This window comes from Myotis yumanensis, unplaced genomic scaffold (assembly GCF_028538775.1).
Source record: "Myotis yumanensis isolate MYYU_CA2020_CCGP unplaced genomic scaffold, mMyoYum1.0.hap1 SCAF_8, whole genome shotgun sequence".
Taxonomy (NCBI): domain Eukaryota; kingdom Metazoa; phylum Chordata; class Mammalia; order Chiroptera; family Vespertilionidae; genus Myotis; species Myotis yumanensis.
The window spans coordinates 84,836,422-85,099,964 of NW_027223759.1; the positions used below are offsets into that span (position 1 = coordinate 84,836,422).

Consider the following 263,543-nt stretch of genomic DNA (forward strand, 5'->3'; position numbering starts at 1 on the left):
AAGGAGGCAAGAGCATACAGTGGAGTCAAGACAGTCTCTTCAATAAATGGGGTTGGGAAAATTAGACAGATATATGCAAAAAAATAAAACTAGACCACCAACTTACACCATACACAAGAATAAACTCAAAACAGATAAAAGACTTAAATGTAAGACATGAAACCAGAAAAATCCTAGAAGAAACCATAGGCAACAAAATCTCAGACATCTCTCATAGCAATATGCTTACAGATACATCTCCTAGGGCAAAGGGAACTAAGGAGAAAATAAACAAATGGAACTACATCAAAAAAAAAGGCTTCTGCACAGCAAAGCAAAACCATCAACAAAATCAAAAGGGAGCCCACTGTATGGGAGAACATATTTGGCAATGATACATCTGATAAAGGGTTAATATCCAAAATATATAAGAACCGCATACAACTTAACAAAAGGAAGACAAATAATCTAATTAAAAAATTGGCAAAGGCCCTAGCTGGTTTTGCTCAGTGGATAGAGCATTGGCCTGAAGGGTCCTGGGTTTGATTCTGGTCAAGAGTACTTACCTCCATTGCAGGCTTGATCCCTGGTCCTGGTTGAGGTGCTTACAGGAGGCAACCAATCGATGTGTCTCTCTTACATCGATGTTTCTCTCTCTGTGTCTCTCCCTCCCCCTTCCACTCTCTCAAAAATCAATGGAGCCCTAACTGATTTGGCTCAGTGGATGGAGCGTCGGCTTGCAGACTGAAGGGTCCCAGGTTTGATTCTGATCAAGGGCATGTACATTGGTTGCGGGCACATCCCCAATGAGGAGTGTGCAGGAGGCAGCTGATCGATGTTTCTCTCTCATCGATGTTTCTAACTCTCTATCCCTCTCCCTTCCTCTCTGTAAAAAATCAATAAAATATTTATTTTTAAAAATCAATGGAAAAATATCCTTGGGTGAGGATTAACAAGAACAACAAAAAATGGGCAAAGGACCTAAGTAGACACTTCTCCCAAGTGGACATACAGATGGCTAAGAGACATATAAAAATAGGCTCAAAGCCACTGGTCATCAGAGAGATGCAAATTAAAACAACAAGGAAGTATCACCTCACTCCTGTCAGAATGGCTACCATCTCAAGGGAACCCAAGTATACTGCTGGTGGGAATGCAGACTGGTGCAGCTATTATGGAAAACAATATGGAGTTTCCTCAGAAAATTTAATATGGAATTTCCATTTGACCCGTGATCCATCCCACTTCTAGGAATATATTCTAAGACTCCTGAAACACCAATCAGAAAGATTGTATATACCCATATGTTCATAGCAGCAGAATTCACAATAGTTAAGATCTGGAAACAGCCCAAGTGTCCATCAGTAGATGAGTGGATAAAAAAGCTGTGGTACTTTTACACCATGGAATACTATGTTGCAGTAAAAAAGAAGGATCTTTTACCCTTTGAGACAGCATGGAGGGACCTGGAGAGTATTATGGTAAGTGAAATAAGCCAGTCAGAGAAAGTCAAATATCACATGATCTCACTCATAGGTGGAATCTAATGAACAAAATAAACTCATGAACAAAATAGATCCAGAGACATAGAAGCATGGAACAGACTGTGGAACCTCAGAGAGAAGACGAGGTGTATGGGGTAGGTGAGTAGGAAGAGATCAACCAAAGAACTTGTATGCATATATGCATAAGCCATGGACACAGACAATGGGGTGATGGAGGCCTGGGGTGGGGGGGCGGGGCAGGCTAGAAGGGGTCAATGGGAGAAAAAAAGAGGATATACGTAATACTTTCAACAATAAAGATTTAAAAAAACAACATGCTTTCTAGCCTAATTGCATAGCATTAGACAAATGCCTACTTGGCCCTTTTTGGCTGACAAGTGTTAAGGCACAATCATCCGCGAGGGTGCACGCACTTTGTGGGAGGCCTGCTTTCCCCTATTGCAGAGAGAAAAACAGCGGAGGGGAAGCCACCTGGGCTTGGAGGCAGACAGGCCTTAACAATGGAGTTTGAAGGCCCAAAAGGGCTCCACCACATTGACCTTACAGCCCCACCCTGTCCACTGAAGCCCCTTTCAGGAGCCACTCCAGCCCAAACACTGTCCTTGGTTGCTAAACTATTACAGTAATTACTTCAACAAGCAGTCATTGATCCTCTACCTCCACTGGGCACAGGGGTGCTAGGAGAGAGGCTCTTCACCATAACCCTCCTCCCTCCGGGCTCTTGCCATTGCGCCCTGTACCCAATCCTATTACAACCTTCCAGCCCAACGAGAAGCAGCCCGAGTCTCTCAGCCTCGGATCTCTTCTTTCCTCCTGGGTGTACGTTCGATCCTCCTCATTGGCTCAGTAAATGTCTGGAGAATTCTGGACCAGGCCTTACGGGCAGCAACCCCCTCCCCTACCTCTGCATGGGCCACGGGGCCAGGGCAGGAGCCTGCTACTCCTAAAGCACTCAGAGCTTCGGTCTAGTTTCTGCAGGGACGGCAGATGGTGCTCTCCCTGGGGACTGAGGGCAAACAGCTGTTCCTGGCACAGCAGAGCCCTCAGCCATGCCCAGGAAGGGCAGCTCTGACTTCCCAACACTAGGGGTCCCCAACTGTGAGCCCCGGCTGCCCATCGTCGCTGAAGGACATGGCGTCCCCTGCAAGGCTAGTTTCTGCAGCTCCATGGTGATTACTGCTGAAATTCTCTCTCTGGGAAATGCTGCTTTCCATGCAGCATTCAGAGAAAGAGGTCTGCCATCTGCAGTGGATCTGTGCGGAAACGGGGGGAAGTGGCCCTGAGTTTATTTATGTGTCCATTGTTAGCTAAGAATATCCAGGTGCTAAATGTTGGAGGTGCCACCACAGAAAGAAGTGGATGGTGGGAAGGATGCAGGGCTCAGATCAGGAAAGCAAGCCCCTCGGCCCGAGCTGAGCAGCCTCAGCACATCTTTAGTTCATCAGTCTCCATTGCTTCCTCCAGGGGAAAATGAGCCCACTGGGACCTGCTCCACAGACCTCGCAGGGATGGGATGGGAATCCCCTGAACAGTGCATGTGTCCCACGTCATCTCAGGCTCCCGCAGCCGGAAGAACAGGGGAATCCACACTAACAGATGTCACGACTCATGCCTCCTACCTGCTGACACAGGGCTTCCAGCTCCCCCCACCCCACATTAGCTTTGCCAGAGGTATTTTTGGGAACTCCTGAGGTCTCAGAACCCCCACATAAGCTTCTCAAGAGCCTGAGCGGCCCTCCCTACAGCTACCCAGGGAAGTTAAAGTTCAGGGTTCTCAAAGCTACAAAAACCAAGAGGTGTCAAAATGTCCCCTCAGACACCCACCCCTCACTCCCAGCAGAGTGACACCTGGACACGGGCAGTGCCACTGACAGCAGACATGCCCAGGAATCCAGACACGCCCAAGCTTCAGGTCCGGCTCAGGGAACATCGCTACACAGAGGGGTGGGGGGCAGCAGGCCCTGGGCCAAGGTCTTCCATGTTCCCACTGAACCACACAGCCGCTGGAGATGGGCATTATCCCCCTCCTCACGTCCCGAAGGTCACCTGGCTGGCGGTAGGAGGTAACAGAGCCGTGTGCTGAGCATTTGTCATTTTGGCTGCTTAGCATGTGGATATATTTAGGTCGATGGTCTCACCCGACTTAATTTTTGTATATGAAACAAGGTAAGAATCAAGGTTCTTTTCCTTTGCACAAAGATGTCCAATTGCATTTACACGTCTTATTTGGGAAGAACATCTAGAAGAGGGTCCATGGCCTACTACGGAAACCAAGCTGGAGGGGAAGATCGTTCCTCTTCCCAGTTCCTGGTCCCTCCAAACTATGACCCTTGGGGGAGACAAGCCCAGGCACACAGTCAGTTAGGATTTCTATGAGGGCCCTGCAGGGCAGCAACAAGTGCTCCCCCACCAATCTGGTGCCTCCCAGGCAGCCTCTTGACTGTGCCACTCTTCCTGAGAGTCCCATCCCAGCCAGGGCCTCCCGCCACCCAGTGATTCTGTGACTTACCCACTGCTCCTCACACACATTCCGCTTTCACTTCTATTTGCAACCAAATCCCTATAAGGCAATTCAAATCCAGGTATCACTTCCTGAAAAACCCATATGCTTTCCAAAACACCATCCATAGTGCACGATTGAAGCTCAAGTACATATTAGACGTAATTAGTATTGCAATGCATTAAACTGGACCATATCCTCTTGAAATAAGTGGCAGGCTGGTGGTAGTTCTGGAAGAAAGCAAGCTCACACCATCAAGGTCCAACGTGATGCTCTGAGTCCTACACTAAAGAGAGGTTGGAAGAGCGCTACTCAAGTCAGGATATAACAGTGTGAACAGGAGGCACCCCGCTGCGAAATGGAATTCCACCTATTTTCCAGGTAATTAAATTCACTTGCTATTTTAAAAAACATTCCTCTATGGTTTGTGTATGATCATGCTATGTCATAGATGAAGAAACGGAAGCCAGTCAGGTTAAAAGACCTACCTAACATCCGCCCCAGTGTAGTGGCAGAACCAGGACCAGAGGGAGCTTTCCTCTCCATGTGGGAAAGGATGGTGAAAACAGGCCAACAATTCAGAGGAACCCCTCTGGCACAGTGAGAAGCCAGATTATTAGTTGAATTATCTAAGAAATCAAATTGCACGCATACTCCAGTCTTTCTGTCTTTGTGAAGTCCTAGGTTTGTTCTCCAAACAGCCCCCCTGAGATGTGCCTCCTCTTTCCTCTGTTTCCACTGAGGAATGGTCCAGGTGACCCTCACCTCCTATAGCACCCAAGGCCATATGCACCGGAAGGAAACATGTCAGAGAGCCAGGGTGTGTCTGAGGTTTCCTGCAGTTTACACAGGTGTTTTCAGTGTGTTACCTGAGAGGAGTGTGCTGTCTTGGTGCTAGGGTGCTGTGGTGGTATCATATAGGCAACCATTCAGATTAGCTCCCAGGCAAAACGGGTGCTAAAGAAAAGCAACACGAGACCTAAGGTTCTTGAAGTTAGGAGACACCCCAGGCAGTAGTGGCTCCGCTTCCCTCCCCTGGGAGTCACTGCTCCAGCAGGCCCTCCGCAGCGCCATCCACAGGGTGCGATGCAAGGCTAATCTTAGGGAGGTTGAGAGTGCTCAGTTTGCAGTGATGTGGAAAGTTCTCCAAGGTCTATTGAAAATGAAGAAAGCAAGTGTGATCATTTGATGACATTTGATAAGAAATAAACACATGGTTTGGCAATATGTACACAGGCAACTTCTAAAAAGAGACATACAACACTGTAACTGGTGCTAGCTCCTGAGGAGTGAAGGACTTTTTACTTTTCACTTAAAACAGCTCTGTAATGTTTACATCAACCACAAAATCTATGATCACCTGCTACCTTTATAATAAAAAATGCAGTTTCCAGGCATAACCCCTGATGTGGGGTGGGTGGGGCTTAGGAATGTATATTTTAATGAGTTCTTCAGCTGATTCTAATGCGCAGCCAGAGTTGAGAACCAATGGGTTAAGCCTTAAGGCATTAAGGGTCCTTGGTAATGTAGGAGTCACTCTATCAGATTAGCTTTGGAGGAAAAGGATGCCAACAAAATTCAACAGAAGACCTGGGTGGTGTATTTCATGGGATGGAAGTAGGGCACCCAGGGCAGCCAGAGGGCACTGGGGTTGGCGCCTGCATTACTCAGCTACGGCTGCTATAACAACTGCCACGGGCTGTGTGGCTTGAACAATGGAACCTATTTTCACACAATTCTGGGGGCTGGAAGTCCCAGATCAGGGTCCCACAGGGCTGTTTCTGAGGAGAGCTCTCTGCCTGGCTTGCAGACGGCCACTCTGTCCTCACATGGCCTTTCCTCTGAGTGTGTGTGGAGAAAAGGAGCTTCTTATAAGGACACTTATCATTCTATAGGATCCGGACCCCAATCTTATAACCTCCTTAGAGCTCCCATCTCCAATACAGTACAGTCATATGGGGATTAGGGCTTCAACATACAAACTGGGAAGCAGCACATTCAGTCCATAATCACGCCTAAGAAGTGGGAAAGGAAAAGGGGAAGACAGGCCAGCCCAGGGGGTCAGCCTCAGAGCCTGCCTCACTTTGTCCTCAGAGCCCCCACCCCCCTTTTGCCTTCTATCTTCTGTTCTCCCCATGACCAAGCAAGAGCTTGTAACTTAGGCACCCACAGGCAAGATATTTGTTTTATTTGGAAGCTCCGAAATTACATTTAAAAATAATTCTGGGTTTCTTACAACAGGCAGGTTAAGAAAAAACATCTGGGAAGAAATAAACCCACAGACCATTCATGTGGACCAAAAGAGAAAGAAAAAAAACCCACTCCAAATTATGCTATTCATAGCAGTGCCAGGAAAGCCATGAATGAGGGGGGAGGGGAGGGGAACAAACTTCTCAGTGATTGTAAGAGAAGGCGGAGGAGGCCAGAGTGGGGGTGGGTCTGGGAGCTCTTTGCTCTCACATTATGGAAAGAAAGAAGCTTCATTTCAGTAATTTTGAGTCTTTCTCAAAAAAGTAGTTTTTATGTGTGGTTCTAAATTACAGGCTTGAGTCAACTCGGAACTTCACACAAGACTGGTATCTAAATTCCCCTTGACCTGACTAAGGAGCCTGTATCCCCCGCCCCACTCAGATTGGCTGTCCCTGAGGAAAGTGTGTTCCTGGCAGACACCATTCTCAGCAGCAGGGTTGCTGTGCGATGTTGACATATAATAAATATATATTTGGTCTTTGTCCCCAGTTCCTGGCACAAGAGCTTCTAAAGTCCTTGAAATCTCCTGAGTGGTGAGGATGCCTTTGGTACACTCCTAAGATGACTCTGGAGTGACAAACCTCTAGTTAGCTTCAGGATGGGGCCTGAAAGACCAACCTTGTGATTAGAGGGTTGGAACTCCCGGCCCCACCCCTGGGTCTCTGGGGAGGAGAGAAGGGCTGGAGAGTCAGTTAATCACCATTGGTCAATGATTTAGCCAATCAGGCCTACAAAATGAAACCTCCATAAAACCCCCCACACGGTACCTTGTCCTATGCATCTGTTCATTCGGCTGTTCCTGAGTCGTAACCTTTAAATAAACCAGTAATAGTAGGTGAACTGTCTTCCTGAGTTTCGAGCCATTCTAGCAAATTATGAAATCCAAGGATATGAGGTCGTGGAAACCCCCTACTTACAGCCAGTTGTAGAAGGCGGGTGACTTGCAACTGGTGTCTGAAGTGGGGGGAGTCTTGTGGGACTGAGCCCGTAACCTGGGGGGTCTGACAGTAACGTAAGGTAGTTCGTGTCAGAATTGAGTTACATAGCAGGGCACCCAGTTGATGCCTGGAGAGGTGGAGAATAGGTTGGTGTTGAAAGTTGTCAGAGTGCTAGGATGTAAAAACAGCCTATGGTGCTTCCGTGTGTCCCTGAGCTGAACTGAAAAGGGACTGACATCTGCAAGAACTCCTCCAAAAGGGCTGATGAAGGATCCCCAAAAGCAACCACAGCAATTCCTGCAAATCAGTTCATCTGAGGGAATGTCTGCCTCGGGGACAAATCTTTATTGAGAGCACATGGTCTGTGTTGATTCCGTTAGCAAGGAGGAGAGCCGGATGGGAACTAGCATCTCCAGGCATCTATTAGGGACCATATAGAAGTTATATATCTAATTCTTGATCAGTTCTATGAGGTTGTTATTATTGTGCATATTGCTCAGATAAGGAAGTTGAGTCCCAAAGAGTCTGGCCTCCAGAATCAAGCAGATCTAGCTCCTCTATCCACTCCTTCCGACTTTTGGCAAGTTACTTAACTCTCTATGTCTCAGGCTCCTCATCTGTAAAATGGGGGAATAATAAAATCACCCCAAAATAATAACAGAGAGAATTGATATAATATAGAGTGTCCCCCAAAAAGTTTATACAGTGTAACAGCTGATTCTATTACCTTTTGAAAATGAAATGTATTTTAATAAACACTGCTTTTAAAATTATTCAAAGTGCATATATATTTTTGGGACACTGTAAAGTGTTTATCAGAGAAATAAACACTCAATAAATATTAGTAACTATTATTATTATTGTTATGATTTAAAAAGGTAAAGAGCTTGGTGGGACTAAAATCGTTATTAAGTGCTGAAACTGGGATTTGCATAATTGTCTTCGCTCAAAGTGCACATTCTCCTCACTAGGCAGCACTGTCTTTCCAAGCTGAGGATGAAAGACAGAGAGACAGACGGACAGAGACACCCTGTTGTCTTGCCACCAGGGAATATCAAAGTGGCCCAGAGGATGGGTTCAGTTGATGTTGTTTTCTGGCCACAGGGTTTATTCTGTGGCTTATTGGTCAGAAGTGGGGTGGCTCCCTGGCACCTACTGTAATACAGGCCCAGGGTGAGGCAAAGGAAAATTGGCCGCCTGGGCAGTGGGCAGGGTCATAAGCTGGGGAACTCGGGCTGCCACAGGTCTGGTGCGGGAGGGGTCCAAGGCCTGGGCACTCTGTCTGTGGGCTCAACAGGCTAACAGCCCCGGACAGTGTGGGGATGTGGTCAGCCGGGCAGACCACAGGAGGAAGTCAGCAGGCTGTGTGTGACCTGGAAGAAAACTGCCATGGAACTGGCAGCCAGTGGGTGACCGGGAGCTGTGAAGGGTAGGGTCCAGGTCTCTCAGAGACCCATAGGGAGGGGCTTGGCTCTCAGCAATTTGCCCATGGCCACTCCTAGTTTCTCCTGGGAGGGTGTAGGAGTAGAGGGTGAGGGGATGTGCAAATAACCCACGTGAAAATAGGACCAGGCACATCGTTTATATACTGGGCGTTTTACACATGCTGTCTTAGTTCTCACCACAGGCTTTAGTAGCTATTCTCCAGGATCCCAGTGAGGACACTGAGGCTCATACAAGTCAAATAATTTGCTCAAGGTCAGTGTTTGGTTGTCTAATAAACTAATTAAAAATCTGCTTAGGATATGTGCAAAGCAGGAACATCTAATTTGATTTTTGAAATTAAAATTTTATTTTTCTATGTCTGCTTCAAAGAAATCACTTTTGGCAAAATCAGAACTTTGTTGGACTTCCTTATAAGTATGTTTGTCCTAAACAGAATGGAAGGTGAGGGGTGAAAAAAAGGGCTTTCTCCACTTTTGTCTCCTTTTGTAGGTTTGGGGCAAGGGAGCAACCTTTTCTAGAAGCCCTCAGCAAATTTCCCATCGGCCAGGACTGGGTCATACACACACCCAGACCAGTTCCTGGCAAAGGGAAACAGCATTGCATTAATTGTCTTGGAACAATCACAGCTTATACTATGGGCTGGGCAAATTGCCACACCATACAATTGAGTCCTATTAGCAAGAAAGGGAGGACAACAGCTGTTGAGTGGGCAATCAGTGGAGCTAGCACAACCCTTTAGGACACTCCAAAATCATGGGGGAGCTAGTGAAGCATGGATTATTCCTTTACCAAATGGTTACCTTGGGTTAGCATTTATTAACTATGATTTTTAGAAAGGGACTATTAATGGACTCCCCTGGGGACTTGAATCCCATGAGCTAGCATTGTTAGAACTATATTCTAACCAAAGCTTACCTTGATCCTGTCTATTTCTCTCACTTTCCTTAAACAACTAAGCTCCTTGTGACCTGTCTTCACTCTGTCTGGACTCCCCATTCCATCTTCAATTCATTGTCATCTGCCTTCCACCCCACCTCTTCCTTGAAACTGTTTGGTAAAGGTCATGAATGAGTATTAAACTCCCAACCCCTGGCACACTTCTCCTCCCACAGCTCACTCAGCTCTGTGGCACATGGCACCATCAATCCCCGACAGCCTTGACAAGCTCTCCTCCTTTGGGGCCTGGGACCCTATTCTCTCTTCACCCTGACTGGTCTACTATAAGGACCTGTTCCCGAATGTTGGGTCTCACTCCCCAGGATGTTTTCCTTTATTTCTCTCTCCAGATATTGTCCTCACAATCTGTGCTGCCATCTCAAATCCCCAACTCCAGTGCATGCTGGAGGCCCGAGCTGCAGGCCTGTATGTTTAATTGACTTTTGGATCGTCCCACCTAGAATCTCACAGGTACCTCAAGTTCAATTTCTTCTAAACTGGATTCATCATCATCTCTGTCAAACCTAGACCCTAATTTTGTGCTCCTGATCTCGGTGACTGGCACTACTACCCATCCAGCCAGTTGGCTGAGCCAGAAACCTGGGTTCCACCTGAATCATGTAACAAATGATTGTGTCATTTTGCTTCTGCCTACTTAGTCTCAAGCATCTCTGTTCTCTTTTGTATCAACAATTTCCACCCTGGCTGAAATACTTTAACTCTGTGGGTTATTATGAGGGTCTGAAACTGGTCTCCCCACCATTACGCTTCCCATACCCCCCAGCCTATGCTACTTTATCATTTTTGTGGTCTTTATAAAGCATATGGATAATCACATCTCTTTCTATGGCTCTTCTTGGCCGCCAACACAGAGTTCATGACATTCAAATGCAAAGGTGGCCACCAGTAGATTCTCATTCCTGTCCTTTCTCTACTTGGCTTCTGCTCTCTCCATGCTGGCTGCTGACATCACACTGTTTTACCTTTACTAACTTGAGTTGCTTGCATTTATGTATAGCACTTTTTGATGTTTATACCTCCATAGAAAGGTCAATATTAAATGTGATTAGGTTTGTCGGAACCTCTAAATTCAAGTTTCCTTATCTGCAAAATGGGGATACTAATACTTGCTCATAGGGGAGGTAGGAAGTGAACCATTCAACAGTGCACTTAATAGGCTTGGCACATGGTAAGCGTCTGATCAGTGATAACAGCTACTAATACGGACCAGTCTTACTCTGGGCCAGGACAGCTCTGGGTGCTTTATGTTTGCTAGTTCCCTTGATCGTCAGTCCTTTGAAGTAAAGCATTATTCCCATTCTATGGATGGAGAAACAAGCACAGAGAGTTTGAGTTTGTATTATTCTGCTCGGGCTGCCATACAAAGTACCACTATCTGGGCGGCTTAGACAAAACGAATTTATTTTCTCCAAGCTCTGGAGGTTGGAAGTCCAGAGTCACAGTGCTGGCAGTTTGCTTTCTTCTGAGGTCTCGCTCAGCTTCCAGAGGACCACCTCCTTGTTGTGTGTTTACATGGTTTTCTCTCTGTGCGTGTCTGTATCTAAATTTCTTCTTATAAGGACACCAGCCATACTTTATTTGGGTCCATCCTAGTTATCTCATTTCTTTTTTTGTTTTTAAATCCTCACCAAAGGATATGTGTTTCATTGATTCTAGAGTGAGAGAAAGGGAGCTGGAGAGAAGGAGAGAGAGAAACATCGATGTGAGAAACATCGATCAGTTGCCTCCCAAACAGGGATCAAACCCAAAACCTGGGTATCTGCCTTGACAGGGAATCAAACCCACAATTCTTTGGTGCACAGGATGACGCTCTAACCAACTGAGCCATACCAGCCAGGGCATAATCTCATTTATTTAAAGACTTCATCTCCAAATAATCACTACAGATTAGGACTTCAACATATGAATTATGGGGCACATGATTCAGCCCATGACAAGTAAGCAAGCTTGCCCAATATCACACAGATAGTGTCAGAGAGGGGATTTGAACCCTGGCAGGGCAGCCCCAGTGTACTCTTAACAACTATGCAACCTTCTCTCCTCTTTGTGGCTGGAGACCATTTAAATTAATCCCTTTGCTTCAGCTATATGCAGCAGAGTTTCTCATAAATGTGATACAGATTATTTTGGGGATGCAACAATCTAAGTACTTATTTCTAGAATCCTATATAATAAAAGGCTAATACAGTGGGGCCTTGACTTATGAGTTTAATTCATTATGAGACCGAGCTCGTTAAGGAGCTCATTAACTCAAATTACTCTATCAACTCAATGCAAAAAATCGGCCGAGAGATAGCTGGTATCTCAAAAAACTCGTTAGTCGGGACACTCGTAAGTCAAGGCCCCACTGTATGCAAATTGACCAAACGGCAGAATGACCGGTCACTATGACGTGCACTGACCACCGGGGGGCAGACGGTCAATGCAGGAGCTTCCCCCTGGTGGTCACTCAGCTAGAAGCCAGGCTTATGGCTGGCAAGCGCAGCAGTGGGAGCTTCTCTTGCCTCCACAGCAGCACTAAGGACCCCCTTGGGGGATGTCCAACTGCCGGCTTAGGCCCGCTCCCTGAGGGGACATCCCCCAAGGAGTCCTGGACTGCAAGAGTGTGCAGGCCAGGCTGAGGAACCCCCACTGCCCCCAGTGCACGAATGTCGTGCACAGGTCCTCTAGTGTTAGTATAAAGCCAATAAGATGTCCACAAAACAACAACAACAACAAATTCTCAATAATTTGAAAGCTCCTTTTATCCACTAAATTGATCTGGCATAATTGGTTGGGTGTCATTGATACCAAAATAATTCAGACCGAAGTTAAATCTATCATTTGTAAATAAGGGAATTGTTTCAAAGACACTTGGATGTTTTTGCTCTTTCAAAAACTGCAGTTTCACATTGCTTCCATTTTGTAGGATCTATAAAACAGAGGCACTGGGGCTGCCCATTGGGGTAAACTTGACTTGCTCCACACTCACAGTATTTACCCAGGTTCTCTTGGGTTGGAGTTCAGCCAAACTGTCAACAACCAGAGGAGCTCCAGGACAACTTTACAGGTGTATCAGGAACTGGAGTGTGTGCCCATACAAACAGGTCTCCTGGTACTTGCTCTCAGCTCCATGAACACTTGGACATTTTACCCCTTACAAAGAGAGGGAGAACAGGTTACAGGCTTCTCCATCAGTGACTTCTCCACTAGCCTGCAAGTCCTTAGGGGCAGGGCTCTGTTGTATTCACCTTGCAAACCCAGATCCTGGCATAGTGCCAGGCCAGAGAAGGCACTTGACTAAGCCAACTGCTCACTCCTGCTGGTGGGGTTGGAGGTCCTGCTTCAACCAGGGTTCAGAATAAGGGTTGGGTTGGCAGAGTACTCAAAAGGAACAGCAACTTCCCAGACAAGAACCTGGGTGGCAGAGACGAGATGAGGTGGAGTTGACAATATTTGAGAAATAGCCAAGTTGTTGGAAAAACAGATAGCTTCCCCAAATCACTAAGTTGGAGGACTGTGCTAATTTACATGTGTAGATTCTGATATGCTTGTAAAAACAGAAAGAAAGACATGCCCTACAGTTATCACACTCTAATGCAGCGGTTCTCAACCTGTGGGTCGTGACCCCTTTGGCGGGCCAATGACCCTTTCACGGGGGTCGCCTAAGACCATCCTGCATATCAGATATTTACATTACGATTCATAACAGTAGCAACATTACAGTTATGAAGTAGCAACGAAAATAATTTTATGGTTGGGTCACAACATAAGGAACTGTATTTAAAGGGCCAGAAGGTTGAGAACCACTGCTCTAGTGCTTTCCCTAGCACAGGGGTGGGCAACTCCTGGCACACATGCCAAACATGGCACGCCAGTAACTTTTGCTGGCACGGGAAACCCTCTCTTATAATCTTCCACTTACAATTTTTTTCTTAATATCAACTTTTTTATTTTTCAGATAAATTCAGTGTAGGTGCATCTTAGATAAACAAATAATTTTACATAACAAGTTATCTTAAAGACCATAGACATGGATTGACGAGAGAGGGGAAGGGCAATTTCTATGCCTCTGCCTTAATTCTCCCTGCCTTCCTAGATCCGACCAGTGTTTTGGTTTCATCCACATACGCTTGTGAATCTTTGTTCTCAGTGATGAATTTTGTTAAGTCTCGTAATAGGAGTAGCCTGACGGATGAAAGTAGTAGCTCGTGCATATCTCTGAAGGTCACAAAATGTAAAGCTGATGTAAAATCTCTGTCATCAGTGATGCAGCAGCAAAAGTTCCACTGATAATATCAAACAGAGTCATAAAGTTTTCTGTCGGACTATCAGTGTACATGTATACATTAAAAAATAAATGTATTTTTCATCATCATATACTGTATTTTTGTTGCTCAAATGAATTTTATTATTTCTTCAAGGTTCTTCACATACGTACACCTTAAGAGATATCAAGTAGGCGTAACATGTTCTCAAAAAATTAGGTTTGGCACGTAGAAGAATTTTGAGTCAGAGATTTTGCTGGTTTTGGCACGCACTCACAAAAAGGTTGCCCACCCCTGCCCTAGCACCTTAGACCCACCTTGTTCACTCATTTATTTGAGAATAACTGAGGGCTGATTACATATCAGACATTAGGCTAGGCTGTGATGAAATAATGGCAAGTGAAATAATGATGGTTCCTGCCCTCATGCAGTTTACAGTTTAATCGATGAAAGCACTTCTCGTATTAATTTGTATTGTTTATTTACTTACTAGAGGCCTGGTGCACAAAAATTCATGCACTGAGGGGGGCGCATCCCTCAGCCTGGCCTGTGCCCTCTCGCAGTCTGGGAGCCCTCAAGGGATGTCTGACTGATGGCACGGGGAGCAGGCCTAAGCCGCAGTCTGGCCTCCCTCTGTGGGAGGCGACGGGTGAGCCAATCAGGGACGGCCCTGCCCCTATCGCCCTGCAGCCACTGCCGGTCACCGTCTCCTCCTTCTGCCTGCTGGCACCTGCCTTGGCTGGCCTGGTGCCACCTGCTCGCCAGCTCCGCTCCCGCCGACTGGTCATTCTGCCATTTGGTTGATTTGCATATTAGGCTTTTATTATAAAGGATTAATTCTCCCTCAGGCCATAAGCTCTCAAAGACATTTTACATTACAACCTACATACACACAAACATATGCCTACAGTTAAAGTTTCCCACTACCATCTTAATCTTCACTTTGTGTGATGAACTCTGATAGCTTCCATCTAGTTCATTTCTTTTTTCCAAAATACTAGTAATGATTCACCAAATTGATATTATAACCCACTAATAAGTCACAACCTAAGAATGAAAAATACTTGCCTTGAGGGCAAGGGCCACTTCTTACTTGTATTCCTGGTATCTAGCAAATAATAAGTGGGCAGTAACATGTTTTATTTTATGAGTAATTTGTAATAATATTTAAATTAAGACTTAGGTACAGGTTCAGTGCCTTGTTGGTGGATAATAAGTGTCCTAAGAATTTATTTATATAGACAGATTATAGACACATATCTGCAGATAATTTTTTTGGATACTATATTGATCCCACACTAGGCACACCATATACACTGTTGATGTAATTTAACATTTTAGTCACAATCATGGGCTCACATTTTAAGTTCATATCATTAAAAACATGCTCATCTTGGAAAAAGACGTTATGAAGAGAAATTGACTCTTTCAGATACTAAAGCTTATTAGAAACTCTAGTAGCTAAAAAGCGTGGTATTAGAGGCTGTGGTGAACAGAATAATGGCCTCCAAAAATGTACACACCCTCACCCACAGGGTGATTATGTGACTGTGTTAGCTTGCCTCGCAAAACAGACTTTGTAGATGTGATTAAATTAAGGATCTTGAATGGGAAGATTATGGTGGGTTCTGTGGATGGGTCCATTGTAATCACGGGGGTCTTATAAGAGGAAGGCAGGAGGGTATGGGAGACAGAGAAGGTGATAAGTCAGACATGTGAACTTTCTAGGCTGCTGGAATTGAAGACAGAGGACGGGCCATGAACCAAGTAATGCAGGTGGCCTCTAGCAGCTGGACGAGACTTATCTTACGTCCAGAACTGTAATAGGATAAATTTGTGCTGCTTTAAGCCACTGCAGTTGTGGTAATGTGTCACAGCAGCAATAGGAAACAAATGCAGAGATGCAGTAGATCTACGGAATAAACTAAAAAATTCCTAAATCAAAAATTAGAATTTAATATCTGATAAAAGCAATTTAGCAAAACAGTGTGTGTGTGTGTGTGTGTGTGTGTGTGTGTGATGAATTATTCAATAATGGACAACTGGATAGTTAATAATAAAAGGAATAAAGCTGGATCCCTATCACTTTATACCAGAATTATTTTCAGATGGGTCAAGATTAAGTATTGAAAAGATCATCTAAAAATACTAGAAGAAATATGGTGTTTTTTTAATTGAGGAAGATATAAAACCCAGAAATGATGAGGAAGAAGTGGATGATAGTAACTTACACATAGTTGGAGGATGCAATTGGTAGTTGATTTGGCAACATTTATCAAAATTAAACGTGCCCATACACTTCAACCCAGCAACTGCCTTTACAGGAATTTATCTTAGATACATTCTTAGTCATGTGTACAAAACTTTATGATGAAAATGTTCTTTACAGGCATTGCATGTAACGGCAAAGAACTGGAAATTGCCTAAATGCTCATTTATTATAGAAGATTAAATATATTATGGTACAACCCTTAGAAAGTCTGACATATATGTGTTCTGTAAAGGAGATTTGTAAGCGAAATATAGTATATGTGGTATAATCCCTTGTATGTAGTGAAAAAATACATTTATTTTACATAGAATAAAAGTCTGGAGGTATATATAAGAAGTTGCTAATAGTGCTTACCTTTTGGGGAGTGAAACTGGGAGTAAGAAGAAGTCTTTGATTTTAAAATTTTTACATTTTTCTGTATAATTCTTGATTCCAGGGATTGCTAATTTGGGTCTTCTGCTGCTACAGGAAGGAAGGAAGGAAGGAAGGAAGGAAGGAAGGAAGGAAGGAAGGAGTTGCTAGCAAATGAAGAGGGCAAGAAGAGGGAGGGGCCATGTTGACAGTGAGCAAATCTGGGCCAACTGCACCAGAGGATATATACTAGCTAATTAAAAAAAAATATATGTGTAAATACATATATACTAGTAAGTATATACTGGTATAAATTGGCTCTACGATTAGAGGAAGCCCAAGCCACAGAATTCTGAACTTGTTGGGAAAATGTATGACACCTGTTTAAAGGTATAAACTGTTTACATTTGTTTGCTTTACTTTGCTTTAAGTTATGCCTGAAGATTCCAGACAGGTAAAAAGATAAATTTCCCCTTAATTGTGCAGCTAAGGCAGATAGATAGCTAATTAAAGCCATGTGTCAGAGAGGTGTTTGAAAGGCTGTGTACCTTGTACATACCACCTCACCAGTTTAGGAAAAAAATTCAAGTCACTTTAAGGCATGTGTTTTTTAATGTTAAAATTCACAACACTCTAAGTTCTAGCAAGGTAAGACCAGCTTTCCCTTGGGGGTCTTCTCCCTAGATATCCCCAGTAACCCAAGGGTTAGTCATTTCTTCCAAAGGATCCTCCCAAGTTGCCAATGGGGGTGGGGGCATGGGAAATGGGGTTGGTCAGTCAGCCACTGTGCCTGGTCAAAGCTGTCTTTGCTGCCTGTGGCTGCCAGAATTCACTGCCAAGGCCCAGGAGGCCTGGGTAGGCTTCATAGGCAAAAACAAATGTCTATTCCCTCTTGGCTGTAGCTACCCAGGGTTAGGAAAGGTCCTAATGTCAACCACACAGTGTAGAAACACCAATCTTTCCCTGCCAACATCCTACAAGTGTGGACACAACCTTGTTCTTATTCTCCCAAAGCATAGCCAGAGGCAGGCTGCAGACAAGGGGAAAAAATTCAGTCATTAGCAGTGTTTGCCAATATCTAGTAGTGTTTGAGGCCACTTAAGAAAAAAAAAAGTCCTGCTCACTCTTGAATGTGAAATTAAATTATTTAAATTATGTTTCCTAATTAAGTGTAAACATAAGATATGTATAAAGTCCTTATTTTCACAGCAATTTTACTTCTATAAAACTAAAAAATATTGCAAATTAAATTGACAAATTAAAAAATTCAATTAACATTATTATGTAATGTAGTTGATGATGTTGTTTTGCTGAAATTAAATCATCCTTTGCAATGAAAATATGGAACTCACTGCTATCGTACAGGCTTTTAAAAGCATGCTTATAATCAACTTAGTTATCCCAATATTCTTCTCTATTTGAATTTCTGTGAAACTTTTGTACAATGTGCCATGAGGACACTTGACCTTCACTTAGCCAGAACACTTGTCATCTCCACAAGAATATTCTTTTCTCATTAGCTCAAGGAAATTAAAGTTATAGTTTTTGGTGCCAAATACAAAATCAAGTGGCAGTATTTGACTGATTATAAGGTGGTCATCAAAATGATCCAGAATAGGCATACATTAATTTTTAAAATTATAATTTAAAATAAGAGCAAAATTTACATAGATGATTTGCAATAGATATGATTTCATTTATATAAAATATCCAGAGTAGGCAAGTCCATAGAGACAAAAGGTAAATTAGTGGTTGTCAGGAGCTAGGCGGTGGTGGGGATGGAGAATGACAGCTAATAGGTATGGATTTCATTTTCCCGATGAAAATGTTCTGGAAATAGGTATGGTGGTGGCTGCACAACTTTGTAAATATACTATAAAGCATTGAGTGGTACACTTGAAATGGGTGAATTTTTATGTGTGAATTATATCTCAAGTTTTAAAAGCTGACTTCACAGTTTTCCTAAAGAATAGGAAACGGATATGAGAATTACATTTATTTATCTAAAGGGTTCACCCTGTGGAGTTTCCCAAAACAAAGGTTGTTGAGACTACAGCTCTATTTATATTACAACTCAGATTCACATTTGTATAAAAGGTCACAGTGATTTACGGGTGGGGGTGGGAGGAATGGGCTGGAGAGGGAAGGTCTGCAGATGGGAGGATTAGTTGGGGGGCTAGCTACAAGGCTCTACAAGGCATCAACAAGGACATATCTAGACCAGACCAGGACCACCCAGAGACACAGCAACCAACCTCAGGAAGAGCCTGCTCTGTCCCAGGTACCTTCCTGAAACCCCACCAATTAGAGATTTAAGCATATCATTATGTCAACAAACATTTTTGGCATCCCGCAGTGTCATCAGGCATTATAGGGGATAGAAAGATAACTAAGACAAGGTCCTTGCCCTCAAGTATCTTACTATGTAGTAATGGAGATGAGTCACACAGAGATAAGTATCATATAGTAATATGTGCACCACAAGAAAAAGGGAGGTATAAACCTGGAGCTATCAATGTGAAAGGAGGAAGAAATTACTTTCTACTTCTGCTGGAAGTCCTATGTAACCTGATGATTTAATGTTGATAGGTGGAGATGAAGTGAAAAGCATTTTAGTGGAGGGAATAGTATGAACAAAGGTATAGAAAACAGAGAGCGAGAGCAAGAAAAGCATATTTAAGGAAGAATGAATGAGCGCAGGCTGAAACTAAGCTCTGGGAAGGAAAGTGAGAAGAGATAAAGCAGGAAAAATATGGACTGACAAGTTGTCTTTTTAAAATGGAAAAACTGAAGGGAGGTGCGAGGGAGAAGAGGGTCAATAGTAATCACTGTCTTTCACAGATTTGTATCAATCTGCACGATTTTATCTTGAGAAAACCACAGCTGATTACTAAATAGGCATTGTGTTGGCTTTGAGGGAGCCTGTTGAAAGAATGATTGTAGGAAGGCTAGCTCTGGTGAGGAGCTGAAGCTAAGAGCAGGACGAGCAAAAGGCGCCAGGCTACCGACAAGTGCACTGAGAAAAGAAATGAAGGCAAAGAAGTGTGAAGGTTCCCAAATCTCTCCTCGCAGCATTTCAGCTGAGATCACCTAGCCCGTAGGTATCTGCATCTGTCTTATGACCGATGTTTGTATTTTCAATAAAATATTCGAATGCACCTGGGGAAAAAATCCTGGAGCGATAACACCAAATTCATATGTGTTATTGGAGTTAATTAATTCATTTTTTAAAAGCACACGATCCTGTCACATAGAAGACACCCAAACATGTTTCATAAATGAACGTTTATTCTTTGTTTTAGAGACTATATTTAGGATAGGAAATGATTCTAAACTGCATTCTAAACCTATATCCTCTGTTAGCACTTAAGTTGTGAGGACGTGGGCCAAAAGGTCTGATTTTTTCCCTTTAAAACTTGGGTTTCGAGCCCCTCCGACCGGTCCCCTAGGTCAGTAGGCACAGGAGGGGGGGGTGTCGATGTTCTAATAACCAATCGCTGCGGGGCCAAGGGGCGGAGCCACAGCGCCCCGCCCCTCCTCCCAATCACCCTCCCCGACTTCACAGGTCCGGCCTCCTTCGCACCTGCGTGTCCGCCGGCGCACTGGCTGTGCCACTGCTCCCTCCTGCGCTAGCGGGAAAGGGGTTTGGCCTCACCTCTCGCGAGACCGCCTGGTGCCGCTGCCGCCGCTGCTCCAGGGCGCTGAGTGGCGGCGTCTGCGCAGCCGCCATGTTCGGTTGCTATGCTGTGGCCTGGGAGACAGAGTGTGCTTGAGGGAGGAGGAGGAGACCTGGGAGGAGGAGGAAGAGGGGGAGGAGGCGAGGGAGGCGGGGGACCGAGCGCCTCTCGCATTCGCACTCCGCAGCGCAGCCCGAGAGTACCCGCTCGCTCACGCCGCGCCGCGCGCTTTTCCGCTCCTCACGGCCCCCCCATTGTTCTCCCAGGACTCCTGGGTCCCCAGGGTGGAACTCGGGCCTGAGCCGGGGAGGGGAGAAACTTGGCTTTGGCCGAGGGTCGGCGGTTGGGGGCCGGGCCCCTCCCGGGGCTCCCCTCCCCCACGGCACTTTTGGGGGGTGCGGATTAGGTCATCCCCGCAGGGAGGTGGGAGCGCGCCCTCCGGTCTCCCGGCGGCGCCGGCCCGCGCGCTGCAGCCCCGCAGGATGAGGTGGTGCCGGCCGCTCCCGGCCCTGGCGCGGCCGCTGCGGCGGCGGGTGCTGGGGGGGCGCTGAGGGAGCCCCCGGCGCGGCGCGCGGACGCGCTTCTCCCGGCCGCCGGGCCGCGAGGCTTTTCTTCTCCAGCCGGGAGGACGCGGCTGTGACACGAAGGTAAGAGGCTCTCGGGTGTCGTGCGCGAGGCTGTTACCTGGGGCGAGTGTGGCTCTTGGGAAGCGAGCCAGGTAGGGCCATCCCGAGGTGCCAGGTTAATTTAAAAGGCAGGGGAAAGGGTGCCCCCGGCCCCCCGCACCATCCAGCCCTCCTTCCGGTAGGTACCTCTGCTCTCGGCTCCCGGGGTAAGAGTTGAGATCTGTGACAGGTGAGCGGAACAAGGGATGGGATGGGTGCGGGGATGGGTGTGCCACGGGACCCAAACTCTAAGGAAGGTTTTAGAATCTTCTGAGTTTTCCAGCGCTGATAGGAGCCCCCCCCCCCCTTTTTTTGATTGTCTCACATGATCGCGGCTTGCAGGCTGCATAGACGGACTCCCTACGGTTGAAGTTTGTAAGTTTCATGATCCTACCGGTATGTACTTGCATTTAAGAATCTGTAGTTGGGGCAAAAAAAAAAAAAAAAAAAAAAAAGTTGAGATGTAGCTAAAGAGACGTACCGATGCATTTCGCAGCGGTTCCTTAAAATGGAACGGTTTACAATTGAGCAGATAGATGTTTGCATGTTTCTGAGAAACTTAGGATGGGAGACGTTTTGGGGTTGCATTACTTAGGGGCACCACTACGATCTGCACCAGGACCATCTGTAGGATTTCCAAGCCCTTGTTCTAGGAGAACCTGTACATATACACTATGCCAACTGCTTTTCGAATCAGGAAATTTGAATGCTAATAGATTTATGTGACCAGATTTTAGACCCAGTTAAAACAATACAGTTTAAAACATGTTTGGGGGTGGAGGGACCCCAGAAAACCAATGTATTCTTGTAAAAGACGGTTTAAGTAGGAAGACTGGCCTTTTTTTTAAAAAAAAATCCTGATTTTGGATCCTTAAAGAGCCTGAGAAGAAAAAATTATTCTTTTTTTTTTTTTTAAAGCGGGGAGGAGACAACCTTAAAATAAATGATTATTCAGAGCCCAAAGTGTGCTTAATGGGAGAGAGATAGATATATCAGTTACATCTTGAATTTGATGAATATAAATTCAACCTATAAATTAAAAAAAAAAACTTTATAAGCAAATGTTTTTGTATTTGTACAGAATATCTTTACTAACTCGTAATAAAAGAGTGCAATCATTTTGTGGACCCCACCATTTTTGGTCAGAATAAATTCGTGCTCCAATTTACCACAAAAAAACTCTTTTTCTTCTTTTTTTTATTGGCACACGTATCTTTGTTACTGTTTTTGCACTGAAACATGTCCGTGGTCCCATAATATGATCTTGAGTGGTTTATAAGAAGAGAAACATGTTTTTGTTTTTGTACATGGGAATATTTGTTATTTAGATCATCTATTTTAAACATTTGGCAAAAGATTTTGAAAACATAAGGAGCCACAATTTTGTAGTTTGTAAATAATATCGAGTAGTTTAAAGTTTATTAAGATAGAAAAATCACAGGTTCCTCAAAAGCAGCAATGAATGAGGATATGGCTTCCTTATTGCCTATTTTCTAACCTGCTTAGCTTGTGGGTATTGAATTGTTTCAGACTTTTTTTTTCTTGTGTTCTAATTGAATATCTTCAAATGTTCCTAGTAACTTTGTTACTTTAAATTTGTGACACCCAATTTCTAATTTAGGCTAGGCATAAAACCAGCATTGATTGAACACACTTGCTAAAAATACTTTCTGGGTCAGATGTATTCAGAATGCAGCCTCAGGAAAATTCATTGGAACTATTCTACTGTGACCAATGTACACTTCATTATTATTGAAGGATTTAAAAAAAACTTTAGACTCTTACACAGTTAGGTTGTGTAAGTTCAGGCATAGAAGCCTTTTTGTTTTTTTAATGTATAAAATACTTTATGTGGGATAGTGATAAAAACCTAAATTTTCTTAAATATATGTGAACCCCCATGGATTATTAAACTCTGTGATTTGTATATTAAACATCTTTTAGTTTTGTCTACTAAACATAATTTGAGTTGTAAAGGACAGTACAGTATGCAGTGTTATCTACTTCCTATTTATGACATTCTAAATTCTATAAGGGGATCAGTGGTTTTTTAGTAATCTTTAAGGAGCAAAATAAGAGACTACCAGATAATTTCAAGGAGACGCTGTTATTGACTGTTGTTGAGAGGACTTTTGTTTTTCCCCTCTGAAAGTTAATATGGTCAGTTTTATATAAAAAAGTTTTAAAAATATGTAGAAATTTTGTTTGGTGGAAGTTTTGTTTGGTGGAAGTTTGGTGGAAGTTAAGACATATGTTTAAAAGTTCTGCTTTAATTCTTTATGTTATTAGGAATGTAAAATTGGTAATCTCATTAGAAACGGCAAGTTATGTGACTTTATGTAGCTAAATATGAATTGTTCCTTCTAAATAAAATATAGTATTGGCAGAAATTCACTGGTTATAAACTGAGTTGAATTTTGTTGTTTTTCTGGGTTAATAACATGCATGTTGTAAAGTTTTTGTATATGCTGTAGTCTAGTTTTGTTAAATTTGTCAGTTCACTAGATTAAGCTGTGAAGCCTTGAATACTGGTTTAGCATTCTGGAGAACCCCCCCCCCCCCCCCCCCCCAAATAAGTAATACTGTAGAGGGAAAGTGTTATTTCTTCATTTAACATCCAGTTATTAGTACAGATGGTGAGAAGTAGAAATGTTGTGGAATCGACTTTATTGGTGTAGAATTACATTACTTATGAACAGTGTAATATATTTTCCTTTGTATGATCAGTCAGTATAGTGATATTTAAAATAGGATGGAAAACAGAGGGGCAATTTATTCCATTCTCTTCCACTTTATTAGAGGCATTTCCCTCTACATTCATTCTTAATTTCATTATTCCTAAATAGAAGCACTGGAAGAGAGATGCAAGTATTTGAAGAAATTGGCAGGAACAGAAGAAAATTAGGTACTGTGGATTATCTTGAGGGGAAGGAAGATACTAATTTGGGTGAGTTATTGTGTTTGTATCTTTTTACAAGGAGGTTATATTGAGGAGTAGGGGAAAAAAAGGATCCAGAAGGGAAGTGTTTATTGTCTTTTATGTGCCAGACAGTATAAAGGGGCTTTTTGTGTTATCCCACATAATCTTCAAGTACACTTTGTGAGGAAGGTATTAATAATCTCCTGCTTTTCCCTTCTCCTCCCCAAATGAGGGCAAGGAGAAATTAATTTGTCTAGGATCACACTGCTAGTAAGTAGGATTCAAATTAGGTCTGTCTGGCTCTGAAGCTTATTCTTTAGATTATGGTGCCAGGTGAACTTTCTGCAGTGATGGAAGTACAGTAAGTCTAAGTCCTCACTTAAAGTCATAGATTGCTTCTGTGACTTTAAGGAAAATGACGTATAATGAAACCAATTTTACCATAGGCGAACTGATATAAAAAAGGGTTAAGTTCTTAAGGCATCTCATCAACAAAACAGCATTAAACTAAACGATGTTATTCTTTTTTCTGCACTGTCAGATGTGGTAGCCATGTGCAGTATGGAGCACTCAAAAATGTGACTATCGTGCCCGAGGAACTGAATTTAAAATTGTATTTAATTTTGGCCCTGGCAGGGCAGCTCAGTTGGTTAGAGTGATGTCTGATACACCAGGGTTGCGATCCGGATCAGGGCACATAAAAGAGTCAACCAGTGAATGCATAAATAAGTGGAACAACAAATCAATGTCTGTCTGTCTGTCTCGCTCTCTCCTCCTTAGTCTCTCTCTAAAAATTAGTTATAAATTTAAAACATTTGTATTTAATTTTAACCAGTTTAAATTTAAATAACCAGATGTTGCTAGTAGCTACAATATTGGACAACACAGCTTTAGATCTTACTGCCTAGAAAATCTGAGTTTTAATTTTTTAATATTGAATCTTTTAGCTGTATATGACATTAGGCAAGTTATTTAGTTCTTGAGCATCAATTTAATTCATTTTGAAAATGAAGAGGTGGTCACTAAAAGGTTATCTCCAGCATCCTTCTTGCTCTAAACTTATACTCCCTCTGTCCCATAATAATAGTAGCAGTTGATGAATGTAATTTGTCCCATAGTAATAGTAGCAAAAGAAAATAAATATAGAACACAACATTTATTATCAAAAAACTAGATTAAATTAAACAATAAATTAAAAATAGTACTCCTAATTTTTATTTTGAGTGTTCAGATAGTTTCTGGATTTTCCAATAATTTCGTTACTGTATTTTAAACTTGTAGGTAGGATCCCTTGGCTGCAAAGCTTTGCTTTCCCTATAAGCGTGAGCTTAAAATTATTGGAGCCATTGTTCTTCATTGCTTCCAGCATAACTTGTTGAAGTGACAGAAACGTATTATCCAGTATTTTGGGAGAAATATTATCAAAGGCTAATATGGTGCCTCTTCTGCTAAGAGGAATATGTCTAAGTTTTTCAAGTTTTTCTCCGTAATCTTTGTGTTTACGTCCACAGTTTTGTTTTTTCAAAGAATCTGCATTAGCATAAGATTCTCCTTGACAATTATTTTTGGAAACACGTTTCCAAATCCTTGATATGGTCATTCTGTTGCACTTAAATTGTTTTGCAGCTAACGTAATTGCACCTTTCTGCAACTTTTCCTTTTTCTTTTGATGCATCAATAACTGGACAATCGCAACTCCATCTTTGCTTGAAAACTCTTTTTCATCTTACTTTTACAATGGGTTGATATTCAACTGAAGTAAAACAATTGATTTCAATCAGCGGATGAAATTAGAAAAATAGTTATAATTCGTAATAATTAGATTAACCTAAAAATTGAAAGATGTGTCAAAACAAATGACATGTTATGAAACATTGATTTTGATTGAAGGCTTTGTAATTTTGCGCTACAACATAACTTACAGCTGCATTTGCCAATAATTCCCGTTTAAATATTCACTTGCTACTATTATTATGGGACAGAGGGAGTATGATTCTTATTAAAATGTACAGTGGCATTTAATATTCACAAGCATATCTGAAAGGCCTTCCTCCCCAATATACTCACCCATTATATAAAGACTAGAGGCCCGATGCACAAAATTCATTTAAGAGTAGGCCTTCCTTCCCCTGGCTGCCGGCACCAGCTTCCCTCTGGCACCCGGGACCTGGGCTTCCCTCACAGCCCTGGCTTCATCCAGAAGGTTGGCCGGAAGGATGTCTGGTCTAATTAGCATATTATGCTTTTATTATTGTGGATTTTTATTGTTTAGTCAGTTTCTCTTTTTTACCAGAGTACATATAAAAGATAATGGATTATTCCTCTCCATCCCCAGTTGTTTGGTAAAACACTGTGTAACCAAAGGCAGTACCTTGGAACAAAGTTTGGATCTTTAAAGACCATATTTCAGCATGCTACCTTCCCATTTAAGAATATGGTATAGTTCTCTGTTGCTTATCAAATTAATCCCAAACTTATCTGCTTGGCCTTGAAGGCTTTCCACCAACTTCATCTCACCCTGTTTCTTGTTCTTGCTTAAAAAGAAAACATTCTTGTTTTTTCCTTTGCCCTTGATTCCTCAGTTTAAACATTCCTAACTGTCTCCAATTCATATGTCTTCTCTTCAAGTATTCTTCAAAATTCACCTTTTTCTGGAAGAATGCTGTTTAATCCAGTCATAATGACTAGATTTTGAATCCTGGTAATAAGCACCTTGGGGTTAATATGTGATTGTTTAGAAGGTATTTCAATTGAGTACATCCTTCTTAAGTTTTTATGTTACCTACTCTGTCTTTAATGAAAATGTAAAAAAATTAAAATTGGGGATTGTGTCTTTTGTTTTGCCTCATGAGTTTAGTCTATTGTTTATCAATTCTGCTTTAAAAAGTTGCTAATTTTTGAAAAGGATAATTAGTGTAACAACATTCATCCTTAATCACCACTCTAATAGATGTTTTTGTTTCCTTCCAGGCAGTTGTCCATATTTTTAAAAATAAAGGTGTGTGGTAGAGATATAATTTGAGTTTAATATACTGGAAATATTGTATATCAGGGGCAATGTAATGTAGGAAAAGCTGACACACTTTGGAGTTAGATCTGGGTTGGAATCTGGTCTCAAAAACCTTGGGCAAATTATATAACCTCTGAGCATACTTCCTTAACTATGAAATTAGGATAATACTTGGCCTTGAATTGTTGTGAGGATTAAGGTACTCTATATAAAACATCTGGCACTATTTTTTTAAAATAAAAGAGATGATCAATAGAGTAGCTGATAACATTTTTTCTCATTTTTCCGTTCCCATTGTCATAACTTAAACAGTTGCTTCGACATTTCACATGATTTATTGATCAGGTGATTGATTTAGTCATTTACCTTTTGTTAAACATTTTGGTTATTTCTAAAGCTTCCAATGTTATAATCTGCATTGAATATATTTGTGCTTGTTTGTTTCCTCAGTCTAAAACCCTAGGACTGGGAAAGGGTTCCAGTGGTATGAATATTTCTATGACAAATCTTTCTTTTATAAAAGAATGGGTGTTCTTGCTTTGGAAAAATGCTAATGCTAATTTGGTTGTAAAATTGTACCTCTTTGTTTTAATTAATGTATTCTGAAAAATTGGTTGCCTTTGCCTGTGTGGCTCAGAGCATCGTCCCATCACAGAAAGGTCACGAGTTTCATTCCTGGTCAGAGCACATACCCAAGTTCCAGGTTTGATTCCCCAGTCCAGGTGCATGAGAGAGGCAATCAATGAATGTTTCACTCTCAAATTGATGTTTTTTCTCTCTCTCCCTTTCCCTTCCTCTCTCTCTCAAATCAATAAAAAAGCATGTCCTTGGGTGAGGATTAAAAAAAAAAAGAAAGTAAAATATTTGGCTTATTGGTGAATTATGTAGTGAACATTTATATATAACTCGAGGCCCGATGCATGAAATTCATGCACTGGGGAGGGGGGGTATCCTCAGCCCGGATTTCGAGAGGGGGCAGGCCAGGCCAAGGGACCCCACCAGTGCATGATTAGGGCTGGAAAGGGAAGCGGGAGGTTGGCCAGCCAGGGAGGGACTGTGGGAGAGCTCCAGGGCCTGTCTGGCCCGTCTTGCTCAGTCTTGATTGGCCAGACCCCAGCAGCAAGCTAACCTACCAGTCGGAGCATCTGCCCCCTGGTGGTCAGTGCACGTTATAGTGACTGGTTGACTGTCTTCCCCCTGGTGGTCAGTGCATGTCATAGCGAGTGGTTGAGCAGCCTTAGTATATCGTTAGCATATTACGCTTTGATTGGTTGAATGACTGACCAGACACTTAGCAGATTAGGCTTTTATTATATAGCATGTTAATTAAACATTTGAATGTCTATTATAGGGATCAGTGATAAACATGATTTTGCCCTTGAGCTCAAATTCTAGGTGGTAACACATGTCAACAAACAATTACAATTCAGAGTGACAAGTGTAATAAGATGTGGTGGAAGCAGCAGTAGCATTTGAGCAGTGTCTTGGAGGATGAGTTGGACTTGATCTGGATAGAGAGAACAGCGCGTACAAAAAGTCAGAAGTATAAAAGGATGCATAGTGTGTTTGGAGAAATGCAAGTTGTCTTGTACATGTCTGTCTCTGTCTATGGGATGGGTATTGGTATCTGATTTTGCATGTAAATCTGTGTGCGTGTATGTGTGTGTTAACTATGGTAGGAGAGGAAAGGTTGTGAGGCTCCTTGTTTGGGTGATGAGTGGGATCATATTAAGACCTTTAGAACAGAGCTTTCCAACTAGCTGGTAGGCCATGAATGGTTTACCGTTAATGCTAAGAGCAAGATGCCTGTCAGTCTAAGGGACTGAGCATATTGGAGCCCCCCAGCTGGTTTCTTTTGACCTTGAATCATCTCCTTTGCTTGTCCCAGTGTGCTGAAAGCATTTTTTCTTTGATGCCAAGTTGGGCAAAGGATTGGTAAAAGCACTGTTTTAGAGGCTATAAGTATTGGAAAGTTTATGATACCTACTCATCCCTGCCATTCCCACTATGTAATAAAAAATAAAACCAGTACCAAATCCTAAAATAAGCATAAAAGATGTCAAGTCCATCCATCCCGCCCACCCCCAGGAATTACTACTTCATTGGTGTGTTTGTGTGTGTGTGTGTGTGTGTGTGTGTGTGTGTGTGTGAAAGAGAGAGAGAGAGAGAGAGAGAGAGAGAGAGAGAGCGCGCTTTTTGGTGCTTCTGCATTGCTAGTGCCTTCACACATGTTTAATTTTCCTCTTAGAAAATCAACATTTACATTGGGGAGCAATTATAGGTACTTAAATAAAAGAACGATAAAATTAAATGTAAGTTTTGAAAAGTAACTCCATTTTTTAGATAATGATGCAAGGATGTAAGGATGGTGCAAAGATAAGGTTAAAATTGGAGCAGAGAGACCAGTGAGGATGCTCTTGCTGTGGTCTAGGTGAGAAATGGTAAGAACTGGAAATGGAGAGATGTGGAAATAAAAATTGGATTTGAAAAACTGAAAACTTATTAGGTAGTTTTTCTAGAACTGAGAGTCCATTTGGATGTAGGAGAAAGAGGAAAACAGTGATGATGACTTTAAGATTTTTTTCATTTGAGCAGCTGGGAAGGAAAGGCCAAATAATTTTTTTTAGTACCTGTAGTAAGCCAGGCATTTTGCACCAAGGTCATCATAAGTTCTTACTGACTTTTAAAAATTAATTTATTTTAAAATAATTTCAAACCTACAGAAAAGTTGCAAAAACAGTATAAAAAGCCTCCAAATTCCCTGCAACCAATTAATTTTTTCTTGACCTATTATTGCAACTTAAAATTTTTTTAAATAAGTACTTTTTTAAAGCATTTTTACGTTTACAGCAAAGTTGAGGAGAAGGTACAGAGATTTCCTATAAACCCTGTTCCCACACATGAACTTCAACCACATTTTAACATTGTACTACATATATACTATGTGTATATACAAGACTAGAGGCCTGGTGCACGATATTCGTGCACTGGGGAGGATGGGAGGGTGGTTTCTTAGCCCAGCCTGCGCCCTTTCACAGTCTGGGAGCCCTTGGGGGATGTTGGGCCTAAGCTGCAGTCAGACATCCTTAGCGCTGCCACGGAAGCGGGCCGCTGCGCTCATCAACCTTCAGCTCAATTCTGGCTGAGCGGCGCTCCCCTGTGGGAGCACACTGACCACTAGTGGGCATCTCCTGCGTTGAGTGTCTGCCCCCTGGTGGTCAGTGTGTCATAGCGACCAGTTGTCCCGCCATTCGGTTGATTTGCATATTACCCTTTTATTATATAAGATAAGATGAGCCTGCAATATCATGTACTTGGCTCACTGTAGTGGGCTCAGTGAGGCCTTCCTTTCCAGATGCCCAAAGACAGAACCTTGACATCATCTTTGATGCTTTTCCTCTTTGTGATATATCTTACTGGATTCTCAAATTTCAGCAAATGAGACCTGATTATCTCATTTCTGGTCTCTTATTTTTATTACTGCTTCCAGTCATTTGAGAGGAATACACCATTTCTAATCTCATTAAACTTTTTCTGAACCATTTGAGAGCAAGTTGCAGACATAATGCCCATCACTCCTAAATAATTTAGTGTGTATTTACCAAAATGTGGACAGTCTCTTATGTAACCATCAAATCAGGAAGTCAACATAATACAACACTACCTTCATATCCCCAGATGCCATTCAAAATTTTCAACTGTCCCAGTATTGTCTCTCTTTACTTTTTGGTCCATGGTTCAATCCAGGATCACACATTGCATTTAATTATCATGTCTCTAGTCTCCTTCAGTTTGAAATAGTTCCTCAATATTTCTCTGTCTTTTATGACCTTGACTTTTTTTATTCTGCTATAATAAAACTTAACTTTGGTCCATCCAGTGATTGCTCATGGCCATACTGAATGCATTGTTGGCAGGAATATCATAGAAATGATATACTATTCTTAGAGTATTACGAGGAGACATACATTGATATTTAACTTTGAACACTTAACCTTAATACCTTGTTAATTCATGTCTGTCATAAAGTCATCATTTTTCCTTTTGTAATTGGTAACTCTTTTTGTGGGAAGATCTCCAAGACTGTGCCAGTATTCTGTTCCTCATCAGACAAACCTCTATCCACCAGACTTTGGGTCCACTGATGACTTCTGCCTGAATCAGTCACTACTATGAAGGTTGCCATCTGCATTTATTAGTTGATTTTCTAGTGAAAATTAAAAATAGATGTTTCCCTTTCCCCCCATTCATGCATTCATTTATTTACATCAATATGTACCCATGGATTTTTGTTCCTATTCAGTGGGTTTTATTAGTTACCACATTTTATTTTATTTTGATGTTCAAATTGCCCTAGATTTGGCTAGTGGGAGCTCTTTAAGGTGGCTCCTGTGCCTTTCTGACATGTCCCATCCTTTGAGTATTTCCTTACTTCCGGGCACAAGATGTTCCAGACTTATTTTTGGCCTTTTCCTGTCCCAGCTCTGGAATCATGCATTTTCCCAAGGAATCCTGATTTCTTTTCGTGGAGGTGGTATTTAGAAATATAGATTTGGATGCCTAATGTGCTCATTCTGTTGGAGTATCATTACTTCCAGGGTGGACAGAGATAGGAAATATGTGTATATAGGTACACATCTGAATCTCTTCCTATATCTGTGTATATGTATTTTTAAAAATTCACACTGATACATCCAATTCTAACCCAACACCTGAGGGTTCTTTCTAGTCTTGCCCTTTCTGTATTTATAAATCTCTTCTTCAGCAGCGAGAAATTGACTCCCATTATCCTCAGTATATGTACTTATTTGCTCAAACTCGTGTATTTTCTAATCTCCCAACCCCAGGCTAGTTGTCCCTTCTGCCACCTCTGAGGCCTATGGCATGGGTCCTCAAGGATGTGTTCCAAGTTCCTGCTAAGAAGGGAGTGGAACTTCTCATTTAATCTTTTTATTTCCCTCATTTAATCCAAACAAAAATTTGTTACAAACATGTTATCTCCAGTTTTAAAGGAGAACATAGCTAAATTCAGAAAAATGTGTGGCTTTAGGCATGTTATGTAAATAGTAGAGCAAATATTTTGAATTCAGATATGCATGAGGCTGAAGCATCTTTGCTGGGTTGTTTTTTTGTTTTGTTTTGTTTTGTTTTCCTCCTGCACTGCATAGCCTCTGACTACCTGAAAATAGTTTAGAATTCAAAATGGCAGGGTTTAGGATGGCATATAGGTGGTTGTTGAAGCACCTATTACTGCTTATGAAGCTTGTGTCAATTTAGGAAGAGAGTCACTGACAGCCCCTACCACTATTATTTAAAGGTTAAGAGTTATCAGGAAGTGAAGAAGCCAGTAAAGAAGATAGAATGGTGGTGAGAGAGGAGAGTCTAGTTGTGTGGTAAAAGGTGGTAGAAGGAAGGAGTTACAGGAAGGTGGCAGATGCTGAAAGAGATAACAAAAGTGCTTTGAATGTGACTATTGAACAATCATCGATGACCTAAGCTAGTTGGTTTTCAGGTGTGTTCAGGCAGGCTAGCTGTATTAGAATCAAATGAGATACTGATTAAAATGATCAATTGCTCAGGTTTCATCACACATCTTTTGGATTCTTAAAAGGGTGGATGAGGAGTGAGGAAGAGTTGCATAGGAGATCTGCTTAAATGCTGCTACAGTTTGAGGTATACTAAAGTTTAACATTCATTGTTTTATTAGAGGAGTTATAAGACGGGTGTGATAAGAAACTAAGTTGAGGAAACTAGACGTACAATGAATAGAGACCAGAAAACTCTTAACACTTGGAGTGGGGGAAACGAGTTAAGTCGGCTCGCGTGAATTGCGCGTACTCCGCGGGAGCCGTCTTAACTCGGTTCATATAGATTTGCGGTGGAGTGCGGGAAACGTGTAAACTCGGGCCGATTGTAACTGCGTATTACCAAATATTTGTTTGTTTGCCGTTCACAAAGATACCTACCTGCGTATGCGAACCGTTTCATACCCATTGGGGTAATAGGTATCATAAAAATCCCTGATTTTGCGCGGGAAACCTAAATAATTGCCCGCGCCATCTTATATTTTGGCGGGAAATTCACCCCACACCGGAGTGTTAAGAAATGTGGTCATAAGAGAAGAAGAAATATCTTCTGGGTCATGAAGAATAGGAGAACAGATCCAAGAAAAACAAATTTTTTTAGAATTAAGAGAAAGCAACTATAGTGGTTATTTGAAAAGTGGGTAAGTAAAACTAGGTAGCAATACCTGCTATCAAAGAAAAGAACAGACTTTGTTAAGTACCTGGGCTGACTCCCTGATCCATTTCAAATGATTGCCATCTTATGTTGAGTCTTTGGAGTGATCCAGGGGTAATTGTTAATCTTATTTTATTAATAGTTAAATTTATATCTTGCCTTTTCTGTTAAACAATTGTTAATTAGAAGAGCTTTCCTCATTTTTATAAAAACTTGAATTTTTTCTTTATTATTGAATTTATTGGGGTGACATCCTATATAACAAAAGGCTAATATGCAAATAGACTGAATGGTGGAACAACCAAACAACTGGTCGCTATGACATGCACTGACCACCAGGGGGCGCGCATGGCACATGCCGGGTGTCGGCCGTGATGGGATGGTGGAGCAGGTGAGCTGGGGCGCCAGACCAAGGCGGGGTGCTGGTCGCTGTCATTGAGGCGAGTCTCTGGTGGTTATTGAAAATTCTTTACTCCCTCACACCGCAGTCCCGCCTGGTTCTCGCACCTGCTGCTGGCACTGGAGCCGTAGCTCACACGCACTATCGGCACCTAGCACTGGCCGCAATCGCTCAGTGCCATCAGTAGGTGCAAGCGGCGGCTGCAGGTCCCAATTGCCCCTCAGGGCTTCTCCACCTCCCTCTGCTACAGCCCGGCTTACACCCACTGCTGGTGCCGGTCCCGCTCGCACCCTCTGCTAGTGCTGGAGCCGCCACTCACACCCGCTGCTGGTGCCCGGCGCCAGCCCTGCTTGCACCCGCTGCTGGCGCTGGCCCCAATCACTCCGCACCATCATCAGGTGTGAGTGGGGCCGGTGCCATCAGCATGTGGGAGTGGTGGTGGTGGGAGCTGGGCTGCTGGCAGACGGGATCGGACCAGAGGCTGTGACAGGAGGGGCCGGACAGAGGCACAGAGATGGGCCAAGATCCAACCTGTGCCCACTGCAGCCTCACGGCCCACAGTTCCTTTCAAAGTGCATGAATTCGTACACTGGCCCCCTAGTTGGTTAATAAAATTATATAGGTGTCTGTTGTACAATTCTATAATACATCATCTGTGTATTATATTGTGTGTTCACCACCCCAAGTCCAATCTCATTCTTGAATGTTAAGTATGATTTTGTACATAGATAAGTCACCAGCAATACAATTTAAAAATATATGCAGAATTGGAGGTGACTTCAGTTGGAGAGCATTTAGGCAATCCAGAGTCAATTTAATGTATTCTTTGAATACTAGCTAGGTGCCAGGCACCATGCTTGTCAGTAGGGTTAAAGAACAAATGGGACATGATCTTTATCTTCAAGACTAGTGACTCGTTGCATGAAATTTGTGCACATTTAAAAGGGAATTAATTAGAGGAAATATTTTAATATTGCTATTTGCTCTTTATAATAGAAGTGTCAGAGATGAAAGAAAATTAGTAAAATGTATATGAAAATCTTCCTCCTGTCAGAGTCTGGGGTGCGCCATGGGAACCAGAGTCAAGTCCCCGTCCAGCCACGTGCGCCTCAAAATCGTGCAAGACCCAGACCTGGCTGGCCCCACCCCCATTGGGCTAGATCCAGACCCGGCTGGCCCCAACCCCATCAAGCCCCGCCGGGTGGGGGGCATGGCCTGAGGTGCCCCAGCCCGGGCCGGGGGGTGCACCTTGAGGTCCCCTGTCAAGCCCCGCCAGGAGGGGGGTGCAGCCTGAGGTCCCCCAGCCTGGCACTGGGGTGGGGGGGCGCAGCCTCAGGTCCCTGCTGATTGCTCGTTAAGGCTCATTACAGGAACTTGGCCTCTGCTGTGAGTGCAGCCATCTTGTGTTATGGATTCCATGCCTCCACTATGGGTGCAGCCATCTTGACCATCATGGTGTGACGGTCAATTTGAGTATTCCTGCTTTATTAGGATAATTATTCTTTGGAGGAACTGAAAAATCTATTATACTGCTAAAATATGTACAAATAAGTCATAAATAATTAGTAAGTGTAGTGGAACATATTATCAGAACACTCAAGTTTCTCAAGCATTTTACATTTTATTTCCTTTTTAAATTGGTAATATGGTTACTTGGTTCAAATTTCAAAATAATATACAAAGGTATATATTGAGAAGTCTCAATACTACTATTTCTATCCCTCTCTTCTTCTCTATAGGTAACCAATTTTATTGTTTGTATATTTTACTAGTATTTATGCAAATAGAAACAAAATACAAATATAGATTGTTATTTTCCCCTCTCTACCTTTTATGTAAAAGGCAGCATACCATGTTAATGTTTTACATAATAATTTTTTTATTTAAAATATAACTTGGAGATTTTTTACTTCAATATACAGAGAACTCTCCCTTTTTGCTTTTTTTTTTTTTAATATAGTGACATTAGGCTAATTCTAATTTAAACTTTTACTCTACTTCAGTTTTTAAGGTCCTTTTACTTGTGTGACTCATTTACTTTGACTTTATGAACTAGTGTTTTCATAAGGTATTTTGCATTAATGACCTACCTGCCTTTGTTCACCTAATCTCCTTTTATGCCTAGTTGGATAAGCCTTTCAGACTTTGTGGTCAAGCAGAATACTTCCCTATTTCAGTATCTTAAGTGAAAAATGTAAGAAAAAGAGAAAGGGATGAAACTCCTATTTGTTTAACTCTACTGGTGTTTTAAAGTATTGACATCTCATTTAATTCTTCCAGTAACCCTGTAGAGTGGATAGTCTTATTCCCTTTTTATGGATGAAGAAATTGAGGCTCAAAATGCTGAGTTGTCCAGACTTTTACAGCTAGAAATGGCAGATTTAGGGTTTTGAAAGGTTAATTTGAGTCCAGAATCTGTATCTTTTCTGCTGCTGTCCTATTTTCTATTTCCTATTTTTGAATTCCTGAACTCCAGTCTTATAGCTGAGCTCTCTGTTATCTCCTATATGGAACCGTAAAATTAAACATGTTCTGCTATTGTGTTTTTCCTGATTGTTGGGGTACCACCTGTTTATCTGACTTCTACAGTAAGGCCTGGATCACTGCTTATTGCAGACTACTGTAAGCTGTAGGTACCATTTTCTACTGGCTTGTCTAGATTGCCTCTCATCAACACTATTAAGTTTCTTTTTCTCCCCTAATTTTCTCTGTTGTAGCCCTATCACCACTTGAGTTTCAGTTTGGCAATATGAAGCTTAGGCAGAACTTCTGAAATTTTGGGGGATGATTTTAAACAAAGCTCTTCATGTCTCATCTGGACTTTTATAATAGTCTCTGAAAGTACATTCTGCTAGTGGTCTTCCCTTTTTAGTCTTCCTTTACATTGTAGCCAGAGTGATCTGACTTGCACATCTGATCATAATTCACTCCTTCTCAGAATTTTTTTTGCCTCTCCATCTGCATCTATATATATAAAAACTCAAGCAACCAAATGACCAGTGGACTGGTTGCTATGATGCGCACTGACCACCAGGGGGCAGACACTCAATGCAGGAGCTGCCCCCTGGTGGTCAGTGCGCTCCCACAGCCAACCTCTTGGGGTGGGCCAACCTTCCGCAGTCCCTCCCTCGGCTGGCCATCCCGATTGCCGGCAGGCAGAGGGACCCCCCCCCCCCCCACCTGTGCACGAATTCGTGCACAGGGCCTCTAGTGTTAAGATAAAATTTAAACTCATGTTCAGCCCCTATCTACCTCTCCAAGCCTCACTCCTGGTATTACCTGGTACACACAGTGCCTTGCACATAATATCTGCTAATATTGACTATACTTGGAGTGAATAAAATGAATGAATTTTCTAAGAAGGTTAAAATTATTTGGGAAACACCAGATTTTAAACTAATGTTGGTGTTCTTTGTATCTGTTTCTTTTGGGCTATTTCTTACCTCATGGAGTAAAATATTTTTAAAAACTCCAAGGATTCCCATGTTGTTTTATTTACATTGGAATTTAAAAAAAAATCTCTATACTTGGTTTATTTTCATTTCAAACTTATTGTGCCTTTTTCAGCCCAATATATACTGCTATGAGGTCCAGTGACTTACTACAGAAGCTACTAGGGAAATGGGGAATCTTCATTGGTAAGGGTTTTGTGATTTGGAGAAGTTCGCCCAGGTGATTCTGATATTGTGACCCATCTTGCTATTTTATGGCTTTTGATCTGTGTTAACATAATTGTTTACAAAAGAATCGTATAGGTCAACAATTCCTCATATGCAATTCTGAAATCCCCAAGGTCGTCCGAGCTAATTAGCATATCATGCTTTTATTATTATAGATTTGTGTCATGTCACATCTCCATAATCCAAATATTCTGAAATCCACAACACTTCTGAAAGTGTTTTCAAACCAGAGGTTTCAGATGCAGGATTGTTGACATGATTGTTGATTTTCACTACCACCAATTTTCCTATTAATGAGTGATAAATGGTACTTTGTTTTGCTTTGAATTTCTTTTTAGTGATAATTGAGTTTTTTGTGTGTGTTTTTAAATATTTTTTTATTGATTTTTTTTTTTTTTTTACAGAGAGGAAGGGAGAGGGATAGAGTGTTAGAAACATCAATGAGAGAGAAACATCGATCAGCTGCCTCCTGCACACCCTCCACTGGGGATGTGCCCACAACCAAGGTACATGCCCTTGACCGGAATCGAACCTGGGACCCCTTAGACTGCAGGCCAACGCTCTATACACTGAGCCAAACTGGTCAGGGCGATAATTGAGTTTTTTAACGTTTATTTACTAATTTCATTTCTTGTTGCATACATTCTTCATATTTTTTGTTCATTTATCTGGTAGGGTCTTAAACCAATTTATAATACTGTAGATATTAACTGGTTTTCTGTTAGTATAGTAGCATGCTTGTGACATATTCTGAACTTTTTGTATCTTGCACGCCAATAAGAAATGATGCAAGTTCAAAATTTACCTACGTACAATGTAAGTAAAATGACCATGTTCCTCTGCTGTAAGTCCTTTAATGGCATCCTATCTCACTTGAGTAAAGGCTGTAGTTTTTAGCCAAGGCCCTACATGATCTGTGGCTCCTGTTCTCTCTCTGAATTCATCTCTGACCACTCTCCTTGTTCACTTTTCTCAGGGCACACGGGCCTCTTTGCTGTTCGAGGAACAGACCAGATATATGCCCACTTTAGGCCTTTGTGCTTGTTCTTCTCTCTCCCTAGAACACCTTTCTCCCAGGTATTTCAGGCAGAGTGTCCACATGTCTCATTTCCTCGCTTCCTCAAGTCTGCTCAAAAATGCTGTACTCAGTCATACCTTTCCTGAATACCTTATTTAAAATTACATCCCTACTTCTACATTCCCTGCTTATCACCTTAGTTTTAAAATTTTATTTTTCAATGACAGTTTACATTTGCTATTATTTTGTATTCGTTTTGGGTGTACAGCATAGTGGTTAGAAAATCATATGCCTTACAAAGTGTTCCCCCAATATTTCAAGTACCCACTTGGCACCTTTCATAGTTTTATTATTATTGACTATATTCCCTATGCTGTATTTTACATACCCAGGACTAATTTGTGACTATCAGTTTGTAGTTTTTAATCACTTTACTTTTTTCACCCAGCCTCTCACCCCACTTTCCCTCTGGCAACCATCAGTCTGTTCTCTGTATCTATGAGTCTGTTTCTATGTTCATTTATTTTGTTGTTTAGATTCCACATATAAGTGAAATAATATGGCATTGGTCTTTCTCTGTCTGACTTATTCAATTAGCATAATATCCTTTAGGCCCATCCATACTGTTGCAAATGGTAAGATTTCATTTTTTTTTTTGTGGCCAAATAATATTCCATTATTTATATACATATCATAACTTTTATATATATATATTTTCTTGATTTTAGAGAGGAAGGGAGAGGGAGAGAGAGAGAAACATTAACGATGAGAAAGAATCATTGATAGGCTGCCTTCTGCACACCCTCTACTGGGGATGGAGCCCACAACGCCGGCATGTGCCCTTAACCGGAATTGAACCTGGGACCCTTCAGTTTGCAGGCCGATGCTCTATCCACTGAGCCAAACCAGCTAGGGCACATATCATAACTTTTATCCACTCATCTGTTGGTGAGCACTTAGGTTGCTTCCATATCTTGGCTATTGTAAATAGCACTGCAATGAACATAGCGGTGCATATAATTTTTTCAAAGTACTGTTTTGGGTTTCTTCAGATATATACCCAGAAGTGGAATCGCTGGGTCATAAGACACAAATGCCCAAAATCAGGGGTTGATCCAGGCCAACCATCAACATCAACTGCAAGGCCAAATTGCTTCGGAAAGAAGACAGTGCTCTGCATTTGGTGGAATCAAGAAGGTGTGGTGTATTATGAGCTTCTAAAACCTGGTGAAATCGTTAATACTGATTGCTACCGACAACAAATAATCATGAAATGACCAGAATGTGCCAGAAGACACAGCAAAGTAATTTTGCTTCAAGATGACGCACCATCATACACTTCAAAACCAGTTAAAGACACGTTAAAAGATCTGGCTTGAGAAGTATTAACCTACCCGCCATATTCACCAGACCTTGCTCCTTCAGATTACCACTTGTTCTGATCAATGGCACATGCACTTTCTGAGCAGCACTTCAAAACATACGAAGAAGTGGGAAATTGGGTCTCTGAATGGTTTGCCTCAAAACAAGAAAAGTTCTATTGGGAGGGTATCCACAAATCACCTGAAAGATGGGGAAATGTGTAGCTAGCGATGGACATTACTTTGAATAAAGCACTTTTGATGTTTCTCTTGAAATTATAGTGTTTTCATTGACTACAAAATCCGCATTATTAACTGGTACACCTAATACAGATGATGTATTGTTTTATATTATAGAACTAGAGGCCTGGTGCACAAAATTCATGCACTGGCGCAGGGGGGGGGGGGGTGTCCCTCAGCCCAGCCTGCACCCTCTCGCAGTCCGGGAGCCCTCAGGGGATGTCTGACTGCCAGCTTAGGCCCACTCCCCCTGGGGAATGGGCCTAAGCCTGCAGTCGGACATCTTTAGTGCTGCCGCTGAGGCGGGGGAGGCCCCATCCACTGCTGCTGTGCTCACCAGCCGTGAGCCCGGCTTCTGGCTGAGCGGCGCTCCACCTGTGGGAGCACACTGACCACCAGGGGGCAGCTCCTGCATTGAGCGTCTGCCCCCTCATGGTCAGTGTGCATCAGAGACCCGTCGTTCCACTGTTCAGTCTATTTGCATATTAGCCTTTTATTATATAGGATTATACACTTGAAGTCTATATCATGTAATTAACAAGTGTCACCCTAGTAAATGTAATTAAAACAATTTGTTAATCATATGAGTCACATTTGGAGTGTTCCAATTATCATATGTGGCATGGCTACCAGATAGAATAGTGCAGGTTATAAGTCACAAATTTTTATTTTATGGAGGAAGAAACTGGGACTCAGAAAGATGAATGACTGTCTCAAGGTAAATCAGAACTAGACAATAACAAAATTAGAATGTTAACATTTACGGTGAATCAGTGGCTTACCAAGTTTTGTAATATAACAGCAGTTATTAATAGAAAAGAATGAGACATCTGTCTTAGGCTCTGAAAACCTTTCTTACTAAATTCCATGTGAGATATGGGAGTAGCACAGTAACAGAAATATTTATATTTTGAAAGCTAACTGATTGACTTTATGGGTGCCCTATTTTTGCTGCATTGCCCATTCATATGCAGTCATTTCCATTCATTCATTTATGCAGTAGGTTCATTTGGACAGTGATTTAGGAACTTGACTTGAGAAGCCTTCAGGGAGAGGTTGAAAAGAATAGGCTATGCAAAACAAAATAGAACAACAACAAAACTCTACTTATTGGTTCTCAATCTACCTATATTCCATTTTCTATTCATGAGTTATTCCTCTGCCCTTACTGTAAAACATGTCTCATTATATCTGATTGTGATTTTTTTTTCCCTGTTCAAATTCTCTGGGGGCAGTGTTGAGGTGGAAATTGAGGAAATGGAGAGTGCAAAGGATCAGATTAAAGATTTGTAAAACTCACAAATAGTGATGATTCTTTTTCAACGATGTCTTTCTTCAGTTAATTTAGGTGCTTTTATAGTTGGCTTTGAAAAGAACACTCAAAAGAATATTTTTAGCATGAGAAAGTAGAAATTTCATTATATTGTTGTGGCAATAATAGTATTGCCTTTGAGATTAGACAGATCTGGATTCACATGCTACTTGATCACTTTTGCCTGTGTAACCTTAAACTAGCTGCTATCTGTAAAAGAAACCACGCTTATTAACATGATGAAGAAAAATGGCCAAAATATTCATTTTGTTAAGTTGAATTGAATCTAGTTATATAGCCAGCAGATTATGAACCAGAACATCAAAATTGTCTCTGAATATTTTGCCTCTTAAGTGTTTTGGCCATATATGTTTTTAACAACTTTATTGAGGTTAAGTAGTATGTAATAAACTATATATTTAAAGTATAATATTTGATAAGTTTTGACATAGTTATACCTCTGTAAAACTACTACCACAATCAGTGTAATGAACATACTCATTACTCCCCCAAATTTTCTTGTGTTCCAGTGTAATTGCTTCCTACTCTCATCCTGCTGGTCTACTATTTATCACCAAAGTTTAGTTTGTATTTTCTAGAATTTTATATAAATGGAATCATATAGTATGTACTTTCTTTTTTTGATTCAGCTTTCAGCATAGTTATTTTTAGATTTATGTTGTTGCATGTAACACCAGTTCTATTAACTACTCATTCTATTTATGTACCACCTCTGAATAAATCCATTACCAATTAATAGACACTTGTTTTGTTCTCAGTTTTCAACTATAACAAAATTTCTGTGATCATTCATGTACAAGTCTTTATATGGACATACACATTTGTTACCTAGAAATGGAATGGATAGCTCATAAAGTTGGAGTAAGTTCAAATTTGTAAGAAAGTACCAAACTGTTTTCTAACATTGTTGTAACATTTTATATTCCCACCAGCAATGAATGAGAGATCCATTTTTACCTGGTCCTTACCACATTTGGTATTGTCACTGTTTTTAAAATTTTAGCCATTGTGATAGGTATGTAGTGATACCATATTATGGTTTTACTTTGCATGTACCTTCAGTCTAGTAATGTTGAGCTTCTTTTTAGCTATGTGGATATTTGCCATCCTTTTATCTTTGGTGAAGTATCTGTTCAAAGCTCTTGTTTGTGGTTTGTTTTGTTTTGTTTTTCCTTATTCCTGAGTTTTGGAAGTTCTTTATATATTCTGGATAAAAATCCTTTATCAGATATATGCTCCCACCTTCTGGCTAGTTTTATATTATTTTAACAGTGTCATTTGAAAAGCAGATGTTTCATTTTGGTGAATTCTAACATATCAATTTATTCTTTTAAGGATTGTGCTGATGGCAATGTTTCTGAGAAATACTTGCCTAATCCAAGGCCACCAAGGATTTCTCCTGTGTTTTCTTTAAGAAGTTTTATTGTTTTAGGTTCTACATAATCTATGATCCATTTTAGTTAATTTTTGCATATGGTGCAAGGTGTGGATTGAAGTTCCTATTTTTTTTTTTTTTGCAAATGGTATGTTGAAATGACTATCCTTTCTGTACTGAATTGCCTTTATATCTTTGTCCATATTTTTATAATTTGAATATCATTCATGTTCAGCTCTTCTTACTTAATGTGTATAAATTTTTAATATTAGCAGCGCGGGGGACGTGCGCGCCATTCATGCACGAGTTGAGGATGGGAGAGTTGGAAGGGGTCGACCTCAGCGAACGTACCTCAATCGATTGAGGACGTTTTTAGCAAAGGCCAGCTTAGGAGTACCCTAATTAAGTTAATAACAGTGTACCTACTTATATAGTTTAAGTTTAAAAAATTTGGCTCTCAAAAGAAATTTCAATCGTTGTACTGTTGATATTTGGCTCTGTTGACTAATGAGTTTGCTGACCACTACAGGGGTGGGCAAACTTTTTTACTCGAGGGCCACAATGGGTTATTAAACTGGACCGGAGGGCCGGAACAAAAGCATGGATGGAGTGTTTGTGTGAACTAATATAAATTCAAAGTAAACATCATTACGTAAAAGGGTACGGTCTTTTTTTTTTTTTAGTTTTATTCATTTCAAACGGGCCGCATCCAGCCTGCGGGCCGTAGTTTGCCCACGGCTGGTAGATCCATCATAAGCAAGAGTGGAATTTGCACAGAGATCATCATATGTTGCTTCATCCTTTTGTATATTTCTTTCTGTCTCATGAATGCTTGTTGGTGTAGTAGTACAACTGTGAAAGATGTATTAGTTTTCTATTGTGTAATAAATTACCACAGATTTGGCAGAATAAAGCAGCACATTTATTTTCTTCCAGTATCATGGGTCAGTAGTATGGGTACAGCTTTGTTTTGGTTCTCACAAAGTTACAAACTACATGTTAACTGGACTGCAGGAGCTTGAGGTTCTCTTCCAAAACATGTTATTGTTGACAAGTACAATCAACTATGGGGCTGAGGTCTTCAGTTCTTTGCTGGCTGTCAGTGGTTACCTGCACTTCCTTGCCATATGGCTCTGTCCTAGTCCTCTCACAACGTGGCAGATCATGTCTTTAAAGCCAGCACCAGAATTTTTTCACTTCAGGAAGGACCCAGTCTTTCTTTTAAGGGCTTTCACCTGATTAAGTCAGGGCCACCAAGGGTAGTCTCTCTTTTTTTTTAAAATATATTTTTATTGATTTCAGAGAGGAAGGGAGAGGGAGAGATAGAAACATCAAATTTTAAATCTATTTTCATTTATTCTTTCTTTGTGTTCTTCCTTTCTTTATGTAGATATGAGTTTAGACCTATATTATTTTCCTTTTCTCTAATGAACTTTAAAAATATCTTGCAAGACAAGTCCACTGGAAACAAATTCTCTTTCTCTTTTTGTCTGAGAAAATCTTTATTTCTCCTTCGAAAGGTAATTTTTCAGGATACAGTATTCTAGGTTGGTAGGTTTTTTTTCCTCCCCTCAACATTTTAAGTGTTTTACTCCACTCTCTTCTTGCTTGCATGGTTAAGAAGTTAGATGTAATTATTTGTTCTCTGTAGGTAAGGTGCTTCTTTTCCTCTGGCTTCTTTCAGGATTTTTTTTTTTTTTTTAGTCTTTGATTTTCCATAGCTTAAAAATTATATGCATAGATGTGGGGTTTTTGTTTGTTCGTTTTATTTTTATTTTGTTGTTTTGTATTTTTCCTTCTTGGTATTCTCTGAGATTCCTGGATCTGTGGTTTGATGTCCAGCATTAATTTGGGGAAATTGTAAAAAAAAAAAAAAAAAAAGGTAGAAATTCTCAGTCATTATTGATTTATTTCTGTTTTTTTCTCTTCTTCTGGTATCCCCATTACATGTATGTTATACCTTTTGTAGTTGTCCCACAGTCTTTGGATATTCTTCTGTGTGTTTTTTCCAGTCTTTGTTTTCTCTGATTTTCATTTTTTTGAGGATTCTATTGATATATTTTCTAGCTCAGAGATTCTTTACTTTACTGTAAGCCCATCAAAAAGGCATTATTTATATCGGGTTTTTTTCCTGTAACATTTCTTTTTGGTTCATTCTTAGGGTTTCTATCTCTATGTTTACATTGTTCATCTATTCTTGCTGTCTACCTTATCCATTAGAGCCCTTAGCATATTAATTATAGTTGTTTTAAATTCCATGTCTAATAATTCCAACTTTCCATGTCTGATGCTTGCTCTGTCTCTTCACAGTGTGTTTTTTATCTTTTGGTATGCCTTATAAATTTTTCTTGGTCGGTAGATATGATATTTTGCTAAAAGGAACTGCTATTAATAGGGCCTTAGTAATGTGGTAGTAAGGTTGGGGTGAGGGAAACATTCTTTCCCCAGGACAGGGAATGTCCAGCCCACAGGCCATGGCCTGAGAAATCATTTGGTCTGCCTGCCAAGGCATTAGGGGTGAGTTAATTAAATGTTTGACCAAATGTAGCAGGCTAATTTTTAAGTTGATAATTTTGTATGGCCGTGAATGATGTTGTAAATATCCAAATGGCCCTTGGCAGGAAAAAGTTCCCCGCCCCTGCTTTAGTCCTATGATTTGCTCTTAGTAATTTAGTGAACTTATGCCTCTGTACTGTGAACTTCACAGGCGTTTTCACTCTTTTTCCTCTCCACCTAGGTGGGACAGCATGGCTAGAGTAGGCTGGGGTTGGTTATTTTCTTTTTCCCAGGTCCCTTAGGCTCTGGTTAACTAGTTTCTTTTGAGGGTAGGCCTTGTTAAGAAGGACTGAATGCTCTGGTTTGTAATTTCATATTGGTCACCCCATCTCACCCAACCTGCGGCAAGCCCAAGAGTATTTTTCTCTAATATTTACTATGGGAATCTGGTTGAGTTCCTGGAGGTAAATCTCACAGTATTATGGGATCCTTCCAATAACTGTGTCCCCCTGGAGTTTTTATTTATTTGTCATTATTATTTTTAATCCTCACCCAAGGACATGCTTTAAAGAGAGGAAGGGAGAGAGAGAAACATTGATGGATTGCCTTTCATATGCTCCCAAACAGGATGAAACCCACAACCCAGGGATGTGCCCTGACCGGGAATCTAACCGGTAACCTTTCGGTACACAGGATGATGCTCAATCAACTGAGCCACTCCGGCCAGCCCAACTCTTAAGAATTGTCCACATTGAGTCTCCAGCAATTCATCAGTTACAGTTCAGGCTTTCCTACTACTCATGCATTGGCTCCTATGGCAGTTTCTGCTTGTGTGTCTCTACTCTGGTAAGTTGTGACTCTTCATATGTGCCTGTCTCTCCAGCTTATGGATTTTAAACTTTGAATCCTTGAATGTTGGAAAATGTCTTTAGCTTTATTCTTTCACATTGTTAAACAATGGTCATTGACTCCATTGCAACGCCAAAAGGAATCCCCAATTTGGAATGTGGTGAAGAAGTACACTATTCAGTGCAAAACAGTTCAATTTTTATATAGCATGGCTGTGACAGCAGCATGACTGGAACAGCTCAGTTGTGATACAGCATGGCTGTGAAGCAGCCCTAGGACTAGCCATCCCTGGGGCCAGGCCTTTCTCTGGCTAGATAGCTCAACTCTGCTCCTCACTGATCTGCTCTGCTTCCTGCCTGTCTGCTTTGGCTTGCTTTGGTGTGCTCTGCTCTGTTCTGGTGAGACATCTTCGGTGTTTCAGCTCAGCTGGGGAACTGCAGTCTTTGGTGGAAAGAAAGGGAAAGTATGCTCTCAGAGCCAGAGGGGAGCTGGCTTATATGGACAGAAGTCCCTGTCCCTGGTCCCTGATTGGTTGGTATGTTCTCTTTCACAACAGGTTTCCAAATATTCGAAGTTTGATTAGTCCAAAAGACATTGTCCTGATTGGTCAGAATAGAGCTACTCTGGATGGTTGCAGGTGTGCAGGTTTGATTGGATGGGGAAAGCCTTAGTCCTTTTGGTTAAATAGGATTCCTGGAACTCCTTTGTAAGGGTTGGCTTAGGTGGCAGAAACACACTGCAGGCAGGCAGTTCAGTACAGAGGCAGGGAGTTTAGTGCAGGCTTCTCCCTGAAGTGCAGTTTGTGTGAGTCATCCCTGTGTAGAAATCGCTGCTGGGCTCTGGGCTCTGTTTTTGTCTTTGTTGTTGTTTTTAAGTTTGAGCCCAGTTAACCACCAGGAGCCCTTCTTAGTAGATGTCTTCTTTCTGAGGGTCCACAATACAAATTCTAATTTTGGGGGTATATACTTCTGTGTTTCAAATACAGTAAAGACTTGATATAACAGACTAATTCAGGCAAGTGGGTGTCTGTTATATAATTAAGTAGGTTTTCCAAAAGCGTATGTTAAAAAATTGACAAATTAGTTTACCTATTTTTGCTTATGTAGACATGTTTGTGTAATTAAAATTATGTATGTATGAAAATTTTAATTTCATACAAAAGCTTTCTATATGTATTACAGTAATTTTAAATTTATACTGAATAGGTGTAGTAAATACGGGCATTCACCAGTCACCACAAGTAAACAAATGCACAGGACGGGGGCACATGGCTGGGGTATGGCTTAACACATATGAGGACATCAGCCAGCTGGCATGCGTTAAAACTGCTTCAGAACGTCACGCCATGGGACAACAGAACCAATTACCATGGGAAATGTGGTGTAATCATTCACCGAACATTGTTTACCAGCGGTGACACTTTAATTTAAATATGTAAGCTATAATTGTAGATATCTGATATTTATTTATGTCATTGAAATTACTAGTGTTTTTCCCAACATATGGCCTATTTGCTAAAATTTGTTAAAAATAACAAGAAAACCTGTTAAGTTACTTATAAGCAAAGATTGGTTAATTGGGTGTTAATTTTCACATATGACATACAGACCGGAAATTTTGTCCATTAAATACAAAGTCTGTTAAATCAAAGTCTGTAAAATTGAGGGTTTACTGTAATTTTCTTTCAAACTTTGAAGCTACATCTTCATTGTTTTGTAATATCAAATGCTGCTTATATCGGTGTGATACCTGTTCTTCTGTAGGAATATACTTTTTCCCTCTTAGGTTACAGGTTGAGATGCAAAGATCTGTAGTCTTAAGTTTTTGTTTTTGTGTTAAGAATAAGAGTAATCTGAGAAAACCAAGATGGCGGCATAGGTAAACACCGGAAATTGCTGCCTCGCACAACAACTTCAAAAATACAACTAAAAGACAAAACGGCCATCATCCAGAACCACAGGAAGGCTGGATGAGTGGAAATTCTACAACTAGAAGGAAAGAGAAAAGCACACGAGACTCAGAGGAGGTGCAGAAGTAAAGTGCAGAGGTATGGAGGCGCATGCGGAAAGGGCTGGCAACTGAGGAAGCAGTTGTCTTTTTCAGTCGGGAGGGAGTCTCAAGCTCCTGACTGCTCTGAACTCCAGTTCTGGGCGAGTCTCTGGGGACCCAGACTCATATGGGGAGAAATTGGACTGTCTGGCATCGGTCGGAACTCCAGGGCGGCTTTCTCTCAGAGGTGCTTGCAGCGATTACCGGGACACTGACACTGACATTGACCCTCTTAGGGTAGGACTGAGGAGCAGCCATAGCTGCTTGCTCCACCCTGTTAATCCCCTGAGACCCCGCCCCACCCAAGCTGTGCGCAGAGGCTTTTGCATATGAAAGGCCTGGCCCTTTGCAATCTGAAAATTACCTAACAAACTGCAGCTGGGTCAGAGAGACCCAGAACTTCCAAAAGAAGGCCCAAGGCCCCACAGCAGCTTGCATTGCTTCACAGATGGGCCTCACCTGGGCACCTCCAAACCCCAAAGAAGAGGAATCTGCACATCTCTCCGTAGCTCCTGCTGGGTAGCCTCAGGCAGAGGCAATTTGCACCTCCTTAGAGATCCAAGAGCCAGTGTACCCAGTGGTCAGAGTGGGACCATCCAGATTACAACTCCTCAGACCCATAAGGGACACAGTCAGGGGGCAGACTCAGTGAGCCCCACTGAAGCAAGTTTTGCCCCAGAAGGGTGTCTCCAGCACAGAAGTTCTCCCACTGCAGACACAGCTGATTCTCACAGCCAGTTGGCCTGGAGGTCAATTCCTCTCAGTGATACCTACAACGATCAAGGCTTAACTACAAGAAGACTCACAAAGAGGTGCACCAAGAGTGTCCACCTCAGGTAATTGGGGAGGCTGAGCCACTGTGCCCTATAGGACACATAGCACAGAAAGCCAATCTATCAACACAAGGAAGCATAAAAAATGCGGAGACAAAGAAACAGGTCACAAATGACAGAAATGGAGGAAAGCAAACTACTAGATATAGAGTTCAAAACCACACTTCTAAGGTTTTTCAAGAATTTTCTAGAAACCGCCGATAAATTTAGTGAGACCCTCAAGAAATCGAGTGAGACCCTCGAGGTTATGAAAAAGGACCAACTAGAAATTAAGCATACACTGACTGAAATAAAGAATATTATACAGAGTTCCAACAGCAGACTAGAGGATCGCAAGAATCAAGTCAAAGATTTGAGCCGTAACCGGTTTGGCTCAGTGGATGGAGCGTCGGCCTGCGGACTGAAAGGTCCCAGGTTCGATTCCGGTCAAGGGCATGTGCCTTGGTTTCGGGCACATCCCCAGTGGGGGGTGTGCAGGAGGCAGCTGGTCGATGTTTCTCTCTCATCGATGTTTCTGACTCTCTATCCCTCTCCCTTCCTCTCTGTAAAAAATCAATAAAATATATATATAAAAAAAAAAAGATTTGAAATACGAAGAAGCAAAAAACACCCAACTGAAAAAAAAAAAAAAAAAGAATCCAAAAATATGAAGATAGTGTAAAGAGCCTCTGGGACAACTTCAAACGTACCAACGTCCGGATTATGGGGGTGCCAGAAGAAGAGAGAGAGCAAGATATTGAAAACCTATTTGAAGAAATAATGGCAGAAAACTTCCCCTACCTGGTGAAAGAAATAGACTTACAAGTCCAGGAAGCGCAGAGAACCCCAAACAAAAGGAATCCAAAGAGGACCACACCAAGACACATCATCATTAAAATGCCAAGAGCAAAAGACAAAGAGAGAATCTTAAAAGCAGCAAGAGAAAAAAAGTCAGTTACCTACAAGGGAGTACCCATACGACTGTCAGCTGATTTCTCAACAGAAACTATGCAGGCCAGAAGGGAGTGGCAAGAAATATTCAAAGTGATGAATACCAAGAACCTACAACCAAGATTACTTTACCCAGCAAAGCTATCATTCAGAATTAAAGGTCAGATAAAGAGCTTCACAGATAAGACAAAGCTAAAGGAGTTCATCACCACCAAACCAATATTATATGAAATGCTGAAAGGTATCCTTTAAGAAGAGGAAGAAGAAGAAAAAGGTAAAGATACAAATTATGAACAACAAATACACATCTATCAACAAGTGAATCTAAAAATCAAGTGGATAAATAATCTGATGAACAGAATAAACTGGTGAATATAATAGAATCAGGGGCATATAAAGGGAGTGGACTGACTATTCTTGGTGGGGGGAAGCGGTGGGGTTGCGGGAAGAGCCTGGACAAAAATCATACACCTATGGATGAGGACAGTGGGGGGAGGGGGGGGGCGGGTAAGGGCAGAAGGTGGGGTGGGAACTGGGTGGAGGGGAGCTATGGGGGGAAAAAAGGAACAACTGTAATAATCTGAACAATAAAGATTTAATTTAAAAAAAGAATAAGAGTAATCCTATTATAATTAGTTTGAATTTGAGGATAGTTAAAATGAAGGGCATTGTATTTAAAAAAACACACAACTTCATGTTTCCTTTTAGTCTTACCCGCTTAATAAAGGGAGGAGCCCATCAGAGTTAAATAATCTTCCCTCCGCCCTAACTGGTTTGGCTCAGTGGATAGAGCATCGGACTGCGGACTCAAGGGTCCCAGGTTCGATTCCACTCAAGGGCATGTACCTTGGCTGCGGGCACATCCCCAGTGGGGGGTGTGCAGGAGGCGGCTGATCTATGTTTCTCACTCGTTGTTGTTTCTAACTCTCTATCCTTCTCCCTTCCTCTCTGTAAAAAATCAATAAAAATATATTAAAAAAAAAAATAATCTCCCCTCCTGTTGCCACTTTGCAGTGTTTTTAATACTTGCATCAATGAATACTATTCAACTTCCTGAAGCAAATTCTCCTTCCCTCTTTTGACTACTAAATTTATATGTTTTGAATTGGAATATTATTCCCTGAACAATATTTCTGTTTTCTCAGTGGAACAGTTAAAAATAAACCTTTTTCTAGGTAGGTTGTAATTTTAGTTTAGATAATGAACTATATGTATGGTATCTTCTTTTATACTTACAAATTTTTATCTGCTTGTTTCAAAATTTATAACTGCTTTTTACCTAAGTGGTAATTGAAAAATACATAGTAAATTTGTGTTTTAAATAAACTACTCTGAATCTTGAACTGTTTTATTCAGTGATTGCTTTTTTTTTCCCCCAACTTAGACCTTGTGTGGACAGTAATGACCTCACGTTTCCGTTTGCCTGCTGGCAGAACCTACAATGTACGAGCATCAGAGTTGGCCCGAGACAGACAGCATACAGAGGTGGATTGCAACATTCTTCTTCTGGATAACACTGTACAAGTTTTCAAAGTTAGTGTAAGTATTTTATATCGCTCTCTTTTAAAAATAATATCTGGTTATAATTAAAATTGGTTAATTATAGTAAAGGTTGAAACTCTTATTCAATGAAGAACAGTCATTGTAGTGCAGGTTTGTAACTATCAAGTACAAGTTCTGATTCAAACTAGGTCTTTAAAAAAGTTGACAAATCAGCAGTGCATTATGATTAATTAGTGGAGCAGATCAATAGTATGTGGGTAGTTTTTATAAATGTGCCTGAAAGGAATTTATTCTCCTAAATAACTTATACATTTTCATTTTAATCTTACTTGTACTGTCTGTGAATAAAACCTTTGCTAAACAGAGATAAATAATAGCCCTGATATTATCTGAGTCTTGTCTGGAATATTTATTCAACAAATAATTTGTTCATCTTATTTGTGTATAGCTTAATTTGCTCAACATTATTTGTGAGTTTCACCCATGTGGTGTGTTAACAGTAGTTGGTCATTTTCATTGCTGTATTATAGTACTCATTGTAATACGAATATACTGTAGTAATTATTACCATTTACTTGATTTATTACCATTTACTTGTCAAATTTACTGTTGGTGTTTATTTGGATTGTTTCCACTTTGGTCTCTTATCAGTAATGTGCTGGTGAATATTCTTGTGTATGTCTTGATATATATATATATGGGTGCATTCCTGCTTTTTGTTTAAAAAATTTCAAGCCAAAAGAAAAGATGAAAGAGTATAATGAATACCCATATACCCTTTAACCTGTTCTTAACATTTTGTTGTACATTTCCTTTCCTTTTCTTTTTCTGTCTTTATTTTCTAAAAGTGGTTCATTTTGCCTGTAAGTATTTCAGCATCCTAATCAATAGTACAAATAGAATTATAAACAGGGGGTTACTTGGTGGATGCATATTGAGATGGGAAGCCAAAAGAGTATAAGGATGATGGATTTAGCTAAATGAAAGTTAATTTACTTGGACTCATTCTACAGTCATATTTGTAAAGGAAGATAGAATTTGGGGGGATTTTTTTTCCTGGTTATTGTTCCATTGACTTTATTTCACATATGAGAAAATAGATTTAGAGTCATTAGGTTACTTGCCAAGTTAATGGCAGAGCCAGGACCATGTACGTTTGTGTTGTATATGCAAGATCTGTTAGGACCTCTTATTTTCAACACTTTACTGTTTTATCAAGGATTATTTATTAAGTATTACTTTAGCCCTACTTAAATTTGATGTGTTAATTCCTTTTAAAATACTATTATTTGTGGATGTCACTCAATTCACCCAGAAGTTTTTGTTTGTACATTTATTGGTTTATTCATGTATACCATTTTAACCCTTTGCACTCCGCTGTCCCCTCTCAGGGGACATCGGAATTCTAGCATATCACTCGGATGTCCCCTCTCAGGGGACATTGCAGTTTATTAGTGATTATGGGGAATTGAGTTATTTCAACGCAACTTTTTGAGACATGCATGTTTCCCTGAAGTTTTATCTTGAAATGGCACAAGAAATTAAATCAAAATATCATAAAATTACTAAGATATATACAAGAAATGTCAGCAGGTTTTGTGTCGGATTAAACAATAAACTACATATTCCCGATGTGGGACAAAGAAAACGGGACTGCATTGTGTGTCCTGGTGGCAGGCGTCAAACCACTTATTACTGTCAAACATGCACTAATCAGCCTGCAATGCATATTGGGGAGTGTTACAAAACTTATCATACTGTACAAAATTATAAACAATAAAATATTGTTTTTTTTGCAAATATACATTCCTTGATGTCACCCAATTCATATAAGTCCAATATCATTATAATATGTTACTTGGTTCCAAAATTATACTAAATAATACGAGGGTTTGTAAATGCACGTTTCCGCCGCAAAGTAGCGTCGAGTAGCTGGTAGCCAATGTCCAGAATGGTTCGGAGTGCAAAGGGTTAAAAACCAAATAGTTCTGTTGAGTGTTATAACAAAAACTAGCAGACTCTTACCCTGTTACTTCTTAGAAGTAACCACACTCAACACATTTAGTTTTTCTCTAATATTTGTTACCGTAAGTCTAAGAAACATGCTTATATTATTTCTGGTTTTGTCTGCTTTGGTTATTCTTTTTGTTGTTGTTCATATTATGTATTGACATTGGAGGATGAGAATTTAGATCTCTTATACCTCTCTTCCTACATACTTCCTATCATCCTGTCAATAAACAAAGAAGTTATATAGTAATATTTTGTTAGTTCAATACTTTTTCCCCTAGCAAGAAATCCTTCAATTATATGCCTGTAGTTTGTAGAGCTGAATGAGAGAAAGGGGCTGAAGAGGTCTCAACTCTTCATATGTAGGCTTTTGCTTACTATGTAGATTTTCCATGTACAATAAAAAGTAATCAACTGTACCTGATGTCCCTGAATCTAGAATATTACTGGCTCATTTACTTTAGAGAGCAAATCTCTAGTTCTTACAGAGATTGGCAATAGGAAGAGGAAAGTGAGAGGGGGGGATCTCTTGGTCACAGAAGGGGCTGTTATACAAACTGGCTTTGATTACTGCCTTTACTGTTTTTTTAGTGTGTCTTAGGCAAACATCTCTGTCCAGCCTGCCTCATTTAGCTTTGATATCTCTTAGATTGATTTTCAGCGTCTGACCTGAAGGAGAATTTAATGTTTACCAAGATTTTTTGAGTAAAATCAGATGTTAAAATGGAACTAATCATCTTGAGTGCAAACAGACATGATAATTTGCCAATTTTCATAGTGTGTGAAAATTCAAACACTGTAGTATATGATAGACATGTATAGCTGTTAGGTTTGTATCATATTTGTCATATATAAGTCTGTTACTAATAATGACATTTACTTCTCTTGAACAATTTCCTCAACAATTATCCAATGATGAATTTCTAAGTCTTTATTTTGAAGACTTACTAGTTCTGTGATTCTAATCAAGCTACTGTACCTTTCTGTGCTTCAGATTTTTCATTTGTTAAGAGAGAATAATACCGGCCTTGCGTAGGATGCTTAGAATCAAATGAGAATATTTGTGAAGTGCCTATTTATTGTATCTGACTCATATGCATTCAGAAAAGTTGATTCTTCTTTCTTCTATTGCTTGTGATCCAATTGATCTATTCTCTAGGTCCAGAAATACTTTCTTAGAAGAATATTACTAAAATTCTACAAAATAGCAATCTGTTAATTGTTTTATATGTATATATGATATTTTCATGTACTGTTTTAAAACCCAGTACAGTAAATTAAATAAGAGTATAGTTATTCATATACTTTATTTAATAACAAGTATTGAGTGCCTAGTATACATTATGGAAAATTTTTCAGAAAATAGCTATAAGCCATTACATTTTTGAGAAATATATTGGATTCTATTTAGAAAGATTCTTTAGCTTAGTCTCTCCACTCTGGAAGGTATGTATAGACTTTTTTTGTTTGTTTATTATAATATACTAGAGGCCTGATGCACAAAATTCGTGCAAGAGTAGGCCTTCCTTTCCCCGGCTGCCGGCACTGGCTTCCCTCTGGCACCCAGGACCCGGACTTGGAGCTTCCTCGCAGCACCAGCTTCATCTGGAAGGTCATCTGGTCTAATAGCATGTTATGCTTTTATTATTATAGATACAATATATGTTACATGGTGCAGTGCAGAAATCTTCAGTGTGCAATTCAGTGAATGTTTATACATGTATACATCTGTGGAACCACCACCATATTAAGGCATTGAATACTTCACTCACCAAAGAATATTTCTTCATGTTCCTCTGTTTTTTCCTCCATTTTTTCTCCTTTATTAGTCCCCCTTGGTTAATCTTTTTTTTTCTTTATTGATTAAGGTATTACATATGTGTCCTTATCCTCCCATTTCCCGCCCCCTCCACCCCTACTCATGGCCTCACCCCCCTGTTGTCTGTGTCCATTGGTTGGGCCTATATACTTGCATATAAATTCTTTGGTTGATCTCACCCCCTTACCCTCACCCTTCCCCACCTTCCCTCTGAGGTTTGATGTTCTAATCGATGCTTCTCTGTCTCTGGATCTGTTTTTGTTCATCAGTTTATGTTGTTCATTATATTCCACAAATGAGTGAGATCATGTGATATTTATCTTTCTCTGACTGGCTTATTTCGCTTAGCATGATGCTCTCCAGTTCGGTCCATACTGTTGCAAATGGTAAGAATTCCTTCTTTTTTACCGCAGCATAGTATTCCATTGTGTAGATGTACCACAGTTTTTTAATCCACTCATTTGCTAATGGGCACTTAGGCTGTTTCCAAATCTTAGCTATGGTAAATTGTGTTGCTATGAACATAGGGGTGCATATATCCTTTCTGATTAGTATTTCTAGTTTCTTGGGATATATTCCTAGAAGTGGGATCACTGGGTCAAATGGGTGTTCTATTTTTAGTTTTTTGAAGAAACTGAATACTGTATTATACTTTTAGTGATTACTTTAGAAATGACAAAATGTGTCCTGACTTACAAAAGTCTACCTTTATTTAGTACTTCTACCACGTTCCTCCCCAATTGCAAAAGCCTTAAAGCAGTTTAAATCCATTTGCTTGCCTTCTACTTTTTTGCTATTCTTAAGTATTTTTGCCATACCCCTCATATGTTATAAACCCTATAAGACATTATTATTGCTTCAAACAGTTAATAGTCTATTATATTTACCTTTATATATATACTTTCTGTAGCTATTCATTTCTTACATCCCATGCTTTCATCTAGAATAATTTTCCTTCATTCTAAAGAAATTGTTTTATTATTCTTTGAAATAAGATCTGTTAACAACAGATTCAGTTTTTTGTTTGTCTGAAAATGTCTTTAATTACTTTCCATGTTTTGGTGGATATTTTTGCTGAGTATAGAATCTATGTTGATATTTTTTTCTTTAGTAGTTTAACGGTACCATTTTATTGACTTTCATAGTTTCTCTTGAGAAGTCATCTTTCATTCTTATTGTTCTCCTGAAGGACAAGAGATATGTCCTTTCTTCCTTTGTCAGTTTTTAATATTTTTCTCTTTCTCTTTGATTTTTATTCATTTTTTATTTTTTTTAAAAATATATTTTATTGATTTTTTACAGAGAGAAAGGGAGAGGGATAGAGAGTTAGAAACATCGATGAGAGAGAAACATCCATCAGCTGCCTCCTGCACACTCCCTATTGGGGATGTGCCCGCAACCAAGGTATATGCCCTTGACCGGAATCAAACCTGGGACCATTCAGTCAGCAGGCCGATGCTCTATCCCAGTGATGGCGAACCTATGACACGCGTGTCAGAGGTGACATGCGAACTCATTTTTTTGGTTGATTTTTCTTTGTTAAATGGCATTTAAATATATAAAATAAATATCAAAAATGTAAGTCTTTGTTTTACCATGGTTGCAAATATCAAAAAATTTCTATATGTGACATGGCACCAGAGTTAAGTTAGGGTTTTTCAAAATGCTGACACGCCGAGCTCAAAAGGTTCGCCATCACTGCTCTATCCTGAGCCAAACCGGTTAGGGCTATCTTTGATTTTTAGTCACGTGCCTGTAATATACTTAAAATGTGGTGTGTGTGTGTGTGCATGTGTGCACATCATGCTCCATATTCATTGAGCTTGAATCTCTTGGTTAATATTTTATAAAATGTTTAAGCTTATTATCCTTTAATGATTCAAATATTGCTTTTAACCCATTTTCTCTACTTCTGGACTATAATTTAATATATGCTAGACTGTTTCACTGCACCTCATCATATCTAATGTATATTCTATTTTTTGTTTTTAATTTCTCTTTGTTTTTAACAGCTATTAATGTTGTCTTTGAGGTAATTCTGGGTTTCTTTCTTATTCTGCTGTTAAACCAATTCCATATTATATTTTTGTTCTAGTTCTAGAAATGTCTTTATGATCACTTTTATAGATTCTAACTCCTTTGAAATATTCCATATTTTAATCCATTTTCTCTATTCTATTGTCTTTAATATCTTAATCATAGTTATTTTGAAGTCCTTATATACTAAAACCAATATGTAGATTACTCTTTTGACTGCTTTGTCTCTTGATTTCAATCACTTTTTTAATTTCACATATCTACTAACTTAGCAGTGTGTGATGGATATTGTGTGTGTAATGTAGAGTAGCACTTGTCATTTGTTGATTTGTTGATGATAGTCATTCTGACAGGTGTGAGGTGGTACCTCATTGTTGTTTTGATTTGCATCTCTCGGATGATTAGTTACTTGGAGCATGTTTTCATATGTCTCTCAGCCTTCTATGTGTCCTCTTTTGAAAATTATCTATTTAGGTCATTTGCCCATTCTTTGTTTGACAACAGGATTGTTTATCTTCTTTTTGATAAGCTGTATGAGTTCCCTGTAGATTTTGGAGATTAAACCCTTATCAGAGATAACATTGGCAAATATGTTCTCCCATGCAGTGGGCTTTCTTGTTGTTTTGTGGATGGTTTCTTTTGCTGTGCAGAAGCTTTTTATATTGATGTCCCATTTGTTTATTTTCTCTTTAGTTTCCATTGCCCTAGGAGCTGTATCGGTGAAGATATTGCTTCAGTTGCTTCAGCATATGTCTGAGATTTTGCTGCCCGTGGATTCCTCTAATATTTTTATGGTTTCCTTTCTTACGTTTAAGTCCTTTATCCATTTTGAGTTTATTTTTGTATATGGTGTAAGTTGGTGTTCTAGTTTCATTTTTTTTGCATGTTTCTGTCCAATTTTCCCAACCCCATTTATTGAAGAGACTGTCTTGACTCTATTGTATGTTCTTGCCTCCTTTGTCAAATATTAATTGCGCCTAATGGCTTGGGTTGATTCTGGGTTGTCTGTTCTGATTCATTGATCTATATGTCTCTTCTTGTGCCAGTACCAGGCAGTTTTGAGAACACTGGTTTTGTAGTATAGCTTGATATCTGTTATTGTGATCCCTCCAACTTTGTTCTTCTTTCTCAAGATTGCTGCAGCTATGCGGAGTCTTTTATTATTCCAGATGAATTTTTGGAGAGTTTGTTCTAGGTCTTTGAAGTATGCTGTTGGTATTTTAATAGGGATTGCATTGAATCTATAGATTGCTTTAGGTTGTATGGACATTTTAATGGTGTTGATTCTACCAATCCATGAACACGGTATAGTCTTCCATTTGTTTATGTCTTCCTCTATCTCTTTTTTCAGCGTCCTGTAATTTTCTGAGTACAGGTCCTTTACCTCATTGGTTAAATTTATTCCTAGGTATCTTAATATTTCTGTTGCAATGGTAAATGGGATTTTTTTTTTTTAGTTTCTGTTTCTGTGAGTTCATTATTGGTGTATAAAAAAGCCATAGATTTCTGGGTGTTAATTTTGTATCCTGCTACATTGTCAAATTCATTTATTAAGTCTAGTTTTTTGATGGAGTCTTTAGGGTTTTCTATGTACAATATCATGTCATCTGCAAATAATGACAGTTTTACTTCTTCTTTTTCAATTTGGATGCCTTTTATTTCTTCTTCTTATCTGATCACTATGGCTAGCACTTCCAGTACTATGTCAAACAGAAGTGGTAAAAGTGGGCATCCCTGTCTTGTTCCTGTTCTTAGGGGAAATGGTTTTAGTTCTTGCCTATTGAGTATGATGCTGGCTGTAGGTTTGTCATATAAGAAATTTATTATGTTGAGGTATGATCCCTCTAGTCCTACTTTGCTGAGAGTTTTTATCAGGAAAGGGTGTTGGATTTTGTCAAATGCCTCTTCTGAATCAATTGATAGGATTATGTGATTTTTGTCTCTCAATTTGTTTATGTGATGTATCACGTTTATTGATTTGTGGATATTGTATCAGCCTTGCATCCCTGGAATAAATCCCACTTGGTCATGGTGTGCGATCTTTCTAATGTAATGCTGGATCCGATTTGCTAGGATTTTGTTGAGGATTTTAGCATCTATGTTCATCAGAAATATTGACCTGTAGTTCTCCTTCTTTGTAGTGTCTTTATCTGGTTTTGGGATTAGGGTAATGCTGGTTTCATAGAAAGAGCTTGGAAGTGTGCCTTCCTCTTGAATTTTTTGGACTAGTCTGAGAGGGATAAGTTTTAGTTCTTCTTCGGTTTGGTAAAACTCCCCTGTGAAGCCATCTGGCTCTGGGCTTTTGTTTGCTGGGAGTTTTTTGATAACTGCTTCAATTTCCTCCTTAGTTATAGGCCTGTTGAGATTTTTTTATTCTTCTTGATTGAGTTTTGGAAGGTCGTATTTTTCTAGGATTATGTCCATTTTCTCTAGGTTGTTTAGTTTGTTGGAATAGTGTTGTTCATATTATTTGTATTTGGCTTGCCAACAAGAGTAAGAATCTCAGTTTTGCCTTCTGTTGTTACTCCTTCTAGTGATAAGCCTAAATACGTTTTCTTAGAGATAGTCTCATTATCTTTAGAGAAACTGTTTGCAGTAAGGTAGTTTCTTTGCAGATGTACTGTCCCTTGTGCTTTAGAGACTCCTTCCCTAACTGGTCTTCTTGTGAAGTAAAAAACTATAGGGCTAGTAAAGCCTACAAAGAGATTAAAAACCATCTAAACTTTAAAATTTATTCTGTAGGCCATTTTATCATCCACTTATTCAACAAACCAAATATTTATTTATTTATTTACTTATTTATTTTTTAAATATATCTTTATTGATTTCAGAGAGAGAGGGAGAGGGAGATAGAAACATCAGTGATAAGAAAGAATCATTGCTCGACTGCCACCTGCACACCCCACACTGGGGATTGAGCCCGCAACCCAAGCATATACCTGACTGGGAATCGAACCTTGAACTCCTGTTTTGTAGGTCGGCACTCAACCATGAACCATGCCGGCCAGACTGGCATTAATTATTTTAGTCACACAAATTTTAAATAGTATTTAATCAAATATGTTATTTTCCAGTCAATTTAAATGTAAGAAAAAACAATAAGGCAATTGACTAATGTGGTAACAATATAAAATTACAAAAATATCATACTGCCCTGAAAGCAGACGCATTTTTAATGAAAGGTTTTCCTTATATCTTCATATTTATTATATAGTCTTTGAATTAGTTTGCCTAAAGTTAGACGGTTTTTTAAGTACTCTGTAACCTGTGAAGTCTCTATTCTCAATAGTCATTGGATGGGAACAGCTGCCAATTTAATAAGAGAAAAGTCCAACAGACTTTTTCAAAATCTGAAAGTGTTTATAGGCTATCGGTATTGATTTCCTTTTATTTTTCTTCTAGAAACATGATCAAGGACAAGTTCTGTTGGATATAGTCTTCAAACATCTTGATTTGACTGAGCGTGACTATTTTGGTTTACAGTTGGCTGATGATTCCACAGATAACCCAGTAAGTTTAAGCTGTTTTCTCTCATTTTAATTTTAATTTTTCTCTGTCATAATAAGTTTTTTTCTGATTTATAATGTTCACTGTTTTAGTGAGTTTTTAAAAAATTTAGTTTGACTGTGGTGATATGATAGAAGGAGACTTGACTTTGGCTGGTTAACAGAATGCAGTATACAGATGATGTATTACAGAATGGTACACTTGAAACCTGTATAATTTTATTAACCAATGTCAGCCCAATACATTTAACAAAAATTTTTTAACTCAGAAGCAAGAAAGACAAAAAAATATTAATTTGAATAATTAGAGGTAATTCTTTGCCTTTGTTCCTAATTTTCTTGATGAATTAGTCTGTAGTTATTTCTGTAAAGTTTTTTCAAATTACAAGTCAGTCTGTATATCTAGTGCCAGTTTCTTTATTTATGTGTCTCAGACAACTAAGAAGTAAATCTAATTCATGCTTCTTGACTTAAAGAGAGAAAATTGGTCTAAAGATTAAAATATTAATTTAATACTAAAATATTAAAGTAAAATATTTTAAAATATTAATGTATCATTAGCCTGCATTAAGATGAAATTAGTTTTTTGTGGCATTTGTGGTGAGCTGTTTGTGTAAATTTTCCAAGTAGGAAGACTCAATGGAGGCCCTCACAAATGAGGTAGAGATTAAATGTCAGAGCTCTATAGTTCTTGGGCAGTATTGTTTATTAGATTGTTACTAATTCCTCAGTAATTGCAATCATGATTCTTTGTATTGGAAAGATCACATCATAGAAATAGAAAATAGCACGTGTTGAATAACAGAAATTATGAATTTTTTGTAAATGTATTTTGTTATTCAGTGAGGTCTTTTACAAAAGAATATGATATCCTTTTGACTAGTACAAAAGAGTGACTATTTTGAAGGACATCTTTTGTATAGTTTTAAAAAAACTGGGAAGCTGGATCACTGCTTCAGAAATTAGTTTTATAAGGCCATATTGAAGGATGGCTATAGATAAAATAACTTCTTTGCCTTCGCCCTTGCCCTCATCCTCATAGCCAGGATCTTAGCTCTCTGAATAAATGGTTAGTAGGAAGTAAATATGAAATGTTAAGTATTACTTATTTTTGGCATAATTTACTGATTTTTTAATTGAAAGCTATGAGGACGATATAGATAAAACAAAGCAAGTGGCCTGTTAGTATCTGTGGAAATTTGTATACAAGAAGACATTTCTATTCTAAAACAATTACAGCAGGGTGAATGTGGGAAAGCAGAGGTATTTTGAGCTGGGATGATCTTTTGCTCTCACCTGCTTTTTCTTACTTAGTCATATTTTTCTATCTTGAGCATTCCTTCCCAAATAAGATATATTCCCAGGCCCAAGGATCTAATTGCTAATGATCCAAGATACTAATTCTTTCCCCCAAATTATAGAATTTAAAGACCCAAACCCTGAGATATTATCTTGTCTGACACCCTTATTTTTTATGGGAAATTATCCCAATCCAAGGAGATTAAAGTCCAAGCTACTGGATGGCATTGATGAAACTAGACTTGGGTCTCCTTCTCTCCACGCAAGTTTTTCCACAGCACTACAATTTCAGTATTTAAATATTCAGAAGAATCTGTGAAGTGCCAAAATGTGTCCAAGAAGAACCTTTAGAGCACAAATGTTGTGTCTCATCTCTGGTTGTCAATATGAAATATATCAAGACTTTGAATATGTATAATAGATTGAGGGAAAGTTTTGGAAGTCATTTTTAAAAAGAGAAAGGAGTAAGAGACTAACTTTTATGAAATATCTATTGTGGACTGGTTAATAAACCAAATTATCACAATAATCGTATGAAAGTATCATTAAAATTCTTTTGATTTGTTTTTTTGTTAATCCTCACCTGAGGATATTTTTCCATTGATTTTTTAGAGAGAGTGTAAGGGAGAGGGACAGACAGAGAGAGAGAAACATCCATGTGAGAGAGACACATCGTTTGGTTGCCTCTCTCACGTGCCTCACCCTACCAGGGATGGGGATCGATCCTGCAACTGAAGTATGTACTAGAATTGAACCAAGGACCCTTGTGCAAAATGTTGCTTCCCAGGAAATGATGATGTAGATGTACAGGTCTTAGAAATGAACATATTGAGGAAAGGAGATAACCATGCAATAAGATTACCAGCAGTGATCAGAAGGAATTTGATATTTAAGACTAGAAGAAGAAAAATAGGCTATTAAGACCTAGTTTCAGTTTTAGGGCCTGGTTTCACTCAAAAGATGATGATTGGATGAAGATGAAGGAAAGTGAGTAAATGCTGGAGATGTTTAAGAGATAAAGTCAACAGAACTTGGTTGGATCTGATTAAGGTAGAGTAGGTTCATGAGGGAAAAAGAAAAATCAGCGTTAATATCTCAGATTCTGTCTTTGGCAACTAGATAGAAGAACCATAAAAATAGTATTATTGGAATATAGAAATATGTATCATTTGTTTTATATATTGATTTTGTATTATGCAGCCTTCATAAACTCACAGTTTAATGATAGTCATTTTTTTGGTAAATTCCATAGGATTTTCTACATACATTATCATGTAAACTAAGGAAATTAAATTTATTTAATTTCAATCAACTTTGTATTACTGAAATAAATCCAGGAAACAAATTAGATTCTATATTAATCTTATATCCTAAGACTTTGCTAAATTCTCTTATTCTAGTGTTTCTTTTACTGATTCCTTAGGATTATCAATGTAAATTTTGTTATATGAGAGTAGGGATAGTTTCACTTTTTCCTTTGCAGTTTATATATTTCTCATTATTTTTTCATTCCTTATTACATGGCTAAGACTACCATGACAATGATGAATAAAAGTGATGTGAGAAGACTATCTAACCTTCTCCCCTGTCTTAGGAGGAAACTATTCAGTGTTTCTTTTTATTTATTTTTTTAATATACATTTTTATTGATTTCAGAGAGGAAGGGAGAGGGAGAGAGAGAGATAGAAACATTAATGATGAGAGAGAATCATTGATTGGCTGCCTCCTGTTTGCTCCCTACTGGGGATCAAGCCCGCAACCCAGGCATGTGCCCATGACTGTAATCAAACTAGGGACCCTTTAGTGCGCAGGCCAATGCTCTATCCACTGAGCCAAACTGGGGAGGCTTCAGTTTCTTTAAGTCTGCTCTTAACTATAGAGTTTTTTAAAAATCAGTATAATTAAGGCATACTTTACATAGAATAAAATTAAATACTTATTTATAATGAAAACTCTCAACAAACTTGGAAAAGAAAGAGACATCCTCACTCTGATAAACTACATGACTCTACACTTTCTGATGCCTCAGGGAAATGTCAAATAAAAGAACAACAAGATGTTAGCATGCATCCACTAGAATAGTTCAAATTAATCTTACGATAACAGGTGTTGTCAAGGATTGCTGGTAGGATTTTAAAAGGGTACAACCACTTTGGAAAGTAGTTTGGCAGTCTCCTATAAAATTAAACATAGCCCTGGCCGGTGTACTCAGTGGTTAGAGCATCAGCCCATGCACCGAAGGGTCGTGGGTTTGATTCCCGGTTAAGGGCATGTACCTGGGTTGTGGGTCGCTCCCCTCCCCTGATTGGGACTTGTGCAGGTGGCAACCAGTTGATGTGTGTCTCTCACATAGATGTTTCTCTTTCTCTCTCTCTCCCCCTTCCCCCCTTCCCTTCTACTCTCTCTGGAAAACAATGGGGAAAATTATCCTCAGATAAGGATTAACAACAGCAACAAAATAATTAAACATAGATTTACTATATACCACCCAGCAAACCCAGTTTTAGGGAGTTATTTAAGAGAAATGAAAACATGTTATAAGAAATCTTTTTTTTTAATACTAGGTTTTTTAAATTGATTTTTAGAGATACAGGAACGGGGAGAGGGAGAGCGAGAGAAGCATTCATTGGTTGCCTGCAGCATGCCCCCTACCAGGGATTGAGCCCCAACCCAAGCATGTGCCCAGACTGGAAATTGAACCAGCAATCCTTCAGTGCTCCGGGATGATGCCCAACCAACTAAGCCACATCAACCAGGGCATAAGAAATCTTATACACAGATTATCATAGCAGTATAATTTCTAGTAGGCCAAACCTTCGTTAACCTTAACATCTATCAGTAAACAAATGACTGAGGCCTAGAACCAAGATGGCAGCATAGATACGTGCCTGAACTCACTACCTTTCAAAACCACATCAACTAAAATACAGAACACCCATCATCCAGAACTGCCTGAAAGCTGGCTGAATGGCAGTCCTACAACTAGAGAAGTAAAGAGGAAAGCACATTGAGACTGATAGGAGGGGCAGAGAGGCGGAACGGGCTGGACTGTCATCCATGCGTGCTGCTTTTTTAATCAGTAGGAGGTAGGCTCTGCAGAGGCAGACTGTGAGGAGCAAGGTGTCCCAGATCCACACCAGACTGCCCAGCCCAGAGTTCCAGAGATAGGAAGAGCAATCCCCATAACTACGGGCTGTAAAAACCATCAGGGATTGGGGCTCAGTAACACAGAGGCTGCTGGAGACCCAGCTCTTCCTCTTAAAGGGCCGGTGCATAAACTGAACTTAGAAAGGACTGCTTCCTTTGCGCTCCAGCACCAGGGCAAGGCTCTGCGGGACCCAGACACATATGATGAGAAACTGGATTGTCTGGCATTGGGATAGGAACTGGGGGAGTGGGACCTTTCTCCCAGATGGAGGTGCTCGCAAGGATCATTGTTCTTGTGGTGGGACCTCCCCAGTCGCAGAGCTGACTGGCAGCTGTATCTGTTTGCTCTGCCCTGGTGATTCCCTGAGACCCCACCCTATTCATTTTGCAGCTCCACCCAACCCTGTGTTGTGGCTTTTGCATGTGAATGGCACATCCTTGCTCAGGTTTCAGACTTTGCTAGAATCTCTTAAACGAGCTGTAGCTGGGTCAGGGTGCCTAAGCCTATCAATAAAAGGCCTAAGACCTAGCACTAGCACCAGCCTGCCTTGCTTCACAGCCCGGCCTCACTTGGGCACTTCCAAACCTGATACACATAGAGGAATCTTTAGATCTCTCTGTAGCTCTTGCCAGGTGACCCCAGGCAGTGGCTGACTTTACACTTCCCTGAAGACCCAAAAGCCAGTGAACTTGGTGGACAGAATCAGACCATACAAGATTACAACTCTACACATCCATAAGCCACACACTCAAGGGGAAGACTTAGTGAGCACCAAAGCCCCACTAAAGCAAGTCCTGCTCCATAAGGGTGTCTCCTGCACAGCAGCTCTCCTACTATAGTTGCAGCTGCTCCTCACAGCCAGTTAGTCTGGAGGTCAATTCCTAGTGACACCAACAGTAATCAAGCCTCAACTACAGTAACACTGTGCACACAGCCCACACAGGGGCGTACCTAGAGTTCCCAGCTCAGGTGACTGGGGAGGCTGAGTCACTGGGCCCTAGAGGACAGATACTACATAAGGCCACTCTACTAACTCCAGGAGACATAGCAGCCCTACCCAATACATAGAAACAAACACAGGGAAGCAGCCAAAATGTGGAGAAAGAAATATGTCACAAATGAAAGAAATGGAAGAAAGCAAGTTACTGGATACAGAGTTCAAAACCACGGTTATAAGGTTACGCAGGGATTTTCATGAGACCTTCAAGGACTTAGTGAGACTTTCAAGGATTTTAGTGAGAATGTCAAAGACATGAAAAAAGACAAGTCGGAAATTCAGCATACACTGACTGAAATAAAGAATAATTTACAGGGGTTCAACAGTAGAGGATTCTGAGAATCAAATCAACGATTTAGAATATGGGGAAGCAAAAAATACCCAATCAGAAGAGCAAAAAGAAAAAAAGAATCCAAAAATACGAAGATAGTGTAAAGAGCCTCTGAGGCAACTTTAAGCCTACCAACATTTGCATTATGGGGGTGCCAGAAGGAGAAGAGAAAGAGCAAGATATCGAAAACCTATTTAAAGAAATAATGACAGAAAGCTTCCTCTACTTGGTGATAGAAATAGACTTACAAGTCCAGGAAGCACAGAGAGTCCCAAATAAGAGGAACTCAAAGAGGCCCACACCAAGACACATCATAATTAAATTGCCAAAAGTTAAAGAAAAAGAGAGAATCTTAAAAGCAGCAAGAGAAAAGCAGTTAGTTACTTGCAAGGGAGCACCCATATGACTGTCAGCTGATCTCTCAACAGAAATTTTGCAGGCCAGAAGGGAGTGGCAAGAAATATTTAAAGTGATGAATAGCAAGAATCTACAACCAAAATTACTCTACCCAGCAAAGCTATCATTTAGAATTGAAGGCCAGATAAAGAGCTTCACAGACAAGAAAAAGCTACAAGAGTTCACCACCACCAAACCATTATTACAGGAAATGTTTGAAGGGTCTTCTTTGTGAAGAGAAAGAAGAAGAAAAAGGTTAAATATATGAACAATAAAATGGCAATAAATACATATCAGCAATTCTAAAAATAAATGAATAAGAAATCTAATGAACAGAATAAACTGGTGAATAAAATAGAATCAGAAGCATGGAACTGGAACAGACTGACAGTTCTCAGAGGGAAAGGATGTGGAGGGCGGGAAGAGGTTAAACAAGCCGAAACCGGTTTGGCTCGGTGGGTAGAGCGTCGGCCTACGGACTGAAAGGTCCCAGGTTTGATCCCGGTCAAGGGCATGTACCTTGGTTGCGGGCACATCCCCAGTGGGAGGTGTGCAGGAGGCGGCTGATCGATGTTTCTCTCTCATCGATGTTTCTGACTCTCTGTCTCTCTCCCTTCCTCTCTGTGAAAAAATCAATGAAATATATTTTTTAAAAAAAGAGGTTAAACAAAGATTTTATATGCATATGTGCATTACCTATGGACACAGATAATAGGGTGGCAAAGGTGTGGGGTGTGATGGGAACTGGGTTGGGGAGGGTAATGTGGGGAAAAGGGACATTTGTAATACTCTCAACAATAGAGATTAAAAACAATACACATGACTAAAAAATAATTGTATTTTTATAAAGTGGAACCCTATATACTATATTATTTCATTTATTTTAAATTGTAGAACAAACAGAACTGATATATAGTTACTGAGGAGTGGAAATGCATTCTCAGTTGCTACTTTAGTGCTTTGGATAAAATCATGAAAGAACTATTTCTTTGATATCTATATTTTTTAATATTTCAGGGTATTAGGAAGTTTACATATAGAGTTTTTGAGGTTTTGAATATAATCCATTATTTAAATGTTTCTTAATTTCTCTATTTTTTACTCAGAATAATATTTATTTTTATTACTGACCCAGAATAATATCTTTATCATAAAGTTCTTTTTATTTTCCTTTTTTAACTTTGTTTTCCCTAAAGATGAATTCTTCAAACAAGTATAAAGTATTCTTTATAATTCTACTCCAAACATTTTTATTTTGAAATATTTCAAACATAAAGAGCAATTATAGAAAATTAAAAAAGAAAACAAAAACAGCTCAAGAAATAGAACATTGTGTGCAAGGTGGCAAACTTGGAAGATCCTGGCCCTCATTCCCACACAGAAATATCAAAAAGCAACTACAGACTTATCATAGTAACCATATAGGAGCTCTGCAAAGCAGAGATTTTCAACAACTAAGCAAACAGTTACTTTTGTGATGTTTGATGGCACTTACCCTACCCTTCCCCAGTATGCACATCATGGTCAGGAGGTAACTGCCTAATTTTTTATTCCCTCCTTTGAGACAGTAGCAGGGTGAAACTTGTTTGCAACATTCTGGTGTATCTGTTGGCTGTCCCAGGGATTGCTTTTGTTCTTACTTGGAGATTAGATAGGGAACAGCAGCATAGTTTGGATCTCAGACTGGAAGCCACAAAAGGCAGTAGCAGGAGCTGCAATACATGAAAACTGCAGGAGTCACTGCAGAGCCATGGACCAGAGTCTACAGTCAGGAATACATTTGAACATCCACCAGAATATCCAAGAAATAGCTGAAGTGAAACCCTGGGAACTTAGATGTTTCAAAGCAGATGAGAAAATGAGGGGTCAAAAAACAGATGCATATAAGTCCAGATAGAACAAATGTCAGAAAAGACCTGAGAAGACCTTAAGCCTTTATGTGGTGCTGACCTTAAGGCTCAGAGGCTCACCAATTAGTGAACATGTTCCACACCAGTCTGTGAAGAGTGAGATGTGGCTTTTTATTCAATGTCCAGTTTTCAAGAAAAGATCGAAGTACAAAGGAACTGAGAAATATTTCCCATTCAAAGGAACAAATTACATCTCCAGAAATGTATATCAGACTTAACAGGCAGATTTTAAAACTGTCTTAAATATATTCAAAGAGCTGAAGGAAATCATGGACAAAGAAATAAAGGAAATCAGGAAAATCATTTACAGACAAACGAAAATATTAAGAAAGAGATGGTAATTATTTTTTTTTTAATTCTGGAGCTGAAAAGGCAATAACTGAATTGAGAAATAGCCCGGAGGAGTTCAGCAACAGACTTGAACAAGCATAAAGAAAGAATCAGCAGACTTTTAGAAAGGTGATTTGAAATTATTGAGCAAAAAGAGAAAGCAATGAAAAAAGTAAACAGGGCCTAAGGGACTTATGTGGCAGCATAAGAAGACCAACATATGCATTAGGGCAGTCTCAGAAAGAGGACAGAGAGGAAAAGAGAGATTATTTGAAGAAATAATGGGCAAAATTTTTCTCAAATTTGAGGAAAGCTATTGGATGTACAAATAAAAGAAGCCCACCAATCTGTATAAAGGATAAACCCAAAGAGAGGCACATAATTAAACTGTTAGAAGTGAAAGGTAGAATCATGAAAGCAGTAAGACAAAAACAAATCATCACAATAAAGGGATACTTAGAAAGATAATCAACAGATTTTTCAGCAGAAACCTCGCAGGGCAATAGGTAGATGCTATGTTTAAAATGCTGAAAAACAAAACAAAACTGTTGTCCAAGAATTCTACACAGTCACGCTCTTTATAACTACAGGCATGTAGTCTTAAAACATGTCATTAGGCAGTGTCATCATTGTGTGAACATAGAATCTGCCTACTACACACCTAGGCTGTATAGTATAGCCTGTTACTCCTAGGCTACAAGTCTGTATAGCATGCTGCTGTACAAAAATCCAATACAAAGATGCTCTAAACACAAGATATATGAAGATGCTATTGGCATACTGTTTTATAGCAAAGTAAAAAAAAATTATAAGTAGAAAGAGCACACTCTAAAATAACAAAAAAGTATAGGATAATAAATATATAGTCATTGTCATTATCAAGTATTATGTACTGTACATAATTATATGTGCTACTAGAGGCCCAGTGCATGAAATTCGTGCACTGGTAGGGTCCCTAGTGGCTGCTGGCTGCCAGCCGGGTACTTCCTCCCATTCCCCTGCTGCCACTGCTGCTCCTGACCAGGGCCCCTCTCTCCCTTCCCCTGGCCGGCCCCTCCCCTTGGTCAAACTCCACAATTTGCATACAATTCTTTTATTATATAGGATCCTTTTATGAGTGGCAGAGCAGAAGGTTTGTATACACCAGTATCACCACAAACACAAGTGATGTATTGCACTGTGACATGACAATAATGTCACTAGGTGATAAAATGTTTTCAGCTCCATTATACTTTTTGCAGTATATTGTTGACCAGTATGTCATTATGCAGTCCATGACTGTACACAGCAAAACTGTCTTTCAAAAATGAAGGTGAGCCCTGGCTGATTTGGCTCACCGGTAGAGCATTGGGCCTGCACACCATAGGGTCATGGGTTCGATTCCTATTCAAGGAAACATACCTCAGTTACAGGTTTGATCCACAGCCCAGTTGAAGTGTCTCTCTCACATTGATGTGTCTCTGTCTCTTTCCTTCCCTCCTCCCTTCCTTCCACTCGCTCTATAATTCAGTGAGGGGAAAAATTAGAAAAACAAAACAAAAATGAAGGTTAGATTAAGGCATTTTCAGACATAAAACCTGAGGGGATTCATTACTATTACACCTGCTCTATAGTAAATGCTAAAGGGAGTCCTTCAAGTTGAAATGAAAAAGACACTAGACAGTATCTTAAAGCCATATAAAAATCATATGTGAACAGTTACAAAAACTGGTATTATTATAACTTTGATTTGTAAATTCACTTTATATTTCCCATAAGATTTAAAAGGCAAATGCATAAGGAATAATTATAAATTATTATAATTTGTATTCAATAATATACTATCTGTACTAATAATAGAGGAATATGCAAATTGTCTGGGACGCTGTCACAGTAACAGTAATAACCAAACAGCAAGGCTGCGTGGAGGGACAAGGCCAGCAGGGGGGTTAGTGAGGGACGACCAAACTTCTGAACAGCAGGCTGCGTGGGGTGACCAGGCCGGCAGGGGAGGCTGTTGGGGGTGACCAGGCTGGCGGGGGTGGGCAGTTGTGGGCAACCAGGCTGGTGGGGGGAGGCAGTTAGGGGCAATCAGGTCAGCAGGGGAGAGCAGTTAGGTGTGAGATCCAGCCTGCAGGGGAGGGCAGTTAGTGGCGATCAGGCAGGCAGAGGCAGTTAGTGACGATCGGGGAGGCAGGCAGAGGGGTTGGGGCAATCAGGCAGGCAGGCAGAGGCAGTTATGGGCAATCCGGCTGGCAGGCAGGTGAGCGGTTAGGCACCAGGCATCCCAGATTGGAGAGGGTGCAGGCTGGGCTGATGGAACCTCCCCCCATCCCCCGTGCATGAATTTCGTGCACCGGGCCACTAGTGATATATATAAAAGGATAGGTGACCTACCGACTGGCCGGTATATATGACACGCATTTGCAATTTAAAAATAAATGTTGACTTGCACATGTGTGATACATATAAAGCTCTCGAAATGGATATTATTGAAATGCCCTGTGAAATGATTTTCAAAGGATCTATTATTCAGTCTACCTTTGGAAATAGTATATCTATAGATAAAATTAAAAATATATCTAAACATGCAATTCTTTCTCCTAAAAATGAGCACGTTTATAAATTAAATGAAAAAATTTTGGATATACTCCATGGAGATTTTCACACCTTTTTGAGTGCTGATTCCATTGATTCAACAGATGATGCCGAAAAGGCAAATTTTCCCATCAAATTTCTTAATAGTATTACTCCTTCGGGAATGCCGTGTCATAAAATTGAAATTAGGTGCAATCATCATGCTACTGAGAAATCTTAATAGTAAATGGGATCTTTGTACTGGTACTAGATTTATTATCAAAAGATTGCTACCTAACATAATCGAAGCTGAACTATTAACAAGATCTGTGGAAGGAGAGGTTGTTCTGATTCCAAGAATTGATTTGTCCCTGTCTGACACTTGCCTCCCATTTAAATTAATTCAAAGAGTTTCCCGTGATGCCAGCATTTGCGATGACTATTAATAAATCACAAGGAAAAACTCTAGACAGAGTAGGAATATTCCTACCTGAATTCGTTTTTGGACATGGTCAGTTATATGTTGCTTTGTCTCGAGTTTGAGTAGCATGTGACATTAAAGTTTGCTGGGAGCCGGTCCATCCTTGCTGTTTCAAGGGACCTGGCATATATGCCATACTGTTCTTAATATGTTTGCTCACCTTCTTGGCGCTATGTGTTTTAACCAAGGTCACCTCTCCGAGAAAGGTTTTTTCCCCTGAGGTTAGGGAGGGGATACAACCCCTTAATTAAGTACCAGGTGAGTACTTAAGCTACATAATCTTTACTCCCTGGAATGGAGATGAGAAACGCCCTAACCTTTGTAATAGAAATTGACAGGATTAAAATCGGCTGGTATATATACGGATGTAACAAGACAATAATCGTCAGATCCTAACCAGAACCTAGCCAGAGAACATGGCAAAAGATCCTGGACAGAACCTGGCTACAGAACTTCACTGGAGAACCTAGACAGAACATGGCAAAAGAACCTGGATAGAACCTGGCTAAAGAACCTGGTGACTGAACCTGGCTGGAGAACCTGGAGAACCTGGCTGGAGAACCTAGCGAGAGAACATGGCACCAGAACTTGGTTGGAGATCCTGACCAGAACTTGGCTGGAGTTCCTAACCAGAACTTCGCTGGAGATCCTGGAGGGAGAACCTCGCTATGCTGATGAACTGAAACCAGTTTCCATGTCATTCATTCTTCGCCGACTCCGTCCACACCTTTGGGGACCCCTGGACCCGCTGGGGTTGGACCCCAACAAAAGTTGTAAATACTTCATCACAAGGGAAATTAGTCAAGCACTCTGAAATGTAGTATACAGGAAGATATTAGAATAAGTTCAATCAATTTATCAGTCATTGTTTTTATCAGTGTTGTTTTTATATCATGTTTTTGTTATATCATGTTGTTATTTATTAATCAATTTATATACAGCAGTCCTCGGTTATGTTGGACTCGAGGTACATCGTTTCGTGGTTATGTTGCCATCTCCCATTTACAGTATTTATTAAAAAAAAAAATTCCGTCATTTTGACATATGTACATATGCTTTATGTTTTTTTATTATTTATTTATCACTAGTAAAGGTCAAGAATTGTTATCTTTCTTTTAAATTTTTTTTACTGTTTCACTTCATTACTGCTGTGTATGTGCTCCATGTGAGTGACATAGGTGCTTATGTAGGTGAGTGCCGACTTATGGCAAAAATCGCGTTACACCGTGCCGTAGGACCGGATCTCGAATGTAACCCGAGGACCTACTTTATTGTTTTCATATACATTTTACTAATTTTCCTTCATCTCTGACACTTCTATTATAGAGAAAAGGCAAATAGCAGTATTAAAATATTTCTCCTAATTAATTTCCTTTCCATGTGCACAAATCCATGCACCAGGCCACTAGTATGTAATATAATTTGATGCAGAGTTCTAAAGGAGTACAGGGGGATCTTTTGTTTGTTTTTTTAATCCTCACTCAAGGACATGCTTAGAGAAATTGAGCGAAACGGCAGTATGAGAGAGAAAACTTGATTGGTTGCCCTCTGTACACTCCCAGACCAGGGATCAAACCTGCAACCCAGGTTTGTGCCCTGACCTTTTATTGAACCAGCAACCTTTCGGTGCACAGGATGATGTTCAACTAACTAAGTAGAGGGTTTTTTTTGTGATATGTGTGTGTGTGTGTGTGTGTGTGTGTGTATTTTTTTAAATTTCAGAGAGGAAGAGAGAGAGAGAGACAGAAACATCAGTGATGAGAGAGAATCATCAACCGGCTGCCTCCTGCACACCCCACACTGGGGATTGAGTCGCACCCAGCATATGCCCCGACCCAGGAACTGAACTGTGACCTCCACGTTCATATGCTGATGATCAACCACTGAGCCATGCAGGTGTAGAGTTTTAATTAATGCTAAGTTAATATCAGCTTAATACAGATTGTAATAACTTTAGGAAGTTACGTTGAACCCTCATAGTAACCACAAAGAAAAAAAATTTAAAATACACACAAAAGGAAATGAAAAGCAATCAAAACATTATCAAAAAGGCAAGTGCTTTAAAGGAAGGCAGTTACAGAGGAAAGGAGGGAGACAAAATAGCTACAAGAAAACCAATAGCAAAATGGCAAGTAAGTGCTTCCCCCTCAGTAATTACTTTAAATGCAAATGGTTTAAATCCCCCAATCAAAAGATAGAGATTAGCAGAATAGATTTTTTTTTAAAAAGAATCTAGCCATGTCCCAGTAGCTCAGTTGGTTGGAGTGCCAAGTTTGTGGGGTTTGATCCCTTCTCAGGGCACATACAAGAAGCATTCAGTGAATGCATAAATAAATGGAACAGTGAGTCAATGTCTCTCTCTCCCCCTTCCTTTCTCTCTTTAAAATCAATAAGTAAAATGTTAAACAAAAATAAATAAATAAGCCCTGACCAGTTTGGCTCAGTGGCAGTGATGGCGAACCTTTTGAGCTCGGCGTGTCTGCATTTTGAAAACCCTAACTTAACTCTGGTGCCATGTCACATATAGAAATTTTTTGATATTTGCAACCATAGTAAAACAAAGACTTATATTTTTGATATTTATTTTATATATTTAAATGCCATTTAACAAAGAAAAACCAACCAAAAAAATGAGTTCGCGTGTCACCTCTGACACGCATGTCATAGGTTCGCCATCACTGGTATAGAGCGTCAGCCTGCAGACTGAAGAATCCCAGGTTCGATTCCAGTCAAGGGCATATACCTCGGTTGCGGGCACATCCCCAGTGGGGGGTGTGCAGGAGGTAGCTGATTGATGTTTCTCTCCCATCAATGTTTCTAACTTTATCCCTCTCCCTTCTTCTCTGTAAAAAATCAATAAAATATATTTAAATAAATAAATGAATAAATAAAAGTAATTTTTAATAAATGGATCTAACTATAGGCTATTTGCAAGAGATGAACATTACATCTAAAGATGCACATAGTTTGAAAAGTGTTTCTCTAGCATACAGTTTCTATGAGCTCTATGCATTAATAGCTTCTTGCATGTGTGAACAGAGGCAAGGCTTTCTGTTACACAGTTTCAAGTAGCTCTCCTACTCTGGTTCCCTGACTCTAATTTTTTTTCTTTCATTTATTTTTATGATTATATCTATAATTGTTACATGTATTGCTTCAAAGGTAAGCTTATAGAACAATCCTAAATTTCTGTATTTGTGTTCTTTAAAAATATTTAAGCATCCCTATTTTAAAAAGCAGATAATTAATGTTTCTGTAGCAAGATGGCAAACTGAGTGCAAATTACTAATGTATTAAACACTGTGCTTAAATACTAATTTTTTACCAAATTTAATCCTGAAAACATACTTGGATATTATCATTCCTGTTTTACAGATTAAAAAAAAATCAATTTACTGAGAAACAGTCACAAAGTTAGTAAATGAGAAAGTGGTTCCAGGGGTGTACCTAATTAATGAGGAGGTTGGGCAGACTAGAGATTTACAGGGTGGTGTTTGAGAGGAGGTATACTGGGCATAGAAATAGCAGCCAGGTGGGTCAGCTCATTCTTAACCCATGGGCCATGTGTTAAGCAATTAGCACTGTTTACCCCTAATTGTAACATTAAGTATGAGTACTTGAATTACAGAGGAAAACTAATTCCTGCAGAAGACGGTGACCCCCAGTGAAATGAAAAAAAAAAGCACCTTTGTCCAGGAGATTAGATACCACAACCTACTGTCAGCACAGATTATTTATCCTTCCCAACTATTGAAATCAGGCTGTGTATCATGTTTTTTCTCCACAAGGAGACAGACACATAAAGAAGCTTACAGGGAATTTCAGATATGCAACTAAGCAGTTAAAACGGACACCAACATTTGAGGAAAGCCAACAATATTTAAGAGATTTGCCCAAGTTAGCAAATTTTACACTATGGAAATAGAGCAATTTGTAAAAAAGGAAATAATAGTGCCAATCTCAACGTTAATATGGAGATGAAGTGAATTTTTACATGTAAAGGACTTAGAACAATACTTGGAACATAGTAAGTGCTCAATAAACATTTAACACCAAGTAACAAGTTTAATCAGGCAATCCCACAACCTTCTTTTTTTCAAATGCTACATTTTGGAAGATATAAAATTAACTTGCAAATATGAAATGTTTTACAGAATTAAAAAGAGACTCTACGAAGGGAAAAGAATGAGCAATTGGTTTTGAAAAGACTATAACTAGGACTCCATGCCTTAATTGAAACTTCTTCATGAATTGATAGAATGGATGATAAAATACCCATTCCTATTAGCTATTTTTTACACTTGATCTTAGCTAAAAGGCCAAGAAACAATAGCTATTTTTTAAATCTATATAATATAAAAGTAATATGCTAATTGTTCCTAATGGTGTCCATTCACGACTGGTCAACAGGCTGTGCATGCACAGGAGCTGGTGGGAGGGGACGGGGGTGGGGACTTCCGCCCCTAGCGCAGGCGCACAAAGGCCTGCCCAGTGCTAATGTCATGCTGCCTTGGAGGCAGAGGCCGCTCCTGATGGAGGCACCTGCAGGCCCACTGTGCCGCCTGGCCCAGAGATGGGGGCTTCAGGATGGGGGCGGTGCCTCGGCAGGGAGCTCTCAGCACTCCTACACCAGTGTCTGAAGACGTGGAGAGGAAGGGAGAGCAGATGGCCTGTTAGGGGGTTTAGGCCAGGAGAGGAGAGCAGATAGGCAGTTAGGGGGATCAGACAAGGAGGGGAGAGCAGTTAGGGGTATCAGGCCAGCAGGGGATCAGTTAGGGGCATCAGGCAGGCAGGCAGGTAGGCATATAGGAGCCAGTGGTTCTGGATTATGAGAGGGATCCCATATTGGAGAGGGTGCAGGCCAGGCTGAGGGACACCCCCCCCCCTCCCGTGCATGAATTTTGTGCACCGGGCCTCTAGTTGATATATAACATATTAGTTTCAGGTATACAACATAATGATTTGATATTTGTATATATTGGGGAATGATTACCATAATAAGTCTAGTTAACACCCATCACCACATGTAGTTACATTTTTTCTTGTGACAAGAACTTTTAAGATTTATTCTTAGCAACTTTCATATATACAGTACTTTAATTATTGTTAGTATAAAATGTTAACACATTGTATGCGGGAAATGTATTTATATGTTTTACGTTGACTGTAAGAAGTAGAGCCACCTGTTAGCGCGTGATAAAAACTACCCGCAAACAATGTGTTAACTATATTCCCCAAGCTATATATTACGTCCCCAGGAGTTACTTATTTTAACTGGAAGTTTGTATCTTTTGACCACTTTTACCCATGCCCTACCTTCCCACTTCTGGCAATGACCAATCTGTTCTGTGTATCTATGAGTTCAGCATTTTGGTTTGTTTTTGTGGTGTTTTTTATTTTCAGATTGTACATATAAATGAGATCATATGTTTTTTGTCTTTCTATGTCTTACGTATTTCACTTAATATAATGCCCTAAGGTTTATCCAAGTTGTTACATATGGTAAGGTTTCCTTCTTTATGGCTGAATAGTATTTTATTTTTAATATATACCAAATTTTCTTTTAAGTGGAGAACACTTAGTTTGCTTCCATATTGTGTCTATTGTAAATAATGCTACAGTGAGCATGGTGGCACATATATCTTTTCAAGTTGGTGTTTTTGTTTTCTTTGGATAAATACCAGAAGTAAAATTGCTGAAGCCTATGGAATTCTATTTTTAAATTTTTGAGGCACCTCCATACTATTTTCTATAGTGACTGCATGAATTTACATTCCCACCAAGAGTGTACACTTGTTATCTATTGTTTTAGGCTAACATTAACTTATTGATTTTCTGCCTGGTTAGTCTACCCATATATGAAAGTGGAAAATTACAGTCCCCTGCTATTATGTAATGCTGTCTATTTCTTCCTTAGGTTTGTTAATATTTGTTTTATTTAGGTGCATAGTTATTTACATATTTATATCCTCTTGTTGGATTTATACCTTTATCATTATATAATGACTTTTTAAAAAGTTGATTTGAGAGAGAGAAACATTAATGTGAAAGAGAAACATTGATTGACCGCTTCCAGTATACACTGACTTGGAATCAAACCTGAAACCTGGTTATGTACCCTGACTGGGAGTTGAACCTACCACCTTTTGGTATACAGGACAACACTCCAACCAACCAATTCACACTGGCCAGGGCGATATGACTTTCTTCATCTCTTATTACGGTCTTTTTCTAAGGTTTATTTTATTTTATGTAAGTATAGCTACCCAGCTTTCTTTTAGTTTCCATTTGCAAGGAATATCTTTTTCCTTCACTTTCAGTCTCTATGTTCCTTACATCTGAAGTGAGTCTCTTTTCAGTAGCATATAGATAGGTCTTGGTTTTTTCTCCATTCAGCTGCCCTGTGTCTTTTGATTAGAGAATTTAGTCCATTTACATTTAAAATAGTTATTGATAGGTATGCAATTATTACCATTTGTTAATTGTTTTCTTCCTTTGTGGTTTGATAATTTTTGTAGTGATATACTTAGATTCCTTTCTTTTTATCTTTTGTGTATCTATTATTGGTTTTTGCTGTTCTGATTCTACTGTCCTATCTTTAAGTTCATTGATTTTTTTTTCTTCTTCATTTAGTTTGTTGTTGAACCCCTCTATTGTATTTTTGAGTTATTGTGTTCTTGAGCTCTGTGGCTTTTATTTGGTACTTTAAATATTTTCTGTCTATCTCTTTGTTAATTCTCATTATGTCCATCTGTTCTTTTACTGATCTCAGTGAGCATCTTTCTGACTTATTTTGAACTCTCTATTAGGTAAATCACTTATCTCCATCTTATTAAAGTCTTTCTCTGAGGATTTTTCTTATCTTTTTGTTTGGAACATATTTTTCTATTCCTTCATTTTCTTTTACTCTGTTAGTTTCTATGCATTAGATAAAACAATCACCTCTCTATTTTGAAGGAAATTAGCCTTATCTTTTTCTTCTAGGCCTTGGCTGTTTCTCAAACCTTTGTAATTACTCAAGTAGCCTATTTTTAGTGGCTACTTCCAGTAGTTAGAGGTGTGCTAAGACCTGCCATTGTCCTAAAGGGGAGATTTTCATTTAACACCTAGATTCAGGCTAATTGTAATCCAGACCTTCAGACGGCAGCTTTTAAAGACTATGAATATACCTCTTTCAGGAGAAAATCAGGAAACAGTTATTTCTGTCTTTTTTCTCTGTGCAACAGACACAGAAGTCAAGGTTCCACAACTTTATACAAGCTCCTTTCTCAGAGATACCTCCAAGCCCAGTACAGTGGCAACCAACTTCAGATCACTTTGTAGCTCATACCAGGTGGCTCTGCGCAGGACACAAGCAGTGACTGAACATGGCCTATACCAGAGCTCTTCCCAGGAGGCCCCAGAACCAAACCACTTGGTGGTGAGTTTGAGATCACACCAGATACCCACAAGTGACATACCCAAAGGGCAAACTTGGCAGACACAAGAGCCCCACTAAAGTAAATCCTCTGTGAGTTCAGCCCCTGCACTACAGCTTCTCCTCTGTAGTCATGGCCAGTCCTCACAAGCATTCAGTTTGAAGGTCAGTCCTTCCCATTGCCAAGCCAACAGTAATCAAGGCTCTCCTACAATAGGAGAGTACACAAAAGGGACACACTGGAGCATCCAGCTCAGGTAACTAGGGAGACTGCACCACTGGGCCTCACAGGACACCTACTACATAAGGCCACTGCCAGGACCAGGCGATGTAGCAGCTCTATCTAATACACAGAAACAAACATAGGGAGGCAGCCAAAATGAGGAGACAGAGAAACATGTCCCAGTATGAGAACAGAACAAAACTTCAGAAAAAGAACTAAAAATGGAGACAAACAATTTAACACATGCAGAATTCAAACACTGTTTATAAGGTTGAAGATGTCAATAAACTTAGGGAAAAGTAGTGAACTCAGTGAGAACTTCAGCGAAGAAATAGAAAACATAAATATGGAGGTAGAAAACATAAAAAAGAACCAACCAGAAATGAAGAATACATTAGAGGAAATCAACGGGAGATGAAGCAGAAGATCAAATCAGAGATTTGAAGGATAAGGAAGCAGAAAAACCCAATCAGAACAGCAAAAAGAAAAAAGAATCCAAAAAAAAATGAGGATAGTTTAAGGGGTCTCTAGCACAACATCAAACATACCAATATTTGCATAATAGGAGTACGAGGAGAAGAGGGAAAACAAAGAATTGAAAACCTGCTTGAAGAAATAATGATGGAAAACTTCTCCACCTTGGGGAAGGAAATAGACATATGAGTCCAGGAAGCACCAAGACCCAAAGATAAACCCAAAGAGGCCCACACCAAGATATATCATAATTAAAATGCCAAGACTTAAAAACAGAGAATATCTTAAAAGCAGCAAGAGAATAGCAGTCAGTTCCTACAAGGGAGCTTCCATAAGACTGTCAGCTGATTTCTCAACAGAAATTTTGCAGGCTAGAAGGGATTAGCGCGAAATATATAAAGTGATGTAAAGCAAGGACCAACAAGGAAGGCTATCTCTTAGAATTGGACAGATAGAACTTCTCAGAGAAGAAAAAGTTAAAGGAGTCCATTACCACCAAACCAATGTTAAAGGGACTTCTTTAAGAAGAAGGGGAAAAAAGATAAAAAGTATGAATAACAAAATGGGAGTAAGTACATACCTATTGGTAATTACATTAAATATAAATGTATTAAATGCTTCAGTCAAAGGATAGGATAGCTGAATGGATAAGAAAATAAGACCTATACATATGCTACGTACAAGACCCGTACAGACTGAAAGTAAAATATATTTAGGAAATTTTAAAAAGCTAAAGTATCAGTACTTTTATCAGACAAAATTGACTTTAAAACAAAGTCTATAATAAGAGACAAAGAAGGACCTAGAATTTCACTTCTGGGTATTTATCCAAAGAAACCCAAAACGCTGATTCAAAAAGGCATAATGCATCCCTATGTTCATTACAGCATTGTTTACTATTGCCATGATGTGGAAGCAGCCTAAATGTTCAAAAATGGACAAATGGGTAAAGAGGAAGTTATACATATATACAATGGAATATTACCCATAAAAGTATGAAATCTTGCCATCTCAGTAACATGGTTATACTTATAGGGTACTATGCTAAGTTAAATGAGTCAAACAGAATGACAGAGGGCATGTGATTTCACTTATATGTGGAATCTAAAAAACGAACTAACAAAAACACTCCTAAGTACACAGAACATTTTGGTGGTTGCTAGATGGGAGGGGGTTTGAGGGATGGGTGCAAAAGGGAAAGAGATTAAGATATGCAAATTACCAGTTATAAAAACAGTCACTAGGATATAAGGTACAGAATAGGGAATCCTCTATAATAAAAGCCTAATAGCTAAGTGTTCAGTCGTCCAGTTGGCTGTTCAACCAATCAGAGCGTAATATGCTAATGATATGCTAAGGCCGCTCAACCACTCTCTATGACATGTACTGACCACAAGGAGGCAGACACTCGACTGGTCGACCAGTTGCTACGACGCTGACACCAGAGGGCAAAAGGTCCGACCAGTAGGTTAGCTTGCTGCTGTGGTCCAACCAATCAGGACTGAGCGAGATGGGCCGGACACGCCCTGGAACCCTCCCACGGTCCCTCCCTGGCTGGCCAACCTCCCGCATCCCTCTCCTGTCCTGGTTGTGCACCGGTGGGATCCCTCAGTCTAGCCTGTGCCCTCTCGCAATCTGGGACCCCTTGGGGAATGTCAGAGAGCTGGTTTCAGCCTGACGGCGGAACAACCAGTCACTATGACGTGCACTGTCCACTAGGCGGCAGATGCTTAATGCAGGAGCTACCCCCTGGTGGTCAATGCACTCCCACAAGGGGAGTGCCGCTCATCCCAAACCTGGGCCCACGGCTGGTGAGTGCAGCAGCGGTGGCGGGAGCCTCTCCCCCCTCTGCAGTAGCACTAAGGATGTTCAACTGATGGCTCCCAGACTGCAAGAGGGCGCAGGCCAGGCTGAAGGACCCCTCCCCCTTCCGCGAGTGCCCGAATTTCGTGCACCAGGCCTCTAGTGTAGTCAGTAATATTTTAATTATATATGGTGTAAGATGAGCACTAGTTTTCTGGTGATCATTTCATAAGTTAAAGATTATGTTGTGCAACTGAAACAAATATATTATGGTATGTCAGCTATAATTGCAAAATTAAAAATTATAAAAAATATAACATGCCTGATATTAATCATTTCTAATAAAATTTCATTTTAAACTTATATTTTATTGAAAATAAGAATTTTATCTCAGATATATCACAGTAACTTGGTATAGGAAATTTTGGCATGGCAAACTGTGGTATATTGACTAAATACAGGTAGTGGTATAATCTCAATGCCATTTGTATGCATAAAAAATTAGAGAGCTTATAGTATTTGTTTTCAAGATGCAACAGAGTTACTATAAGCAATTTCACTCCTAGATATGTTTCCAAGAGAATTGAGAACATGTCCACACACAAAAATTAGTACTGAGATGTTCATTGCATTATTCATAGTAGCTAAAATGTGGGGTCAGTGCAAATATTCATTAAATAATGAATGGATGAACCAAAAGTGTATATTTATACAGTGGAATATTATTCAGCAATAAAAAGGAATTCCGTATTACTTTACACCTAGTAGGAGGGCTGTAATTAAAAAGACAAGAACAAGTATTGATGAGGATGCAAAGAAATTGAAATCCTCATACATAGATGGTGGGAATTTTAAAAGCTGTAGCCATTCTGGAAATAAACTTAATTCAAAATTTAAATGTAGTGTTACCATTTACCAAACAATACTATTCCTAGGCATATTCCTGAGAGAATTGAGACATGTATTTATAAAAAAACTTGTATACAAATGTTCATAGCAGTATATTGTTATTTTTAATATATTTTATTTATTTATTTGTTTATTTATTTATTTATTTATTTCTACAGAGAGGAAGGGAGAGGGATAGAGAGTTAGAAACATCAATGAGAGAGAAACATCGATCAGCTGCCTCCTGCACACCCCCTACTGGGGATGTGCCCATAACCAAGGTACATGCCCTTGACTGGAATCGAACCTAGGACCCTTCGGTCCGCAGGCTGACGCTCTATCCACTGAGCCAAACCGGTTAGGGCCATAGCAGTATTATTATGATAGCCAAAAGATAGAAACAACCCAATGCCGCTATAAAAGTACTGTAACATGCTACAACATGGATGAACTTTAAAAACTATACAGTAGTGCCTCCTTATTCGTGGTTTTGCTTTTAATGATTTCAGTTCCCTGCAGTTTTAAAATACTAAATGGAAAATTGCAGAAATAAACAATTCATAAGTTTTAAGTTGCTCACCATTCTCAGTTGCATGATGAAATCTCATACCATCTCACCCAGGACATGAATCATGCTTTTGTACAGCACATCCATGCTGTATACATTACCCACCTGTTAGTCCTTAGTAGTTCCTCATGGCTTGATTATTCAGGATCACCTGAAGTTGGGGTATCCTCCTCATACATCATCAGAAGGTCAGAAGTAGCCTAATTTTACATCACAATGCCTATATCATTCACCTCACTTTATCTCAACATGTAGGCATTGAATTATCTGACATGATCACCAGAAAAAGGGTGAGTACTATACAATAAGATTTTTTGAGAGATTACATTCATGTAACTTTCATTACAGAATATTGTTTTAATTGTTTTATTTTATTATTATTATTACTTTTTTACTGTGCATAATTTACCAATTAAACTTTATCATTGCCTTGGCCGGCATGTCTCAGTGGATAGTGTCAGCCGTGCACCAAAGGCTCTCGTGTTATATTCCTGGTCAAGAGCATGTACCTGGTTTGCAGGTTCAATCCCTGGCCCTGATCGGGTTGCATGTGGGAGGCAACCGATTGATGTGTGTCTGCCACATTAATGTCTCTCTCCCCCTATCTCCATCCCTCCCTTTCACTCTCTCTAAAATCAATAGGAAAAAATCTTTGGGTGAGGATTAACAAAAAAATAAATAGACTTTATTATAGACTAGAGGCCCAGTGCATGAAATTCATGCACATGGCGTTGGTAGATCCCTAAGCCTGGCCTGCGCCCTCTCGCAGTTTGGGACCCCTCTGGGGATGTCCACCTGCTGAGGAGGCGGAAGAGGCTCCCACCATCACCGCTGCTCTTGCCAGCCGTGAGCCCGGATTCTGGCTGCACAGCGCTCCCTCTTTGCGTTGAGAGTCTGCCCCCTGGTGGTCAGTGCAAGTTATAGCAACTGGTTGCTGTTGGGTCAATTTGCATATTTGGGTTTTATTATATAGAATATATATATAGGAAAGAACATAGTACATGTAGGAGGCTCAGTATTATCTATAGATTCAGGCATCCAGTGTGATCTTGGAACTTATCCCCTGTGGATTAAGGGGGTTGCCTACTGTAAAAGTGAAAAAAAAAGATCACCTATGGTATGTTTGTATTCATATGAATGTCCCAAGCAGGCAAATTTATAGAGACAGTAAGTAGATTAGTACTTGCTAGAGCCTGTTGGTAGTGCAGTATTGGGACTGACTGCTAATAGAAATGGGATTTATTTTGGGGATGATGCAAATATTCTGACATTTAGTGTTGATGGTTGTACAACGTAATAAAATGCACTGAAGTGTACACTTTAAAATAGTAAATTTTATATTGTGTGAAATATATCAAGATGCTGTATAAAACAATACTTGGTCTATAGTGATATGCATTTTATAGTTTGATAAATATTGCCAAGTTGTCCTACATTGAGGTGGTATAATTTATATTCTCAGAAGCTATGTATGAGTGCTGTTTTCCTCACATTCTTGCCATTGTGGTTTGTCATTAAAAGTTTTAATCTTTGCCAGTATTACTATTGAAAAATGATAACCTAATGTAGACTATTATATTTCTCTAATTATAATCAAGATTGAGTATCTTTTCATGTACTGAAAAGTCGTTTATATTTCCTTTCCCATAATCTTTCCATTCTTACCTATTGTCTGTTTTTTTATTAGTGTTGGTTTTTTTTCTTATTGATTTGTAGAACAGTTTTATATGTTATCTTTTTTCCCTACGTTGTTTTTCTTTCGACATAATGGTGTGTCTTTATTATGAGCACTATCTTCACTGTGTAATAGTGCCCATTATAGCATTGCTCCATCTTCTTTCAAGCCAAAATCCTAAGTCCTATCTCAATGACATCATTGATGAGGTCTCTTCAGTTTTCTGGTGCTTATCATTGTACTCCTTCTAAGCTGTGTCAGCTTAACACATCTATTTGTAAATGTGTTTGTATATCTGATATTAGAATATTTTTGAGGGGAATGAAATGAGGAAGGAGGGTTTGAATATAATCATTGATCCCAAATTTTGATTTTAGACAAGTATTAAAATGAAAGTAATTTATTACTTTTTTCTCTAACATGTGAAAAACAAAATCAGTAGATTAATACATAGATGTGTGCCCTGGCCAGTGTGGCTTGGTTGGTTGGAGCATTGTCCCGTACACCAAAAGGTAGCAGGCATATACCCAGGTTGCGTGTGCAATCTCTGATCATGGCTCATGGGGGAGACAAATGATCAATGTTTCTCTCTCACATTGATGTTTCTCTCTCCCTCCCTTCTCTCTAAAAATTATTAAAAATGTATTTTCTGTGAGGATTTTTAAAAAAAGTATTATGAGAGAATTTAATGTTCCTTGCCTGTTTTTGGAAAATAAGTAAATAGGAGCTTTGTGACATACTTTTAATAGGGTGGTCAGTGAAGACCTTTCTGAGGAGGTAGCATTTAAACACGGACACAGTTGAAAGGAGTCAGCCATGGGGAATCTGGAGAAGGACATTCTGTGCATTAAGGAAACATGGAATTGGAAGCTGTAAGATGGCATCTTTGAGTAGCAGAAAGGAGGCATTATGGCTGGAGCTTAGTAAATTGGGGTAGAAGAGGTAAAGAGACAATGCTAAGTGCTTTGGACCTTGCACTGAGAAATTATCAAGAGTATTAAGCAAAGGGGTAACATTATGCTTGAGAAGACTACTTTGGCTTCTAGATGGAGGATGAAGAAGATGGTAAGAAAAGAAACAGGGACAGTAATTAAGAGGCTGTGGCCAGAGCCATACCAGAAATAAGGATGGTGGCAGACTAGATGGAGAAGAATTCTTAAATTCTAGGTATGGTTTAAAGGTAGAGTCAGCCCAGCATGGCTCAGTGGTTGAGCATTGACCTATGAACCAGGAGGTCAGGGTTCGATTTCCTGTTAGAGTTACCTGCCTGGGTTTCGGGCAGCTGATAAATGATTCTCTCTCATTATTGATGTTTCTATCCCTCTCTCCCTCTCCCTTCCTCTCTGAAATCAATAAAAAATATTAAAAAAAAAACAACAAAGGTAGAATCTGCTGGATTTTATTTGTTGGGTGTTAGGGATAGTGAAAAGAAAAGATACAGATTATCCCAGGCAAATGTTACTAAAATCTATTTAAGTACTCTTCATGGAATCAAGTATGGGATGTAAGGATTATAAATAATTATACATAAGCTTATATTTGTGTAGTGCTTTGAAAATACTGCCACATCTATAACCTCATTTTGGGTTCTTTAATTTTTTTAATTGAAACTTGTTGGCAGTTCAGATACAGTGGGGCCTTGACTTACAAGTTTAATTCGTTCCGAGACCGAGCTCGTTAAGGAGCTCGTTAACTCAAATTACTCTATCAACTCAATGCAAAAAATCGGCCGAGAGACAGCTGATATCTCAAAAAACTCTTTAGTCGGGATACTCGTAAGTCAAGGCCCCACTGTATTTTCTGAGTTCAGTTCATTTTTCTAAAATAGATCTTAACCGGCATTCAGAAGTATTGAGACTACTTAAAATTCTCATACACAAAAGGCAATCCTTCCCAAAACTAAACATTATCCTTTTCAAAATTAGTGTGGTTTTTTTGGGGGGGTGGGGGTGGGGGGAGGAGGTGTAATTTATTTTTTAAGGAATGGAGTAGAAGTTGCAAAATTTTTCTTAATTTTTTAAATGTTCCAGACTGTTACATAATACAGTTAAATTAACAATTCACATTAGATTGCAGTGATTATTAAACATTTTTACTTTTGGAATAGAGGTTATTGCACACTGTATAATTTGATGTAAGATTAAAATAAAAATCTTAAAGCTACCACATATATATATTCAGTACTTTCTAGTGTAATTTTGTTATATATGATATGAAAATCTGCAAATTAATGACTTTTTCCCTACCAGGCCTTTTCAAAAATTCAGTTTTTAGTATTAATCTTTAAATAGAACAGATTTCCATGAATCAGTGTATTAGTTCCTCAAGGAAAAATGAAATCAATCTTTATTTATTTTTCAGAGGTGGCTGGATCCAAACAAACCAATAAGGAAGCAGTTAAAGAGTGAGCATATATATTTACTTCATGTTTTGTAAGTGTACTTTATAAAGATGCAGGATTAATATAATCTGATTAATTAGAACTGCTTTTATTAATTCTAGGAGGATCTCCTTACAGTTTGAACTTCAGAGTCAAATTTTTTGTAAGTGACCCCAACAAGTTACAAGAAGAATATACAAGGTGAGTTTATGGAGCATATTTTTCTTAAAAATATTTTCAAAACTATTATAAAATTATAAAATTAATTAGGCAAAAATAGATTGCCATGCCATAATTCTGAGTTTACTAGCAGCACACAGAATAGGTCATAGATGTTTCAAGAAAACAGTTTACTTCCCTCCTTTATGACAGGTAATGCTTTAGGACAGTGGTCGGCAAACTGTGGTTTGCAAGCCACATGTGGCTCTTTGGCCCCTTGAGTGTGGCTCTTCCACAAAATATTACTTCTGCGCATGGGCCATGTTATGCCCAGAGTTTGGGGTCCCCAATAATCCACGACCAGGGAGCCTTTTCCGATGCAAAGGCAAAGGGTCTTTTATTCAAGCCCGGGACTTGGTCCCCCTCCTGCCTCCATTATTGGATGCAAGAGAGAGCCCCGAGTTCTAAGAGAACAAAGAATTTATAGGGCTTGGGTCAGGGGGTGGGGGCTCACTCGGACCACTGATTTGGCCGATTCTGGTTGGTTGAGTGATGGCTGGGGGCTAATGACGCAAGGGTAGGGTGCAGCTAGGGTCTGGTTACACAAAGACAGGAGGTGGCTAGCATACTTTTGTCCTTGGGCTAGTTTCCTTGCGTTCCTATTGGCTGAGATAAGGGCTGGCTGAGCAACTGATACATTCTATGGCTTCTGCTTGAAGAGGAGTTAGGAACACGGTTATCAGCCCCGTTCTGTCCTTTCATTCCCCCCTTGTCTTGGAACTTCTGGCTCAATCATGAGACGGATTGTACTATCAACTGAACTACTTTTATACACTTCTTGACAAATTGGGCTAGTCTGTTAATAATGCAAGGGCCGAAAGTCAACAGCATCAGGAGGATTATAAGGGGTCCGCCGAGGTCTGCTGTCTTCTTGAGGGTGATCTGCAGCAGGTGTGTCTGGTTAGAGGTCACCTTCCAGTCAGGCTCCCTGCTGTCCTGGGCACAAGGAGCTGGGCTTGTGACCTGGCAGATAAACTATAACAAATGGCCCGGTGGAAGGGAAAGAAACCATTTTAGTTTTAACAACCTTTATTGAAATAGGATTTTTCTTTTTAAAACTCCTCTATGGCTATCAAAAAGCCAAATCAATATTAATTTATTTACTGTATTCAATTTGGCCTGATATTTGCATAAACATAACAAGAATGGTAACTGACTACCTTTGCTGGAATTTCATGACTGAATCTTAACGTGCCCCGTAGGGCCAGGAAGCTAAGCCATTCAGTCACCATCAGGCCTGCCTGCAGTATCTGCTGCGTTAGGTGAATCCCTCACCTGTAGCAACTCCACCTGAGCCCACGCTCTAGGCTTTAAGCCCATCTCAGTAGCCCTCCTACTCGTTGCGGCCCAGAGTGAGTGGGGGTTCCGCAGGGATGCAGAGGCATCCTTATTGCTCCCCTTCTACTCTTACCAACCGCCAGTGATGGTAGGGCATGGGCCTGACGCTCCAGCGCCAGCCATCTTCAGGGCTCCCAAGCAGGATACCAGGCTTTTCCTGTGGCACTCTTATTGGCTTTAAGTCTTAAGAGCTTAGACAGGTTTCTTTAAAACATGACATTCCAGTCAAAGTTTCCGGTTAATAAAATTACTATTGAAAACCGGTCTTATTGATTTTATGCAAAGAAATGTATTACCATGATTTATTAAGCATTGCCAGATTTCAGAGGAATTATATAAGGAGAAAAACATACTGATTTGCTCTAAGATTTTCTGATTTTTCTTGTTAGTCCTTTTAACGTTTCTCTTCTTTCTAAATTTCATACTTTCGGATTAGCCTTTAAACCTTCTTTTATGTTCTTTAAAAATGCACAACCATGCCTCAGACCTTTCATTCCAAATAGGCTTTTCCCAGCTCTCTACAGCCGAGGTTTGTACTATCCCTGACAGTACAGGCTGCCAACTGTTAGCTGTCTTTTAATAGAGACCAAAACCTGATGGGTATTCTTCTTTGCCCAGTTGGGCACCTGCCCTCTTGGCAGCCAGACACCCTCTACTCTTGGGGTTCACCCCACACAGTCCCCTTCCAGGATAGCCAATATACATTCAAACCTGCAAGAGAATTAAAGGTTAATATAATATATCAATACAATGAAACATAATATTGGCATCATGGCCGCTTCAGGCAGCCAAATCCTCCGCTATTAAACATGAGATATGGCAGGGCTATACAAACATTTTAGGGAGGTGACTAAAGTCCACTCTTTGACCTTTCTATATAAGGTAAAATTGTCCTTGTCTTTCTGAAGCCATGTCTATGAAGATGCAGGCATCATCTGAGTCTATTATACAATTTTCTGCAGGTATAGTCCTTTTCAAGTTGGGGTGAGTCCTGGGGTCGTGAACTTCTTTACCCACATTGAGTCCCCAGGCTAGAAAGGATGTACAGAGTCCGAGGTGGCACTGGCAGGGCATCTTGAACAAGCCTATGCGTGGCTTGTAATTTCTGTAAGAGATCACGTCCAAGTAAGGTGTACAGGCATTCTGGCATGACTAGAAACGAATGAGTTACTGTGTTCTTTCTGAGGTCCACAGTCCTCTTTGATGTCCAAGGAAAAAGGCAGTTTGTCCGGTGGCTTTTAGAACTGGTGTCTTCTTAGATGTTACTGGTCCCATTGGCTCTGTCAAGACTGAATAGGCTGCTCCAGAATACACCAGGAAACTAACCGGGGGTTTTATTTATCTACAAATATTTATACCTAAGTAGACATATAAATATTAAATAAACATCCACATTTATACCTTTTCAGTGAACAAGTACTTTTACAGTCTTGGGAATTTTGGCAGATAACAGGAACACTGCCCAAGTCCCCTGATGAAGGCCTGACAAGAACAGATGTGGAGGCCTTTGGCTGGGGGATATAAAGTCTTCATTCTTCCTCTCTCGGCACTGCTAAGGACAGGATTATTGGAGAGGTCTCTTCACCTAGGCAAGGCTGTGCTGAGCCATCTGGGGCAAAAGTGGTTTCTGCTTCCATTAGAGGGACCAGGTCAACTGGTAAATAATAGGAATTCATGAACCACCTGATGGCCGCCTAACTGACATTGGTGGGGGCAGCAGAACCGTCTGCAGCTGTGGTACCGGTAGCTTCAATAGTGGTGACTTCCTGTCCTGAGAGGGGAGCTACCTTCTGAGTAACTACCGAGTGCTCTGCCGCTGTATCAATCATAAAGTTCACAGTCTGGCCCCGGATCTTCATTTTGACCATCGGCTCATGGGGGCCCAGTTGGAAAAAGCCCAGTCTGTCCTAGTCAGAGTCAGCTGTTGCCAGTCCAAGGAGGTCTGCCTCAGGTGGCTCTGGCCAATAGCGGCTGGGTGGTTTGAATGGCCTTGCCAGCTTCTTCTGGCCTGCTTCTGCCCTGCCTGCCTCTTTACTTCTGCTACTAAACTTTACTCTGTTCCTTCTTACACACGCAGAACTGGACCCAAGGCAGCGAGGTTTGAGCAATTTTAAAATTCCTTAATATACATTTTATCATTCATGTTGCAGGGAGGGACCGGGTTGGCTCCTCCTGAATAAAAGAATTAATCAAAATAAGGCTTATTTTCTAACTTCATTTGTCCCTGGGTGTGGACAACAAATGACACTAATCAGATTGACATAAACGATTTAACCTTTGTTTAGGGAGGCAAATGCAAAGCATTTGCTCCCAGCTTACTGGTCTATCATGCATTTAATTTTCTTAAAATGTATTCTGGCATAGGAGAAAGTTGTTTTGTTGTACACAGGTAGTTTAACCCCTATATAACTGGGCTTGGACCTTTGCCCAGCAAACTGCAGTCTATAAGTTCAATATGCAGCCTCCAGTTCTTCTAACCCAACGAGGTTTCGGCCAGTTTCTGAGTCAGACTTCTCCTCTCTTGGAGAATTTCAAAGTCCTGATGGCTCCCAGGTCCAGGGAGAGTGCCCTTTTGTTAACCTTTAGGGCCCTGCTTTTTTTTTTGGCCTTTCTACCAGTTCCCTTTGTGGCAGAGCAGCAACCAGGCCTTTTTCAAGGGAGTGCACTTGAAGGGGATATCAGCCCCTCCTGTGAGCCAGCTGTTCCACCTAGGGTCTCCCGGGCCCGGCCAGAGCATCCTCCAGCAAATCCCGGAAGCCACTGCCCTTTCACAGTGGTATGGACTCAAGCAGGGGATTCACTGGATGTAGCCTGCAGCGAAGCGCTTGCTGGCTTCTGCCTGCAGCTGCTCGCACCCACAAACCCTGCCCCGCAGCACCCACAGCACCGTCAGCTCCAGCACCTCGGTGTTCTCCAGCTTAGCCTGCACCTGCGCTGGCGGGAGCGCCAGGTGGGTAGGGAGGTGAGGCCAGGCTATGTCCTGACCCCTGTCCACTCGCTCAGCATCCCCTGGGCCCGCCAGCCTCACCTCGGTGCCCACCAGCAGCTGCCGTAGCTCCTGTAGGCTCTCGTTGGTCCTCGCACGCGCCGCTTCTTCTCCACCAGGGGCTTCAGGGCCTTGCAGGCAGCTCAGGCATTCAGCCCCCCTATTCTTTGACCTAGCTCTCCGGGGCTGAGTCTGCCTGGCAGACAGTTCTAAATCACCAGGGTAGCTGCGGATTTTAATACATTTTAAATGTAGTTTTACTCTTAAGATATATCTAGATCTTTTGTGATAAAACTAAGAACAGGTATCGGTCTGATTCAGCATTGGAGGGGTTAAAAGAATAAACCAGGGCAGAGAATGACTGTGCTTACAGTTATTTTTTTGTGACCTTGAAGTTCATTGATAAGACCTGTTAGGTTTGCAGCCAGCAGCATAACTGCCAACCCCTCCACCCTCCAGTTCAGTTGTTTGTCTCCCTTTAAACAGTGAGAGTTTTGAAGAAAACCACAGACTGCTCCTATAGCAGCCCTCCAAGTAACTTTCACTTCACACAGACTAGTAATGAGCAGCCAAAATAGACAAAACACTTGTATTCACACTCTCTTAGTAGACTAGCCCAGACTGGAGCTGAGCAGATAAACAAAACAATGCCCAACTCCCCAGACGGGCGTGGGGGCACTCCTGGCACCCATGTCCCAGAACAGAATTTTCGACCAACTTTTTGGTGAGAACCTACCGGAGGAGTTAAGACTGCATCCAGTCCCCCATCTCGGTAGCAAATTGGCTAGTCCCACACAAACAAACAGCTGTCCACTCATGCTTCCTCAATGTTTCAGCATTCATTCCAATTCTACAATCTCTGTTGTACCCCTTTAAAATTTTTTTAACATGTAATTAAGAACAGCAGGTTTACTTTGTCCCGACCTCATGATGATCGGGGACGAGAGACAGACAAGGGAGGGGGTGACCCGTTTTCACAGATCCTCACTCAGATGCCCGCCTGACCAAAGTTGTGAAGCCACACAAAGGAAAGGAGAGGGCAGGCTCCCTCCCTCCACATTCATACACTTTGACCAGACATTCATTCAGCAAAGGCATTTAGCTACCACAATACACAGTTTTTCCCAATTCAATCAGAACCTTAAACTTTTAGCTGGCAAGTCAAATATTCAGCATTTCTCAATCAGTAACATTTTTAAGAATAAACTTCAAAAATGCAAGACATAAGTTTTTTTATCATTCGAATTCAGTGAGCTTCAAGGTCCCAAGTTCCCAGCGGTTCTGGAAAACCACACCTGAGGCTGGCAAGCAGGTTTGGCCCAGCTCTTGACTTTAAAACAACCATAATGCTTAAAGGAGTAGTTTGAGTCTGTCCCATAACGTCCGTCCCGTGAGTCCACAAAATTAGACAAAAGAACACAGACAACAGACAAACAAAGACAACTAAGAACAGCCTTCCGACCCTGCGGAAGAAAAATTGGGCGATGGCCGTGTGCCAACCAGCGGGAGTGACCCGCCTCGTCCCAGAGATACAGAGGTTTGAGGGGAATGCACTCCCCTCGTGAGGGGTTTTCACACCCCTCCAGATGGAGGGCCAAGGCGTCCCCTGACTCCTCCTGCCTGAGACCCGCGAGTGCGTCTACTTAGATCTTATCAGGCACAGATTACAGAAGCGAACTCGTACAGAACAGAACAGAGGACACACAGACACTTACCGCGGTTAGCAGACCCTCCGGAGTGGGGTCCCTTGTGGGAATTGGGGATCCCGGGACGAGCCCCCAAATGTTATGCCCAGAGTTCGGGGTCCCCAATAATCCACGACCAGGGAGCCTTTTCCGATGCAAAGGCAAAGGGTCTTTTATTCAAGCCCGGGACTTGGTCCCCCTCCTGCCTCCATTATTGGATGCAAGAGAGAGCCCCGAGTTCTAAGAGAACAAAGAATTTATAGGGCTTGGGTCAGGGGGTGGGGGCTCACTCGGACCACTGATTTGGCCGATTCTGGTTGGTTGAGTGATGGCCGGGGGCTAATGACGCAAGGGTAGGGTGCAGCTAGGGTCTGGTTACACAAAGACAGGAGGTGGCTAGCATACTTTTGTCCTTGGGCTAGTTTCCTTGCGTTCCTATTGGCTGAGATAAGGGCTGGCTGAGCAACTGATACATTCTATGGCTTCTGCTTGAAGAGGAGTTAGGAACACGGTTATCAGCCCCATTCTGTCCTTTCAGGCCACGAAGTTTCAATCGCACTGTACATGCGTGCCCGCACGTGGTATTTTGTGAAAGAGCCACACTCAATGGGCCAAAGAGCCGCATGTGGCTCGAGAGCCGCAGTTTGCTGACCACTGCTTTAGGAGATTGGAACCCCAGGGCCACCCCATCCAGCCACAAGAAGCCTCCTGAGCTACATAAATATTAAGATTTTCCAGTGAAAACTGGTTAAGCTGCTTTGCTGTAACTAATTGAAGTAATCAGATACTGCTTCATTTTAAGCAGTGCTATATATTGAGAATTGTGCCTGCTTTTCCCCTTATAAAAATATTTGACCCTTGAAAAACATGGAGGTTAGGCACATCGACCACCTTTGCAGTCAAAATCTGTGAATAACTTAAGTTGTCCTCCATATTAGCTGATTCCCACCTGCAGATTGAAAATACAAGAATGGCCCAGATGAGTATTTTGATAGTATATTAATGTTAGATAACTGTTTAAGGTATAAGTAGTGAGGAATAATCACAGTGTAGTAACTGTCATTATTAAAATAACCTTAAGAACCCTGGCCAGTGTGGCTCGGTTGGTTGGGTATGGTCCTGTGCATTGAAAGGTTGCCAGTTCCATTTCCGGTCAGCCCACATGCTTGGGTTGCAGACTTGATTCTTGGTAAGGGGGTGTATAGGAGGCAGCCAATCAGTGTTCCACTCTCACATTGATGTTTCTCCCTTTCTTTCCCTTCCTCTCTCTCTAAAAAATCAATTTAAAAAATCTTTAAGTAACCTGAAGGATAACCATGTGTGTTGCTTGAAAGATAATTAGTAACTCACTAGTAGCCCTGCGCATGAATTCGTGCGCCAGTAGCTCTCTGCGGGGCCTGGCCGCTCCGTGCCCACTGCCCAGAGGCCCATCTGCAGCTGGGCGCAGAATGCTTGCCTTGTCGCCGGGGCGATGATGCAAGCATCATCGCCCCGGCGACAAGGCAAGCATTCCACCAGGCCGCTCATGCTGCCCACTCTCAGCGGCCGCCCCCCCAGGACTGGGGGACTCCATCGGGGCTGAGGACTGTGCGCTGCCATCTTGTGGCTATGGGTGCCGCCATCTTTGTGATGGAGTGACAGTTAATTTCCATATTGCCCTTTATTAGATAGGGTTAGCAAAATAAGACAGAATAAATATTAACATATTATACCTTCCATAAAAGATATAAGAATATAGGTCAGTGACTATATTCACAATTATTCTAAAAGTTAGGTGCCAAATTTAAAATCTGTACCTAAAGTTACCTATAGATATTAATGTATTGGTTATCCTTTAGAATACTAAGGTGAAGTAGAACAACAAAAGAATATATTAAAGACATTTCCCTGCCAATCCTCAGGTGTTTCTGAAGTAGAGTTTTCAGTAGATAAAGTAAGAAAAATTAGATTCACATCCTTTAGAGTCCTTTTCTATGTGTTTGTTGTTGGGGGAGTGGGGACAGTAGGTTACCTTTTTTATAACAGGAGAATTCTAGAATATAGGCTCTGGATTAGGTAGTTCAAACTAATAGTATCCAAGTTAATTTATCTTGAAAAGCAAAATTGTGTTATATGAATACCCTTTAGTTTAATACTGTTGCTCTTAGATTTTGTTGTTGTTGTTAATTAAAATAACAAGATTTTTAGTATAGTAAAACCTATTCTTGGATGAGAAGCTACACTGAATTAATGAAAATTGTGATTTGTAAAGTATTTTTAAATGCATTTTATTGTTCCCTGGTACATATAACTTGAAATCAAGTAGCAAAGTATTCTATAATACAGGGTGTGCCCAAATAATGTATACACACTTTAACAGCTGGTAGCTCAGTTGATGTTTCTTTCTGTGGAAGCAAGTTCCTCCTTGATCCTTCTTGAGGAGCACAGTTCCTTGGACACAAGGTATTAAACGGAGAAGACAAGACACATGGTAGGCATATAGGAGAGACTTTATTGTACACCCAAGTAGCCATTGCTAACAAGGAGCCATCAGACAAAACAGTTCTTCAAAGTAGCCAAAGCAGCCATGCACCAGCTGGTCAGTAACACATCTTTATGCGAACTCAGACAAAAGAGGCTTCTTGCCAAATAGTGACATCAATATTTGGGTTATAGAAAAGTATGCCTGCGCATGTGTACAGTAAAACTGCTGTGTCATTGCCTTTGCACGAGTGTATGGCAAATTGGCCTTGAACATCCAGTGTACTCTGGTTAGGGTTCCCACACTTTCTCTTCAGATTTAACCCATTGAAATTAATAATTATTCAAAATATGTATGCATTTTTTCAGAACATCCTGTATGTTTTAGTAATCAGATTTTTAAATGTGTAATAAATATTTGTAATTAAAAGATCAATAAATTTAAATTGGATTTCTAATATATTTAATGTTTATTGAGTTTGTTAACATAAGCAATTAAAATATTGTCAATTATAACTATATTCATAATTTACTCAAAAACCTGTCTTTGACTTTCTTTTTTATTTTATTTTATTTTTTTATTTTTTTAAATATATTTTATTGATTTTTTTACAGAGAGGAAGGGAGAGAGATAGAGAGTTAGAAACATCGATGAGAGAGAAACATCGATCAGCTGCCTCCTGCACATCTCCTACTGGGGATGTGCCCGCAACCCAGATACATGCCCTTGACCGGAATCCAACCTGGGACCTTTCAGTCCGCAGGCCGACGCTCTATCCACTGAGCCAAACCGGTTTCGGCTGTCTTTGACTTTCTTAACAAAACTTGAATGTGTTGATTTTTGTATAGCTTTTTTGAAGATATAATCAAGGAATAAGTGTGTCTCACTGATAATTAAATCAAAACATATTCCTGAAGTAGAAGAAAGTAAAATCAAATTTTATAGTAATCGAGGAAGTATTTACTCAGTCCATCAGTCTAGAAAATTATCTTTGTTTTCACTAGAAATAATACATTATTTCAAAAATCCTTTATAATGGATTTGTAATGTTATAACTGGCACTATTTGGTAATTGGGGTAAGTGGCTAGTTTTTACTTTATTACCGTAGTGTACATTGTGCATCAGTGAATCTCTACACTGATTACAAATTAGAATCACTTAGGGTAGCTCTTGCTTTGGCCACACCCCCTGGGTACTATGATTTAATAGGTCTCAGATGGGACCTGTGCATAAGCATTACAAGCTTCCCAGGTGACTCAAATATTCCACTAGGTTTAAGAAATACTCCTTTAAAACTTTAGTGCTTAGGTAGCTTTAATGCGATGGTCCGGATTAGTAATAAGACACCTTTGGGGCCACAGTTGCTAATTGTAAGGACTACTACAGTGATGGCAAACCTTTTGAGCTCGGCGTGTCAGCATTTTGAAAAACCCTAACTTAACTCTGGTGCCATGTCACATATAGAAATTTTTTGATATTTGCAACCATAGTAAAACAAAGATTTATATTTTTGATATTTATTTTATATATTTAAATGCCATTTAACAAAGAAAAATCAACCAAAAAAATGAGTTTGTGTGTCACCTCTGTCACGCGTGTCATAGGTTCACCATCACTGGACTAGTATAAGCCCCACAAAACAGGAAATCAGCTATACCTCCTTACCTTGGGATTCCATTTTAGGTTAGTGGTAAAAAAAAAAAAAAAAAAAGAATGGACTTACAGAGCTTCCAAATGAAACATAATTTACTTTTGCTGGCATCATTGGAATTGGAGTTTTCCCAGGAGTTGAGAGAATACAAATGACATCATTTTTCATACCTTTTTAGAGCATGATAAGTGTTTAATTCATGGTATTCATTATTGTCTGCATTAGAAAAGTTTCGTTATTTTTACAGCTTGTAAAGGTGGTTATCTATACTTACCTCAGTCATTATTAATCTGTTTTAAAGGTCTTGATTGTCTTTCAAAATCAGGCTTGTATTTTCTGTTTAGGGCCCCTGAGGTACATATCCTAGGCTGTGATTCTACTTTCTTTTTACAAATAGAGAAACAAGACCCAGCCAAATTTTAAGTAACTTGCCAAAGATTATAGGCTGGCTTACTTTAGGACTTATAGTTTTGATTTAGCTTATTCTGGTTTCCATTCTGTCAGTCTTTAATGATTAGTATGTAAATAAAATTCAGCAAGCACATAGGTATTATTTGTGTAGTATTCAGAATATTATGTCAAGGATATACATGACCTTTCAATCCTAACTATAAGATTGTTTCCACCAGGAACCTTTAACTTTTTTTTTTTTCATCCTCATCTAAGGATGTTTCCCATTGAATTTTTAGAAAATGTGGAAGGGGGTGATGAGAGGGAGGGGAAAAAAAGGAGAGGGAGGAAAGCATCGATTGGTTACCTCCCGCTCTTGCCCCAATTAGGTGATCAAACCTGCAACTGCAACTGAGGTATTGCCCTTGACCAAGAATTGAACCAAGGGTTGACATTCTAACCACTGAGCAACCGGCCAGACCAGGGACCTTTAACTTTTAATTATGAAACTAAGATGGCTGGATAGAAATATGTTGTCTTAGATTGAGTAAGCAATAATATTTGTAATATTATGTATTAAGCCTCAGAGAATTTATTAATATTCTAGAGACCCGGTGCATGAAATTTGTGAGTGGAGGGAGGTCCCTCAGCCTGGCCTTCACCCTCTCCAATCTGGGACCCTTTGGGGGATGTCCACCTGTTGGTTTAGGCCCGATCCCTGTGGGCCTAAACCAACAGTGGACATTCCTCTCACAATCTGGGACTGCTGGCTCCTAACCACTCGCCTGCCTGATTGCCCACTGATTGCCCACTCCCCTGCTGGCCTGATTGACACTTGACTGTTCCCCTGCCAGCCTGATCACCCCCAACTTCCCTCCCCTGCCTGCCCAATCGCCCCCAACTGCCCTCCCCTGCCAGCCCGATCATCCCCAACAGCCCTCGCCTACCGGCTATCTTGTGGCGGCCATCTTGTGATGACATTGCACGTGACGCTATGTAGGCTTTTATTATATAAGATGAAGCCAAGATATTTGTATCAGCTCTTTTAAAAAAAATTACAATCAATACCTAATTTTCTGAAACCTTAATTACATTCTTTGGTAATTTGAATGGTCGTGGAACTCTTTAATGACTTTATTCAAACAAAATTTTTAATGATTTTTTAACTCTTGGAGTATGTATCCTCTTTTTAGTGCGGTGAAGTAAAAGTCTGTAAATTCCTTATTTAAACATTTAAAGCCACAAATTTTGGTCTTCTACCAATATTATACAGCACAGGTGGTTTTGCCCAAGCATTGATACATCTGTGCGGGAATGACTTCACCCACTAGCAGGGACAGGACAGTGCCATCTTGTAAGCAACCCTAGTATTCTTGTTATAGGATACTTATTTATTTTTTTTAAGGAAATTGGGTACTTGGCAATTCTAATATTAGATCAGTTGTAGGTAAAGGAACTTATGTGGGTTTTTTGTTTTTATTTAATCAAAGAGAGGTTTCTTAACTCATATGAAGAGGGAAAGGTGCTTTTCTGAAGTCAGTAGCTTCTTGCTGCCATAAGATAATCAGCACACAGGCCTGTTCTTGAAGTTGGCTTCCCATCTGAGCAGAAAGAATGATTTTCTTCTACTGGTCTCTAGTGCATTGTTACTGTCAGCTCTCCTATGTCTGCTGTGCTTCCCAGCATACTTTCTGCATACACCAATCCTTAGAGTATTTCTCTCTAATCTTCTCCCTAGGTCATGTAACTCTTAACAAGCGTTAGGAGTTTTATAATGGATCTAGTGGAAACAGTACAGTTGCAGTACAAAATTTCATTTATCAAACAATTTTAAAACTTGGATTCATGAATTTATGAAAGCTTATTTTTAAAATATCTTGTGTTAATATGTACATTATTGAAGTAAATATGTAAATATTTAAATTTTTATTTGTTAATATAAGTATATAGTTTTTAATATCTAAATGCTATAATTCCAATAAATGCTAACTATCTTTTTTTTTTTTAAGGTACCAGTATTTTTTGCAAATTAAACAAGACATTCTTACTGGAAGGTGGGCTATTATACATTTTTAGTAATAAGTTTAAGAATACTCTTAGTTCTATATTAAGAAATTCAAGACCTTTGCAAAATATTGAAAAAAGGTTACATATAACATTAATTCCTTTCATCAAATAAGTTCATTACTTAATAGTTAAAATATAAGTCAACATGGAAATTTCAAGTGTAACTAGTATATTATAAATTATCATGCTTTTGAAATCATTGTGTGTAACTTTGGGCTATGTATTTTCTGTTTTGTTTTATTAGATTGCCCTGTCCTTATAATACGGCTGCCCTTTTGGCTTCATTTGCTGTTCAGTGTAAGTATCAGCCCAGGATTTTATTTTTTATTGATTTTTCGAGATGGAGGAAGGGGGAGAGAGAGAGATACATTGATCAGTTGCCTCCCATACTCACCCCAATCGGGGATGGAACTCATAACCCAGGCATGTGCCCATACTGGGAATCGAACTTATGACCTTCAGGTGCTCTGTACAAAGCTCCAACCAACTTAGCCACACCGGCCAGGGCCGGCAAATAACATATAATTACACTAGAGGCCTGGTGCACGAATTCGTGCACTGGTGGGGTCCAATCGGCCCACCCCAATGGGGGCCGATTCGGGGTGGGGCCAGCCAGGGCAAGGGGCCTCAATTGTTCCAGTCATTCCGGTCATCTGCTATCTGGTCGCTGGACTTTTATTTTATAGGATTAGCTTAGCCATAACAAAATATCATAAATTTGTGTGGCTTTAACAACAGAAATGTATCTCTCACAGTTCTGGAAGCTAGAATTTGGGGTCAGGGTACTAGCATAGCATCGTCCCATACACCAGAATCGGTGAATCGATTGCCAGTCAGGGCACATGCCCAGGTTGCAGATTCAATACCCAGTCCAGTGAGTGCAGGAAACAACCGAATAATGTTTCTTTCTCTCTCCCTTCTTCTCTCTGAGATCTATTAAAATGAATGATAAAAAATGTTCTGTAAGTATGGTTTTAACAGGAAGGACATTAGTGATCTATGAAGTGAAAAACTCGTTATAACACATATATACAGCATGACCCCATTTTTCAAAGAAATATTTATTGATTTCAGAGGAAGGGAGAGGGAGAGAGAGAGAGAAACATCAGTGATGAGAGTCATTGATCAGCTGCCTCCTGCACGCCCCCTACTGGGGATCTAGCCCGAAACCTGACTAGGAATCAGATCGTGACCTCCTGATTCATGGGTCGATGCTCAACCACTGAGCCCCACCAGCCGGGTCCCATTTTTATCAATACCAGGCACATGAGGTACATTGGCAAGATCTCACTCCTAGATGAAAGTCTGAAATTGCCCAAACTCCTTTGCAACTAGGTTTCTGGATATGAATTCGTTTCTGCCGATTGGATGCACTTGCACAATATTTTGAAGGCAGAAGTAGGGCAGAGGCATCTTCCTGCAGTTTGGGCTGTTTGCTGCTGGTGATCATGTTTGCAGAGATGTGGAGGTTTTCTACAGCAGAATCCAGGCTGTGCACAGGCAGTTGTGACAGAGGCAGTGTCCATTGACCTGTTTTGTGGGAGCTAGGGGGCACTTGTGGGGCTGGGGGCACTTGCGGTGGCAGCAGTTTCCTGATACTCGGGTCACAGCTGCTCCAGAGTGTCCTAGTATTCAGTTGTGTCTGAGGGGGCAGCTCCTCCCTCTGAGCAGGGAATCTTTCCTGGGGGCCCAGCCTAATACCCACTCCTCCAGTTTTCTGATGATTTCCCAAGCACCAATTCACTGTGCTAAATTCTTTCCTGCCTAATATAGCAAAGATCTAAAAACATTTTGGATCCTCTACTTCTAACGAAAACAATGCTGCACAGGGTCAGGTATGAGAAGTGGGTGAGGTGTTGCAGAAGGCTCCCTTCTTTGAGACTCAGCTTCTTCTGTAGAACGGAGACCAAAGGTTATCTGTTCATATTTACTGAAGACTGTGGCAGCTGTGTTTCCCGAAAATGGCAACAACATTTCCCATTTCTCCTGTGGCCTTGCCACTTTCCGCTATGTCTTCTCTCTTGAAGCAGGGCTGACATCTGATGCACTGGTAGCCAGTACAGTGATTCCCCACAGAATTCCAAGGCCAAGGCTGAAAAGGCATTGGGGCTGCAGCCCCACCCACTCTGCCAGGGTTTCCAGCTCGGGCCCCGCCCACGCCGCTCGGGGCTCTGGCTGGCACTGAGCATTGCCCTCCTGGCTCTCTTCCCCTCCGGTTGGCAGCCAAGCGCCTCACTGCACACCATGACCCACCTGCTGGTGCTGCTCGGCCCAGCAGGCGGGGTAAGAGCCCACGTTGGGCCTTGCGCCTCCTGGTTCCTATGTGCTGCCGCCCCGTGGCCCCTATTCCTGCCGCTGCTCAGACCGGGGCCAGACGCCTGGGTGCTGTGCTCGCCCTGCGGGGACTTCTGTGGTCACCAGGAAAGCCTCCCCACCCCATCCCTGATTCCGGCACCCTAATCCCAGGTTCACTTCCACCAAAGGAGAACTTTGCCCGTGCGGCTGCCTGAGACTGAGCACCTCCAAGGTCCCTGGACTCCATATTTCTGCCAGCCAAGGCAGTTGGCCGGCTGGCCCTGCCCTGATCAGGGTATTGGGGGCGATCTGGCCCAGATCAGGCTGGTTGGCTGCCACAGTGCGTATCATAGCCACCGGATGTTCTGGTTGTCCTGGTCATGCCGCTGTAATGGTCGCTGGGTTTTTATATATATAGACTAGTGGCCCAATGCACGAAATTCATGCACAGGAGGGGGGTTCCCTCAGCCCAGCCTGCATCCTCTTCTATCGGGGACCCCTTGGGGGATGTCCGACCCCCGATTTAGGCCTGATCCCTGTGGGGCCTAAACTGGCGGTCGGACATCCCTCTCGTAATCTGGGACTGCTGGATCCTAACCGCTCACTTGCCTGACCACCCCTAACTGCCTCTGCCTGCTTGCCTGATATCCTCTAACTGCCCTCCCCTGCCAACCTGATCTCGCCCCCAACTGCCCTCCACTACTGGCCTGATCTCACCCCTAACTGCCTCTGCCTGCCTGATCATCCGCAATGGCCCTCCCCTGCCGGCCTGATCTCGCCCCCAGCTGTCCTACCCTGCCGGCCTGATCACCCCTAACGGCCTCTGCCTCAGCCACCACCACCATAGCTTTGTCTGGAAGGAAGTGGGATATCTGGAAGATGTCCGGTTGAACTGGTCTAATTACAATATTACCCTTTTAGTGGTATAGATACATTATATAGGATAGGATTGCTTAAATGGGGTGGGGGGGGGGGAGCCTTTTTCATTAGGAGGAGATGCTCTTGGCAGACAAAAATACATAATCCCTATATCTGGACTGATAGCGAGCCATATGCATTATACTGCCAAACTGGTCATTAAAAAATTGAACTTTTTTCTTACCTTACACCAAACAGCTGTTGCCCTTAAAACCCCTCCTTAGCCCCCACCTTAGGTTCTGCCTTCACAGTTCACCCAGATTAGGTTCTGATTGGTCAGTTTCTATGCCAGTCAGCATCAAAAGCTCCGCCTCCTAGGCAGCCATTGGCTCCTCACACTTTACCCAGATTTGGTTCTGATTGGTCAGTTTCTATGACAATTAGCATCTCCGGGCCTATCAACAGACCTGATCAGAGAGGTGGGGCTGATCTGCAGAGGTCCAAGAGAAAGAGAGGCGTGGATGCTGGCCAAGCTCGGAGTGAGAGAGAGGCAACTGCTGATCAACAACTGCCACGGAGACTACGGATCAATCCCTGCTTTCCTCTCCAGTCCTCTCTTCGGGACTGATCCACAGCCCCCTCGGCAGTCAGTGCTGTGTCGGGGTGCCTACAGCGGCGGCAGTCAGTGCTGGGTCCCCATGGCAACCCAGCACTGACTTCTGGTCGGTCGAGCCTTTGATCATTTTGGATGTTACGGGCCCTGGGTTTTCATATATTAAGATGGTCTGTATTAAGAGTACATTGCATTTAATGTATAAGTTCTTTAGACATAAGTTGCTGTGCAGAAGTGACTGCAGAGGAAATGTAATGACACTTCCAGTTAGTTAGCAATTACTTCAATTCCAGAAAAAAATTCTCAAGGTGTTTTAAATCTAGAAGAATGTTATATGTATTGTTATAACTTGTTTAAATGGTAACAGTAGAAATACAAATATTTTACTCCCAGAAATATAATGTAATTCATGACTTTGCTGATTTGGCTATAAACATTAAAAAATGTGTTTATTAAAGTGAATATTTTTCTTTCATTTATTAGCTGAATTTGGAGACTACAACCAGTCAGAAAACTTGCCAGGCTACCTCTCAGATTATTCTTTCATTCCTAATCAACCTCAAGAGTTTGAAAAAGAAATTGCAAAATTACATCAGCAACATACGTAAGGATTTATTTACTTTTCTGCTTATTTGGTAAATTTTTTTGGCGGGTTAATCTTCACCCGAGGATATTTTTAGAAAGAGTGGAAGGAAGAGGGAGACAGAGAGAGAAACATCGATGTGAGAGAGAGAGATGTCGATTGCTTGCATACCACACAAGCCCTGACTGGGTCAGGGTTTGAGCCTTTGACTGAAATTGAATCCGAGACCCAGTGCCCTAACCATTGAGCAACCAGCTAAGGTGGTAAATTTCTTAATGGCATCTTTTCTAGAGAAATGTTTTAAACTTTTTTAATATAATTGCTATATTTACTTTATGTAGAACAGTTACTATTATATAAAATAGTATAATTGTTATAAAGAAATATAGCTGATCAATTTAAAAGAAAAACCATTGCTTATTTCATGTGAGACTTGTTTTCATTTTTACTAAGAACTATAAAGGTATATGTAAACAGAAATTTATTTGCTATTATATAAAACTAGCGGCCCGGTGCACAAAAATTTGTGCTCTCAGGGGGGTCCCTCTGCCCAGCCTGTGTCTTCTCACAGTCTGGGACCCCTCAGGGAATGTCCACCTGCTGGCTTAGGCCCGCTTCCCGGGGGATCGGACTAAGCTGGCAGTCAGACATTCCTCTGGCAGCCCGGGATCCCTCAGGGGATGTCCACTTGCCAGCGGGGAGCAGGCCTAAGCTGCAGTTGGACATCCTTAGCACTGCTGAGGAGGCAGGAGAGGCTCCCGCCACCACCACTGTGCTGGCAGCCATCAGCCTGGCTTGTGGCTGAGCAGAGCTCCCCCTGTGGGAGTGCACTGACCACCAGGGGGCAGCTCCTGCATTGAGCATCTGCCCCCTGGTGGTCAGTGTGTGTCATGGTGCCCAGTCATTCCCAGTCATTCTTCTATTAGGGTCAATTTGCATATTACTCTTTTATTATATAGAATTGCTAGTTTTCATTATATAAACTTTTTTTTAACCTTCACCTGAGGATATTTTTTCCAGTGCTGTTCAGAGATAGTGGAAAGGAGGGAGGGAGGAAAAAATACATTGATTTGAGACACATCAACTGGTCGCATGCACCCTGACAGGGAGTGGAGAGCGAACCCACAATCCAGGCATATGCCCTTGACCAGGAATCGAACCTGCGACCCTTCAGTGTGCAGGGCCTCACACTAACCACTAACCACACCAGATAGGCTATAATCTTTTCATTAAATAAAGTTTTATATTTTATATAAATATATTAAGGTGATTTTTATTATATAAAGTTGCCAGGAATTTTAGAATATTAATCATATGTTCACAGTCTACTTACCAATTCTTTTTCCGTTTTTAGCTGTATGAAGGGACTTTTTTTTTTTTTAGTAATAATGAGCCAAGAGGAGAAAAGGAACTTTATATAGTACTTAATTAATAAAAAAATAGCACTTTAAAGATAGTAGCAATTTTTCGCTCATTACAGTATTCAACTTTGATATTTTATGTCTAATATTCTGTTACATAATCTTTTTCAAGAAGAGAGCTATGGTTTTGAATAGAAGGTAATATTGTTTATTGGGTCGGAGATCAGTTTTGCTTTAACATACCGTTCAAATTACTCATGTGGAAGTTAAGGTGGTGTTGCATATTGGCTGAGAGTGTGAACTCAAGCCAGAATGTCTGGATTGGAATTCTGGTAAGGTTCCATACTATCATGTAACCTTGGCCAGATGGTTCTATGTCTCTGTTTCCTCATATGTAAATTGGGAATAATAAAAGTTACCTACCTCTGAAGTTATTGTAGGGATTAAGTAAGTTTATACATAAAGTATTCAAGACAGCGCCTAGCACATAGTAAGCACTGAAGAAATATTAGTTATTATTATATTTATTGTTTTTTCTCACTAATAATAATAGTAATTATTATTATCATTTTATTTAATTGATTTTTAGACAGAGGGAGACAGAGAGAAAGAGAGAAACATTGATATGAGAGAGAAATGTCGATTGGTTGCCTCTCATACATGCCCCAACTGGAGATCAAACTCACAACCTAGGGATGTGCCCTGACTGGGATGATGTGCAAGACCTTTCAGTGTATAGAATGATGCTCCAACCAACTTAGTCACACCAGTCAGAGTTAGCTCTGACTATTAAAGAAACTTTTATTTGGTAATGGCCTTATTTATTTAATACACATTGGCAAACTATAGCCCACTGCCTATTTTTTATGTCCCATGGGATAAGAATGGTTTGTATGGTTTAAGTGGTTGGGAAAAAAATTTTAAAATAATAACATTTTGTGGCACATGACATATTGAGAAATCCTAATTTGTGTCCATAAATGAGCACTTCCTGGAAGATAGATTCCCTTATTCGTCTACATGTTGTCTGTGGTTGCTTTCAAATAACAGCCGTGTTTAGTAGTTGCAACAGAGACCATATGGCTTGAAAGCTAGCTCTTTCCAGTAAAAGTTTGCTGACCCTAATCTGAAATAAGACTCCTGAATGAGAATATTAAGACTGGCCTAATGTGGTAAGGGAGTTATTTTGGTCAAAAAGTAAATGCCATTTATAATGAAAGTTCTATACATAGCATATCCAAATCAAGGATTTGAAGATAAACCCAATTTATAAAAAATTTACCAATAATGAAAAGTCTCCTGCAAGGAAAAAGATTATAAATTTAACAAGGTATTAATTATATATTTCAGTTTGGTTTAAAGAAGTGATTCTTCAACTCTTTAAACAAAGAAAAAAATAGAATCATCTAGTTTAACTGGCGATGGTGTGGGAAAGATAGAATATTTAGCTTAATTGAATTGTAGACATCTGAAATATATCTGCTTTTTTTGAGGAATCTCATTTTTATCATAAATTGGCAGGCTCTTGGTCCTTTTTTAGTATCAGTAGTGAATGAGAGGCTTATATCTTTGTTTTTGTAATTTGCTGCTCTTGCTCTGCTGTAGTCTGATAACAACAGATAACTAAGGTTGTTAGAACAGTATATATAATGTAGAGGTAAGTCAGTTTTTAAAGGCATTTAAAATTATAGTTCTAAAACTTGTGTTTATAAGAATCACAGGGGATGTTTACTATCTGTTGTGAAAGACTAATTTTTCTCTACTCTGTCATGGAACAATACTTCTAAAATCTTCTATAATAATAAAAGCATAATATGCTAATTAGACCGACGTTCTTCCAGGCGACCTTCCGGATGAAGCTGGGGCTGCCCGGGTCCTGGGTGCCTGCTGGTGGCTAGAGAGAAGCCCAGGTCCCGGGTGCCAGAGGGAAGCTGGTGCCGGTGCTGGCAGCCGGGGGGGGGGGGGGGGGGGGGGGGGGGAGGCCTACTCTTGCATGAATTTCGTGCATTGGGCCTCTAGTATATAATAAAAATGAATTAACAGAAAAGTAAAATGGAGAAATAAAGACAAAAAATTACAAGCCATTTTTTTGTTAGATTCAACAGACATGAAATTACTCCACCAAAATTCTATAAAACTCTGATTCTCTCAGTTTCCATATTTGTTATGAATCAATGCCTGTCTGTGCACCATTCTCTGAGAAACACTGCCCAAGAGTTTGTCTCAGAATCTATGTGTTTCAGAAGCAGTCTGTGTAATTTAAATGCAGATGTATATAAACACACTAAGTTATGTCTGGGAATGAGTGACTTTCTAACAGCCATAGGAGCAGCTGTGAACTTTTAAAACTTAATGAATTCTTATATTTTTCAAAAATAAGAAAATATTGTACAAAATAATAATTTGTGTTACTGAAAATGTAACACAATGGTTTGAGAATTCAAAGTTAGATGAGTTAGATGTTACTGTACATAACTAAGAGGAGCGGTCATGAATGGTGTTTTGTAAAAGATTTAATTAGGATGCTGAAAAATGTCCAGATAAATAGCCTTTTCAATTTGGCCATATTTGTGATTGATTTAATTTTTAACCTAATGATGTCTTTACAGAGGCTTATCTCCTGCAGAAGCAGAATTTAATTACCTGAACACAGCACGTACCTTAGAACTCTATGGAGTTGAATTCCACTATGCAAGGGTAAGTGAAGAAATCTTACTTTGATATTGATGAGTTAGGCTCTGTTGACATAGTAATGCCTAATAGCATTAGGTAACAAATGTAGTAACTAGTAAGTGCTGCCAGTATAGTTACACTGAAAATTTCCTTTAAGTGTAAGTATTTTCACACTCCCTTAAGATTCAATACCTAATGAAAATGGTTGAAGTAGATTTTTGATGTTATTTTTCTTCAAGGAAGTGATTTATGTAGTCATAATTTCTGCAGAGCATAGGAGATGGTACCTTTAGAATTTTTATTTTAAAAATAAAGATTAAGTTATAGGAAAATTAATTTTTTATATATTTAACTCTTTTTGATAAGCATTATCATAAAAGATGCTTTCACCACACTTATTTTACTTTCATCATTTAGCGATGTTAAACATTTTTATTTCTAAAGCACAAATGAAGCATATTAATATATTTTGGCTGTCCCCTTCCCCCCAAATCCCTTCATTAACTGGCTGGTGTTGCTCAGTGGGTTGAGCGGTTGCAGTTCGATTCCCAGTCAGGGCACATGCCTGGATTGTGGGCTCCTGGATGCAGGAGGCAGCCAATGGATGTTTCTCTCTCCCTCTCCTCTTCGCTCTAAAAAAATCAATTAAAAAATATTTTTTAAAAAGGTGGAATTATGATCACTAGCTTCCCCACAGCACTTTTTTTTTTTAATTGAGTCAAACGTGGCTGCTTCCAAAAGACTATATCCTCCTGCCATAAGGATATTTGTGAGTGGCTATTCTTAGTACACCTGGATTCCTTCTCATATTTTATCGAGAGGTTATATTTCTGTAGAAGTAACTGGAGTACAGCTATTATCTGTAACCAGTGAAAAGTGGGAATATATAGGTAATCTTCGGTTATGTTGGTGATAGGTTTTACATTCTCTTGGGACAAATTGCTGAGCCTAATAAGAATAGCAGCCTGAAAGGGAGATAAGTTTTGTTTAGTTATTTTGAATTTATTTTAATTTATAGATATACACAGACAAACAATGGTTTGAGAATTCAAAGTTCTACTTCATATAATGGTTTTATTGTTTAGGGCCTCACCTGGTTATGTTCTGAGAGGAGCACTAAGTCTTATATTTCACAAAGCTTATGTCAGTCTCTCCTTTACAAATACAATGAGCCTAGCCGTCATGGCTCAGTGATTGAGCGTTGACCTGTGAACCAGGAGGTCATAGTTCAATTCCTGGTCAGGGCACATGCCTGGATTGTGGGCTTGACCCCCATTGGGGGGCATACAAGAGGCAACTGATTCTCTCATCATTGATGTTCCTCTCTCTCTCTCTCTCTCTCTTTCTCTCTCTCTCTCTTTCTCTCCCTCCCTCTCCCCCCATTACTCCCTGATACCAATTAAAAAAAAAATTTTTTTAAAAACAGAATAATTTGCTTTCCTAACGTTACTATATCTGATCATTCTTAGTATTTGTGACTTGGAAATCTGTGTAACGCCATTTAAAATGTGTAAGTCTCTGTCATAGACAGCAAGAGCACTGCTCAGCTCTGGTGCTCTGAGTTGCTCTGAATCCATATATTCTTCTAAATTCTTCCCCACTATGCCAGGGCAGGTTCCTTCTCGAACCCTGCCCACTGTACGACGAACTATTGGGAACTTGAGTCCAGGTTCCTCTTTTATCTTCCATCCACTAGATGCAGTTGTTGGGTCTGACCACCTCTGCCTAGGGCTGGACCTCCTTGGACATCAGGTCTTAGAGAAGCCATGAGAGGTTGTGGGTGTGTAAGAATGAGTTTTTATTGCAGAAGCCAGTGGCCATAAGCCATTAGACAAGACAGTCCTTCATAACAGTATCTCAATCAGGCAGCCGTACATGGGTGGTGAATAGATACCTTTTCCACATAGTCGCACCTCTAATAGTCTCTGTACCCACAGTCATTATCTGAGCAGTTGCACACTGGCCCCTAGACCAGTGATGGCGAACCTTTTGGGCTCGGCGTGTCAAAATTTTGAAAAACCCTAACTTAACTCTGGTGCCGTGTCACATATAGAAATATTCATAATTTTTTTTTGATATTTGCAACCATAGTAAAAAAAAAAAAGATTTATATTTTTGATATTTATTTTATATACTTAAATGCCATTTAACGAAGAAAAATCAACCAAAACATATGTATAAAATGAACAAAAACAGAAAAACAATGTACATTTAGGAAAAAATAATAATAAAAACAATGATAATCAAATGGTATGAAAACTAGAAATTAGTGACTTTTTTGGTGCTGAAGTTTGTCTGCTAGTTCTTCGATTGCAAGTTCATACTTGGTGAACTTCAAGGCCAAACATGCGCCAGTAACTTCATCTGTTAGCCGGTTTCTTTTGTTCGTTTTAATATTATTTAATGCTGAGAACAAAGTCTCACAAAAATATGTTGATGAAAAAATTGTTAGCAAAGCCATCGCTAGACTTTTTATTTCGCTAAAAGTGTCAGGTACTCTGTTCCAAGCACTCAACATTTCTTGTTCGTAGTTGCACTCTTCTTCATTATTCAAATGATTTCGTTCCAGATTTTCAAGTTTCGACCTTAAGTCGACAAACACATGAGTCCAAATGCTACCTTGAAAATCTACAGGTTGCATCTCTAAATCGTCCATTTGCATCCATTGGAAATCCTTTAATTCCAAAGTACTGTAAACAACTACATCCGGACACTTAATTATTTTAATGGTGTGTTCTAGGCTTCTAAATTGGTCGAATCTTTCGCTGAACTGTTCAAATAATGAGTTTACTATATTCTGGTACATAAGTATGGATTCCATTACACTCGTTGTAGTGGCCTTCTCGAAATACTTTTTTATCCAAGGAAAATACTTACAAGTTTTAGTTTCAATATCTCGCTTGAAAATTTTAAGTTTACTTTCAAAAGATTTGATGTATCCAAACATAACGTCAATACTTTTGCCAAAACCTTGTAATTTTAAGTTCAGTTCATTCATATGAACAGAGAGATCTGTAAAAAACATCAAATTGCTGACCCACTTATGATCATTGATCTAAGAAAAGTTTGCCAGATCCTTCTTCTCAATAAATACTGTAATTTCTTCAAAGCACTCCACAAATCGCTCAAGTACTTTACCTCGACTCAGCCATCTCACATTATTGAACATCAGCAGTCCACTGTAGGTTGAATCAACTTCCTGTAAAAGTACAGAAAATTCTCGCTTGTGAAGGGGTCGAGAAGCTATAAAATTCACAATTTTTGTTACAACTGACGTTAAATCATTCAATTCTGAGAATCCCGATTTGGCACACAACACTTCCTGATGGATAATGCAATGAAAAGGTACAAGTGGATGTCTAATTGCTTCCATAAACAATTTCAGGAATCCCACATTTTTCCCACCATATTTGGTGCCCCATCTGTCGTGACTGACACAATTTTAGAGATATCAATGTTTAGGTCACTGAATGTTTTTATAACAACCTTACATATTTCGTTTTCTGATGTACTTATTGGCACTGATTCTAACTTTATCAACTCTTCTCTCATTGTGAGACCATCAGAATATCTAGCAATAATGGTCAACCAAACATTTGATGTGACATCAGTAGTTTCATCAAGAGAAATCGAAAAATATTTACAACTATTTAAGTCTTTTTTTAATTGATGTACGTTTTTGTTAAGATCTATTACTCTGTCTTTGATAGTATTTCTACTGAGTGGTAACTCAGAAATTCTTTTAATAATATCTTTATTTTTTATATCGTAAAATAGAGCTGGTGCACATCTTAGAAATGTTCCCTTAATAAATTCTCCGTCACTGAGAGCTTTTCCATGCTGAGCTATGGAGTGAGCAATACAGTAACTTGCTGATGTTAAATTTGTAAAGCATCTTACAAATTTAATGATGGAATTTGATTGACTTTTATAGAGGTGTAGCTGCCTAGAAATGTATTCCTTCCTTTCATCGATACTTTTTTTCAAGAGCTGACAATGATTAGTTTCAAAATGTCTCTTTACATTCCATGTTCTGCTTACTACCGTTTCATTACACGGTATGCACAATAATCTGTTGTTTCTGTCGACAATCCCGTACATCTCAGTCCATATGTCTTGAAAGGGTCGGCTACTGCTACTTCCACTTCCTTTATCATTCAATCTTGCTTTTTTATTTTTTTGATTCTCCATCACAAGGCTGCAAAAATAAATAAATATAAATCACGGCGTTTTTTATAAAAGGTTGATAGGTTTCTTACCTATTAACTTTTTGCAGTGTTGTTGCACTGACTCCTGGTGCAAAACAATTCAAAGATAGTATGTATAACCAGCAAATATATGGTGCTATAATCAATTATCTGACACACAGAATGTCTCGTCGAGCACTGTTGCACTGTATATCTTTTTCTTCTAACCCTCTCACTCCCGTCTCCTAACGAACATGGCGATCAAGTGCATCCGTTTGCTGAATGCACCCGAACGCACGGGAAGCTTACCCGAGGCACATGTTGGCAATAATGAGGCCGTTTCCAGAATTGGGCATTTTGTCACTCGAGTAAAAATAAAATGTCATGAGTAAAGATTAATCTCTTTATAGTGCAATTCTTAACCTTTTTATGTTAATGTCAATATTGTAACAATGTATCTTGGATGTTTTCACTATGTGTCTTTGCTACGCAACACCGATGTACAGGTTTAAATCCGGTTTTAGAATTGCATTATTGATCATGAGTAACGTGAGTAATAATATTACTCGAGTGATGCCCAACTCTGGCCGTTGCGAGAGACAAATATTTGAATTATGCAATTTTTTGTCTCTGTCGATCCGTGTCACCCAAAATGAGTTCATGTGTCACCTCTGACACACGCATGTCATAGGTTCGCCATCACTGCCCTAGACTCAGCACCTCACATCATAGTGATGCCTAAGCTCTCTGCCTCAGCAGCTTCTCTAGCCTCTCTGGTTCAGCAGCTTCTCCTGTCTTCCCTGCCCAGCACACTGGTCTCTGTAGCCTCACATAGTAACTACCTCCGAGCTTCTCTCCCAGCTCCATCTCTCCAGCACAATTCTTCACACTCCAGCGGCCTAGCTAGTCAGTAATCTGAATATTACTCCAGAGACAAAAATGGCTAGTTTCCAACAGTGATATCAGTCATTTGGGTCACAGAAGGGCACAGCGTACTGGGAGACCGCTGTGGCCTTGCACCTGCTTAATCCTTGGGTATTCTGATTAGGATTCCCATGATCAGAGTAGCCTTGGCATACTGATAACAGAACTCTGGCATGGTTGCCACAGTCTCTCTTGAACTTTTTTCTTTAAAATGTGCCCCTGGCACCCTCATTCCCTATTTGGAGGCTATTACCTTTGAACATGATTCTCTAAAATGTAACATAGTGGTCAGTATTTGTGCAACTAAATTTTGTTTTTATTTTAATAAAGTTTAAGACCAGTGGAAATTTAATATGTGAACTAAACTGTGGTTAACAATAAAAAGACCACTACATTCAGTCATTTTAGTCATCAGTTTTTTCTCTTTCTTTTTTTTTTTTTAGTTTATTGATTTTTAGAGATAGAGGGAGGGAGTGAGAGAAACACGAGTGTGAGAGTGCAACATGGATCGGCTACCTCCTGCACACCCCTTACCGGGGATCCATCTCGCAACTCGAAACTCATGCATGTGCCCTTGACCAGGAATGGAACCGGCAACTTCTTGGTGCACAGGACACCAAAACCACTGAACCACACAGGGCTCTTAATCAGTTTTGTAAAGGTAGTTTTGACTGCTATCTGTTATCTCTGACTGCTATCAAGGAAATACAAAAAGTGTTAAACTACCTTTTTTTATTTTTCTTAATTAAATTTATTGGGGTGACATTGGTTAATAAGATTGTATAGGTTTCAGGTGTACATTTCTATGATACAACATAATCTGTATATTGCATTGTGTACCCAACACTCAAAGCCAAATCATCTTTCATCACTATATATTTGGCCCCTTTACCCTTTACTATCCCCTATTCTCTTCCCTTTGGTAACCACCGTACTTTTGTCTGTGTCTGTGAGTTTCAGTTTTATATCCCACATATGAGTGAAATCATATGGTTCTTAGCTTTTTCTGACTGACTTATTTCAGTTAGCGTAATATTCTGAAGGTTCATTCATGTTGCAAATAGCAGTATATAATTTTTTTCCTATGGTTTAGTAATACAGTATTCCATTGTATATATGTACCATATCTTCTTTATGCAATCCTCTATCGAAGGACACTTTGGTGTTTCCATGTCTTGGCCACCGTGAATAATGCTTCACTGAATATAGGAGGTATATATATCTTTGCTAATAAATGTTTTCAAATTTTTCGAGTAGCTAACCAGAACAGGAATGGCTGGGTGTATGCTAACTGTTGTTTTTTTAATCCTTACCAGAGGATTTGTTTTTATTGACTTTTAGAGAGGGGAAGGGAAAGAGAGAGAAACATTGATTGGTTGCCTCCTGTATGCACCCCGATGGGACTGAACCCACCAACTTTCTATGTACAGGATGATGCTCCAATCAACTGAGCCACCCAGCCAGGGTGTGGTAACTCTATTCTTACTTTTTTTAGGAACCGCCATACTGTTTTCCATGGTGTTTATACCAGTTTACATTCCCACCAGCAGTGAATGAGGGTTCTTTTTTTCTCCACAACTTTTCCACCTGTCTTATTAACAGTAGCCATTCTAACAGGTGTGAGGTGGTATATCATTATCGTTTTGATTTGCATTTCCCTAATAGTTAGTGAAGTTGAGCATCTTTTCATATGTCTGTTGCCATTTGTATGTCTTGGTAGAGATGTCTGTTCAGGTCTTCTGCTTATTTTTTATTTGGATTGTTTGTGTAGTGTTGAATTCTTTTTGGATTTTAACCCCTTGTCAGAGCTGTTTGTAAATATCTCCCATTCGGTTGAATGCCTCTTTGTTTTGTGGGCGATATCTTTTGCTCTGCAAAAGCTTTGTACTTTACTTTTTTAAGCGACATGGCTGGATTTTACACATAAATAACCATGTTATTTATTAATTTAAGGTAAGATATTTTGTTATTCAAATTATTAGATTGTAAAACTCTCTCTCAGAAAGTCTTAAATGTAGAGTACTGGATTAAAGTAATTTAAATTTTAAATGGTCAGAGTTATCCAGAAACATATTTTGTACAGGCAAAAAAAAGCCAGGAAAGGTTGTTTCTGTTGTGTGTGGATATAAAAAGCTTAGGAAGAAAATGTACAAATGTTAAGTGAACATGAAGGGAAATTTTGTGGCATCAGGAACAAAAAAGTAGAGGGGAGAGGATACATAAATAGAATACTTAAGTTTTAATTGACTATCAGAAGCAAAAGTGTGTATGTAAGTCTTAGTGCATTCATTGTGGTGGCTCTGTTATGTACCTTGCAGTGTTGGCACTAAGGATTACTTAGTGAACAAAACATCAATTAGCCTTGCCCTCATGGAGCTCATAGTATAGTGAGTGAGAAAAAAATGGAACATGTATTAACAGTTAAATATGTGGGGCCACGAAGGGGAAAGTACAGATTGCTATGGGGTCATATGGCAGGAATATCTAATCCAACCTGGGACCAGAGGTAGGGAAGCCTTCTGAGAAGAAATAATTTACTGAAGCCAGAAGAATGACTAAGACTAGCAAAGGGAGTGGTTTTCACTATAGAGCTGTCAGCATGAATGAAGACCTGAAATAACTGGAGAACATGGACTATTTCACACAATGAAAACTGTTAGTATGTCTAGAAGATTAAATGAATAAGGGAAGAGGATATAAAAGTAAAGAATGAATGACAACTTCAGGGTAAAATGGAAAATAGAAATGATTTGGGGAGATGAAGCAGGGGGATGTTTTGGTTTACTGTTAAACATATTCTAAATAGTTGGTGTTTTTCGGTGGTGGGGAGGGGGGTGTTCAGTTGTATGAGTTTTAACACATGTATAGATTCATGTAACTACTACTGCAATCAGAATACAGAACAGTTCCATCACCCCAAAAAAATCTCACACTGCCCCATTGTAGTCCAGCCTTCTACTTACACCTATTTTCGGACTCTATTTTTAGACTTTAGTTTTGTCTTTTCTAAAATGTCTTGTAAATGGAATTCTGTATATTACGTTTTGAGACTGGCTTCTTTTACTTTCAGTAATGAATTTGAGATTTTCAGAGTTACTGTGTGTATCAATAGTTCATTTTTTTTATTGTTGAATATTATTCCATTGTCTAGATATACTGTGGTTTGTTTATTCAGTTACCCACTGAAGGACAGCAATTTTTTTTTATTAATAGACCTACTGCAAACACTTATTTACAAGTTTTTGTACGAATTTAAGTTTTTATTTCTGTAGGGTAAAAACTACAGAGTGGGATTGCCGGGTCATATGGTACATGCATATTTTTAGCTTTATGTGAAATTGGCAATTTGTCTTCTAGAATGATTGCACCACTATTTGCTGGTTCTAGTTGTTTCGCACCCTTTTTAGCATGTGGTACTGTTTGTTTTGTTTCTTAAGATTTTCTAATAGGTGTATTTTATCTCATCATGGTTCTATTTTGCATTTCCCTGATGACTAATGATGTTGCACATCCTACTTTCTGTGATAAATGTCTCTTCTGGTGTTTTGCCCATTGTCTAATTTGGTAGTTTCTTTTCTTGCTCTTGTGTTTTGAGAGCTATTTATGTATTCTAGATATATGTCTTTTGTTGTATATATGATTTGCAGATGTTTTCTCCCACTCTTTGGTTTGCCCTTTTATTGTCTTAACAATGTATTTCAAAAGGAAGTGATGGATTCTAATATTCATTGTTCAGTCACTGATACAACATTCTGAAAATCAGCAAGATATAGAAGGTTTTAAAATTATAGTCAGCAAACTTAACTTCTATGTAGATTACTATCCCCAACAACTTCAGAGTATGCATAATTTCTGAGCACAATGCAGTTGAGCTAAAAACAATGACAAAAAGATAACTTTAAAAATTCTCCAAATAATCTAATGAACAAAATAGATCCAGAGACATAGAAGCATGGGCAGACTGACAAATCTTAGAGGAAGGGAGGTGGAGTGGGAAGGTTGGAGGAGGAGAGATGAACCTGGGAACTTATATGCATATATGCATATCTCATGGACACAGACAATAGTGTAGTGAAGGCTGGGGAGGGGCAGGTGTGAGGGGAGGAGGTCAATGGGGAAAAAAGAAAAGAGGGCACATCTGTAATATTTTCAACAATAAAGATAATTTTTTTAAAATTTTCCAAATATTTGGAAATTAAGAAACATACTTCTAAATAAACCATGGGTACAAATACTATCATTATTTCTACCCAACACTCTGTGCTTTCTCTCAGACACTCATCTAGAAAGAATAATAATTAGTTACCCCTAAGTTGGTGGTTAGGATTGGTTGATGATATAATGGATAGCAAAGTAATCTTGAAAATAAAAAATAACTGGAATATATCAATACCAAAGAACATGTGTTTTAAATTTTTGTAAATAATTTCTGACCTTTTAAAATGGAAAAAGCACTATCAGGAGTACTACCTAGCTGGCCTTGGCTAGGTAGATCAGTTGGTTAGAGCAGTGGTTGGCAAACTCATTAGTCAACAGAGCCAAATCAACAGTACAACGATTGAAATTTCTTTTGAGAGCCAAGTTTTTTAAACTTAAACTTTATAGGTAGGTACATAGTTATTAACTTAATTAGGGTACTCCTGAGGCTTAGGAAGAGCCACACTCAAGGGGCCAAAGAGCCGCATTTTGCCAACCACGGGGTTAGAGTGTTGTCCCCATATGCCAAGGTTGCAAGTTCGATCCCCAGTCAGGACACATACAGGAATGAACCAATGAATGCATAAATAAGTGGAACAACAAATCAGTGTGTCTCTTTCTCTGTCTCTCTCTCTCTCTCTCTCAAATCTTATATAATAAAAGGGTAATATGCAAATTGACCCTAATGGCGGAACGACCAGTCGCTATGACGCGCACTGACCACCAAGGGGCAGACGCTCAACGCAGGAGCTACCCCCTGGTGGTCAGTGTGCTCCCATAGGGGGAGCTCCCCTCAGCCACACGGGTTGACGGGCTGCGAGTGCAATGGCAGTGGTGGGAGTTTCTCCTGCCTCCTCAGCAGTGCTAAGGATGTCCCACTGTGGCTTAGGCCTGCTCTCCGTGGGGAGCACACCTAAGCCATCAGTTGCACATCCTCTGAGGGCTCCCAGGCTGCGAGGGGGATGTCTGACTGCCAGCTTAGGCCTATTCCCCTGGTTAGCGGGTAGACATCCCCCAAGGGGTTCCAGACTGCAAGAGGGCATAGGCCGGGCTGAGGGCTAACCCTCCTCCCCCTGAGTGCACAAATTTCATGCACCGGGCCTCTAGTCAATCAATAAATAAAAAATTTAAATGTCTTGTTAAATTAATAGTTTGAGAGCTCACTATACCGAAAATCAATCAGTATTTATTAGACTGTGAGCATAGAATAAATGAACATCATAGAGCAAGAATATCTCTATGCCATGGATCCTCAAGTTTAATCTCTGTTTTGTAAGGATGTTAGCATAATGTAAACTCTGTGTTTACTTAAACTGATTTCTAGTTATACAAATGTAAGCGTAATGACAGAAGCTTGGTTTTTGGTTTTTAGTTAGGTATAGGATGCTCTAAATTAACCCTAAAACAAATTATCAAGTTTTAGGCTTAATTGTGAATATCTTATCTATAATAATAAAAATGTAATTGCTAATTAGACCGGACATCCTTCTGGAAAACCTTCTGGACGAAGCCAGGGCTGCGAGGGAAGCCCAGGTCCCGCGTGCCTGCTGGCAGCCAGAAGGAAGCTTGAGTCTCGGGTGCCAGAGGGAGGCCGGTGCCGGCAGCCAGGACAAGGAAGGCCTACTCCTACATGAATTTCATGCATTGGGCCTCTAGTTTGTAATAATGATGAAGATAATTACTGAAGAATAACTTTTGCCCTTCAAAGTTTCAAGAAAGGAAGCTTAATGATGCTATTTTGATTATTCATTGAATATTTATTGAGCATCTTCTATGTTCTAAGTCCTGTTATAGAGATAGTATAAACAGCAGTGAGTAAAGTGGATATGACCCGACCCTCATGCCGCTTGTATTCTCATGGACAAGACAGACTAAAAAAATAATTGAGTAATTAGAGTACATAGTGTATGGTCCCTTGGAACTAAAGTTCAATAACAGGCAAAATACCTGTTTATACTGATAGAAGCCAGAATAGCAGTCACCTATGGAGGGCTATTATTAGCAGGAAGGCTAATGAGGGAGCCTTCTGGAATTTTGAAAATACATATATGTTGGTTTGTGGTGGTTACAGGGAAGTGTATATACGTATGTCAGTTCATGTGTGTAAAGTCTTGTGCATTTTACTCTATATTGGATTTTCTTGCAGTTAAGTAAATATGTAATATATCACATAGTGATAAATGCAGTGCAGATAAATTAAGGTGAGAAAGGGGATTGAAACAATAAAAACTGGGATATCATGTTAGGAAAGGCCTAACTGAGAAGATAAACAGACCTGAAGGAGTCATGCTGATATCTAGGCGTAGAATGTTCTAAGCAAAGAAAATTGCAATGAAAGACCATGGTATAGTGTACATCAAGGAACAGCAAAGAGAACAGCATGGCTGCTGCAGTGCAAGCTAGGAGTGTATCAATGAGGTCAGGCAAACCAGGACTTTATAGCACATTTTAAAGACTTTGATTTTAATTATAAGCAAAGCCATTTTTAAGAGACAATAATGACTGCTGTTTTGAGAGTATTCTGTAAGACACTAAAGCAGTGATGGCGAACCTATGACACACGTGTCAGAGGTGACACGCGAACTCATTTTTTTGGTTGATTTTTCTTTGTTAAATGGCATTTAAATATATAAAATAAATATCAAAAATATAAATCTTTGTTTTACTTTGGTTGCAAATATCAAAAAATTTCTATATGCGACATGGCACCAGAGTTAAGTTAGGGTTTTTCAAAATGCTGACACGCCGAGCTCAAAAGGTTCGCCATCACTGCACTAAAGGAACAGACCAGCCTGGAGACTGTTCCAGAGATCCACGTGAAATATAATGGTGGTTGTAGTTACTCGGTGGTGAAAAGTAGTCAGATTCAGTATATATTTTGAATATGGAAGTGCCAGCATTTACTGATGTGTTGGTAATGAGGTGTGAGAGAAAAAGAATTTGGGAATAATTCCAAAGTTTTTGGCCTAAATAGAGAAATGGAGTACGTCACTAAGTTGGGAAAGATGAGAGAGAAGCAAGTTTCAGAGGGTGAATCAGGAATTAGTTTGGGACATACTAAGTTTTAGAAGATTTTTATTCCAAATGAAGGAGGATAGGCCGTTCAACAGGTGGAACTGGAGTTCAGAGGAGAGGTCTGGACTAGAGATAAACATTTGGGAAACTTCAGCTTATAGGTAACTAAAGGCCCAGTGCATGAAATTTTTGCACTTGGGGCAGGGGGATTCTCAGCCCGGCCTGCACCCACTCGCAGTCCAGAACCCCTCGGGGGATGTTTGGGATCCCTGGCTCCTTACCGCCCGCCTGCTCACTCCTTACTGCTCAGCACGCTGCTCCTGCACTGGTGGGGTGGGGGGCGTGGTCTGCGGGGATTGGCCTGCTGTGGGAGCGCCACTCATCCCGATCAGCCGAGCAGCGCTCCTGCTGTGGGAGCGCACTGACCACCAGGGGGCAGCTCCTGCATTGAGCATCTGCCCCCTGGTGGTCATTGCACATCATAGCAACTGGTCAACCGGTCGTTCTGGTAGTTCCGCCATTCAGTTGCTGGGCTTTTCTTATATAGGATATTTAAAGTGATGAGATGAGAGCACGGCAGGAACATGCCTAGTAGATATTGAAGGGAAGAGGTCCTTGGAGCTGAACACTTAGCAATTCAGAGGTTAGAACAGCCATGGGCAAACTATGGCCCGCAGGCCGGATCCGGCCCGTTAGAAATGAATAAAACTAAAAAAAAAAGACCGTACCCTTTTATGTAATGATGTTTACTTTGAATTTATATTAGTTCACACAAACACTCCATCCATGCTTTTGTTCCGGCCCTCCGGTCCAGTTTAAGAACCCATTGTGGCCCTCGAGTCAAAAAGTTTGCCCATCCCTGGCTTAGAAAGATGGGGAAGAACCAGGAATGACACCAGGAAGAAGTAGCATTTTATATAGAAAGAAAGCCTTTTTGTCAAAGACACGTGTGTGTCTTTGAAGCCAAGCGAAAACTATGTTAGAGGATTCCTGGTTAGAAATGTGTAAGCTCCTGGTGGCCTTGTAAGAGCAGTTTGGGACATAGAGTGAGGACCAGAGATTGATTAGGGAGTATTTAAAGAAGGCTATGAGAGATTTTGCTGTACAGGATACAGATAATAATAACAGGAAACACCTATTTGGCATTTACTAAGTGCTTGACACCCTACTTAAGGCTTTACGTTTATTAATCTCATTTAATACTTAAAACAGCCCTGTGAGTTAAGAGAAGATCCAGTTTATAGGTTCTTCCAAAACTTTGTTTTTAACCTGCATTTGTTTGAACACTTCATGAGAGAATGGTTAGAATAATAAAAAAACTAAAATATAATTCCTTGAGGTGATTAAAAATGGTGGAAAACTAAGTGGATGCTGCATGGACATGCTCCCAGGAACAAATTGGAATTACAATTGAAATACAGAAAAACTTCCTGAATAATCAACTGAAGACTTGCAGGAGAGAACCCCGATACCCGAGGACCGAGAGTGGAGACCACATAGAGACTGGTAGGAGGGGTGGAAGGGCGAAAGGGTTGGCTGGGCGCCCACAGACAGCAACTGAGTTCTGAGAGGTATCTCAGCAGTGGGGGTTGCCACTGAGAACTCTAGGGTCTAATCCCCGAGCTGGGCCCCCCAGCAGAGAACACCACAGCTGAGAAGGGTAACCACATAACATCTGGCTGTGAAAAACAGCAGGGTTGCTGTCTGCCAGGGAGAGACAGCTGGAAATTCAGGCACCCTCTTAAAGGGCCAACACACAAAATTCCCTGTGGAGCCACCTACCTTGTGCTCTTGCAGAGGGAGGGCAGAGTGGACTGGAGCTGTGTGAGCAGAACTGGACGTGGGGTTAGAGCTGGAAGGCAGACACTCCCAGTTTCCTATGCTGAGTCATTCCCTCACATAGGGGCGGACATCTTTCCCACATACATTTGCCTTGCCTTGCGGGAGACAGTTGACCCACCCTATTGGAAAACACCTTGCCCTGGGGCCACTTAAGAGACCAAAAATACTGTCTTGACTCTATTGTATGCTCTTGCCTATTAAATTTTAGGAGACTTTTAACATCTCTTTTTTCAACATTCTGTAGTTTTCCAAGTACAGGTCTTTTACCTCCTTAGGTAAGTTTATTCCTAGTTATCTTAATTTTTTTGTTGCAATGGTAAATGGGGTTGTTTTTTTAGTTTATCTTTCTGTGAGTTCATTATTGGTGTATAAAAAGCCATAGATGTCTGGGTGTTAACTTTGTATCCTACCACAATGCTGAATTCATTTATTAAATCTAGTAATGTTTTGATGGAGTCTTTAGGATTTTCTATGTACAATATCATGTCATTTGTGAATGAGGACAGTTTTACTTCTTCTTTTCCAATTTAGATACCTTTTATTTCTGCTTCTTGGCTGATTGCTATAGCTCGCACTTCCAGTACTATGTTGAACAGGAGTAGTGAAAGTGGGCATCTCTGTCTTGTTGTTGGCTATAGGTTTGTCATATAAGGTTTTATTATGTTGAAGTATTGTCCCTTTATTCCCACTCTGCTGAGAGTTTTTATTTAAAAAGGGTGTTGGATTGTGTCATATGTTTTTTCTGCATCAACTGTAATTTTTGTCTTTCAGTTTGTTTATGTGATATATCCCGTTTATTGATTTGCAGGTATTGTTCCAGCCTTGCATCCCCAGAATAAATCCCACTTGGTCATGGTGTATGATCTTTTCAATGTATTGCTAGTTGTGATTTGCTAAAATTTTGTTAAGCATTTTAGCATCTATGTTCATCAGGGATATTGGCCTGTAATTCTCTTTCTTTGTAGTGACTTTATCTGGTTTTGGGATTAGGGTAATGCTGGTTTCATAGAAAGAGCTTGGAAGTGTGCCTTCCTCTTGAATTGTTTGGGATAGATTGAGGAGGGTCGGTGTTAGTTCTTCTGTGAATGTTTGGTAAAAATCCCTCATGAAGCCGTCTGCACTAGGCTTTTGTTTGGTGGAAGTTTTTTGATTACTGCTTCAATTTCATTGGTAGTTATCAGCCTATTCAGATTTTCTGATTCTTCCTGATTGAGTTTTGGAAGATTGTATTTTTCTAGGCATATGTCCATTTCATCTAGGTTGTCCAGTTTGTTTTAGGAAAGTTGTTTATAGTATATATATATATTTTTACAATCCTTTGTATTTCTGTGGGATCAGTTGTTACTTCACATCTTTTATTTCTGACTTTGTTTATTTGGGTCCTCTCTTTGTTTCTTGGTGAGCCTGGCTAACAGTTGATCAATCTTGTTTATCCTTTCAAAGAACCAGCATTTGGTTCTATTGATTTTTTTTTTGTCTCTGTTATTTATTTCCGCTCTGATCATTATTATTATCTCCCTTCTATTTACACTGGTTTTTTCTTGTTGCTGTTTTCTAGTTGTAGAGTTAGATACCTTATTACCAGTTTTTCTGTTGTTGTTGTTGTTGTTGTTGTTGTTTTCTTTTTGAGGTAGGCCTGTAGAGCTTTGAACTTCCCTCTCAGGACTCCTTTCAATATGTCCCCATAGATTTTGGATTGCTATGTTTTCATTATCATTTGTTTCCAGAATGTTTTTTATTTCTTCTTTGATCTCTTTGGTAACGCATTCATTGTTTAATAGCATGCTATTTACCCTCCATGTGTTTGATACTTTTTAATTGTTTTTATTGTAGTTGATTTCTAATTTTATGTCATTGTGATCTGAGAAGATTCTTGTTATAATTTCAGTCTTCTTGAATTTGTAGAGACTTAGCCTGTGCCCTAATGTGTGGTCTATCTTTGAAAATGTTCATGTGCACTTGAGAAGAATGTATATTCCATAGCTTTGGGGTGAAGTGTTCTGAAGATACCAATTAAGAATATCTGATCTAGTGAGTCATTTAGGATTGATGTTTCTTTGCTGATTTTTTGTTTAGAAGATTTATCCAGTGGTGTCATTGGGGTATTAAAGTCCCCTACTATGATTGTATTGCTGTCGATCTCTCCCTTGATATCTTCCAGAAGTTTTTTGTTGTTGTTTTTTTAATGTATTTGGGTGCTCCTATATTTGTGGCATATAGGTTTATCAGAGTTATATCCTCTTGTTGATGCACTCCCTTTAGTATTATGAAGTAGCCCTCCTTATCTCTTGTTATGGCCTTCACTTGAGGTCTAATTTCTCAGGCATAAGTATTGCTACTCCAGCTTTTTTTTCTTTTCCATTTGCACGGAAAAATTTTTTTCCATCCTTTCATTCTCATCCTGTGTGTGTCTTTTGTAGACACACAAGGTGGGCCTCTTGTAGACAGCATATAGTTGGGTCATGTTTTTGTATCCATTCAGCTACCCTCTGCCTTTTGATTGGAGAATTTAATCCATTTACGTTTAAGGTTATTATTGATAGGTACTTATTCATTGCCATTTTAATTCTGTTTAATTCTGTATGCCTAGGTTTTTCTCTCTGTTTCTTCTTCTCCTCATTACAGCTTTCCCTTTAGCATTTGTTGTAATGTTGGCTTGGTGGTGATGTATGCCTTTAGCCTTTTTGTGTCCAAGATGCTCTTTATTTGGCTGTCTATTTTGAATGGTAGCCTTGATGGATAATAGTAATCTTGGTTTTAGATCTTTGCTTTCCATTACCTTGAGTACTTCATCCTATTCCCTTCTGGCCTGTAGAGTTTCTGATGAGAAATCAGGTGTCAGCCTTATAGGAGCTCCTTTGTAGGTAAGAGTTTGCTTTTCTCTTGCTGCCTTTAAGATTCTTTCTTTGACTTTAATTTTTGGCAATTTAATTATGATGTGTCTTGGCACGAGCCTGTTTGGGTTCTTCTTGCTTGGGGTTCTCTGTGCCTCCTGAACTTGTGTGACTTTTTCTTTACCAGGTTAGGGAAGTTTTCTATCCCTTCTCCCTTTCTGCCTCTTCTGGCACACCTGCTATTCGAATACTGTTACATTTCATCTTGTCCCACAGCTCTCTTAAATTGTCCTCCTGTTTTTCAATCATTTTTTTCTTTTTGGTTCTCTGATTGAGTGATTTTTTCAACCCCATCTTCTAATTCACTAATTTGATCCTCAGCTTCCTTTAATCAGCTGTGTCTTCCAATGTCTTCTTTATTTGTGCTATGTTGTTCTTTATTTGCTTTCATAGTTACTGTATCTTTTCTCAATTCTCTTGAGCATCTTTACCATCCTTACTCTGAACTCTTTATCTGATAAATTTCTGATCTCCATTTTATTTATCTCTTCTTCTGCAGAATTCTCTTGTTCTTTCATTTGGGGGTTGTTTCTTTGTCTCCTCATTTTGGCTTTCTGTTTGGGTTTGTGACTATCTATTAGATTGATCTGCTACGCCTCTCAATCTCTAATGCAGGACAGTGTCAAATGCTGTTTCTGACTGATTAGGTCAGGCAAAGACTGTAAGCCTCCAGAGACCATATCTATTTACAGACTGATATGATTCTGTCTTAAATTGTCCTCAATCAATCATCCACAGGTGTGGCAAGAGTTTTTGTCAACAGTGTTTGGCAGTTGCTTCTGCCTGGAAGCTAATTGTTATTCTCAGTCTCTTAATTGGGCCTCAGCAATTCTGCACTGTGGGGCAAGGTGTTTTCCAATGGGGTGGATCAGCTGTCTTCCCCAACAGGCAAGGTCGCCTGTATACCTAATGCCTGCGTGAGAAATATGACCTCTACAGCATAAGGGAATGACTCAGCACAGGAAACCAGGGTGTCTGCCTTCTGAGCTCTAACTCCTGAGCCCCGGATCGTGGCTTCAGTTCACACAGCTTCAGTCCACTCTGCCCTCCCTCTGCAAGAGCACAAGGTAGGTGGCTCCACAGGGAATTTTGTGTGTTGGCCCTTTAAGAGGATGCCTGAATTTCCAGCTGTCTCTCCCTGGCAAACAGCAATCCTACTGCTTTTCACAGCCAGATGTTATGTAGTTACCCTTTTCAGTTGTGGTGTTCTCTGCTGGGGGCCCCAGCTCGGGGATTAGACCCTAGAGTTCTCAGTGGCAACCCCCAGAGCTGAGATAGCTCTCTAGAACTTCAGTTGCTGTCTGTGGGCGCCCAGCCAACCCTTTTACCACTCTGCCACTCCTACCAGTTTCTATGCGGTCTCCACTTTCGGTCCTCAGGTATCAGGGTTCTCTCCAGCGAGTCTTCCGTTGATTATTCAGGAAGTTTTTCTGTAATTTAGTTGTAATTCCAGTTTGTTCCTTGGAGCATATCTGTGCAGCATCCACTCACTCCACTGCCATTTTTAATCTCTGTACTTTATCTTTTAAATTTACTTCTCTTTCCACCTCCACATAGAACTTGCTCTTGTGTGTGTAGTTTGAGCTGTGGTTTTCTGTATTCTGATTGTATCTTTTTTATGTCTTTACAGTTCCCTCAAAATGTCTGGTGCCTTGATTATATACCTTCAGGTGTTTTGGATTGTTTTCAAGTTTTACAGATTCTTTTCCTTTTCGTATATCTTCTCTGATGTTCTCCGATGGGGAGCTGAGGAAGTAATAAGAGCATATATTAAGTCTGCCATCTGTTCGGATCAGTCTGCTATTTTGGTCCTGACTTCTAATTGATGTCCTTTAAAAAATTATTTAAGGTTCTGATAATAATGTACAGTGGTTTTGGTTATTGATAAACAAAATGAGCATCCAGACAAATTAGCATACACTGTTGTGTTTGACCTCTTTATGTATTATCCTACCTAATGGGTTAATTTAATATGGTTTTATTTAATTTGAAATTATTGTAACTACATTTTAAATATTTTTGTTTTCTTAGGGAAACAATTATAAAATCTTATATTTTCAGCAATTCTTTTTGAGCAAATGAATAGAAGGAGGTAAAAGCATTATTGCTATCTTAGTTTAGCTATGGAATGTTTCAAGTCAAAAAGCAAAACTATTTCAAGGTTGATTAGCATCTGAAAAAAAGTAATTTAATGCAATTCATTCTCATAATGTAGGTTAGCTATTCAAGTTCGATCAGTTAGCATGAAAACTCTTACTCAGTCCTCAAAACGCAACTCAATTTTCTTCTTTGGACTCTTCCAAACTCTCAATTAATTGTTCCTCACTCTATAATTTTATGATGTATTTTATTGTATTATACTAATTATAGGGGTTTTCTTATATTAAAAATACTGTTTTATTCACCAAACTCTGAAGTCCTCCATATTTTTTTTATTCACTTTTTGCAATCAGAGCATTATATTTGTCTCCTCATTTTGGCTTTCTGTTTGGGTTTGTGATTGGAACATAAGAATTTTAGGAATGGAAGGATGATACTAACTCATCATTCTAATTTTTCTGTCCCAAATAAATTATAAACTATGCAGAGTCCTGAGATCATAATGACTTTTAATAATGCAACATTTAAGTTTAATTTGAAATATGTCATTTATTTTTATGAGGTAAGAATTACCATATGGATTTGTAAATACGCAGTTACTAGAGGCCTGGTGCACAACATTCGTGCACGCGGGGGGTGGGGGGGTCCCTCAGCCCGGCCTGTGCCCTCTCGCAGTCTGGGACTCCTCGGGGGATGTCCGACTGCCAGAGCCTGGAGAGGCTCCCGCCACTGCCACTGCACTTGCCAGCCATGAGCCCGGCTTCTGGCTGAGCAGCGCTCCCCCAGTGGGAGGGCACTGACCACCAGGGGGCAGCGCCTGCATTGAGCGTCTGCCCCCTGGTGGTCAGTGTGCGTCATAGCGACCGGTCATTCTGCCGTTCCGTTGATTTGCATATTAGGTTTTATTATAAAGGATGTGGTGCCTTTGAAAATGTCTCATTGTATAAAAAAAAACAAATTCTGTTTTTAAATACATTTTTAACAGATAAATCCCAGTATTTTAGATTTGTCATTTTCTTTTTTGAAGGATCAAAGTAACAATGAAATTATGATTGGAGTGATGTCAGGAGGAATTCTGATTTATAAGAACAGGGTACGAATGAATACCTTTCCATGGTAAGGACTTCCATTAATACTTTTGCTTTTTTTATATTACTAATATAATAATTCATATTAAAGAAAGTGACGAAGTATATTAATATTGGCATGCAAATTTATTTTACTTACTTGGAATCTACCAGAAGATACCAAAATAATTGTGTTAATTTATTTCAAAAATTGCTTAGCTTCTCAGAAATACTACTTTATGAATTTTTCTCTTAGGGAATTTCTAAATTTATACTGTAATATAATAGCTAGCATCATGTGTACTCTGGCAGACAAGTTGACTGGTCTAAGGTTAAACAACTGGTAAGTATGAAGTAGAACTTTAAACCCAGGTCTTTCAGATTCCGAAACACAAGCTTCTCACTTACCACTTCTCTCAAAATTAGAGCTACATGTAAAAAAAGTAGTGTGCCACATACTAAATATGCTCCCTCATATCTTTTCATGTATGGTTATACCTGAATTATTTAGTTCAAATTCACACTTTTAAAATGTTTAATAGTGAATTGAGGTTATTTATATTCTGTAAATTAGACTTCGTTAAAATTAATACTAATAAAAAACAACACCATTAAGCCTGGCCAGTGGTTGAGCATCAACACATGAACCAGGATGTCATGGTTTGATTCCAATCAGGGCATATGCCCAGGTGGCAGGTTCAATCCCCAGCATGGAGCGTGCAGGAGGCAGCTGATCAATGATTCTCTCTCATCATTGATGTTTCTATCTTTTCTCTCCTTTCCTCTCTGAAATCAATTAAAATATTCCTTTTTTAAAAAGAAATATATATATTTTTTAAAAAACACTCACCATTAAGAAAATAAAATGGGGAGGAGAGAGTTGTGGTTCCCAGTCCAGGAGGTAAAGAACTTGGAAGTCATCCTTCCTATCCTTACAACAAAAAAACAACAACAAAAAAAACAAGGAAAAATGAAAATCAACTATTGTTTTTAGATCCCTCAGAGAATTAAGTACTCAAGGCATACTGCATCTCTCAAAACTGGAGAGACAGATGAATATAAAGAATGACAGTTTACTATGACTAAGAAATCACTGCTGTAGCCAGCAACTGGTAGGAAATAATTAAAGGGTAATTGACTATTTGCTGGAGACTGAGCAAAGATAGCTTGAGAGATGAAAACTCCTGAAGTCTCAGCCTTAGGAAGGCCCCCCCATGTTTTCATAAGTTCTACCATCAGTTGTTCACCAGGTTCTCAAGGTGAAAATTGGAGAAAAATCTACTCATGTTCTGGAAGGGTTGGAGGTGATGGTGCTGTTGAGCCAGGAGATAACCATTTAAAATATGCCCAGAGCTTTCTTTTCTCTTTAATGAAGGTCTGCCCTCAAGGAAATCCGTTTTACCAGTACTTAACCAACATGGGTTTTTATCACTAAGAGCCTAATCAAAGTCGGGGAAGGGAAATCCTCACATCCGGCTCCCTCCATACTTCTTGTGTCACCTAAGAACAAGGTGAGCTGAAAAGCACTGAAGGTCATAGTCAAGGGTCATAGACCACTAAATCACTGAGACCTAATCATAGGATTAAAGAATTATTCCTCCAACCCACATCTTACTACATCAGCAGGGTTCCTGTATAATACAATTAAAATTTAAATAACTGCAAGACTCAGACTACACAAGAAGTAGTCTGTAGGGAAACCCAGAGACAACAGGAGAGATAAAAACAAAGATGGGATAGGAAATAGCTTCAAACACCTACCTCATAAACTGTTCCTTTGAGGAAGCTACAATTTGATAGTTTTAGTTTCTAAAGGAATTTATGCCCCAGGGCATTATTGAAAACAATAGAGGAGTGTGGGTAAGTAAGGGAGTGTTACACTTGGGGTGCTTATTGAAAGACAGGGATGACTGGTACCACTGTCATTTTAGGATTACTATGGGCATATTCAAAGCTATGCCTTCCTGAAAAGCAACAGTAGAAGCTTAACACTGAGGGTTGACTGCTGGAGATAGAGTTCATAAAAATAATCCAGCAGCCCTGGTCAGTGTGGTTCAGTAGTACAGTGTCATACTTTGATAGCTCAAATTCTGAAAATAAAATGCATTTTTGTAATATTTTTTAAAAATATATTTTCATTTATTTCAAAGAGGGAGAGAGATAAAAAACATCATTGATGAGAGAGAATCATTGATCGGCTGCCTCCTACACACACCCTATTGAGGATGGAGCCCAAAAACCTGGGCATGTTCCCTAACCAGGAATCGTACCTTGACCCTCTTGTTCATAGGTCGACGCTTGACAACTGAGCCACACCAGCCAGGTGATGAAATATATCCTATAAACACTGCCTTTATAATTATTCAAAGTGTATATACACTTTTGTATATACAAAAGGACACCCTGATTAAGATATCTATGAAAAATCTGTTAATGTTATGCTAAATCGTAAAAGTGTCAATACTTTTTATGTAAGTAAAATCAGGGAAAAGTATGCTTATTCTCTCTACTTCAGCTTTGTTACTTAAGTCCTAACAAGCATATTAAGTCAAGAATATGAAATAAAAGGCAAACAGATTGAAAAGAAAGAAGCAGATATGAGTACATATATAGATTGGCTGAAAATAAAGAAATGAAAGTGATATAATATGTAAATGTATTGAAATAGTATTCATAAGAAGGCTAGTGTAGCTAATACTGTATTGCTTTGTACAATGGTACAACCAATTTGGAAAACTGTTGTGTAGTTTCTTAAAAATTTAAACATAAAAGCTATCATATGATTGAGCCATTCTATTCCTAAGGTTTTACCCAAGGGAAATTAAAGCAAATCCTATATAATAAAAGGGTACTATGCAAAGTGTCCCCTCAACCGGGAGTTCGACCAAGGGGTGGGGCTGGCCCGCCAACCTCCTGCATCCCCTCCCCCTGGTCAGGCCAGCCATCTGGACCCTACCCATGCACAAATTTGTGCACCGGGCCTCTAGTGTGAATTTACAGACTTGCACATATTTTCACTAAGTGGTATGCATTTACTTTTTATCCATATCTTCTATGGTTTGATACATCATTTCTTTTTAGAGCTGAATAATATCCCATTGTCTGGATATACCACAGTTTTTTCATTCATTCATTCACCAACTGAAAGCCATTTTGTTCCTTCCAAGTTTTGGCAGTTATGAATAAAACTGCTTGCTGTTAACATCCATGTACAGATTTTTGTGTGGACATGCGTTCCCCATTCCTTTAGTTAAATGCCAAGGAGTGCAGTTTCTAGATGGTATGATACAAGTAAGTTTAGTTTTGTAAGAAATTGCCAAATAGTCTTCCAAAGTGGCTGTACCATTTTGCATTCCCCCCAAAATTAATGAGAGTTCCTGTTGCTCCGTACCCTCGTCAGCATTTGATTTTGTCAGTATTCTGGGTTTCGGCCATTCTGCGGGTATGTAGTGCTGTCTTAATGTTTTAATTTGCATTTCCCTGATGACATATGATGTGCTTATTTGCCAACTATATATCTTCTTTGGTGAGATGTCTGTTAAGTGCTTTGGCTCATTTTTACTGGGTTGTTTGTTTTATTGTTAAATTTGAAGAGTTTTTTGTATATTTTGGATAATAGTCCTTTATCAGATGTGTCTTTTACAAATATTTTCTCCTAGTCTGTGGCTTGTTTTCTAATTTATTGCCTTTCACAGAGAACTTTTTAATTTTAATAAATTCAAGCTTCTCAATTATTTTATTATCATGTTTTTGGTGTTATATCTATAAGAGCATCCCTATACCCAAGAGTATCTAGATTTTTTTCCATTGTTATATCTAAGAGTTTTTTAATTTTGCATTTTATGTTTAGGTCTCTGATCCATTTTGAGTTAATTTTTTTGAAGGGTATAAGGTCTTTGTCTAAATTTATTTTGTTTTTGCATGTGGATGTCCAGTCGTTCCAGCACCATTTGTTGAAGGGATTGCCTTTGCCCTTTCTCAAAGATCGTTTGACTTTATTTATGGAGGTCTGTTTCTGAGTTCTCTATTCTATAACATTGATCTGTTTGGGCTATTCTTTCACGAATACTATACTGTTTTGATTACTATAGCTTTATAGTAAGTTTTTAACTCAGGTAGTCTCACTCCTCCAACTTCGTTGTTTTCCTATAATACATGTTGGCTATTCTGGATTTTTTGCCTCTCCATATAAACTTTAGAATCAATTCGTCAGTATTCACAAATAACTTCATGGGATTTTTATTGGGATTGCATTGACTCTATAGATCAAAATGGACAGAATTGACATCTTGGCAAACCTATCCAGGAACTTGGAATTTATTTGCATTTATTTATATCTTCGTCGTTTTTGTTCATCGGAGTTTTATAATTTTCTTCATATAGTCCTAGTGCATATTTTTTAGATTTATACTTAAGTATTTCATTTTGGGGGGTGCTATTGTACATGGTATTATGTTTTTAATTTCAAATTCCACTTGGTCATTGTTGCTATACAGGAAAGCAGTGGACTTTTGTATATTAACTATGTACCCTGCAACTTTACTATCATCACTCAGTATTAGTTCCAGGAGGTTTTTTTGTTTGATTCTTTTGGATGTTCTACATAGACAATTATGTCATCTGTGAACAAAGTTTTATGTGATCCTTTTCAATCAGTGTATCTTTCATTTCCTTTTCTTGCCTTATTGAAAAGGAGTGGTTAAAGGGGACATCCCTACATTTTACCTGGTCTTAGAAAATTAGTTTCACACCATTAAGTATGTTAGCGCAAGGGTTTTATAGAAAGTTGAGAAAGTTTCCCTCTATTCCTACTCTACAGAGGGTTTTTAATCATTACTAGGCATTGGATTTTGTCAGATGCTTATTCTGAATGTATTGATGTGATCATGTAATTTTTTTCTCTTTTAGTCTTGTGAAGTATTGGTTTATAGTTATTGATTTTCAAAAAGCCTTGCATTTCTGGGATAAATCCCCTTTGGAATTGTTAGATTTCATATGATAATATTTTATTTAGGATTTTTAAATTTATGGTTATAAGAGATACTGTTTTGTAGTTTTCTTCTAAGGACTTTGTCTAGTTTTGGTATTAGGATAATTCTGACATCATAGGATGACTTTGGAAGTATTCCCTCTGCTTCTATACTCTGAAAGGGATTGTAAAGAATTGGTATCATATTTAAATGTTTGGTACAGTTCACTAGTGAACACATGTGGGCCTAGTGGCTTTTTAAAAATTCCTTTAATACCTACAGTAATCCCCTCTTATCTGCAGTTTGCTCTCCACAGTTTCAGTTATCCATGGTCTAAAAATTTTAAATGGAAAATTCCAGAAATAAACAATTCATACATGTTAAATTGTATGCTGTTCTGAGTAAGGTGATGGAATCTTGAACTGTCCAGCTCCATCCAGCCAGTGATGTGACTCATCCTTTTTTCAGCATATTCCATACCTGCCCATCAGTCACCTCATATCCCTCTCAGTTATCAGATCTTAGTACTTACATTCAAGTAACCCTGATTTTACTTAATAATGGCCCAAAGTGCAAAACTTAGGGATGCTGGCAATTTGGATATGCCAAAAAGAAGCCATAAGTTGCTTCCTTTAAGTGAAAAAGTAAGTATGTATAGGGGGGAAAACCATTCAGAGGTAGGGCTCAATACTATATGCATTTTCAGGCATTCACTGGGATATTGAAGTTTATCCCCTGAAAATGAAAGGGGACTACTGTATAGGCCCATTTAGATCAAGTATCTCTTCCTATGTAAATTTTGGCAGATTGTGTCTTTCAAAAAATATGTTCATTTCATTGAAATTATCCAATTTGTGGGTATAGACTTGTTCATAGTATTCTTTCATTATGCTTTTAATATCAGTGGGATTTATAGTAATGTCTACTCTTTCATTTCTGATATTAGTACTTGTGTATTCTCTTTTTTCTTAGTCTGGCTAGAAGTTTATCAATTTTATCGATCTTTTAAGATAATTGTTTTCTTAATTTGCTAATATTTATGTCTTTATTCAGTATTTTAAATATTTCAGTTCTGTTTCTTTTTATCTAGGTTGAAGATTGTAAAAATTTCGTTTAAGTGCAAACAGTTTTTTATTCAACTTAGAAAAGAATTGGTGAGTATTGGTCTAATATAAATGAAATCTTAAGAAATGACAGGTCATTCATGGCAACTTTTAGTGCTAGTGAAAGTGTTATTAATATTATTGATAACTGCTTCCTGACTTAATTCACATTTTATGACAAGTTGTATTATTTTCCCAGTGTTTCTGTGGTTATGATTTAAAGTTGTTCTAATTACCCATTTTGCTATTTTTTAAGCTTAAAAACTGACCTCAGTCATGATGTTCAATATCAATCCCCAGGGTTCATTCATGAGGGAGAGTAACTGAGTATTTTATGTGTTCTTTTTCTTTTTACTAGTAAATCTATAGCAGTTCCTTCATATATAAGCTCATTTTATCTTAGGGAACCTGAGTGTTTAGTTTTAGTTCTTGTTCATGAACATACAGTTCATGTCTCCCTTTTTTTGTAGTGGCAGTGTCTTTTTTATATATTAAGTACAACATATTGCGTTATCATGGAAAGTAATGTTGGAAAGAACTTCATCTTGTAGTTTTTTTTCTATTTTATGAGATTAGACTAATCTTATTCTTTGATGTATATTATTTCTCAGAAATCTTGACAAATCAATGCAGATTTCAGGATAGTTGTGTGCTATGGGGATCCCTGTTCGTGGCGTCAGATATGGTGGGATGGCGTTTTCCTTGCGACCAACGCAGAGAGAGAGAACTCCGGGGTTGATGAAATCTTGAATAGAACTCGATGAGGTTTAAAGAAAATTGAATAAAACAAGACTGAGACAGAAATAGAGGAAAGCTGGGACCGGGTGTGGCGTCTGCTCTTTGATAGATGAACAGGGCCCAGAGCCAGCACAGCAACTTTTATTTATAGCCAAATACCAGGAAGTTTTACTAAGGGTAAATAAAAGGGGGAATGTGTGCATTTTTGTAGCTTCCTCGTAAATAGTCACCTCCAGGTGGGTCCGAATCGAATTCATTCCTGGTGCTTGACTAGATTTAGATAAGAACTCATTTTCCGGCACCTGGCTTTGAAGGTCAACGGAGGCATTCCCACCTCTTGGTTAGATATCCCCCCAAGATAAGGCTTTGCATTCATCATGGATTCAGTTGACATGAATTTAAAAGAAAGTCAGTGCCTTCCCTGGCAGAGGGCCTTCCACAGTGTATGTGTAAAATAAATTCAAGATCTTAAAATTGTATTTGAATCAGCTGTATTTTATCAGAAGATAGTGATCTACTAAGTCACTATGATCCATCATTTATGCTCACAAAATAAGGAAGTTTTTTCAACAGAGTTTTATTGAAATAGAAAATTATGCAGATACTATGTATAGTGCTTAATAAGTATCCTATCTAATAATAGACAAACATGGTAATTGACCATACCTTTGCTACGCCTCCCATGGGCTAATCAGCACAATATGCAAATTAACCCAACAAAGATGGTGGCCGGCAGCCACGCAGCTGAAGCAAGCAGGAGGCTTGCTTGCTCCAGTGATGGAGGAAGCCAAGGTTCCCCGCCTGCCGCGGCCCAGCTTTGAGCTCCGAAAGCAACAAAGTTTCAATTATAGAAGCTAAACAAACCCCAGGTACCTGCTTTCAGCAGGTCGTGGCCTCAGAGCTGGAGCGAGCAGGAGCAGCTCTCAGCTCCAGTGATGGCAACAAAGTTTCAATTATAGGAGGTAAATAAATCCCAGAATTGAAAAAAGAAAAAGAAAAAAAGGAGAGGCTGGGAGCTTCAGTCGCTAGCCAGCCTGAAAACGGCCCTCAGCCCCTCACCCAGACTGGCCAGGCACCCCAGTGGGGACCCCCACCCTAAAGGGGGTGTGGCCAGCCTGAAAACAGCCATCCGCCCCTCATCCAGGCTGGCCAGGCACCCCAGTGGGGACCCCCACCCTGAAGGGGGTGTGACCAGCTGCAAACAGCCATCAGCCCCTTACCCAGGCTGGCCAGGCACCCAAGCGGGACCCCCACCCTGATCCAGGACACCCTTCAGGGCAAACCAGCTGGCCCCCACCCGTGCACCAGGCCTCTATCCTATATAGTAAAAGGGTAATATGCAAATTGACCCTAACAGCTGAAAGACTGTGAATGACTGGTCACTATGACACACACTGACCACTAGGGGGCAGATGCTCAATGCAGGAGCTGCCCTCTGGTGGTCAGTGCACTCCCACATGGGGGAGCTCTGCTCAGCCACAAGCCAGGCTGATGGCTGCCAGTACAGCGGTGGTGGTCGGAGCCTCTCCTGCCTCCTCAGCAGCGCTAAGGATGTCCGACTGCAGCTTAGGTCTGCTCTCCGCTGGCACGTGGACATCCCCCGAGGGCTGCCGGGCTGCCAGAGAGATGTCTGATTGCCTGCTTAGGCCCAATCCCCCAGGGAGCAGGCCTAAGTCATCCCCCGTGGGGTCCCATACTGCGAGAGGGCACAGGCCGGGCTGAGGGAACTACCCCCCCTCCTGCACAGATTTTTGTGCACCGGGCCTCTAGTATGATACATAATGTTAAGATGTAGAACATTATCAGCACCCCAGAAGCTGGTATTATTGCTAATAGAGGTGATGCCCACTTGCAGTCCTTAACCCTTCCAAAAGGCAAACATTACTCTCATTTGTATCACCATGGATTAGTTTGTTTATTTTTGAACTTCAAAGAAATTCTATAGAATGTTCTCCTTTTGTCTCCTTTTTCTCTCTTAACATTATGAAGTTCATTCATGTTTTTGAACTACTAGCAGTAGTTTGCTCCATTGCTGTATGGTATTCTACTGAATGAATATACCATAAATAGTTATTCTTACATTAGTGAATAGTTTTGTCATTTCCAGATTGTAGCTATTATTGTTAATGATGCTTATGAACATTTTTTACATGTTTCAATAAATGCTTAGAGGAATAAAATATGTCTTATCTGGAAACTGGAGAAGAAACATATTTTACCTTATATTAGTAGAAGACAGTAAAGAAGTCAACTTTTCTAATTTGCTTCCCATTATAGTACTATTGTTATTACTCATCATAACAGTACTTATAGTATCTAACATTTATTGAGGTCTTACTGTGTGCCTGATAATATACCAATCATTTGCATATCATTTAATCCTCACAACCATTGCCTCAGATAATATCAGTAACAAAAAGTCAACTAACAATTGATTAAAGACTGTAGACAGACATACTCTGCAGAATGGTGCCTTCTAATGTTTTCTCTCTGTAATATCTCTTTGTTTTTAAATACCCAAACTTTATAGAACCTACTTATCTCTCAATACCACATTTAGCATGTCTATTGTTTACAATATGTGTGGGAAAGTTTGTTACATTCCAAATTCAATTGGTAGAATGTCAGAATCATATATAGACTTTTTGAAGTTAAGTGTCAAAAGAGGGAGCACAGAACAGTTATTGCAGTCATATTCTGAGACATTCTCTGTCATTTTTCATTGTTTGTGGTATGTGGTACAACATGTAACTATGTAATGCATGCAAAGCAACCTTTAAGCATAATTGAGAATTTTTTGATGATCTGGAAGTGATATTTTAAGCATATTATCTTCTAACAGTAACTTAATATTTATACCGGGGCATTTTACTGTATTTTAGTTATGAAAAAATATCTTCATGACCTTTTGATGGGCAAAGAGTTCTTTAATTGGACAGAGAAGCAAAACTATCTTAAAAGAAAAATTCAATAACCTGAACTGTGTTAAAATTAATAACTGTATTCATCAAAATCATCATTAAGAGAGTGAAGTATCACAGACTATGTATGTAATACACACACACCACATCCTGGGTTGTATGTCCAATCTAATCTAAAAATATGTTAGTGGATTGAACAGACACTGCAGAAATTAGGATATCCACATGGTCAGTAACATAAAAAGATGTTGAACCTCACTAATCATCAGGGAAGTACAAATGATAACAAAAATGGGATACTTCTTCACATCCACCAGAGTAGTGTAATGAAAATACTGATAAATCAGTGGTGAGTATGTGGAACCACACTGCTGGTAGGAAGGCATATATATATATACATACACACACACACACACACACACACACACACACACACTGCTGGTAGGAAGGCATATATATATATACATATACACACACACACACACACATACACACATATAGATTTAACATTTTGGAAAACTGTTGGGTATTATTTGCTAAAGGTGGACACATACATATATTTGATCCAACAGCAGAAATGTGCACATGTGTGCATCTGACAACATGCAGGAATATACTGTAAATAGCAATATTTATACATACCCAAATTGAAAACATCAAATGTCTATCAACAATAAATGGATATATAAATAGTGGTATGTTCATATGATAGAATGCTGTGTAGAATGAAATTGAGTGAATCACTGTTTCATAATTATATGGATGAATAGAATATAGAAATATAATATAAAATAAAAGTCAGACCTAAAAACAAAAGATAATATATGTATGATTTCATGCATATAAAGTTCATAAACAAGGTAATCTGGTAGAAAGTCGAGAACAAGGATACTTCAAGGGTGCTAGTAATGATAATTTCTTGATCTGGTTTGAGGTTAAATGGTTGCATTTATTGTGTAAAAATCAGAGTTGTACACTTATGTCATATGTGCCTCACTTTATATAGCTAATTTCAATGAAGCTATTTAAATCAAACTTATAGAGAAAAATTAAAGAAATGCTCCATTCTGTTGCTACTTATTTTAATTGTAATTTGAGTTTCATAATAGTGTTTAGAAGTGCTGAATATTTTTATCTACTTATTTAGCACTTAAACAGATTTGTAAGCTTAGAGATATTAAAGGATGTGATGACATATCTTAAAGTTTAATTTATTGGCCAGGATTATTATTTTTATTTATTTATTTATATTGATTTCAGAGAGGAAGGGAGAGGGAGAGAGAAATAGAAACATCAATGATGAGAATCATTGATCGGCTGCCTCCTGCATGCCCCCTACTGGGGATCGAGCGCGCAACCTGGCTGGAGTCGAACCTGGGACCCTTCAGTCCACAGGCCAGTGCTCTATCTGCAGAGCCAAACCAGCTACGGCAGCCAGGATTATTATTTTTGTTGTTGTTGTTAATCCTCACCTGAGGATATTTTTCCATTGCTCTTCAGAGACAGAGAGAATGGGGGTGGGGGCGGGAGAGAGAGAGAGAGAAACATCGATGTGAGATTGGTTGCTTCCTGCACATGCCCAACTAGGGCCAGGGATGGAACCTGCAACCCAGGTACGTGTCCTTGACCAGGAATCAAACCCACAACCCTTCAGAGCACAGGCCGGCGCTCTAACCATCGGGAAAATCTGCCAGGGCCAGGATTATATTTTGAAACAAATTAGAGCTAGAAAGTTTTGAAAAAGATACATCAATTTTTAAACTTATTTCTAACTATATTCTAAAGTAAAACTAAGAGTTGTAATAAGGCCCACATTTTAGAAACCTTTCCATTTATTTTGTTGGTTTTTTTATTGGATAATAACAACAACAACAAAATAAATGAGTGATTAGTGTTTGTAAGGCTAGAATATTTACCTATAAAAAATAAATGGAGTATTGATCTTGATATATTCCTGGTATCCTCTGCTTTTTGTTATTTATTACAGCATGAATCCAGAGAAACCTTATTGGGATTTAATATGGTGAACTACAGAGCATGCAAAAATTTGTGGAAAGCTTGTGTAGAACATCACACCTTCTTCCGTTTGGACAGACCCCTTCCACCTGAAAAGAATTTTTTTGCACATTATTTTACATTAGGTTCAAAATTCCGGTACTGGTAAGTATTGCTTATGCATTAATGCTGCATTGCTAGATTTTTCCTCCCTTTAAATTAAAGGTATAGTTTATTGAACCATAGAATTGTTACTCATACATACCTACAGAATCAAAATCTCCATAACTATATCAATAAAAATTTCTGTAGGTTCTTGTGAGAAACTTGTTTCATTGACTTTATTTCATTTCATTAGTTCCTATAGTTAATGAATGATATTTAATTATTTATATTCTAGAAATGTTATAATTTCTACTGTCTTTATAAATATTTACAAGAAAACTTTCTTTGTTCCAAGACAACTTTTATTTGTAAGCTATTTTCTGCATAAGCATACTAATACTTTGCTTTTTTTATGTGTGAGTTCTCAAACCCTTTATTGTAAAGAGTTCAAAACAGCTGTTATACAAAATCAGATTTAATAACTGAAAAGTAGCCCTGTGTTCTTTTCCTAATATTGTTGTATTTTTTATTTGTGATAGCTTTTATTTTTTTCCTGAAGGCAACAATCTTTGGGGGATAGCTAATCAGATAAAAATAACAGCATAAGGCTTCGTACAGGGTGTTCTATTTAAAATGCATGCCTTCCCCTCCCTCCAAAAATTCAGTAGCAACTCAGAATTGGGGAAATTTTAACATTGTCCCATGCACCAAGAGGTCAGGACACATGCTCAGGTTTCAGGCTCGATGCCCAGTAGGGGACGTGCAGGAGGCAACTGATCAATGTTTCTCTCTCTCTTTTCCTCTTTAAAATCAATAAAGACTTTTTATTTTTTCAGGCACAGCAGATTTTTAAGTGGCTTGGTGTCATGATTAACTCCTAGCTCACCTTCCTAAAAGCAATATTGGAAAAACTAAGGCAGTGGTACTTGCAAATTCAAAGGTAAATAGAGTGAGTGTTAGATCAATGGTGAAAGTCAAGGAAAACTTTACTAAACATTAAATATTGGTACTATACCTCAGCAAAGACAAAAGAAATCTCTAATGAGAGAACAGTACTGACCATAATGGTCTCAATAAATTTAATTCCTAACTAAGCAACCCCCAGAGTTACTGTACAAGGACTATACTTACCTATACTCTTCTTCTGTCCTTGAAAATACAATCTTCTATAATAATAAAAGCATACTATGCTAATTAGACCAGTAGATCTTCTGGACGAAGCCAGGGCTGCAAGGAAAGCCAGGTCCCAGATGCCTGCCAGTGGCAGGAGGGAAGCCCAGGTCCCGGGTACCAGAGGGAAGCCAGTGCTGGCAGCCGGGGGAAGGAAGGCCTACTCTTGCATGAATTTCATGTATCGGGCCTCTAGTATAAATATAAATAATGCACACACCATTTTACTTAGCAGCAAAGAAATGAGTAGATTGTAGTATCCAGCCTTTCACTATAATTCAAACAGGTCTCAGATAAGATGAGAAAAAAAATCAAGGAATTTACCCAAACTATACCACAGCAAACAAAATCTAATCATGATGATGACAAATACAAAAGAGAGTTAAATAATCAGTTTGGGGAAAAATCATCACTGAAAAAAAATGAAATTTCTACATGGATATTGATTTTTTTTTTTTTAATGAAGAAGCTAAAGAAATTAGTTTAAAACAAGAAAATATTGGTGGGGAGAAGAGCAACACCTGCCATTCAGCCTATTACTGCCCTTGTGGGAATATGGGCCTAGTACTAGCAGGTTTTGCATTTTGAAACAGCTTTATTAAGGTGAAATTGACATACAATAAGCTATTATATTTAAAGTTTTAAAATTGATGTTTGGAGATACATACCTATTAATCCATCACCACTCAAGATAGCAAGCATATCTACCCAAAATGTTTCCCCAAGCCCTTTTATAATTCCTTTCTCCCACTCTTTTATATCCCCATGAAACCAACAATATATTTTACTGTATATATAAATATATGTAAATGGTTTGTTTTTCTAAGGTTTTATGTCAGTTTAAGCATGTATATTGCATGTTTGTATTTTAGTCTGGCCTCTTTTACTAAGCATAGTTATTCTAAAATTTATCTGTGTTGTTACATGTATTGATGGTTCATTTCTTTTTATTGTGGAGTAGTATTCCATTGTATAGATATACTATAATGTTTTTATCTGTTCACTTGATTATGGATATCAAGTGGTTTGTTTCCCCATTTGAGTTGTTACCAAATTTGGGCTCTTAATAAAGCTACTGTGAACATTCATGTGAAATGTTTGCTTTATTTTCCCTTGATTAAATACGTAAGAGTGGAATGCCCAGATCATGTGCTAGATATATATTTAACTTTTCAGAAACTACCAATCATTTTTTTAAAGGAGTTTGTACCATTGTATGTACCCACCAGCAATGTATGAGAGTTCCACTCAGTATATTCTCACCAATATTTGTTGTTATCTTTTCATTTTACTAGTGTCTTTTGAAGAGCACATAATTTTGATGAAGTTCAAATTGCCAGTTTGTTCTTTTATGGATTTTTCTTTTGGTTTCATAGCTAAGAAATCTTTGCCTAACTCCAGGTCACTAAGATTTATTCCTCTTTTCTTCTATGAGTTTGATAGTTTTAGCTCTTAAGATTTAGGTCTATGATTCATTTGAAATGATTTTTGTATATGGTGGGAAGGATGGATTGATTTTGTTAGGGGTTTTTTTTTGTTTGTTTGTTTTTGCATATGGACATCCAGTTGTCCCAGCACAATTTATTGAAAAGATTATCCTTTTTCCATTGACTTGCTTTTACATCTTTGTTGAAAATCAATAATTCAGATTTTTACAGATTTATTTTTGCTCTTATATCTAATGTTTTAAATTCAGTAGTATTAGTCCTCCAACTTTGTTTTTTTATTTTCTCTTTTTGTTTTTTCTTTTTCATTTTATTTTGTTTTTTTTTTCTTTTAGAAGCAAAGCCTTTTTTTTAAGTTTCTTTATATGATGAATGACATTGATTTTCCAAGTGTTAAACTTTCCCTACATTCCAGTGATAAACCCTAGTTTGTCATCATCTTTTACCCTTTTCTTATATTATTTTATTCACTTTGCTAAATTTTTATTTAGAATTTTTGCATTCATGTTCATGAAAGATAGTATTTTGTAGGTTTCTAATAATGTCATTGTCAGGTTTTGGTGTTAGGTTTTTGGCCTCATTAAATGAGTTGGGGGAAAAATAAATGAGTTGGAAAGTATTTCCTCATTTTCGACTTTCTAGAAGACTTTCTGTGGTAATGGTATTTTCTTTTGAAATGTTTGATAGAATTTACCAATTAATCCATGTAGGCCAGAAGTTTTAGTTACTGGAAGCTTTTGAACAACACATGAAAATTCTTTATTAGCTATAAAGTAATTCAAGATTTCTCTTCCTGAACAAGCGTTAGTAGGTGTTTTTCAAGAAACTTATCTATTTCATCTAAGTTGTTGAATTTTTTGACATAAAGTTTATAATATTTCCCTGTTATCTTTATATCTCTAGAATCTGTAGGAATGTCATTTCTGTCATTCTTGATACTGATAATATGTTTCTTCTCTTTTTTTTCCTGAATAGTCTCACTAGAGATTTATCAGCTTGGATTAAATATTTTTAAATATTGAACGACAAAGCTTTTATCCAGCCCTGGCCAGTATGGCTCAGTAGGTTGAGCATTGTCCTATGCACCAAGAGGTCGCTGGTTTAATTCCCAGTCAGGGCACATGCCCAGGTTGCAGGCTCGATCCCCAATGGTGGGCATGCAGAAACTTTTTTTCAGACTTATATATAGCTTGACTACCATGTCTAAAAGGGGAAAAACATATATTATATGTTTATAAACATATATTATACCAGTACATAATATTCATATATTATAAAACATATATTATACCAAAAAATATATTATACTTAACCAGGTTGCCATTGAAATTTAGACATTAACAAAAATAAAAATCCTCACAGAATGTAACATTTCTGAACCCATTTTTTAAAAATATTTAATAGTGCCCAGCCGGCATGGCTCAGTGATTGAGTGTCCTGGTTTTTGGGCTCGTTCCCCAGTAGGGGTCTCGCAGGAGGCAGCCGATCAATGATTCTCTCTCATCATTGATGTTTCTATCTCTCCCTCTCCCTTCCTTTCAGAAATCAATAAAATTATACTTTGAAAATATTTAATAGTAAAATTGAGCTACTCAGGAGATCAATTAAACTAGCTCATGAGCCCTAACTGGTTTGACTCAGTGGATAGAGGCTACCTTCAGTGGTTCTCAACCTTCCTAATGCCGCGACCCTTTAATACAGTTCCAAATGTTGTGGTGACCCCTAACCATAAAATTTTTGTTGCTACTTCATAACTGTAATTTTGCTACTGTTATGAATCGTAATGTGAATATCTGATATGCAGGATGTATTTAGGTGACCCCTGTGAAAGGGTCCTTCGACCCCCAAAGGGGTTGCGACCCACAGGTTGAGAACCGCTGGGATAGAGCGTCAGTCCTCGGACTGAAGGTTCCCAGGTTCACTTTCCAGTGAAGGGCACTTACCTCAATTGTAGGCTCCATCCAGTCCCTGATAGTGGCACATGCAGGAGGCAACCGTTCAATGTGTCTTTCTCACATTGATGTTTCTTTCTCTGTCTCCTCCCTCCCTTCTAGTCTCTCTAAAAAAATCAGTGGAGCCCTAACTGGTTTGGCTCAGTGGATAGAGCATCAGCCTGTGGACTGAAGGGTCCCAGGTTCGATTCTGGTCAAGGGCATGTACCTTGGTTGCAGGCACATCCCCAGTAGGGGGTGTGCAAGAGGCAGCTGATTGATGTTTCTCTCTCATTGATGTTTCTAACTCTCTATCCTTCTCCCTTCCTCTCTGTAATAAATAAATAAATAAATAAATAAATAGATAGATAGATAGATAGATAGATAGAAAAATATATCCTCGGGTGAGGATTAACAAACAAACAAAAAATAGCTCATGAACTGGCCCTGGCTGGGTAGCTCAGTTGGTTAGAGTGTTGTCTCAATATGCCAAGGTTGTGGGTTCAATCCCTGGTCAGGGTATATACCAAAATCAACCAATGAATGCATAAATAAATGGAACAATAAGTTGATGTTTTTCTCTCTCCTTCCCTCTCTTCCTCCTTTCTTCTCTGCTTCCCTCCCTCCCTCTTTCCTTTCCTCTCTCTCTAAAAATCAATAAAAGTAAATAAATAAATTAATTAAATAGATCAAGGAGAATCTGGCAAAATGAATTAAGAATGAAGATTAAGCCCTTTAAATATAGAACTAATTCTTGAACAGTAGCCTATATAATAAAAGGCTAATGTGCAAATTGACCAAAAAGCAGAATAACCGGTTGCTTTGATGTGCACTGACCACCAAGGGGCAGATGCTCAATGCAGGAGCTGTCCCCTGGTGGTCAGTGCGCTCCCACAGGGTGAACACCGCTCAGCCAGAAGCCAGGCTCATGGCTGGAGAGTGCAGCGGGGTGGAGGGAGCCTATCCCGCCTCCACGGCAGCGCTAAAGATGTCCAACTAACAGCTTAGGCCCGCTTCCGGTGAGGAGCGGGCCTAAGCTGTCTGTCGGACACTCCCTAAGGGCTCCCAGACTGTGAGAGGGTGCAGGCCGGACGGGGGACACCCCCCCTGAGTGCATGAATTTCATGCACCGGGCCTCTAGTTATGACTATATAATAAAATTTAAATATTATATAAATTTAATAAAGTAAAAGTAGTGGTATAACTTATGAAAACAAGAGGAAGCAAGGGATTAATGGAAGTATGAGAATCCATATTAACAAAAATCAAACATTAATACACCAACTCCTTAAGGTTTTCCTCACCTTTTTTTAATGAATGGCAGTCTTTTATTGAAAGGGAACTTACTTTGATATTGTTTTCATTAAAAGTGGCACTTATAGCATAATCACACTATAATAGAATTATGTCCATATTTGTAGCCTTTTACATGTATATATAGAGCAGGGGTCCTCAAACTACGGCCCGCGGGCCACATGCAAATACAAATATTGTATTTGTTCCCGTTTTGTTTTTTTACTTCAAAATAAGATATGTGCAGTGTGCATAGGAATTTGTTCATAGTTTTTTTTTAAACTAAAGTCCAGTCTGAGGGACAGTGAACTGGCCCCCTGTTTAAAAAGTTTGAGAACCCCTGATACAGAGTTCAAGAAAAAATTTTAACTGCTTGCAATGGAGATTATTTTTTTAGGGGTAGGACTCTGGCTCTTGTTGGATTTTTTTAAAATTCTTTTTGTTATGCTTTTCTATATTGTTTGAATTACTTATAACCTTTATTCTTTTACCAATTGTTATTTTTTATTGTTCTAAGGATAAATATTTTACTGTCAGAATTTAGTGCTCTTACATTATGGTAACGTTTTTGCATTTTATTCAATAATCATGAATTCCTAAAGGTTCATATCCTAAATTTTTTTTTTTAATATATCTTACTGATCTTTTACGGAGAGGAAGGGAGAGGGATAGAGAGTTAGAAACATCGATGAGAGAGAAACATCGATCAGCTGCCTCCTGCACACTCCCCACTGGGGATGTGCCCGCAACCAAGGTACATGCCATTGACCGGAATCGAACCTGGGACCCTTGAGTCCGCAGGCTGACACTCTATCCACTGAGCCAAACCGATTAGGGCCATATCCTAAATTTTTAAAGAACTCATACAACTCAATGCCAAAAAGACCAATCCAATTAAAAAATGAGCAGCAGACCTGAATAGACACTTATCCAAAGATGGCCAGTAGTCATATGAAAAGATGCTTAACATCACTAATCATCAGAGAAATGTAAATTAAAACCACAATGAGATATCACCTCACATCTATCAGAATGTCTATCATCAACAACAACAAGTGTTAGCGAGGATGTGGAGAAAAGGGGAACCCTCATGCACTATTGGTGGGAATGCAGATTGGTGCAGCCACTGTGGAAAATAATATGGAGGTTCATAAAAAAATTAAAAATGTAACTGCCTTATGAGCCAGCAATTTTACTTCTGGATATATATCTGAAGAAGCCCAAAACACTTATTCGAAAGAATATATGCATCCCTATATTCATTGCAGTGTTATCTGCAATACATAAGCTATGGAAGCAACTCAAGTGCCCATCAGTAGACTAGTGGATAAAAGAATGGGTGTACATATATACAATGCAATATTACTTGGCCTTAAGGAAAGAATGAAATCTTACTTTTTGTGACAGCATGAATGCACCTAGAGAGTATTATGCTAAGTGAAATAATTCAGGCAGAGAAAGATAAATGCCATATGATTTCAGTTATATATGGAATCTAAAGAGTAAAATAAACGAACACAGAAAATAGGAACAGATTCATAGATACAGAGAACAGACTGATTGCCAAATGGGAGAAAGGTTGTAGAGTTGGGTGAAAAAGGTGAAGGAGTTAAGTACAAATTGTTAGTCACAAAATAGTCATGGGGATGTAATGTACAGCATAGGGAATATAGTAAATAATGTAATAACTATATCTAGTGCCATGTGGGTATTTGAAATATCAGGGAGGTGGGACCGCTTTGTAAAGTGTATGATTGTCTAACTACTATGGTGTACACCTGAAATTAATATTGAATGTAAACTGTAATTGAAAAATAAGTAGTAATAATCTTGAACCCCTAGAGAATAATATTGTGGATAATATCAATTCTAAACCTGTAATTGTCCCCTCATATTTCAATTTTATTTTTATGAAATTCAACTTGTTAATATCTAGCCTTTTGAGTAATAGTGTCCCATTTGGATCCACTTCACTGGAGAATTAATTTATGCGTCAAGTATACAGAAAGTTCTTTTGATTTTTTTAAATCAAAGCAGTTTAATTGAGGGAATTGATTACATGTTTGTTAGGCTGGAAAAGCATAAAGAAGAATGGTTTTTGGAGAAGCAAATAGGAAGAATGGGTAATGCCTTAGGATCATAAGCTTGTGTTACCTCTGTGCCGGAGTCCACAAGCTGCATCGACTCCTACACTGTTAGAGACAATATCTTGGTTAATTCTGGACCTGCCAGAGAGGTCCTGCTTTGATCAGGATGGTACCATGGACAACATGTTGTTTATCCTTGTGTCCTATCCCCATATTGTTTCAGCAGCTACTGCATTCAGCCAGTGTTCTGCTTTGACTTGGTCTGCTTTCTAATCTCCCACCAGAATAAAAGCAGAACCTACCTGAAGCCAACTTGCAAAAGAAAGTAGAAAATAAGAGTTTGTTGCCTCTAGTCTCCTGCAAAACTTAGCAGAACACAGGACAGGATTGAGGCCTCTGACAGCTCAGTTAATATTAAGTTAAATTTATGTATATATTAGCCTTATACAGTATTCTATAGTTGTAAAATTGTTTTATATTTGTAGTTTAAAGAACTTTGGAAACATTATGAAAGCACTTTTTAATCATCAGAATCCTATATAATAAAGAGCTAATATGCAAATGGTCATCACGCTGTAACGACTCACACACTCAACACTGGTGAGAGAGGAATGGGGACCAGCCAGGCACAAATGAGCTCACGAAAGAGGAATGGGAACCAGTCAGGTTTGGGCTCAGGAGAGGGACAAGCCACACGTCCTGCAGTCCCTGGTGCTAGCAGCTGAGGCTGCGGCCTGGGAGAGGGACAATCCTCCCACCCCGCAGTCCCAGGCACCTGCGGCTGCGGCCCAGGCAAAGCCGCCCGCCCATGGTCCCCTGTGGCTGAAGCCGACCCGGTCCTGGTGCCTGCGAACAGCCAGAGGAGAGAATCCTGGGTCCCAGGTGTGGGGTAAGGCAGAGGTGGTTAGAGGCGATCCGGCCAGAAGGGTAGCAGTTAGGGGTGATCAGGCTGGTAGGGGAGCAGTTAGAGGCGATCAAGTAGGCAGATGGGGTTAGGGGCAAGCAGGCAAGTGGTTATGAGCCAGTGGTCCCAAATTGTGAGAGGCAGTTGGACATCCCCTGAGGGGTCCCGTTTTGGAGAGGGTGAAGGCCGGGCTGAGGGGCCTTCCTCTCCCCCCCTCCCCCGCACAAATTTCGTGCACTGAGCCTCTAGTGATTAAATAATTTGGTAAATGAGGTAGCAATGGCAGCATGACCAAGTTTACCTGGACAGAGTCATATTGCAAAGAGTATGCATTAAGTAAAAGATTTTTTCCCCTCATAATAAGTGGTTGGGAATATTAGAATTAACATAATACTTAAAATATTGAAATGTTATTTCGATTGAGAGATGGAAGTTGGAATATCACACGATTTGTTCTTCCACCAACCTCCTCATACATACACCCTTATTATCTCTGTTCCAAGATATCCAGGGGATTAAAATCATTGTACTAATGTGGACATACAAAATAGTGAATATTAATTTGATACCTTATTTGCAGTTGCAAGTATAATTTATTCTTCTTAAAGGAAATATAATTTCTTAAACTTCAACTTTATCTAAATTTAAAAATCATAGTAACATTTCTGAACGCAGCGCCCTAGACCGCTCGGCCATCCTGACACTCATAGTAACATTTCTAACGTTTCCATTAAAGTTTCAATCGACATACCATTCTATTTACATTTAGCTATACTTATCCATGAAAGATGATCTTACAATTGTTTGCTTAGCTTTGGAAGCCCATGTGGCTGCTTTTATACGTATTAGATATCTGCATATGTAAATGTTTATATTTGATATATTAGACATTTATGTACATTCACAGTTAAATGTGATGTGTCAAGTAGCAAATTCTCTGAGAACGAAGTTTTTATTAACAAACTAGAGGCCCGGTGCACAAAATTCGTGCACTCAGTGAGGGTCCCTCAGCCCTGCCTGTGCCCTCTTGTAGTCTGGGAGCCCTCAGGGGATGTCCAACAGACAGCTTAGGCCCGCTCCCCATAGGGAGCAGGCGTAAGCCAGCAATTGGACATCCTTAGCACTGCTGTAGAGGTGGGAGATGCTCCCACCACCGCCACTCTGCTCACCAACTGTGAGCTCAGCTTCTGGCTGAGCAGCGCTCCCCCTGTGGGAGTGCACTGACCACCACGGGGCAGCTCCTGCATTGAGCGCCTGCCGCTTGGTGGTCAGTGCGCATCATAGTGACCAGTCATTCTGCTGTCAGGCCAAAACTGGCTCTCCGACATCTCCCCAAGGGATCCCAGATTGTGAGAGAGTGCAGGCCAGGCCAAGGGACCCCACCGGTGCACGATCAGGGCCATGGAGGGACATGGGAGGGCTCCAGGGTGTGTCTGGCCCATTTCATTTAGCCCTGATTAGCCAAGTCCCAGCAGCAAGCTAACCTACTGGTTGGAGTGTCTGCCCCCTGGTGGTCAGTGCACATCATAGCGAGCAATTGACTGGTCTTAGCATATCATTAGCATATTATGCTTTGATTGTTTAATGGCCAAGTGGACGACTGGACACTTTGCATATTAGGCTTTTGTTATATAGGATTTGGTCTGGAATCATTGGAGTACCACAATGGAGCGTCAGTTCCCGTGCATAAACAGTGTGCTTGCTAGACAATTCAGCTTCAAGACAAACCCTCTATAGTGCTCAATTCCAAATCATATTTCTGTTCTTAGTTCCTTTTATATACAAAAATCTGGAATTTTTTTCTGTCTAGACATGAAAGAATATGGGGATGTAACCAGTCTTTTTCTTTTTTAATCTTTATTGTTGAATGTATTACATATGTCCCCCCGCTCCCCCAGTTTTAGCGTGCCCCTGCCCCAGGCCTTCACCACCCTATTGTCTGTGTCCATGGGTTATGCATATATGCATAAAAGTTCTTTGGTTGACCACAATGTAACCAGTCTTTGTATCTGTAACCATTATCAGTAGATAAGGAGGAAAAGCTTGTCTAAGGAAAGAGCTATTCTTCAAGATGTCCATGTTTCAGGCCCTTCATTAAGTAGTAGTAGAGACACCAGCTAAACCACAGCACTCTAGGGCAGTGATGGCGAACCTTTTGAGCTCGGCGTGTCAGCAATTTGAAAAACCCTAACTTAACTCTGGTGCCGTGTCACATATAGAAATTTTTTGATATTTGCAACCATAGTAAAACAAAGACTTATATTTTTGATATTTATTTTATATATTTAAATGCCATTTAACAAAGAAAAATCAACCAAAAAAATGAGTTCGCATGTCACCTCTGACACGCGTGTCATAGGTTTGCCATCACTGCTCTAGGGTAAGGGCAGGGCATAGATGAGCTGAGACACAACAGCCTATCTCAGTCTAGAGCAGTGGTTCTCAACCTTCTAGCCCTTTAAATACAGTTTCTTGTGTTATGCCCAACCATAAAATTATTTTCGTTGCTACTTCCTAACTGTAATGTTGCTACTGTTATGAATCGTAATGTAAATATCTGATATGTAGGATGGTCTTAGGTGACCCTGTGAAAGGGTAGTTCGACCGCCAAAGGGGTCGCGACCCACAGGTTGAGAACCACTGGTCTAGAGGGAGTGCTTTTATAGGGCATAGCAGAGAAGGAATTCTTCTCATGCAAAATTATTTCTCTCACATTTACTCCCAAATAAGGAAGTGTCTATAGAACACATCTCTATTGATTGAGAGAACTTAATTTTCATCCATTCAGGTAGAACTGGAATGTATTCCAGTATTTCCTTCTTATCCTCTTTCTTTTCCCTGCTAGAAATATTTTATCTCTTAAGAGATTATAATGTAATTATGTGGTGTGTTATTTTATAATTCTCTTCAGTATTTTATTGTGCATATTTATGTATTTCAGTGGGAGAACTGAAGTCCAGTCAGTTCAGTATGGCAAAGAAAAAGCAAATAAGGACAGGGTATTTGCAAGGTAAGCCTCCTGTTTCAGTATCTTCTTTTTAAAAAAAATATATATATATATTAAAATTACTAAAAACTTTTTTCAAATATGATTACAGAATTATCACCTGACCCTTCCTTTAATTAAACAACAAATTATGTTGGAATAGTGAAATAGTTTGTCCAGTTTATTCATTCATATGTTTTGCATGAGCTAAATTAACCCCGTGCCAAGCATTATAGCTCTGACTATGCTGAATCAAGTATTATATTATTAATATAACATTGTTTTGCATGGTTCAATACCCATTTTTAAAACATTTTAGAGCCCTGGCAGGGTGGCTCGGTTGGAGCATCATCCTGTAGCTCCAAAGGTTTTAGGTTTGCTTCCCAGTCAGAGCATATACCCAGGTTGCAAGTTCAATCCCTGATCAGGATGCATAAGAGAGGCAACCAATCGATGCATCTCTCTCTCTCTCTCTCTCTCTCTCTCTCTCTCTCTCTCTCTCTCCAATAAAAATATATCCTCAGGTGTGGATTTAAAAAGGTATAGTCACTTGGAATCAAAGGAAGTGAGCCCAGATGAGTTCTACCAACAATAGTATCCTAGGAACCAAGTAGCAAAGCCAGGTTGGCTACCTGCTCTTTGATTTTAATCTTCTAGGTCCCCACTCATCCTCTGCCAGGAGTAGGGGCAGGAAAGCCGATTTGGCACTGCTGGCCCAGCCCTGAAATAGAGCCCCCTTCTCGCCACCCCTCTGCAGGCTCACCACCTTGCCCCCTGCCAAGGCAGTTTTCCTTTCATTTGTGTGTGTTTTCTATGTTCTTAGTCTCTACTCCTACTCCTGCTGCCTTTGTGGATCAGGATCAGGTCCCAGCCACAGACAGAAAAGGACACCATGTACAGTGGCATACCTTGAACAGTTGCTAATTTTCACTGTTGGGAAAGTGATTTGATTTAGAATTAAATGGTTTACATTGAAAAAAAAATCATTTTGAGAAACAACATGACATGTATTATCCAGTCATTTCCATATTTAATCATGTTAAGAAATAAGTTGCTTTTTATTTGGATGGCATTTAATTGTCTTCACTTTTTTAGGATCTGTTAATAGCCAATTTACTTTTAACAAGTGAAGGGAGGTGATTAAATTTATGTTTCAGAAAATGTTTTTATGAGCAAGGATAGAGAACAGATGAGAAATAGAGACTGAGTACCCAGAGACCAGGTCTCTCTCCCGCCCCCGCAACTTGGCATTTGGACATTCTAGTGATAGTTAGAAGGGGGAGACAATAAAATAATCCCCAGAGGAAAGAAAAAGAGCAATCACCAAGAAAGGAAATAAGTAAAACAGAGGCATGCAGTTAACTTTGACTCTGGACTTGCACACACACGGGAGTCTGTTTCCCAGGTTATTGCAATAATTCAAGTGAAAATAATGAAGTCCTGAACTAAAATATTGGCCATGAGTGGAGGATCAAATTTGGGGCACATCTTATAAGTAGAAATAGTAGAAATAAATGACCAATTGGATAGAGATGTTTTAGCTACAGGCGTATCTGGAAAGAAAGTCAGATTTAAATGATATACAACAGATGAGATGTAGAAGGGAGAACAAATTTGTAATGGAAAAAGGTGTTAAATTGGCACGAGTCTAGTTTGATATGCCTGAGCAACACTCTTTTTTTCTTTTGAGCAACGCTCTTAACAGGATCACCCAATAAATGATTAAATATTTACTGGCACTGCAAAAAAGATGGGGACCGGCAAGAAGGCAGGGAGGGAGAATGTGTGAGAGAGTGAGGGAGCGATAGAGGAGTGTGTGGTGTGTGCGTGTGTGCGTGTGTGTGTGTGTGTGTGTAAGAGAGACAGAGAGTTAAGGATAGTTAGATACTGTGGGTCTTCCAGGGGGCTGCCAGACGGGGCAGTCTTAGATTGCATAACCCCACTGCCACCACGGATACTCCGGGGGCGGGCACAGAGAGCATGCCATCTTGAAGAACAGAACTACTTGTGACTTGGATTCCAGCCTCACCACCACCCAATCTGGTCTCAGGCGCAATCCAGGACCTTACAACCACTTGGGACAAAGACCTGCCATCACAGATTCAGACCCATGGACACCAAGAGTCCGGACATCCCACCTGCAGATTTTTGTGAGTCACAGAGCCCATCTCCCTCCCCAACGGCCCGCTGCCGTGGCATAGGACCTGCCAGACCCACTCTGCGCGAGCAGGCCTCCTGCCAACACAGGGCGGCTGTGCAAATTAACTTTGACTCTGGACTTGCGCACACACAAGGGATTCTGTTTCCCATGGCACAGCAATGGGCCTCCCTCCAACACAGGGCAGCTCCGCTACCTGATTTCAACTCTGGGCCCTCATACAGGAGTCTGGTTCCCACGCGCAGGTGTGGGCCTCCCCCTGACACAGAGTGGCTGTGCAACCCGGCTCTCCAAGTAGACCAGGGACCCTGATTCTCCACACAAGACGCAGCACTGAGCACTGATGACTCTGATTCTCAGCGTGCATGGCTCCCACCGACCCACAGCAGGCACACGCCTTGGTGTCAGAGCTCTCCAGTGACACTCGGGTGGTGCGATGCTCCCACTGCACACGGCTCAGGCCCCCGCAACTTGCCTTTTGGACCTTCTAGTGATAGTTAGAATGGGGAGACAACAAAACAATCCCCAGAGGAAATAAAAAAAGGAATCACCAAGAAAGGAAATAAGTGAAACAGAGGCATGCAGTATGACAGAAAGAATTCAGCATAATGGTCATACAGTTCATAAACCATATGGATGAGAAAATCAACAACCTGTGCAAAAAATCAGGAAGAAATCAAAAATGATATAGCTACAATCAAAAACGCTATGAAAGGTTTCAACAGTAGACTAGAAGAAGCAAAGGACCGAATTACTGAGTTAGAAGATAAGATATAGAAACAAGCCCATCTGAACGGCAACTGCAGAAAAAAAATTAATAAGCAGGAGGAGAGCCTAAGGGAGCTTTGGGACAACACGAAACAAGGTAACATACTAGTATGTATAATAGGGGTGCCAGAAGGAGAAGAAGAGCAGTAAGGATTAGAGGAGCAGTTCTCAACCTGGGGGGTCTCGACCCCTTTGGGGGCCGAACAACCCTTTCACAGGGGTCACCTAAATACATCCTGCATATCAGATATTTACATTACGATTCATAACAGTAGCAAAATTACAGTTATGAACTAGCAACAAAAGTAATTTTATGGTTGGGGGTCACCACAACATGAGGAACTGTATTAAAGGGTCGCGGCATTAGGAAGGTTGAGAACCACTGGATTAGAGAATCTATTTGAAGAAATAATGACAGAAAACTTCCCTGATATGGGAAAGAAAAAAGTCACTCAAGTACAGAGTCCGAAGCAAGATGAATCCCAAAAGACCCACACCAAGAAACATCATAATTACAATGGGAAATGTTCACAACAGAGAATCTTAAAGGCTGCAAGAGAGAGATGGAGAGTTACCTACAAAAAATCCCCCCATCAGATTATCTAATGATTTCTCAACAGAAACACACCAAGCTAGAAGGGAAAAGGAATGAAGTATACAAAATGAAGCAAAGCAAATGACTGAATCCAAGAATACTCTTATCTAACAAGACTATCAATCAAAATTAAAGGGGAAATCAGGAGCTTCTCAGACAAAAAAGTTGCTAATAGAGTTTATCACTACCAAGCCAGCAATGCAAGAAATGCTAAAGGGAATGCTGTAAAAAGAAGAAATAGAAAGGGAGAAAGGAACACAGGCATAAAGTACAGAAATGGCTACAAGCAAGTACATGTCAATAATAACATTAAACATAAATAGACTAAATGCTCCAATCTAAAGACATCGAGTGACTGATGGATAAGAAAACATGACCCATATATATGCTGTCTACAGAAGACCCACCTCAGAACAAGGGACTCACACAGACTGAAAGTGAAAGGATGGAAAAATATTTATCTGGCAAATGGAAATGAAAAAAAAAGCTGGGGTAGCAATACTTATATCTGACAAAATAGACCTCAAAGTGGAGACCATAACAAGAGACAAGGAAGGCCACTTCATAATTCTAAAGGGATCAATACAACAAGAGAATATAACTCTGGTAAACATATATGGACCCAATGCCGGAGCACCCAAATACATAAAAAAAACTTCTGGAAGATATGAGAGGAGAGATTGACAGCAATACTATCATAGTAGGAAACTTTAATACCCCATTAACATCACTGGATAAGTCCTCTAGACAAAAAATTAGGAAAGAAACAGCAATCCTAAGCTACTCACTAGATCAGGTAGACTTAATGACATCTTTAGAACATTCCATCCTTTGTCAAATATTAATTGGAGCATAATGGCTTGGGTTGATTTCTGGGTTCTCTGTTCTTTTCCACTGGTCTATAGGTCTGTTCTTGTGCCAATATCAGGTAGTTTTGAGAACAGTGGCTTTGTAGTATAGTTTGATAACTGGTATATGATCCCTCCAACATTGTTCTTTTTTCTCAAAATTGCTGCAGCTATTTGGGGTCTTTTTTTATTCCAGATGAATTTTTGGAGAGTTCGTTCTATGTCTTTGAAGTATGCCGTTGGCATTTTAATGGGGATTGCATTGAATTTATAGATTGCTTTGGGTAGTATGGACATTTTAATGATGTTGATTCTACCAGTTCATGAACATAGTATATTCTTCCATTTGTTTATGTCTTCCTCTCTCTCTTTTTTTCAACGTCCTGTAGTTTTCTAGGTAAAGGTCTTTTACTTCCTTAGTTAAGTTTATTCCTAGGTATCTTAATATTTTTTGTTGCAATGGTAAATTGGGTTGTTTTTTTAGCTTCTCTTTCTGTGAATTCATTATTGGTGTATAAATTTCTGGGTGTTGATTTTGTATCCTGCTACAATGCCAAATTCATTTATTAAGTCTAGTAGTTTTTTTATAGAGTTTTTGAGGTTTTCTATGTACAATATCATGTCATCTGCAAATAATGACAGTTTTACTTCTTCTTTTACAATTTGGATGCCTTTTATTTCTGCTTCTTGGCTGATCGCTATGGCTAGCACTTCCAGTACTATGTCTAACAGGAGTGGTGAGAGTGGGCATCCCTGTCTTGTTCCTGTTCTTAGGAGAAATGGTTTTAGTTTTTGCCCATTGAGTATGATAATGGGTATATGTCATATATGGCTTTTATCATGTTGAGATATGCTCCCTCTATTACCACTTTGCTGAGCGTTTTTATCAAGAATGGGTGTTGCTGCCCTGACTGGTTTGGCTCAGTGGATAGAGCGTCGGCCTGCGACTGAAGGGTCCCAGGTTCGATTCTGGCCAAGGGCATGTACCTTGGTTGCGGGCACATCCCCAGTAGGGGGTGTGCAGGAGGCAGCTGATCCATTGTTTCTCTCTCATCGATGTTTCCAGCTCTCTATCCCTCTCCCTTCCTCTCTGTAAAAAATTAATAAAAAATATATTTTAAAAAAAAGAATGGGTGTTGCATTTTGTTGAATATTTTTTTTGCATCTATTGATATGATCATGTGACTTTTGTCTTTCAATTTGTTTATGTGATATATCACGTTTATTGATTTGCAAATTTTGTACCAGTCTTGCATCCCTGAGTAAATCCCACTTGATCTGGTATATAATCTTTTTAATATATTGTTGGATGTGATTTGCTAATATTTTGTTGAGGATTTTAGCATCTATGTTCATCAGGGATATTGGCCTGTAATTCTCTTTCCTTATACTGTCTTTATCAGGTTTTGGAATTAGGATAATGCTGGCCTCATAAAAAGAGTTTGGAAATATTCCTTTCTCTTGGATTTTCTGAAATAGTTTGATAAGTATAGATGTTAGTTCTTCTTTGAATGTTTGGTAAAACTCCCCTGTGAAACCATCTGGACCTGGGCTTTTGTTTGGTAGAAGTTTTTTGATTACTGCTTATATTTCATCAGTTGTTATTGGTCTATTCAGGGTTTTTTATTCTTCCTGATTCATTTTGGGAGATTGTATTTTTCTAGGAATTTGTCTGTTTCATCCACATTGTCCAGCTTGTTGGCATATAGTTGTTCATAATATTGTCTTACAATCCTTTGTGTTTCTGTGGTGTCAGTGGTTACTCCTCCACTTTCGTTTCTGATCTTATTTATTTAGGTCCTCTCTCTTTGTTTCTTGATGAGTCTGGCTAACGGTTTATCAATTTTGTTTATCCTTTCAAAGCACCAGCTCATTGATTTTTTTGTATAGTTTTTTTAGTCTCTGTGTTATTTATTCCTGCTCTAATCTTTATTATTTCCTTCCTTCTACTTGGTCTGAGTTTTTCTTGTTGTTTTCATTCTATTTCTTTAAGTTGTAGGTTTAAATAGTTTATTGCTGATTTTTTGTTTTGTTTTTTGAGGTATACCTGTCGTGCTATATATGAACTTCCCTCTCAGGACTGCTTTTGCTGTGTTCCAGAGATTTGGGGTTGTGTGTTCATTTTCATTGGTTTCTAGGAAGTTTTTTATTTCTTTCTTGATCTCTTTGGTAACCCATTCATTGTTTAATAACATGCTATTTAGCCTTCATGTGTTTGAATGTTTTTGTGTGTTTTCCTGTAGTTGATTTCTTATTTCATTTCACTGGGATCTGAGAAGATGCTTGATATGATTTTGATCTTCTTGGACTTGTAGAGACTTGTTTTGTATCCTAACATGTGGTTTATGGTTGTGAATGATCCATGTTTTCAGCTGTTACTCTCTGGCAGACAGCACCCCGCTGCTTTTCACAGCCTGATGTTTGTGAGTACCCTCCTCAGTTTTGGTGCTCTATGTTGAGGTGCCCAGCTTCAGGATTAGATCCCAGAGTTCTCAGTGGCAACCCCCCACATCTGAGATATCTCTCCGGGCCTTCAGTTGCTATCTGTGGGCACCCAGCCAGCCCTTTTGCCTCCACCCCTCCTGCTGGTCTCCATGCAGTCTCCACTTTCATTCCTTAGGTGTCAGGGTTCTCTCCTGCGAGTTTTCTGTTGATTATTCAGAAAGTTTTTCTGTATTTTAGTTGTAATACCAGTTTGTTTCTTGGAGCATGTCCATGCAGCATCTACTTACTCTGCTGCCATTTTTAATCCTTGGGCATTTTTTTAATGTTGAAAAATCTACGGTCATTTATAATGTCAGTAAATTGTTAAATAGTTAAGCCCTTTTATCCTAAACTGTAGATATAACTTTAGGATTCTTCCCTTTTCCCTGGGACTTCCATGCCTCCAGAGTCCAAGTCATTGCTTAGGCTATCTGAGGCTTTGCCATTACTATGCCCTGAATGCTTATAAAAATAAATTTAAAATAATAGTATAAGTTCCTTGAAGTAAGAATATACGAAACAAAAAAAATATATCATTATATGTGTTTGAGCAATAAAATTTACCGCACTTGTTTTCTTCCTTCCTGGGTTACCCTCATCCTATCCTGATTGGTCTGTTAATAATCCACCCAGAAGGAATGCCATCAATGAAAATGCCTTGATATAGGAAGGATTTAGCTAGTTAGGGCTATACCATTTTGCTGTGATAAGTTGACTCTTCAATTTGAATGATGTAATTCAGCATTTGTTCAAAAAAGTTTTGAAGTTGATTTTTGAGGAAAATATTGTTTCTCTATTAAATATAAATATTGATGTTATATTAGTGGTTTGGTCATTTAGGAAAGGAGAAAAAAATACCATGAGAACACAGAGATGCCTACTTTAGTGGACGTAGCTACTGAAATTATTCAGAATCCTCCCTTTTACAGTCCTAGATACCCTGTTTCCAGTTAGACATTACTAAGTACCTGCACAGTAAAATGTTAATTTGAAATTGGTTTCCTTGAAATTGCTCTTGAGAGAGTTTACGTCCTATCAACTTGGTTGTTTTAATTAAAAATGTATTTGTTCTAGCTCTTAACTTATTTGCAACACTCCTTTCAAACTTATTAAAATCAAAGTAAATGCTTTTCTGATTATTTTCTGTTAAAACTGCATCATAACAAAATACTAACATTTTTTTCTTCTGTTTCTAACCAGAAACTTAAACTTTATTCACTTGATATTTATAAAAATGTTGAACATGATTTGATAACTAGTTCTACTGTAGTGTGATGTCCTAATATGAGTACAAAATCATAGCTGTATTTATATATTTATGCTAATTTTTACATGCAAATGACTTTCTTATAAGTATTAATGTTTTAATATTTTGATCATATCAGATTTCTAGAAATATGCAGTTACACCTGAGTCTTAGTTCTTCATTTTGTATATGCATTATTAAAATGTGAAATTGTTTAATAGGTGATTTTATAAAACAGATATACATCATTCAATGAATAGTAAAGCTAAAATTCCAATACCATAAACCCCAAATAGCCGTCCTATTTCTTTTGTCATTCCAGAATTGTATGAATCCTCTTTGAAGTAATAGGTCATCACCTGGGACAAGGTGTTAATAGTACTGCTAACTCTGAAAGATTAAGCTTTTCTGGAGTGGTTTTTATAATATATCAGAATCTTGTTGTGGTGACCTGATGCACATCTACCAAAAATACTCAAATGGTTTTAGCAGTTATTAAATTCACCCATTCTTTTAAAGTATTAGAGAATTCTAGAGTTAGCAGTATAAATAGAACTGATTTCTCCTTAGACTTTTCATGTAAGGTTGATTTTTCTTCAGCAATAATAAATAAGTTAACTGTGTTTTACTTACATATCAACTTTTTGAATTGCTTTTACACTTTTTCAATTGTCATATAATATCTAAGAAAGCAAAAGAATGTTCTCATGCAACATAAAATAGAGGTGCCATGGTCAGAATATGAATTTACCACATTGCAAACACACTGATGAAGTGTGGTATTTTTTTCTCTGAAATTTCCACACTTAACAGGAAACATAGACAGCAAGCCTGAGTGGGTGGGTCTCTGAGGTTAAAACTGTTAATAAAATACTTGAAATTTAGTTTTAAATGCAAAGCATTTATCACCATGTTTAGTTTATTAACAACAGTCGTGTTCTGATGCTTTACACTAGGTGAGTATAACTGGATTTTTTCCACCTTCAAATGACTTCTTTTCCTCTCTTAGAAAATGAAAGTAGTTGATCTCCTAACTATAGTTAGTAAATTCTCTTATAGCTTACATTTAGTAGTTTAATATATGAGAAAGAATAGTTTAACATTAAGAATTAGCATTTATAAGAGAGCCATAGATGCTAAAGTTCATGCTTTAAAAACTTCAAATTCACTTATGAAAAAATGAAATCTGAGTCAACATCCTTTTTTATTTTTTAATTGATAACATTTACATCTCCTAGCAAATGTTAAATGTTCTTATATTAAGGAGATGTCATTAGGCCAAACTAAAAAGGCTTTGGCAATAAATATATGAAATGATAGGCATTTGTGTGGTTTAGATTCATAAATAATTTGTTACTCATGGTTTAGTAAAATTAATAGACTAAAACATTGCACTGAAAACTTAGATATATTATAAAATTCAGGAAGTAGTGAAGGACCTTAAGATTATATAGCGTACTAATAACATAGATACAAGTTGTAAGGTCAGAATTGGGATTTTGGGTCCCCACCCATCATGGTTTTTTTGTTTTTTTGTGGGGGTTTTTTGCTGGTTTTTTTTGGGGGGGGGGGGTTTGCAGAAGAAAATGTTTTTGGCAGAAGAAAACATTTTCTACAAAAGAAAATAATTCAAGAGAGAAACATGGAAATGCAGAAAAGAATAAAGACTAATGTAAAGGGAGAATATGTAAATAAATAGAAAAGAATACCAACCCAATAATATCTTCCGGGATTTAAAATATATAGAAATAAAATACAAGACAAATAATATAGTAACTTTAAAAGAATAAGACTAGTAAAATATTGTAGAAAATGAACAGGCGAACAGAGGAGAGATTAGAATACTAAGAAAGTAAATATAAGTCCAAATGTGCTTCCTGGTTTGTACATAAATCTTATTGAGTACTCTTGGTTATTGTTACCATGCTTTTTTTTAGTCCATTCTTTCTCTGTGTTCTTCAGTGAATTTTTTTTTTTTTTCAGTGAATTTCTTACTCAAATATAAAACTATCATTTATAAGATAATTTGTTATGTGTTTTTATACATGTAGTTTAATTCATAATATTAGCCTCCATATTAGCTCTGCATATCAAAAAACTAAAATTTAAATAGATGTCATATTTTCCATGAATTTTGGCTACTGTTTGAATTTGCATACAAAAAAGACTTTAGTTGTTAACTTACCTAGAAGTCTGAGGATGTTTAATCTCTGCAAAGATCAGTATCTTTTCTGAAAAGATGATAGCTGACAATATATAAATAGGTATCAAAACATATTCTTTTATTTCCCACCATGAGACAGAATAGTTAACCTTATAAATGGGCGGGGAGAGGTCAATGAGGGGGGGGAGGAGACGTGTAATACTTTCAACAATAAAGAATTTAGAACGGAAAGGGAAAGGAAAAGGGATTTTAATAAACACTGCCTTTATAATTGAAAGAAAGAAAAGAAAAATATCCACTGGCCTACGACATATTAGAAGGAAAAAAATTCAAATAAAATGTACGATACATAGCTCTCATTTTTGCCCTATCCTCACTGAGGCAGAGGATCAGGGTTCAGATTTAAGGGCATTCAGGAGGTAATATGCTAGGAATTATTTAATACATCCAAGGGTTTCAGAGACTCTGGAATAGGAAGAGGCAATATCTACAATATTGATATTTGAGAAAATTTTTGGTAGCCATCTATTCCCTTGCTTTTTCCTTTTCTCTTTTTTTTCTGGTTTCTTTTCTTTTTCTCCTTTTCCCTATTCTCCCTCCTACTTTTTCTAGCTTATCTTTTCTTCCTTAATATAAAGCAGATTTACTTTCTTAGGAAAGTATTTGGTAAATAAGCCTCCGACTGCAGTAATTTCTTAAAAGTAAACTATGTTTACTCATCTAGAATATGATATGTTAATACAAATTCTAAGTTTTGGCTTATAGTTTGGTGCATAAAATTAAAAATTTTTACATATTAAATTATTTCGGCAGATCCCCAAGTAAACCCTTGGCACGAAAATTAATGGATTGGGAAGTAGTAAGCAGAAATTCAGTATCTGATGACAGGTTGGAAACACAAAGCCTTCCATCACGATCTCCGCCTGGGACGCCTAATCAGTAAGTGCAGACTCACATCAGGTGTTCATTTTGCTCATTTCTAAATTATTGACTGTATATGTCCATTACTTGAAGATCAAAATATGTAAATCTTTCTTATTTAAACTTTGGTTAGATATGATTTTTGTTATTGCAGATCATCATTTCCTCTTAGCCTTTCTCTGAGCCTCTAGCATTGTGTAAGTGGCATGGAATAACAGCCTCCCATCAGATGAGGTAGTAGAGCATTCAGCAAGGATGTCACTTTCTTACACAGTCAACTTTTAAAGGAAGGGTCCCTAACCAATAAATCAAAATCTGCTGCTAGACTTAAAATATGAGAATATGGTTGTTGTTGACATAATCTTTTTCCATGTGGATCTCTAATAGAATTTCTGAAGGAGCATATGTTGTCTGAAAATTCTAAGTGATTATGATTCTCTTACTTAAGCTCCTACTCCAGCCACTGCTCTGCCATTTTCTATGGTCTGGAACAGTGATGGCGAACCTATGACACGCGTGTCAGAGGTGACACGCGAACTCATTTTTTTGGTTGATTTTTCTTTGTTAAATGGCATTTAAATATATAAAATAAATATCAAAAATATAAGTCTTTGTTTTACTATGGTTGCAAATATCAAAAAATTTCTATATGTGACACGGCACCAGAGTTAAGTTAGGGTTTTTCAAAATGCTGACACGCCGAGCTCAAAAGGTTCACCATTACTGGTCTAGAAAGAGGGATTTCCAACATCAGTTCCCACAAGCTTGGCCATAGCTATGCTAAGAAGCAGTGTTATTCAGCACTTTCTGTTTATGAGTTATACTCTAGGATTTCTCACAAAGGCTGTATACTTTGGTGTAGATAATAATAATAACATCAACTTGTACTAGCCAAAGATGTTATCTTCATGTTATAATGCCAACAAATGTGTTGTAATATATATGTGTAATTAAGATACTAATAAACAGATGTGAGTCAGTACATTGACAGACCTTGTTAACCCATAGGTTGATAGTCAGAATATTTGAATTTTGGTATGGAATACAATATTTGAAGAATCTTTCTTTAAAAATATCTCATACACATTAATATCCAATAAGTGTACACTACATTAAAATTGTGTCACTGGTAGATGTTTATGAGCCAAAGAATACACTTCTACCATATTGCCAGTAAAGTATACATCAAAAGTTTGGTTCACAGAATGATACCTAATACCTAGATGTCTTTCTTACTACTAGAAAAAATAGACTAAAATGTTTCTGTCTTGCTAATTGCAGGTTGCTAAATCATCTTTCTTTAAAAGAGATAGTTTGTATTCAAAGGCTAATTAACTTGTTAGAAGAATATCCAGAAATTTCTTTTTCTGGGCTCTTTTCCAGCCAGCCATTTATCTATTTGTGATCAGGAACAAAACTAGATGATTGAATTAATTAGCAGTAGCTCTGATTAATGAAACAATTTTAGGTATGATCTGAAAAGATTGGCTTTTTTTCTAAATTTTAAAGAGACAGTACAGTATAGTGGTTAAGAGCATGGGTCCTAGAGTCACTGTACATTTGAATTTTGAGAAAATTAATTAATCTTTGTCCCATTTCCTTTATCTATAAAATTATATTTATAATAATAGTGTCTTATAATATTGAAAGTTAAATGAGATGCTGTAAGTAAAATACTTAGAATAATGCCTAGCACAAAATGCATACAATAAGTACTCAAATGTTAACTAGCATAATTAATGATAGTAATGACAGTAATTCATGTGACTATGTCATGTATGAGGATAGAAATATGTTATTCAGTATTTATTCGTAGGAAGTAAATCAAGTCCCATAAATAAAAACATTCATAAGAATTCAAAAAGAACATGCTAAGTAAGTGAAATCAGTCAATCAGAGAAAGCTAAGAACCATATGATTTCATTCAGATGTGGGATATAAAACTGAAACTCATTGACACAAACAACAGTATGGTGGTTACCAGAGGGAAGGGAGGAAAAGGGAGCCAAATATATGGTGATGGAAGACTATTATTAGACTGTGGGTGGTGGGTGCACAATGCAATATACAATGACAAAAATAATTCAGGCAAGAAGATATTTCTGAATCATTTATTCTATCCCTTTATTTTATAAGTGTCGATTAAGACACAAAGTTGTAGTAACTAAAACCTATAAACATTGAGGTTGGTAGAGATAATAGATGACTAAATAGGTAAAATTCTTGTGGTAGATGATTATCTATAGCTCAGTTTTTGACTTCTTATTCTGTGTTCTTTCTGTTTATGTCACACTGTTTTTGTCAGAGACTCTGAGTAGTTGATGTGGTTAGTCTTTAAAGTGCACACCCATTTTTTGAAGGAATCATGTAAATAACATTTTAAAAATTGAATTAAGCACATTTTCACTCAGTTTTCTTCCTCTTTGTGTAGTCGAAATTCTGCATTCACACAAGAGGGACCACGGTTACGACCATCTTCAGTTGGTCATTTGGTAGACCGTGTGGTTCACACTTCCCCAAGCGAAGTATTTGTGAATCACAGATCTCCATCTTCAACCCAAGCTAACAGCATCATTCTGGAATCATCACCGTAAGACCTTTTCCTGTTCAATTTCCTTCTTGTAAATAATAATGCCCCAAATTGTTTCACTTGAAATATTCTTGGAAATTAGGGTATTTGATACAAGATTTTATTTTGCAATGTTGTAAAATTTTATATATTTGCAAATGTACTTACTTGTCTCTGAGAGTTCTTGGTGCTCCCCTCACCAAAGAGAAATCTCCACTATTTTATTGACTCAATATGTTTTGAACTTTTAGTGCATACACTGAAATATTTCTGCAGATACTATAGCACTGTGGTAGTCAGTAAGGTAGTGAAAGGTAGAGTTTTTAAAAATATTTTTCAGGAAGGGACCCATAAGATGACTAGACAATTTGGAAACATTAAGTAGCAGAGGAGAACTAAGTAAGATGACTGTCACACTGAAAATAAATTATAGAAACCATGTACACATGTCTAAAATTCATTCCTATTTCATATTATATACTGATAAACAAATTCAACTTCATAAGTCAGTATTTTTTTTATGCTTTTTAAAGACTTTTTTTTATTGAAATATTATCTAGAGAGACAGGTGCAAATGTCATAAGCAAGCAGCTTGATGAAATTTCACCATGTGAATGAATGTACTTGTGTAGCTTACACCCATAAGCAAAAAACAATATTGCCAGGTCTGTGATGTCCTCCTGTGCTCTCTTTCAGACACACACTTTCCCAAGGACAGCCACTAAGGCTCTGGTTGTGTCTTTTTTTTTTTTTAATTCTTTATTGTTCAGATTATTACAGTTGTTCCTCGTCTTCCCCATATAGCTCCCCTCCACCCGTTTCCCACACCACCCTCTGCTCTCACCCCCCGCCCCCACTATCCTCATCCATAGGTGCACGATTTTTGTTCAGTCTCTTCCTGCATCCCCCACACCCCTTTCCCCCCCAAGAATAGTTAGTCCACTACCTTTCTATGCCCTGATTCTATTATAATCACCAGTTTATTCTGTTCATCAAATTATTTATTCACTTGATTTTTAGATTTACTTGTTGATAGATGTGTATTTGTTGTTCATAGTTTGTATCTTTACCATTTTCTTCTTCTTTCTCTTCTTAAAGGATACCTTTCAGCATTTCATATAATACTGGTTTAGTGGTGATGAACTCCTTTAGCTTTTTCTTATCAGTGAAGCTCTTTATCTGACCTTCAATTCTGAATGATAGCTTTGCTGGATAAAGTAATCTTGGTTGTAGGTTCTTGCTGTTCATTACTTTGAGTATTTCTTGCCACTCCCTTCTGGCCTGCATAGTTTCTGTTGAGAAATCAGCTGACAGTCATGTGGATACTCCCTTGTAGGTAACTGACTGTCTTTCTCTTGCTGCTTTTAAGATTCTCTCTTTGTCTTTTGCCCTTGGCATTTTAATTATGATGTGTCTTGGTGTGGTCCTCTTTGGATTCCTTTTGTTTGGGGTTCTCTGCGCTTCCTGGACTTGTAAGTCTATTTCTTTGACCAGGTAGGGGAAGTTTTCTGTCATTATTTCTTCAAATAGGTTTTCAATATCTTGCTCTCTCTCATCTTCTGGCACCCCTGTAATTCAGATGTTGGTACGCTTGCAGCTGTCCCAGAGGCTATTTACACTATCTTCATATTTTTGGATTCTTTTTTCATTTTGCTTTTCCAGTTGGGTGTTTTTTGCTTCTTTGTATTTCAAATCTTTGACTTGATTCTTGTGATCCTCTAGTCTGCTGTTGGGGGTCTGTATAATATTCTTTATTTCAGTCAGTGTATGCTTAATTTCTAGTTGGTACTTTATCACAACCTCGAGGGTCTCATTAGATTTCTTGAGGGTCTCATTTAGCTTATCGGCGGTTTCTAGAAAATTCTTGAAAAACTTAAAAGTGTGGTTTTGAACTCTATATCCAGTAGTTTGCTTTCCTCCATTTCTGTCATTTGTGTCCTGTTTCTTTGTCTCCGCATTTTTTATGCTTCCCTGTGTCGATAGAGTAGCTTTCTGTGCTAGGTGTCCTATAGGGCCCAGTGGCTCAGCCTCCCCAATTACCTGAGGTAGACACTCTTGGTGCACCCCCTTGTGGGCTTTGTGCACAGTCTTGTTGTAGTTAAGCCTTGATTGTTGTAGGTAACTCTGGGAGGGATTGACCTCCAGGCCAATTGGCTGTGAGAATCAGCTGTGTCTGCAGTGAGAGAACTTCTGTGCTGGAGACACCCCTCCCGGACAAGACTTGCTTCAGTGGGGCTTTGGTGCTCACTGAGTCTGCCCCCTGAGTGTTTGTCCTTTATGAATCCGAAGAGCTGCACTCTGGATGGTCCCACTCCGACCACCGGGCACACTGGCTCCTGGATCTCTAAGGAGGTGCTAATCTAGCCTCTGCCTGAGGCTATCCAGCAGGAGCCAGCTGTGATGCAATGCAAGTTGCCCTGGTGCCTTGGGCCAGCTGCAGTTTGTTAGGTAATTATCCGATTGCAAAGGGCCAGGCCTTTCATATGCAAAAGCCTCGTGGCTTGGGCGGGGCGGGGTTCCAGGGGATCAACAGGGCGGAGGGAGCAGTTATGGCTGCTCTCAGTCCTGCCCTCAGAGGCCCTGCTTCTCAGTGTCCTGGCAATCGCTGCAAGCACCCCCGAGAGAAAGCTGCCCTCGAGTTCTGACCGATGCCATACAGCCCAATTTCTCCCGTATGAGTCTGGGTCCCCAGAGACTCGTCCAGAACTGGAGCTGAGAGCTTGAGACTCCCTCCCGATTGAAAAAGACAAACGTGTCCTCAGCCGCCAACCCTCTCTGCATGTGCCTCTGTACCTCTATATTTTACTTCCGCACCCCACCTCCTCTGAGTCTCGGTATGCTTTTTTCTTTCCTTCTAGTTGTAGAATTTCCACTCAGCCAGCCTTCCTGTGGTTCTGGATGATGTGTGTTCCGTCTTTTAGTTGTATTTTTGGAGTGGTTGTGCGAGGCAGCAATCTCCAGTGTTTACCTATGACGCCATCTTGGTTTCTCCTGGGTTGTATCTTTTTCCATAAGTCAGTATTTATATGTCATCAGTTTAATATACAAAATGCTTTCCCCTCCTATTAATATGCAACATCTTTTTTTTTTCTGAACTGTCTTTTTTTTATTGCTTAAAGTATTACAAAGAGTATTACATATGTTTCCTCCCCCCCCCTTGACATTCCCCCGGCCTCCCCTACCCCCCAGTGTCTTGTGTCCATTGGTTATGCTTATATGCATGCATACAAGTCCTTCGGTTGATCTCTTACCCTCCCTCTCCCACCCCCCAACCCTCCCCGGCCTTCCCGCTGTAGTTTGACAGTCTGTTCGATGCTGCTCTGCCTCTGTATCTATTTTTGTTCATCAGTTTATAATGGTCTTTATTATCGATAAATGAGTGAGATCATGTATTTTTTTTCATTTACTGGCTTATTTCACTTAGCATAATGCTCTCCAGTTCCATCCATGCTGTGGCAAATGGTAAGAATTCCTTTTTTTTTTTACAGTAGCATAGTATTCCATTGTGTAGATGTACCAGTTTTCTAATCCATTCATCTGCTGATGGGCACTTAGGCTGTTTCCAGATCTTAGCTATGGTGAATTGTGCTGCTATGAACATAGGGATGCATATATCCTTTCTTATTGGTGTTTCTGGTTTCTTGGAATATATTCCTAGAAGTGGGATCACTGGGTCAAATGGGAGTTCCATTTTTAACTTTTTGAGGAAACTCCATACTGTCTTCCATAGTGGCTGCACAAGTCTGCATTCCCACCAGCAGTGCACAAGGGTTCCCTTTTCTCCACAAACTCTCCAGCACTTGTCGTTTGTTGATTTGTTGATGATAGCCATTCTGACAGGTGTGAGATGGTACCTCATTGTTGTTTTGGTTTGCATCTCTCAGATGACTAGTGACTTTGAGCATGTTTTCATATGTCTCTTGGCTTTCTGAATGTCCTCTAGAAAAGTGTCTATTTAGGTCCTTTGCCCATTTTTTGTTGGGTTGTTTATCTTCCTTTTGTTAAGTTGTATGAGTTCCCTATAAATGTTGGAGATTAAACCCTTATCGGTGATAACTTTGGCAAATATGTCCTCCCATGCAGTGGGCTTTCTTGTTGTTTTGTTGATGGTTTCTCTTGCTGTGCAGAAGCTTTTTATTTTGATGTAGTCCCATTTGTTTATTTTCTCTTTAGTTTCCAATGCCCTAGGAGCAGTATCAGTGAAGAAACTGCTTTGGCATATGTCTGAGATTTTGTTGCCTATGGAGTCTTGTAGGATTTTTATGGTTTCCCATCTTACATTTAAGTCCTTTACCCATTTTGAGTTTATTTTTGTGTATGGTGTAAGTTGGAGGTCTAGTTTCATTCTTTTGCATGTATCTGTCCAATTTTCCCAACCCCATTTATTGAAGAGACTGTCTTGACTCTATTGTATGTTCTTGCCTCCTTTGTCAAATATTAATTGAGCATATTGGTTTGGGTCGATTTCTGGGCTCTCTATTCTATTCCATTGATCTATATGTCTGTTCTTGTGCCAGTACCAGGCAGTTTTGAGAACAGTGGCTTTGTAATACAGCTTGATATCAGGTATTGAGATCCCACCTACTTTGTTCTTCTTTCTCAGGATCACTGCAGCTACTCAGGGTCTTTTTTTATTCCAGATGAATTTCTGGAGAGTTAGTTCTAGGTCTGTGAAATATGCTGTTGGTATTTTAATGGGAAGTGCATTGAATTTATAGATTGCTTTGAGTAGTATGGACATTTTAATGATGTTGATTCTACCAATCCATGAACATGGTATGTTCTTCCATCGGTTTATGTCTTCCTCTATCTCTTTTTTCAACGTCCTGTAGTTTTCTGAGTAAAGGTCTTTTACCTCTTTAGTTAAGTTTATTCCTAGATAGCTTAATTTTTTTGGTGCGATGGTAAATGGGATTGCTTTTTTTAGTCTCTCTTTCTGTAAATTCACTATTGGTGTATAGAAATGCCATAGATTTCTTGGCATTAATTTTGTATCCTGCTACATTGCCGAATTCATTTATTAAGTCTAATAGTTTTTTTATGGAGTCTTTAGGGTTTTTTATGTACAATATCATGTCATCTGTGAATGAGGACAGTTTTACTTCTTCTTTTCCAATTTGGATGCCTTTTATTTCTTCTTCTTGTCTAATTGCAATGGCTAGTACTTCCAGTACTATGTCGAACAGGAGTCGTGAGAGTGGGCATCCCTGTCTTGTTCGTGTTCTTAAGGGGAATGGGTTTAGTTTTTGCCCATTGAGTATGATGTTGTCTGTCAGTTTGTCATATATGGCTTCTATTATGTTGAGGTATGATCCTTCTTTTCCCACCTTGCTGAGTTTTTATCAGAAATGGGTGTTGAATTTTGTCAAATGCTTTTTCTGCATCAATTCATATGACTATGTGGTTTTTTTCTCTCAATTTGTTTATGTGATGTATCATGGTTATTGATTTTCGGATATTGTACCATCCTTGCATCCCTGGGATAAATCCTACTTGGTCATGGTGTATGATCTTTCTGATGTACTGCTGTATCCAATTTGCTAATATTTTGTTGAGGATTTTGGCATCTATATTCATGAGGGATATTGGCCTGTAATTCTCTTTCATTGTGCTGTCTTTATCTGGTTTTGGTATGAGGGTGATGCTGGCTTCATAGAATGAGCTTGGAAGTGTTCCTGCCTCTTGAATTTTTTGGAATAGTCTGAGGAGGATAGGTTTTAGTTCTTCCTTGAATGTTTGGTAAAACTCCCCTGTCAAGCCGTCTGGCCCTGGGCTTTTGTTTGCTGGAAGCTTTTTGATGACTGCTTCAATTTCTTCCATAGTTATTGGCCTATTGAGATTTTTAGATTCTTCCTGATTGAGTTTTGGAAGGTTGTGTTTTTCTAGGAATATGTTCATTTCCTCCAGGTTGTCTAGTTTGTTGGAGTAGAGTTATTCATAGTATTTTTTAACAATCATTTGTATTTCTGTGGAGTCTGTTTTTATTTCGCCTCTATCATTTCTGATTTTATTTATTTGGGTCCTCTCTCTTTGCTTCTTGGTGAGCCTGGCTAGAGGTTCATCAATCTTGTTTATCCTTTCAAAGAACCAGCTCTTGGTTTCATTGATCTTATGTATTGTTTTTTTGGTCTCTATGTCATTTATTTCTGCTCTAATCTTTATTACCTCCTTCCTTCTGCTCACTCTGGGCTTTTCTTGTTGCTCTCTTTCTAATTCTTTGAGATGTAGAGTTAGATGATTTACTACCATTTTTTTCTTTTTTCTTTTTTAAGGTAGGCCTGTGGAGCTATAAACTTTCCTCTCAGGACTGCTTTCATTGTGTCCCATAAGTTTTGGATTGTTGTGTTTTCATTGTCACTAGTTTCCAGGATGTTTTTTATTTCTTCTTTGATCTCATTGGTAACCCAATCGATATTTAATAACATGCTATTCAGCTTCCAAGTGTTTGAGTGTTTTGGATTGTTTTTATTGTAGTTTATTTCTAATATTATGCCATTGTGGTCTGAGAAGATGCTTGGTATGATTTCAATCTTCTTGAATTTGGGGAGACTTTGCTTGTGACCCAATATGTGGTCTATTTTTGAAAATGTCCCATGTGCACTTGAGAAGAATGTATATTCTGCGGCTTTGGGGTGAAATGTTCTGAAGATGTCAATTAAGTCCATCTGATCTAGTGAGTCATTTAGGATTGCTATTTCTTTGCTGATTGTTTGTCTAGAGGATTTATCCAGTGATGTCAGTGGTGTATTAAAGTCCCCTACTATGATTGTATTGTTGTCGATCTCTCCCTTGATAATAATATGCAACATCTTGATTTATTGGTTTATATAATGCAGTTCATATGCAAGTAAAAATACAGTGTGAGAATTAGGATAAAAGTAAAATACTTTATAAGATATATAGATAGGTAAGAAGATTCATTAATTTTTGAGAAAGAGAAAGGGGTATAAGATACAGTGAATGTGATCAGGATTAAAGAAAAGATGGAAGGGTAGATAGAGGGATCAGCAAAGCAGTTATTATAGGTGCACTAGGAAAATGTCACTAAATCTGTAAGACCCATACTGAAAACAGTATTTTTCCGTCCACAGTTGGAAGTCTACAGATGTGAAGGGCTGGCTATATACATTGCCCTTAGACCATCCTATATAATAAAAGAGAAACATGGTAATTGGCGTACGACCGCTACCCTTCCCATTGGCTAATCAGCGTATCCTTATGCAAATTAACTGTCAGCCAAGATGGCGGCCGGCAGCCAGGCAGCTGGAAGCGAACAGGAGGCTTGCTTGCTCCTGTGACTGCGGACTCCAACGGCCTCTGAGCTGGCAGTTTGAAACATTCTAACAAATATAGCCAGCTGGGATCTCAGAGCTGAAGTTATACATTGTTTCGATTATAGAACTGAAACAAACCAGATAGGCAGCCTCAGAGCTAGAGCCAGAACTAAAGCTGGCCCAGAATAAAATAAAAAAAAGGAGCGGTTGGGAGCTTCAATCAATAACTGCCAGCCTGAAAGCAGCCCTCAGCCCCTCACCCAGACTGGCCAGGCACCCCAGTGGGGACCCCCACTCTGAAGGGTGTGTGACCAGCTGCAAACAGCCATCATCCACTCACCCAGACTGGCCAGGCACCCCAGTGGGGACCCCCACCCTGATCCAGGACACCCTTCAGGGCAAACCAGCCGGCCCCCAGGCCTCTATCCTATATAGTAAAAGGGTAATATGCCTCCCAGCACCAGGATCAGCAGAGCAGTGAGGCCTCCTGGCACCGGATCAGCATGACAGGGGGCAGCGCCCAAACCCCCGATCGCCCTGCAGCTCTGTGTGTGACAGGGGGCGGGGCCACAACCTCCCTATCCGCCCTGCTCTGTTCGTGACAGGGGAAGGCACCCCAACCCCCTGATCAGCCCTGCTCTGTGTGTGACAGGGTAGCACCATAACCTCCCCATCGGCCCTGCCCTGAGTGTGACAGTGGCTGTGCCCCAGCACCCTGATTGGCCCTGCTCTGTGGGTGATAGAGGGCGGCGCCCCACCCCCATTCCCACGGGCCCTGCTCTGTGTGTGACAGGGTAGAGCCATAACCTCCCCATTGGCCCTGCCCCGAGTGTGACAGTGGCGGCACCCCAACCCCCCTGATGGGCCCTGCTCTGTGCGTGACAGGGGGTGGCGCAGCAACCTCCCCATCGACCCTGCCTTGAGTGTGACGGGGGGCGGTGCCCCAACCCCCCAATCAGCCCTACCCTGAGCGTGACTGAGGGTGGCATCGCAACCTCCCGATCCGCCCTGCTCTGTGCATGATGGGGCAGCGCCCCAACTCCCCAATCGGCCCTGCTCTGAGCCCGACCAGGGGCTGCACCTAGGGATTGGGCCTGCCCTCTGCCACCCGGGAGCAGGCCTAAGCCAGAAGGTCGTTATCTCCTGAGGGGTCCCAGACTGCGAGAGGGCACAGGCCGGGCTGAGGGCCCCCCCCCTTCCCAATCCCCAAGTGCACAAATTTTTGTGCACTGGGCCTCTAGTCTATAATAATAATAGCATAATATGCTAATTAGACTGGACAGCCGAACGACCTTCTGGACGTCCTTCCGGACAAAGCCACGGCAGCAGGAGCCGAGGCAGATAGGGACAATCAGCCAGGCAGGCGAGCGGTTAGGGGTAATCAGGCAGGCAGGTGAGTGGTTAGGGACTATCAGGCAGGCAGAGGGGTTGGGGCAATCAGGCAGGCAGGTGAGTGGTTAGGGGTGATCAGTCATGCAAGCAGAGGCGGTTAGGGACAATCAGGCAGGCAAGCAAGTGGTTAGGAGCCAGCGGTCCCATATTGCAAGAGGGATGTCCAACTGCCGGTTTAGGCCCGATCCCTGCAGATCTAGGGATCAGGCCTAAACTGGCAGTCGGACTCCCACCACCACCCTGTGCACGAATTTTTGCACCAGGCCTCTAGTCCTATATAATAAAGTGGTAATATGCAAATTAACACTCATGCCCTCACAAGATGGCTGCCTACAACCACTCTGGCAGGGGGTTAGTGAGGGATGACCAAACAACTGAACAGCAGGCTGCGTGGGGTGACCAGGCCGGCAGCGGGGGGCACTTGGGGGCGACTAGGTCGGCAGGGGGCAGTTGGGAGCGATTAGGCTGGCAGGGGGTCAGTGAGGGCTGACTAGGTCAGCAGGGGGCGGGGGGGGAGGTGTGCAGTGAGGGGTGACCCGGCCAGCAGAGGGGGCCACTTAGGAACGACCAGGCTGGCAGGAAGCGGGCAGTTCAGGGCAACCTGGCCAGCAGCGGGGAGCAGTTAGGGGTGACCAGGCAGGCAGGCAGGTGAGCGATTAGGAGCCAGCAGTCCAGGATTGTGAGAGGGATGTCCCAGATTGGAGAAGGTTCATGCTGGGCTGAGGAGACACCCCCCCCTCGCCCCCGTGCACGAATTTCATACACCGGGCCTCTAGTTTTATATAAAGGACTGAACATCTGTGGATTTTGGTATCTGCAGGGGTCCTAGAACCAATCCTCTGTGGATACCGAGGATAGCTGAAGTTTTGGAGAAGTCAAAAGTTATATATGGATTTTCCACTCTGCAGGAGTCAGTGCTCAACCCCCCATATTGCTTAAGGGTCAGCTGTAGATTTCCATCTTTCCCTTTCTTTTTTCTAAGCATCCAAAAGTTAACAGAGGTAGTAATTTGTCCACAAAATTTTTTGTGTGTAAATTTTGAACGGTGTATGTTTTGAACCCTGGTTTCCACCCCATCTTTGGATTATTTTAGGCAAATTATTGGTTTGAATATATTAAAATCATTGAGTTAGAAATATATTATTAATTAAAATAAATAAGGATGCTTTCCTGGTCTCTACTGATCTTGCAATTCGTTCATTTAAATATAAATAGTTTGTATTAGAATTTAAATGTAACAGTATTACCACTTATAACCAAAATGGAATGAAAAAAATATAGGTCTGTTGAGGCCTCAGATACTGGAAGAGGATTGCTTAGCTTTTGCTGTTGTTTAAGTTGGCTTTTCATTTGAAACACTTTATTTGAATTAAAGAGTTCACTGCTACAAAATATTTGGAAACCCCTGATTTAAAATAACTTTGCTTATAAAACTGAAACTCATAGACACAGACAGCAGTATGGTGGTTACCAGAGGGAAGGGGGAGAGGGGTAGTAAAAGGAAAAGGGGGCCAAATGTATGATGACGGAAAACAGTTTGACTGTAGGTGGTGGGCACACAGATCATGTATCGTAGAAATGTTCTCTCAAACCTATAGGATCTTGTTAACCAATGTAATCCTAATAAATTTAATTTAATTTAAAAAATAAATAATAAAAATAAAATAAAACAACTTTGCTTCTGCTTTTTGCAGTTGTTTTCTTTGAGGTACAATATAACAGTGTAAAAAGCACTATGGCACTGGCTGGGTAGCTCAGTTGGTTAGAGTGTCATCCCAATATAACAGTGGTTCTCAACCTGTGGGTCGCGACCCCTTTGGCGGTCGAACGACCCTTTCACAGGGGTCGCCTAAGACCATCCTGCATATCAGATATTTACATTATGATTCATAACAGTAGCAACATTACAATTATGAAGTAGCAACGAAAATAATTTTATGGTTGGGTCAGAACATGAGGAACTGTATTTAAAGGGCCAGAAGGTTGAGAACCACTGCAATATAATAAGATTGTGGGTTCTATCCCTGGTCAGGGCACATACAAGGATCAATCAGGAATACATAAATAAGTAGAACAACAAATCTATCTTTCTCTCTCTTTACCTTCCTCTCTCTAAAAAAATCAATTAAAAAATAATATTTAAAAAAAAGAACACAGGGTTTGAATTCAGACTGGGTTTAAAACTTGGTTCTACCACTTCTAATTATGTGACCTTAGGATAATTTTTTTATCTCTGTAAGCCTCAATCTCCACACCTATAAAAACAGGATGATAATAATTACCTCATAGAATTGCTATAAACATTTAATGAGATGTATAGTTCAGCAGAGAAAAAAAATGCTTGGTAGATATTAACTATAATAACTATATAACTTTTTCAGTTAATATTTTGGGGGATTTATACTGGTAGCTTTAAGTATTTGTCAACCATTCATCTGTTGGCATGTTTGAAGTATGGATGTCTGATTGAGCACAATGATGAATCCCCTAAATTCTCAACTTTGTCCTTAGGTCCCTAATCATGAGAAATTCTATGCAGACTTCATAATCTTCAAGTATTAAATCCATTTCCCTGAGCCATTTTTTTCTGGCCTGTCCCGTTCTAGTTTTATCTAATGAGTCACCACAGCTTTGTTTGTACCTCTTCAGTTCTTCTGCTTAGTCTTCAAAGATTTGCCTTCCCTCTGCTCCTCTGAGCTGTTAGCACAGATAACTTCATCTTCAGACTCAGCTTAGCTCAATTCCCATGCCAATCTTGATTACGTCTAGCAGTATACTATGGATCTGCTAATACTAGGCTGCTCTAGGGTAAGGAAATAAAAGAACCAAAGAGGGTGTGGATGGAAGGAAGTATCAAGCCCTAGGGACTTAGAGGATGCACTATCTTAGATGTTGTACTTATGACAAGACTAATTGCAGGTCACAGTATACTGACCTGCCCTCCATCTCTGGCAAGTCTCCACTACTTGCATTTGGCAGCTAAGGTCAGGGACTTGGAATTTGGTTGAACCCCTGAATCTCAGTTGTGGGACCTCATTAGCAATCAGTCTGAAATGGTGTTTACTTTGAAATACTCTGAATGTCACTATAAATTAGCCAGTATTGAGAAAGTCTGAATTTTGAACCAGAATTTTATCTGTATTTTATTTATAGTAGGGTTAAAGGCCCAGTGAAGACTGGGGTGACACTGGTGATTATAGTTGAATAAGATATGAGCTCCTGGTATGTACCCTAGAAAATAAGAGTTTTAAAGGGAGCTGTTATTCCTGGTAAGTTTATATTAGTGTCTACCAAGAATGTGGGTTTTGTTTGTTTTCTAATCTTAAATTAGAATAAACTTTATGCTTCTATGAAAGGTATGTATGTACAGTTAAACCTTTAGCATATTTTTAATTCACAATTTTTAGTGTTTATCTTGTCATTTTTCTTTCTATAAGTTATCATTTTTTTCTATATTCTTCCTATTAGATCTTTTCCAACTCTCACTTTAAAGCCAAATAATTATCTCTACTTGTAAGACTCCAGCCATACCTCTGATCCCAACCTTTCTCTTTGGTTTCTATTTCCCTAGTCCTGTCCAAGAAACCTGATAGTGAATGCTGGCCTTCTTGTTAAGTTATAGGTCCCTTCTTTTAGGGTGCCAGCTGTTATTTCTAGTGGGGCTATCTTTCATTATGCTTCTTGGCTGTTTTTACCATGTATATGATGTCTATTCGTTCTGTTATACTTAGCAGGTTTTTTTTGTTTGGTTTTGCTTTTGATTTTGGGGTGTGGATTCTTTTAGCCTAGAAATGGTATATTTTTTTTTAGAACTGGCCTGTTTCATGACAGTATTTAAACATATATAATTTATATTTATAATGCATGGTTTACCTATGAAAGTCATCTTTCTATATAACTGAGTGAGTATATGACAGCTGTACATTAGATATGTAGAAGGAACTTATCATAAATTGAGTTAATACTTTTGGAGTATGTCTTTAAAATGTAATTGATAACCTTTGTCCAAAATACGAATTTCAGTAGTCTATGTTGGCATTCTTAATTACTTTTAGAGACTATATTTTAGGTAGGTAGGTAAATAGGTAGATAGGTAAACAGATATGTAGGTAGAGAGAGAGTTTGGTTATTGAAGTGGAAACGTAGAAAGGGAAAGCACTTACTAGGAGAGCAAATAGTTTGTAGAAGCTTCCCCAAGCTTCCTAGCCCTAATAGCAACCATGCATGTCAAGAACCTGTCTACCATCCTCTGAGAAGTTATTTTAACAAGAAAGTTACACAAAACCATAAAGGAAGGTAGATAGCCCATGTTCTGAAACCCAAAATTATGTTCTTTCCTCTGTTACATCTTGGCTGATGCTCTGTCTACACTCCATTCTCTTAACCTTTTCTTCAGAATTTGGCTTAAATGCCAACCCAAACCTGTATGCTTGTGTTCTCTTCCTATTGTTGCCTTCCTGCAGCTAGGAATGTTTAAAGGAGAGTTATACTCAAATACCCAGTGGAGTCTGGCAAGTAACACAGGGTGAGATTTATGTGGTCTTGAATGCCCATGACCCATTTAAAGGCAGCAGCTACCCCTTGGCTTTGTCCAGTGGTTGACAACCTATAATTTAGGTCCATTCTTCCCAGAACGTCCAAACTTTTCATTCTGGAAATCCATATTTGCATGTAATTTTTAATGTCAATTAACTCACATTTTACAAAAGCAATGAATGAGCCAAATGTATGTTGGCCAAAATTGTTTCACAATCTGCAAATTTGCGGCCACTATCCTAAGACAGTGAATTCTATTCAGAAGTACATAATAAAAATCACTTCTCAAGCTTTTTTTGCCATATTTGCCTTATCTTACCCCAGAAATGCAGATTCAGTGGTTTTAGCAACATGTCCTGTAATGCCAGTGCTGTCCCTCTTTTGTAACAGCATCACCATTGTTATGCCCAGACGCACCAGGTTTGGCTCACTGAGCGGTTACACTACAGATCGGGCATCAGTTTGTAGCATATTTTGGCACTATATTTAGACTATTAGTGGACCAAGGATAAAGTCGCTCTGACTCCATTCCTATCTGATCTCGGCCCTTACACTCTTCCCTACAGACTTTTAGTTTGAAGCTAAATGCTTCTTGAGTATGACAGCTGAATACAAAATTAGGAAAAGTTTCTCTTCACCTTGCCTAAGTAAGGAATAATGAGACCTACCGATCGAAATACGTGGAATCCAGGAACTTCTGGTGTTTTTTTTAAGTCTTGGAGGCTTTTAATCAACTGCTTTTTAGAAATGTCACATCTGTGAGGCTCTGCCAAGAGATGTCCATCTTCATCTTTCTTAATCCCTTGTAGCACGGGATTCGTGTCTGTATTCTAATCTGTGGGAACATTTTTTTTGGACCCACAGCATTAGATTGTATTGAATCTTAGAGGCATGGTTTCTTAGCAGTTGAAACTAATAGAATAAAAACTAGTATGTTTAGTACCTGGAATCTCTGGCCATCAAGATATACCTCAAAGAAGCTTTTGCTAAAAAGGAGAGGTATATTCTCTGATGCAGTATTATAGGTTTATCAGAATTGAGAGCATTTTATGCTCTGCAGACTTCTATGTAGAAAGTTAGACTGAGTGGGCATTCTTGTTTACCTACTTAAGTATTATATTTTATAGTGACTTATTCAATTTCAGAAGGACTATAATTCTCATTAGGGAACCCTCCCTGGAGAACATAAAGTTACACCATTCATTATTAATCCCTCTGACTTCCTTGGCACTAATCAGATTTTTAGTTCCTTACCAATAGTCACCAGGTATTTAGCAGGGAGCCTCTAAGTTCACAGCTTCTCTACCAAGGGAGAGCAAATGTATCTAAGGGCCACTGCGGCAGTAATCTGTGTATTAGTTATTGAGCTAAAGTATGCCATGCTGTAGCAAATTACCCCACTTACAGTGACTTGCAACACAGATTATTTTTTTCTTATACCATATGTACATCATGGATCGACTATGCCTCGACCCATGTCTTTTTTATTCCAGGACCGAGACTGACACCAGCCTCTGTTTGGGACGTGGCTGATCATGGCTGAGGAAAAAGAGAAGCATAATGAGTCCAGAACCGTTCCTTAAAGCTCCCTTTCAAAAGGAGAAGCATACCACTTCTATTCATACTTTATTGGCCAGAGCAAGTCATACAGCCAAGCTTAATGTCAAATGGGAAGGGTGAAGAATGATTTTTGAATAGCAATATAATCGAATACAGTTCTACTTCCTCAAGGCCTTATAACTTTTATCTTAGGCATATGTTGTTAGTCAACAAAAATAAACAGAAACTGAGTAAAATACGTGCCTGAATATCACAGCAGCTATTAACTTCTTATCTGTCCTTAAGCAATGGACAGTAATTATTTTATTTTCCCCAAAGGACCTCCTGCCATCTCAGAGATAAATAATAAGCCTAGCGATGGTCAGTGCTCTTATCAAGGACCATTTTTCCCTTGCCTGGTCTCCTCAACTCCACAGCTTCCTGGATGCATGCCTTCTAGCATACAAGTTGAACCACTGGCTCCTCCTTCTGGTCTTTGTGAGAAATTCACAAGTAATGTTAACATACGCTGTACTTGTACTTTTATTATTTTGTGTCTCAATTACAGTTTACATTCAATATTATTTGAATTAGTTTCAGGTATACAGCATTGTAGTTAGACAAATCACATATTTTACAAAGTGTTTCCCCCAATATTTTCAGTACCCACCTGGCACAATATATAGTTATTACAATATTATTGACTATATTCCCTTTGCTGTACTTTATATCCCCTTGACTATTTTGTAACTACCAATTTGTACGTTTTATTCCTTTCACCTTTTTCACCCAGTACCCAAGCCCCTCTCACCTCTGGCAACCATCATCTGTTCTCTATTCTCAAAAGCTACAATTTTTTACCTTGACACTTCCCCTATTATACCTAGCTCTTTTTTTTGTATCAGTACCTCCTGTTACAGACTGTGGCTTATGTTCTCTAATGTTAATTGGATTTTCGCTTCTTCCCCTTAAGTTATATACTCTAACAAGGTCTCATTCAGTTTTGTCTTTTCAGTGATCTCAGCATTTTTAATCAGATTCTAATCCTGGTTCCAGCATTGAGTTCATTACTCTCATTAATCGTGTTTTATTTCTAAATAAATTGGGCCACTTAACTTCTCTAGACTACCAGTTGTTTTACCTGTGGAATGGCTCAACTCTCAGTTCTTATTTCTCTTTGCCTGCCTTGTTCCCTGGCTATTCGTATGACTGCACTGAAAACTTTTTTAAAAAGGTTTTTGGAAAGGTATATACACTGTTATAGTAGATTAATAAAACATCTTCACGTGGATACCCTTGACATAGATTTTATTATATGTAGTATTGATTACAGATTTGATAAAGTAGGAAATTAAATATGCTATTTAAACTCCAACCGTAAAAATATTTCATTAAACAGTGGCATTTGCAAATCAATATGGTATTTAAAGCTTGTCTTTTTTTAAAAATATATTTTATTGATTTTTTACAGAGAGGAAGGGAAAGGGATAGAGAGAGAGAAACATCGATTAGCTGCCTCCTGCACACCCCCTACTGGGGATGTGCCCGCAACCAAAGTACATGCCCTTGACTGGAATCGAACCTGGGACCTTTGAGTCTGCAGGCCGACGCTCTATCCCCTGAGCCAAACCAATCAGGGATAAAGATTGTCTCTTACTAGACATTGTAAATATCTGAGTTGCTTGACTCTAGCTTTTAGTAACAATTCATTCTTTTCCTTTTTCCTGTCTAGATCACAAGAGACCCCTGGGGATGGGCAGCCTCCAGCTTTACCGCCCAAACAATCGAAGAAAAACAGCTGGAACCAAATGTATTATTCACATTCGCAACAAGATCTGGAAAACCATATTAACGAGGCATTTGATGTTCCATCTTCCCCCGAAAAATCTACTGTAAGTAGCTTCAAATATTCTCATATTTCTTTGAAATTTTAAAATTATAAGTGAAGTTATTTTTGTACAGTGGCATGTTTTGTAGCATTTTCTCTTTTTTATCATATGTTTGCTCATAAATTATGACATGATATAACCTAACTGGAATTTCCTTTTATCATTTATAAAATGCTCATTACTCTAGACGTTAATTTTTAATAAATATATGTTGATTTTAGTCTTGTAAAACACATTTCTAGAACAAATGCTAATAGTCCATTAAATATCATTAACTTGATTATAATTCACTGAGTGCAGAGACTATCATTTTCATCAACCTTTTGACTATATTTATGGATTATGTTGGTACTTTTGCCTTAGAGAACATGTTTTTACCACAACAAATGATAAATTGTTAAAATCCCCTGATTTACAAATTTTTATTGCTTTTGTAGATAGATATAAATAAACCAAAAGTGAGATTATCAATAAATTTTAAGGATACACAGTGTTCATGAGATGGATAAGGACAGGCAAAGTATGGGTATATTTCAGGAAACTTAATAGGGACATCAGGAAATAAAATAAGATGCAGGGAGAAAAGGGTCCACAGCAGGTTTGACACTGCCAGAATTTCTGGTAGCCATTGCACACATGGCCGTCTCGTTTTTCCACCTATGGCCCTCCCACGTTATCTCAAGTTGAAAGGCAAGAGGCACTCACTGTAGTCTCCCACACTTATTGTTGTCCCACCACCATAGACACATCAAAAAGAGAGAAGAATCCTTACCAAAAATGGCAACTTTAGTGTTACCTCTGTGGTGATTCTTTTGTATCATTCATTCATTCTTGGTTCATAGTTATTGAGATCTTTCTGTGTGCTAAGGTACTTTGGTAGGTAGTAGGAATACAGAGACAAGTAAGACATGGTCCCTGCTGTTAAACAATCTACAGTGTAGTTTGTTTTTTCATTCATTTCTTTATTGAGTAGCTGCTATATGCCATGCATTGTTGTGGGTTTGAGGATTTTATGGAATTAAAAAAAACAAAAAACCACCTTGCCTTCAAGAAACTTACATTCTGGGGATAAGGGCGAGACAAATAGTAAACAAGGCACGTAATTTAAGTCTATAGCATATTAGATAGTATAAATGCTAGGGAGAAACATAAAGCCAGAGGCCTAGGGAATTTCAAGAGTGTTACAATTTTAGATAATATAGCCAGGAATGAACTTAGTGATAAGCCATGTAGATAACTTGAGGGAATGGTAGGTGCAAAGGCAGGGATATGACTGATACAATCAAGGAAGTCAGTGTGGCTTGAGCAAAGTCAGCAAATGAGGAGGAGATGGGTACAGGACAGGGTCAGATCCTGAAAGCCTTGTCTTATAAAGACTTTGTTTTAAACCCTGAGTGAGGTAGGAAGCAAATGCACATACAGATCTGAGGAGAGAAGTAGCATAATGTGACTTGTTTCACTCTAGCTGTTCTATTAAAAATAGCCTGGGAGCAGGGTAGTAGAGATAGTTGTTATAACATATTGAAGTATTCCAAGCAAGTAATGGTGATTTGGACCAGGGTGGTAGCCACAGAAGGAATAAGACATGAGTTTATTATGGATATATTTTTAGAGTAAAACTAACGTAATATGCTGATGGATTAGATGGGGTGTAATAGAGAAAGAGAGATCAAGAATAGAAGCAAGGTTTTTGCCCTGAACAACTAGAAAGGTGAAGCTTCCATTTACTAAGATCTGAAAGACTACAGGTAGAGCAGGTATGGGTGGAATATCAGGAGCTCAGTTTTGGACATGCTACGTTTGAGGTGTCTATTAGAAATCCATTTGGAGATGGGATTCTGGATTTGAAGGGAGAGGTTCAAGCTAGAGTTGTGACATTGAAAACTGATGGTATATAGACAATATGTTAAACCATGAGGTTGGAAGAAATCACCAAGAAGGTGTGTTGTGTATAGATTTCTAAATAAGAGATTCTAGAAATTGAGCTTTGGCCCTCTAAATTATAAACAGGAGGGAGATTAAAAAAAAACAACAACACAGCAACTGAGACTGAGGAGACGCAAATAGAAAGGTAGTCGACTGACTGGTGGGAAGAAAGTCACAGAGAGAATAATCAACTTTTTCAAATGCTACTGGTAAGTCAAGTAAGATGAGGACTGAGAATTGAACACTGGAACAGTGTGAAAACCTCTGGTGACCGTAATGGGAACAGTTTTGGTGAAGTGCTAGGTGTGAAAACCAGACTCTAGGATGGAGTGAGAAGGACAGCAAATGGGAACACTCTTTCAAGAAGTTTAGAGAAAGATAAGTATCACATGATCGCACTCAGATGTGGAATCTAAGTAACAAACTGATGAACAGAATGGACCCAGAGACATGGAACAGAGTGGGGAATCTCAGTAAGAAGGTGGGGGAGAGTGGGTGGGTGGTAATCAACAACAACAAAACAAAAGTTTAGCAGTAAGAGGAAGGAAAGAAAGGACAGTAGCTAGATGGTGAAGTGGAGTCCAGAGAAGAGGAGTTGTTGTTGTTTTAATGGGAGAAATAAGAGTATTTCCAAGAGGATGAGGGAAATGGATAAGGCAGGAGGGTAGAGAATTGCTATAGCAATATTCTTGAGTATGGAAGAGAGGATGGGATCTAGAACAAGCAAGTAGGAAGACAATTTGAAGGCAATATAAAGTCTATAATTAGAAGTGATTATAGAGAATTTACAAGTATATATAAATAACTAATGCAGCTGTGGGGTTAAGGAAAGACTTCCCAGAAGTGATCATCTCTGAGCTGTGACTTGAAGGATAAGTAAGAATTAGCCAGATACTTACCCTCAAAGAGCAGGCATAAAACATGGTAAGTGAAAGAAGCCAGTAACAACCATCCTATCTAATAATAGACAAACATGGTAATTAACCGTAACTTTGCTACCCTTCCCATTGGCTAATCAGCGAGATATGCAAATTAACTACCAACCAAGATGGCGGCCAGCAGCCAGGCAGCTAAAGCGAACAGGAGGCTTGCTTGCTCCAATGATGGAGGAAGCCAAGATTCCCCGCCTGCCGCTGCCGGCCTCTGAGCTGCACTCTAAGAAACAATGTTGCAATTATAGAAGCTAAACAAACCCCAGAAACCTGCTTTCAGCCAGCCGGGCCTCGGAGCTGGAGTTGCAACAGTGTTTCAATTATAGAAGCCAAACAAACCCAGATACCTGCTTTCAGCAGCCGAGGTTTAAGAGCTGGAGCCAAGCCTCAGAGCTAAAGCCAGCTCTCAGTTCCAGTGACAGCCATAGAAGGTAAATAAATCCCAGAATAAAAAAAAAAAAGAAAAAAATGAGCGGTTAGGAGCTTCAGTCACCCGCCAGCCTGAAAATGGCCCTCAGCCCCTCACCCAGACTGGCCAGGCACCCCAGTGGGGATCCCCACACTAAAGGGGGTGTGACCAGCTGCAAACAGCCATCATCCCCTCACCCAGGCTGGCCAGGCACCCAAGCGGGACCCCCACCCTGATCCGGGACACCCTTCAGGACAAACCAGCCAGCCCCCACCCGTGCACCAGGCCTCTATCCTATATAGTAAAAGGGTAATATGCAAACTGACCCTAACAGCAGAAGGACTGGGAATGACTGGTCACTATGACACACACTGACCACCAGGGGGCAGGCACTCAATGCAGAAGCTGCCCTCTGGTGGTCAGGGCGCTCTCACATGGGAGGAGCTCTGCTCAGCCACAAGCCAGGCTGATGGCTGCCAGTACAGCGGTGGTGGTGGGAGTCTCTCCTGCCTCCTCAGCAGCGCTAAGGATGTCCGACTGCAGCTTAGATCTGCTCTCCGCTGGCAAGTGGACATCCCCCGAGGGCTGCCAGGCTGCCAGAGGGATGTCTGATTGCCATCTTAGACCCAATCCCCTGGGGAGCGGGCCTAAGCCAGCAGGTGGTCATCCCCTGAGGGGTCCCAGACTGCGAGAGGGCACAGGCCGGGCTGAGGGACCCCCCCTTCCCCCCCGAAAGCACAAATTTTTGTGCACCGGGCTTCTAGTCCTATATAATAAAAGAGAAACAGGCAAATTAACCGTCCCTCCGCTACGCTCAAGCCAATCAGGAGCGAGTATGCAAATTAACCCAACTAAGATGGCGGTGGCCACGGAGCTGGAGCAAGCAGGAGGCTTGGGTTGCCCCCGGCGATGGAGGAAGCCAAGCTTCCCGCCTGCCCTGGCCAGCCCTGGGCTCCGCTCAAGGCTACAAAGTTTCAATTATGGAAGATAAATAAATGCCAGATACCTGCTTCCAGCCGGCAGTGGCCTCCGCTCAAGGAGGGGCTTGGAGCCCAGACTTCAGCTGACCTGGGCTCCACTCAAGGCTACAAAGTTTCAATTTTAGAAGATAAATAAATCCCAGGAAAAAAAAAAAGGAGAGGCTGGGAGCTTGGGTCGCCGGGATCGTGGCCAGCCTAAAAACAGTCATCAGCCCCTCACCCAGGCTGGCCAGACACCCCAGTAGGGACCCCCACCCTGAAGGGGGTGTGACCAGCCTTAAAACAGCCCTCAGCCCCTCACCCAGGCTGGCCAGGAACCCCAGCGTGACCCCCACCCTGATCCTGGACACCCTTCAGGGCAAACCAGCCAGCCCCCACCCATGCACCAGGCCTCTATTCTGTATAATAAAAAGGTAATATGCAAATTGACCCTAACAGCAGAATGACTGGTCACTATGACACTGACCACCAGGGGGCAGACACTCAATACAGGAGCTGCCCCCTGGTTGTCAGTGCACTCCCACAGGGGGAGCTCTGCTCAGCCACAAGCCAGGCTGATGGCTGCTAGCACAGCAGTGATGGTGGGAGCCTCTCCCACCTCCTCAGCAGCACTAAGGATGTCCGACTGCAGCTTAGGCCTGCTCCCCGCTGGCAAGTGGACATCCCCCGAGGGTTCCCGGGCTGCCAGAGGGATGTCTGATTGCCATCTTAGGCCCAATCCCCCAGGGAGCAGGTCTAAGCCAGCAGGTGGACATCCCCCGAGGGGTCCCAGACTGCAAGAGGGCACAGGCCGGGCTGAGGGACCTCTCCGAGTGCACAAATTTTTGAGCACCAGGCCTCTGGTATATTATATAATTTTATATAAGTGAAATGTCCAGAATAATCACATCTATAGAGACAGAAAATAGATTTGTAGTTGAATAGGACTTAGGGAATGGGGTGAAGGGTTGGGGAATGACTGCTAATGGATACAGGATTTATTTTGGGGGTGATGAAAATGTTCTAAAATAAAATTGTAGTGATGTTTGTACAACTCTGTGATAGAAAAAATTATCGAATTATGCACCTTGATTGGGTAAAGTCTATAGTATGTGAATTATATCTCAATAAGGCTGTTTTTTAAAAGTAGAGGGAGTAACATGAATTCATGTAACACTATGAGCACTTGCTGCATGCAAAGCTTTAAGCCAGGTTATAGAGATATTGCAATTAATGAATTAAAATTAACTGATAAGCCCTGGCCAGGTAGCTCAGTGGGTTAGAGCATCGTCCTGATACACCCGGGTTGCAGGTTCAATCCCCAGTCCGGACACATACAAAATCAACCAATAAATGCATAAATAAGTGGAAAAACAAATTGATGTTTCTCTCTTTCTCCCCCTTCCTCTCTCTCTAAGAATTAATTTAAAAATAATAATTGATAAAGCTCCTGTTTCGGCACTTATAGTCTAGCATGCGGTGGCACAAAAGCATGAGAAAATAGATCTAGTTGGGGTAACACGCCATTCCCTAAGTCCTGTTATTCAAAATGTACTTTTCTGAGTTAACATTTTAATTTAAATTGTGATTCTTTATGTACTATAGATAATGTCAACATACAAAAAAGCATACTTAATGTGTATGTAAGTGAAGAAAATTACAAGTTATTTATATTTGTCTTTTTAAGCCTAATGGTGGTATTCCACATGATCATCTTGTTCTAATCAGAATGAAACCTGACGAAAATGGAAGATTTGGATTCAATGTAAAGGTAATCTAAAATTTATATTGTACTCAGTTTTTAAATTAAGATGTTTCTATTTTGCTAATATTTGATTTGCTCTGTTTTTAAGGGAGGATATGATCAGAAGATGCCTGTGATCGTGTCCCGAGTAGCACCAGGAACACCTGTGAGTTATCTAAATCTCCTAAGTAAATCCTATTTTCAAGAATATGTACTTATTTTAATTAGTTAAAAAGGAAATAATCATTCTTTTAATTTGTCAAGTATCTACTGTTGTTGGTTGGCTATCTTAAATTGCTGGAAAGTTAGTTTTTATTTATTCCCTGTCTATAAGAGTTTTTAAAATCCTTGTGTTTACAAAGAAGCTGGTGTATGAGTTTCAGTTCTTCTAAAGTGTAAATAGATCTTATCAGAATAACCCCTTAAACAGCAAAATGTAGACAGGAGCCCAGCTGGTGGGGTTCAGAGGTTGAGTGTCGACCTATAAACCAAGAGGTTACGGTTTGATTACTAGTCAGAATACATGCTTGGGTTGCAGGCTCGATCCCCAGTAGGGGGCATGCAGGAGACAGCCGATCAATGATTCTCTCTATCATTGATGTTTCTATCTCTCTCCCTTTCCCTTCCTTTCTGAAATCAATAAAAAAATATATTTCTTTAAATGTAGACAAGAGGTATATTTTTTATTTATTTTGTGTGGGGTTTTTTGCTTGTTTTTTCATTTAGAATTGTTTACTTATTCCATTTGCCTTCTTATGTTTAAAAAAATTTACTTTAAATAGAAATAGTACCAGTGATTATTTTTTCTTTATAAGGACAATTTTTAAACTTTTTATTATGAACATTCTAAACAGAAAGGGTGAAAATATTTTTTTATCTATATTTCTATATTTATCTATATTTCTTTAAATTTTTCATTAAAATGTCTCTTACTTTCCCTTATAAATGTATAGGGAAATGAGAAATAGTAAAACTAGCCCTGGCCGGATGGCTCAGTTGGTTGGAGCATCGTCCCATACATCAAAAGATTGCGGTTTGATTTCCTGTCAGGACACATATTATGATAACTTCCCCTATTCCCATTGTTTAGCTCAGCACTCATGAACTTCATGCTCATCATAAGGACAGCTCTTAATTAATTATGGCTGCATTAGCTTTATTGCTCTTCCATGCAGCAAATATAGCTTTCAAATTTACATTTATGTTGTTGCCTACTTTACCTAAATGGTCTGCAAGGACTTTTCAGTCAGCACCCTTTATCATTTAACTGTCTCTCTGCCACTAGGAAAGGTATATAAATCAGCAGCTTGAGAGAAAGAGATCACTTACGTCTTTTTTGGTGCTTTGCAGCTACCTCAAAGTTAGTTTGAAGATCAGAGTCAAGATTAATTAAGGATAGCATAATATGTTGTTTTGATTTTGAAGGACTTTGTTGGTTGCAAATAATAGGACATTTACTTATGGAATATCCCTTTCAGCATAACTACAGCTTCTCTTTAGACTCTATCATACTTCGGTTTCATGCAAAAATGTTTTATTTGCAGTTTTCATTTTGTCATATATTAAAAGGTGCATATTCAAGGATTGAGATTAATTAAGTTAATTGTTTTTACTGCTTCATCAAGAACAAAAAAATTAACATAGAGCTACATAGATGTCTCATAAAACCAAGTACAGGAACACAGTTACACCTCCAGAAAGTACTCATCAGTCACTCTCTACTTTTTGTCTATATTTCTTATGCGAATGTCCCATTCTTCTCTCAGTGCAAACCATTTTGTACACTGAATCTGCGACATCTCTCAAGCCACTTCATTAGTCTGAATAAAAATAGTGTATTTAGTGACAGGTCAAGTCCTGTAATATCACCACCACCAGACACACTCTGCCTTCAGATATAATTATGACTTCTAAATCTCTGCTAAATTAAAATTGTATAGCTACTGCTATTTTGTCCTCAGTCCACATGGTAGGATATGACTACTAGTAACTTCCATATTTATATATTACCAGCTCAGCAACCCAAAACAATTAAGCATGTACAAAATACAGGCTCCTGGGAAATAAACCAATCAGAGATCCAGTTTGAGTCACATGTCCTCCTTTAAACCTATCTTGAGGTCATAGGGGACAGGACATGGATACAATGTATAAAATTACTCTTGAATCTACTATGCATATGAAGGACCGGGGCAAAGATGAGAAAAATAGTCCAAAATTATTTATTTAGTATATATTTAATGATAACTATGTATATGTTTTGACTACAGATGAAGAGATAAAAGGCTGTTAAATTCTGATCAAGAAGTAAGATAGATAATGTCTAACATAGAAAACTAAAAAAAAACAAAATGGGGGAGATACGTGGAGTTACTGAGATAAACACAAAAGATGTAGCTAAGATGTTGAAAGAAGTTGACTCTAGAGAGGGGAATGGGAGGGAAGAACACAAGAAATGGTTTCTGGTCCTTAATCTTACAGCTCTAGTCAACTTTTTAAACTGTGTAATGTATAACTTTGCTAAAAACAAAAATTTTAATTACAACTTAAATATATATCTTTTGACCTGACAATGAATGGCCTCTAATGAAACAGTTGTGCTAGGGAACAAAAGATATACAAGGATGTTCACTGTAGTATTGTTTATAACAGTAAAAAATCAGGGGCAAATCAAATGTACATCATCAGAGCTGGTGAAATACATTATGTGTTGCTTTGCAGCTATTGAAAAGGATGATGTAGCTCTACTCTAGTATGTAGATATGTTCATAGATATTATAAAAAATGAGTATTACAATTCTACATTTATGTTTGATCCAGTTTTTTAAAATGTGAATTATGTGTATTAAAAAGTCTGGATACATGCTTAAAATGTTAACAGTGTTTCCTCTGAGTAGTGGAATTACTGATATTTATCACTTCTATATTCCTTTTTGAATAGATCATGACAGTGAGCATGCATTGCTTTTATAATTAGAAAATGCAATAAACCTTTTTTATTATGCCAGTTGTAATAATCAGTGAATGACAGAAAAGAAATATTGATTTTTCTGAGCAGTGAATGTGGATAGTTATTAATTAACTCAAGGATGTTCAGGGAACATTCTATAGATAGGTTCACTTCCAAACAGAATTCTGTGACTCTAAATTTTCTTTTTAGGCTATACAGATTATTGGTAAATGTTTCCTTTTTGGCACGTAGAACTGTGTTCCATATATATATTAGCTGAATTCAGGACAAATTAAAACAATAGAAGTTTATCATTTTTATATTATTTTACTAATTTGGAGACCATCACAATCTTCCAATTGGAAACCTCATTTTAAGTGGGGGGAAAAAGAGTTTTAAATATTTTAATGTTTTTTTATTGTACTCCTTCTGAAATGGATAAAATAATTCCCAATTAAAGTCAAATTTTTGTTACAATGTGATCATCTTTAAGCCAATGGCTGTTTATGCAACAAAATTTATTTTAATATACAATTCATCTGGACTTTCCAGATCAGAATGAAATGCCAATAAAAAATTATAAACATAACTGACAAAAGCAGATTAAGCACGAGAGAGTTCTTTCCCTTCAATGATAATGGGTAAAAAAAAAAAATCTCTGCATGTTAGATATAGCATTTTGGTTAATACTGCCCTTTAGCCTCAATCCTTTGTTTTATCAGTGGCTATATGAAGGTACAGTTAGAGATTCATAACTATCTTCTCCTTAGCACATAGATTACCTCCTCTTTTCATTAACTATACTATCCACAAAGTAAGATGAGAGTATAACTTTTTTCGCTATAACCCTTTTCTCCCAGAACCATTAATATCTTCTAGTTCACCACTCTTTGGGTACCTTGAAGACGTTTACAAAACTTGGACCAAATTGATACATAAAGGTATCACACTACTAATACACAGAAAGCGTACACTATCATCTACTTCACTACAAGAAGGATAGAAAAAAGCAACTAGGGAGAATGGTTGTAACCTTAAATTTGAGTTCTCCAGATTTTAACATTTTGCATACTTACATCATTTTTATCTTCACAGCTCTTTGTTATTATAATCAGAGCAGATATCTGTTCCATTTTCAGAGTTTCAGGTGTCCCTGAGCACACATTTTATAAGCAGTAGAGGAAGAATATGGTTCCCAGACCAGTGTTCTTTTCATTAATAATATATCATGTTGGATTTTATTGACTTTGTTTTTATAGTGAATTTGAGTAGTCATGTTTTCAAGTCTTCAAGCTTTTGCAACAGGAAGTTCCTTTTTTGTGTGAGGTCCAACCCCATCATTTCCTTCTCTATCTGATCTATCATCCTTCAAACGTTATTCCCATGCCCTCTTATTGCTGTCCCTGGAATGTGCTGTCCATATTTCTATTTATCTCATTTGAATTATTTATTTATTTTCTCAATAAAATACAGGCAGTCATCACTTTGCACAGTAGTACAGGACCATAAAAATGACCATTTAAGCTGAAACTATGTAAAGTGACCTTGATAATCAATGGGGAAAATTATGGTTGTTTCTAAGGCCTTTAAATTTTTCATTAAAATGTCTCTTACTTTCCCTTATAAATGTATAGGGAAATGAGAAATAATAAAACTAGCCCTGGCCGGATGGCTCAGTTGGTTGGAGCATCGTCCCATACATCAAAAGATTGCGGTTTGATTTCCTGTCAGGACACATACCTAGGTTGCTGGTTCAGTCCCAGTTGGGGCACATATGGGAGGCAGCTAATTGATGTCTCTCTCCCATTCCCTTCCTCCTCTCTAAAATCAGTGCATGTCCTCAGAAGAGGATAAATAAATAAAATCTGTGAAACCAGTGCTTATTTTTTTTTAAAAAAAGTAAAATTAATACTGATTTACTGTCCTGTCATTCTAAACATTAGAAACATTGAGAACTTACGTATTTTATTTCTTCATAAAAACTTATAACAAGTAGTTTGAACAGGCTTGTGCCCTTCTCGTCATATAAATTAAAATTCAGAGTGAGCATTCTTTCTTGTCTTAGCAAATTGTCATAATTCTTTCTAAGTTTGAATTTACTTCCAATGTTTGCTCCTCTGCATTTTTTTAAGTAAACTTTTATTGATTTCAGAGAGGAAAGGAGAGGGAGAGGGAGAGAGAGATAGAAACATCGATGATGAGAGAGTATCACTGTTTGGATGCCTCCTGCACATCCCCCACTAGGGATCCAGTGCACAGCCCAGACATGTACTCTAGCCTGAAATTGAACTGTGACCTCTTGGTTCCTAGGTCAACACTCAACCACTGAACCATACCAGCTGGGCAGTCCTCTGCATTTTTAATGTTGTAAAATACCTCCAAGATTTCCTTGAATGAGAAGTTTTATGCCAGCATCATGTCCTCAATAAAAACTTCATCCTTTTTATTATACCCACTTTCATCATGTTGATAAGTTCCCCTTCACTAAATTCCCTTCTCTGTGTATCTAGAGTCTCTTAAACCAGCGGTCACCAAACGGTGGTCCGTGAGGTCCGAAAGGTTGGCAACCACTGCCTTAAACAGTAGCAGTATATATTTCCACCATCAGCTGTTTTTTATCCATTTTCATGTGGGTTTATTGTTGGGAGATGAGGCAGCACAAGTATACACTTTGCTGTCTCTGCAGGAACTGAGTAACAGGTGCCCAGCGACAGATCACCAGCAGACATTGAAGGAAGTGATGTGTTGGGTCATTGGTCGTGATATGTCTATTATTTATGTAGAGAGTTTTGGACTACAATCTAGCAGCAAAGATTGTATTTTATGTGATTATTTACAATTAATATATTCACAGTGGAAACTGAAATTTGTACCTTGTTGTTGAGAGATAGGTGTTACTTGACTAAACTGTGGTAACAGAAATTTGTACGTATCTGGATAGTGCAAAGTGAGGCCTGTCTGTGTCTAGGCATCTCCAGATAACTAGTCTTATCTGTATGGCTATGCATGTAATAAGGCATCAGGGGAAAAGTTGTTGAATGAAAATAGAAAAAAGTATAGTATCTTCATGGGAAGCTAGATTTCTGTTTGATTTGGTTTTTTGGTTTTTTGAGTAAATGAATGAATGGATAGATGTTTTTCTATATGTAGTTTTAGTTCTATAGAGTCTATAAAAATAAATTTTTGTGCTTTACTTTTTGAAAGCCATGTACAAATCTGAAACCTTATTTGCATTACGTTGCAGGCTGACCTCTGTGTCCCTCGATTGAATGAAGGGGACCAAGTTGTACTGATAAATGGTCGGGACATTGCAGAACATACCCATGACCAGGTTGTCCTGTTTATTAAAGCTAGCTGTGAGAGACATTCTGGGGAACTCGTACTTCTAGTCCGACCTAATGGTAAGTAGTCTACGTAGCACTGGATAGTTTTCATAATTATTAGTGTTTCTTAATGGAATAACAGCCAGAGTAGGCTTTGAAACCTAAACCTGTCTTGTCATATCAGTTTCCTGCTCAAAGTATAGTGGCTTCCATTCACACTTGGAGTAAAATGTAAGTTCTTGACCTCCTTGCCTACCACTCAGCCTTGCTCACTCTGTTCTGTGCTGGCTTTCCTGCTATTCCTTCTGCCTACATTTTGTATGCTTTTCCTGATTTTGTATGACTTATACTCTCACTTCCTTCAGGTTTCCTGTCACGTGTGATCCTCAGAAAGTCCTTCTCTTCTGACTACCATAGCTAAAATGGCCTCCTTCTTCTCCCACTTGCTCTAGTAGTAGTAATAGATAATCAATAAATAATTGTTGAATGAATTAGTAAATTTTGAACTCTGTTCCACTTTTAGAAAACTCTGTAACAAGCTACAGTTAAAGCATTTTTTTAAGCCTGTCTGTGTTTTTAGTAGAGAATGCCTAGTAGCCTAATCATGTCATCTCCTGCTCTGGACAGCTGATGTGCTAATTCAGAGTCAGAGTCCCAGGGTTGGAGAAGCCCTAATGCTGTAAGCTCTGGCTCCTTTACTAACTGCTTGAGTTCCTCGGTAGTGATCTCAAGAATGTCCTACCGGTGCAGAGCACTCAGTAGCTCATGAAGTAGTTCATCCCCCCTTTGAATACCTTGAACTATTAATTTGAACTAAAATCCAAATTCCTTCAGTCCTGTTGTTCCTAATTCTATCACTTTGTGTTATGCAGAATAAATTTAATCCCTCTTCCTTCAGTTTTTTGACAATAGCTGATTTTACCAGAAACCCTCCCCCTTTCCTCCAGTTCAGTAACCCCAGATCCTTCAGTGAGTGTTCATATGGCGTTGTTTCAAGTTCCCTCCACACTGTATCACTCTCCTCTGGAAAAAGTTCTTGTATGCCTGTATCCCAGCATTAGACATAGTCTTCTGGTTTTATTCTGAACAGTTTACTATTAATCATAGTCTTAGCCATAAGAATAATTATTGGTTAATGCTGTATTACCAGTTGTTGAATATATACCTGTGGTATATATTCAAGTAAAATGTAATTAGAACTCTACCTATTCCTACACCACACCCAACCCTGTAAAAATTGCAAGAAAAAAATACAAAACTCATTTTGCCTGCCCAAAAATGGAGGATTTGGGGCAAGATGGAGGGCGTAGCCCTCGCCCTTTCAAACACAACATTCTATTTTGACTTTTCAAGGAACTCATTTAGATCTGATACTTAGGTGATTCATTATTAGGCATTTTCTGTTAAGTAAGCAACTTAAATTTTATACTAAGATAACATCCTCTCTGTTTTTTTTTCTCTTGATAACAGATATTAAAGAACATAATAATAATAGTTTTTAAATGTTTTCCATGCACCTGAACTCTTCTGTTTTCTCTTTTAATCTTTACAGCTATCCAGTGACATATGTGACATCCCCATTTTATAGTTGAGGACATTTTGACACCTAGACATTCAGTTTCTGCTCACAAATTTATGACTAGTACGGACCCAAATATAAACAAAAGTCCATATGATGGAAAAGTCTTAGCTTTTTTGCAGTTCAAATCACCTCATTTATACTTTAAATTAGGAGAGGAACCCACCTAGGTCTTGACAAAACGTCTTTCTATTATTATTTTATTGTCAAAATCTGGGCAAGACCTGTATTCACTTTCATGGTCTACCTTGTCCCTTTTTTACTTAAAATAACAAACAGCAGGTCATCGAATAATTTTTCATTGAACATCTGATATTGTTATGCCCAGATTCCAGGATCCCCAAAAGACCACCAGGGAGCCAGCCAGGTCCGATGTAAAAACAAAAGGAGTCTTTATTTGAGCTAGCTCAAGCTCTCTGTCCACCACACTCGCCGACGCAGTGGCAGAGGGCAGAGAGAGCCAGCTCTGTGGGGAGCGGGGTTTTATAGTAAGGGGAGGAGAGAGGACTGTGGGCCCTGCCGATTGGCCAGGCGCAAGTCTGGGTCTTGTTACACAGGATGTGGTTGTGTCTATGGCGCGCACTTCCCTTAATTATCATTGGTTAGTTTAAAGAAATCCTAGGTGTGGCTAGCAGAGGCTTGGGCTTCTGGGAAGAAGCTCCTTGCTGAGTTCATGGCTGCCCAAAAATGGAGGATCCGGGGAAAGATGGAGGGCGTAGCCCTCGCCCTTTCAGATATAACATTGATGAGAAAAAGAAAAAGATTCCTGGCCAGATCACTGTGTGAAGTTTCCACATTCTCCCCTATGTCTCCCGGGGTGTTCTCTGCTGACTCGGGTTCCTCTCACATCCCAAAGATACGCACGTGAGGTGAATTGACGTTTCTACCTTGTCCTAGTCTGAGCGAGTATGAATGTGTGTGTGAGTGGCCCTGTGATGGAAAGGCATCCTTTCTAGGTGCCCTGAACTGCCAGGTGAGGTTCTAGCCACCTGCGATCCTGAACTAAAATAAGCAGGTTGGGAAATAATTATTTTACCTGTTTTTATTAATTTTTATTAAATTTGTGAATAGCTCACATTTATTTCAATATTAAATATTAGAAGTAGTATCAACAATGTTAAGTGAAGACTTTACTGCATAATCAAAATTTAAAATTATGTTTGCCAAAAATATCAGAAAAAGAGTTTCTCTTTTTCTGGTATTTTCCCTTTTAAGTCTTATTTCTTCTTAGACAATATGCATTCATTCCTTTTTGCTTTTTTGTTCTTCATTTCCAAAACTTATTCTTCCCAAAAGTACATACATATCTGAGCAGAAACCAAAACTCTTAGTCAAGGATATAAGAGACCCCTAGCTTGACTCCATTCTTTAGAGGGCTGTTTTCTGTATCTCCTTCAGCCTTGCCTCCCACCACCACCACCACCGTGGGGTCAGGATTTTGTAGGAGCAAGGGGACATGCCAGGGCATCACCTGTGACTTCCCCATCCTTCCTAGACCACTATTTTCAACTTTCGATTCTCTGTCCAATTAGCTCTCAGTCTGTGTGCCCATTCTCCCAAGGTGGCTCACATGATGTGTGTAGACTTAGGGGGCATGGCTACTAGTAAGATGCAGCAATTTGCAGAGAGATGTAAACAAGCTTACATATGGATTGGGATGTTCATGGGAATGTTGATATTCTCCCATGTTAAATAATGTATCTGAGGGCAAGAAAAGAAAAAGGGTGGACTATAGGCCAGGGTCTAGGGTCTGTCTCTCCTCACACTGCCTTGGCCATGAATTCTGGCCTAGGTTCTCATTTGAAATGCAGACTCCGAGGTTGTTTTGTAAATATGTCAAGGAGAGGACAAAACATGTTTTGTTTAGAACTCTGTTTCCTTTATAACCATTCGTATCTAGACATATAGTATACTAGAGGCCCGGTGCACAAAAATTTGTGCACTCGGGGGGGGAGGGGGGGTCCCTCAGCCCGGCCTGTGCCCTCTCGCAGTCTGGGACCCCTCAGGAGATAACGACCTGCTGGCTTAGGCCTGCTCCTGGGTGGCAGAGGGCAGGCCCAATCCCTAGGTGCAGCCCCTGGTCGGGCTCAGAGCAGGGCTGATTGGGGAGTTGGGGCACCGCCCCCTGTCATGCACAGAGCAGGGCAGATTGGGAGGTTGTGATGCCACCCTCAGTCACGCTCAGGGTAGGGCCGATTGGGGGGTTGGGGCACTGCCCCCTATCACACTCAAGGCAGGGTCAATGGGGAGGTTGCAGCACCACCCCCTGTCACGCACAGAGCAGGGCCAATTAGGGGGTTGGGGCACTGGCCCCCCCCCCCTGTCACGCACAGAGCAGGGCCCATCAGGGGGTTGTGGAGCTCCCCCCTCTCATGCACAGAGCAGGGCCCATCAGGGGGTTGTGGAGCTCCCCTGTCACACACAGAGCAGGGCGGATCGGGGGTTGGGGCGCCACCTGTGTCACACTCAGGGCAGGGCTGATGGAGAGGTTATGGCTCTACCCCGTCACAGACAGAGCAGGGCCGATCAGGGGGTTGGGATGCCACCCCCTGTCACACACAGAGCCGCAGGGTGATCAGGGGGTTTGGGCATTCACCCCTGTCACGCTGATCTGGTGCCAGGAGGCCTTGCGGCTCTGCTGATCCCGGTGCCGGGAGGCATATTACCCTTTTACTATATAGGATAGAGGCCTGGGGGCCGGCTGGTTTGCCCTGAAGGGTGTCCTGGATCAGGGTGGGGGTCCCCACTGGGGTGCCTGGCCAGTCTGGGTGAGGGGCTGAGGGCTGCTTTCAGGCTTATGTTTTGATTGAAGCTCCCAACTGCTCCTTTTTTTCTTTTTTTTTTTTCTTCTGGGCCAGCTTTAGCTCTGGCTCTAGCTCTGAGGCTTCCGCTGCTGGTTTGTTTGCCGTTCTATAATCGAAACAATGTATAACTTCAGCTCTGAGATCCCAGCCGGCTATATTTGTTAGAATGTTTCAAATTGCCAGCTCAGAGTCCGCAGTCACAGGAGCAAGCAAGCCTCATGTTCGCTTCCAGCTGCCTGGCTGCCGGCCGCCATCTTGGCTGACAGTTAATTTGCATAAGGATATGCTGATTAGCCAATGGGAAGGGTAGCGGTCGTACGCCAATTACCATGTTTCTCTTTTATTAGTGTAGATAGGCTTCTATTTGTACTCTTGCCTTATGTCCCACAAATAGGACAGGTCTCTTCAGAGCTGCTTCTTGAAAGCTCCTCTTTTTCTTAATGTCTCTTCAAGTTATGGAGATTTTCAGCAATTATAGCCAAGAACCGTTCTTTTCCTCTAAGGTGCGGCAAACTTCTTCGTCTCCGCAGTCACCGTTTGCCCCTACACCATGACATCAGACTCAGATCTGATGAATTATGAATAAATAAATTATTTTTCCTGACACATAATTAAAGAATAAATCTGGTAAATTCTTTTCCCAATTCATTAAGTTCTTCATGTGTCTTTATTAAAATTTTTATTTTATTTTTTTGTCTTAGCTATCTATGATGTAGTGGAAGAAAAGCTTGAAACTGAGCCAGACTTCCAGTACATTCCTGAAAAAGCCCCACTAGATAGCGTCCATCAGGATGATCATTCCCTGCGGGAGTCAATGATCCAGCTAGCTGAGGGGCTTATCACGGGAACAGTCCTGACACAATTTGATGTAAGTAATATTGTATGGTTTCTTTCTTTTTTTAAGATTTTTAAAATTTTAATATTTAAAGAGAGAATTGGGAAGGAGAGAGAGAGAAATATCCATCCCCAATGGATCAAGCCTGCAACCTGAGCATGTGCCCTGACAGGGAATTGAACCATCAACCTTTCAGTGCACAGGACTACACCCGACCAACTGAGACACACCAGCCAGGGCAATATTGTATGATTTCTTTTTTCTTTTCTTTTTTAATTGATTTCAGAGAGAAAGGGAGAGGGAGAGAGAGAGAGAAACACCAATGATGAGAGAGAATCATTGATTGGCTGCCTCCTGCACTCCCCCTACTGGGGATCGAGCCCGAAACCCGGGCATGTGCCCTTGACCGGAGTAGAACTTGGGACCCTTCAGTCCGCAGGCCAACGCTCAATCCACTGAGCCAAACCAGCTAGGGCTGTTATGATTTCTTAACTGCCTTATCTATCAGTTATAATTTACAAACTAAAATGGCATTCTGAGAAATATTTGAGAATAGTTCTAAAATACAAAGTTTTAAAAATTGCTCCCAAAACACTAGCTATGGTTACATAAATAGATGTCTACTTAAAAGAGAAAAATAGATTTTTATGCATATGTCATCAAACTACATTTTTTTCTGTAATTAAATAACTGTTTTTGTGAAAGTTGGCAGATGAAGGTAGGCAATTGCAGACTTAAAAATCCTAAGTTAAAGGAAAATAACTTGAACCTTGTAGTATTTAATTTTTGTCAGTGTAGTTAGCCATCATTAGTATTTGTGCTCTGAAGTATATGTTATGTTACAGGTAACTGACTAAAATATTTGTGACTAAAAAAGATTTAAGGTCTGTCAGTTTTGCTTGTTTCTTTAAGTTCTGGGTTCATATACTTTAAATATCTACAAACTAAATAAAAGCTAAATGTTTTCTGCAGATTTTCTGTTCAAAACTTCAGGTACTTTTTGCTGTAAGAAAAATTGTCTTCATTTATTTTGCCATTCTCTAAATCAGTGGTTCTCAGCCTTCCTAATCCGCGACCCTTTAATACAGTTCCTCATGTTGTGGTGACGCCCAACCATAAAATTATTTTCATTGCTACTTCATAACTGTAATTTTGCTACTGTTATGAATCATAATGTAAAAATCTGATATGCTATTTGTGTTTTCCGATGGTCGCGACCCACAGGTTGAGAACCACTGCTAAATTATTATGTACAACTCATATCAGAATTTGTACAGAATTTAGTTTTGCAAATCTGGTTTAATATCCTATCGGCCTAAGGTACATCATTGTATAGATGAGGTATTCTAAGGGGAGAAAAAGCTTGTTTCATAGCATAGGAACAAGTCGGAAAAACAAAATGATAACTTTTGATGGCTTACTGATCTCATACCTTTTTGTTTTGTTTTGTTTTAGCAACTATATCGGAAAAAACCTGGAATGACAATGTCTTGTGCCAAATTACCTCAGAATATTTCCAAAAATAGATACAGAGATATTTCGCCTTGTAAGTATCTATGATTTCTGTATGTTAGGCTTTAATCTTTTAACATAACTTTACTAAAAAAATTTTCTTTTGAAATTTTTTCAGATGATGCTACACGGGTAATTTTAAAGGGTAATGAAGATTATATCAATGCAAATTATATAAATGTAAGTTTATTTTTATTATATCATTGGTATAAGAAGGGCCACTATAAACTGAGATTTAATTACTTTTTGTTAAAAGCCTAACCTTGAGAGAATATTAAAACTTTTACATATTTTAAAATATTATAAAATTAATGTTAAAAATAGTTTGATACTGGCATATTAATATATACATAGAACAGTGAAATGGAATAATCTAGTCTAGAAATAGGCTGAAATAAAGACTAGAATTTTGTTTACGGTAGAGATAGCCTTTTAAATTATTTAAGGTAAAACTGATGATCTAGTAAATGAATTCGGTCTATCTGTAATATACCATGGTAAGGAGGTCTCCTCCCACCCCCATGGGGCAAAAAGAGGATTACTATTTTTACTTTGTATTACAGAAAATTTTAAACATACATAAGTAGAGAAAAAGTAAAATGAACCTCCTTATACATATGACTCAGCTTCAATAATTACCAACTAATGGCCAACTTTGTTTCATCTATCCCCTCACCGTGCCCCCACACATCCACATTGTTTTGGAACAAATCCACACATCATATAATTGATCTATAAACACTTTACACATTCTTGAGGCCAGCATACATTTTAGATGTATCAAATATAAATGTATGAAATGGACATGAAAATACTTGGAGGAATATGTGAGAATTGTTTAAAATCTCAGAAGGGAGAAGGCTTTTCTAAGCTTAGGTACATGTCTGAGCTATAAAAAAAGATTGATGAGTTGGGCAATGTATAAATTTTAATTTAGGGGATGCTTTGAAAAGTACTAAAATAAAATGACAAACTGAATTTTTTAAATAGTATAAAGGGCTTATTTCATCAATATATAAAGAGCTCTATAAGTCTCCGCCACTGTCGCTACACTCACCAGCCATGAGCCCAGCTTGTGGCTGAGCAGCACTCCCCCTGTGGGAGCACACTGACCACCAGGAGGCAGCTCCTGCATTGAGCGTCTGCTCCCTGGTGGTCAGTGTGTGTCATACTGACCGGTTGTTCCGCAGTTTGGTTGATTTGTATATTAGCCTTTTATTATATAGGATGGCCAATCTTGTTCCACCTAAACACTACCCCCCCCCCCCGATTTATTTAAATCAAATATATCACTTTTTGTAAATACAATCAATTCTTGTTATTTGTAATAGTCTATAAAGTCTTCATTAACCCTGAATTAGCAAATACTGAATCCTTGCTGCAAGGGAAAAATATTTGGTATGGGTCCCATGAGCCTCTATTTGCAACATTTTTGTCAGTTAATCAGTACATAACCTTGCTTCTGTTTAAAGATACCTTATTTAGTACACATTGTTGATTAATTAACATTGAACTCACACCCAACAGCACTATAACTCATGCCTGAGAGAAGCTTATCTAATGTGTATTTTCTCCATAAGGCATTTCATGGCCTCTTTACACTTAGAACAGTAGGCAGCACTTTAGCACTTGGGGACTGTTTTAAACAGTGAAATCGCTAGCAACAAGCACAGAAATTTTAAAACATGGCACTACATAGACTGTAAAAAGGGCAGTTGTTTAAGTATGAGAGCAGAAGCAAGAAGGCAGAACAGCAGCATCTTACCAACATTAGCAGGAAATGTACACTTTGGGTGGCTCAGAGTTTTTCCTCTTTGGACATGTCTATAAATAACCATGAAAGCTCTGCAAGCACTTTGGGATTACAAATAAATTTTAGCAAGCAGGCAAACTTTCAAATACAGAATCTGTGGATAGTGATGATTAACTATTTTAGTATGTATCTCTGGGGACCTTTTTTATTTTTATTTTTTTAACAAAACCACAATACCATTATAACACTTTAAAAAATAATACTGCCCTAACCGGTTTGGCTCAGTAGATAGAGCATCGGCCTGCGGACTCAAGGGTCCCCAGTTCGATTTCGGTCAAGGGCATGTACCTTGGTTGTGAGCACATCCCCAGTGGGGAGTTTGCAGGAGGCAGCTGATCGATGTTTCTCTCTCATCGATGTTTCTAACTCTCTGTCCCTCTCCCTTCCTCATTGTAAAAAATCAATAAAATATATTTTAAAAAAATAAATAAATAAAAAATACTAACAGTTAAATAAAAATACACTTTTCTTAAAAAGAAAAATGCAAATCAAAACTGCGAAGAATTACCATTTTTTACTTATCAGACTGAAATGTCGGAAAGTTTGATAATACTATATATAAGTCTATATCCTTTATCTGAAAACTTGAGATCAAAGATGCTTCAGAATTTAGAAATTTTTTGGATTTTTTTAAGGTTATTAAGTGCATATATCATATATAGGTAACATCCTTAGCAGGCTATAATGAGTATATTATATTGAACATGCCAAATATAGATATTTCCACTAACAGTCTTAGATGAGATCAACTCAGATGTTCCTGTCAAATGAGTCCAGGTTAGGTCAGGTGTACCAAAAGAAAAAGACAGAGTTACACTTTATTATTAAGGACATTATCAGGAAACAGTCATTTCTCATACATTATGGTAAAAGTATAAATATGTGCAATCTCTTTGGAGAGCAATTTGGTACTCTCTGACAAAATTCTAAATGCACATATACTTTGATTCAGCATTGTCATTTCTTCCTATTGCCCACACAAATAGGTTTCTTGTAATGTGCCCAAAAATTTTAGGTTTGCAAAAGTATTCAGTGCAGTTTTGTTTATGGTAGCAAAAAGATTAGCAGCAACTTAAATATCTGTTAAATAAAGTATGATATATTTATATAGTAGAGCCACTAAAAAGAATGAAATTTTTTTACTAATCTGACATGATCTCAAAGATAAGTAGAAAAAAAGAAAATGGCCCTGGCCAGTTTTGCTGAGGGGTTAGAGCATTGGCCCTCAGACCGAAAGGACTCGGGTTTGATTCCCGGTCAAGGGCATGTACCTTGGTTCCAGGTTTGATTCCCCAGCCCTGGTCGGGAGGCAACCAATTGATGTATCTCTCTCACATCATTGTTTCTCTCTCTCTCTCTCTCTCTCTCTCTCTCTCTCTCTCTCTCTCTCTCCCCCCCTCTCCCTCCCTCCCTCTCCCTCCCTCTTTCTTTCCCTCCCTCTCCCCCTCCTTCCTCCCTTTTACTTTCTCTCAAAATCAATAGAAAAAATATCTTCAGGTGAGGATTTAAAAAAAAGAAGAAACAAAATGCAGAACAACATTATGTACTTATGTTTTACAGAAAAAAAAAGAAAAATCGTTTTGATGTTCACTTGTATGTTGTATGTAGAATATCTCTGAAAGGATATATTAGCAACTGAAAAATAGGATTGCTCTCCTGGACATAAACTGGAGGCTGGGATGAAAGGGAAATTTCTTTCTCTTTTCACCCTTTGGTATTCTTCCAATTGCCATGTGCATATGCCACCTTTTCTTTTTTAAAATTGAATCTCAAAATGTAGTAGGATGATGACTTATCTTACCCAAATATGATCTTAACCTCTTTCTGAAAATAATGAATTTAAAATATTTTTTTAATATCCTTTTATGTAATCTATATATAAAAGGCTAATATGCTAATTGTCCAACCATCTGACCGGTTGCTATGACACGCATTGACCACCAGGGGGCAGATGCTCAATGCAGGAGCTGCCGTGACATGCACTGGCCATTTACAGAGAAATGACACCACGGACCTGGTGCCCATAAAGCAACACTCGGCTTCCCCAAAGTGGGACACAGGCCCTGCCACCACCCAGGAGCGAAAGCCCACCAAATCGCAGCCAACGCTGCCAAGACCCCATGGTGCAAAGTGCGGCCCACAGCCCAGCTGAGCCCGGAAACGGTGGCTGTGGGCGCTGGCTAATGACGTCACATAACAATGCATGGCTTCCTCTCCCTAGTGACTAACCTCCTTGTTGGTTCTTCAGCCCAGGAACACGACTTGCTTTATAGCCAGGTGGAAACATTTTACACTTTAACCAAATGTCTGTTTTCCTGTGCCTCATCTCATTTGATCCTCACAGAAGTCCTGGAGTAGGTAGATAGGAGACTTGGTGGAATCCTATTTTCTTTTCATTAGCCGGAAAACAAGATTTAGAAAGCTTAGAAACTTGACCCAACTGAAAAGAAGTAAGAAATGGTGGACCTTGAAAATGACTTCAGGTTTTCTCACTGTGCAGAATATAGTCAATCACTGCTGCAGTTAAATATTTCACCCTTTGTTCCCCCTGCATGATCTATAATAATAATCTGTTTCATGTTGATATTTACTGCTGTGTTGCTGACAATTACCTGAAAGACAAGTTAGGGGTGCTTCACTGGGCTGGAAAAAGTTTAGCTAAATCAGAAAGCAGGTCTAAGTAAGCAAATTTATCTATATATATAAAGCTTTTGTTAGCGCCAATTGCACGCATGTGTTTCCATCTGTCATTGTCAATAGTGAATTTGGTTGACACTTCTATTATAGAGAAAGAGCAAATAGCAATATTAAAATATTCTAATTAATTTCCTTTCCATGTGCACAAATTTGTGCACTGGGCCTCTAGTATCCTATCTAATAATAGACAAACATGGTAATTAACTGTACCTCCGACACACTTCCCATTGGCTAATCAGGGCGATATGCAAATTAACTGCCAACCAAGATGGCGGCCGGCAGCCAGGCAGCTGAAGCAAACAGGAGGCTTGCTTGCTCCAGTGATGGAGGAAGCCAAGGTTCCCCGCCTGCTGCTGCCGGCCTCTGAGCTGCACTCTAAGAAACAATGTTGCAATTATAGAAGCTAAACAAACCCCAGAAACCTGCTCTCAGCCAGCCGGCCTCAGAGCTGGAGCTACAACAGTGTTTCAATTATAGAAGCCAAACATACCCCAGATACCTGCTTTCAGCAGCCGAGGTCTCAGAGCTGGAGCCAAGCCTCAGAACTAAAGCTGGCTCTCAGTTCCAGTGACAGCCATAGAAGGTAAATAAATCCCAGAATTAAAAAAAAGAAAGAAAAAAAGGAGAGGTTGAGAGCTTCAGTCACCCGCCAGCCTGAAAACGGCCCTCAGCCCCTCACCCAGACTGGCCAGGCACCCCAGTGGGGATCCCCACACTAAAGGGGGTGTGACCAGCTGCAAACAGCCATCATCCCTTCATCCAGGCTGGCCAGGCACCCAAGCGGGACCCCCACCCTGATCCAGGACAAACCAGCCAGCCCCCATCCGTGCACCAGGCCTCTATCCTATATAGTAAAAGGGTAATATGCAAACTGACCCTAACAGCAGAATGACTGGGAATGACTGGTCACAATGCACACACTGACCACCAGGGGGCAGATGCTCAGTACAGGAGCTGCCCTCTGGTGGTCAGGGCGCTCTCACATGGGAGGAGCTCTGCTCAGCCACAAGCCAGGCTGATGGCTACCAGTACAGCAGTGGTGGTGGGAGCCTCTCCTGCCTCCTCAGCAGTGCTAAGGATGTCCGACTGCAGTTTAGGCCTGCTCCCCGCTGGCAAGTGGACATTCCCCGAGGGCTGTCATATTGCCAGAGGGATGTCTGATTGCCATCTTAGGCCCAATCCCCTGGGGAGCGGGCCTAAGCCAGCAGGTGGTCATCCCCTGAGGGGTCCCAGACTGTGAGAGGGCACAGGCCGGGCTGAGGGACCCCCTCCCCCCCGAGTACACTGTTGTAGCTCCAGCTCTGAGGCCGGCTGGCTGAAAGCAGGTTTCTGGGGTTTGTTTAGCTTCTATAATTGCAACATTGTTTCTTAGAGTGCAGCTCAGAGGGGGAGGAGGTCCATTACCACACACTGTGCACCAGGCCTCTAGTATTATATAAAATCTAAACTAAATTGGCAGAACTTTTGCTCCTCACAAATTTTACCAGTAAGTGTTTAGAGACCAAGTCTCTGCCTCTGAAACTGGGTTCTCTGTAAAATTTCTCTTAAAACCATAATAGTGCTTTGAAAAATACTTGGATTTCTGTTTCTATTGTTTCTATTAATTGGAAGATTATATATATATATAGGCTGTTGCCAAGAAATTTCTTCTACAGGTAGAATAAGAAAGTGTTGATAAAGATTTGTTGTACTTACCAGCTGGAATGGCTCATCCTGTGCACCGAAAGATTGCCAGCTCAATTCCTGGTCAAGGCATATACCCAGGTTCTGGGTTCCATCTTCGGTCAGGGCACACAAGGCAGCCAATTGATGTCTCTCTCTCTCTCTCTCTCTCTCCCCCCTCTCTCTCTCTCTCCCTCTCCTTCTCTACCTGCCCCCCCCCACCTCTCCTTCCCTCCCTTTGTCCCTTCCTCTCTCTAAGCATGTCCTCAGGTGAAGATTTTTTTTAAAAAATTTTATTTAAAGATTTATTGTACTGACTTTGTAGTTTATTGGTATTAGTTGCATTCAATTATTTCATGGATGATTTTCATATGCTTGATAATAGTAAAAAGTACTAATATAAACGGTTTTTATTTTCATGTCTTTTACTTTTAAGATGGAAATTCCTTCTTCTAGCATTATAAATCAGTACATTGCTTGTCAAGGGCCATTACCACACACTTGTACAGATTTTTGGCAGATGACTTGGGAACAAGGCTCCTCCATGGTTGTAATGTTGACCACACAAGTTGAACGTGGCAGAGTAAGTTATACTTGAATCTTACACATTGCTTGGGCCTTCTTCAAATTACATTGCATATACTTATAGTCAAAATGTTCACATTGATTTGGTCTTTTTTATAACCTTTACATCCATAGAGGACAGAAAGTAGATTAGTGCTTGTCTAAGTCTGGAGTTGGGTTTAAAGGAGTGGGATAGAGGAATGGATGCCCATTGGTTACTAATGGGTATGGGATTTCTTTTGGAAGTGATGAAGTGATTGTGGTGATGGTTGCACAGCTCTGTGAATATATTAAAAACTATTGGCCTGTTGCACGAAGATTCACTCAATAGGCCTTCCTACCCCTGGCTGCCGGCACCGGTTTTTCTCCGACACCCGGGATCCAGGCCTTTGTTCCAGCCGCAGCAGCGAGGCTTGGCTTCTCTGCTCCGGCTGCTCCCAGCCCCTCCTTTTTTTTTCCACTCCTTGAGTGGAGCCCAGGCCCCCAGCCCCTCCTTGAGCAGAGCCCAGGGCCTGCGGGAAGCTTGGCTTTCTCTGTCGCCGGGAGCTATCCAAGCCTTCTGCTCAATCCAGCTCTGTGGCCACTGCCATCTTCAGTCATCTTCAGCCTTTGCTCCGTGCCTGCGTATGCAAATTAACCACCATCTTTGTTGGGTTAATTTGCATAGTCACTCTGATTGGCTGGTGGGTGTAGCGAAGTGATGGTTAATTTGCATGTTCCTCTTTTATTAGTGTAGATAATTGAATTGTGTGCTTTTAAAAAATTTTTTTCAATTGCAGTTGGTGTACAATATTATATTAGATGGAGGTGATTAGGCATTTTATGTAACTTATGAAGTGATCAACTAGATAAATCTATTACCCATCTGACACCATACATAGTTATTACAGTACTATTGACTGTATTCTTATGCTCTACTTTACGTTCCTATGACTATTCTGTAACTACCAATTTGTACTTCTTAATCCCTTCACTTTTTTTACCCATTCCTCCAAGCCCCCTTGCATCTGGCAACCATCAAAATGTTCTCTGTATCTATGAGTCTGTTTCTGTTCTGATTGTTTATTTTGGTTTTCAGAGTCCGCATACAAGTGATATCTTCTGTCATTTGTCTTTCTCTGATTTATTTCACTCAGCACAGTACCCTCTAGGTCAGTGATGGCAAACCTATGACACGCGTGTCAGAGGTGACACGCGAACTCATTTTTTTGGTTGATTTTTCTTTGTTAAGTAGCATTTAAATATATAAAATAAATATCAAAAATATAAGTCTGTGCTCGCTTTAGCAGCACATATACTAAAATAAGTCTTTGTTTTACTATGGTTGCAAATATCAAAAAATTTCTATATGTTACACGGCACCAGAGTTAAGTTAGGGTTTTTCAAAATGCTGACACATCGAGCTCAAAAGGTTCGCCATCACTGCTCTAGGTCCATCCATGTTGTTGCAGGTGGCAAAGTTTTATTCTTTTTTATGCCTGAATCATAGTCCATCATATATATCCAGTTCTTCTTCTTTATCCATTCATCTATTGATGAGCAACTTGGTTGCTTCCATATCTTGGCTATTGTAAATAATGTTTCAGTGAACATATGGACATATATGTCTTTTCAATTTTGTGTTTTGTGTTTCTTCAGATAAATACCCATAAGTGGAATTGCTGGGTCCCTCCCTGTCTCTTGTTATAGCCTTTTTAAAAAGTATATTTTGTCTGGCATAAATATTGTTACCCCAGCTTTTCTTTTTATTTCCATTTTTATGAAATGTCCTTTTCCATCCTTTTATTTTCAGTCTGTGTGTGTCTTTTGATCTGAAGTGAGTCTTTTGTAGACAGCGTATATAATGGTCTTGTATTGTTATCCATTCAGACACCATATGTGTTTTGTTTGAAGCATTTAATCCATTTGCATTTAAAGTAATTGTTGATGGATATTTATTGCCATTTTTGTTCATAATTTTTATCTATTTTTTCCCCTTCTTTTAGAGAAGACCCTTGAACATTTCTTGTAATACTGGTTTGGTGGTGATGAATTTCTTTAGCTTTTTCTTATCTGGGAAGCTCTTTTATCTCTTTCTTCAATTCTTAATGATAGTTTTGCTGAGTAATCTTGGTTATAGGTCCTTCTTCTCATCAGTTTGAATATTTCTTGCCAATCCCTTCTGGTCTGCAAAGTTTCTGTTAAGAAATCAGCTGACAGTCTTATGGGAGCTCCCTTGTAAGTAACTAATTACTTTCCTCATGCTGCTTTCAAGAATCTCTCTTTGTCTTTAACCTTTGGCTTTTTTGTTATTGTTGTTATTGATGAGAGAGAGAGCGAGAAACATCAATGTGAGAAAGAAACATCAATTGGTTGCCACACACCTCTACCAGGGATTGAACCCACAACCTCTTGGTGTATAGGACTACTCTCCAACCAACCGAGCCACACCAGCCAGGGCAACCTTTGGCATTTTAATGATGTGTCTTGGTGGGGGCTTCTTTGGGTTCATCTTGTATGTAACTCTCTGGGCTTCCAAGACTTGTATATCTGCTTCCTTCATTGGGTTAAGGTAGTTTTCTGTCGTTACTGTTTTCAAATAGGTTTCAAGTTCTTGCTCTTTCTCTTCTCCTTCTGTACCCCCATGATTCTAATATTGGTACACTCGAAATTGTCCCAGAGGCTTCTTATACTGTCCTCATTTTTTGGATTTTTTTTTTCTTTCTGTTCTGACTGGGTGTTTTCTGCTTCCTTATCTGCCAAATCACTGATTTGATCCTCTGCTTTATCTGTCCTCTACTGTTGGTTTCCTGTAATGTATTCTTTTTATTTTGTATTGATTGATTGATTTTATACATTCATTGGTTGATTCTTGTATGTGCCATGACCAGGATCAACCTTGGCATATCAGGACAACCAACTGAGTTACCTACCTGCCAGAGCCCCCTGTGATGTATTCTTTATTTCAGTTATTGTATTCTTCATTTATGATTAGTGCTTTTTTATGCTTTCTATCTCCATTTTTATGTTTTTATCTCCATTTTATATTTCCTATCTATTTGTTGAAGTTCTCACTAAGTTCATCTACTCTTCCCCTAAGTTCATTGAGCCCCCTTATAGCCAGTGTTTTGAACTCTACTTCCAACAGATTGTCTCTAATTTGAATCGTTCTCTTTCTGGAGTTTTATTCTGTTCCTTCATTTGGGACATGTTCCTTTGTATCCTCATTTTGGCTGCCTCCCTGTGTTTGTTTCCATGTATTAAGTAGGGCTGTTAGTCTCCCAGGCTTGGTAGATTGGCCTTATATACCAGTAATAGGTGTCTTGTAGGGCCCAATGACACGGCCTTCCCGGTCATCCAGGCTGCTCCAGGTGGGCCCCCCATGCGGGCTAAGTACACCCTCCTGTTGTAGTTGAACCTTGATTGCTGTTGGCACTTCAAAGGGAGGATTTACACCCAGGCCACTTGGCTGCAAGGAATCACTATGACTGCCTTGCAGGATCAGCTGTGCAGGGGTAGATCCCACAGAGCAGGACTTTACAGCAGGGCTCTGATGCCTGCTGGGTCCGCCCCTTGTGTGTGTCACTTGTGGAGGTGGTTCTTTGACGTTTTCTGAAGCTGTTCACCGGGTGCCACCTATGCCCTGCCTGGGGTCACCAGACCTGAGGACAAAGTGATTTGCAGTTGGCTACTATTTGTCCTGAGTTTAGAGGTGCCCAGGAGAGGCCAAGCTGCTAACTAAGGCAGGCTACCTCGAGTGCCAGGACTGGGGCCACTTTGCAAGAGGTACGGGGCACACTGAGGCCAGATGCTGCTTGTTTGAGAGATTTTGGGAAAATTGTTTATATGGAAAAGGCACTGGAAAGAGATTGGGTGGGCCCACAGGTTGGGTGGGGTGGTCTCATAGAGTCACAACAGTGTTAGCCAGGTTGATGGAGACTCAGATATGGCATCCACCTTCAGGCTCTATGGAGGGAAGGCTCAGTAAAGAAACGAGGGTCTCTGCCAGCACTTCTACCTGGGAGAAAGCTGTCCTTCCAGCCCTCGCTGGACCATTCAGTTTTTCCCTTTGTGTCCCTGGTGCCTTTCAAGCTGCTGTGAGTCCAAGTAAGTCCCTGTATGGCCCCTTTAAGAGGAACGCCTGGTGATAGAAAAAATTAAGTCAACTTAAATTTTTTAAAAAGAGGAATGCCTGGGATTCCAGCAGCCCCTCTCTCTGTCTTACTCAACCACAATCCCTGCTGGTTTTCACAGGGAAAAGTTAAGGGGACTTCACTTTCTAGTACTGAAACACTGGTCAGGGGCTTGGTGTGGCGCTGGGACTCCTTGCTCCTCAGGGGGTCCCTCCACAGCCCCCATATCCCTCCTGATTTTTAACTGTTACACATGGGTATGGCACTAGCCCATTCTGCATCTCTGCCCCTCCTACCAGTCTAGACATGGCATCTGTATATCCTTAGTTATAGGACTTTAGTTCAGCTAGGCTTCAGGCAGTTCTGAATAAAGTTGTTTTGTAGTTTAGTTGTAATTTTGATGTAGTTGTGGGAAGAAGTGAGCACAGCATTTACCTATACTGCCATCTTGACTGGAAGCTGAATTATGTAGTTTAAATGGGTGAGTTATATATCAAGAAAGCTGTTGTTTTTTTAAAATTACAATTGTGAAAATAAATGGATTGCATTTGGCATTTTAGTTGAAGATTCTTTCTCATTGTTAACTTAAATCTAAAAAGATTAAAATTAGTGCAGCATTTTTCCATTCTCATAGTAATAATTGACTCAGGCAAGAATTCATCACACATGGTAAAACACTGAGTGAAACCTTATTGTATACAGGATATTTGCAGTCTCAAAATTTATCCAAACAGATTATTACAAAGAGAAAAAAATGACAAAGAAATGTTAATAGTTGACAGAACTAGGTGCAGCATGTATGAGATTTTATTAAATTTTTCTTGTAACTTTTCTGTAAGTTTGAAAGTTATATTAAAATATCATAATTTTTAATATATATTTTTAATCTATTGATTTTAGGTGAAGTGCCACCAGTATTGGCCAGAGCCCACAGGAAGTTCATCCTATGGATGCTACCAAGTCACCTGCCACTCGGAAGAAGGAAATACTGCATATATCTTCAGGAAGATGACACTATTTAACCAAGAGGTAGGAAGCAAGATAGGTACCGTTCATTAGAACTGTTATGTTCAAGGTGAAGACTGAAAGCTGAAAATGTTTTCAGTCTGAGTTCTGGTTACTAAAAATTATTATTTTTAATTATTGAACTATTTGATTTTTGGGGATGCTTTAGAATCTCATGACGTGTATTTCCTTTATATAATAAATTTCCAGTTTCTATAGTTAAATATGAGTGGTCAGTGAGAAAATAATCTAGTAAATAAATACTTATTACTCTTAAAACTAAGGATATTCATGCCCTGCCGGCCTGACTCAGTGGTTGAGCATTGACCTATAAACCAGGAGGTCACAGTTCAATTCCCAGTCAGGGCACATACTCAGGTTGCGGGCTCGATCCCCAGTGTGCATGCAGGAGGCAGTTGATCAATGATTCTCTCTCATCATTGATGTTTCTATCTCTCCCTCACCCTTCCTCTCTGAAATCAATAAAAATATTTTTTTAAAAAAAATAACTATGCATACTCATAAAAAGCATACCTTAGACGTTTTTGCTTATAATGATTTTTCCCCTCCAAATAATATCAGTCAAATATTTGAGTACATTTGTGGAAATGGAAAGAACAATTAATTGTAAGTTATCAAATTATTCCTCTTTTTGAAGAAAGTACAGGAGAGATATTTCAGTCTCCTCAGTATTAAGGAGGAAAGATCATAGGCAGAACCCTCCCACAGCAGATAGATCATATCTTTCTTTTTAAATATATTTTTATTGATTTTAGCAAGGAAAGGAGAAGGAGAGAGAGAAAGAGAAAGAAACATCAATGATGAGAGAGAATCATTGATTGGCCACCTCCTGCATGCCCTACACTGGGGGTCGAGCATATGGCCTCACAGGGAATCGAACCGTGACCTCCTGGTTTATAGATCAATGCTCAACCACTGAGCCACGCCAGCCAGGCTATCATAGCTTTCTAATTTCTTCTTATTGCCACCTGAGTCACTCTCCTTAGCTTCCAAATCCAGACCCAGAGATGGAAATTGATTAATAAATGATGGCTTAATAACCCCATTGGAAGATGTATGTGGAAGGTGGCATTGCTGTCAGTCTGCTAGAAACAGTGTACCCCACTTTTACTGCCTGCAACTAGATATCCCCCTGCCACCTTTGGTTTTGAAGAGCGCTGTGAGAAGAAGAAGCAATTGCTAGAAAAGAGCAAACAGCACAAACTGTGAAGACCCAGGCCTATCCCATTGGAAATGAGAACTCCATTCCCTTCCACCCCCCTGAGTATGATTAAAAGAGCCCAGCAAGATAGAGCCTTACTGACCAAAAAGGAAGGAGCTAGATGTTGTGCTGACTTACATTAAAGGAATCTGACATTGATTAAAGCTAAACTTATAAGAAATTAAAAATTGAATAGTTCGAAAATCTTATGGGCTAGAGATTCCATCAAAATGGATTTAGTGTTTAGGGTTATATACTATATAGCTCAGTCTAACATAACAAGGCAAGCCAGTAAAATATTTCTTCATTTTCTCAAGTAGACATGAGAGGTTGTAAATAGTTACATAGACTAATACTGATATCTTTAGCATAGTCTCTTTATTTTACTCCACCTGGAGATTATTCACAACAGTTTTATATACTGTAATGGCTTTTCTTTACAAACCCTGAATACGTCAAAACTAGACTAAGATGCAAATTAGATTCTAAAGTGTGACCCAAATGTAATTAAGAAAATAAATTTGCGGAGAAAACCAAGATGGCGGCATAGATAAACAGCTGTACTTGCTGCCTCCCACAACCACATCAAAATTACAACTAAAATACATAACTATCATCCAGAACCTCTGGAAACCTGGCTGAGTGGAAGTACTACAACTAGAGAGGTAAAGAAGAAAGCGCACTGAGACTGGTAGCAGGTGCAGAGGCGCAGAACGGGCTGACACCCAGTGTGCTGCTTTTTTCATTGAGAGGGGGATGCAAGCTCCCGCTTGCTCTGAGCTCCAGTGCCGGGTGAGACTTGGGGGGACCCAGACACATATGGGGAGAAACGACTGTCTGGCATTGGGGCAGGAACGCAGGGGCAGCTTTCTTCCAGACTGAGGTGCTCGCAACGGTCATTGTTCCTGTACTGGGACCTCCCCGGTGCAGGGCTGCCTGGCAGCCATTTCTGTTTGCTGCCCACTGGAGATTCCCTGAGACCCCGCCCTACCCAATTTACAAAGCCACCAAGCTGTGCTTCAGTGGCTTTTGCATATGAATGGCCTGTCCTTTCTTAGCCTAAAACCTGTCAAACAAGGTGCAGCTGGGTCAGGGAGCTCCCACAGCTATCAAAAGAAGGCCCAAGGTCGCACCAGCCTGCCTTGCTTCACAGCTGGGCCTCGTCTCAGCACTTCCAAACCTGATACAAAGAGGAGGAATCTGCAGATCTCCCTGTAGCTCCTGCTGGGTGGCCTCAGGCAGTGGCTGACTTTGCACCTTCTTGGAAATCCAAGAGCCAGTGTATCGAGTGGTCAGTGTGAGACCATACCAGATTACAACTCTTCACATCCATAAGTGACACACTAAAGGGGCAGACTCCGGGAGCACCAAAGCCCCAGTAAAGCAAGTCCTGCCCCATAAGGGTGTTTCCTGCACAGCAGCTCTCCCATTGTAGACACAGCTGGTCCTCACAGCCAACTGGCCTGGAGATCAATTCCTCCCAGTGATACCAACAGCAGTCAAGGCTCAACTACAATAAGACTGTGCACACAGCCCACAAAGGGGTGCACCAAGAGTGTCCACATCAGGTGATTGGGGAGGCCAAGCCACTGGGCCCTATAGGACACCTACCACACAAGGCCACTCTATCAACTCAAGGAGACTTAGCAGCTACCCAATACATAGAAACAAACAGGGAAGCAGCCAAAATGCGGAGGCAAAGAAACATGTCACAAATGGAAGAAAGCAAACTACTGGATATAGAGTTCAAAACCACAGTTATAAGGTTACTCAAGAATCTTCTAGAAACGTCCGAGGAACTTACTGAGACCTTCAAGGATCTTGGTGAGAATGCCAAAAAAAAATGGAGAAGTGCCAGTCAGAAATTTAGCATACACTAACTAAAATAAAGAATAATATACAGGGGATTCAACAGCTGACTAGAGGATCCCAAGAATGAAGTCGAAGATTTGAAATACAAGGAAGCAAAAAAACACCTAACTGGAAGAGCAAAAAGAAAAAATAATCCAAAAATATCAAGATAGTGTAAAGAGCCTCTGGGACAACTTCAAGCATACCAACATCCGAATTATGGGGGTGCCAGAAGAAGAGAGAGAGCAAGATATTGAAAACCTATTTGAAGAAATAATGGCAGAAAACTTCCCCTACCTGGTGAAAGAAATAGACTTACAAGTCCAGGAAGCTCAGAGAACCCTAAACAAGAGGAATCCAAAGAGGACCACACCAAGACACATCATAATTTAAATGCCGAGGGCAAAAGACAAACAGAGAATCTTAAAAGCAGGAAGAGAAAAACAGTTAGTTACCTACAAGGGCGTACCCATACCACTGTCAGCTGATTTCTCAACAGAAACTATGCAGGCCAGGAGGGAGTGGCAAGAAATATTCAAAGTGATGAATAGCAAGAACCTACAACCAAGATTACTTTACCCAGCAAAGCTATCATTTAGAATTGAAGGTCAGATAAAGACAAGAAAAAGTTAAAGGAGTTCATCACCACCAAGCTAGTATTATATGAAATGCTGAAGGGTATTCTTTAAGAAGAGGAAGAAGAAGAAAAAGGTAAAGATAAAAAATTATGAACAACAAAGTGACAACAAATACATATCTATCAACAAGTGAATCTAAAAATCAAATGAATAAAAAATCTGATGAACAGAATAAATTGGTGAATGTAATAGAATCAGGGGCATGGAAATGGAGCGGACCGACAATTCTCAGGGTGAAGGGGGTGTGGAGGGGGGTGTGGAAAGAGATTGGACAAAGATCTTTTTTTTTTTTAAATAAATCTATACTGTTCAGATTATTACAGTTGTTCCTCTTTTTTCCCCCCATAGCTCCCCTCCACCCAGTTCCCACCTCACCCTCTGCCCTTTCCCCCCCACTGTCCTCATCCATAGGTGTATGATTTTTATCCAGTCTCTTCCCACACCCCTTTTTCCCCCGAGAATTGTCCACTCCCTTTCTATGCCCCTGATTCTATTATATTCACCAGTTTACTCTGTTCATCAGATTTTTTATTCACTTGATTTTTAGATTCACTTGTTGATAGATATGTATTTGTTGTTCATAATTTTTATCTTTACCTTTTTCTTCTTCCTCTTCTTAAAGAATACCTTTCAGCATTTCATATAATACTGGTGTGGTGGTGATGAACTCCTTTAGCTTTTCCTTATCAGTGAAGCTCTTTATCTGACCTTCAATTCTGAATGATAGCTTTGCTAGGTAAAGTAATCTTGGTTGTAGGTTCTTGCTATTCATCACTTTGAATATTCCTTGCCACTCCCTTCTGGCCTGCATAGTTTCTGTTGAGAAATCAGCTGACAGTCGTATGGGTATTCCCTTGTAGGTAACTGACTTTTTTTCTCTTGCTGCTTTTAAGATTTTCTCTTTGTCTTTTGCCCTTGGCATTTTAATTATGATGTGTCTTGGTGTGGTCCTCTTTGGATTCCTTTTGTTTGGGGTTCTCTGCGCTTCCTGGACTTGTAAGTCTATTTCTTTCACCAGATAGGAAAAGTTTTCTGTCATTATTTCTTCAAAATAGGTTTTCAATATCTTGCTCTCTCTCTCCTTCTGGCACCCCTATAATTCGGATGTTGGGACGCTTGAAGTTGTCCCAGAGGCTCCTTACACTATCTTGATATTTTTGGATTCTTTTTTCTTTTTGCTTTTCCAGTTGGGTGTTTTTTACTTCTTCGTATTTCAAATCTTTGACTTGATTCTTGGGATCCTCTTGTCTGCTGTTAGATCTCTGTATATTATTCTTTATTTCAGTCAGTGTATGCTTAATTTCTAGTTGGTCCTTTTTCATATCCTCGAGGGTCTCACTAAATTTATTGGCGGTTTCTAGAAAATTCTTGAAAAACCTTATAACTGTGGTTTTGAACTCTATATCCAGTATTTTGCTTTCCTCCATTTCTGGCATTTGTGTTCTGTTTCTTTGTCTCCGCATTTTTTATGCTTCCCTGTGTTGATAGAGTGGCTTTCTGTGCTAGGTGTCCTATAGGGCCCAGTGACTCAGCCTCCCCAATTACCTGGGGTGGACACTCTTGGTGCACCCCCTTGTGGGCTGTGTGCACAGTCTTGTTGTAGTTAAGCCTTGATTGTTGTAGGTATCACTGGGAGGATATGACCTCCAGGCCAATTGGCTGTGAGAATCAGCTGTGTCTACAGTGGGAGAACTTCTGTGCTGAAGACACCCTTCTGGGGCAAGACTTGCTTCAGTGGGGCTTTGGTGCTCACTGAGTCTGCCCCCTGAGTGTGTCCCTTATGGATCTGAGGAATTGTAATCTGGATGGTCCCAATCTAACCACTGGGCACACAGGCTCTTGGATCTCTAAGGAGGTGCTAATTTAGCCTCTGCCTGAGACTACACAGCAGGAGCTATGGAGAGATCTGTAGGTTCCTCTTCCTTGTTTGGGTTTTGGAGTTGCCCAGATGAGGCCCAGCTATGAAGCAGTGCAAGCTGCTGTGGGGCCTTGGGCCTTCTTTTGGATGTTCTGGGTCTTTCTGACCCAGCTGCAGTTTGTTAGGTAATTTTAGATCTCAAAGGGCCAGGGCATTCATTTGCAAAAGCCTCTGCACACAGCTTGGGTGGGGCAGGGTCTCAGGGAATCAACAGGGCGAAGCAAACAGCTATGGCTGAACCTCAGTCCTGCCCTAAGAGGTCCTGGGTCTCAGTGTCCTGGTAATCGCTGCAAGCACCTCTGAGAGAAAGCCGCCCTCGAGTTCCGCCCGCTGCCAGACAGTCCAGTTTCTCCCCATATGAGTCTGGGTCCCCAGAGACTTGCCCGGAACTGGAGTCAGGGTCTTCGGGAGCTTGTGCCTCCCTCCCAATTGCAAAAGACACCAGCGTCCTCCGTTGCCAGCCCCTTTCCACGCACGCTCGAGCCTCTGTACCTCTGCACTTTAATTCTGCACCTCCTCTGAGTCTCAGTGTGCAATTTCAGGTGTTTACCCATGCCGCCATCTTGGTTTCTCTCCTTGGACAAAGATCTTATATGCATGTATGCAGTACCTGTGGACGCGGACAGTGGGTGACAAGGGCCTGGGTGGGGTGGGAACTGGATGGAGGGGTACTATGGGGGGAAAAAGAGAACATCTGAAATAATCTGAACAATAAAGATTACAAAAAAATTATGGGAGGAAAAAACAAAAAGAAAGAAAATAAATTTGCTACCATATAAACACATACCTACTTGGATGGAGAGACAGAGACAAACACTATCTCAAAACTAATTAAAATATGATTTTTACATGACCCATTCTTATAGTTTATTGATACCATTAAATCCCCACCCACTCACTCCCCTTTTTTTTTGTTAATCCTCACCCAAGGATATTCTTTTCATTGACTTTTAGAGAGAGTAGAAGGGGGAGGGGGAGAGAGGGAGAGAGAGAAAAACATCAATGTGTCTTGAGATAAATCGATTGGTTGCCTCCTTCACTCTCCCTGGCCCATGCTGTGGATAAAACCTGCAACCCAGGTATGTGCCCTGACCAGGAATCAAACCTGTGGCCCTTCAGTGCACAAGCTGACGCTCTAACCAATGAGAAACACAGGCCAGTGCAAATTCTTTTTTTTTTTTTAATAGTAATCAAAAGTAGTCTATATATATTAGATGCTTTTCATTCATTCTATATTGTTAAGGATTCTGAAAAATTAGTTATTACATTATACTGGGGTATCATGGAATTCTTTTATCAGTCCCTTTCTTTTTTTTAAATATATTTTTATTGATTTCAGATAGGAAGGGAGAGGAGAGAGAAATAGAAACATCAATGTTGAGAATCATTGATCAGCTGCCTCCTGCACGCCTCCTAGTGGGGATCGAGCCTGCAATCCTGGCATGTGCCCTGACCATAATTGAACCATGACCTCCTGGTTCATAGATTGACACTCAACCACTGAGCCACACCAGCTGGGCATATTGGTCATTTTCTTAATTAATTTTTATTTTCATGGTCTTTTCTGGAAATGCCCTTTAATGTAAATGACAGTAACCACATTTCATATTGTTGAATGACTATAACTATCTATTATTGAGCATAAGATTCCAAACAGCTGATTGGGAGATTTGCAGTTTCTCTTCTAGAATCCTTTCAACATAAGACTCTCCCTTTGAGATGTAGATGTTGTTTCATTTTAACTGAAGAAAGTGAGGTTCTGAAATATTAAATACGTTAACAGACAGAGTCAAGATGTATAAATCTAAAATCTTATTATCTTTTCTACCAACTCCTGGCTCCCAAAAAGAATTAAGCCCCGATTTGACTTTGTGTTTTTTTTTATCTTCAGTTTTTAATCTACATTCATTTTGAAAATTTATTTTCCTGATTTCCATGATTTCACTTATTTTTTAGGATTAGCTCAACTTTGTTTATAAAAAATGTTTTTATTTTACCATATTTGTTCATCCAGCAGTTCTTTAGTTTTCTTTAAATGTTTTTCTAGAACTTGTCTTTGCCTGTTTACTTGATTATCATCTTGAAACATACTTTAAAAATATAGAAATTGAGTTATAAGAAGAGGAATGATCCAGCAGCAGATACTTAAATGGATACAACTGTTTCTATAAAATGGTTTCTTTCTTTTTTATTGAAATTTTGGGTTTTATTGTGCATATGTATTACTTTGGGGAGAGGTAGTGGGAGTAGTTTCTTTTACTTTTCTTCTAAAATTAAAATTATATGAATATTTATTTATATTTTAAAGATAATTCCTAAATCAAAGTGCATAATTTTTCTTTTACACTTAGAAAAATGAGAGTCGTCAACTCACTCAGATCCAGTACACAGCCTGGCCTGACCATGGTGTCCCTGATGATTCCAGTGACTTTCTGGATTTTGTTTGTCATGTACGAAATAAGAGGGCCGGCAAGGAAGAACCTGTTGTTGTTCATTGCAGGTATTCTATTTTCTGTCTTCTATGCTTAAATAGCTGACATTTTTAAAGGGGAGTATGTATTTTATTTTGTCCTTAAGTTGTAACTTTTACTATAATTAGAAGGAACTCAAAAGTGTGCTCTGAAGGTAGAAAGCAAAGGGTATGTTTCAATATGATTGGCAGAAAGTTTATAATAAGAAGTAAAAATACTTTATTGCACTGACTGTTAGAAGCTTGTCATTTTTACAGTTTAACATCTCTGAAAATGGGATTTGTTATACGATTGATGGTATCTTAGACTTGATGAAATGCAATAATGTAGGCATTAGATTTAGTTTTTCCCCTCCCAGCAAGGTACTCCTTGCTGGCCTATGGCCCCTCTCAGCACATTTGCTGAGCTCTCTCACCTCACTTGGAATGGCCCTACCTACCCAATACCATCACAGGATAAGACCTCCTGTTGTAATTGATTTTTGATTGCTATTGGCCCATTCATGTGTGGGATCAACCCTCAGGCTGACTGACTGTGAAGATCAACCCTAACCACAGTGTATGGGCTGCCAGCAGGTGCTGACCACATTAAGTAGAGTTCACCTCAGAAGGGTTTGCTACCTGCCAAGACCTACCTTTGGATATGCTACTTATGAAGCTAATTGAATCCTGCTCTGGTGTTGTCTGAAGCTGGCTGTGTGAAGGGAAGGTGTGCACCAGTCGAGTATATGAGGGGAAATTTTCCTCTTTCCTAGAGCCATTGCAACTCAGTCTGCCCCAGATTCTGCCAGGAGCCTGATCTCAGCAGGAAGGGGCCACTGGGAGTCAAGAGATGGGGGTGGGGGGGTGCTGTTCAGGTTTGGGGGAAGTTGAAGGGTTTGGCCCCTACCCCAGAGCCACACAATTCAGACTGTCCTGGATTCTGCCCAGACCTCAGCAGAGTGGAACCACCAAGAGTCAAGAGGGTGGGAACTCCAGGAGCTTAGAGAGTGGGGCTAGAGGATCTACCGTGAGGGGAAGGTGCTGGTCAGGATCACAGGAAAGGGGGGAGGGAATGGCCCCCACCCCTAAGTCATACAACTCAATCACTGACATCCCTTGAATTGGCCAGACCTCTCATGGCCCAAGCCATTGACTCCTTAGCAGGGGAGAAGCTCCGTAGGTGGTTCAACAGGAAGACCAGAGGGTGGGGCAATTGCTTTCCCCAAGCTAATACTGCATGGAGAGGCATGTTCCACCCAAGAAAGATGGCATCTGCATGCAGTACAGTGACTAAGCACAGGGGGTCCTAGCAATTGTTCCCTCAGCTCTGTCCCCAGAGCCACAAACCCCAGTCTCTCCTCACATGACTCATCAGTTTTTCCCTCCCTAGGTGAGTGGCCAGAGCTAGGGTGAGTGGCTATAAACAAAATTATGCATGTTGGCCCTTTAAGACAGCTCCTGAGTTTTTAGGGGACTCCATGGACTCCATCTCTCTCTGGTGGAAACAGAAATCCTGCTGCCATTCACAACCAGATGTTATGTGTGCGCCTCTTCCAGGCTCTGGTGCTTTGGGCTGGGGAGCCAGGGTTGGCCTTGAGATCCCACGCTTATCAGGGGAAACACCCCTGCAACTGAGGTATTCCTCCAGAACCTCAGCCACTGCCTGTGGGATTGGGGCCAGCCCTTTCACACCTCCACACACACCTCCGCACTTCCTACCAGTCTCCATTGGCTTCTTCTGTAAATCTTTGGTTATAAGCCTTTTATTCAGCTAGTCTTCAGTTGGTGACTCAGGTTATAATTCTGTATTTTAGTTCTACTTCCAATTAGGTCCTGGGTGTATCTTCTACTTACTCCATTGCCATCTTGGATCCCTTCCTCTATTATTTTTCATTTTAAAGTGGAGTTGCTCCAATAAGCTTTTATATCTTGTTCATATTTTAAAAACTGAAATGTAACTTTTAAAATAGTATTTTTTACAGCTAATTATGGGGGATAGTGTTGATATAAACCATTTTAATTTGTATTGTGTGAGATTTTTGTCAATTTTGAAAATATTTCTAGTTGGCTTGCTACTTTCATGATATTAAACATTAAATCAAATTGTTCTGTTTTATGATTCGAAACCTTAATTTTCTGCACAAAATCCACGAAGTTTAACAATAGTATCAGTAATACCTTGCCCCATATTTGCCTTTTTCAGTGCTGGGATTGGAAGAACTGGGGTTCTGATTACTATGGAAACAGCCATGTGTCTCATTGAATGCAACCAACCAGTTTATCCACTAGACATTGTAAGAACAATGAGAGATCAACGAGCCATGATGATCCAGACACCTGTAAGTACTGTACTTCATGCATTCTCAACATGATGATTTTTGTTATCAGTGTATATTCTAAACCATATTCATAGCTTTTTAATATCCTGCCAGGAGCTAATAACTCCTAACAAAGGAGTTTGTCAAATACTGCCTGTGAGCCAAGTCTGGCCTTCCACTTGTTTTTGTAAATAGAATTTTATTGGAATACAGCATGCTCATTTGTTTATATATTACTTATGCCTGCTTTCGCACTATAATAGCAAAGTTGAAAAGTTGCTACAGACACCATATGTTCTGAAAAACCTAAAATATTTACTATCTGGTCTTTTACAGAAAATGTTTATCAACGCCACTCTAGATGATAATTTTTGAGTGTTTAGACAGGCTCAGAGGAACTTGCCCTGCATTACTTAGTCAGGGGGAATGCTGAGAATGAGAGTGTCCCTGACTTAGAGACTCCTGATAGACCTGCTCTGTGACACAGCTGTGGCAAAATGCCTTTCTCTTTTATATAAGAACTTAAATTGCAACAAGAAAAATCATAGAAATTCCACACTGACTCTGAATAATGTTTCAAGATCACAGGGGAATCATGGAGTTTTAGAGTTAATGTTAAGATAACTTTTTATAGTAAGCCATTGTGGAATGTTAGCATTAAACTTACTGAAGTGAATTGACATATATGACCTAGTAAGTACCTTTTTTTACCTTTAAATTATAAAAAATTTCCAATATACACAAGTAGACAATATAATTAACACTACTAGTATGTTGAGTACTCAGGTCCAGCAACATTTGCCATATTGTTTAATCTATGCTGCCACCTACTCTCCATATTTGAAGCAAATCTAGATGTCATATAATTTTGTCTATAAATATTTTAATATGTATCCCCAATAGATAAGTATTTTTCCTTCTAAACAAAATCACAATACCAGTATCACATCCAAGTATAATAACAAGTGATTCCTTAATATTATCAAATAACAGTATTGAAACTTCCAGTTGTCTCATATATTAATATTTAAATTTTAGAATTAACTGTATTGAAATGTAATTCACATACCATAAAATTTACTCTTTTAAAGTTTACACTTCAATTGTTTTTAGTATATCACAATTTTACAACCTTCATTACTATCTGATTTTAGAATGTTTCATCACCCCAAAAAGAAACTTTATACCTATCTTCCTTCATACCTTCCCCAATCTCCCCTGGCCCAGCCCTAGGCACCCACTCATCTACTTTGTCTCTATAAGTTTACTATTCTGGACCTTTCATATGAAGGAATCATATAGTTTGGTCTTTGTAATTGGCTTCTTTTAATTGGCATAATATATAAAGGGTTTATGAAAATGCCCTTTAGCAAGTTGACAAAGTTTCCTCTGTTATAAGACTGTTGAGTATTTCATCATGAAAAGGTATTCAATTTTGTCAAATGCTTTTTCTGGGTCTATTGAGATAATCATGTGGATTTTGTATTTCATTTTATTACTGTCTATTACGTTGATTGATTTTTGGATATTAAACTAACCTTTCATTTCTGGGATAAATCTTACTTGAAGATAGTGTATAATTCTTTTAATATGTTGCTTCATTTGTTTTGCTAGTATTTTCTAGAGGCTTTTGTATCTATATTCACACATAATGGATTTTTTTATTTTTAATTGTGGTAAAGTACACAACATAAAACTTAACAATTTTTAAGTGTACAGTTCAGTAGCCTTAAGTATATTCACACTATTATATAGCCAGTCTATAAAATTTTTCATCTTACAAACTAAAACTCTACCCCTTAAACAATAACTTGTCATCCCCTCTCCTCCCAGTCCCTGGTAACCACCATTTTACTTTCTGTTTTTATGATTTGACTTTCTAGATACCTCATATACATACAATCATATAGGTTTTATCTTTTTGTAATTGGCTTATTTCACTTAGCATAATATCTTTGAGGTTCATCCAGGTTTTAGCATGTCAGAATTTCCTTTCTTTTAAGGCTGAAAATACTTCCTTGTGTATATAGACCACATTTTGTTTATTCTCTGACCTGTCAATGGACATTCGGGTTGTTCCCACCTCTTGGTGATTGCAAATAATGCTGTTATGCACATGGATGTATATGCATATCTCTTTGAGACCCTGCTTTCAGTTTTTTTGAATATATGCATGGAAGTCAAATTGCTGGATCATATCATACTTAATGAGTTTTGTTTTTGCATTGTATGTAAAATCAGGTTTCAGATGTGTTTCACACATTTTGATTGGTTTATATGTCTCCAAAATCTTTTAATGTGTAGCTTCCACAAACATCTTTTTTCTTGTTTCTCACCATTTATTTGATGACCAAGTCAGATGGTTTGTGCTACATAGTTTCCCACAGTAAACGCTCATTTGCAGACCTCAGTTTAACGGACCTCAGATTTAACAGACAAAATTTCCAGTCCATATGTCATATGTGAAAATTAACATCCTATTAATTTTAAAATGCTTTTAACCAAGATTTGCTTATAATTAACGAGTTTTTTGTTAGTAATTCACTGTTTTTACAAATTTTAGTGAATAAACCATATGTTGGAAAAAGCACTAGTAATTTCACTAACATAAGTAAATATTACATATCTACAACTGTAGTCTACATATTTAAATCTAAGAGTCACTGCTCATGAACAACGTTCAGCAAGTGATTAGCATGTGATCACACCGCATTGCTCATGGTAATTGGTTATGTTGCCATTGGACATTCTGAGGCAGTTTTTGTTTGTTTTTGTGTTTTAGTTTTTTGTTAATCCTTACCCAAGGATATTTTTCCATTGATTTTTAGAGAGAATGGAAGGGAGGGAGAGAAACACAGAGAGAGAAACATCAATGTGAGAGAGACACATTGATTGGTTGCCTGCCACACAAGCTCTGATGAGGGCCAGGGATTGAGCCTGCAGCCCAGGTATGTGCCTTGGCTCTAATCAAACCTGGGTTCCTTCAGTCTGCAGGCTGACGCTGTATCCACTGAGCCAAACCAGACAGGGCTTCTGCAGCAGTTTTAACTTTTGCCCCCATGTTCCCACATACACTAAGCTACACTCTAGATGTAGTCATTTGTTTACTCAAGGTGACTGGTAAATGCACGCACTTATAGACCTATTTGGTATAAATTTAACAATTACTGTAATATAGAAATACGTATAGAAAACTTCTGTGAAATTAAACTTTTCATACACACTTATTTTTAACTAGAGGCCCGGTGCACAAAAATTTGTGCACTCGGGAGGGGAGGGGGGTCCCCCAGCCCGGCCTGTGCCCTCTCGCAGTCTGGGACCACTCGGGAGATAACAACCTGCTGGCTTAGGCCTGCTCCCGGGTGGCAGAGGGCAGGCCCAATCCCTAGGTGCAGCCCCTGGTCGGGCTCAGAGAAGGGCCAATTGGGGAGTTGGGTTGCCGCCCCCTGTCATGCACAGAGCAGGGCGCATCGGGAGGTTGCGATGCCACCCTCAGTCATGCTCAGGGTAGGGCCAATTGGGGGGTTGGGGCACCGCCCCCTGTCACACTCAAGGCAGGGTCGATGGGGAGGTTGCGGCGCCACCCCCTGTCACTCACAGAGCAGGGACGATCAGGGGATTGGGGCGCTGCCCCCTGTCACTCACAGAGCAGGGCCAATAAGGGGGTTGGGGCGCTGCCCCCTGTCACAGAGCAGGGACCATCAGGGGGGTTGGGGCTCCGTACCCTGTCACACACAGAGCAGGGTCGATCAGGGGGTTGGGGAGCTCCCCCCTGTCACACACAGAGCAGGGCCGATCAGGGGGTTGAGGAGCTCCCCCCTGTCACTCACAGAGTAGGGCCGATAGGGGAGTTAGGGCACCGCTCCCTGTCACACACAGAGCAGGGCAGATCAGGGGGTTGGGGCGCTGCACCCTGTCACACTCAGGTCAGGGCCAATGGGGAGGTTATGGCTCTACCCTGTCACACACAGAGCAAGGCCCGTGGAGGGGGGTTGGGGCGCCACCCCCTATCACCCACAGAGCAGGGCCGAATAGGGGGTTGGGGCGCTGCCACTGTCACACTCAGGGCAGGGCTGATGGAGAGGTTATGGCTCTACCCTGTCACACACAGAACAGGGCCAATCAGGGGTTTGGGGTGCCGCACCCTGTCAAACACAGAGCTGAAGGGCGATCAGGGGGTTGGGGAGCTCCCCCCGTCACACACACAGCCGCAGGGCGATCGGGGGATTGGGGAGCTCCCCCCTATCAGGCACAGAGCAGGGCGGATCAGGGGGTTGGGGCGCCGCACCCTGTCACACACAGAGCCTCAGGGCGATCAGGGGATTGGGGAGCTCCCCCCTATCAGGCACAGAGCAGAGCTGATCAGGGGGTTGGGGCGCCTTCCCCTGTCACGAACAGAGCAGGGCGGATAGGGAGGTTGTGGCCCTGCCCCTGTCACTCACAGAGCCGCAGGGCGATCAGGGGGTTTGGGCGCTGCCCACTGTCACACTGATCCCAGTGCCAGGAGGCCTCTCGGCTCCGCTGATCCCGGTGCTGGGAGGCATATTACCCTTTTACTATATAGAATAGAGGCCTGGTGCATGGGTGGGGGCCGGCTGGTTTGCCCTGAAGGGTGTCCTGGATCAGGGTGAGGGTCCCCACTGGGGTGCCTGGCCAATCTGGGTGAGGGGCTGAGGGCCGTTTTCCGGCTGGCGGGTGACTAAAGCTCCCAACAGCTCCTTTTTTTCTTTTTTTCTTTTTTATTCTGGGCCTGCTTTAGCTCTGAGGCCTCGGCTGCTGAAAGCCGGTTTCTGGCCTTTTTTGCTGTCCGGCTGGCTGAACCTGGCTGACTGAAAGCCGGTTTCTGGGGTTTTGTTTAGCTTCTTATTTGCAACATAGTACATAGTTGCTTAGAGTTGCAGCTGAGAGGCCGGCAACTCAGGCGGGGAACGTTGGAGTTCGCCGTCACTGGAGCAAGCAAGCCTCCCTGTTCGCTTCAGTGCATGGCTGCCGGCCGCCATCTTGGCTGACAGTTAATTTGCATAAGGATATGCTGATTAGCCAATGGGAAGGGTAGCGGTCGTACGCTAATTACCATGTTTCTCTTTTATTAGTGTAGATTACACAAACATGTCTACATAAGTAAAAACAGGTTAACTAATTTGTCAAATTTTTAACATACACATTCAGAAAACATACTTTATCATATAACAGACTTTCAGCTTTAATGGACACTCCCTCGCCCGAATTAGTCTGTTTTGTCGAGGTTTCACTGCATTTTCTAGAAGTGGTAACTGTATCTATATGCTTGAACAGCTTAGATGGTATTGTGTTCTTCCTATAAGAGGCCCATAATGTCTGTGGTTTTTTGTGTGTGATGTTAGCAGCATTCATTGGGCTTTCTAAATGATAGCATTCTGTTCTTCCTTACTTATTAATGGCTGGAATCCTTTTTAAAGGAGGAACTTGTCATCAGCTATTTGGTTAACCAGTGGTACTATCTATATAGGAAAGGCAAGATAAACACTTGATGCTTTCCCTTTTTTGGTAAAGTTTTTAATATAATTAGTTGGTTCACTTCCCTCTTCCAGTGGTTACCACTTACTTTGTCTGTTTTGGCATTATTTTTAAATCATGGATCTGTACATATGTAATGTTTCAATCCATTGTAGTTATTTTTCTTAACAATGCCTAAATTGTTTCATTTGGGGCCAGTGGGAGCAGAACCCTATTCACCTTGGCTCTTGGGCCTTTCTGTCAAGACCCTAGTAACTTAGATAGCTTCCTTATCTATATACTAGAGGTCCGGTGCATGAAAATTCATGCACTCAGGGGGGTCCCTTAGCCCAGCCGGCATCCTCTCATAGTCCGGCACCCCTCGGGGGATGTCCGACTCTGGCTTAGTCCCGATCCCCCAAGGGGGACATCTCTAGCACTGCCGAGGAGGCGGGAGAGGCTCCCTCCACCCCGCTGCACTCGCAGCCTTCAGCCCAGCTTATGGCTGAGCGGAGCTCCCCCCTGTGGAAGCGCACTGACCACCAGGGGGCAGCTCTTGCGTTGATCGTCTGCCCCCTGGTGGTCAGTGCACATCATAGCAACCAGTCGTTCCTGGTAGTTCCGCCCTTGGGGTCAATTTGCACATTACCCTTTTATTATCCTATCTAATAAAAGACAAAAAGGGTAATTAACCGTACCTCTGCTACACTTCCCATTGGCTAATCAGCGAGATATGCAAATTAACTACCAACCAAGATGGCGGCCGGCAGCCATGCAGCTGAAGTGAGCAGGAGGTTTGTTTGCTCTAGTGATGGAGGAAGCCAAGGTTCCCCGCCTGCCGCGGCCTGCTCTGAGCTCCAAAAGCAACAAAGCTTCAATTATAGAAGCTAAACAAACCCCAGATACCTGCTTTCAGCCAGCCGCGGCCTCAGAGCTGGAGCGAGCAGGACAGCAACAAAGTTTCAATTATAGAAGCCAAACAAACCCCAGATACCTGCTTTCAGCCAGTCTCGGCCTCAGAGCTGGGAGCACCAGTGACGGCAACAGAGTTTCAATTATAGAAGGTAAATAAATCCAAGAATAAAAAAAGTGAAAAAAAGGAGAGGCTGGGAGCTTCAGTCGCAGGCTAGCCTGAAAACGGCCCTCAGCCCCTCACCCAGATTGGCCAGGCACCCCTGTGGGAACCCCCACCCTGAAGGGGGTGTGGCCAGCCTGAAAACAGCCATCAGCCCCTCATCCAGGCCGGCCAGGCACCCCAGTGGGGACCCCCACCCTGAAGGGGGTGTGATCAGCTGCAAACAGCCATCAGCCCCTCACCCAGGCTGGCCAGGCACCCAAGCAGGACCCCCACCCTGATCCGGGACACCCTTCAGGGCAAACCAGCCGGCCCCCACCCATGCACCAGGCCTCTATCCTATATAATAAAAGGGTAATATGCAAACTGACCCTAACAGCAGAAAGACTGGGAATGACTGGTCACTATGACACACACTGACCACCAGGGGGCAGATGCTCAACACAGGATCTGCGGTTCTCAGGTGACGCACCTGGAACCAGAGAGGAGGGAGCCCAATTGCAGACTGTGTCACCCGAGAACCACCCTCACAATCCAGGACCCCGTGGGGGATGTTGGAGAGTCAGTTTCAGCCTGATCCCTGCAGGCCAGGCTGAGGGATCCCACCTGTGCACGAATCCGTGCACCGGGCTTCTAGTCATCAATAAAGATAACTAGGCTCCAGCTTTATACACTTTCTGCCCCAAACTTAGAATCTGCAATTTCTCCAAAAAGTACTGGTTCTTTTTATTGAGAAATTATATTAGGGAGCACCTGTGAGCACTAAGGTTTCCTGTTGCTTTGGGGTTAGTGTTGGTATTTGTCTGTAGAAATCTTCAATAGCCAGAAGTAGGAAAACAAACTTATGAATTAATACTGGTGTTTCCAATACAAATTCAGGAGCACAGTATTTTTACTTAATGTCTTCTACCTTACATCTTTACCACCTTTCTTCTTTAACAAAAATGTTGGTTCTCTACAAAACCAGCAATGAAAGACTTAAAATATCACAAATACCCATTTGTTTTAGGTTGATTATACAAGAACAGTCTCAGAACAACTAAACTAACACAACTACCACCGACAGTATGGTTACTGAACATAACTTAAATTTTTTCTACAGTGCTTTTCGGATATATTCTACAAAAGATATACAGACAAATTACTGTTTCAAAGTCCCTTGATATAGTTTCTTTCTGTTTAGTTCTGCCATCAACTAGATATAAACATTGATTTGTTCATGTTATTTTCAATTTGTAGATTTTTTTAAATTGGTTTAATTATGGGGTATATTTATATGGTTCCAAAGTAAAATCTGTGAAAGAAGGAAGTGTATTCAATGAAGTCTAGTCTCTAGCCTTCTCCTGCACCTTATTTTTTTCTTCCTTTTATAGGAAATCGTTTTTTAATGATATATCCTTCCCTTGCTTTTATAATACAAGAATAAACCCTGTGTTTTGTGTACTCACAACTGTAAACCTACTTTTGCCCCACCCCGTATATTGAGAGATCTTTATATCCTCCTTTCTTTTATAAAAATAACATATTATATGCCGTTTTCTCTACCTTGCTGTTTTTACTTAACATATCCTGGAATCATTCTATAGTAATCTTTAGACTTTTCTTCCTCCCCCACTACATCGTATCCACTGTGAGGATGTGCCACAGATTACTCACCAGGCCCTTTCCTGATGGCGAGTGGACCGCTTTTACTTTTTAATTACTATAATTATAATTATTATTAGTCTCACTTATGAATATATGTTTTAAATATCTTTTTCTAATTTATCTTTGATAGATTCCTAAAAGTAGGATTGCTGGGTCAATAGATAAATTAATGTAATTTTATTAGATGCTGCCAAATTGCCATCCATAGAGATTGTGCCAATGCTAGGAATATTAGCAATGCATGAGGGAGTTTGCCAACAAAATATGTTGTCTGACTGTTATTTTTCGTTAGTCTGTTCATGAAGTATGGTATCCCTGTACTGTTTTACTTTGTATTTCTTTTATAAGCAAGTCAAGTGACTTGTTTGTCATTTCTTTGTTTTATTTTCCAGTTTTTCTGATCAATTCTATTTTTCATATTTTATTTTTCAGAGTCAATACAGATTTGTATGTGAAGCTATTTTGAAAGTTTATGAAGAAGGATTTGTTAGACCCTTAACGACATCATCAAATAAATAAGAAAGCAAAAAATCTGGGATACGTGTTAGAAAACTGCTTTCCAATTATATTCACTGTGCCATAATACTGCTTGCAGGAAATGGCATCTAAACAAAAAATGAAGAACTGACAAAAACTGAAAACTTCAGCACTGTTGCACTTTATGTTTAAAAAAAAAAGTCATTCTCAAAACCTATAATTCATGTGTTTAAAGACTACTTCATGCTTTGTTTCGAACAAATAGTGAATAACTGAGTATGTTCAGGGTAACTCATGAAATTTTGTAGTGGTGCCATGCAGTCCCCTACCAGAAGAATTGCCACAAACAAGGCTCAGAATTATCATCATCTCTGTTACACCTGTACTTTGAAAGCAAAAAGAAGTAAACATCAGGAGTCAGCTCTGGTGTTTGCAGTGATTCATGTACTTACTATATTACTTGATTGCCAGATTTTATTTTTTAAATTTTAGCAATATCATTTTCAATATTAGCCAATACACTGCCTATGGATGCAGCACATCTTTCCCTACACTCCCCCTGTAGAGACCTGCTGTTCATAAGAAGAAAGGTGGAATTGCTTTTCCCAGGAAATGCTGCACATTGTCCATTTACCAGCATCTTACAGAAAGTATAAATATGAATCTACAGATTTTCTTGAATTTAATAATGTAACATATTTACCTTAAGGTTGGCTTATTCCAAATCATGAGATTTCATGTACTTGATATAAAGGAATGCATGTATTATGTCTTAACCCCGTAAGTGCCTTGAGACATCTCTGTATGTCTAATGAATAGGCACTCATTTGACCCACTAGAAGGTATGTATGTATACTGTACACTTACATTTTTATGCATTTTTAGTCAGTTCACATTTGCAAATAACTTCTTGTATTGAGAGTTATGCAGTCAAAGAAGGGTAAGGAAATTCTGTTTCTTACTCAGACCCTGTATTTTGTCACAGGAAGCAAAGGTAATTAGTGTTCTTCTGAGTGAGAGCTCTGCTGCTATGGAATTGTTTAAATCTGCACATTCCTTTCCTGAAAGACAGGGTTACAGTTTAGCAGCTCAAGTTAAAAGATGCTTTATTCTTTAAATTTATATTTATTTTATCCCTTGCTTTACAAATGGCATCTAATATGCACATTAAAGTTAAACATATTGATACTCTAAGCTAGAGTTAGACCAGTTAGTTGTGGCTTATTTCTATTACTAATGGAATTATTACTCTTCAGCATTCATTTCAGTTCATACCACATTTTGTTCACACTAGTCTATTAGTCAGGATACTTCAAACAAGGAATGAAACATTGTTGACTTGTTTCAAAGTATAATCCCTCGGTAACTGAAATGAAATGAAATCCCTCAACTGAAATGAGGGTTTTTCTGGTCATTTTTGTATACCGTTAAGTTACTCCAATTTACATGTACTTACGAGGTTATAAGCATGTTACTTCATGGAGACTGTTGGCTGTCCTGCCTGATGGAGGATCTGATGCCCTTTAAGGACTTGGATATTTTCCTTTTCAGGTTTTTTTATTTTAATTTTTAAGTCTACAGGGAGATAGAACTTTAAAATTGCTCTGTTTTAATATAAGTGGAAATTTGCTCACCTATTGAAATGTTATAATTACACAGTTATTTTATATGGATTATTGTTGAAATTTACTTTTACTGGTGTTTTCTGAATATTTCAAAATAGTATTGATAAAATTTAGGGTTGAATGGTGGATATTTTGGAATGCCATTTAGTATGAGGAGGGAAATGTACATTTTAAAATCTTCAGTATAATCTAAATGATCTTCTTTCAGATAGTCAAAATCCATAATAATCAATTTTAGGAAGTTAAGTCCTAATCATTAATAGCCAAGATACCAAATATATTATTATTAAAATATTTTAAGTTTTCTAAAAAGAATAGTAAACATAACCAGTATGTCTAAGAGAAATTCTCTTATCTATTTCTGAATTTCATAATCAAGACAGTATAAGAGTAAATAAGCTGTAGTTTTATTTGAACATTCCATTCTCTGCCAACAGATAAATGTAATATAGGCTGCTCTATGACATGATGATCAGTTGAAAAGTGAAATCATGTTCAGGTCTACATAATTAAAAACTGGGAAGTTTTTCACATGAATTAAAAAGAAAATTGGTCTGTTCTATGTGGATAGAATATGACAACCACAGATTTAAAACAAAAGATACAGTTGTATAGAGATAAACAGATAAGTGACATGGTTGGCGTGTTCTTTAGGGCTTAATGTTTACACTTCTGAGATTAACTAATAATTGTTGGCAGTGAGCACTGCTGCCTTTTTTAACCGTTAAGGCCAGTCTGTAAATCCCACATATATCAAGTGTTCATCTGAGAGGTGTTCTCGGTCAGTATTGTTATGTACAAAAAGATTCTTCTTTAAAGGCATATTTATTGGGGTCTTAAATTTAAAAATATGCTAATTATGCTTCCCTGTTCACTCAACAGATAAGACATTATCCATTACACCTAAGAATTTTTTAACCTGTTTATTGATCTACGTAGGGTTTTAGAGTCATCCTAGCTTTGGTAGGTCTAGATTTCACTCATATCATGTAACATCAAGTGATAAAAATGCCAGATTACTTATATCTAAACTACTCTCCCCTTCCACTCCCCACCCCCCACTCCCCAATTAATCAACGTTGACTGTTACTCTCACAAATGGAAATAGTTATTGGTGAACCTCTCTGATTTATATGATGGTTTTACGATGTTCATTTCAAATGTATGTTTGAGCATCTGATTTGTGTCAGCACACTGTACACAGGATGAGGAATATTTTGGAATAGACTTTACGTTCACAAAAAGGATTGGTAGTATTTGTTAAACCAGTGCACTCATTCAAAATAGACGCAGAGTAACAGTATCTATTTTTATTTCCTTTGTGTGGCCTCCTAGTGAAAGTAGGAGATGGGGAAAGGGTTGGTCATTTTGAAGAGTAAAGAGAAAATGTATACTGATATATGAAAACTGGCTTCAAATGTATAAAGGTATGTTAAGTCATTAAGACAATTGCTTGAAGGTTTCAAGTACTAATATTACACATAAGATACTTTTGTGTGTTTCACAAAAGCTAATGCTAAGAGAGGTAAAGGATTATTTTAACTATATAGTTGTTTATAATTATTGGCAGATCTGATCAGATCTAATCAGGTATTTGAGCAAAAGCTTCCTGTTTCCACAGGCAGTACCATGTACAACATTAGAGCTAAAAGGAACCTGAAAGACTTTTATCTAATTTCACTCTGTTATTTTAGGCAACATGTGTGATTATCATAAATTCTCATGAATTTTAGGGTTTCAGCGCAAGAATTCTATTCAGGCAGTGATTTCGCTATGATGTCACTTAGTTTAGAAAATAAGTAGACTTTTCAAAGTGATCCTCAGTGGGACCTGATCCAGTTTGCTAGCCATGCTTCCTTGACAGATCATAAGCTTTTGTAAGGTATTTAAGCTGTATATGTGCGGTGCAAAAACATTCTAAAATGCAAATTAGAAGGCTAATTTTTAAAAGCACTTAAAACATAAAACTAAGATTTAGAATATATGTCAACTTGCAATCAATTTATGTGCATAATGTGAACATGTAGTAGCATTACTTGTTTTATAATCTTATCAGGAAGGGAGAAGAAGGAAACAAGAATTTTTAACAGTGTTCTATTTAATATCTGTGTTTTGAATGTTTAAAATATTCTGACGGTAAGGTTGCCAAAGTAGGTTTGAATTCATAAAAATTATTTATACCACAGTAATGTGGGGTATGTTTACATCTCTTTTATTTTGTTGTAATTATTTTGTAGTTCAGGTGAATTTTCATTTAAGTCCCTTAGAGTTACACATTATGGTAAATATTTGTTGGAATAAACATCTCTTAATAACATGATGAGACCAAGATAAATTATGCCACAGTTTGCTTTTATGTAATTGCCACATCAACAAAGTGACTCTATTAGGACTGCTTACTCGCCACGTTTGCTTCAACTATCCCACCACTGCTCTTGCAGCATTTGTGTGTGTGTGTGTGTGTGTTGTTTCCTCCAAGTAAAAGAGCTATGTTAATTGAAACCCACTAGATTAATTGTATCAAATATCAGAATTACTGATATTGGTGTCTCAGTGTGATCACAACACAAGTTGTAGCAACCGTTTTTGTGAAATTCTTTGAGAGTTATGTAGAAACACATTTACATAATAAAACATTTTAGGACTAACTGCTAATAATTTCAGCAATTTTATAAAGAGCCCATGAAATGAATCTAAATTGAATTTGGGGGATTCAACTTTCTTTACAATGTCTACAACTATCATCAACACAATTTTTTATTGTATACAGATTTCATTCTTAGTAGCAATTACAATAAGCCTTTCAATGTTATCAAAAACAAGCCCTATTTCAGTCAGAAATTAGACATTTTATTTCCAAAATCTTGGTGAAAATACCAATTTTATTCCTGTTTCCTATCTAAATTTGCTGCTATTTATTTGTATGTTTTCTACGGCAGTTTCCTGTTGATTTCTAAAGTTTAATATTCATTGTTTTCATTTTAGTAATGCAAGCTAAATGGGCAGCCAGAAGTAGTATCTGCTGGGCTGCAGTTCTTCAACACTGGCTAGACATGGTTCATTGCATAAATAACTAAACTGATCTTTTTTAAATTTACAAAGTGAAAGGTATTAGTAATAGTTCAGGTTAAAAGCTACAATTTTAGGAAGAAATCCTAATGTTTAACTTCCTGAAACATTTCAAAATTTCAAATACAGGAATGAAAACGTTTTAAAACCTTGTGCTCATAGAAGTTTTAGTTAAATACTGTCGAATTTTTCTATTGTGGTGTAAATGATATAGAAAATATTTTTCTATGGGCAAAAGATTGAAACTTCTTTTACTTCATTGTTTAAAAAGGAAAAATTGATATTTGTCTTTCATGCTGTAAAGAAAATGAATGTATCTTTCAATGTTATGAGAATTATGACGATTATGAGGATACTCTTTGGTTTAAAAAAAAATTCAGTGAGATTAAAAAGGAAAGGAAGCATGTATTCCACTTCATTATAGAAAATGCAATCTTAGAAGAAAATGTAATTTCATTATAAAGAAGAGCAATCATTGCCCTAGCCAGTTTGGCTCAGTGGATAGAGTGTTGGCCTGAGGACCAAAAGTTCCCGGGTTTGATTCCGGTCCAGGCTCCTCCCCCAACCCTGGCCCTGGTCAAGGGCTCCTGCAGAAGGCAGCCAATCGATGTGTTTCTCTCACATCGACGTTTCTCTCTGTCTTTCCCTCTCTCTTCCACTCGCCCTAAAAATCAATGGAAAAATATCCTTGGGTGAAGATTAATAAAATAAATAAGAGCAGTCATTGTTGAGGCATATTTCAAATTAATGTACATTCTTTTTCATTTTGCTTTGTTTTAGCTCTAGAATAGGAACTTTCAAGAAAATGTTTGCATACTGATTTTAAATGTAATACAACTGAATTCTAGATTTTTCTAGTGTGGAAGGTTCTTTTTGTGTGACGGAAAACATTGTGCTGACATGTTTACCGTGAAGGAAAGTTCTCAGGCTGTGTCACTACTGCAGCCACAAATGAGGACATCATTGTGAGAGTGTGACTTTGATGAAGCCAGGCAGGAAACCGTGCCTAAGATCTAGCACGGTAAACGTGTGCAGAGGCCCCTGACAAAGAGTTTTGCCTTTTCATTCTCAGTATCAGATAAGCCCAACTCTGACTTGTCTTATATGTTTAAGGGTTTATTAAGTCAACTGAGCAAAATACAACCAAACCTTCCCTCTCCTCTGGCATTTTAAGCCAACATCTTTAGGTATGATTGATTTATTCAACAATTTCTTTAAAGGGTAGTATTTACTATTTGTTACTACCTTGACGCATTCTATTGACACCTTGCTTCCACCCTCCGACTTGTAAAAAATCATTACTTTCCCTTATACAGTTGAGTCTTTGTGAAGTACCCTGAGCAACTGTGAGGTGATCTCTTCCCTTATTAACTTTTGTTAACAGCTCTTAAAAGATTAGTCTCAGGGCCCCTTAACCCTGGGAGCTTCCAAATTTAGCAGGATTATTTGTGATAACCTTAAAATGCCACATTGCTAAGTGAAATAGTCACCATAAAGCCATCAAAGGGGCTCACCCCTGCTTGCAATCTTAGACCCAGATAGGTACTGATTTGTGGTTTCCCCAAATCCACTGTAGTCACAGTTGAGCCCATTTTACCTTATACTTAAAAGAAGCTTTTAGTTTTTACTTTGAATTGTAGTGTTCCAATTATTTACCTTTCTGGGCAAGAAAATTTCAACCCAATTCTGAGATTCTCTTGCCCCCACCTTTTCCCATCTTTAGTGAGTTGGCAAGATTTTTCATGTTTTCTTGTATTCTTTAGAGTAGGCCAGATTTTAATGCTGAAATTGATTCCTTGAATTTCAAATAGTAGCACTTTATTTCATGCTTACTACTGACTTAATTTATACATTTAAAAATATCCTAGGAGTCTTGTAAATATGAAAAAGATGTAATGGTTTAGTATGTAGAGGTCATTGGATTAGACCCAAGTTTAAATGCTTTACAATGATCTCTTTTTTTAATGATCTCTTGATCATTTGATATTTGAAAGGTAACTGTGTGATATTTAGCTTTTCCACTTTTCTGTAATTTATTTAGTACAATAGAGGCTGCCCAGTTGACTATGTTGCTGGACGCTGAGTTCTCGCAGCTAGCTTCAGCCAAGTTCGGTTTACGATAACCATTTCCGCTTTGTACTTTTGTACATTACATAAATACTTGGAAATCCATTTGTTTAGGTTTGTGTTGTGCTTAGGGGTTAAGTCAATACTGCACCATAAATAAGTTGAAAGGGTAAAAACCTGACACTTCGGATACATGTCAAGGGGCGGGATTTAAGAGAATAAAAACAGTTTACATTAAGCTGTTTTCATTTTCTATCTTTAGAATATATGTGCTTAAGAAATTAAAACTGCCCAATTCACTGTTTCTACAGCATCATGACATTGCATTTATAATCCATTGTTGTAATCTTTTCAAGTAAGAAAAGCTAGTCTTTATTTTCTACAGTGTAGGCTTAACTTTATGACAAATAGTTTACTATATATTCATTGGTGATGTTTATAATTCTATGTAGAGGGTGTTTTAATTTGGAATTTTTTTCTTGTAACAGGTGCTATATGTAAATATAAAGGGCAAAAAGTCACTTAAAAGTCTAGTTTATTTACTAATTAAAATATAGTTTTGCATTTCTGCTGCCATTTCACATTTCATTGGAATGAACTTGTAGCAATGGAATTATCTCCCTAATTTTTTAAACTAACTCCTCTCCCACTTTACAAAAATATATCTCCATCAATAGGGTTTGTTCCCTAAATAAGATGCAAAGAAGCTTAGGGGTTTTTTTTAAATGTGTAAGCTTGAATTTGGTCAACACTGGGTAATTTGAAATCACTGTGTGTCATGCAATTTACTGTATGCTTGAAAGGCCTGTGTAGTTATTTGTTTTAATATCAATGGAATTATAATCCCTACTGTTAATTCATGTAAAAGTATCTAGAATACTAGCAGCAAACAGGATAAAAATGCATTAAAACTGTTTTAGTCCTAAGAGTGACTTACATTATATAAAATGCTATGACATGTATTTTGTTGGCCATATTCATTTGATTGAGAAATAGTTGTCCAGGTACAAACGTGAAAAAACTCTAGCTGTGACTTTTAATTATTCAATTGCTAAATAAAGATGTGCTTTATTTAAAGTATAGGAGTATTGAAGATTATTTTATGGGAATTTTTTGTTGGGCTTCTCTGACAATGGTTATGTTCATTTAATGGGTGATCGGAAGGGACTAGGAGAATGCTAAGTGCTACATTTCTAGAATTACAGGCTCACATAGTGGCTGTATTGGGGGAGGGAGAGGGTGTGTAGGAAGTAGGAGACATTTAGAAGAATGTCTGATGATCTAGCACCAGCCCCTCTACTCTGGTATTCCTAATGTAAGACCTTGTCAATCAAAATAAAGGAACTTTTTTTTTTTTAATAATTAAATCTTTATTGTTCAGATTATTACATTTGTTCCTCTTTTTTCCCCCCATAACTCCCCTCCTCCCAGTTCCCACCCCACCCTCCGCCCTCACTCCCCACCCACTGTCCTCATCCATAGGTGCACGATTTTTGTCCAGTCTCTTCCCGCATCTCCCACACCCCTTCCCCCCCAAGAATAGTCAGTCCATTCCCTTTCTGTCCCTGATTCTATTATAATCACCAGTTCATTCTGTTCATCAGATTATTTATTCACTTGATTCTTAGATTCACTTGTTGATAGATGCATGTTTGTTGTTCATAATTTGTATCTTTACTTTTTCTTCTTCTTCCTCTTCTTAAAGGATACCTTTCAGCATTTCATATAATATGGTTTGGTGGTGATGAACTCCTTTAGCTTTTCCTTATCTATGAAGCTCTTTATCTGACCTTCAATTCTGAATGATAGCTTTGCTGGATAAAGTAATCTTGGTTGTAGGTTCTTGCTATTCATCACTTTGAATATTTCTTGCTACTCCCTTCTGGCCTGCAAAGTTTCTGTTGAGAAATCAGCTGACAGTCGTATGAGTATTCCCTTGTAGGTAACTGACTTTCTTTCTCTTGCTGCTTTTAAGATTCTCTCTTTGTCTTTTGCTCTTGGCATTTTAATTATGATGTGTCTTGGTATGGTCCTCTTTGGATTTCTTTTGTTTGGGGTTCTCTGCACTTCCTGGACTTGTAAATCTATTTCTTTCACCAAGTAGGGGAAGTTTTCTGCCATTATTTCTTCAAATAGGTTTTCAATATCTTGCTCTCTCTCATCTTCTGGCACCCCTATAATTCTGATGTTGGTATGCTTGTAGCTGTCCCAGAGGCTCCTTACACTATCTTCGTATTTTTGGATTCTTTTTTCATTTTGCTTTTCCAGTTGGGTGTGTTTTGCTTCCTCGCATTTCAAATCTTTGACTTGATTCTTGCGCTCCTCTGGTCTGCTATTGGGAGCCTGTATAATATTCTTTATTTCAGTCCGTGTATACTTAATTTCTAGTTGGTCCTTTATCACACCATCAAGGGTCTCATTAGATTTCCTGTACATCTCATCAAGTTTATCGACAGACTCTAGAAGCCTCTTGAGAGACCTCAAAAGTGTGGTTTTGAATTCTATATCCAGTAGCCTGCTTTCCTCCGGTTCTGTCCTTTGTGGCCTGTTTCTTTGTCTTGGCATTTTTTTATGCTTTGCTGGGTCGATAGAGTGGCTTTCCGTGTTAAGTGTCCCAATTACCTGAGGTAGACACTCTTGGTGCACCCCCTTGTGGTCTCTGTGAGCAGCCTTGTTGTAGTCAAGCCTTGATTGTTGTAGGTAATTACTACTTGACCTCCAGGCCAACTGGCTGTGATAATCAGCTGTGTCTGCAGTGGGAGAACTTCTGTCTTCTAGGGAGGTGCTAATCTAGCCTTTGCCTGAGGCTATCCAGCAAATGGCTCTGTGCAGGGCTTGGGCGGGGCGGTCCCATGGGATCAACAGGGCGGAGGAGGGAGCAATTATGGCTGCTCTCAGTCCGTCCCCAGGGGCTCTGCCTCTCTGTCCCAGCAACCGCTGCAAACCTCGGAGGGACCGAAGCCAGACAGTTCTGCTTTTCCTGTTTGAGTCTGGATCCCTAGAGACTCGCCCAGATCTGGAGCTCAGAGTCTGAGGCTCCCTCCGGATTGAAACAGACAACCACGCCCTCAGCCACCAGCCCGCGCCGCACGCACTCTGCACCTTAGTATTTTACTTCAGCACTGCGCCTCCTCTGATTCTCGGTTCCTTCTAGTTGTAGAACTTCCACTCAGCCAGCCTTCCTGTGGTTCTGGATGATGTCCGTTCCGTCTTTTAGTTGTATTTTTGAAGTGGTTGTTCGAGGCAGCAAACTCCAGTGTTAACATATGCCGCCATCTTGGTTTCCCTCATTTATTTTTTTCAGGAACTTTATTTCTATTCCTGAGTCAGCTTCATATCTTCCCCAAGTGCAGTTAAGCGTGCCATTTTTCATCAGAAAGGAAATAATTTTTAGAGAAAGTATTAATATTTAAATACTTTTACATCAAAATTATATTAAAAAGACAAAAAACATTTATAATTATGCCATGACTGTTCTTATGTACACGATTATAAAAATATCTACACTAATAAAAGAGAAACATGGTAATTAGCATACGACCGCTACCCTTTTCATTGGCTAATCAGTGAGTATATGCAAATTAACTGTCAGCCAAGATGGCGGCCGGCAGCCAGGCAGCTGGAAGCGAACATGAGGCTTGCTTGCTGCAGTGAAGGAGGACTCCAACGTTCCCCGCCTGCGCTGCCGGCCTCTGAGCTGCAACTCTAAGAAACTTTGTAACAAATATAGAAGCTAAACAAAACCCTGGGATCTCAGAGCTGGAGTTATACATTGTTTCAATTATAGAATGCAAACAAACCAGCGGAAGCCTCAGAGCTAGAGCCAGAGCTAAAGCTGGCCCAGAATAAAATTTTAAAAAAAGAAAAAAAAAAAAAAGGAGCAGTTGGGAGCTTCAGTCAACAACCACCAGCCTGAAAGCAGCCCTCAGCCCCTCACCCAGGCTGGCCAGGCACCCCAGTGGGGACCCCCACCCTGATCCAGGACACCCTTCAGGGCAAACCAGCCGGCCCCCAGGCCTCTATCCTATATAGTAAAAGGGTAATATGCCTCCCAGCACCGGGATCAGCGGAGCCTCGAGTCCTCCTGGCACGGGATCAGCGTGACAGGGGGCAGCGCCCAAACCCCCTGATCGCCCTGCTCTGTGACAGGTTGCAGCGCCCCAACCCCCCCCACACACACACAGGCCCTGCTCTGTGTGTGACAGGGTAGAGCCATAACCTCCCCATCAGCCCTGCCCTGAGTGTGACAGTGGCAGCGCACGCCCCCCCAAGGGCCCTGCTCTTTGTGTGATGGGGTAGAGCCATAACCTCCCCATTGGCCCTGCCCTGAGTGTGACAGTGGCAGCACCCCAACCCCCTGATCGGCCCTGCTCTGCGGGTGATAGAAGGCGGCGCCCCAACCCCCTGATCTGCCCTGCTCTGTGTGTGACAGGGGGCGGTGCCCTAACTCCCCTATCGGCCCTACTCTGTGAGTGACAGGGGGGAGCTCCTCAACCCCCTGATTGGCCCTCCTCTGTGTGTGACAGGGGGGAGCTCCCCAAGCCCCTGATGGGCCCTGCTCTGTGCGTGACAGGGGAGAGCTCCCCAGCCCCCTGATGGGCCCTGCTCTGTGTGTGACAGGGGGCAGCGCCCCAACCCCCTGATGGGCCCTGCTTTGTGCGTGACAGGGGGTGGCGCCGCAACCTCCCTATCGACCCTGCCTTGAGTGTGACAGGGGGCGGTGCCCCAACCCCCCAATCGGCCCTACCCTGAGCGTGACTGAGGGTGGCATCGCAACCTCCCAGTCCTCCCTGCTCTGTGCATGACAGGGGGCAGCGCCCCAACTCCCCAATCAGCCCTGCTCTGAGCCCGACCAGGGGCTGCACCTAGGGATTGGGCCTGCCCTCTGCCACCCAGGAGCAGACCTAAGCCAGCAAGTCGTTATCTCCTGAGGGGTCCCAGACTGCGAGAGGGCACAGGCCGGGCTGAGGGACCCCCCCCCCCACTTCCCCCCAAGTGCACAAATTTTTGTGCACCGGGCCTCTAGTAAACAATATAAGGAAGATCCAAAAGGAGTTCTGAAAGCTACATTCTCCACAACTAAGGATAGTTCCCCTCAAATCAGTGGCAACCTCTGTTAAATTTCTTGTATTTTGTTATGGGGGGGGGGGGGAATGTGCATGCATTTGTGTGTACATATACATTTTGTTAATGTCAGAGAGGTTGTACAATACATTCTGCAGTTTGCTTTGTCATCTTGGGAATATTTCCATATCTGCATATTCAGGTCTTCCTCATTCTTTTTAATCACTGCCTTGTACTCCATCATAGAATTTAATTTCTTGATGGACACCTGGCTTGTTTTTAGTTTATACTGTACAAGCAATGCTACAATGAGCATTCTTATACAAATATTGTTATTAATCATTGCAAGTATATGCATAGGGCACATTTCTAGCAGTGGGATTGCTAAGTCATAGGACACCTACCTACACAAATTTTAATAAATATTGTGTAATTGTTCTCAGAGAAGAATCTACCAGTTTATGCTTCCAACCAAAGCATATGAGAATGTTTCCCCGCATTCTTTTTTTTTTTTTTAATATATTTTATTGATTTTTTACAGAGAGGAAGGGAGAGAGATAGAGAGTCAGAAACATCAATGAGAGAGAAACATTGATCAGCCGCCTCCTGCACATCTCCTACTGGGGATGTGCCCGCAACCCAGGCACATGCCCCTGACCAGAATCGAACCTGGGACCCTCCAGTCCGCAGGCCGACGCTCTATCCACTGAGCCAAACCGGTTTCAGCTCCCCGCATTCTTATTAGAACTGCTATCCTACTTAATTTTTTTGCTCACCTTATAAATGAAACATTTTATTTTGATGTATTTCTTCTACAAGATTAAGCAGACTTTTATATTTACTGACCCCTTGTATTTCTTGTTTTCTAAATTTCATATTGCTATCTTTATTTTTATATCAAGTTGTATGATGTTTTATTCATTATGAGATTTTGGAAATTAAATTAGTCATGCTGCAAAACCTGTTTCTTATGGTGTGATCTTTGACTTCTTTTTGAGGGCTCAGGTGGTATGGTGACGTTTTTAATACTTTTGTAAGCAAATGTATCAATCTTCTTAATGACTTCTGAGTTTGGGGTATACCTGCAAAAATCAGTTCTAATTCCTATTAACTCGCCATCTATGACTGAGGCTCTCTTAACCACCATCAAACTAACCTACTCAGTACTGACACTTGTCTTCCTGTTGTGTGCTCCCCTGGCCACTGTAGACTGTTCTCAGTCATGCCGGAACTCTTCTAGTTTCAGCAATTAAGTTGTAAGCTTATGAAAATGAAAATCGTGTTTATTTGCTAACCTGCATATGCAAATGTGTTTGCCTTTACTATATTTATGTATTACATAAGCCAATGAAATGTGAGTGTGAAAAGGAAGAGAGGGTGGGGTGTTTGCAAAAAGCCTTATAACTCATTAAAACTTTATTCTACATTTGTAATACCTTAACCAATAAATAAATAAATAAATAAAATAGTATGGGCAAGACAATTGTGAGAGAATAAAAGAAAAAGGAACAGATTGTGCTAGGGTGAGGATCTGCGCCATGGAAGGGTTACAGAATGTGACAGAATGTGCTAAGGGGAGGAAATGCGACATGAGAAATTGAATGTGCTGGGAGCGGGGACTGACGTATGGAGAGGGATTGTGTCAGGATATGGAGAAGGATTGTATTAGGGTTAGGAACCATGGAAGAAAAATTGCTAGATTGTCTTAGACCAGTCAGGTGTGACTCTGTTTACCCCCCTTTTGTGCTTATGAACTTTCTGTGAACTTCTAAGGTAACACTGTTTTGCTATAAAAATCATAATGCACACTTGCTCTTTGCCACATGCCGCGAGGCTTCCCAGAGGGGGAAGAAGGTACGGGCTGTGGTCAGCTGGCCAGCTTAATAAAGGCTTTCAAATTTAAATTCTGAGTCGCTGGTCTATCTCGTTGAGCCAACCCATAACAAGATGAGGGACTGATAAAAATAGTTAATGCACTTGGAGTCTGTTTTTGCAACAAAGACAAAGGGATTATAAGCGGGCTCACACCTTACATAAAAAGAGTCACAAATGAATATACATTTATATACCTTTAGCTAAAACAAAATACATGTGTTTTCTAATTGCTCCTTTAAATGTTTTTTTTTTTTTTATTCAGCCAACCATTACTTCTGATCTGTTGGGGTCCAGCCCCAGCAGGTCCAGGGGTTCCCAAAGGTGTGGACGGAGTCAGCGAAGGAATGACACTGAGACAGCGTTCAGTTGATCTCTTTTTGTTCTCCTATTACATCTATATTTATACCATTTGATCCTATAAGCATGCCTCTATAATCACAACATGGTATGTTTTGGGTAACGTTCTACAGTTCCTTGTTTCTTATCTGACCTTTGCCAAAAATCCTGTCTCTATCTAGTTCGGTTGATTTTAATCTTGCCTGTTTCCATTACAAGGGCTATTCCAAGGTCACTGCTCTATTGATAGGCTACAAGGAAGTAACTGAAGGAGATTATCCTATCCAGTAAAGGTTAGGTCCTCCCAGCCTCGCTTCTTGCCTTCCCTGGTTCTGCCCTGTGTCGGTGGATCTCCAGGGGTATAGGCTTTGGTGCTTTCCCTGGTGGGCAGACCCCTGGGGATGTGGGCCCAACAAGTCCCAAATTTATTGCCAACAGTCTTAGTCCAAGTCTTCATAAGTAGTACATGGTATTTCTGTAATACTAGGGGGTTTCACTGATTTATTCTCTTCCTTAGTCCTGTTGACTCCAGGGAAAAATCCTCACCTGGGGAAACAACCTTTCTCGGGGAGGTGCTCCTGTTTAAAACACATAGCGCTAAGAGGGGGAGCAAACATATGTCATATATGCCAGGTCCCTTGAAACATAAGCTGTGCAGATGTTTCTTCCCTGCAGCGACTGTGTCAAGCAGCAAGGGTGGACCGGCTTCCGGCAAATTCCCCCATATTTTACTTTTTAAATGACAGCGCCTGTAAATCAGCGGCCACCTCTCGGATTGGGTTAAGACTCGGAAGATGACTTGTTTGTGATTTTGCTAACAGGTCAGTCTGAGGCTTAACCCTATATCGGCTCCCCACACTGATCACATTACATATGTGGGTTTCTACCATAATTTATTAAATAATTCCTCTGTTTTTAAACCTTGGCTATTAAAAAAAGGATACACACACAAAATGACAGCGAGGGTAAGTGGGTGCTACACAGACATGCTCCTGGGACCAAACTGGAATTACAATTAAAATTTAAAAAAAATTCCTGAATAATCAACTGAAGATTAGCTAGATAGAACTGGGATAACCAAGGACAGAAAGTGGAAACCACATAGAGACTGATTATGCCTCAGCTGTTCAGAAATTTTCCTAGACTCTGCAGTCCTTTCAGTTTGATTTTATTGGAGACATCTGCCTGATGATGAGATTAACATTGGTATGGTGTTTTTCTAATTGGGAGGGATATCTCTACTGCAGAGGCCTCCTGTGAGGAACAAGGGGTCCCAGCCCCATATCAGACCCCCAGTCCAGGGCTCCACTGCTGGGAAGAAAAGTCCCCACAACTTTAGGCTGTAAAAGACAGTGGAGACTGTGGCTGAATGACACAGAAGCTGCTGGAGACCCAGGCAGTTCCTCTTAAAGGGCTGGCACACAAACTTACACGGTCTTACTCCCTCTGAGCTCCAGCTCTGGGCAGCAGCATCAGGGCAACCAAAGACATACATGGAAGAACGGGATTGTTTGGCAAGGGGAGAGTAACTCGAGTATGGCTTTCTCCCAGATGGGGTTGCTCGCAGGGGTCATTGTTCCTGTGTTAGGACTTCCTCCATTGCATAGCTCACTGGCAGCCACATCTGAGTTTCCATCAGTATGGCTCACACTGTTCACTCCGCCCTGGTGATTTCCTGAAACCTCACCCCATCCAATTTGCAGCCCCACCAAAGATGTTTGCAGCAGCTTTTCCATATGAATGGCCTGTCCTGGCTTAGTCTTCAGACTTTCCTAAAGTCTCTCAAACAAGCAGCAGCTGGCATCATCATGCCCCATACCTATTAACAAGAGACCCAAGACTTGGCACTACCACCAGCCTGCCTTACTTCCAAAATTGGGCCTTGCCTGGGCACTTCCAAGCCCAGTACAAGTAGCAGCCATCTGCATATAGGTCTGTAGCTCCTGCTGGGTGACCGCAGACAGTGGCTGAATTTGCACCTCCCAGGGGACCCCAGAGCCAGTGTACCTGGTGAAGAGCTTCAGACCATACCAGATTACAACTCTACACATCCACGAGTGACACACTCAAAGGGTAGACTCAGCACCAAGGCCCCACTGAAGCAAGTCCTGCTTCATAGGGGTGTCTCCTGCAAAGCAACTCTTTCACTGTAGTTGCAGCTGGTCCTCACAGCCAATTGGCCTGGACAACAACTCCTCCCAGTGACACCAACAGCAATCAAGGCTCAACTACAAAAAGACTGTGCACACAACCCACACAGAGGCGTACCTAGAGTGACCAGCTCAGGTGACTGGAAAGGCTGAGCCTCTGGGCCCTACAGGACACCTTCTACACAAGGCCACTCTACCAATTCCAGGATACATAGCTCTACCTAATACATAGAAACAAATACAGGAAAGCTGCCAAAATGCGGAGACAAAGAAACATGTCACAAATGAAAGAACAGAAGAAATCTCCAAATGAAGTAGAAGCAAGCAAACTACTGGATACAGAGTTCAAAACAATGGTTATAAGGTTGCTGAAGGATCTTAATGAGAACTTCAAGGGACTCAATGAGAACTTCAAGGGACTTAATGAGACTTTCAACAATCTTAGTGAGAATGTCAAAGACATGAAAAAGGACCAGTCAGAAATTAAGCATACACTGACTGAAATAAAGAATAATTTATAGGGAATTCAACAGTAGAATAGAAGATTCCAAGAATCAAATCAATGATTTGGAATATGAGGGGAAAACACACCCAATCAGAAGAGCAAAAAGAAGAAAGAATAAAAAAATGTGAAGATAGTGTAAGGAGTCTCTGGGACAACTTTAAGCCTACCAACATCTGAATTATGGGGGTGCCAGAAGGAGAAGAGAGAGCAAGATATTGAAACCTATTTAAAGAAATAATGACAGAAAACTTCCCCTACCTGGTGAAAGAAATAGACTTATAAGTTAAGGAAGCACAGAACATTCCAAACAAGAGAAACCCAAAGAGGCCTACACCAAGATACATCATAATTAAAATGCCAAGTGTTAAAGACAAAGAGAGAATCTTAAAAGCAGCAAGAGAAAAGCAGTTACTTACCAACAAGGAAGCACCCATACAACTGTCAGCTGATTTCTCAACAGAAACTATGCAGGCCAGAAGGAAGTGGCAAGAAATATTCAAAGTGATGAATAGCAAGGACCTACAACCAGGAATACTCTACCCAGCAAAGCTATCATTTAGAATTGAAGGTCAGATAAAGAGCCTCACAGACAAGAAAAAGCTAAAGGAGTTCATCACCACCAAAGCAGTATTACATTAAATGTTGAAGGGTATTCTTTAAGAAGAGGAAGAAGATAAAGACAAAAAAGGAGGAACAGGAGGAGGAAGGGGAGGAGGAGGAGGAAGAGGAGGAGGAGGAGGAGGAGGAGGAGGAGGAGGAGGAGAAGAAGAAGAAGAAGAAGAAGAAGAAGAAGAAGAAGAAGAAGAAGAAATAAAATGGCAATAAATACATATCTATCAACAATTGAATCTAAAAATCCTATCTAATAAAAGAGTGATATGCAAATTAACCATCACTCCGCAACAAAGATGGCAGTGCCCATAGTGGCCAGGGCAGGATGCTGGCAGCATCATCCCGGCAACGTGAGCCCAGCAGGCAAGCGCAGCCTGCATGCAGCACCCAGTAGGGCCTGATTGCCCATCGCCATGGTGTGGAGCAGGCAGGCCTTGCAGAGAGCAGAGACCCATGGGGAGTGGGCCCAAGCCATCAGTAGGACATCCCCTGAGGGCCCCGGGATTGGAGAGGGTGCAGGTTGAGGTAAGCCCCCCCCCCCTGCACGAATTTCGTGCACTGGGCCTCTAGTAAATAAATAAACAAGGAATCTAATGAAGAAAATTAACTGATTAACAGAATTCGAGGCATGGAAACATGGAACAGACTGACAAATCTCAGAGGGAAGAGGTGGGGGTGGGAAGATATTATCCAAAGATCTTATATGCCTACATGCATAACTTATAGACACAGACAATAGGATGGTGAAGAAGGCCCTTGGTGGGGCAGAAACCAAGAGGAAAGGGGCAATGGGGGGGGGGGGGGGGAGGAGAAGGAGGATATCTGTAATACTCTCAACAATAAAGATTTAAAAATAAATAAAACAAAAATGGTTACAGTTTCCTTTTAAATCATGCTTGTACATATGGGTCAACTATATATAAAATTTTCCCCAATACTGTTACAAAATGTTCAAATATAGAGGAATTCTTGAACAGTGAGCACCTATATGCCTATTCCCCTAGTTTCTACAATTAACATCCAACTATATTTGCTTTATCACATATGTGTTCATCTACTAAGCCTCTCTTCATTCATCAATCCATCTTTTGTGCATTTCATTAAATGATGTCACCGACATATGTACACTTTACCCCTGAGCACCTCAGCATGCATATCATTAACTAGTATTTAATAATTTTCTTTCTTGACATGAAATTTTTATCAGTAAAATAAGCAAATATTGTCTAACATTTATTAAGTTTTTTTCTTTTTTTTTACACCAGACTTGCAATGAATTCAGGTACAACTAGGTTTACCTAATCCCGCATTTCTGGTTCTTGCTGCTCCCTCCTCCCCACTCTGTAGTGCACTGCCCCTCCCCCTTCCCACCCACCCCCTGGTCTGACCAACATTTATTAAGTTTTGATACACACACATACATATGTATATTTATAAATGTGTGTGTGTGTGTGTGTGTGTGTGTGTAACTGAAACTTCTACATAACGGCTTCATATAGAACAACATCACCCAAGAAAGCTTCCTTTTTCACCTTCCCAGTCCATTTCTACACTCACCTTTCCTTTCTTTGTTAGGGCTACCATAACAAAGTACCACAAACTGGGTAGCTTAAAACAACAAAAATTTATTGTCTTGCAATGATGAAGTTCAGCAGTCCAACATTAGGTGTTGGCAAAGCCATGCTCTCTCTGAGGGTGCTAGGAAAGGATCTATTCATATGTCTCTCTTAGCTTCTGGTAGCTTCAGACCTTCCTTGGCTTTTAAATGTCATTCCAATTCCCCATCTTCACAGGACAGCTCCCTGTGTTTCTGCATCCTTACACGCCCATGCTGCTATAAGAACACCAGCCATATTGGATTAGGGCTCATGCTACTCCAGTATCACCCTATTTCCAAGTGAGGTCACATTCTCAGGTGCTGGATTTTGGACTTCAACATGTCTTTTGTGGGGGTAGACACAATACAATCCTTAACATTACCAAAGACAATCAGTATTTCTTGTCCCAAAGATTACATTAGCCTGTCCTAGAATTGTGTGTAAATGAAATGAATATATGTATGTGTGTATATGCATAAACACATTAAGACTTGTTTATAGTCAAAAAGTCTGAGATCCATCAGTGTCTTTTGTTTCTTTTAATTGGTAAGTAGTAGTCCATTTATTAATACAACAATTTCTTTATCAGTCTCCTTTTAATGGGTAGCTGGGCTTTGAGGCATTCTCAGTTTTGGGGGTAATATCAATAAAAATGCTATGAACATTGCTGTAAAAATCTGCTTATGGGCAAATGCTTTCATTTCTATTGAGTAAATATCGAGGAGTGAATTTCTGGGGCCATTAGGTATATTTTAAATTTTGATCGATACTGTAAAATTGGCTTCCAAAATATATATCACTTTACAATTCCATCAATAATGTAAATGTGTCTTCTTCCCTTCTGGATATAATGACTTAAATTTTCTCATATGTAATAAGATGTATATATTAAATATGATTAGCAAGATTGAATATCTTTTTGCTTGTTTATTGTCCATAAATATTTCTTTTTTTTTGGTGAATTCCTCATTCAGGTCTTTTATTTTGTAATTTAATCTACTTTTAAAAAATTGTTTGGATTTCTGCTTCTGACCATGAGGGAGTAAAAGAGCCCAGAATTATCTTTCTGGTGTAAATAACTAGAAAGTTTGACAGAATGTAGGAAACAACTTTTATCATATTAGACCAAAGTAGAACAAGACTGTAATCCTAAAAAGAGAGAGAAATAAGTGAGGTGAGCCTTACCATAAGCCAAGTTTTTCTATGTGGAGGCAATTTATAAACTGGAACCCCAAAAGGACAGATAATCTTGCTACTTGGGGAGACATATCAGAGTTTTATGAAGTTGGGGCTGTTTGAAACTATAAAGCAAAGTCCCAGAGGAGGAAATTACTTTGAGAGGGATTTCAAGAAATTTACATAAAAGTCACAGAATATTAATGTTTGCATATGGTGAAATTCCATGAGGCCAGACAAGAAAAATATTTGAGGAAAGACAATTACAAACTTTTAACATGAATATCCCCACAGATGGCCACAATGATGGGATAATTCAAGTTATTTTTTGGCAAGTAGAGAAGTCTCTTTGAAAATACAGGCATTCAATAAAGGCCAAACTTTAGAAGTAAGACTAAAGAAACTGTAGAATAAAGGCTATTTTACCCTCATCTAGAAGATCTTTAAAACCACTCTTAAAATGATCAAATTAATTAACTAGTTACTTCGCTGCCTGACAGATGAAAAATGCACTTAAAAATATCATTCAACAAAATTGAATTAACCATACCCATTTTCTAAACAAAAATTACCATAAGTAGAAGGAAGCAAGTAAATATAACCCTTAGGGGGAAAATAATTTACAAGGAACAGATTCAGAAATGGTAAAAAGGCCTGCAGTGCAGACTTTCTTGGAAGGCCCTCAAGGAGGTCCTGGCCAAATCAGGGAAAAACTGAGTTGTGTGGCTCCAGGGTGGGGCCATTTGTCCCTTGCACACCAGCCAGCGCCACTACCCTGTGCAGACCACCTCCTTCACACAGCCAAATCTTGGTCTGTTTGGTCCTAATGAACTCTGTTGACATCCTGATGACTCCCCTGAGACCCAATCCCATCCCAAAGATCTGAGTGCACCTAGCAGTTGGTGGCTGGCCTTCGTGTACCCTGGAAATTTTGCTGAGTGGCCTTAGACTCAGCACTGGTGCCAAGTTTGAATCCATATCAATCTGGTGAAATCAGTCAACACTATCTGGTGATTCACTGAGAACCTACTTCATGCAACTTGCTACCTCCCAGAGGCAGCCATAAACTGTGGGTTGCTCTGTAGCTCCAAACAAGTGGCCCAGGGCCAGTCACAGGCAGTGCCTGACATTGGTCTGCACAAGTCCCTCCCAAGAGGCCCCATAACCAATACACACAGTGGTGGGCTTCACACCACACCAGAGCATGACCCAATTAGCTCCACAAGCGGCACACAGAGGGAGATCTTGGCAGACACCAGACCCTGCTGGGGTTAATTCTGCTCTGTGGGGTCAGCCCCCTGCACAGCAGCTCATACACTGTGGTCAGGGAAAATCCTCATATTAACCAGCCGGAGAGTCAACCCCACCCACAGATGGGTCAGCAATCAAAACTCAACTGCAACAGGAGGACTCACATGGCCCACATAAAGGGCATTTATAGAGCACCTAGCTCCTTTGATCAGGGAGACTGCAACACTGAGCTCCACAAGACACTGCATGAAGCCAGCTTACCAAGACTGGGAGATACAGCAGATCTATGTGATACACAGAAACAAGTAGAGAGAGGCAGCCAAATGGGGAAATAAAGAAATAATACCCCAAATGAAAGAACATGAGAAGTCCCTAGAAAAGGAACTAAATGAAATGGAGGCAAGCAATCTACCAGATACAGAATTCAAAACAATGGTTATAGCCCAGCTGGTGTGACTCAGTGGTTTAGGGTTGACCCATGAACCAGGAGGTCACAGTTCGATTCCCAGTCAGGGCACATGCCCAGGTTGCAGGCTTGATCCCTAATAGGGGGTATACAGGAGGCAGCCAATTGATGTTTCTCTCCCTCTCCTTTCCTACCTCTCTAAAATCAATAAAAACATTTAAAAAGAACAAACAATGGTTATAATGATGTTCAAAGAACTTAAAGGAAGAATGGATGAACTCAGTGAGAACATAAACAAAGAAGTAGCAAGCACAAAAAGGAACATAGAAGCTGTAAAAAAATAACCAGTCAGAAATTAATACACCAGAAGGAATCAACAGCTATGAAGCAGAGGATGAAATCAGCTATTTAGAAAAAAAGGTAGCAGAAATCATACAATCAGAGCAGCAAAGAAAAGGATAGTTTTATATATATATATATCTATATACTATATATATATATATATATACTAGAGGCTCGGTGCATGAATTCATGCATCAATGGGGTCCCTCAGCCTGGCCTGCAGGATCGGGCCAAAACCAGCTCCCCAACATCCCCTGAGGGGTCCCGGATTGTGAGAGGGCACAGGCCAGGCCATGGGACCCCGCCAGTGCACAATCAGGGCCGGGGAGGGAAGTGGGAGGTTGGCCAGCTGGGAAGGAACCATGGGAGGGCTCCAGGGCGTGTCCGGCCCATCTCACTCAGTTCCTATCAGCCGGACCCCAGCAACAAGCTAACCTACCAGTTGGAGTGTCTGCCCCCTGGTGGTCAGTTCATGTCATAGCAAGTAGTTGAGTGGCCTTAGCATATCATTAGCATATTATGCTTTGATTGGTTGAATGGACAGCCAGATGACCGGACACTTAGCATATTAGGCTTTTATTTTATAGGAGATATATATATATTTCAGAGAGAAAGAGAGAGGGAGAGAGAGATAAAAACATCAATGATCAGAGTGAATCATTGATCAGCTGCCTCCTGTATGATCCCCATACTGGGGATCGAGCCCACAGCCCAGGCATGTACCCTGACTGGGAATTGAACTGAGACCTCCTGGTTCATAGATCAATGCTCAACCACTGAGCCACAAGCAGGCAAAAATGAGGATAGTTGAAGGGACCTCTGAGACAGTATAGAACATAACAATGTCCTCATACTAGGGGTACCAGAAGGAGAAGAGACAGAGCATGGGATTCAGACCCTATTTTAAGGAATAATGACTGAAAACATCCCTAACCTGGTGAAAGAAAAAGACACAAATCCAGGAGCCACAGAGTACCAAACAAGATGAATCTAAAGAGGCCCACACCAAGATACATCACAATTAAAATGCCAAAGTTTAAAGACAAAGAGAATCTTAAAAGCAGTCAGTTACCTACAGGAGAGCTCCCATACAACTGTCAGTTGATTTCTCAACAGAAACATTTCAAGCCAGAAGGGATTGGCATGAAATATTGAAAGTGATGAAAGGCAAGGACCTACAACCACGATTACTTTACCCAACAAGGCTATCACATGATCTCACTTATATGTGGAATCTAAAAAAACAAAATAAATTGACAAACAAAATAGAACCATAGGCATGGATAAATGGAGCAGACTGATAGATCTTAGAAGGGAGGATGGAGGAGAGGATGGGAAGAGATCAACCAAATAATATATATGCATACATGTATAAACTATGGACACAGACAATAAAGTGTTGAAGGCCGGGGGTGGGGGCTGGGGAGTGAGCAGGGTGGAGTGAGGCAAAGTGGGGGGGAGGGGAAATGGGGGACTTCTATAATAGAGTCAACAATAAAAAAAAAAAGTTGAAGGAAAAATTGAGAGCTTCCCAGACAAGAAAAAGCTAAAGGAGTTAATTACCACCAAACTAGTATACATGAAGTGTTAAAGGGACTTTTTGAAGAAGAAGAAGAAAAAAAAAGAGATTCATAGTTATGAAGAAAAATGGCAATAAATAATACTTATCAATAATCACTTTAGGGGGGAGAAACCAAGATGGCGGCATAGGTAAACACTGGAGATTGCTGCTTCTCACAACCACTTCAAAAATACAACTAAAAGATGGAACGGACATCATCCAGAACCACAGGAAGACTGGCTGAGTGGAAGTTCTACAACTAGGAGGAAAGAGAAAAGCATACCGAGGCTCAGAGGAGGCGCAGTGCTGAAGTAAAATACTAAGGTTTGGAGTGCATGCGGAGCGGGCTGGCTGCTGAGGGCGCGGTTGTTGTTTTCAATTGGGAGGGAGTCTCAGGCTCTGAACTCCAGTTCCGGGTGAGTCTCTAGGGACCCAGACTCATACGGGAGAAGCCGGACTGTCTGGCATCGCTCAGAACCCTAGGGCAGCTTTCTCTCCGTGGGGCTTGCAGCGATTACTGGGACACTGAGAAGCAGAGTCTCTGAGGGCAAGACTGAGAGCAGCCATAATTGCTAACCCTGCCCTGTTGATCCTGTGGGACCCGCCCCGTCCAAACCCTGCAGGGAGGCTTTTGCTGGATAGCCTCAGGCAAAGGCTAGATTAGCACCTCCCTAGAGATCCAGGAGCCAGGAAGCCCAGAGGTCAGAGTGGGACCATCCAGCTTGCAGCTCCGTGGAACCATAAAAGACACACTCAGGGGGCAGACTCAGTGAGCACCAAAGCCCCATCGAAGCAAGTCTAGCCCCAGAGGGGTGTCTCCAGCACAGAAGTTCTCCCACCACAGACACAGCTGATTCTCACAGCCAATTGGCCTGGAAGTCAATTCCTCACAGTGATAACTACAACAATCAAGGCTTAACTACAACAAGACTGTGCACAAAGCCCACAAAGGGGTGCACCAAGAGTGTCTACCTCAGGTAATTGGGATACTTAGTACAGAAAGGCACTCTATCAACACAGCAAAGCATAAAAAAATGCCGAGACAAAGAAACAGGACACAAACGACAGAATTGGATGAAAGCAAACTGTTGGATATAGAGTTCAAAATCACACTTTTAAGGTCTTTAAAGAACTGTCTAGAAGATGCCGATAAATTTAATAAGGCCCTCGAAAAGACTGGTGAGACCGCCGATAAATGTAGTGAGATCCTCAAGAAATCTAATGAGACCCTCGATGTTGTGATAAAGGACCAACTAGAAATTAAGCATACACTGACTGAAATAAAGAACATTATACAGACTCCCAACAGCAGACCAGAGGATCGCAAGAATCAAGTCAAAGATTTGAAATACGAAGAAGCAAAAAACACCCACCCCCACTATGCCTGCTGGGACCTGGTCGCCACCTCCCAGAGTGTCTGTAGGCCAGCAACGACTTCCTAGAACCCTGGAACCATTATGTATCACTTAGCAGCTTTTTTTACTTTTATGATTCTTAGTATTTCTATACTATCACCGTAATCGATTAAATATTCTATGTAACTTTACATATTATCTTGCTTGAGTAATTAAACCTCGGCCCAGACAGGAAGTATTCCCTTATGTCTATACAGGGCTTCTCTCCACATTACAAATTTTGGGGGATACTTCAAGCACCCCCCCCCCCATATTTGCTGTTCATTCACTTAGTCACTTAACAAATGTTCCTTGAACATTTGAACCAGGTGCCAGGGATCTTGCTAAATGTTGGATGAGCCAGAGGGAGATCTTTGCCTTAGGGAGTTTAGTGGTAGAAGCTATTATAAAAGAATAAAAACAAAAATACATTTATAATTAAGATCTGAGGAGAAACCAAGATGGCGGCATAGGTAAACACTGGAGATTGCTGCTTCTCACAACCACTTCAAAAATACAACTAAAAGACAAAACGGACATCATCCAGAACCACAGGAAGGCTGGCTGAGTGGAAATTCTACAACTAGAAGGAAAGAGAAAAGCATACCGAGACTCAGAGGAGGTGCAGTGCGGAAGTAAAATAAAAAGGTGCGGAGGTGCATGCGGAGAGGGCTGGTGGCTGAGGACACGGTTGTCTTTTTCAATTGGGAGGGAGTCTCAAGCTCTGAGCTCCAGTTCCGGGTGAGTCTCTGGGGACCCAGACTCATACGGGAGAAATGGGACTGTCTGGCATTGGTCAGAACTCAAGGGCAGCTTTCTCTCGGAGGTGCTCACAGCGATTGCCAGAACACTGAGAAGCGGGGCCTCTGAGGGCAGGACTGAGAGCAGCCATAACTGCTCCCTCCACCCTGTTGATCCCCTGGGACCCCACCCTGCCCAAGCTGTACATGGAGGCTTTTGCATATGAAAGGCCCGGCCCTTGGCAATCTGAAAATTACTTAACAAACTGCAGCTGGCCCAAGGCCCCACGGCAACTTGCATTGCTGCAGAGCTGGCTTCTGCTGGGTAGCCTCAGGCAGAGGCTAGATTAGCACCTCTGTAGAGATCCAGGAGCAAGTGTGCCCGGTGGTCATAGTGGGACCATCCAGATTGCAGCTCCTCAGATCCATAAAGGACACACTCAGGGGGCAGACTCAGTGAGCACCAAAGCCCCACTGAAGCAAGTCTTGTCCGGGAGGGGTGTCTCTAGCACAGAAATTCTCCCACTGCAGAAACAGCTGATTCTCACAGCCAATTGGCCTGGAGGTCAATCCCTCCCAGTGATACCTACAACAATCAAGGCTTAACTACAACAAGACTGTGCACAAAACCCACAAGAGGGTGCACCAAGAGTGTCTACCTCAGGTAATTGGGGAAGCTGAGCCACTGAGCCCTATAGGACACTTAGCACAGAAAGCCACTCTATCGACACAGCGAAGCATAAAAAATGCTGAGACACAGAAACAGGACACAAATGACAGAAATGGAGGAAAGCAAACTACTGGATATAGAGTTCAAAACCACACTTTTAAGGTCTTTCAAGAATTTTCTAGAAACCGCCGATAAACTTAATGAGACCCTCAAGAAATCTAATGAGACCCTTGAGGTTGTGATAAAGGACCAACTAGAAATTAAGCATACACTGACTGAAATAAAGAACATTATACAGACTCCCAATAGCAGACCAGAGGAGCGCAAGAATCAAGTCAAAGATTTGAAATTCGAAGAAGCGAAAAACACCCAACCGGAAAAGCAAAATGAAAAAAGAATCCAAAAATACGAAGATAGTGTAAGGAGCCTCTGGGACAGCTACAAGCGTACCAACATCAGAATTATAGGGGTGCCAGAAAAAGAGAGAGAGCAAGATATTGAAAACCTATTTGAAGAAATAATGGCAGAAAACTTCCCCTACCTGGTGAAAGAAATGGACTTACAGGTCCAAGAAGCGCAGAGAACCCCAAACAAAAGGAATCCAAAGAGGACCACACCAAGACACATCATAATTAAAATGCCAAGAGCAAAAGACAAAGAGAGAATCTTAAAAGCAGCAAGAGAAAGACAGTCAGTTACCTACAAGGGAGTACCCATACGACTGTCAGCTGATTTCTCAACAGAAACTTTGCAGGCCAGAAGGGAATGGCAAGAAATATTCAAAGTGATGAATGCCAAGAACCTACAACCAAGATTACTTTATCCAGCAAAGCTATCATTCAGAAGTGAAGGTCAGATAAAGAGCTTCACAGATAAGGAAAAGCTAAAGGAGTTCATCACCACCAAACCAGTATTATACGAAATACTGAAAGGTATCCTTTAAGAAGAGGAAGAAGAAGAAAAAGGTAAAGATACAAATTATGAACAACAAATACACAACTATCAACAAGTGAATCCAAAAATCAAGTGAATAAATAATCTGATGAACAGAATGAACTGGTGATTATAGTAGAATGAGGGGCATGGAAAGGGAGTGGACTGACTATTCTTGGGGCGGGGGGGGAAAGGGGTGTGGGAGATGCGGGAAGAGACAGGACAAAAATCGAGCACCTATGGATGAGGACAATGGGGGGGGTGAGGGTGGAGGATGGGAGGGGAACCGGGTGGAGGGGAGCTATGGGGGGAAAAAAGAGGAACAACTGTAATAATCTGAACAATAAAGATTTAATTTAAAAAAAACTGGAAGAGTTTAGACAAAAAAAAAAAAAGGTCTGAAAGAGATCTCAGGAATCATCTGTTCTAATTACCTCATTTTCAATATTTTGTTTTATTTTATTTTATTTTATTGATTTTACAGAGAGAGAAAGAGACAGAGAGAGAGAGAGAGAGAGAGAGAGAGAGAGAGAGAGAGAGAATATCAATTTGTGTTTCACTTATTGATGCATTCATTGGTTGATTCTTGTATGTGTCCTGATTGGGGATCAAACCCACAACCTTGGCATATTGGGTGGATGCTCCAACAACTGAGCTACCTGGCCAGGGCTAATTCCCTCATTTTATAGATGAGCAAATTGATGCCAGGAAGGAAGAATCTTTGTCCAAGTGACTTAGTGGCAGGATGGTCACCACTGATCTTTCTACTATATAATCTCCTAAAACCCCCACAAGCCTGGGGTCACACAGTCGTCACAGGTGTGGGGGCAGTCATCTGAAGATGACTTATTCAAAGCCTAGCTCACTAGTGAGCAGTAGCAACCAACTTCAAGCTTGTGGGTAAAGCCAGCTCTCAGGCCCCACCCCAAACTTAAGCCTTTTAACAGGATCTCCAAGTGACTCAGATGCACATTAACTTCTAGAGCACTGGGTCTTGGCTCTTTCCTTTTCCTCCCTTGAGTCTCAGTTTCATGATGGTTTCACCACTAGAGGGAAATCTCATGGCAAATGCTTCACTTCTGCCTCTCTAATACTTGTATTATGACCTTGCCTGAAGCCAGCCATGGTTTTCTGAAATGTCCTTCCTATCTGCAAAAAGAAGGCGCATAGGCCACCAGGTCAGTAGGGCTCTGAACAGAGTGATGCATGAAATATTGATTCCTGGAATATGAATGTTTAGGTGTTTTGCCCTGAGTCTTGAGAAATAGTGAGAAGCCTGAGTGCTTTGGAGAAGGAAGTGACTTACCTTCAAATCACCCTTCCATGTCCCTTCTCTGCATCCCTCTACCGCAGCCATCCCCCATTCTTTTTTTAAAATCTTTTTAAAAAAATTATTTATTGTTTAGAGTATTACATGAGTCTCTTTTTTCCCCCATTGACCTTTCCCCCACCACTCCCTCCACCGAGCACAAGCCCTCACCCCCCTACTGTCTGTGTCCATTGGTTTTGCTCATATACATGCATACAAGTCCTTCGGTGGATCTCTTACCCCTTCACTCCCCACCTTTCCTCATAGGTTGTACAGTCTGTTCAATGCTTCTATGTCTCTGGTTCTATTTTTGTTCATCAGTTTGTGTTGTTCATTATATTCCACAAATGAGTGAGATCATATGATATTTATCTTTCTCTGACTGGCTTATTTCGCTTAGCATCCCCTATTCTTTTAAGGTGTCTTTCAATTAGCCTATGTGGCTAATACTTTTGTTTCAGGGCTTACTCCTCCCAGGAATACTTGCAAAGAGAGGAAGGGTGGCTTTTCAAATATGAGATTCTGGCTCAGGAAAGGTTTAGCTGGGAAAGGGAATTATCCAATTCCATGAAATTAGGCCCAGGAATGTTGTTCCTTGGTGCATAAATTTACATGATCTTATATAGAGTACTGTATGCTTTTAAAACCATTTTCAAATAACTTATTTTCTGTAATGCTCAGGACTACCTTGTGAGGAAGGTAGCATCATCCTCATTTCACACACTTTAAAGTTGTTTCAGATATTTCAGCTTCTGAACTAAAGTCTAGACTCTGTATGCTAATAAAATTCTCCCTCTTAGTAGTGTTTCCTGATGACTGGTTTCATCTTTTAATTTACAGTCATGCATCACTTAATAATAGGGTTACTTTCCATGATTTTGTCGTTGTGCAAACAGCAGAGTGTACTGACACAAACCTACATGGCACAGCCTCCTCCACACCTAGGCTATGTGGTCTAACCTACTGCTCCTAGGCTACCACCTGAACAGCATGTTACTGAACTGAGTACTGTAGGCAATTATAACAAAACCACAGTATTTATGTATTTAAACATATCTAAACATAGAAAAGATACAGTAAAAATAAGGTATAAAAGATTAAAAAATGTTATACCTGTACGGGGAAACTTACCATGAATGGAGCGTGCAGGACTGGAAGTTGCTCTGGGAAAGTCAGTGAGTGAGTGGTGAGTGAATGTCAGGGCCAGGACTTACTGTACTCGACTGTACACTGTATACACACTGTGTTGACGGTTTCCTTTGCTGTGCAAAAGCTTTCTATTTTGATGTAGTTCCATTTGTTAATTTTCTCCATAGTTTCCTTTGCTCTAGGAGATATATCTGTAAACAAATTGCTACGAGAGATGTCTGAGATTTTGCTGCCTATGGTTTCTTCTAGGATTTTCATGGTTTCATGACTTACATTGAAGTCTTTGATCCATTTTGAGTTTATTCTTGTGTATGGTGTAAGTTGGTGGTCTAGTTTCATTTTTGTGTGTGTGTGTGTGTATCTGTGCAATTTTCCCAACACCATTTATTGAAGAAACTGTCTTGACTCCACTGTATGTGCTTGCCTCCTGTGTCAAATATTAATTAAGCATAATGGCTTTGTCTGATTTCTGGGGTCTCTGTTCTGTTCCATTGACCTATATGTCTGTTCCTGTGCCAGTACCAGGCTGTTTTGATTACAGTGACTTTGTAGTATAACTTAATATCTGGAATTGTGATTCCTCCTATTTTGTTCCTCTTAAAATTGCTGCAGCTATTTGAGTTTTTTTTTTTTTTTTAGTTCCATATACATTTTTGGAGTATTAGTTCTAGATCTGTGAAATATGCTATTGATATTTTATGCTGAAATATGCTGTTGGGATTGCATTGAATCTGTAGATTGCCCTGGGTAGTATGGACATTTTAATGATGTTGAGTCTACCAATCCATGAACAAGAAGTATTGTTTCACTTTTTTATATCTTCTTCTATCTCTTTTTTCCAATGTCCTGTGATTTTTGTCTTTTAATTTGTTTATGTAATGTATCATGTTTATTGATTTGCAAATATTGTACCAGCCTTGCATCCCCGGAATAAATCCCACTTGGTCATGGTGTATTATGATCTTTTTAATATATTGCTGGATCCGAATTTGCTAATATTTTGTTGAGGATTTTAGCACCTATGTTCATCAGGGATATTGGAAAAAAAAATTCTCTTTTTTTGTAGTGTCTTTGTCTGGTTTTGGAATTAGGATAATGCTGG

General features: G+C 39.9%; 1 protein-coding gene across 6 annotated transcripts; it reads left to right on the forward strand.

The window, feature by feature from the left end:
• The first annotated feature begins 20,282 nt into the window (after positions 1-20,282).
• PTPN4 (protein tyrosine phosphatase non-receptor type 4) lies at positions 20,283-240,447 on the forward strand. 6 transcript variants are annotated; one of them, XM_070423137.1, is made up of 28 exons: positions 20,285-20,769; positions 23,634-23,734; positions 50,906-51,060; positions 60,293-60,400; positions 87,254-87,296; positions 87,374-87,473; positions 100,013-100,057; positions 100,315-100,367; positions 104,320-104,440; positions 108,390-108,477; positions 128,640-128,728; positions 134,740-134,803; positions 140,399-140,571; positions 152,283-152,351; positions 163,404-163,529; positions 165,943-166,101; positions 182,554-182,713; positions 188,624-188,707; positions 188,790-188,846; positions 194,875-195,031; positions 200,038-200,204; positions 201,627-201,717; positions 201,802-201,863; positions 208,292-208,438; positions 213,432-213,560; positions 221,517-221,665; positions 223,821-223,956; positions 232,565-240,447. In XM_070423137.1, exons 2-28 carry the CDS (start codon positions 23,650-23,652, stop codon positions 232,649-232,651), a joined length of 2,904 nt encoding a protein of 967 aa, XP_070279238.1. In that variant the 5' UTR covers positions 20,285-20,769; positions 23,634-23,649; the 3' UTR covers positions 232,652-240,447. The 6 variants fall into 6 exon arrangements, with proteins under 6 accessions (XP_070279243.1, XP_070279244.1, XP_070279238.1 ...); XM_070423139.1 differs by having other exon boundaries at positions 87,395-87,473; XM_070423140.1 differs by lacking the exon at positions 23,634-23,734 and adding an exon at positions 45,554-45,706.
• Positions 240,448-263,543: the final 23,096 nt, after the last annotated feature.

Coding starts and splice junctions, on each gene's coding strand:
- PTPN4 (XM_070423137.1), top strand. CDS start 23,650: ATGCAAGTATTTGAAGAAATTGGCAGGAACAGAAGAAAATTAGGTACT. Junction 134,804..140,398: donor TTCAACTTAGAAAAGAATTG/GTGAGTATTGGT, acceptor TATTTATTACAG/CATGAATCCAGAGAAACCTT. Junction 166,102..182,553: donor ATCATTCTGGAATCATCACC/GTAAGACCTTTT, acceptor TTTCCTGTCTAG/ATCACAAGAGACCCCTGGGG.